General features: G+C 44.8%; 1 long non-coding RNA gene across 1 annotated transcript; it reads right to left on the reverse strand.

Moving 5' to 3' along the window:
• Positions 1 to 75662: 75662 nt before the first annotated feature.
• On the reverse strand, positions 75663 to 236021 carry LOC144819498 (uncharacterized). The gene is made up of 3 exons (XR_013607410.1): positions 235947 to 236021; positions 139235 to 139320; positions 75663 to 75757 (listed from the first exon to the last, which is right to left on the reverse strand). It is a non-coding gene; the product is annotated as an uncharacterized LOC144819498 (long non-coding RNA).
• Between the last annotated feature and the right edge of the window lie 52337 nt (positions 236022 to 288358).

Here is a 288358-nt window from a genome sequence, read left to right on the forward strand (position 1 = left end):
AATACGTGAAACAAACAAGGAGTGAAGAATTATTTTGACAAAGAAGGCTGGATTTTTCAGCAACTATCTTGTGCCCCGGGTGACAGTCGTATATACCATAGTACTGCAACCTACCAATAACATTGAATACACTCCTGGCGGGGAGTGATACCCAGGAGCACGGAAAACACAGAGACTCACAGAAGAAAGAGGCTGTGCACGACCTAAAACATTAGCTAGTCCCCAGAATTTGCTCAGAGATCTTCATTTATAATTTTATATGGACTTGTAGTTGTTGTAACTGTAACTAAGTGTAACAATGTTTATTGTTTTAATGTTATGCATTTTCCTGTTGGTGCTGCATTATAGAACAACGTACAGAGCTTTTCAATTGAAAATAAAACTTTTGAACTTACTTAGACTCGGTGGTATTTGGTGTGGACTTACACGAGTGAGCGAGCAAAAGGAAGGGATGTGCATGTGCATTGCTTCCACGACTGAGAGGTCGGGTGTTTTATGTTTGGGTTGTCTACTTGTTGGGTATCTTGGGGGAAGGGTTCAGAGAGCTAATAGTTATGACAAGACACTACTATAACTAGACGGACAAGGGATTGTGGTGGGTCTGAACTTCTGATTGAGGTGTGAGTAAGGTCCAATCTCCCATCAGCAATATCCTATTTTCTTGTGCAACGTTCTGTATGTGCAAAATCCCTACAACAGTAGAAGTATGTCCTATCCTATCAAAATAGTAAAATCTGGTTGGGCATTTGTTGGTGGGAATTGTCGAAAAGCCTCAAGATTAACAAAAACTCAAGATCAATTAGACTAGAAGTAGTACAAGAGGACAACCCAAAGGACTGGACTCAATGGCTAGAGCTACTGGTGAATCTGAGTTTTATTTAAAACCTTTTAAATAAAGAGTGGCCAACTGGGCAAGCTTAGCTACAGACAGACTAATAGTAGTAGTACACAGAGTCATCATAGCAGAGGCAGTTAGAGGCAGGGATAACAAGAATTTAGAAACCGATAGTCCAGATGGAAGGATAATGTTGGGAAAAAATAGCATTAGGAAACTGAAACAATAGTTCGGAAAAAATATGGTGCAGAAAAAATTAAGGATTAAGAATTATTAATATTGAAAACAAGAAGACTTACTAGGGCCAGCAGAAGAGCCCTTGCCGTGGTCCTCCTGTCCCTGGTGTTGTTCTTGTGCTCCCACCGACTCAGACCCTGTCTTCTTGCCCCTGGGTGCTGATCGTGAAAGATATAAGAAAGAGACAAACATTGATGACTGGTGTGAAACAAATAAAATATTTTTAATGGACGGTCACATTTTTTTTATATAGACAACAATTGCAATAAAATTGACCTATCTCATTTGGTCAACAAGTAGAATCGGGGGATTCACGGATTGACTACTTATTATTTATCAACACTGATCCAGTCTTCCATTCGGATTCCAGAATACTAAGTAAACCTAAGCAGTACGTACCACCTGACCTAGCCCACCTATTCCAGGCGTGCCAATTGTGCATTAAGTATGCATTTCCACTTCTTTTAGTCCTCAAAAATGCATAAATGGACGACACATGACTACATTTTTGCATACACCAAATTGTTCGTTGATTGATTGATGGTGATGTTCTGCTAGTGCTAAGCCTATTACCACTCATTGAACAAACTACAAAAGGTTCTACTAAGGACTGGGGTAAGCACTAGCAGCACGTGACGTAACAGAGGGGGCATCACGCAGACCACTAAAAAATTACAAACTCATACAAATAAGTAACTAAACCTAAGTATCAATCCACCCCTATCTCTTAGTGACAGGACGAAGGAAGGACTAGAGTCACTCTAGCATTACCTAACTTAAGTTCTCTAAAATAAACTCTTACATAAGCACGGTAAGCGAGCGCAAACGCAAAGTTGCAAACAAGTAAGATTAGTGGCGCTGAGCACCTGTGTCATAACACTCACTGAAGACTTTTAAACGTAATTTACCTTTAATGTAAGCAGCAGCATTCTAGCTGGTCGGGAAAAAGATGTTATGTTATGTTATGTTTCTTTTGTATAGCGCGCGGCGACTCAAAAAGAGTATCCCGGCGCTTTCACAGCGAGACCTACTGGAGAGTAACACAACACAACGATATATACACAACGATATACAGTATACTGTACACCCTTGCAGTGAGTGTAATGTCAATAAGTAAGGATTTAGGGCCATATGTATCAACATTCCGTTTTGCGATTCCTAAATAGCGATTTTTAAGGAATCGCTATTTAGAAATTGCAAAATGGTATGTATGTAGAAGTCAGCTTCTTTTTAGCGATTTCTTAAAATTCCTTAATTGCGATTAGCAAATTGCTAATCGCAATTAAGGAATAATTTCCTATTCATTTCTATGGGCCAATCGCAATTTGCTAATCGCAAATTGTGAATATTTTCAAGGGTGCAGGGGTGTCCAAAGGACACCCAGTTGCACCCCTGAAATCGGCATGGGTGCACATGTGGCGCACATACATGCCCTATGGGCATGTATGTGCGTCACATGGCACTTAGAAAATTGTAAAAATATGCATTTTGAAAGGAATTCGCAACTTACCATTCCTTAAGGCCAATTTGCTAATTTTTTTGGCTTCTTACATTGCATTTAAGGAATCGCAAAATTTGCGATTCCTTAAATGCAATCGCAAGATAAGGAATCGCTATTTTGTGATTCCTTATTTTTCAAGCAGATTTGCTTGATCATACCATTAGTCCAATTTGCATTCGCAAACGCCGAAATTCTGCGTATTTCGGCGTTTGTGAATTCAATTTGGCTTGATACATATGGCCCGTGGAATCTAACTTACCACCGCCCGCCACTGGTGCTGGCTCACCCCCTGCAGCTCCATCTGCAACTGCTACATCCTCTCCAGCCGCATCGCCTTCGCCGCTGGCCCCAGCACTAGTGGTTGGTAGTGCACCTAGAAAAAACATTACACATTTTTTAGGTGTCATATACACCTCCCCCTATTTTTCAGTTGCAAGATTGAAAAATGAGTTAATAGTAATACATACATATACAACATACATCACTAGTACAGATCAGGTAGTAGTAGAGTAGACACTAGTAGTTATATATGGTCCCTAGGGTCACTCTAGTCTTTGCTTAGTTAGCCCGAGCCATGCAACCATTTTACCTTTGCGTCTTTTATTGTTGCACACGTGACGTTACCTCGCAGCTTGTTGTATAAGACACCTTTGAGCCCACATGACCTCATACTACTACTGTCTAAGCGCTGCATACAAGGTCAACCAAAACATTAACAAGCCACCTTTTTATGGAGTTCTGGTGTTAGTCCATATTGCTTATCCATAAAAATGCTACACTTTTTGGCACGGCTGAGAAATGCTTGCAATATTCTAATGCGCACCATTTTTCTCATTACAGATGGAAGATTCCCTATTACGAACCAGAGCTTTGCAGAGCTTATGATGTAACAACTACCTGTACTAGGTTCTTCTAAGGTGAGGGGTTCCCAGAATTTGGTAGGTTGCAGTCCTATGGTATATACGACTGTCACCCGGGGCACAAGATAGTTGCTGAAAAATCCAGCCTTCTTTGTCAAAATAATTCTTCACTCCTTGTTTGTTTCACGTATTGCATTTTATTTCATTTGGCTTGAATTTCGTGTTGAATTCACACGGTATTTCATTATTATTGCAAGTGTATACTTTATCCAATGCATTTCGGTGGTTTAACCGCCTTCGTCAGGGAAACCATCTGTAAATATCAAACAATAACATCTCTAAGTATACAATATTATTCACAAACATCCTTTTTATACCTCTAATAGAATTTATTGCCAAACCACTAAGAGTGGGTCCCCAATTTCTACACTGCCATTCTGATATCGAGTGTTAAAAATGTGCTATCCTAGAAAATCTCAATTTATTGGCCATATGTTCCTCTTTATTCTGTAATCATGATTAAATGAATAAAATCTGCACAGTCTGCTGTGGGTCTTTATCTTACTAGTAAGAGCTGCTCTCACTCAATTAGAAGTTCGTACAGACTGTTGTTTAGCGAGCAGTTGATACATGTAAACTCTTTCCCCTCTTTACTTGATGGCTCACTGACTTCAGTATACTAAAATATACTCGCCCCTGTAGTCATAAGGACCTTAATCTAGCGTGATTTGCCCACTATCACTGCTCGCTAGCGATCTCACCTCCATGCTGTATTTCGCGGCTTCTCTGTTCTGTGATGTTTAGCGTGTTACGCACGTTGCGTATTTACGTGCGCATGCGTGTAAATCACTGCAGTGAGTGTTAGTTTTTTATATGTGGGCTCTAGGCTAACTTTATTGGTTATCTAAAATGAAACTGTGTTGATCAATCTAAGTGGTTTGACTTCACCCGGTTACACCCCGTTACCAAGGTCAAAATTGCGATATTTTCACTCGCTCCATTTAGGTTCCAGTTAAAAAAATATGCTGATATATATTCGATTCACAGTTGACAGATCATGTACAACTTAATCATAAATAACAAGTAAATTCAGTCCTGTCATTTAACCCATGAGGTTTCAAACTGTTCAAATGAAAAATCCAATAATTTTCTCGTTTCAACAAGTTTTTCTTATTTATGGGTCCTTCTTTCCTGTCGACCTCTTCCAATACACATGCCCTTAATTGACTTATATGGTGTTTCTTCGCCAAAAAATGTGCCGCCACTGATGATTTCAATGAATTCGTACGGATGTTGCTTTTGTGTTCAGTCAGTCTGGTCTTGAGTTTTCTTTCTGTGTGACCTACATACACAGAACCACATGGGCATTTCAACATATATATAATGTTGGTGGTATCACAAGTTGCGTTAACTTTAATGTGAATTTTATTTCCTTTCATCGGATGGGTGATGAAATTTCCCTTCATTTTGTTGTGGCAATTGCTACAATTTAAACAAGGTGTGGTACCCCGAAAGATAATTTTCTGATGTGGTTCTTTGGGTGTTTTCAAAAAGTCTGACAGGTTCTTAGCTCTGGTATAGGCAAACAGTGGCTCACTGGTGAATATTCCGTTGAAGTCCAATACTAATGTCAATATTGACCAGTGTCTTTTGATTATGGCCTTAAATTGGTGGCTTACGTTGGAATACTTGCTGACACATGTAAGGCGATTTTCACTTTGTCGAGTTCTGGAATGGGTCCGTTGAAGCGCTGGTTGTATGATCTGTTCCGGGTATCCTCTGTCTTGGAACCTTTTAATCATGATGGACAGTTGTTGCTCGAATTGGTTTTCTTCCGAGACTACTCTCTTAACCTTGAGAAATTGGGAGTAAGGTAAATGTCTCTTAAGTGCTGGAGGATGATGGCTATCATATTTAAGGAGATTGTTTCTGTCCGTCTCCTTTCGATAAAGGTTTGTTGTGAAATTACCATCCACTTTAGTTATTTCAACGTCCAGATATTGAATACGGGTTTCACTGATTTGCCACATAAATTTTATTCTCTCATCCTTAGTATCCAAAATTTCTATTTGTTCCTGAAGGCTTTGGTTGCTGCCCTTCCAAATCACAAATATTTCGTCTATGAAACAAACATACATGTTGATATGCTCCTTCCATGTACGATTGTCGTAAATATGTTCGTCTTCAAATTATGCCATATTGAGGTTGGCATAAGCTGGGGCGGCACAATTTCCCATTGAGGTACCGCTTCTCTGAATAAACCATCTGTTCTCATACACAAGGTAACTATGCATTAGTGTGAACTCCATAAGTTCCATTAAAAACACCTGTAATTCATGTGTGTAATCACTTCGTAACAAGGCTTTTTCTACGGCCTCTAGGCCTTGTTGATGCGGTATGGAAGTATATAAGGCTTTTACGTCGATGGTAGCCATTGTGAGATGTTCTTCACTCTTCATTGCCTTCAATTTCACCAGAAAGTCTGTGGTGTCCCTTATGTAAGACTTGGTTTTCAATACTAGTTGTTGAAGGTGTTTGTCTAGAAATTTCCCTATAGGTTCGTGCAAGTTTCTCTTAGTGGACACAATAGGACGACATGGTGGTCTTGTTAGGTTCTTGTGTACCTTTGGTACCATATACAGAACTGGACTGTTAGGATTGTCTTGTGTTAAGTATTTCTTGGTTCGTTCATTTATCACTCCTCTCTCACAAGCTTTTTGAAGTATGGTTTGAAGTGTTTTCCTTATCTCTTCCGTGGGGTTAAAGTCTATCTCCATATAAATATGTTCCTCATCCAGATGTTCAGTGACAGCTTCTTGATAATACGTTTTGTTGAGAATTACCAATGCTCCCCCTTTATCCGCCTTCTGGCAGATAATGTCCTTGTTGTTTGCTAAGGATTTTAATGTCCCAAGTTATTTCTTAGTCATGTTCATCCTCTTGCTTTTCTTTTTTGTAATCAATTGACTGATATCCTTTTTACACAGTTGCTCGAAAAGATCAATCGTCTTATGGCTAATAGGTGCGATATATGTACTGTGGGTTTTCAAACCTCTCAGTTCATCCGGTTCTTGGGTTCTGGTGTCCGTGATGACATTATCCCAAAAAAAAAATCTCGTAGTCTCATCTTCCTTGTTAGCTTAAACAAGCTGACTTCTAGTTCTAGTAAGTTGGTATGTGCCGTGGGTACATACGACATTTCCTTTTGAAGTGTGTTTATTTGTGCTGGATTTAATCTGCAATCAGTAATATTTAATACAAGGTTTCTCTCCTCCCTTAGGTTTTCTTCGTCTTGTCCTTCTTCGCCGTGACATTCCTGGTTTGGGGTTGCCCTTTTTCCTTTTCTTTTGCCGTGTCCCCTCCGGGGTCTCCGTTGTCTCCGGTACCTCTCTCTAAAAAAGGTACCTCTGTTGATGTACCTGCTGTATCTAGTAAGATAAAGACCCATAGAAGACTGTGCGGATTTTATTCATTAAATCATGATTACAGAATAAAGAGGAACTTTTGGCCATTAATTTAGATTTTCTAGGATAGCACATTTTTAACACTCGATATCAGAATGGCAGTTTAGAAAGTGGGGCCCCGCTCTTAGTGGTTTGGCAATAAATTCTATTAGAGGTTTAAAAAGGATGTTTGTGAATAATATTGTATACTTAGAGATATTATTGTTTGATATTTACGGATAGTTTCCCTGACGAAGGCGGTTTAACCGCCGAAATGCATTGGATAAAGTATACACTTTGAATAATAATGAAATACTGTGTGAATTCAACCCGAAATTCAAGCCAAATGAAATAAAATGCAATACGTGAAACAAACAAGGAGTGAAGAATTATTTTGACAAAGAAGGCTGGATTTTTCAGCAACTATCTTGTGCCCCGGGTGACAGTCGTATATACCATAGTACTGCAACCTACCAATAACATTGAATACACTCCTGGCGGGGAGTGATACCCAGGAGCACGGAAAACACAGAGACTCACAGAAGAAAGAGGCTGTGCACGACCTAAAACATTAGCTAGTCCCCAGAATTTGCTCAGAGATCTTCATTTATAATTTTATATGGACTTGTAGTTGTTGTAACTGTAACTAAGTGTAACAATGTTTATTGTTTTAATGTTATGCATTTTCCTGTTGGTGCTGCATTATAGAACAACGTACAGAGCTTTTCAATTGAAAATAAAACTTTTGAACTTACTTAGACTCGGTGGTATTTGGTGTGGACTTACACGAGTGAGCGAGCAAAAGGAAGGGATGTGCATGTGCATTGCTTCCACGACTGAGAGGTCGGGTGTTTTATGTTTGGGTTGTCTACTTGTTGGGTATCTTGGGGGAAGGGTTCAGAGAGCTAATAGTTATGACAAGACACTACTATAACTAGACGGACAAGGGATTGTGGTGGGTCTGAACTTCTGATTGAGGTGTGAGTAAGGTCCAATCTCCCATCAGCAATATCCTATTTTCTTGTGCAACGTTCTGTATGTGCAAAATCCCTACAACAGTAGAAGTATGTCCTATCCTATCAAAATAGTAAAATCTGGTTGGGCATTTGTTGGTGGGAATTGTCGAAAAGCCTCAAGATTAACAAAAACTCAAGATCAATTAGACTAGAAGTAGTACAAGAGGACAACCCAAAGGACTGGACTCAATGGCTAGAGCTACTGGTGAATCTGAGTTTTATTTAAAACCTTTTAAATAAAGAGTGGCCAACTGGGCAAGCTTAGCTACAGACAGACTAATAGTAGTAGTACACAGAGTCATCATAGCAGAGGCAGTTAGAGGCAGGGATAACAAGAATTTAGAAACCGATAGTCCAGATGGAAGGATAATGTTGGGAAAAAATAGCATTAGGAAACTGAAACAATAGTTCGGAAAAAATATGGTGCAGAAAAAATTAAGGATTAAGAATTATTAATATTGAAAACAAGAAGACTTACTAGGGCCAGCAGAAGAGCCCTTGCCGTGGTCCTCCTGTCCCTGGTGTTGTTCTTGTGCTCCCACCGACTCAGACCCTGTCTTCTTGCCCCTGGGTGCTGATCGTGAAAGATATAAGAAAGAGACAAACATTGATGACTGGTGTGAAACAAATAAAATATTTTTAATGGACGGTCACATTTTTTTTATATAGACAACAATTGCAATAAAATTGACCTATCTCATTTGGTCAACAAGTAGAATCGGGGGATTCACGGATTGACTACTTATTATTTATCAACACTGATCCAGTCTTCCATTCGGATTCCAGAATACTAAGTAAACCTAAGCAGTACGTACCACCTGACCTAGCCCACCTATTCCAGGCGTGCCAATTGTGCATTAAGTATGCATTTCCACTTCTTTTAGTCCTCAAAAATGCATAAATGGACGACACATGACTACATTTTTGCATACACCAAATTGTTCGTTGATTGATTGATGGTGATGTTCTGCTAGTGCTAAGCCTATTACCACTCATTGAACAAACTACAAAAGGTTCTACTAAGGACTGGGGTAAGCACTAGCAGCACGTGACGTAACAGAGGGGGCATCACGCAGACCACTAAAAAATTACAAACTCATACAAATAAGTAACTAAACCTAAGTATCAATCCACCCCTATCTCTTAGTGACAGGACGAAGGAAGGACTAGAGTCACTCTAGCATTACCTAACTTAAGTTCTCTAAAATAAACTCTTACATAAGCACGGTAAGCGAGCGCAAACGCAAAGTTGCAAACAAGTAAGATTAGTGGCGCTGAGCACCTGTGTCATAACACTCACTGAAGACTTTTAAACGTAATTTACCTTTAATGTAAGCAGCAGCATTCTAGCTGGTCGGGAAAAATATGTTATGTTATGTTTCTTTTGTATAGTGCGCGGCGACTTAAAAAGAGTATCCCGGCGCTTTCACAGCGAGACCTACTGGAGAGTAACACAACACAACGATAAAAACAGAGAGGAGATAAAATAAAAGGAGAAAAGAAAGGCCCATAAAGTAAACAACCAAGTCTTAAGACCTTTTCTAAAAGCCAACAGGCTCGAAGCGCCCCGAAGTGTCAGCGGCAAGGCGTTCCACAGCTGGGGGGCACGCAACCCAAAGGAGCGACCCCCGATGCGGGCTCTTTGGACGCGCGGCACCACAGCCAAAAACTGTGACTCCGATCTGAGCGACCGGGCCGGCTGGTAAAAGGACAGTCTCCTTTGGAGGTACTTTGCGCCTCCAGAGTGCAGGGCCTTATAGGCCAAAGTCAAGGTCTTAAAAATAATACGCTTGCGGATAGGCAGCCAGTGTAGGGCCTTCAAGAGGCCCGCCACCCTTGCTCGCCTATTTAAGCCATAAATGGCTCTTGCCGCAGCGTTCTGCGTCACCTGGAGATGCTGTAGCAGATACTCCGGCAGGCCCAGGTAGAGGACGTTGGCGTAGTCCAACCTGGACCCGATCAGAGCCTGCACAGTCAGTTTCCGGTGTTCTTCCGACAACAGGGGTAGGAACTTTCTTAGTACCTTCAGGAGACCGAAACAGGTGCCCGTCACTCCCAGAATCTGGGCTCTCATCGACAAGCCCTTGTCCATCTTCACCCCCAGATTCGTAGCAACTAGGGATGAGGAGGAAGGTGGAAACATGTCGGTCGGCCACCAGTCGTACCAGTCAGGATCCGACGCACACCCAAAGAAGAGCACCTCGGACTTCTCGGGATTGCACTTGAGGCCACTCAAATGAAACCATCTGAAGACAGCCCCAAGGCAATCCCGGATGCTCTCCCCATTAAAATCCCCTCCCCTCTCACAGGAGAAGAGGAGCTGAGTGTCGTCTGCATAGGACACGATCCGGGCTCCGAAAGACTCCGCCAGTGCCGCCAAAGGGGTCATGAAGATGTTAAAGAGGGTCGGGCTCAAAATAGAGCCCTGAGGGACCCCAACACCCAGTGGCGGCATCACAGCAGAGTCCGGCGGGGTCCAGACCGTTTGTCGGCGGTCGGCTAGAAATGATGAGAACCAGCTGAGCACCGTCCCCCTGAGACCTATCTCGGAGAGTCTCGAGAGAAGGCCATTATGGGGGACGGTGTCAAACGCCGCCGACAGGTCCAACATGACCAGCATGACCCTGCCTCCGGAGTCCAGAACTCCTTTGATGTCTTCCGACACTTCCAGGAGTGCTGTCTCAGTACTGAGATTGGGGCGAAAGCCTGATTGGGAGGCATGCAAAAGCTCATGCACTTCCAAAAAATTGGAGAGCACCATTTGGATGTGCAAAGGAAGGGATGTGCATGTGCATTGCTTCCACGACTGAGAGGTCGGGTGTTTTATGTTTGGGTTGTCTACTTGTTGGGTATCTTGGGGGAAGGGTTCAGAGAGCTAATAGTTATGACAAGACACTACTATAACTAGACGGACAAGGGATTGTGGTGGGTCTGAACTTCTGATTGAGGTGTGAGTAAGGTCCAATCTCCCATCAGCAATATCCTATTTTCTTGTGCAACGTTCTGTATGTGCAAAATCCCTACAACAGTAGAAGTATGTCCTATCCTATCAAAATAGTAAAATCTGGTTGGGCATTTGTTGGTGGGAATTGTCGAAAAGCCTCAAGATTAACAAAAACTCAAGATCAATTAGACTAGAAGTAGTACAAGAGGACAACCCAAAGGACTGGACTCAATGGCTAGAGCTACTGGTGAATCTGAGTTTTATTTAAAACCTTTTAAATAAAGAGTGGCCAACTGGGCAAGCTTAGCTACAGACAGACTAATAGTAGTAGTACACAGAGTCATCATAGCAGAGGCAGTTAGAGGCAGGGATAACAAGAATTTAGAAACCGATAGTCCAGATGGAAGGATAATGTTGGGAAAAAATAGCATTAGGAAACTGAAACAATAGTTCGGAAAAAATATGGTGCAGAAAAAATTAAGGATTAAGAATTATTAATATTGAAAACAAGAAGACTTACTAGGGCCAGCAGAAGAGCCCTTGCCGTGGTCCTCCTGTCCCTGGTGTTGTTCTTGTGCTCCCACCGACTCAGACCCTGTCTTCTTGCCCCTGGGTGCTGATCGTGAAAGATATAAGAAAGAGACAAACATTGATGACTGGTGTGAAACAAATAAAATATTTTTAATGGACGGTCACATTTTTTTTATATAGACAACAATTGCAATAAAATTGACCTATCTCATTTGGTCAACAAGTAGAATCGGGGGATTCACGGATTGACTACTTATTATTTATCAACACTGATCCAGTCTTCCATTCGGATTCCAGAATACTAAGTAAACCTAAGCAGTACGTACCACCTGACCTAGCCCACCTATTCCAGGCGTGCCAATTGTGCATTAAGTATGCATTTCCACTTCTTTTAGTCCTCAAAAATGCATAAATGGACGACACATGACTACATTTTTGCATACACCAAATTGTTCGTTGATTGATTGATGGTGATGTTCTGCTAGTGCTAAGCCTATTACCACTCATTGAACAAACTACAAAAGGTTCTACTAAGGACTGGGGTAAGCACTAGCAGCACGTGACGTAACAGAGGGGGCATCACGCAGACCACTAAAAAATTACAAACTCATACAAATAAGTAACTAAACCTAAGTATCAATCCACCCCTATCTCTTAGTGACAGGACGAAGGAAGGACTAGAGTCACTCTAGCATTACCTAACTTAAGTTCTCTAAAATAAACTCTTACATAAGCACGGTAAGCGAGCGCAAACGCAAAGTTGCAAACAAGTAAGATTAGTGGCGCTGAGCACCTGTGTCATAACACTCACTGAAGACTTTTAAACGTAATTTACCTTTAATGTAAGCAGCAGCATTCTAGCTGGTCGGGAAAAATATGTTATGTTATGTTTCTTTTGTATAGTGCGCGGCGACTTAAAAAGAGTATCCCGGCGCTTTCACAGCGAGACCTACTGGAGAGTAACACAACACAACGATAAAAACAGAGAGGAGATAAAATAAAAGGAGAAAAGAAAGGCCCATAAAGTAAACAACCAAGTCTTAAGACCTTTTCTAAAAGCCAACAGGCTCGAAGCGCCCCGAAGTGTCAGCGGCAAGGCGTTCCACAGCTGGGGGGCACGCAACCCAAAGGAGCGACCCCCGATGCGGGCTCTTTGGACGCGCGGCACCACAGCCAAAAACTGTGACTCCGATCTGAGCGACCGGGCCGGCTGGTAAAAGGACAGTCTCCTTTGGAGGTACTTTGCGCCTCCAGAGTGCAGGGCCTTATAGGCCAAAGTCAAGGTCTTAAAAATAATACGCTTGCGGATAGGCAGCCAGTGTAGGGCCTTCAAGAGGCCCGCCACCCTTGCTCGCCTATTTAAGCCATAAATGGCTCTTGCCGCAGCGTTCTGCGTCACCTGGAGATGCTGTAGCAGATACTCCGGCAGGCCCAGGTAGAGGACGTTGGCGTAGTCCAACCTGGACCCGATCAGAGCCTGCACAGTCAGTTTCCGGTGTTCTTCCGACAACAGGGGTAGGAACTTTCTTAGTACCTTCAGGAGACCGAAACAGGTGCCCGTCACTCCCAGAATCTGGGCTCTCATCGACAAGCCCTTGTCCATCTTCACCCCCAGATTCGTAGCAACTAGGGATGAGGAGGAAGGTGGAAACATGTCGGTCGGCCACCAGTCGTACCAGTCAGGATCCGACGCACACCCAAAGAAGAGCACCTCGGACTTCTCGGGATTGCACTTGAGGCCACTCAAATGAAACCATCTGAAGACAGCCCCAAGGCAATCCCGGATGCTCTCCCCATTAAAATCCCCTCCCCTCTCACAGGAGAAGAGGAGCTGAGTGTCGTCTGCATAGGACACGATCCGGGCTCCGAAAGACTCCGCCAGTGCCGCCAAAGGGGTCATGAAGATGTTAAAGAGGGTCGGGCTCAAAATAGAGCCCTGAGGGACCCCAACACCCAGTGGCGGCATCACAGCAGAGTCCGGCGGGGTCCAGACCGTTTGTCGGCGGTCGGCTAGAAATGATGAGAACCAGCTGAGCACCGTCCCCCTGAGACCTATCTCGGAGAGTCTCGAGAGAAGGCCATTATGGGGGACGGTGTCAAACGCCGCCGACAGGTCCAACATGACCAGCATGACCCTGCCTCCGGAGTCCAGAACTCCTTTGATGTCTTCCGACACTTCCAGGAGTGCTGTCTCAGTACTGAGATTGGGGCGAAAGCCTGATTGGGAGGCATGCAAAAGCTCATGCACTTCCAAAAAATTGGAGAGCACCATTTGGATGTGCAAAGGAAGGGATGTGCATGTGCATTGCTTCCACGACTGAGAGGTCGGGTGTTTTATGTTTGGGTTGTCTACTTGTTGGGTATCTTGGGGGAAGGGTTCAGAGAGCTAATAGTTATGACAAGACACTACTATAACTAGACGGACAAGGGATTGTGGTGGGTCTGAACTTCTGATTGAGGTGTGAGTAAGGTCCAATCTCCCATCAGCAATATCCTATTTTCTTGTGCAACGTTCTGTATGTGCAAAATCCCTACAACAGTAGAAGTATGTCCTATCCTATCAAAATAGTAAAATCTGGTTGGGCATTTGTTGGTGGGAATTGTCGAAAAGCCTCAAGATTAACAAAAACTCAAGATCAATTAGACTAGAAGTAGTACAAGAGGACAACCCAAAGGACTGGACTCAATGGCTAGAGCTACTGGTGAATCTGAGTTTTATTTAAAACCTTTTAAATAAAGAGTGGCCAACTGGGCAAGCTTAGCTACAGACAGACTAATAGTAGTAGTACACAGAGTCATCATAGCAGAGGCAGTTAGAGGCAGGGATAACAAGAATTTAGAAACCGATAGTCCAGATGGAAGGATAATGTTGGGAAAAAATAGCATTAGGAAACTGAAACAATAGTTCGGAAAAAATATGGTGCAGAAAAAATTAAGGATTAAGAATTATTAATATTGAAAACAAGAAGACTTACTAGGGCCAGCAGAAGAGCCCTTGCCGTGGTCCTCCTGTCCCTGGTGTTGTTCTTGTGCTCCCACCGACTCAGACCCTGTCTTCTTGCCCCTGGGTGCTGATCGTGAAAGATATAAGAAAGAGACAAACATTGATGACTGGTGTGAAACAAATAAAATATTTTTAATGGACGGTCACATTTTTTTTATATAGACAACAATTGCAATAAAATTGACCTATCTCATTTGGTCAACAAGTAGAATCGGGGGATTCACGGATTGACTACTTATTATTTATCAACACTGATCCAGTCTTCCATTCGGATTCCAGAATACTAAGTAAACCTAAGCAGTACGTACCACCTGACCTAGCCCACCTATTCCAGGCGTGCCAATTGTGCATTAAGTATGCATTTCCACTTCTTTTAGTCCTCAAAAATGCATAAATGGACGACACATGACTACATTTTTGCATACACCAAATTGTTCGTTGATTGATTGATGGTGATGTTCTGCTAGTGCTAAGCCTATTACCACTCATTGAACAAACTACAAAAGGTTCTACTAAGGACTGGGGTAAGCACTAGCAGCACGTGACGTAACAGAGGGGGCATCACGCAGACCACTAAAAAATTACAAACTCATACAAATAAGTAACTAAACCTAAGTATCAATCCACCCCTATCTCTTAGTGACAGGACGAAGGAAGGACTAGAGTCACTCTAGCATTACCTAACTTAAGTTCTCTAAAATAAACTCTTACATAAGCACGGTAAGCGAGCGCAAACGCAAAGTTGCAAACAAGTAAGATTAGTGGCGCTGAGCACCTGTGTCATAACACTCACTGAAGACTTTTAAACGTAATTTACCTTTAATGTAAGCAGCAGCATTCTAGCTGGTCGGGAAAAATATGTTATGTTATGTTATGTTTCTTTTGTATAGTGCGCGGCGACTTAAAAAGAGTATCCCGGCGCTTTCACAGCGAGACCTACTGGAGAGTAACACAACACAACGATAAAAACAGAGAGGAGATAAAATAAAAGGAGAAAAGAAAGGCCCATAAAGTAAACAACCAAGTCTTAAGACCTTTTCTAAAAGCCAACAGGCTCGAAGCGCCCCGAAGTGTCAGCGGCAAGGCGTTCCACAGCTGGGGGGCACGCAACCCAAAGGAGCGACCCCCGATGCGGGCTCTTTGGACGCGCGGCACCACAGCCAAAAACTGTGACTCCTATCTGAGCGACCGGGCCGGCTGGTAAAAGGACAGTCTCCTTTGGAGGTACTTTGCGCCTCCAGAGTGCAGGGCCTTATAGGCCAAAGTCAAGGTCTTAAAAATAATACGCTTGCTGATAGGCAGCCAGTGTAGGGCCTTCAAGAGGCCCGCCACCCTTGCTCGCCTATTTAAGCCATAAATGGCTCTTGCCGCAGCGTTCTGCGTCACCTGGAGACGCTGTAGCAGATACTCCGGCAGGCCCAGGTAGAGGACGTTGGCGTAGTCCAACCTGGACCCGATCAGAGCCTGCACAGTCAGTTTCCGGTGTTCTTCCGACAACAGGGGTAGGAACTTTCTTAGTACCTTCAGGAGACCGAAACAGGTGCCCGTCACTCCCAGAATCTGGGCTCTCATCGACAAGCCCTTGTCCATCTTCACCCCCAGATTCGTAGCAACTAGGGATGAGGAGGAAGGTGGAAACATGTCGGTCGGCCACCAGTCGTACCAGTCAGGATCCGACGCACACCCAAAGAAGAGCACCTCGGACTTCTCGGGATTGCACTTGAGGCCACTCAAATGAAACCATCTGAAGACAGCCCCAAGGCAATCCCGGATGCTCTCCCCATTAAAATCCCCTCCCCTCTCACAGGAGAAGAGGAGCTGAGTGTCGTCTGCATAGGACACGATCCGGGCTCCGAAAGACTCCGCCAGTGCCGCCAAAGGGGTCATGAAGATGTTAAAGAGGGTCGGGCTCAAAATAGAGCCCTGAGGGACCCCAACACCCAGTGGCGGCATCACAGCAGAGTCCGGCGGGGTCCAGACCGTTTGTCGGCGGTCGGCTAGAAATGATGAGAACCAGCTGAGCACCGTCCCCCTGAGACCTATCTCGGAGAGTCTCGAGAGAAGGCCATTATGGGGGACAGTGTCAAACGCCGCCGACAGGTCCAACATGACCAGCATGACCCTGCCTCCGGAGTCCAGAACTCCTTTGATGTCTTCCGACACTTCCAGGAGTGCTGTCTCAGTACTGAGATTGGGGCGAAAGCCTGATTGGGAGGCATGCAAAAGCTCATGCACTTCCAAAAAATTGGAGAGCACCATTTGGATGTGCTTCTCCAAAATTTTTATCAGGGCAGGCAGAAGAGAGATTGGTCTATAGTTGACCAATGCCTCCGAATCGAGACCGGGCTTTTTCAACAGGGGGATCACCATAGCCTGTTTCCAGGCTAATGGGACCAAGCCCTGACTCAGTGATAAATTAAGAAGGGGATTGACCAGGGGATTTAAAACTTCCGCCATCTTAGACAGAAACTTTGCCGGACAGGGGTCCATAGGCGAACCGGACTTGAGCGCGCCCATAAGTCCTAACGACTCAGCGGCTGAAAGAGGAGGGAAGACTGCCAATGACGGGCCAGATGTAGCAGCCAGGTGGAGGTCCTCCCTTATACAAGTTACACCCGCAGGCACCACCAAATGGAAAGAATCCTGGATGAGCTTTATCTTGTCAGTAAAAAACTTGGCAAGGTCCGCGGCCCAGGATTTTAAAGGCATATCGTGAGCGACATTCGAGCGGGGAGCTGTAAATTTCTTCACAATGGAAAAGATTTCCTTGCAGGAGTTAGAGGCAGCCTCTATTCTCCCAGCAAGGTAAACCCTTTTCCCAAGACGAATGTCCCGTTGATAAGCCTTAACCGCAGACTTATAAAGCAGTTTTGCCTCAGGATCATATTGGGCACGCCAAGCTCTTTCCGCCGCCCTGCAAGATAGATATTCGCAATATATAACACAGAGCAGAAGAACAGACACAAAGTAGTAACAATTAAATAGTTACTCACTGTTGGACCTAGTGTTACCAAGTCACATAGGGTAGCCTGGCCTAGGGTAAGACAGTCAGTCCCTAGAAGCACAAGTGTAAAGTTTGCGCTCCACCCAGCAGTAACTCAATGCACTTCCACACAAAAACAACACTACACCAAATTTGTGGAAACATATGGACTGGTTTATAAAATATTTTGATTCACTTTATCCTTTTCACACCATTATTTCTCCTTATACTCCTTTCTACTTTTAGAATTTGATAACACATTACAAAGGTATATTTTACTTCCTTCGACAACTTACATATGAATTCAGCACTACTTTACCCACCAGTATAATAACAGTACTACACAGTAAATATTGAGTGGGCTGTGGATTGAAGAAATCAGCCTATGCCGTTCCCTCAGTAAACATAGGCATTCTAAACAGGCAGATTTACAGTGATAACAGAAGTTTCCTCAGCTGATCCCTTTCTTCTAGACACCCAGGTTATTCACCTTAAGCAGATCACAGTTTCTCAAACCTTTAAGCTAGTACAGCGATTCAATTGGAAGCTTTAGACTTTTCAGGTACTGTATCAGGGCAGAGCATCACTTTACTTTGACCAAGGTACTACCTTCTCCATCTGACAGTTGGTGAATTACTACTATCAATAGCTAGAATGCAAGATCTGCCTCATGGACAGTGCCAGTAACCTTTACCCTCTGTTTTCAGTTATAAAGCAGCACATACAGCATTGCAGTCAGCGTTAGTATAAGGGGTTCAGGTCTCTTTCAACCCAACTAAGGCTTGTCTTGTTCCAGTCAGGAGACAGGAGGTCTAGTAAACCCTTAGTTGCCCAATTCGAGCTTCGGTGACTCTGCTTCACTTCTACTCAAAGACCCTGTCGATGTGTAGGAAATCAAATCTGTCCAGCTCTGGTTGCTCTACCAAAGCTAGACGCTCACTCATTCAGTAATCAGACCTCTCTGTACACCCACCGGGACTTCGGCGCTCCTCCTCCTTTGCCCCTCACCCGGCCTGCTCGGCCGACGACCCACTCGGCTCCGCTCTTCACCCAAGCCGAGAGTTCCTTCAGCCCTCCTCTGCCTCCTCTGGGCCTGCGCAGCGCACAGGACACTTCCGCACCTCAGGATCCGCCCAAGCCTGTACCAAGCATGCGCAGCCTTGGGACAGCGCTCCTCCTTAATGGCACCGCCCCGCTCCACACTTGGCCTACGCAGCGCTCGAGACCCTACTTTCGGCAGGGAAATGCGGCGCCTCACCAGAAGGTGATTCAGCCCAGGAGGTAAATAAACTCTTGGTATTTCCTCACCCGAAGTGCCGGATTTAGACGGGTCACTTCCGGAAAAGCCACGAGTTCAGTTCAACCGGACATCGGTGATTAGCGAGAGTAGGGATTCTTCTTCCTTCCCCACCACTCAGGCCATGCCCTAGTTTAAGAGGCAACCTCGATCGCCCTCACCTGGCGGTATCTCACTGTCCTCGCCTCAGGAACTCCACATAGGATTCCCACCGGTTTCCTCTGCGGCAGGGATTTTTCGGGTCCACGCTTTGACAGGGTCAGATCGGTAGATGAGGGATAGTCTCACAACAACAGGGACTGTGACCCAGCAGGTCTGTCAATCCCCACAGTGCACCAGTCTCCTCACTCGACCGTCTATACTCCTGTCCTTCAACTCTCCTCTTCACATCACACCACTTCCCAAAATGGCCGCCCTGGTTCTGGCCTTATATAGGCTGACCCTAGGAGGTCCAGAAGGGACCAGAAGGTTCTAGAGGGCTCCTATTCTTCCCTATGGGTCAAGTCTCAGGAGTGGCAGTTATGGCAGTTGTTGTCCACCATTTTGTAGGTCTGGATGAATTTTAGTCAGGAAAGGCACCTGGGCCTTAGGTAAAACACTATGAGGGCAAAAGAGCATCTATCCCCCAGGTCAACACCACAAAAATATCCAGTGGACATAAAAATTAAGGGATATGAGGGGCAGAAAGGGGACAAAAAATAAATAATTAGGAGGGACTACCCAAAGGGCAGACAGGTCTAACACGCGTCCCCCCCAGCTGAAAGTGGGGAGAGCTACCCAACCCCTTGGGAGTCCTCATCACTAAGGCGGAAATACCTAGAGAGACCGTCTGCATTGGCGTGATCCACTCCAGGCCGATGTTCCACCCGGAAGTCCATTCCCTGTAGGGAGATAGACCATCTCAACAACTTGGGATTTTCCCCCTTCATTTGCATTAGCCAACGAAGAGGTCGGTGGTCAGTCTGAACCAGGAAGTGCGAGCCAAACAAGTATGGCCGCAACTTCTTCAGAGCCCACACCACCGCAAAAGCTTCCCGCTCAATTGCACTCCACTTCTGTTCCCGGGGAAGTAGTCTCCGGGATAGGAAGACTACAGGCTGATCCAGACCCTCTTCATTGAGTTGCGATAACACTGCCCCAATGCCATGTTCTGATGCGTCTGTCTGGACAATGAACTCCTTGGAGAAGTCTGGGGCCCTCAGGACCGGTGCTGCACACATTGCCTGCTTCAATTTCTCAAAGGCTTGCTGACAAGCCTCTGTCCAGACTACCCGTCGAGGTTGTTTCTTGGATGTGAGCTATGTGAGGGGCGCTACAATAGTGCCATACCCCTTCACAAAGCGACGGTAATAACCTGTGAGGCCCAGGAAAGCTCGGACCTCAGTCTGGGTCTTGGGGGTTCCCAGGCCATGATTGCCTCAATCTTTGCCTGGAGGGGCTGCACTGTTCCCCTACCCACCAAGTGACCTAGGTACACAACTGATCCCTGCCCAATCTGACATTTGCTGGCCTTGATTGTCAAGCCAGCTTGTTTCAGGGCCTGGAGAACTGCTTGCAAGTGATGCAAATGGTCCTCCCAACTGCTGCTGAAGACAGCAATGTCATCCAGGTAAGCAGCGGAGAAACCCTCCATTCCGGAGAGGACCTGGTTCACCAGCCGCTGAAAAGTGGCAGGGGCGTTCTTGAGCCCAAAGGGCATCACACAGAACTGGAAGTGTCCCTCAGGCGTGGAGAAAGCTGACCTTTCCTTTGCTCCATCTGTAAGGGAGATCTGCCAGTACCCTGAAGTGAGGTCAAAGGTACTCAAGTATTGGGCAGCTCCCAGCCGGTCAATCAATTCATCCCCCCTAGGGATCGGATGAGCATCAGTTTTGGTAACTGAGTTCAGTCCCCGGTAATCCACACAGAACCTCAGTTCTGGAGTGGTGCCTGGTGGAGCTGCTTTTGGCACTAGAACCACCGGACTGGACCAGGGGCTACCGGAAGGTTCAATAACTCCTAGCTCCAGCATCTTGGTAACCTCACCATGGATGCTGGCCTTCACCTTGTCTGACAGCCGGTAGGTCTTTGACTTCACTGGTGGGCTGTCTCCTGTGTCCACATCATGGGTACACAGGTGGGTCCTTCCCGGGACAAGGGAGAACAACGTAGAGTACTGCTCCAGTATCTGGCGGCAGTCCTCCCGCTGATCAGGAGTTAGGGATGGGGAGAGAATCACTCCCTCCACCGACCCATCCTTTTCCTGAGACGAAAACAAGTCTGGGAGAGGTTCGCTTTCCGCTTCCTCTCCTCCATCAGTCACCATCATTAAGATGACTTTGGGCCTTTCATGGTGGAGTTTGAGGCGATTAGCATGTAGCACCCGTAGGGGCTGTTGAGGGGTCTTAAGGTCCACCAGGTATGTGGCCTTACCCTTCTTCTCTAACACCTCAAAGGGGCCTGTCCAGCGATCCTGGAGGGCACTTAGCTCTCCAGGCTCCATCACCCACACTTTCTGGCCAGGCTCCAACTCCACCGGGTGAGCGTTGTGGTCATACCACTCCTTCATTACAGCTTGACTGGCCTCCAAGTTGTCAGAAGCTTGCTTCCACAACTTCGCCATTTGGCTCCTGAAGGCCAGCATGTAGCTCACCACATCCTGGGGAGGCTTCCTGACCGTCCTGTCCTGCACAGAAGCGGTCGCTCCCCGCATTTCCTCCTGGTATCGTAGCGCTTCTTGTTCCACGCTGCCTGGGCTTTGCTTGCAATCATTTGGTGTCGCTTTCCATCTCGCCACATTTCATAGCGCCGCATTGTGCCTCGTGTTTAGACGCTACCTGTGCTTTGTAACTTAATTTGATTTGCCACATTTTTAGAGCCGCATTGTGCCTGTGACTAGACGCTACTTGTACTGTTACCGCATTTCATTTGCCACATCCCATAGCGCTGCACTCTGCTTTAACGCGCTGTAACCATAACGCTACTGTGTATTTTATTTTTGTGCTCACTGCTCGCCCCAACCTCTCCCTGATCACCGTTGTTTACTGCTGCTGCCATTTTGTTGTTTGTGCAGTCCCAGCCCCGTCCCTCCAATCACGCTCCCGCCTCCCTGCTGACCCTCCCTCGCCCCTCCCCCCCGCCAACCATTTATGACAGATGCTTTTGCGCGCAGCGTTTACGCGCAGCGGTCGCGCCCCATGCGCGCCGAAGGTGCGCCAAAGGTAAGCCCGTCTACGCCCGTCCGCGCCTGGACCGCGCCCAGCACCAGACCCCCTGTTCCCCGCCGCACCCAACCCACTAGAGTCACATATGATGCCGCAACTCTCCTCGCCCTCAACCCCGGACGCACACCACAATGCTGCTTAGCCACCCCAGGACGTACCCATGGTCCATTCACCTGCCTCTCCTGCAAGTTCAATTGCTCCAGGACCCTCACCAAACCCTCCTCCGCCACACGCCGCCCCGACGCTAACCACCTGAAGTGCATCCTGATCAACACCCGCTCGGTCCACAGACACGCTACGGAACTCTGGGACCTACTCGACACTGCTTCACCTGACATCGCCTTCCTTACAGAAACATGGATGAACACATCATCAGCACCCGACATCGCCATAGCCATACCGGACGGCTACAAGATTACCCGTAAAGACCGCACCAACCAAACAGGAGGAGGCATCGCCATCGTCCATAAGAACACCATCAAAGTCACGAACAGCACCGATGATAATCTTACATCCACAGAACATCTCCACTTTCAAATCCACACAGACCCCAGGACCACACTTAGAGGCACCCTCATCTACAGGCCCCCAGGCACCCGCACTCAATTCAGCGATGACATCACGGACTTCGTCAGCCAACATGCCCTCGCCTCCGATAACTACATTCTTTTAGGCGACTTCAACTACCACCTTGAAAACAAACACGACTGCAGCACCACCTCCCTTCTGGACAACTTGGCCAATCTCGGACTCAAACAACTCGTTGACGCCCCCACCCACGCAGCCGGACACACGCTCGACCCTATCTTCACCTCCAGCAAGCACATCTCCTTCAATCACACCACAGCCCTCCACTGGACGGACCACAGCTGTGTTAACTTCAGCTACAAAACCACCCTAAACCACAACCGCCCACAACCCATTCCTCGGAGAAACTGGAATAAAATCACCTCCGACCAACTCCTCACATCACTCAATCAAAACCCTCCCACCCTCTCATTGGACCCAAACCAAGCAGCCACCAATCTCAAGCAATGGATCACCCATAGCGCTGACGAATTAGCACCCCTGAAAAAACACCAGATCAAATCAACCAACAAAAAGGCTCCCTGGTTCAACGATGACCTTAAAAAATCCAAGAAGCTATGCCGCACCCTGGAGAAAACATGGAGAAAAAACCCGACCACAGACAAAATGGCCACCCTTAAGGCAGCCACCCGAGTACACCACCAACTGATCCGATCCGCCAAGAAATCAGCATTCAAGGATCGTCTCGACAACAACTCTCACAACAGCAAGGAACTCTTCAACATCGTTAAAGAATTCACCAACCCCACCGCAGCATCCAACGACATTACTCCTTCCCAAGACCTCTGCAACGCGTTATCTTCCTTCTTCTACAACAAAATTGCCGACATCCACAACAGCTTCGAGAATACTCCCAGCGTTCATCCCTCCCCATCCCCCTCAGATCCTACCCCGCCAACTAACATCCTTAGCGCCTGGAACACAATCACCACTGAAGAAACCATCCGCCTAATGAACTCAATCCACTCTGGCTCGCCAACTGACCCCTGCCCCCACCACATCTTCAACAAAGCAGACTCCATCATCGCACCCCATCTCCGTGATGTCATCAACTGCTCATTCAACTCTGCCACCTTTCCGGAAAGCTGGAAACACGCCGAGCTCAGCGCCCTCCTGAAGAAACCCACAGCAGACCCCTCTGAACTTAAAAACTACCGGCCCATCTACCTCCTCCCATTCCCGGCCAAAGTCATCGAGAAAGCCGTCAACAGCCAGCTCGCCGCCTTCCTTGAATACAACAACTCCCTAGACCCATCCCAATCCGGATTTCGAGCCAAACACAGCACCGAAACTGCCCTAATTGCAGCTACTGACGACATCCGAACTCTACTGGACAACGGTGAAACAGTGGCCCTCGTTCTACTCGACCTCTCCCCCGCTTTCGACACAGTCCGCCACAGTACCCTTATACAACGCCTCAGCAACATTGGAATACAAGGAAAAGCCTTGAACTGGATCACCTCATTCCTCGCTGGGAGAACCCAAAGAGTCCGATTTCCCCCTTTCAACTCTGAAGCCACCGAAGTCATCTGTGGCGTACCACAAGGATCTTCACTCAGTCCCACCCTCTTCAACGTTTACATGAGTCCACTCGCTTCCATCGCGCGTCAACACAACCTCAACATCATCTCTTACGCCGACGACACCCAGCTTATCCTTTCCCTCACCAAAGACCCCAACACCGCCAAAACCAATCTTCACGAAGGCATGAAAGATGTAGCCGAATGGATGAATCATAGCCGCCTAAAGCTCAACTCAGACAAAACGGAGGTGCTCATCCTAGGATCTTCCCCCACTGCATGGGACGACTCTTGGTGGCCTTCCGCTCTGGGCACAGCACCCACACCCACAGACCACGCACGTAACCTTGGCTTCATCCTAGACTCCTCTCTCTCGATGTCCAGACAAGTCAACGCAGTCTCATCCTCTTGCTTCAACATACTTCACCCTCTCAAAAAGATCTTCCGCTGGATCCCCCTGGATACAAGAAAGACTGTCACCCACGCACTTGTCACAAGTCGACTGGATTACGGCAACACACTTTACGCCGGAATCACAGCAAAATTACAGAAAAAACTCCAACGCATCCAAAACGCATCAGCGAGACTCATATTGGACATCCCTCGCCAAGATCACATCACCGAACACTTAAAAGACCTCCACTGGCTTCCCGTCAACAAAAGAATTACATTCCGCCTTCTCACCCACGCACACAAGGCCCTCTACAATCTAGGTCCCGAATGCCTCAACACTCGCCTGTCCTTCTACAAGCCCACCCGCCAACTAAGATCGTCCAATCAAGCCCTTGCCGTAGTCCCACGCATCCGAAAATCCACCATGGGTGGCAGATCCTTCTCCTTCCTTGCCGCCAAGACCTGGAACTCACTCCCCACTCACCTCCGCCTTACTCAAAATCACATCGCCTTCAGGAAAGATCTTAAAACTTGGATATTCGACAAATAATGATCCCCTTCCCCAAGCGCCTTGAGACCCTCTGGGTGAGCAGTGCGCTATACAAATCCCTGAACTTGAACTTGAACTTGGGAGACTTTTCTCATCCATCCTTCACCAGGCTGAGAGGTCCGCGTACAGGGTGCCCATACAGAAGCTCAAAGGGGCTGAAGCCCACTCCCTTCTGTGGCACTTCCCTGTAGGAAAATAGCAAACAGGGTAGGAGGACGTCCCATTTCCTCCGCAGGCTTTCAGGCAGACTTCTGATCATGCCCTTCAAGGTTTTGTTAAACCTTTCTACCAGTCCATTTGACTGGGGGTTATAGGGTGTGGTGAACCGATAGGTCACTCCACACTCCTTCCACATTGCCCGCATATATGCTGACATGAAGTTGGTCCCCCTGTCAGACACAACTTCCTTGGGGAAACCCACTCGGGTGAAGATCCCCATCAGGGCCCTAGCCACTACAGGTGCAGTGACAGTCCTCAGAGGAATTACCTCTGGGTACCGCATGGCGTGGTCCACCAGAACCAGGATAAACCTGTGACCAGCTGTAGTGGGTGGATCCAATGGCCCCACAATGTCGATGCCCACCCTTTCAAAGGGGGTGCTAACGACAGGTAGTGGTTCCAGGGGAGCTTTCAGCTTCACCCCTGTTTTCCCACTGGCTTGACAGGATACACATGTCCGACAGTAGGTGTCAGACGCCACTTTCATCTGAGGCCTGTAAAAGTGGGGGACAAGCCGAGCAAAGGTCTTGTCCTGACCTAAGTGTCCTGCCAAGGGTATTTCATGAGCCAATTCTAACAGAAAGGCTCGGTAATGTTGCGGAACTACCAAGGCCCGGGATGAACCAGGCAAGGGTTCCTTAGGTTCACTGTAGAGGAGTCCGTCCTCCCAGTAAAGGTGGTAGTGCCCTGCAACGTTCCCTGCTGCCTGGGCTTCGGCCTGTCGCCTCAGTCCCTCAAGGGTAGGGCACTCCTTCTGGCCCTTACAGAACTCCTCCCTGGTAGGCCCTCCCTCCACATGCCACTCAGCAGGGATGGGTAGGTCCGCCAGGGAGACTACTTCCCCCTCCACGGACTCCTGGCTCACCACCACAGGTGGCCGATCTGACACATGGGGCGTGGAAGCCGAAGCAGGTTTCTCCTGTCTTCGGGTCTGTCCCTTTTTGGCAGCGGGCTGGGCCATTGTTCCAGGCTCCAACCCAGGCAAACTCCCTCTCTGGGCAGTCGCAGACCTTGTGCTTACACAGGCCCAGTCAGGTGTACCCAGCATCTCCGAATGAGTCCGGTATTCCACCTCTCTCCAAGCATTGTGCTCCATGTCATTCCCCAGCAGACAATCGACTGGCACGGCAGGGCTTACGGCAACTCGAAGTGAACCTGCAACCCCTTCGCACTCAAAGGGAACCTCGACCACAGGGTAGTGGCCCATTCTGCCGTCAGCCATCGCTGCAGGGTGGAGTACATTGGGAATCACCTGCTCTGGAGACACCAGTTGACTCCTCACCATAGTCATACTGGCTCCTGTATCTCTCAGAGCCTCCCCTCTCAGGCCATTGATGGTGATCCATTGCCCATACTTGGTAGTATTTGGGGGCACCTGGATCTTAGGAACCATCTCCCGATCTCCCAGGGACACTAAGGTGACACCCGCCCACTCACCCCCCTTATCTAAGGGCAACTCCTCCCCGAGCGCTACACTAGCTACTCCCGGGGCTTTTCCTCCGTTGGGAGGGGGTGGTCTCTTTGGGCATTTAGCATCTCCCTTATAATGTCCAACACCACCACACTCGAAGCAGTGGACAACCCTTGGCTGCTGGCTCCGGCCAGGATGAGGGTTTCTGGGCGGGTTAGCCTTAGGGGTGGAACCTGTTCCCTTTCCCTGGAAACTGTTTTGGGGACCTTTAGAGAACTCCTGCTTTTTATCTCCCCCCTCCTTCTTCTGAGGGGTGCCCTGTCCGGCCCTTTGGGAATCCCCTCCAGTCCCCTTTGAGGACACCCGGGTACTTTCCCAGATGTCCGCTTCCTCTGCAAGCTTCCGGGGGTTGGTCAGCTTGCTGACCACCAGGTGTTGGCGCAGCTCGGGAAAACATTTCTCGAGTAGATGCTCTTTAAGAAAAAGGTCATATAACCCCTCATAGTCCTTCACCTCGCTGCCCTGTACCCAGCCCTCCAATGCCTTCCTCACATAGTCCAGGAAATCCACCCAGTTTTGAGTGCTTAATTTGTGGCTCCCCCTGAACTTTTGGCGATACTTCTCCGGGGTTAGCCCAAACTTTATGATTAACGCTACCTTCATGGTGGGGTAGTGGGTCTGCTCCTCCTTTTCCAGGGCTAACAAGGTGTCCCGACCATAAGGAGGCATGTACTTGTATAATCCACCCCCCCAGTGTTTCTCCTGGATCCCATGGACTCTTAATGAGACCTCATAGGCAGCCAGCCACTTGGCAATGTCATCCCCTTGGCTATAGCTGGCAACTATGTCTTTAGGTAGGTAGGGTCTGGATTCCCTGGTTGGTTCTCTGGTTTTGCTGCCACCATTTGGAGAGTTGGAGGGTCCTAACTGTAGGGCCTTGAGTTCTAGCTCTCTTAGTTTAAGCTCATGAGCCATCCTCTTTTCCTCCCTCTCCTGTTCTAACCTGGCTAACTCCCACTTCAGCTTCCTTTTTTCCCTCCTGTCTGTTAGCTCAGCTTCAGTCAAGCTTCCTCCGGAGACACTACTGCCCCTCCTTGAGTAGGCCATTGGTCCTGGAAGTAGATTTCCCATCTCAGGATGGAACAATCCCTCTACCCCTATGACTGTGTCCCTGTCCGTCCCCTCTTCCTCCTCCTTCCCTTCTCCATGTGCTGCCACCCAACCCCTCAAACTGGTCTGGAGTTCCCCCTTCTTGGCACCACGCTTAAAGAACACTCCCATCTTTTGACAAAAGTCCCTAAGCTGGGCTGCAGAATAAGTTTCCAGTTCTTCCAGAGCAAATTCCATTTTGCTGAAGAGCAATGTAGGGACAAGCACACAAAAAGAACAGATTCACTAGGGGCAATTTGAAGCTACCTCCACCCACCACCAGGAAAGAATTTAGAAAAAGCAAAAGTAGTAATTGGGAAGTCCGCCAGGAGAAAACTCCTGGTGTAGGTCAGTGGAATACACTCAGTTACTGCAGAGTAGTCACAACCACAGTTCTCATCCCACCGCTAGACACCAAACATGTTGGACCTAGTGTTACCAAGTCACATAGGGGAGCCTGGCCTAGGGTAAGACAGTCAGTCCCTAGAAGCACAAGTGTAAAGTTTGCGCTCCACCCAGCAGTAACTCAATGCACTTCCACACAAAAACAACACTACACCAAATTTGTGGAAAAATATGGACTGGTTTATAAAAATATTTTGATTCACTTTATCCTTTTCACACCATTATTTCTCCTTATACTACTTTCTACTTTTAGAATTTGATAACACATTACAAAGTTATATTTTACTTCCTTCGACAATTTACATATGAATTCAGCACTACTTTACCCACCAGTATAATAACAGTACTACACAGTAAATATTGAGTGAGCTGTGGATTGAGGAAATCAGCCTATGCCGTTCCCTCAGTAAACATAGGCATTCTAAACAGGCAGATTTACAGTGATAACAGAAGTTTCCTCAGCTGATCCCTTTCTTCTAGACACCCAGGTTATTCACCTTAAGCAGATCACAGTTTCTCAAACCTTTAAGCTAGTACAGCAATTTAATTGGAAGCTTTAGACTTTTCAGGTACTGTATCAGGCCAGAGCATCACTTTACTTTGACCAAGGTACTTCCTTCTCCATCTGACAGTTGGTGAATTACTACTATCAATAGCTAGAATGCAAGATCTGCCTCATGGACAGTGCCAGTAACCCTTCCCCTCTGTTTTCTGTTATAAAGCAGCACATACAGCATTGCAGTCAGCGTTAGTATAAGGGGTTCAGGTCTCTTTCAACCCAACTAAGGCTTGTCTTGTTCCAGTCAGGAGACAGGAGGTCTAGTAAACCCTTAGTTGCCCAATTCGAGCTTCGGTGACTCTGCTTCACTTCTACTCAAAGACCCTGTCGATGTGTAGGAAATCAAATCTGTCCAGCTCTGGTTGCTCTACCAAAGCTAGACGCTCACTCATTCAGTAATCAGACCTCTCTGTACACCCACCGGGACTTCGGCGCTCCTCCTCCTTTGCCCCTCACCCGGCCTGCTCGGCCGACGACCCACTCGGCTCCGCTCTTCACCCAAGCCGAGAGTTCCTTCAGCCCTCCTCTGGGCCTGCGCGGCGCACAGGACACTATCGCACCTCAGGATCCGCCCAAGCCTGTACCAAGCATGCGCAGCCTCTGGACAGCGCTCCTCCTTAATGGCACCGCCCCGCTCCACACTTGGCCTACGCAGCGCTCGAGACGCTACTCTCGGCAGGGAAATGCGGCGCCTCACCAGAAGGTGATTCAGCCCAGGAGGTAAATAAACTCTTGGTATTTCCTCACCCGAAGTGTCGGATTTAGACGGGTCACTTCCGGAAAAGCCACGAGTTCAGTTCAACCGGACATCGGTGATTAGCAAGAGTAGGGATTCTTCTTCCTTCCCCACCACTCAGGCCATGCCCTAGTTTAAGAGGCAACCTCGATCGCCCTCACCTGGCTGTATCTCACAGTCCTCGCCTCAGGAACTCCACATAGGATTCCCACCGGTTTCCTCTGCGGCAGGGATTTTTTTGGTCCACGCTTTGACAGGGTCAGATCGGTAGATGAGGGATAGTCTCACAACAACAGGGACCGTGACCCAACAGGTCTGTCAATCCCCACAGTGCACCAGTCTCCTCACTCGACCGTCTATACTCCTGTCCTTCAACTCTCCTCTTCACATCACACCACTTCCCAAAATGGCCGCCCTGGTTCTGGCCTTATATAGGCTGACCCTAAGAGGTCCAGAAGGGACCAGAAGGTTCTAGAGGGCTCCTATTCTTCCCTATGGGTCAAGTCTCAGGAGTGGCAGTTATGGCAGTTGTTGTCCACCATTTTGTAGGTCTGGATGAATTTTAGTCAGGAAAGGCACCTGGGCCTTAGGTAAAAAACGATGAGGGCAAAAGAGCATCTATCCCCCAGGTCAACACCACAAAAATATCCAGTGGACATAAAAATTAAGGGATATGAGGGGCAGAAAGTGGACAAAAAAATAAATAATTAGGAGGGACTACCCAAAGGACAGACAGGTCTAACACTCACCAAGACCTTGGACCTCCACTCCTAGCACGTCCAGCAGATCCTGCTCCCGGTCCAGGATATCGGACCACGGGTGCATCGACTGGTTCTGTGTGCACCGGACACCAGAGCAGCAAAACACTGCCCGGCGCACCTTTCCCCAATGCTGCTGATGCTCCCACAGCCCGTACCCGGACCCAGGCCTGCTGCCTGCTGCCAGGGTTAAGGAGAAGTGGCGTTGCACAAAGAAAACCAGTGCGGCCAACTCCACCTCCCCAAATAAGGCCCGTGACTGCACCCCTCGTGCGCGCCGCCTTCCGCAAGGAAGGCGGTCGCGACTCTGACTACGACGAGCCCTTCGGCCCTCTGCCATGGTTCTGGGGTAGGTGGGGGCGGGAAAGAAAAGAAAAGTAAGTAAAAGAAATTAATAAAGCAGATAATAGAATGAAATGTAAAAGTGGTAAAAACACACAAAAAGTAGACAAAAACAAAAAATATAGAATCAGGAAAATAGTCTGAGAGATAATAAATAAAAAAGATCCAAAAAAAGTTTCCAGAAACAAAGGATTGCAAAGATAGAGGGAGGATTTAAAAGCAGGTCCCAGAACCATGGAAATAGAGTGAAAAACAATATGGCCACGCCCATTGCGACCGTGTGGGCAAGTTTGCGCGATATTTCCCCCCAAGAACTTAAAAAGTGTTGCGAACATGCAATAGCATTCCCGAACTGGAAATACGTATCGCGAACGGGTGCGAGCATGCATTGCGCGACCCGCAACAGGAAATAAGCATCGAGAGCGGGCGGGACAAGTGAAAACAAGATGGCAGTGCCCCTAAGCAACTGCATGGGCAAGTTGGCGAGACATTTCCAACGTGACCACGCAGAAAATATCGCGAACAGGCGGGAAAAACAGTTCCGCATCTTTGCGATATTTCTGCTTGTTTGCGGAGATTTTTGACATTTTCGCAAAGAGTTGCGTAACACGATTACGCAATTTCCGCCTACCCCTACTAATTATGTATGAATGCTATTCAGGGTCTGTATGATCTAATGTTTTTATCTCATGAGTAATCAGGAAATATTAAAGTGAAATCGAGCTGTGATATGAATGAGTCAGATATTGTCCGAGAACTAGATTTGAATACCTCAGAAAAGTGAAAATGCATATTTTCGTCCTTCAGTCAAATTCTTACCACAGATGCTGTAGGATTATATTGATACTTTTAACAACTTGATAAGATCTGATTTGCAAAAATTACATCTCAATGTGGAAAGAAATTAAAAGAAAGAAAATAAGATACAAAATGATAACTACCTCTCTGTTACTAAATCATTGGTGGTGGGTAAATCAGTTCTCATAGAATGATACTTGCAGCAATGCTGTTTTGTGGCCCCAAGAATTGTACCTGGAAGAGGCAATGCAACATCTTACAGACATATAATGTTATGCCATAATACCAAAAAGATATTACATTGAGCTTAAACACAAAAATCCATGTTAAACTGTATCGTTGGTGGGACTGATTTTCCCAGAGTACCCACATTCTACCTCCTACTAAAAGGGCACAAATAAATGATCAGAATCCCCCAAGAAGAATAGTAACTTTTGCTACTGGAAGCCTGCTTGAGAATACGTCTTGTTACAATGTCTATTTTCATACCCATATGTGGAGATATCGCTCTGGTGTATCAAAGATTCTATAGATGTTTTATGCAGAATCTTTCATATAAAATGGGAGTATAATTTCATCATAATGGTAACAATGGAAGTCATGTCACTGTATGCTAGTATTAAACATGAGGATGGCCTTATTTCCTGCCAATATTTCTTAAGATCTAGACCTTCTTTGATGTCATTGAAATGATATATTGGTGTCTAGAAAAGAACATTTTCCTCTTTAATGATGTACTTACAAACAACTAAGAGGAACTGCTAAGAGTACCTGCTTCACGCCAGCTATGTAAATTGCATGTGGGCTGGTGTAGAGAGGAAGGTATTCGATGGGGCTGATCTGGAAAATGTATATGGAAAAAATGTAATCTGGGTGAAATACATTGAGAATGCCTACCTTTGTAAATGAAGTTATACATACTGAGGGCCTCGTTTACAACAATGTGATGTAGCACAGCGCTGCATGTTACTTTGCTGCACTGCCCTGTGTCAAAAGAAAAGGGTAGGAATGCATTTGAATCCATGAGATAAAGCGCATTCCTGTCCTCTTACACTGCACTGGCACACAAATGGCTGCCTAGTGCCAACTCAGGCACTCATGCACAATGGCACAAGGGTGCCTGCATTGAAATCAGGTTGTTTTTGTGCAGAGGCTCGCACTGCAAAACAGAGAGAGTGGCCAGGGCGTCTCCTTCTGAGCTCGCGCCCCGCCCCAGGAGGGGGCGCAAACCCACTCTCCTCTCATCGGTCAGCGACTTGGGCCTCCAATGCAATCTCAGACTTTCCGGGTAATGGAAATATCCCAGGCTGCACGGTACACCTGCACTCAGAGTCACAAAGACTCCCTGAAACTCCGGGTGCACGTTAACCAGACAACTCCTCAGCAGAGTCACAGCCTATGCACAATAGACACACGCAGCGTCGCTGAGACACACTTGATCTTATTCTGCCAACGATCACAAGGTACAACTTGCACAGGTCTGAGGTAGAAAAAAACACACGCACTCCGTGTCGCTGAGACACACTTTATCCTCCGGTGCACCCGATTAATAGGGCAAAAGTTGCACAGGTCTCAGGCAGTAGAAGGTACACGCACACAGCATCGCTTGAGACACACTTTATCTCCCGGTGCCCCCAATCACAGGGCACCTCCAGCGAGGGTCTCAGGCTGTGAACAGCACATGCACACAGTGTCGCTGAGGCACACTCACTCTTCTGGTGTGCACAATCACATGCCAATCCACACGAAAGTCTCAGGCTGGCCCCAAGCACAGGCACACAGCGTCGCTGGGACTTACTTGGCTCCTCAGCACACATGTTCACAGGACGATCCTCTCCAAGGACTCAGGCTAGACAGAGCACAAGCACACCGCATCTCAGAGTCTCGTTTGGAAGTCCCAGTGCCCAAGATCACAGGGCATAACTTGCGAAGGTCTCAGGCTAGAAAGAACACACGCACCCACGACGTATCTGAGTTACTTTAGGACACAGCACACAGCAAAGTCCTTCAAGCAGAGCGACACATCACACAGCAAGGTCCCTACAGCCTTTCCTTGGTTAAAACAGCAAACTGCAGGCCAGCCCCAGATCACACAGCAGGAGCAGTCCTATCCAGCAGTCTATTCAGTTGTTTCTTGTTAGGAAAAGGTTCCTCTTGATCCATGAAGTAGCTCCAGTCTTGTTCACACTTGATCAAGCCATTCTCCAAAGTTCAGGGGCTTCAGCTCGCATAGTTATACCCCTCAATGGTTTTGAAGTCTTTGTGCTACAGGGGTCACTGACCTCAGCTCAAACCAATTATGGGTGCCTCCCTACCAGTGACACCGTCTCCCTTTGATTAGTGGGGGTCTGGATTCTAAATCACTCAACAGGAGATGGGACAATTCTTTTATGTCACCAGCCCAGTCCTCTTCACCTCTAAGCCTACTCCTCCTCCTACACACCAGATGCAGGTCAGCTTGTGCTGTCTCACCTCCTCCCCTGGGTCAAGACATTCCCCAGATCCTATCGCTTTCAAATCCAGCCAGTTAATCCACAACCAGGCAGAGACACACAGAAATGTTTAAAGCACAAACACCCAGCCACTTCTAAAAGATTTGCTTACAGACATATAATGCAAAAACCATCTTCATAAAAAGATGTGTTGTTGCAGGGTGAGTTCCGGCATACTAAACTTCACCTTTCCATCTTAAGCCCTTGGGGAGATAGGCTGGTAAAACATATTACACAGCCTCCCCATTCTATTTTAATGGGCAAGATGGCCTTTCAGCAGTGAAAATGAAATGGAGATTATTTCACTGCCAGGACATGGCACACACCTTGGTACATGTCCGAACTTTCACATGCACTGCACCGTGTCAAGGGGATACCCTAGACCAGAGGTCTTCAAACTGGGGGTCGGGCCCCCCTAGGGGGGCCTCGAGTGATCTCAGGGGGGGGCGCCAGGCTCTGGCCAAAAGAAACATTATGCTTTGTTTTCAGCCAAAAAAAATGAACTGCAGTAAGCACGTCTGTAATGGGCCATCATTCACATCCTTTGTCATTTAAATCCTGGCTGGGAGAAGGTGTCAAAAGGGAAGGGACTTCAAATTTTCTCCAAGACCCACACTGCCATTTTGAATAACCACACTGGATCCTTTGCACATTAGTAAGGCCTGCCTCACCGGAATAGTATGTTTGGAAATCATGTATTTGTTTGCATTTCTAAAACAGTGACAGAACTTAGCTGCAATGTTTAAATAAGTCTAGACATATTTAAACATTGCCAGTTAAATTAAATAATTGTGAAATATTTTGAGGGGGGGGCCCGGTGAATTGTTTTTCTACACTGGGGGGGGGGGGCACGGAATAAAAAAGTTTGAAGACCACTGCCCTAGACCTACAATAGGGGTGCCTGATGTGTATGGAAAGGGAAACATGGCAGCGTAGGAAACTGAGCGCAGGCTCTGCAATGGCAGGCCTGAGTTCCCTTTCCAATGCTACTTGTGTGAGTGGCACAATAGGTGCTGCAGGCTCACTTTGCCACTGGATTCAAGCTAGCGTGACTGATGAAGTGTGCTACCCAGAAACGTGGTCCCAGGATGCTTGTTTCTGGTTCAGGGAAGACCTGGCTTGGCAGTTCGGGCTGGACTGTTCCCACGAGGCACAGGGTCAAGACTGATTTGCATATAGTTGGTTCTGAACTGAGGTGGCAAAGTGAGCTATAGAATGATAATGCATTCAACCCAGATTTGGGACTGGGGTGAGTGTCTGAAAAGTTTAAACCCTCCTACCATCATCTCTTTGTATTTGCTTTGCAGGCCTACCAGTAGTATTTGCATTACTAGCCCTGGCACACATAGTGCACTTCACTAGGGACTTTACTAGTAAGCAAACATACCAATAATGGACAAACAATCACCATTACACTTTACACAGGGAACACTTGCACTTTGACACTGTTTAGCAGTGGCAAAGTGTCCAGAGCATCTAACTTGGCAACAAATGTCAGAAAAAAGGTCTAGGGGAAAAGCAAAAAGTTTAGGGAACTTCAGCCAAAAAGGGCGGAACCACTGACTACATGTCGGTCAGTTTCCAACACCCTGAACTGGTGGTCGCACACTCATCTGACCACCTTCGTAATTAGGCCCAAAGTTTTGGTAGTTTATATCCAAACTATGTAAAATTGATATTTTTGTAGAAAATATTTTTTAGGTCATAATCTCTTTTCATGATATTGTTGTTCCTGATATTCTGTCATACAAGCATATGAAAGAGTGAAGAGGAAGGGTTGGTGGTTGTATATCTACATTTAACCATGTGGGAGGCAGATACCTGGGAGGGCTCGGTTGATGTTATCAAAAGGTCAGCACCTGTAATGATGAAGGGAAAAGGCTTAAGAGTGCTATGAGATTAAACAACGGAATGAGTGGCAAACTACCAACAATCCTAAAGGAGCAATCTGCATGATAACAACTTTATATTGGTCTGTATCTACTACTGAGGAGTGGGCCAAGGCCAAAGCATCCTCTTTTCCAAGTGTGCATCGCAGTCAGGACAAGGTGGTGAACAGGCCAAATTCAGTTCCTTTGTTAAGGATGTGACACAAGCGTCTTTGGGGTCAGAAAAGTTAGTGTGCTTTAGGTGGGTGGTAAACCAGTCCTAATCTACTTTATCCTTGATCTTTCCTAGGGCTAGATGAATGGAAGGGACTGATAGCTGAGAGGATTGAAGGATATAATAGGAGATTTTTTTTAGCCGGTGTCTATTTTTGGCTTTTTCACTCCCACTGGAACAAATCCTGCTTTAAAGATGCACTGCAGATATGAATCATCAGAGGTCTCAGTCAAAGGATAAAAGATCCTTTATTACAGACACAGGGAATAGTCATAAATAGAAAAAAAGGTGACAATATCACTAGCAAAGGTGATGCAGTAACTGAGCTCTTGTGAAGTGTTTCAGAGAATAAAAAGAGCTGTTGGTTTCAAGGAATTGTTAGTTATCTCGAAATGTTCTCACACCGTTGGCTGCCTCCTCAATCTATGCATATAAGGTGGTGGATTTGGCTGATCAAACCTACATATAGGTGTAATTGAGGTTTTTAGGTAGAAGTAGAGAGACTTTTGTTTTACCATTCTAGAATATTGTTTTTATTTTCCCAAATTTTGATATTTTTCAGTGAACTTCTGAGGTTGTTTGATCGTAAATTAAGATCTAATTAACATACCTAACTATAACGTTCTCCAGCCTGAATATAATTTATGGCGCTTCATTGAAAACACTTATACAAGGTCACAAATACAAACACAATAAAATGGTTAACATTTCTCCCCTGCTCCCCAAGTGCTTTGACATTTGACCTAACTGTATACACGGTGGCCTTGATTTCACATGGTTATTTGTTGCCCTATTCATTAGGATAATTCGGCTAATATTCCATACATCTACTCAATATTCTGGCTCAGTCAGATCACCACCGTATCCAATAGATTTTTATTTCTTTATTCATTTTTTAAAGATGTCCCCATACCACAATTGTTCTGGTGAGACCCTTGTAACTTACCAGGAAAGGAGCCATTATCAATTGAGCTGGTTGAAACTGTAGGTGGTCGTTGCATAACGTCTTTTATCCCCCGAATACACATTGGGGCTGATATACCTGTAAGTACAATTGTTGAATAGTAAATGTATCATACCTAAGTTCTCATCAGTTTAAGAGTTGCTCTTGTAGCCTTAGAAATAGCGCTAGGGGATGGCATATTTATTTATTTGAGAGTTTTTTATGCTCTGTTGTAGTCGCAGGCCTCTATGCGTGAGAGCCGGCTCCTCTTTCACTTATAATTGATGGAAACAACTCCCCTTCATCTCAGTAATCAGACCTCTCAGTGGGTCCATGCCACATTCTCAGAGCCACAATGTTCCCATGCTGGCCTACACTTGCAGCAAGCCACTGTAATATTGAGTAATTGCTTTCCTACAGCTTTGGACATTGACGTGCTATTTCTGCTCAATGTCTCAGCCTGACTTGTTTCACAAAACAATAACCGAGGGCCTGGATCACTTCTGAAGCAGTATTGCACGCTTACATCAAACTACATGAACGCCATGGACAGAGTATAGATGTGCTGGCAGGGTATTTTAAGGATGTTTTCACTTCTTGCGCAGAATTAGCCGAGATACATACGGCAAGATATGTTTAAAATGTAAAGGTGTTTGTAAAATGTTTATTTCAATAAAATGTTGAGGTATTCTTAATGATCAAATATTATTGAAATAAAACCCATAATTCACAAAGACCTGTAAAATATGTACAATATTTCACAGTCGTGAAAGGTAAAAGCAGCGTTAACATTATAATTTCAATCAGTGTCTTAACTGCACCATTCAGGGAATATATTCGACATTTTCTTCCTTCTAATAACAACATTTGTTTTTTTGGAGCAAAAGTTGTTTTTCAAAAATGATACATTCTTAACTACATATATTTAAGAGACTGTATGGGGCTGCAATCAGTAGTGGCTACTACCGGACGGGGGTAGTGGGGTGGCAGTGGTGGGACGGAAGGCGAGTATAAAAAAAAAAGAAAAACTTACCACCGCTCCTCCGTCTCCGTCCTCGTCCTGTTTTTATCTCCAGTCCCAGCTGGCAGCAGGAAGCACCCAGGCACACATGCTCACCTGAGGCAATCACAACGCTGCAATGTAGAGTTGTGATTGGTCTGAGTGCCATGGTTCGGTGGTCAACGGGAACAGGGAACCTATCCATGTTCCTCCCCAGGCTGTGTAATGCAGCCTGGTGAAGAACATGCAAAGTGTGCATGACTGTTTGGCCGGCCCAAGAGGGCCAGCCAAACAGTCATAAGTATTTAGGGAGTGCAAACCACTCCCCACACTGCTCTGGCCAGCCCTACCCCACCACTAACTGCAATAGGAAAAATACATTGAAAATAACGTTAGTTATTATCATTCATAAAAATGTTCCTTTTGAGCAGTGGGGCGATGCTCCTCCCCCTTAGTGGAGGAGCCGCCACTAGCTGCAATGACTGCCACGGCAGGCTCACATCCTATTTAATGCCTATAGAGGAGTAAAAACAAACACATTGCCTCACAACGCAGAGAAACTAGCCATCTGAGGAGTTCAAGGCAATGCACAGTACCATGAAATTGCTAGAATTGCAAAGGCAAAGATCAGTAGGAAAACTTAATCAAACTGTGCACTTTGGAGATGAAACAGTATTCATCACAGATCAGGGGCCAAATTACAAAAAGTGCCCCGAGGGTGCAATAGGTATATGTGCCCCCTGGGCACTTTGGTATTACATTATGGGCTTCAGGCACTTGTGCGGCCCTTTTTGTAATACAGGGAGGGCTAGCTCACATATAAGGCCAGTACTACCACGAGAGAGTGTTCCCTCATTTGCATGAGGCATCACACCATGCAAATCAGTGAATCACTTTGGCACTGCGCCATGCAGTATTATAGACATGGGTGCAGATGCAAAGAAGCTGTCAGCATGTTCCCTGATGGCAACACTCTGGAGGGGGAAAAGGGGGTGCTATGGACCCCCAGACTTCCCCCTGTATGCAAGGAAATCTCTCTCCCCTCGTAAAAGTTCAGGTGGGTTGCCGCCTGCACAGTGAATCACGGAGCGGCTGCTTCAAAGCTCCTCCATTTTTCACTTGAATGTGCTGCCCCCAGGGCAGCGCGACTCTGTGTCTGCCCTGGAACCAGCACATTCAATGTAATAGGACGCACTTTCCCTGCCTGGAGGGAGAGATGTGGCGCAGCGGCCAGAGCTGCTGGATCTGCAGTGCGGGGCTCATGGTTTAGTTCCCGGCGCCGGCGACAACTCAGCACAGCAACCATGTGACTCTGGCCAGTAGCTCACTCAATCTCCCTGATGGCCCCAGCGCCTTATGTTCGCGCTATACAAATATGGATCTTTATTACAAATTTGGATTATTAATATTTCACCTGGCGCATCTGTATTAAGGTGCGCAATGGCGCAAAGAGGGAAAGTGTGCCCTATGTGTAACAGGGCACAAGGTGTGCTCTTTTATTCCTCTACTTCAGAAACAAGATAAATACCCATCTTGTAAGACCAGCTCATCTGCACTTATGGGATTGGAGATGCGTTTAAGGTGGGGATGCCGAGTGATATCTTCAGTCTGGCCAATGGTGTTCAGTCCGGAAAACACTTGGTCTACTGGGAGAACGATCTCCTGTATTCAGAGCCTAAGGCTGCTAAACCTGGGTCAGCCCGTGCGCTGGTGGTACCCCAGAAGTCCAGAGCCTTCCTACTGGGTTTGGCTCACGATGTGCCTTTAGCATTACATTTGGGGATGGACAAGACCTATGACAGGCTTGTCACCCACTTTTATTGGCCCCAAATGCACAGGAGCTCAGACGCTCACTGTAGGACCTGCCAAACTTGCCAGGCACGTGGTAAGTGCGGAGGGAAGAACAAGGCTCCCCTCCAACCATTCCCCGTTGTTGGTACCCCATTCCAGCTAGTGGGAATTGACATTGTGGGGCCTCTGGACCCCAAGACAGCCATGGGCAACAGGCTCATCCTGGTCTTGGTGGACCATGCCACCCGGTACCCTGAAGCCATCCCTCTGAGGACAGTGACGGCCTCCGTGGTGGGACGAGCACTGATGGGAATTTTCTCACGAGTGGGATTCCCTCTAGAGGTGGTGTCTGACAGGGACACCAATTTCATATCGAAATATATGGAATCCCTTTGGCAAGAGTGTGGTGTAACGTACAAGTTCACCACCCCTTACCACCCCCAAGGAAACGGGTTGGTTGAAAGGTTCAACCGAACCTTGAAAGGCATGATCATGGGCCTAGAAGGACCGATGAGGCGTAAGTGGGACATCCTCTTGCCATGCCTACTGTTTGCGTACCGAGAGGTGCCGCAGAAGTCGCTCGGGTTCAGTCCCTTCGAGCTTCTGTACAGTCACCCAGTCTGAGGACCTCCAAGTGTGGTTAGGGAAGCCTGGGAGCAATCTCCCAGGAAACCTCCCCAGAATGTATACAGTTACATGCTGGCCTTCCGAAACCAGACCAGGCGATTCAGGCAACTTGCTGAGGCAAACCTGGAAGCAAGCCAGGAAGAGATGAAGCGGTGGTACGACCAGAATGCCACTCTGGTGGAGCTTCAACCAGGACAAAAGGTGTGGGTCTTGGCCCCAGTGGAGCCCTGTGCACTTCAGGACAAGTGGACGGGTCCATTTGAGGTTGTGGAGCGCAAGAGTCCAGTCACCTACCTGGTGAACTTGCAAACTCCCAGGAACCCTTTGAGGGGCCTACATGTTAACCGCCTTAAGCCCCACTTGGAGAGGTCCGAAGTGTGCATGCTGTTGGCAACTGATGATGGAATGGAGGAGGAGACCGAGCCTCTTCCGGACCTCTTGGTGGCCTCCGAGCGAGACGGGTCAGTGGATGGAGTTAACCTCTCACCCTCCCTGACCCCTGAGCAGCAGAGTGATTGCCGCCAGCTGCTGGGGCAATTCTCTGACTTGTTCTCCCTGGTTCCGGGTGTCACAGATTGGTGCGTCCATGATGTGGACACGGGAGACAGTTTACCGGTAAAGCACAAGGCTTACCGCATGACTGACGGGGTGCGAGACTGCATCAAGGAGGAAGTCTCGAAGATGTTTGCTCCTGGGGTGATTGAGTCCTCCAGCAGTCCTTGGGCCAGCCCAGTGGTCTTGGTCCCGAAGGCTGCGACGCCGGGAGCCACATCCGAACTCCGGTTCTGTGTGGACTATCGAGGTCTCAATTCGGTCACGAAGACTGACGCGCACCCCATCCCCAGAGCTGATGAGCTCATCGATCGGTTGGGGGCTGCCCGGTACCTCAGTACGTTTGACTTAACGTCTGGGTACTGGCAAATCGCCTTAACTGATAGGGCCAAAGAGAGGTCAGCGTTTTCAACCCCAGATGGGCTCTACCAATTCCGGGTCATGCCTTTCGGGATAAAAAACGCCCCTGTCACCTTCCAGAGGTTGGTCAACCAGGTGTTGGTTGGGCTGGACCCGTTCATTGCCGCCTACCTGGACGACATCGCAGTGTTCAGCGGTACGTGGGAAGAACACTTGCGACACCTGTGGGAAGTGTTGGCGGCGCTGCGCAAGGCAGGTCTCACGATCAAGGCAAGCAAGTGCCAGATCGGGCAGGGTTCGGTGGTGTATTTGGGACACCAAGTTGGGAGCGGCCAGGTGGCGCCCCTTCAACCCAAAATTCAGACCATCCTGGCTTGGGAAGCCCCCAAGACCCAAACGGAGGTGAGGGCCTTCCTCGGACTCACCGGGTATTACAGGAGGTTTGTCAAGGGATACGGCACCATCGTTGCCCCCTTGACAGAGCTGACTTCGAAGAAGCAGCCCCGGAAAATGATCTGGACTGACGCCTGTCAGGTAGCATTCAACACCCTGAAGACGGCCATGTGCACGGTGCCTGTGCTCCTGGCGCCTGATTTCTCCAAAGAGTTCTTAGTACAGACAGATGCTTCAGAGCATGGGATAGGGGCTGTCCTTTCACATACGACTGAGGAGGGCTGGGATCAACCTGTGGCCTTCATCAGTCGGAGGTTACTTCCACGGGAACAGAAGTGGAGTGCGAACGAGAGAGAATATTTTGTTGTGGTCTGGGCCCTGAAGAAGCTAAGACCCTACTTGTTTGGGTCTCACTTCCGAGTTCAGACAGACCACAGGCCCCTCAGATGGTTGATGCAAATGAGGGGTGAGAACCCGAAACTGTTGAGGTGGTCCATTTCTCTACAGAGTATGGACTTCACGGTGGAACACCGCCCTGGCATAGACCACGCCAATGCTGACGGTCTGTCAAGGTTTTTCCGCCTTAGTGATGAGGAACTCCCTGGGAAAGGGTAGTTCTCCTCACGTTTCAGCTGGAGGGGACACGTGTTAGACCTGGCACCATGGCGTGAGTCTCCCTTCCACTTTTTGCTGATGTGCCTCAGATGTTTTGCTGGTATTCGATGCTCAGGGCACTGCGCCACGGCCAATGCGGGCCACAGTGCAAGTGCTCCCAATGTAAAGTGTATATGTAATTGATTTCCACGATTGGCTTATTTGGTTTACTGTCAGTCCCCAGTACAGTGCACGAGGAGTGCCGGATCTTGTAGATACAACTGCTGTTAGTGGGCCTGCAGCGCTGGTTGCGCCACCCACCGAAGCAGCCTCGTAAGATGTGTCTCGGGTCCGCCATTGCAGACCCCGCGTACAGTGTCGTACTGTCACGCTGACTGTGCAAGTGCCCACACTCGCCAGTCCCTGAACCTTCCCTAACCTTCATATCAGTCACCCTTATGGTGGGCCTACGGGCAGGGTGCATTGTAAGCGTAAGGTAGGACAAGCCTAGAGTGTGGCATGTCCTAGTAGTGAACTACCGCCCTTTTCGTTCTTCACTATTGAAGGGCTACCTGTTCTCTTAGGCCCAGATGAGCTGCCGGAATGATTACACGCTATAGTCCCGGCAGGCTCAGGGAACACGGTAGCACGTCGAGTTTAGTATGCCTGAACTCAGAATAATAAAATACTTCCTTTAGTAAGGTTTATTTTAATATCCTGTGTTTGCAAATGCTACTTTTAGAAAGTTAGCCTTTGCTGGCCTAACTGTTCAGCCCACCTCTGCCATGATGTGTATCAGCTGTCTGGGTTTGTGTGAGTGACAGGGCTGGGAGATTGCCGGGGACAGTCTGGGGCTCTAGGTGGTGAATAGGGTGCTTACTCCAGGATGGGTGGGCGGAGTAGTCCTTGACTCTGAATAGGGTTGTGCTCCACCACCACAATGCTGGCTCCACCTCCTGCGGAGCGTCTGATGTCTCTGCCCTGCGCCCTGAAAGAAGAAGGCAGCGTCCTGTCAACAGAGTAATCCAAAACCGGGTTGAACTAGGCTCAGGCCCCCTGGCCTGCAAAGACAAAAGAAACGCAGTATAAAGATATGAGCTCCGCTCCTTACAAATCAGATCCAGTTTTGACCACGACGAACCTCTGCCTGACAAGAAGGACCAAGAGAAGCTGAAGGACGGAAACCAGTCTGTATCCTGTAAGACTGGCCTGCAGTGGTGCCTTGCTGAGAACGGAGAGGAAAGGACCAGAGAGGACTTCGTAGACTTGTGCCTGAAACGATCTCCAAGGGCTTGATCGAGAGCTTGCTCCCTGAACAGAACCCCAGGACCAATGGCTTCTATTCTGCTTGTGCCCATCTGCTGTTGGGCCTTAGTTCTTATTCCCCCGCCAGAGTTGTGACTCGGGTGCCTTCGCCCCCTCCCAGGTCGTGACAGCTCGGAGCCTGGTCGCCCCGCCACAGAGAGCCCCGCTCATCCCTGAGTCGCTCTCTGCTTCAGTGCCGGGCCGCCTGCTCTCCTGTCACCTCGCCGCTAACGGAGCGCGTTGTGCGCCTCTCATCTTCTCTAGCCGGAATCTGCACGGAGCGCAGTCCATAGCCTCGGACGATCCGTACGTCATAACGTACCCGACTGTCTCGCTTTGCCTCCTGCATACCTAGGCTCGTGCCGCACCTCAAGAAAGGTCTGCCTGCCCAGTGGTACCGGAAGCCTGATGCTGCACCCGTCTGCCCGAGAACGCGATGCCCCTCACAGATCCACGAGTACGACCCGGCGTGCTAAGAAGTAGTACGTCCCGCAGGCCTGAACGGCGCCTCGCCCCGTGAGCTGCATCGACCCAGGATCGCCGCAACCCTCCACAGTCCTGCTCCTCACCTCGCTCCTCAAGGGGGATCGAGCCGGAGAGATCCTCTGGAGAACCGTCGGCCCCGTCCCGGGACCGCCCTCACCAGTAGCAGCGCCTGAAAAGACTAATTGCCTATTGTAATCTGGTGGCCTCAAATCGCTGAACGTTATATGGTCTTGTGATAATCCTGCTTGAATCTATCTTTTATATAAAGTATACGTATTTTTGATACAACCATACGACTGGTGTCCATTTGTGGTGGGTCAGTGGGTTTACTGTGTGTGATCATAAATGCTTAACTTATTATCGCCCTGAGGATTAGCCTTGTCTGCTCGTGCCACACTACCTAGAGGGTGAGCAGGGGTTATTCGAAGGAGTAGTTCCCTTGCCCTGACTGGAAGTGAGGGTCCCTGCTTGTCACAAGTGCATACCTGTGCCAAGCAGAGACCTCCGGTTCCAACAGTCAGAAGGATAGAAGCTGCAGCAAGCTGCGCAAAATGTAAAAGCAGACTTTCTTATACCCTTTTCTCTGGCTCACTACACTCAAACTTGCAATCTTTTGTTATTGTTATTTTATACTTGTAGAGCGCCAATCACCATAGGTCTCTAGGCACTAGTAGCATGGACCCAGGTCCATTGGTCCCAGGAGTAGTCAGTGCACTGTGTGGATTTAGCCTAAAGCCTCAGTAAACAAGATGGTTTTGAGTTTTTTCCTAAATGGCAGTAACATAGTTTCCATTTGTATATTAACCGGGAGTTTATTCCAGGCCTGGGTGATTACGACAGAAAAGGCCCGTCCTCCCATGGTGGTTCTATTGAAGCGCGGGCAGGCCAGCAAGCTGGCCTCCAATGATCGAAGGTGCCTACTAGGAACATAGGGCTTCAGGAGCTCTGTGAAATATTTCAGTGCCATTCCATATTTGGCTTTGTGCGCAATGCACAGACCCTTAAACCTGATCCCCTGCTTAATAGGGAGCCAGTGCAACTGTTTCAGCAGGGGGGTGGCATGTGTTCTTATTGGAGATTTAAAGATCAGCCTTGCTGTATCATTTAAGACTACCTGAAGTTTCCCCAGAAGTTTTTCAGGGAGCCCTGTGTATATTGCATTACCATAGTCCAAGCGTGACAGTAGTAGGGCTGTCACAATGGTACACATGGAAGAAAATCGAAATTGTCGCAGCAGATTTGTACATCTCCTCACCACTGCTGACACCTGATTGTTGAGGGTAAGTTTGGCATCTAATTTGATGTCGAGACTCTTTACAATAGGTACTGGTGTTGGCGTGGAACTGAGCTCTAGGGGCCAGAAAAGGTTTAACCAGGGTGAGGCCTCTGTAGTTAGGGACAGCACCTCTCGCTTATCAGGATTCATTTTTAGCGAGTTCAAGGTCATCCAGTTCATGGTGAACCGTAGTATATTCTGGATATTGAGCTGAGCTTGGGGACAATTATTGATTCAGACTATTAGCTGGGTGTCGTGAGCATAGTTGAACACCTGGCAATCAAGTTTTGCCAGTGATTCGACCAGAGGTTGAAGATAGATGTCAGATAGCGCTGAGCCTTGTGTGACCCCTCAGGGTAGGACACCCTACCTAGACCTGCAGTCCCCAAGTTGGGTTCTTTGAGATAGATTTTCCAAAAAGGTAGTAATCCATTGAAGTATCCTCCCACCTACTACCAGTCTCCGGACACGGGCTAGCAGCTGTGCATAGTCCACCGTGTCAAACACGGCTGAGAGGTCTAGTAGGATCAGTGCCGAGGGGATCCTCTTGTCAGCTGCTAGCCTCAATTCATCCAGCACTGAGAGAATCACCAGCTCAGTGCTGTTGTGTGTTCTGAAACCTTCTTATCGTGTATGCAGCAGCTGGTGTTCTTACAGGAAGGTCGAAAGGGTTTTGAGTACATGTTGCTCCAGGACCATTGTCAGGAAAGGCAGCTGGGAGATTGGTCGGAGGTTTTTCAGGTTGCTCAGGGCCGCCCCATTTTTTTTTGGCAGTGGGATCACTATAGCTTCTTTAAATTTTGAGATACCTTCCCTGTAGTTAGAGAGAGATTTAGTAGGGATAGTACTTCTGGCCCTACTGCAGAGATGAACTTTTTAAACACCGAGGGAGGGCAGGGATCTTCGGGAGACCTAGACTTTACTTTGTCCATAAATTGGGTTAGGCCCTTAGACAGAAATCATGCTAATTGGTCCATTGGAGGGGTGGTGATAGTCACTTCATTGCCCTCCTTGTTTGAACCGGTTTGCAGACAAAAACGCATACATTAGTTTTCATGATCCACAATGTCCAAATGGAATTCAACTTGTTTATGTATTTTGTAACAAACTCTGATGGTCACACATTAGTTCATCCTTTGTAGCTTGATTCTCCCATCCGTTCCCATGCATACATTCTGAACTCTTGGCATGACTCTTGCTGCAGGTCAGGCTGGCCTTGACATCTCTCACTCCGGGCACAGGCTGCATACACGTGACAGAAGCATTCACTCTGCTCCTGCGTGGGGGCCATTTTGTTCAGCGCACGCAATCTTATCCATTTCCGATGGCCATTTTCGAAGCACGGCCTAGCAGGCCTGAATGAAACGAATATAAGAACAAACACAACAAAAATAGAAATAGAAAATAAGCCTTTCTGTTTACCACCCACAATTCTAAAGACCAGTATTAGGTATTACCTAGCAGAAGCGACCTTTAAAGCCATTTTACTTACCATCTGCATTATTTGCCACAGTACAATTTTTTACGCAACACAAATCATGCAATTTACTCTATTTATTATGCAAAGCACATCTCTAATGTTTGGAAATGAATTAGAATTTGAAATTCTAGCAAGTTGCTCATGTGTACTTCATTTAGTGTGGTAATAAAAGAATTATAACCTTAAAACACGTGGACCCCCCCTTTTTTTATAACACTATCGGGCAAACTGCACAATAGTATTTCTTCTACCTTTATGTTTTTGAAGTACAAATTAACATCTCTGAGCCCGCAAAAACATCCTTAAAACTCGTAAGTCGACCGACTTTATGTAAGGAAATCAATAAGCGCGAAAAACACCTTTTCCAATTATTGCTGTGCAAATCTGCGCTATAGTATTTCATTCATGACCATGGGTCCGGAGTACAAATCAACCCGGAAATGACCGTTCTCTGATTTCCGGGTGATGGAAGGCAAAGTCAGCACATGCTGCCGGGACGGAGTAGAAGGAACCCAGGTATCCGAGGAGACCGCGTCTTCTTTACACAACGGAACCGCAAGTAACAAACCCTTTTCTCTAAACCCTTTCCTTTTATAATTCCAACAGTGAGGCCTCTCTCGTCCTGCCTTATCCCCCGATGAAGCAATACCTCAATATAACAAAGGTACGCTAGAATACCACAGAGTCTGACATTCCAAAAAGCGTACTCATTACGAGTACATCGAGAATGAAGTCATGTGTCTTATTTTTGAAAACCTAACCAAATATAGACCCCGCATAGTAATACCACAGATTAGAATAATATCCAAGAATAGAAATGGTATTTATAGAAAAATGCCAATGTATAATAAGGAGCACAATTGTATAATGAAAACCGTTATAACAACACGCACGAACAGTGAATTAACACCTGAGCACTGGATGTATGCAGCGTTATAAACGCAATTCACGAGGCATTTTACCGAATACCTCCACGTTATCTCACCCTAGACCACGCATCAAATTAAGTAAGTCACAGCGAATTTTAGAACTATGGACACATCACTACAGTATAGCTTGAATCACCTCCCCCCGCCGAAGCATGACAATGGGAGAGTTGAGGCCAGAAATGAGTGTGGTTCACTGAAAAGCATTGCCATTTTCTAGTTCCTTTTCTAAATCATCTGATTTCGTAAGAGTACTTTTGTACATAACTATATGTTTTCCATACCCCATCTCCCTGTATGTTGTGTGTATGTCTGTTTATCTTTATTCTACAGGTACAATGATGCCTCTACCTCCTGAAGAATCAGGTTAAAACTCACTTATTCTTCACAATTTCCTTAATTTTTTCACGTTTTCACCCCTAATGGTCCTGACGAAAGCCTATTGACCTTCTGGCAACGTAAGGCTGAAACATGTTGACCTTTTTTAATTCACAAAAGAAGTGCGCTCGAATTCCTAACTCATTCTAAAGCTGCACGCAAATTTTAACTATTGTCCGAATCCAGAATTATTAAAATTTCCTCTCTGGCTGTCCGGACTTTTTTTAGAATCACCACCCATCTCACTACTGTTCTATGATCACTACTGCCTTAAACCGAAGGTAAAACCTCCTGGTGGAGGGTGCACACACAAGAAACGACCCAATGATTACGCACGCACGTGTAAATTAAAGCGGGGACACATTATATACCGCTATGAGATACTTCCAACATACACGTGTATGAGGGTCATTTTTTTGGAAGATACCGACTACCGACCTGCAAAACCTTGGTCTAAGCGGGACTAGTGATCCTTTCCCCTTCTTGATTATGAGAGAGCTGTTTAATAAGGGTTCATTTGTTGATTATTACATGCGTTCAAACAGTTAGTCTCTTTAAGGTTATTGGGTCATTAACTTCCAAGGGGTACAACAAATATTTTGATTTCCCTGCTCCATCAATTCCCCCCTTTGGTGATTTTTAACATCACCACTAAAACCTATCTCTACAAGTTTTATCCAAAAATGTTTCTTGTTCATTTGCGTTTGTTATTTCAGACAATTGTGTTCTTTTCATGTTGTCTTTTAGACCTGTTGCACATGTTCTCTTTAAATTCTTCTAATTCAATCTCTCCCATCTCCCATTCTCGTTTCATTTTCTTTATTTTTCTTATTTTCACTTTTTGCTTTATTTTGTCTTTTTCTCTTTTTAATACACACATATGCTAATCTCAACATTAATGTTATTAATGTTACTAATGTCACTGGATTTAGTATTTTCCTAATTAGAGAACTACCTATTTCAGTGAACCATTTCTTTATTGAGGACATTTTTTACCAACCTTCTCCCAAGCACCTTCAACCTCCAGTGGGGTAATTTCTTTCTGCAACTCAGTAATGTTCTTTATATACTTTTGTATATTTTGACTTTTGTCTGGAATGAAAGTGCAACAATGTTGTACCTTCAGTATTTCACAGACTCCACCCTCTTTTGCCAAAATAATATCAAGGACAAAGTCGATTTTGCATCACCATAGCTCTCATGGCAACCATCTCGGTATTTACCATCAAGAATCCACCAGCAGTATTCATTGACACACAATCTACTACTGCAGACAATTTTCGAATTCTGTATGGATTCAAAGATACACCCACTACTGGTATCAATGCTCCAAAAATTTCACCTATTATCTCTGAGAAGCTTTCCCTTCTTTTTCGTGTTAATAGATTACCTATCTCGTGAATTCCCTTTGTTCCTCTTTCCACATTAAATTTCTTTGGAAAGACCAGGCCTAGATAGCTTGTTCCATACCAATGGTCCAGCAACCTATAATAAGCTTGGTTCCTGTAAATATATTAGATTCTTGGAATACTGGATCATTTCCTTCTTTGACTCCCCATTCTCCTATAATTTTGTGTGTATCTCGGCACTCACTAGAACCCACGAAATAGTTGTCATACATAGTGTTATCTCTACGAATACACAATTTTCCTTGTTGTTGTCAATCTAAACTCATGGCTGCATTTGTTTTACCGTTGTCATAACTTCCTTCCTCAAATGCTCAAGGTGGGGGTTTTATCTTTTCTCCTGTTTCTTTTCTTTGGAACTTAACCCTTCTGTCTTCTACCATGTCTAAAAAGACCTTTTCTCCCTTCCTTAATCTACAAGTAAGATTGTGTTTACATGCATAATCTAATGTTAATTCTTTCGTTTCCAAGAAACATTCTCTAAAAATCTTAGCAAGTTTCACCTTATTTAGCTCGGGGACTACGGCAACTTTATCAATAACAGCATCTATGTCAGTGTAATAATATTCTAATTTACCTGTCTTATAAAGCAAGCTTGCTAAAACACTATAAGTTATTCCATACGTCAAAGGAAAGTGATGATACGTTACACCTTCTGTCATAGACGCAGGTAACTGCATACATACATAACAATATCTAACATCTATTGTCTCTACATATTCATATAAAAGTTTTGTTAAAACATTCTTTGAAAAATCAGTTATAGACTTGTCTTTTTGGAGTATCTATCAGTGTTGCAGTGTTCTTTATGTTAGATTTCTTGTCACTATTCGTGTCATTGGTGATTTCAGATGTATTGTCTCCTACTAATCTAAGTGGAATGATTATTGCTAAAATGAACTAAATAAGCATCAGTCAACCTGTACAATAGAAACGCATGATACACCATATTCGTAATAACTCACATCTAGGTTTTCTATTCTCAGTGTCTACCATGGTGAACTATAATCTGAAATATGTACAGGGAAAATGTATATCTCCACACCTCAAAATGACTTTTGCCGTTTTACCCTCTCTCCTATTGTTGACTGGAGCCAAATGCTTTTGATGAAGCAAGATTTCGCACATTACGCGACTTGCTGAAATCAAGAACCTCGAATCACATTATAATCCTATAATTCAATTTGTATGTTTTACTAATTTCCTTTATTTTTGATATACATGTATCTTAGTGATGCTTGCCTATGTGTTTTACTAATACGAATAATCCTTGTCTTAATATGGCCGCCGCTTGAGAATTCTCTACTGCGCATGCGTTAGTCACACTCACGTGACGTGACGTAGTTGCAGTTCTGGTGGGAAAATGTGCGCATGCGTATTCGCCTCTAATATGGCTGTCTGAATACTCACATGGTGAAGCTTGCGCAGATGCTCTCGTGTTATTGTCTGTTGCACTAATTCGTAATCGCATAGTATATTTTTATAGTAAGAAGTATAAAGTAACTACTCATGGTATATTGTGAAATCATTTATTTCTATGTTTTAATTTGTTTTCGCTTACTTTTCATGTACCGCGGTATTGAGGGTCTGATGCAGTGCTTAAAGACTCCATATTGATGGGAGGTTCTGCGCATGTCCGTATTCCTCCGGTGGCATTGACCAAGAGCCAACTGAAGGTATCTGCCAAGAAGCACCTGGGAAGATGCACTTTCACCCAGCCGGAGAAGCTGACTTGCGCTGCATTAGCAACAAATGTTGTTTTTCCTATTGTATCAAAATCACTAGGCGGTCCCAGAAAATGGTAATTTAGGCTTGTAGAAGTTTGTTCTGATTGGTGTGTTGACCTTTCCTACTTGGGGACCAATCAAAATTGGGAATTCTGACACTTTGCAACATTGGGGGGTGGTACACTGACCCGAAAACAGTATATCTAGCCTAGGTTCAGCTAGAGAAATTGTCCGACTTGTCTGAATAGCTGACCTGTCACTGACCCAACGCACTCAACAGGTGACTGAATACAGAGCGCTGCGGAGCACTCTGTCCGAATTTGATCATAGACTCTAAGGTTTTACTAAACCTTAAGTGCTGGTGGAGCACTTTGCTGGGGAGTTCGCTAACCCAATCGGGGTTCTGACTGATAGCTGCAGAGAGGGTGGAGCGCAGGCGTTGCTTCCAAACTGCGGGTGCTGGTCGTGCCTTGGTGGTCCTGTCTTGATCCTAATCTGGTTTTCCTGTCCTGTCCTGGGGTGTCCAATCTGCACCTGCTGTCCCATAGATGACTGTCCTTCCTTGGGGTATTTACTGTCCTTGACTGGTCCGTGGCCAGGGTTGGTCTGCACACCTTTCTAGGTAAATATAGTGCGAAAACTCTTCACTGCACCTTCTATTTTCCTGTCTTTGCTTTAATAAAGACATTTCTTGGCATATGTTAATTTTCCATGCTTTCCGCAACCTATTATAAAGTCATACAGTATATTTTCCTTAGCATGTTCCTATGTTTTCCTACCTTTTAGAACACATTCTCTCCATACTGTTTATGAAACATAACTGTGGTATATAAATTTCTCCTGAAATCTGATTTTACGTAAAGATGCTAGAACTATAGCGTGTTCCAATTTTTCCCCCCTATAGATGTATAGGATTTCCAATTCATACCCTGCAGTATTTTTCAAACAGTAAAGTCTAGTTCGTGATCCAAGTTTCTAAAATCCATTTAGTAGATCGCATTGTTTTAACTTTCTTATAGACTCATAAATGGTTGCCCTGACACTGTTCCTCTATGGTTATGTTCTTTTCGTTATCTTGATTATTGACTGCCTTTTAATTGTAAATTTGATGATTTCCGAATCTCATTTCTAGATAAACTTTTAAAACTTCCAGTCTGTGATCATTTAATGCGGAATAGAAATAAGTTGGGTTTTGTATTTTGCCTGCCTTTCTTTTACAGCTAGCTCCCTGATCCATTGTGAATCTTAGGTACCCGTAACGGTGGATTGGTAAGTCGGGTACAATAGAAATAAATAGGAAGGAACCAGGGTTGCTGGTAGACGAATTGTTAGGTCACCCGATTAATGTATATGATAAATTGGAAGAATATGGGCCTGGTACGTGTATGGTGAAAATTATTGGCCGGGTGACCTGCGATCTCTATCAGTAATTTTCTGGTAGCAGAGGTATGGTTAGGGACTAGTTAAAGTTACGTAGGACTATTTAAGCTAGATGAGTTGGATGCTGTTAGAAGTTATTGCTGCTAGTCGAGAAAATTATTGCTGCTAGTCGAGAAAATTATTGCTGCTAAAAAGGTAGACTTTTTCGTGAACTGATCACTCACGTGAAATGTTTTGCTTTGAAAAATTATGAAATGTTTTAAATTGTTTTTCCTATTATTATACTGATATATGTATTAACCCACTCGTTAGTAAAGTGTTTATATGTTTGTTGGGAATCCCCGGGGAATTGAATCGCGAGTGATGAAGAGAATCCACTTCGCGTTGAGGTCACTGGCCTAAGGAAGGTTAGTGCAGGTTAGGCAGAACTGGAAGCACTAACTAGGGTTTTCTGAATGTATGATTGAATAAATGATAGCGACGAGATCACTGGCAAAACTTCTATTGTGAGAAAAACCTAGTGAGGATCTCACCGGAAGGAGTAGCAGGTTCATCGGAGCTTGGGTGATAGCAAAGGGGTTCGCTGGTGAAACTTTAGACTTAGTATATATCCCGGAAAGAAGTGGATAAGTCAAAAGAAGTAGCAGGTTCCCTAATGCTTGCGTGAAGGGTAGGCGGAAGAGATCTATCCGTAGTGAGTGAAAAGTAAATGGAAGTAGTTTACTTGCAGTGAAACAAATCTTTGCTGTCTAGACACTTGGGTACAGTGGCGAATGTGTATTCGTTTGTAAAATAACAAAGCACTTGCACTTTTAGAGAGAAATTAAGTTTCCGTTACCTTGTGAGGGAGGGAGTCAGTTGCGGAGTTGCTCTGACGTCACTCTGTGCCGCGCTGGGATTGGTAGACGCAGCGGGTGTGTAGCGGAGCTGGAATTGTAAAGGAGGGGTGAGTGCCGAAGCGTGAGAACCTGTCTCGCGAAAGGCCGCGCACCCATTGGTCGAGATTATTTGAACCCGTGCACTTTATTGGTTGCACGAAAATAAGAGACGCACTTGGATTGGGAGTGATTTGTAAACAAAGTCGCTCGCAGAAATCGTATGTGGCATTCGTATAGACCGCACACTATACCTGATCCACGATATTTAGGTTTTGAGAACGATCAGTGGAAAGGGCAAAAACCAACATTATGTACGGAAATATGAGAAAAATATCCCTTGTAAATAAGGTAAAGAATTATTTCAAAAAGGACAAGCCGATTAAAACCAGAGAAGGTGTTGTCATTCCGCCACCTAATACTCCCGCATCTGTCATGATGTTTGATAAAGGGTACCACTCGTGTGTATGGTTAGAAAACTGGACGGAATACACCAAGGATGACGGAATTTTGGCTTTTCCGTTAGAGGGTACATTCAATGGCAGAATTCTATTTAATTTGAGAACCCGAATGAATGACTTACATCCCAGACCTAGATTAACGCAGTACGAAGCTTTAGAGGAATGGGAGATCGAAGCTTTTGAGAGAGACAAGCCCCGAATGGATAAAGGGTTGACAAAATTTTATCCAAAGTGGAAACAAGAGACCCGTGATAAAAAAATGAAACAGTGGAGACAGAATATGATCGTAGAAGGGTTGTTTCCAATGATGCCAATGGGTGGTCCTCCTGCAGGAGAGAAGAGAACAGAAAAATGTAAACATTGGGTGCCCATGGGGGAGTCGGATGATGAATTATTAGATGACATGTTTATGAGAAGTCCGCCTCCTTATAATGAAGGACACCGACCCTCTAGTGAAGGGGACAATTCACGGAGACCTCCTCCTCAGGAAGAGGCCAGATCAGTAAGTGTAGGAGAGAGTCGTCAAATACCTCCGTATAATTAGGGTTTGGGACCTCTAGGTGCTAGAGATAGCTGTCAAAGAGCACCATTTTGTGGGGAGTCAAGATATTCGAGAGAAAGAGACTTCTGCTCTAGACCTCCCTACGAGGGTGAGGCAAGGCCTTCCACGTCAGGAATTCCGTTCTCAAGACCCCCGTCTGAGGAAGAACCAAGATCCCTAGGTACAGGAAGTCTGTTCCCAAAACCTAATTACGGTGAAGGACCAAGTGAGACACATCCCACTGCCCCGAGTTATGCCCCAACTTTGACCCCGCAGGTATTACATGACAATTCTTTATACAGGATACTGGAGGACAGGGAACGAGAGGCTTTAGCTAAGCAGAGAGCCGAGATAATTCAGAAGATTTCCCAGTTAAACACAAGTCCTGAAGCCTTGACAATCCCGGTAACTATTGGACCAGTGGTTCCGCTGTATGGGGATAGACAGGGAAGTCCGAAGACTCCAGTTATTACTCCAGTTGTAGCTCAGCCAAGACCGGAGCCCTTAATTGTGGATGACCAGACCAGTGAATGTGAGTCCAAGGTCTCACTAATGGACCTGCCCATTACGGGTGCAGGGAAAAGATTACAGAAAAGACACAATCCTTTTAACACGAGGGAGATTCAAATGGAATCGACTTCGGGTACCAAGAGTGTCACATTGGTGACTCCTGAAGAAATTGAAAGGTGGAGTCGAGAGTTAGAGAAACAAACTCCTCAGTCGAAACCTTTAGATATTTTCAAACTCAGAATAGAAATGGAAGAGCTAATGGCGGGAAATGTAGGGTTAGACAGATTAAATACCTATTCTGAAGAAGAGTTGCTGTTTATTGGCAAAAGTTTTACCCGAAACACCAGAGTGCTCCATGAAAAATTAACAGACACTGCAGCTAGTATGGGAATCGATATTTCAAAATCAAAGCCACTGCAGAAACCCTATAGAGCTGATTTTTCAGACAAAGATCTGGAAAATATGAATGTGTCAGGGAAAAAGGCGCAGGTTAAAGAATTATTGACAGTGTTGCAAAAATGGAGAGACGTAGAAAAGTGGAAAGCCAGGTGGGCATAGAAGAAAGATGAGGCCAGATCTAAACAGACGACTTCCGAGTTCGTTCTAAAGGAAGCTGACAAACCTGAGCAGTTATACCCTATGCGTGAAGTGCCAGGTGGAAAATAAGTGCACGTTCCATGGTCCAGACAGGATATTGTGTCCTTTACCAATGACTTTCCAAAATTACGAGAAAAGCCTGTGGACTGGTACAGGCAGGTGGAAAGGTTTGTAAAGGTGCAAAAGTGCTTGTGGAAAGACCTGGATGGGTTTTTCGACATTGTGGTTCCTGTGGATTTATGGACCGAATGCAAGGTTGCCATTGATTGGCCCAACAAGGAGTATGATAGGGACCCTGTAACCGGTGCTCCCTCTGATGAGGTAATGAGAAAGTATGACCAGGTCATGTTACATCTGAAAATGAAGGTGCCTGCAAAGGAAACTGATTGGACTAAGATAGATAGAACTACGCAGGAAAGGGATGAGTCTGTGTACTCCTTTTATGAAAGACTGTTACAGGTGTTCAAAACTTACAGTGGAATAGATAACATCGAGATGAAGGACATGACCCACTTCATTTACAGGTTTGTAAACGGTTTAAGACCCGAAATTTGCCAGTGGATCAAAGACAATAAGATTTGTTGGCAGTCTAAGAAAATGGATGAGGTCCTACGGTATGCAAAGTACTGTGAGGACGAGATGGCAGATAAGAAAAAGGCACTCAAGGAGAAGGTCATGTGGGCACAAGTGAAGCTAGCAGAACAACAGGAAAAGCAGTTGAATAAGATGAATAAGAATACCCAAAATCAAGGCTCTGGGGGTGGAGGGAAGCCCAAGGTAAAAATGAGCAGAGAAGAAGCTAAAAAGAAATTTCCCTGCCACCAGTGCGGAGAAATCAGGCACTGGAGAGACGAGTGTCCATATTTACAGCATGATAATACCCAAACCCCTGATTTAACTCCACAGATGCAGAATGAAAAACCAAGAAAGACTCAGCATCAGGTAAAGGCAAGTCAATTGTCCCGAGCGCCAAAACCAAATTATAAGGGAAAGTCACCACAGGGTGATGACATAGAGATCTGGGGAGGCGATGAGAATAGAAATGCAGCAACTTCGCAGTTTTTGTTGAATGATACCTTTTTCTGTGACGACCAATACTGACGAGGCCTGAGAGGGGAGGACAAGGAGTGTGTTCTTGGCGCCTCCTTGCCGGTAGACCAGTCAGGGCCATACATTGAAGGAAAGGTTGATGGAAATGATGTCACCTTTCTATTGGACACTGGTGCTACCCGTTCTACTGTGAGAACAGCGGACGTTCCAAACCTACCCCTCTCGGGAGAAGCAATCCAAGTAGTGGGTGTATCTAATCAATTGATTAGTACCCCAGTTACAGAGCCCATGTAGATCACAATAGGGAACTTCAAAGAAATGCACAGGTTTGTCGTTTGTGATACCAGTCCAGTAAATTTATTGGGACGTGATTTGTTGTGAAAAATGAACTGCACCATCTTTTGCACACCAAAAGGCGTCGAAATTCAAACCCCAGACGAGGATGGCATATACAAATTAATGTTAATCAGACCTGACTCAGAAATTAAACGAATGACTATACAAGACTTAGCCGAAGACCTCCAAAAGACAGTAAAACCAGAAGTATGGGACTTTACTGGAAAGGATGTAGGATTAATGGCCAATGTAGACCCAATACAAATAGCCATGAAAGAAAATGCAGTTTACCCCAATACCAAGCCATACAAAATGAGTGCTGAAGTGAGAGCAGGAGTTGCAATTGAAATACAAAAATTGCTAGAAGCAAACATCATACAAGAAGTGATGAGTAGTCCGTGTAACTCACCCATAATTGGAATCAAGAAACCTAGTGGCAAGTACAGAGTAGTGCAGGACCTGAGAAAGGTAAACAAAATTGTGGTTCCTTGCTGTCCTATTGTCCCAAACCCAGCAGTGATCCTGTATCAGATTCCCTGGGATGCTGAGTGGTTCACTGTGATAGACCTATGTCACGCATTCTTTTCGATCCCATTGCATCCAGACAGCAAATTTCTTTTCTCATTTGCTTTCGACAGTCACGTGTATGTTTGGAATCGTGTCCCCCAGGGGTACACAAAAAGCCCCTCTATCTTTAATCAGATCCTGAAAAAATGCCTTGAATCTTTAGTCTTACCTGGACAATCTGTTTTGGTGCAATATATTGACGACCTCTTGGTGGCGTCTAAAAGTCATAGGGATTGTGGGCCCGATGTAGGTAAAACGCATTTACCGATTTTAAAATACCGATTCGTACCGAATCGGTATTTCAAAATCGGAAAATGATATGTAGATAAAAAAATTCGGAAAATTACCGAATCGGTAGCAATCGGTATCGTGAGTCGATACGTACCGATTCGGCAAGTACCGATTCGGTATAGACCGATTCGGCCACTACCGAATCGGTAAATACCGAATCGGTAATAGCAATACACCCCATGGGCCAAAAGCCCAATAGGAACGCATTATAAATACGGAATCGGTATTTACCGATTCGGTAGTAGCCGATTCGGTATAATCCGAATCGGTATTTACCGATTCGGTAAATGCCGATTCATCGAGCAAGGAAACTGAAACTAAAGACATCAGCCAATGAGGTGGAAGCACCCTCCCCCACCCTAGCAGGGTGTGGCAACCCAGGCAGGTGCAACTCATCAGAACTTTCTGGAGAGGCAGCCTTAGCTGAGCATCCACAGTGAGCAGCAGTGGTAGCAGTATCCAGATCCCTGTGAAACATGGCAAGCAGCTCTGAGAGGCAGAAGGCAGAGCGCAAGCGGAAGACCAAATTCAGCACCATGGAGCTGCAAGTGTTGGTGGAGGAGGTGGTGAGGGTACACAGGCAGCTGTATGGAAGGCTGTCCCTCACTGTTCCAGAGAGCACTAAGAGGAAGCTGTGGATTGAAATTGGGGAAAGAGTAAACGCTGTTGGTGTCACCCACAGGAGCCAGGACGACCTCAAAAAGAGGTTCTACGACATCCGCAGCCTCACAAAGAGGAAACTGGCCGAGCTACACAAGCAGGCTGGACTAACTGGTGGAGGCAAGAACCAGGCGCCACCCCTCACTGACCTGGAGGAACTTGTGGCGACTACCATTGAGAGCGAGAGTGTTGTGGGAATTGGGGACCTGGATAGCTCATCCAGAGCTACAGCTACAGGTAAGAAGCATGCGCAACTTGACACACCCTACCAGACACCTCCCCTTTAGACCCAATGCACAGCCAAACCCCAGCCCAGTACTGCTAGCAACAGACATGAGCAATGCATCATGCTAAATGTAGTCAGCAAAAGTACCCAAAAATGCCACTGCAGAAGCATAATAAAAAGAACTGTAATACTGCATCAAAGTATTTGTAATGAAATGTGCAATGCTTTAATAGTAGTGACTGTAATACATTAGCACTCAGTTGACAAATGCTTCTTCATACCTAGGGGCACCATCAGGCGGGGGAGCAGCAGCTACTCAAGCACCAGCTCCAGCACCATCAGCCAGTGCGGTGGCAGTGCCAAGCACCAGTGTACATACACAGGAGGAGGACAACAGCAGTGCCCTGGGCAATGAGGAAGACACTGGACATTCCCTCACATTTCCACACTCCCCCCGACTGTCTCTGTCTCAGACGCCCCCATTGCAGTTCTCCCCGGAGCACTCACCACCACAGAGCCACCCTGCACCTGCCACATCTCCTGCCAGGAGGATAATTGTTGCTCCATTAAACCTCATGGAGGGAGCAGCGGGTCAGGCTCCAGCACAAACCCCTGTAACACCTGTGGCACCCCAGCAGACACAGCAGGGCAGCAGCAATCCCCAGAGGCCACGTGCATCCAGCAGTGCACTTCCAGCACAGGAGGGCAGTGTGTTCCTAGGGCTGGAGGGCAGTATGGTCAGTATCCAGAGGATGCAGGCAAAATCAATCTTGGCCTGCCATCGCCAGTTGCGGCTGCACAACCTGCAGATGGGGGAGATGGCACAGGGATTCAAAACATTTGTTGATAGCAACAAGGACATTGCAACAGGTCTTGGGCGAATGACCACTGCCATCACCCAGCTCTGCAATAAAATGGATGAACACGAGCACTGTCGCCGCAGGGATGCCCGCGTGCAGAATAGGTCTATCAACCGCCTTGCTGCTGCAACCGCCCAGCTATGCCAACGTGGGGCAAACATGGAGGCCAGCCTCACCCAGAACATGGCAGAGGTGACTAGGGGCATGGCCCGCATTACCACCGCCATGGAGACACTACTCATATCGAACACAGTTGTTAATCCCGCCCTGGGCCTGGGCGAGGCTGGGGACAGCAGCAGCCGCAGCAGCCCGGCCAGCGCAGTGTCTGAGCCGCGCCAGAGCAGCAGGCGCTCAGCTGAGGCTGCTGGTCATACAGAAGGGGGTGAGCCACATCCTAGTGGGGCTGCTAAGCGCAGCAAGAAATAAGACTGCCAGGGCGGGTGAGGCAACCCGGACAATTGACATTTAACCACATCTTGTTTACCTTTTCTTTTGTTGCACATCAGTGCAGTAACGTTGTTGCAACATTATTAAATTTCCTTTTTGAAAACAAACATTGACCTGTCTGTGCATCTGTACTCACTCAGAAATAGTTGTCTGTTATCTCCTCACGCCTGTATCTGCCGTCACTTGGTGCAGACACTCCAGCAGGTTGTGGTAGTGGCACAGCATTGTCATCGTCAGGGTCCTCGTAGTCGGACAACTCAACCTCAGTGCCTTTCCTGACTGCAAGGTTGTGCAACATTGCACAGACAGCAATTATCTTGCAGCAGGTGATGGGGGTATATTGCCTTGCACCTCCGCTCTTGTGCAGGCATCTGAACCTGCTCTTCCAGATGCCAAAGGTCCTTTCCACTACATTCCTCGTGCTTTTGTGGGCACGGTTATACCTCCTTTGGCTGGGTGTTGAGGGGTTCAGGTAGGGGGTGAGAATGAACGAGCGGAGGGCATATGCACTGTCGCCTAGAAGGAAAAGGGGTAACATTACTCACATGCATACATGTACTTCACACTGCTATTTAGGTTATGGGGGTCTGACACTGTGTCTTACCTAGGAGGTATCCTTCACCGAATTCCCCTGCCATCAGCCGTGCATAAATTCCGCTACTCTGGAAGATATAGGAGTCGTGGGTACTCCCCGGAAACTTCGCAACCAGGTCAGTGATGACACACTTGGCATTGCAAATCACCTGCACATTTATGGTGTGCCGTGACTTCCGATTGCGGTATACGTATTCCGTGTCAGCAGGGGGGCAAATCGGAATGTGTGTGCCGTCTATGCAGCCAATGATGTGGGGGAATCTTGCCATCTGGTAGAAGTCTGCTTTAGTCTGTACCAGTTCTGCATGGGTTGCAGGGAAGGAAATGTACTGGTCCATCCTCTGGATCATGGCGTCAAGGAACTTGTGGAAGAACCTTGACAGGCTGCTCTGGGTCACCCCTCCTGCCACAGCAACTACACTTTGATAGCTGCCAGACGCCAGCAGGTGTAGGCAGCATAGCACCTGCACATGCACAGGGATTGCGTGTGCCCTTGGGGTGGGGTGCTGCAACAGGGGTTGGAGGTCCCTAATGAGGTCTAAGATGGTCTCAGAGTCCAGCCTGTACCTCTGTAGGATCTCTGCATCTGTGAGCATGATCAAGGTGATCCTCTGTCTGTACACCTGCTCCTGTCTCTGCCATTCCCTCTCTCCTTCCTGCTGTAGCCGTAGCCGTCTTGCTATGACATAGAAAGCTGCCATGTTGCAAGAAGAACTGCATTTTGGGTCCATTTTTATAGGTTGCACCTGGTTACCACCTGATTCCAATCCATGGTAATTACCGAATCTGAAATACCGAATTTGAAGCAAATTCGGTATTTCAGTGCTTACCTACATCTCAATCTTCAGTTTTCCACAACGATTCGGATTATCACCGAATCGGTAATTATACCGAATCGCTGCCTTTACGGAATCGGTATTTTTACCGATTCGGTACGTTAACGAATCTGTAAAATCACCGATTCTGTATTTTTACCGATTCGGTATTCTACCGATTCGGAGAATTTTCAGATTCCTTATTTTTTCCGATTCGGAATTCTACCGAATCGGTAACTTTACCGATTCGGTAATATCACCGATTTTGTCGGATTTCGGGCTCCTAAATCCCGATGGCTCAATTCCGATCGGTAACGGCCAAAAATACCGATTTTCGACCGTTACCGACCGACCTACATCGGCCCTGTGTGATTGACACTATTGCTTTACTGAATCACCTAGGTGAAAAGGGACATAAAGTGGCCCCTGAAAAATTACAGTTCTGTTCAAAATCAGTGAAACATCTGGGGCACCAGATAGAAAAAGGCATCAGAAAAGTAAATTCAGAGAGAGTCAGGATAATTCAAAAGATGCAGTTACCCCGTACTCAGAAAGAAGTCAGAATGTTTCTTGGAGTGGTAGGTTACTGCAGGGAATGGATTGTGGGATTCGCAGTCCTGGCAAAGCCTTTGATAAAAATGACAAAGAAAGGAGCAAAGGACGCAGTGGAATGGGATGATGAAAGCTTAACAGCATTCACTAAATTACGAGATTGCCTGTGTACAGCCCCTGCTTTAGGGATGCCTGACTATTCTAAGGAGTTTGCTCTGTTCTGTGACACACGTGACAATTGTGCATTGTCAGTTTTAACTCAGGAGCATGGGTTGACTAGACGCCCGGTGGCATATTTTTCTGCCACTTTGGATCCAGTGGCTGCTGGATTACCTGGATGTCTGAAAGCAGTAGCTGCAACTTGCACAAGTTTAGAGCAGAGTGAATCCATTGTAATGGGACATCCTGTCACTGTGTATGTTCCTCATGCAGTTGTGATTTTATTAACCCGAACTAAAACACAGTATCTCACCCCTAGTCGGCTGATTAATACGAGAGGATTCTCGTGGGTGCTGCAAATGTAGTCATTACTTGGTGTAATATCCTGAATCCAGCCACCCTACTCCCTGACTCAATGGTTGTAGAAGACGAGGGAGAGAACGAGCATGATTGCATTGACCTGACAGAATTCAGTACTAAACCCCGCCCAGACATTAAAGAAATGCCTTTGCCTGTTGAAGATGAAGAGCTGTTTGTGGATGGCTCATGTATGAGACACGAACTAGTGGGCCTAAGTGCTGCTTATGCTGTAGTCACTATAGACACCTTTAAAGAAGCATCCTGTTTATATGGAGTGAAGTCTGCACAAGTAGCCGAATTGATTGCATTGATAAGAGCCTGTAAAATTGGGAAAAACAAAAGAATAACAGTATATACTGACAGTCAGTACTGTTATGGGGTTGTGCATGACTTCGGCCAATTGTGGCTACAGAGGGAGTTTCTGACTTCTTCAGGTACTCCCATCAGAAATGGAAAAGTTGTACAAGATTTACTGGAGGCAATCCAATTACCAAAAGAATTGGCAGTGGTCAAATGTGCTGCTCATAAATCGGGCCTTGACCATGTATCTTTGGGAAATAATTTTGCTGATGAAGTGGCCAAACATTGTGCCAGAAATCGCATGTCTGTAAATGTTAAACTGGGGGGACTTGGAAACAGCTGCCAACTTATGGTGTTTGAGGAGGTGCCTACCTGGGAAGAGGTGAGAGATTGGCAGCATGCGGTGCCATCGAAAGAAAAAGAAAAGTGGAGGAAACTTGGTTGTCGACCGAGAAGTGAGGATGGTGTCATTGTGGGCCCAAATGGTATGCCTGTGTTGCCTAGACATCTGCTTGCTTCTATGGCCAGACTGATACATGGAAATTCACACACTGGTAGGGATGCCATGGTTCTAGTTTTCCAACAAACATGGTACAATCCGAAGTTCAGGAAGGTAGCAGAGTCACTCTGCCAGAGGTGCTTGACATGTCAGCAGTTCAATGCTGGCAAAAGAACAGTAGTTGAATTAGGGAAGATTGGGAAATCAGGGGGTCCCTTTGTGAGAGTACAGATTGACTTCATCACCATGCCTCGTTGTGAGGGAAAAAGATATGTCCTAGTCATCGTCTGCCTGTTTTCAAAATGGGTGGAAGCCTACCCTACCAAACAGAGTGACGCCATAACAGTAGCCAAATTGTTACTACGAGAATTGATACCTAGGTTCGGGGTTCCAGTCACTATTGAATCAGATAGAGGCAAACATTTTCAGAATGGGGTAATCGATCAGCTCTGTAAAGCATTCAAAATCACACAAAAGCTGCACTGTGCATATCGTCCAGAGGCTTCTGGAGTGGTAGAGCAAATAAATGGCACTATAAAATCGAGATTAGCAAAAATGTGTGATTCTACTGGCATGAACTGGATAAATGCCTTGCCTCTTGTTCTGATGGGACTCAGAAGTATTCCAGACCGAAAAACAGGCCTGAGCCCTCATGAAATCCTGATGGGAAGAGTGATGAGACAAGCATGGGTACCAGGATACAAATTGTTAAACATTTCTGATGATTTGGTACTTGAGTACTGCAAGCAACTGGGTGACCAAGTGCGTTCTATCTCTCGCCAGATTGGGGAAGACGCCGTCGCCAATCCAACCACCCCAGTCCACAAATTGGTTCCTGGCGACTGGGTTAGAATCAAGAAACATACTCGTTCGAGTTGCCTTGCACCGAGGTGGGGAGAAAAACGCCAAATAATACTGGTGACCACGACAGCGGTGAAGTGTGCCGGCGTTCCAAAGTGGATCCATGCCAGCCATACACAAAAGGTGATTCCAGACGGGAAGACTGACGCTGAAGGTTGTCCAGCTGAGGGGTCTGCAAAAGTTGGTCCTGAAGTAGCTGATGACGAACAACCGAGCACCAGTCAAGAGGATTGGATACCCATAATCGACCTGACTGATGACCCAATCAGAACAAGAAGTCAAATATATGAAGATAGAGAGTGGAATAGAGAGGAAGAGATAGGCACAGGCGAAGACCCTCAGATTATTGAGATTCACGTCAAATCTGAGGAAGAAGAGGAAGGTCAGACAGGGACAGAACAAGTGATCGGCACACCTCCACAAACTCCTGAAGTCGAAAAGGGACAGACAAGAAATAGTGAAAAGGTTCAAGGAGAAGAAAATCAAGGGATCGAAGTGCTTGAACAGGATCAGATAGAAATAGAAGAACGTGTTCAGGACACAGAAACAGAGAAGCTCAAAAGTCAAAATAAGAATACACCTGAACCAGGCCAGCTTAGTACCCAGGCAGAAGAAATAGAGACAAGACCTGGAACTAGTCAGACAGGCAGGGAAGAATCAGAAGTGCCACAAACAAATGAAAATAAAAGAGCATTAGAAGAAAGCCAAATCACAGTGCCAACTAAAAGACTAAAGAAAAAGAAACATATTGAACCAAGGTATATTAAGAGACTGAGACTGAGGATAAAAACAGTAGAGGAAAAACTTGCAGAAAGAAGGAAAAGTCCTCGTATTGCAGAGCAAGTTGGAGAAAGTTCACAAAGAAGGAGTGATCGAATAAAAAGACTGAACGAAAAATACCAAGATCCTGAATGGACATATTTAGTGTTGGAAGAATTTGAAGATCTTGATATTACTGACGAAAGTGACGAAGAACAGACAGCTGACTATTCTGCCGAGGAAGACGAACTAACCTGAAGTTGTGCAGGGTAAGCTACCTGTGCAAAGTTACAAAGAGGGGTTGAGAAATCTTCTTCTGAACGAAAATGTCTGATTCAAATGTGAATGGAAGGCCTAGGCGCAGTTGTTGTAAAACATGCTGCAGAGTATGTATATGTAGCATAGCTATAGTATTGATAATTTGGATAGGACTAACAGTTTTCATTCCTTATATGGTGAGCAAAAATACTAAAATTGACCCTACTCGGACTGTGACCACTGACACTGAAGAACTGACAACACGAAGTGTAGAAAGACGTGAAAAAGCACTCAGACAAACAAAACGAGACTTAGAAGCATCAGATGAGGAAGGACTACATTATCATGGAGTTAAAAACCAGACACAGTTAAATGTTTTCGCTAATCTTTTAGTGCACTATGTAGAAACTATGGAAATAGAAGACTGCTATGTCTGCATGAATCTACCTACTTCTGTAGCTGAAGGCGTGACTTATCATCACCTACCTTTGACCTATGGAATTTCCTGTAGCATTTTAGCTAGTTTATTTTACAAAAGAGGACCGTTACAGTACTACTATTCTAACTCAGACTTGATATTTTCTGAACTTCCCATACGTGGAAATCTGAATCCTGTACATACTAAAAGTGACGTTACACGTTATATGGGAGAATACTTTCTGACTATAGGTACCATAGACTTAAATGAAGCATACAGAGATAACTTGACCTGTTCATTACATGAACAAGAGAAAATGTTTTTAAACATGGCAGAGAAAAGAAGAGAGAGTTTCCAAAGAAAGGCAAATGATAAAAGACAGAAAACTCCTAAATGGGCTGAAAACATGGAAAGCACGTCAAATGGTGGGAGTGGTCCTGCTTTGTTGCTGGATTTCGAAAGGAAAGGGAAACTCTGTCTTCACCGTGAGAAGACTAGTTATTATAATAACATTTTCATTGGTTCCAGTCAATGTGAGCACAATTACAAGGTAATTGGAGGTTGGGGTTTCAAAAATGGGTCAGAACCTGTGTTTCCCGGAATTTATTATATATGTGGAAACAAGGCTTATTTCAAATTGCCGGATCACTGGTATGGAAGTTGCTACTTTGGCATTGTCTTCCCGAAAATATACCATGTGAAGGAAATTGCTGGAAGCAATGAAAACACTAATGGCTTAGTGCGTAGTAAAAGAGAAAGCGTAGGTGAAATAATGGGTAGTATTTTTAGTGCACTGATACCTGGAGTGGGAGTGGTTCTGAATACACACAGAATTTGCAAATTATCCACAATAGTGGATGTGCTGTCTACTGACACAGCTCATGGATTTCTATTGGTCAATACCGAAATGGTTGCGATCAGATCAATGGTTTTGCAGAACAGACTTGCGCTTGATACCTTATTAGCAAAAGAGGGCGGAGTCTGCCGGATGCTGAAGGCGCAACATTGTTGCACTTACATACCGGATAAAAGTGTACAGATCAAAAGATATGTGAAAAACATTACTAATTTGGAAAAGGAACTCAAACCACTGGAGGTTGACAGTGCCTGGAAGAGACTTGTCGATGGTCTCTCCAATGTAGGACATTGGTTTGCTAATTTAGGTAAAAGTTTATTGTTTAAGGTACTGATGCCAATTGGAATGATAGGTTTCATCATTTTCCTCATATTTGTCTGCTGCAAATGTCGCAAACACACAAAGAAATACGCTGTGAATAAGAGGGGTGTGAAACGGAGTGTGGATGAACTTGAATTGGAAGACTTGAATAATCAAATTTACAAAAGGGTGAAAAATTCTCACCCTAACAAAGATGTGAAAGAGAAATTGAATAGGATGTTGGAAGAAATCGAAATGCACAAAGTGTGAGAAAAGTTGACATCTGGTTCCATTAGTTTGTGATGATAGTAAATATCATCAAAGAGGGGATTGATGAAGCAAGATTTCGCACATTACGCGACTTGCTGAAATCTAGAACCTCGAATCACATTATAATCCTATAATTCAATTTGTATGTCTTACTAATTTCCTTTATTTTTGATATACATGTATCTAAGTGATGCTTGCCTATGTGTTTTACTAATACGAATAATCCTTGTCTTAATATGGCCGCCGCTTGAGAATTCTCTACTGCGCATGCGTTAGTCACACTCACGTGACGTGACGTAGTTGCAGTTCTGGTGGGAAAATGTGCGCATGCGTATTCGCCTCTAATATGGCTGTCTGAATACTCACATGGTGAAGCTTGCGCAGATGCTCTCGTGTTATTGTCTGTTGCACTAATTCGTAATCGCATAGTATATTTTTATAGTAAGAAGTATAAAGTAACTACTCATGGTATATTGTGAAATCATTTATTTCTATGTTTTAATTTGTTTTCGCTTACTTTTCATGTACCGCGGTATTGAGGGTCTGATGCAGTGCTTAAAGACTCCATATTGATGGGAGGTTCTGCGCATGTCCGTATTCTTCCGGTGGCATTGACCAAGAGCCAACTGAAGGTCTCTGCCAAGAAGCGTCTGGGAAGATGCACCTTCACCCAGCCGGAGAAGCTGACTTGCGCTGCATTAGCAACAAATGTTATTTTTCCTATTGTATTCTGTCATATCTACCGTGAGAACCCCAAAATCACTAGGCGGTCCCAGAAAATGGTAATTTAGGCTTGTAGAAGTTTGTTCTGATTGGTGTGTTGACCTTTCCTACTTGGGGACCAATCAAAATTGGGAATTCTGACACTTTGCAACATTGGGGGGTGGTACACTGACCCGAAAGCAGTATATCTAGCCTAGGTTCAGCTAGAGAAATTGTCCGACTTGTCTGAATAGCTGACTTGTCACTGACCCAACGCACTGAATAGGTGACTGAATACAGAGCGCTGCGGAGCACTCTGTCCGAATTTGACCATAGACTCTAAGGTTTTACTAAACCTTAAGTGCTGGCGGAGCACTTTGCTGGGGAGTTCGCTAACCCAATCGGGGTTCTGACTGATAGCTGCAGAGAGGGTGGAGCGCAGGCGTTGCTTCCAAACTGCGGGTGCTGGTCGTGCCTTGGTGGTCCTGTCTTGATCCTAATCTGGTTTTCCTGTCCTGTCCTGGGGTGTCCAATCTGCACCTGCTGTCCCATAGATGACTGTCCTTCCTTGGGGTATTTCCTGTCCTTGACTGGTCCGTGGCCAGGGTTGGTGTGCACACCTTTCTAGGTAAATATAGTGCAAAAACTCTTCACTGGACCTTCTATTTTCCTGTCTTTGCTTTAATAAAGACATTTCTTGGCATATGTTAATTTTCCATGCTTTCCGCAACCTATCATAAAGTCATACAGTATATTTTCCTTAGTATGTTCCTATGTTTTCCTACCTTTTAGAACACATTCTCTCCATACTGTTTATGAAACATAACTGTGGTATTTAAATTTCTCCTGAAATCTGATTTTACGTAAAGATGCTAGAACTATAGCGTGTTCCAATTTTTCCCCCCTATAGATGTATAGGATTTCCAATTCATACCCTGCAGTATTTTTCAAACAGTAAAGTCTAGTTTGTGATCCAAGTTTCAAAAATCCATTTAGTAGATCGCATTGTTTTAACTTTCTTATAGACTCATAAATGGTTGCCCTGACACTGTTCCTCTATGGTTATGTTCTTTTCGTTATCTTGATTATTGACTGCCTTTTAACTGTAAATTTGATGATTTCCGAATCTGATTTCTAGATAAACTTTTAAAACTTCCCAGTTGTCTGTGATCATTTAATGCGGAATAGAAATAAGTTGGGTTTTGTATTTTGCCTGCCTTTCTTTTACAGCTAGCTCCCTGATCCATTGTGGATCTTAGGTACCCGTAACGGTGGATTGGTAAGTCGGGTACAATAGAAATAAATAGGAAGGAACCAGGGTTGCTGGTAGACGAATTGTTAGGTCACCCGATTAATGTATATGATAAATTGGAAGAATATGGGCCTGGTACGTGTATGGTGAAAATTATTGGCTGGGTGACCTGCGATCTCTATCACTTTTGGCATACTTTTTGATCTTTCAGAACATTTTTCTTTGACTTTATCGGTTTGTGTGTCTAGTCCAATTTTCGTTTCCCCTCCTCAGGATGGGTGCAGTTCACTCTTACCCATTTGTTCACAGTCCTTCTCTGGGTTTTCGTGACTGCTATCCACTTCTTTAATGTCAGGGAATGCCATATATACCCATTCAGGTGACTTGTATTTCAGGATAGGTCTTTTCACTCTTTTGGCTCTCTGTAATTGTCCTTTATTCGATTTTCTCTGTTTTCTTTGACTTGTTATTTCATTCACTTGTTCGGCTTTGTCTTTGTTCAAATTTACTATTTTATATCTCAGTCTTTTATTTTAGTTGGGCCAATTGACTCCTTTTCTTGGCCTTTTCAGTTCATTTTCCTTTTCTCCTCGTTCCACTCTCCAAGTTCTCTTTCTTGGTCCTATTCTTTGCCTTATTTCTTCTTTACTTTCTTCAGATTCTGTTTCAGATCTCATTTCACTTTCTTTAACTATGAACTTTATAATCTCTGTCTCTTTGTCTGAATTCGAATCTCCTTGGGTTTCTTCTGCTTGTAATTCTGAGTCAAATTCTCCTAGTGTTTCTTCCACATTTTCCTCAACCTCTCTGTCTGAATCTGAATTTTCTTGAGTTATTTCTATAATTTCTGGAGGAACCTCCCCAAAGCTTGGACTTGGCTGTTCACCATCACTGTCTATTGGTTCAATTTCTCCTCTTTCAATATCATTCTTTGTTTTTCGAAATCTTCTGTTTGTCTTTCACTGGATTCAGGTTGGTCTGCTTCAGATGCTGAACTGGTATCTGATATTTGCAGATGTCAACTTACAGGTCGATCTTCAGTGAAGAAAGTGAAGAAAAAATAAGGCTAATATACTGGACCATCACAGATTTTTCAGGCATTTTCAAGCTTTCTAAGGATTTCTTCAGAATTTGGTTACAAATAGATGGACTTTATCGACACCATGCCAAGATACGTTCTCCAAACCGAAATGCAAATAATGGCTGGCTGTCAGGGTGTAATGGAATAGAAACGAATGCATGGCACAAATCAATAACTGTACCATTCTGCATCATGATGTATTTGATACAGTATTACAGCAGGGTTTGGCACAATTGGGCAGCAAGGAATAACAATTTTATTCACTTTTCTCGAAACCTGTACTTTCCTATATGTTCCGTTAGGCTTTTTCAATCCCATGATAGGCGAATCACATGGACTGCTAATTATTTCTCTCAAAATTCCTTGTTCAATCATCTTATTAATTACTGGTGTTATTCCTTCAATAATTTCTGGTGTCAGTTTATACTGCGGGGTGTTTGGGTAATTCTTTCCTTCTTTTACAGAAATTTTCATAGGATCAACTTCTCTTATTAGTCTAATATCTTCACCTGTGAAATCCCATACATCGGACCTGACTGTTCCTTTCAAATCAGTAGGGATTTTCTCTGCATCGAACACAGGAAACATATCATACATTCCTGGTTCTAGTTCTGCCACTGTCATTTTATACAGAACATCCTCATCTGGTGTCTGGAAATGGCAATACCATCTGGAGTACAGTAGATGGTACAATTCATTTTGCAAAGCAGATTGTGTCCTAATAATTATACAGGACTACAATCACACAACACAAAGTGGTGCATATCTTTAAATTGACCAATTTCCACCTCTACTGGTTTGGTAAGAGGAGTTTTAATTTGCCTGTTTGAAACACTTACGACTTGGATGTATTCTCCTGAGAGTGGAAGATTTGGGATTTCCACTGATCTAACAGTAGAACGGGTAGCACCAGTGTCCACAAGGAAAGTAACATTTACACCATTCACTTTTCCATCCACAAACGGACCTGTCTGATCTACCTCTGGAGTTGTGCCAAGCACGCACTTCTCTTCCTCTCCTAGGCACAGTTATAAGCTTTCATCCGATTCATCTCCATCTTGCCGTAACCAATATTGTGAAACAGCAGCTGCGCATGACAATTTTGTTACATGCTCTCCTCTGTAGAATCCTGGCTCTGTACTGTATCTTTGAGGATTTACACTCTTTGGGAGATGTGGTTTCGGCACCTGACACTGTTGAGTAACTACCTGCTGCTGTTGCGGCTCTTGGTAACTCACCTTATTCTGCACCTGTGGATTCAATGGTTGATTCTCTGTGTTAACTCTCGGAGATAATCTACACTCATTCCTCCAGTGCCCTAACTTTCCGCAATTATGACATGGCCATTTCTTTTTGGCTTCTTCCATACTCATCTGACCTTTTCCCTTACCAATATTAGGTCTGAACTTGGTCTGTCCTGCACCACTAGACTTATTATTCATCTGTGCTTCTTGTTGTTCTGCAACCTTTACTTGTGCCCACATTGCCTTTTCCTTGAGTTTACGCTGTCTGGCCTCCATATCATCACTGCAGTATTTTGCATACCGTAGTACCTCATCTACTGTGCTAGTATGCCAACATAACATATGCTGTTTAATCATTTCACTTATCTCAGGTTTTAAACCAGACAAAAATCGATACACAAAATGGCTCATATCTTTTTCACTCAAATTCTTGTATCTACTATACTGTTTAAAAACCAAAATCAACTTTCAAAATAAGCATTCACAGACTCCCTATTTTCCTGAGTTGTTCCATTAATTTTTACCCAATCTGTTTCTTTTGGTAGAATCTTATTTTTCAGGAAGGTTATTACCTGCTCATACTTTTTCATTACTTCTGAAATTGGGGCTCCTGATTTGGCATCTCTAGGATATTCTTCCTTCGGTCAGTCTATTGTAATTTTACATTCTGTCCACAAGTCAGCAGGAAAAACAATCTCAAACAATCCATCCAGATTTTTCCCACAACACTTTTATAACCTTTACAAAACTTTCTAACTGTCCATACCATTCTACAGGCTTTTCTCTCAATCGTGGAAAATCATTTGTAAATTACAATATATCTTGTCTGGACCATGGGACGTGTACATGATCTCCTCCTGGGATTTCTCTCATTGGAAATTCTACTACTGTTGATTCTTATTCTCGTACTGGAAAAGCCAATGATGCTTTATCAGTCGTTCCTTCTTTTCTCCTTATCCGCCTACTTCTCCACTTGTCTACCTCTCCCCATTTTCTCAGTAACACAATTAGTTCTTTTATCTGTGTTAACCGTCCTGAAGTGTTTAGATGTTCGATATCTTTCTCAGTAAAATCTACCCTGTACGGCTTCTGCAATCCCTAATTATCACAAAATCTACTCCCAGTTCGTTCACTGTTTCTTCCAATTTTTCATGCAAGCTCTGAGCTCTCCAAGTAATGCTTTTACACATAAACATTAATTTATCATCCTGATAGGACATCATTCGATCTGTACCAATAGTCTCTAGGATCAATTCTTCCATATCTATCTTTAATCTAACCTCATCCAAGGGTTATGGTTCTGTGTCTTTCTTCTGCAAACGTCTTACCCAAACATTTAATTCTTCTGCAGTTGGACCCACAGGAGACGTATTTAATTCTACCCTATTTACACTTCTCTCTGGGGTTTCAGTTGCTGACTTTGCTCCTATTGGAATCTGATTTATCGGACTCTGGTTTATTGTCAAATTCCTAGGTGCAGTTGATCTAACAGAATCGTTTGTCTTCTTATTATCTGTAATTATCCCTTCTCTTACTTTTTGCATGCTAAAATGTAATAGAATGGTTAAGGAATGTCTTCTATCTTTTGACTTTCAAATACTGGGATTACTGGACCTATAGTTACTGGCACAGTTACAGCTTCCATATTCTTTGTCAGTTCTCTTATCTTTTCAGTCAATTCTCTTGTGGTTTTGGCTAGTTCGCCGCATTATCATTATCAGGTTTCACAGTCTGTTATGTTTCTTGTCTATTAAATGGACTACTTATTTCAGAAAATTGTTCAGGGCTTTAACTTATCACAGTTTCCATTGGTGGTGCATTTGGTGTCACTACCGCAGAATCCTGTTGATATGAAGGGGAACTGTATTTAAAATGTCTTCCAGCAGTTCATCATCTGTGTCACTAACTCCATACCCATACTTCTCTGGTACTGCATCTTTCTTTTTCTCTGTACACTTTTTTCTCGTTAATTCCTCAACTGTTCTGGTAGGAAACATACCGTCCGTCATGTTATCACCCCCCACCGTCTCATCATGTCTTTATGACTCAAACCCCATACTCTTCTATGAATAAAAAGGATAATTCTTTGCACCTTTGTGTCTCTTTCATATATCTCATCTTCCCATTCACCTAAGGCTTCAAACTGAGTCGGTCTAGGTCTCGGTCTCGGTTCTAGTCTCAATATTCTTTCTCTCAAATTTTGAAGTACAGCTGTGCAAAATTAACCGATTTCTGGAAATGCCAATACTCCATCACTTTTAGTATACTTCGCTCAATTTTCCAACCAAATACAGGTATGATAGCCATATTTCACCATCATATAAGATGCTGGTGTTTTCAGTGGTGTAAGTACCTCTCCTTCCCTAGTCACAACCTTTTTGTCTTTCTTGAAAAGATATTTGAACTATGCAAACCATGGCGGTTTCTCTCTATCTCGCTTATTGTATTAAGCCATATTTTACTGTTTTTTTGCCGAAGCAAATTCACACAATTTTCCTCCAATCTGTTCTTTCTACTGTTCGACCATTCTAACCCATCCCCGCACATCTCTCCCCAACTCACCAATCCGAAAACTCTACGTCACTCTCACACTGACCTATTCCAGCACGTCTCACACCAATGCACCAATCAGAAAGCTCTTCATTCTTTTACAACTGGCCAATACCAGAGCAGTCCTTGTTGATGTCAGCTCTACTCCTGCTTCTGCTGACCCCTCCTTTACAAAAATGATCAGCATTGTTTCTTAACTGGTCTGTTCTGACTAAATCGATTAGTTACAACGTAAAACACATTACCATTGTCTGTTTCTCTAAACAAAAGTGATAGTTTATTCGAACTTACAAGAATACTGTTTCATTCTATAGGTGTAGCTCACCTCTCTACCTTACCCTTCTCTCAAGCAAGAGGTAAACCCGTTTCTCTGGGGATAAAACACATATGGAGACTATACTGCTCCTGAGAATTAAGGCCAAAGTTTCACAAGAAAACCTGTTGCTATTTCACTCAATGCAAATCATACATGAGTTTCCCTAACATAACACTATCTTGTGTTATCACCAACTTGAAATCAGACAATGTACAATTCCATGTGACTTCTCTTGCCACACGTGTCCACTTCCTACTTCCCGGAAGCTTCAAAATTCTGACTACATATAATGTAATACAAACTCAACATAGAGTGTTAGACATGAAAAATCAATAATCAATAATCACCAAACTAATCTATAGAAACCATAACTCTGCTACCAAGACATCTGATCCAGCACCGACTAATATAAATCTTTCCTTAATGACACTTAACCCAGAAAACATCTACACAAACTTTATCATATTAAACTCTATGTCGGTGGGGCCCATAACACCGCATACATACATTCCCTCAAATTTCTGGATCAAACGCTAAGAAAAATGAGCTGCTGGACTAACAGAGTACCTTGTTAAAATGACAGAATTATTACTTACACATTATATGCATTAATTTAAGATCCTGTTGGTTCTAAACATCAAAGTACTCCTCAATTTGGTCGATGGACCAACCAGTAGAATCGGTTGATGCGATTAAGTTCAGCTCAATCACAATTAAAACCTTTAACATTTATTAATCACAATTCTATTTTTAAAGAACCACAGACTCATTTAGAGTTAGCATATGATTTTATCTAAATTCTTTGAGCAAATAAGTAAAGTTCTTTATTAGACAAAATACATTTAAAATATCGATCAGCATTTAGGTAAAATTTAAAATAGAAACGGAAAATATTCATTACCCTTGGCCATAGGGCGATGACAAGAATGAATCACCAGGAAAGAAATATGAACCACAGGTCATAGGATAGGACTCCCAAAACTGATTGACTGTCCTAATCAATCAATCAATCAATCAATCAATACACTTATAAAGCGCACTACATACCTGTGAGGGTCTCAAGGCGCTTAGGGGGTAGGGAGTGCTGCTACAGATCGAGCTGCCTCTAACCTCCTTGGACGCAATCTCCTCCCAGGGACAACTCCCGCAACTATCTCGTTCCTTACGCAGTCAATAGTTCAATAAGTCCAGAATGACAGAATAGAAGAAGCAGCAAGCTGCGCACAACGTAAGAGCAGACTTTCTTATACCCTTTTCTCTGGCTCACTACACTTAAAGTTGCAATCATGCTAATTGGTCCATTGCAGGGATGGTGATGGTCACCTCATCGCCCTCCTTGTTCAAACCGGTTTTAAGACAATAATGCATACAGTAGTTATCATGATCCACAATGTCCAAGTGTAATTCCTTGTGTTAAGGTATATTGTAACAAACTCTGATGGTCACTCATTAGTCCATCCTTTGTAGCTCGAATCTCCCATCCGTTCCCATGCATACATTCTGAACTCTTGGCACAACTCTTGCTGCAGGTCAGGCTGGCCTTGACATCTCTCGCTCCGGGCACAGGCTGCATACACGTGACTGAAGCATTCACTCTGCTCTTGCGCGGGGCCATTTTGTTCAGCGCATGCAACCTTATCCATTTCTGACGGCCATTTTTGAAGCACAGCCTAGCAGGCCGGAATGAAACTAATATAAGAACAAACACAACAAAAATTTGAAATAGAAAATAAGCCTTTCTGTTTAACAAAGACCATTCTAAAGACCTGTGTTAGGTATTACCTAGCAGAAGCGACCTTTAAAGCCATTTTACTTACCATCTGCATTCTTTGCCACAGTACAATTCTCTACGCAACACAAATCATGCAATTTACTCTATTTACAATGCAAAACACATCTCTAATGTTATTTTGCTTTACATTTGTAAATAAATTAGAATTTGAAATTCCAGCAAGTTGCCCACGTGTACTGTTTAATAAGGGTGCATTTCTTGATTAATACATGCGTTCAAACAGTTAGTATCATTAAGGGTATGAGGTTATTAACTTCCAAGGGGTACAAAAAATACTTTGTTTCTCCTGCTTCATCACAGGGCAAAGGAGGGCAAGTACACAGTCTTTCCTAAATGAACCATTAATTCCACGTACAAGCCTTACATGCATTACAAGCCCTTAAGTTCACTTTTGTTCACTGTCCATCTTTCTGTGGTGTCACTGTGTACTTGTATAACCCTAAGACATATTTTCTCCCTTTTTATAATGCTGGGCCTTTCACAGCGAACCTTCTCCAATGTATGGTCACTTCTAAGGATTTTCAAATGTTTCTCTAAAATGTCCTTGCTCTTCCTGGAACTACTGCTATGATAAGCAGTCTAGTCTCTCCCCTTTCTTTGGCCTTAGCCATCCACTGGAGTGAAAGAGATTCTCATCTCTCCCCTTAAGAGCCCACTGGGTGTTTCCTCGCTTTCTAAATCTCTCTATTGTGAGTTTTTGTTTCTTCTGAAATTATGTCTTTATTTTACAGTACTGCTTCACTCTCAACAGCTTCCCGCTAGGGATACTCAACCTTCGACTGACTGCTGAAAGCATGTAGGTGGCTGTTACCAGCCAATGGTTTTCTATATAGGCTGGTTTTCAGTCTGTTATCGTTAACCTCAATTAGTCTATCTAGAAATTCAATTTCATCCTCGCTGATTGAGTTTCTGTACTAACCCCAATGCTGATTCTTCCCACCCCCTCAAATGATCAATAAATCAGCTATGAACCTGAACCAGATAATAATGTAGTCTGCCTCATCTATGGTTTCTGGTGCTCCGGACACCTGCTCCACCAACCACCCAAGGAATAGGTTTACAAACTGAGGTCAAAGCACAAGCCCATCACAGTGCCTTTAAGTTGTGTACATATGACCCCATTGAAAACAAAGATAGCATTCTTGAGGCAATGATTAAGATCTCCATAATCATGCCTGTATGTGTGATAATGCTTAGGTCTAGCCCTTAGCAATTGTTGGCATGCTTTGATGCCATCTTCATGCCCGATGTTTATATACAAGGAACACACATCTAAGGTCATATGTAGAAAATCATCTTCTCATACTATTCCTTTAATCTTAGGAAGTCTTTAGTCTCGTTAATATAGGAAGGCAATGTCATTACAAACATTTAAAAAAACAAAACATATTTTGATGTATTCTCCAAGGCACTCCCTCTGGATGAATCAGTAGGGCTTCGTGGGGATTGATACTGTTCTTTTACACTTGGGTAAAAGATATATCACAGGCATGCATGGATAATCATTCTTGGGGTAGTCAATATTCCTCTTGTTCAAGTAACCCTTTATTTTTCCATCTGTCTAGTTTCTCCCAATAATCCGCAATGGTTTTATTGTACTTTTCTCTGTTAAAGAGCATATTACAGTGACTGTCAGACAACTGCCTAAGAATTTCCAAAATGTGCATGTTTCTAGGTAATACCACTATATTACCACCCTTATCAGCAGGGCGGATAGCATCATTAGTATCCTGGGAGATGGCTTCTAACACCACCTTCTGGTTCCATGACAAGTTCCAAGTTCTACTCTGGCATCGTGCCTCAATTTCTTTTTTTGTTTCCTTAGTACTGCTGCCCATATGGGGAATAAAAGTTGAGTTTGGTTTAAAATTACTTGGAAATGATCTGTCATACGTAATCCTCAAATTGTCCAAAAAATCCTCAATGTCGACAACCCCCTTCCAATGTATCATCTACTCTTTGAGTAGCCATGCGCTAATTACAATGATAAAGCTGTTTGGTGTGGGGGTGTTTTTCAAAGTTGCTGCCTATAAAATGCCTTTCATGTCTGTATGTGAAGAAGGCTTGCAATACATTTGTCAATTTTGTGTGTGGATTAACAATACGTTTGCACAGTTTCTCTTTCTGCTGTACCTCTACTGTTTTGTGTGAAGAAACAGAATCACAGCATCATAAGTAATCTGGATGAGAAATTGACCTGACAGGCCTGGGCGAAGGTAGCTGAAGGGGAGAAGAGAACAGTTTGAGAGAGAAGGGCCAATAGTGAAAATGAGAGAGAGAAATAGTGATGGTAAATGAAGAGGGGGCACACTAAAAACAAGAACAGAGGAGAGAGAAAGAATTAAAGTTAGATGAAAAGAAAGGAAAAAGTAAAGCAGAAGTTTGTGCCACAGACCATTTTTATTACTGCCTTACTTCTCTCCTTCCCCATCCAGCATATACTTTGAAATATAAACTTGGTTTCAAATCAAGATCAAGTAGGACATCATGACCTCCTTCATCATGTACAGGCAGACATTCATCCAGGCATTAGCATGGGGTTGCTTGTGCTGTAGACTATTGTTAACCAGAGATGATAGTAGTATGCTGACGGTGTTGAGGCCCAAATTATTTTAGATCTAGCCGCAACATTCAACATAGTCAACCATCTCACTCTAAAGAATTTTGCAGAAGTGGGTATCCAAGGCACTGTTTGTACCTGGATAGCTGACACAGCACCTTGGATATTGACCCATACTTGAACTTAGCAAAAGTAATTTAGATGAGACAATTGCACCAAGCATTGGAGGGTAGAGTTGAGGATTTGGGCTTCAGGTTGCTCCTGGAAATGTTGAGCGAGGGATTAAATGCTGGAGCTCAACCAGGGGAGGTTGCACCAAGCCTTGGAGACTGGTGGCCTCATTTATGAGACCCTGTGGGTACTATTGCGGCACAGGGACATCACTTTTTTGACATTCGGGTGGCACAATGTTCCACTGGAATATTTATAAGGCTACGTAAAGCCACGTTACATGGCTTTTCATGACCTTAGAAATATGTGCCCCTTTCACACAGAAAACTGCATGAAAGGGACCTTCCATGGGTGTTGCTGAGGGTGTTTCCAGCAACACCCATGACTTTTTGACACTGCCCAGATTTACGAGAAATAAGAAGTCTGAGGCAGTGCCAAAAACTTACGCATTCTCAGGGAAGGCGTAAGGGAGGCACAGTGAGAAGAAATATCTTTATTTCTCCTCGTTGTTCCTCTTTCAATGTGTGCTGCATTCTGCAGCACACACAGAAAGAGGAAAATATCTCTTGTGAGTATTTTTGTGCAGGAAGGTTTACCTTCCCTTCTAGTCTCATTGCACCTGGTAAAGAGATTAGTGTATAAAGAACATTGCTCAAATCCATAGGGATGCATTACATTTGCCATAGGTAAATTATGACCAAAAAAATTACAACATGGCAGTTCACTACACTTTTGTATTTACATTCCATTAACATTGATGTTTCCCTTTTCTATTGAAGAGTGTTTTGGTGAGGTTACTACAAAATGTTATATTTTGTTTGCTGTTGCGAGGGTCTGATTTAGTTACCAAGGGGGTAAATCAGTATTCAGAGAATACACAGTTCTGATAAGGTTCTTCTGACCTCTTGAAATTTGCAAGGAACAATCTTTGGGAGTTTTCTCCTCCATTTGTCACATTGTTGAAACAGGAAGTACATATTGATGGGAAATTTGAAGTGGTGAAACTTTAAGGAAAGTAGGGAATATATTAGTGGTATTTACCAATCAATTAGTAGCTTTGCTCTTTAAGAACCCATGCACAGCCAACTGGACTCACGGATAGAGCATGAAATGTAAGGCATTTCCTCTACTTTGTCCTCTGTGGAATCCCTAGGATAGTTGACCTGTCTATTCATCTAAAATCCTTTGCCTCCTCAGACTTGTTCTACGGTTTTGGAAGACATCCTCATGAATAGACCCTTATGAATATCTAGAACTGTTCTTGACAGAGTTTAATGCAATGGGAAACTACTGAGGCCTGAAGGACTTTAGTCTTGGGAATATTATGTAACCAAAAAGAACCTGCTGACCAGTTGGGTATGCACACTTACAGTGTGGAAGCACTGAGAAGACGTTTTAACCTGTACCAGTTGCACAGTATTCATACTTTTTTTTGTCAAAGTAGAATGTGGTGACTGCAATGTCTAGAATTAAGTACAAGAAGGAAGATTGGTAGAACTGCATTTATCTTCTTTTCTACCTATTCCCTTGTATCTGCTGCAGTTCTGGGGAAACGTTATGGGGGCAGTGGATGAAGTACACCTCTACACCTATTCTGATGTGTATTTGGTTCGTTTACCAGTTCTGAACAGTTCCAGGGTGGAATAGGAATGACAAATGTTTGTGAATGCCCACAAAACAGACATTTTTGTGGTCATTCACAAAATTCTACGCTCACCTATACACCATGGAGTTCCTAGTTTATCCACTGCTTGAGTTGGAATTACTGGTGTGGAGACCTCCACACTCATAGGGGATCTCTACACAGGTAATTGGATTTACACCAACCAAAAATCCCTGAGTAAGTTTCTACCAGGCATAAAACAAAGACATGTGGTTGTAAACTTACATTTAAGTCCAAATTCTCCTTTGTGAATGGTGCTCTATGAATAATATCACGTATTTATTTGCCATGGAACGTGTCAGCACTTCACAGCAGTGATCCCTTACTAGCAATGGGAGAGTCCCAGGATTTCTCAGAAAGAAGTACTGCCTATTAGTACTTGAATAGCGGGTATTGCTTGTATAATAAAGGGACAGTGGGAATAAAGTCATCAGTAGCCTGGTAGAATCGCAGTATTAACCCTTTATTTAAAATATGAAGTAAACAGATAGAAGATAAATCTGTTTCTGTAGCAAACCCTAATTGCAACATATTGAAAGAGCATTTATTGTGAGTAGTACCTAAAGATTTTGTCAATTTATAATTCATGTTCAGTAGACAATGGAAATGAACAGAGCCTCAACTCTTAGAAGTATCTCACAAATTTTTAAAGTATGATAAATAAACTGTTCTGTAGTTAGCCTACGATATAATATAGCCTTATAGCTTGCCGGATCAGGCTACACCGTCTATTAAAGGCCCGCTCTAGCGTTAAACATGGGAGCGGGACTTTAATAGCCGGTATAGCCCAGCTATGAAGGGCTATAAGGCTATTAGAAAATTCTGCCACTAGAGGGCCCAATGTTCTAACAAATTAAACAAAGGCCTCTCGAGCCCAAGGGGATTGAAATACCCTCGAGCACCGAGAGGACTTTGTTTAAACATTGGAATGTTGCTCTGCGGGCCTTTACCGGCCCGTAGAATCACACAGCACTCCATTGTCTGCAATGGAGTGCTCCACATTCCAATGTTCTAATTAAAGTTATAATTTGTTCTTTCATGGCCCAGAAAGTTTACGGACAGAAAATTCACACACCTCTACAGTTTATCCAAAAAGCAAATGTCCAAAATATACCTTCTCCTTTATTACTCTTCTATTTCCCTGTGTTTGAACTTGCTTTTTTATCGTTGTATACAACCCACACATCAGATTTCTTCTAGTTTCACGTATTCATGTTTAATCCCACATTTACCTGTGCTCTCCTTTTCTCCTCAAGAACCTGATACACATGTGCATTTCTACAGTTCTACTGGTCGCATTCAGTGCACTTTCCTCTCCCTTATGCCCCCCCATGCTCCTGTTCTACAGATGCATCTATCTCCGCCAGAGTTGATCCCTCTTATGCAGGAGCCAGGTCCACAGGTGTCACACTCCTACTTTGCCTCCTCTTCCTAAGATAACTGTCTCAACCTGATTACATTTATTTTACTGATGCTGACCTGGGTGACTGTTGTTTCCCGCCTTTCTCCGTCTGGACCTGCGCCATAATCAGTTTTCTTCCATTCAAATAAATCAGCTGATTATCAACAGCAATTCCCAAATTTATAAGTAAACTAGTTGCCCGTCCCGACGTTGTCCGGGTATGAATTGCTGCCGGCCAGTAGTATATTGTTTTGTAGGATTTCGTTTTGATAGCATTTCTTATCTATGACAAGCCTGTGAAACGCTCCGAATCACAGTGCACTGCTGATGCACTTAAGAGTGCGCCTTCAGTAGTGTGTGAACTCGAGTTTCCCTACTTTATTTTTCCTTGCAATATTATATAGGGCGAAGTCGACAACATGGCATGAGCACAATTTACATTACAGAAGAACACATTCATTTGTGGTAGGCACGGGGAGACAAATCGATTTGCCTGGAATCACAGGATGTTGAGCTGATGCCGAGATTCGAATGTAGTTTCCCAGCTCTAACGTTCGCAATTCTAGAACTTGTGGCGGGAGGTGTGTCTAAAAGTGTATGTCGGTGCTGGCCATCAATGAGAGAGACCTGTGCATTTTTCAAATCGGTGGTGAAAAAACTATGAGTATGTTGCTGGAGATGTGGGCCGCCGTGCAACCAATGTACTTACCGGGGGAGGGTAAACACCCATTATTCCGCAACTTTCTTTCCGCATACCATCACTCCGCATACTTTCATTACAAAAGTACCATGACTCCGCAATGCCATTATAACGCATGGCATTACATTTTATATGCTTTTACCACGCATACATTTACAACGAAATTCGTTGTAAATGCATGAATGGTAAAAGCATGTTTTTTTAATGTCTGGATAAGGTAAGTATGGGTATAGGGGTATATGTTTTGGGGTACTGAGGTATATGTTTTGGGGTGTTTGGGTATTTTAAGGGTTCAGATATAGTTTTGGGTTATGGGGTACAGGGGTAGTTTTAGGGTTTAGTTATAGGTATGGGTTTTGGGGTACAGGGGTATTTTTAGGGTTCAGGGCTAGGTTTGGGTTTTGGGGTATAGGGGTATTTTTAGCGTTCAGGGGTAGGTTTGGGTTTTGGGGTACAGGGGTATTTTAAGGGTTCAGGGCTAGGTTTAGGTTTTGGGGTACAGGGGTAATTTTAGGGTTCAGGGCTAGGTTTAGGTTTTGGGGTACAGGGATATTTTACGGTTCAGGGGTAGGTATGGGTTTTGGGGTACAGGGGTATTTTTAGGGCTCAGGGGTAGGTTTGGGTTTTGGGGTAGAGGGGTATTTTAAGGGTTCAGGGCTAGGTTTGGGTTTTGGGGTAGAGGGGTATTTTAGGGTTCAGGGGTAGGTTTGGGTTTTGGGGTACAGGGGTATTTTTAGGGTTCAAGGCTAGGTTTGGGTTTTGGGGTACAGGGGTATTTTTAGGGTTCAGGGGTAGGTTTGGGTTTTGAGGTACAGGGGTATTTATAGGGTTCAGGGCTAGGTTTGGGTTTTGGGGTACAGGGGTATTTTTAGGGTTTAGGGATAGGTTTGGGTTTTGGGTACAGGGTATATTTATAGGGTTAAGATGGGTTAGTGTTTAAGGGTGTTGGGGTATTTTAAGGAGTAAGGGTGGGTTATGATTATGGGGTGCAGGGGTATTTAAATGGAGCAGGTTGGACACCCGGAGCTGGAATGTACAGAACCTGGGAAGAAAAAACAATGAAATATTGGGCACAACGTATGCTTTTTTTTCCCGTAATCCCGCTTCCCCGCACACGCCCACGCCCCCAGCACACGCCCACTGCACACGATATGAGACATGGCATGAAGGGCGGAACGTACCACACGCCCCCAGCGATTGTCACGCCCCCAGCACACTCCCACAGCACAACATAGACACGCCCACAAGGGACTACTTTGCGGGCACGGTTCTTTTACCTTTTAAATGTATATGGTGGGCGTCTGCATAGCCTATGTCCTTCTGCTGCAACTGCCCTTTCCAACGCTGTATTGGGTGTTGTGATTGGTGCTGTGGTTCCTGAGATTACCCGCCTCAAATGTTTGGGCTCTCTCTTTATTATATTAGTATAGATACTCCTTGGATAACTGTCATATAGAAAACCGCTGCTGTCCTATGCAGCAGATATGCAGCAGGAACACTAGATTTCAACCAAAACTGACACGCAGACAGAAATCGGGATATCTCATCAACTTTGAACCTTAAATACAATTCTTAAACAGATTTAACACACCTTAAAAATACATTAAAATTGGGAAGAGGCAGTTGCTGATACAGAGTGTGAAGCAAATCAGGCTTCACATTAGCATTATATGATTTGACAAAATATTAACTAACACGACTGATAAAGTAGAAAAAAAGTCAGAAAAAGAGTTGGGTCCATTTGCCTTAACACATTAAAAAAGCCACTGTGATGCCTCGAAAGGATTGAAATATTGCGTCATTAGTAGAGTACTGTGAACACTAGGGGCAGATTTATGTTAACTGGCGCATCCCCAGGGATGCGCCAGTTAACATGCGCCACAGTGCGCCACTGCTCCGCCACACATGGTGCGCCGCATTTATGATGCGGCGCACCATGGTGCAAGACAGTGAGGATGCGTGACGCATCTCTCGGCGCACGGGCGGCGCATTGCAGGAGTCATGTCGCAAGTGCGACATGACTCCTGCAATGCACAGGAGCCTCCCATTCAATGCATGTTGCGTCACCCTTACGCCTGCTTCAAGCAGGCGTAAGGAATTGACGTAGAAAGTGACTGAGTGAAATCTCATAGATTTCACTCAGCCACTTTTAGGAGGCGTTCCTGCGCAGGAACGCCCCCCCCTGCGCAGGAACGCCTCCTCATGGCGCAGGGCTTTCCAACGTGACGCATCTCTTAGATGCGTCACGTTGGAAAGGCTACAAACCTAGGCCTTCATAAATCTGGCCTTCATAAATCTGCCCCTAATTGCCTTTGAAAAGGCTTAAGTGTGTAAATTGAAATGAGCTAAGATTATCCAAGGATAAGAAATTGAATCCCGAGGGTCCTCTAAAAATATATGTCATAAAGATGTATAATGAATGATAGCTACTGTTCAGCCCTTCCACAACAAAAAGGGAACAAGGAAAGGGTATTGCAAACATAATGAAACAGCTAATTTTGTTTTCAATAAGTAATTACAATTGATATGAAGATAATATATGTTATTTAGAGGAGACACCCTAAAATAGTGTAAATGGTATTTCCTTTTCATAAGACAAGGAGAGTGGCCATATTCCAAGATATCAGACTGTCAGATACCTTTGTGATTCAGCTGAAAGGGACCATCCTCTGGGGGATAATGATTGTGCGCCCTTGCATTCTCTAGCGCTTGAGTATCCAAAAGCAACTAAAGCTGTGGAAGTGTTTATACATGAAAGAGTTACTAATTAGGACCTAATTAACACTTCAAACGCACAGGCTTTTCTGAGTGATCCGGGAACATTTATCCTACAAGTCTCCTTCTATTTGCGAGAACTATCAGCTTATAGAATAGTTTTCCTCTGAATATTGTAGTTATGCGCTGTGTTATTTGTTACTAACTGTTCAAAGATCAGCAGTCCTTCCTGGTGCCTTATAAGTGTACTTTCTAACTTCAGCTAAACCGGTTTGTAGCCTTTGTTTCCACATTTGTGCCGCAACAACACTAATTGGGCAGCACATTTATGTGTGTGGATTGTTATGTTCTCAGCTGTATCGAAATGGGCTCATCTTCTGCCCACGTGTACACACTTCCATTTAGATATATAAAGCCGTGTGTAAGCATTATTGTAAAACAGGCAACTGTACACTACCAAAAATGCTGCATTGTAATTGGCTCCTATCTGATTTGATATCTACCTGCAATATCCATGCCAGTACCTGAAACAAGACTCACTGCTGTATCAAACCACATATCAGTTTGCCTTCCTGCCATAAGAGACACCTGTAAAGATCACAGAGTTTTGATATAGAAGTAGAATGCTCACAATGCTCACAGTATGTGCCAGCACTGTGAAATATTTTGGAGAAGACAGCTTTAGAATAGTTCATATCCCTGTAAAGATGACTGAAAATATACGTGAACATGTTTTTTACCTCTGCTGCTATAAATCCCAAAACAAACCAACTCCAATAACATTCCTTTTCATTTGTTTGTATTAGATATTTAAATTGTTCCACTGCAGAATTTGTGTAGGTCATGAGAATATTAACTTTTTTTTTAAAACTCTCATTGTTCTGGTACTTACGTTAAAACATGCTTTAATTATTTATATCTAAAAGCAATCTTTTAGAAGTTATTAGAGCAATATTTTTATAGAAAAAATATGTATTTTCAAATGTTGTTATCATGTCCTTATATTTAAGGAAAATACATGGCAATTCTGCTTGGTTCCTCTAAATGTGAGCATTTAGGCAAATAGTTTCATACTCATAAATCTGCACATCACTAAGACTCATTGCATCGAAACCTGAAGAGCAAAGGATTCACCCAATAAAAAAACTCGTAGGTGTTTTGAATATTTAATGCCACTTGACACAATTAAAGCAGTTGGGGGTGCCAGGTCTTGCCTCAACATATGATACTAGGCACACACTAAAATATGCAAGTAATGTCTAAGAGTAAAATTTACTAAGGTTTGCCAACAGCGCTACCAAGATAAAGCTGTGCAAAAAGGTGCATGCTAATTACTAAAACAGAACAAAAGGTGTTTTGCATTGGAAAGGCAAACTGTTCACAACACAAAAACTGCTTTGCAGCACTGTGAGTCATCAAGGAAGCAATACTAAGCTTGATCAACAAAAACCTATAGGATTTGATGCAAACCTAATCCACTTAAGTAGTAGATATTAGTTTTTGGGCTTCGCGTCAAACACTAACAGCTACCTGAAGCAGGTGCAAGCAAGGGAAAATGTGATCTTTCAACGAAATAGACAACATATTGCTTGTTTGCTGTAGTGCACATCACAGATTCAATGCATGGAACCTTCTGAGTTTATCTATGCATAGGAATCTCTACTTCTAGGAATTGGTTCTGGAGGGGTAGGCCTCCAGTACAAATCGTATGCTGGACAGTACACACTAACCTTGCACATGGTGCACAAATATTCTCCGTGTAAGGCAGCCTGTTTGTGCACCAGTGCGTGGGATGAGACATGCATCATGGCAAGTCTTTGTAGATATGAACCTGCGCTGCATTCTCTCCCTTGTGCAACACAGGGTAGCAAATGTGAATGCTGTGCTGCATTGGGCGAAACATTTATAAATAAGGGCCCAGTTATGTAATACTACGGTACTGGTCCTCAGCATCCACAATGGACAATATGACACACGGTTTACCATTTTCTTATCATTGTTAGATATTAGGGCATCATGGAGTTGTGAAATACACCAACTTCACAAATTGCTGACAATGTAGGTGTTAGCAAATCAATACAGGCAGCCCAAAAATCAACAGGCAGGCTGTCACCTTATTGAATTTTACCCCTGCTCACTTATCCCAACAAATTTCCCTGTAGAATGTATGTACCACTACGTCTGACACAAAGATGATGGATGGTATGCACTACCTCTGACAGCCTGATGTCTCTTCTGGCTTCTTCCTGAACTCTGAAGTATATATACATCTATGAAGACTTTGAAACACAAGGTGCAAAGATGCTTGCTTGACAACCTGTTGTTAAGATCCTTTTACTATTAGGATTAGACATTATCTGCATATTGCCTTGTTTACTTTATTCGGATTTCAGCCTTATACTAAATACCTGATAATGGCCATATTGAAGAAGCACAGTTAATGCCTGTTTGACCCTGAACAATCATTCACCTGTTGTTCTCCTCAGATGTGATTGTTGTACCCCCTTCTTGCAGCCACCGGTGGTATTCTGAGGATGGGGGCCAGGACTTCAAGCCTCAGCAACACCGCGGAGGTCCTTTGCTGCCAACGTCACACCGACAGCAGTGCGAGCACCAGGAGGCGCATTTAATAACTCTTCAGGGCTCCCGCAGTGCAAGACTCCCTTCTTGCAGCCACAGGGGGTACTCTGAGGACAGGGGACAGGTCTAAAATCCCCAGCAGCACCGTGACTGTCGTTTGCAGCCAATGTCACCCCAACAGCAGTGCGAGCACTGGGAGGCCAATTTAAAAACTCTTCAGGGCTCCCACAGCGCGGTACGCCCTTCTTGCAGCCACCAGGGGTACTCCGAGGATGGGGTGCAGGACTACGAGCCCCAGCAGTACCGCGGCCATCCTTTGCCACCAACGTCACACCGACAGCAGCGCGAGCACCAGGAGGTGCATTTAAAAACTCTTCAGGGCTCCCGCAGCGCGAGACGCCCTTCTTGCAGCCACCGGGGTTAGTCTGAGGACGGTTGCCAGGACTACACGCCCCAGCAGCACCTTGGCTGTCCTTTGACTCCAACGTCACACCAACAGCAGTGTGAGTGCCAGGAGGTGCATTTAAAAACTATTCAGGGCTCCCGCAGCGCGAGAGGCCCTTCTTGCAGCCACCGGGGATATTATGAGGATGGGGGCCAGGACTACAAGCCCCAGCAGCACTGCGGCAGTCCTTTGCCTCCAATGTCACGCCGACACCAGTGCAAGCACCGTGAGGCGCATTTAAAAACTCTTCAGGGCTCCCGCAGCACGGGACACCCTTCTTGCAGCCATCAGGGGTACTTGGAGGACGGGGTGCAGGACTACAAGCCCCAGCAGCACCGCAGCCTTCCTTTGCCGCCAACGTCACACCAACAGCGGTGCGAGCACCAGGAGGTGCATTTAATAACTCTTCAGGGCTCCCGCAGTGCGAGACTCCCTTCTTGCAGCCACAGGGGGTACTCTGAGGACAGGGGACAGGTCTACAAGCCCCAGCAGCACCGTGACTGTCGTTTGCCGCCAATGTCACCCCAACAGCAGTGCGAGCACTGGGAGGCCAATTTAAAAACTCTTCAGGGCTCCCACAGCGCGGGACGCCCTTCTTGGAGCCACCAGGGGTACTCTGAGGACGGGGTGCAGGACTACGAGCCCCAGCAGCACCGCGGCCATTCTTTGCCACCAACGTCACACCGACAGCAGCGCGAGCACAAGGAGGTGCATTTAAAAACTCTTCAGGGCTCCCGCAGCGCGAGACGCCCTTCTTGCAGCCACCGGGGTTAGTCTGAGGACGGTTGCCAGGACTACACGCCCCAGCAGCACCGTGGCTGTCCTTTGCCTCCAACGTCACACCGACAGCAGTGCGAGCGCCAGGAGGTGCATTTAATAACTCTTCAGGGCTCCCGCAGAGCGAGACGCCCTTCTTGCAGCCACCGGGGTTAGTCTGAGGACGGTTGCCAGGACTACACGCCCCAGCAGCACCGTGGCTGTCCTTTGCCTCCAACGTCACACCGACAGCAGTGCGAGCGCCAGGAGGTGCATTTAATAACTCTTCAGGGCTCCCGCAGAGCGAGACGCTCTACTTGCAGCCACCGGGGATATCATGAGGATGGGGGCCAGGACTACAAGCCCCAGCAGCACTGCGGCAGTCCTTTGCCTCCAATGTCACGGCGACAGCAGTGCAAGCACCGTGAGGCACATTTAAAAACTCTTCAGGGCTCCCGCAGCACGGGACACCCGTCTTGCAGCCATCGGGGGTACTCGGAGGACGGGGTGCAGGACTACAAGCCCCAGAAGCACCGCAGCCTTCCTTTGCCGCCAACGTCACACCGACAGCAGTGCGAGCACCAAGAGGCACATTTAAAAACTCTTCAGGGCTTCCGCAGTGCGGGACTCCCTTCTTGCAGCCACCGGGGTACTCTCAGGACGGGGGGCCAGGACTACAAGCCCCAGCAGCACCGCAGCCGTCGTTTGCCGCCAACATCACGCCAACAGCAGTGCGAGCACCGGGAGGTGCATTTAAAAGCTCTTCAGGGCTCCCACAGCGTGGGACGCCCTTCTTGCAGGCACTGGGGGTACTCTGAGGACAGGGGCCAGGACTACAAGCCCCAGCAGCACCACGGCCGTCCTTTGCCTCCAACGTCACGCCGACAGCAGCGGGAGCGTCAGGAGGTGCATTTAAAAACTCTTCAGGGCTCCCGCATCTCGAGATGCAGGTTATACTTAGAGGCTGGAAAATGTCTTCAAACCCACATTATCAGGGAGGAGGGAGAAAAAGGGAATTCTTTGGCTAGTATGGACCCTCCAGAAAGGCCAGCAGTTTCCATAATCTTCGCACCTCTAAGTCAAATACTTATTTCTGGCGAACCCAACATGTCTTCTAATATTTTAGCCGACAAAACACCAGAGGGAATTGAAGCGGCCCCGGTTACAAATGAGGAAACAGCCATCTTCACAACCTGATTTGAACCAAGGGCAGTAACTGGACTCTTTACTTACAAAGTTTGAATCAATGATAAAGATCCTCTCAGTGCCAATAACACAAAAATAGAAAAAGTAGAAGAATTAGTCCACAACTTAGGTGCCGATTATGATTGCGGTTTTTCCGCATCCTCCGCCGGCCCGGAGGATGCGGAAAAAACGCTGCGGAGCCTCCAAAGACCCACTGCCATATTAGGATGGCTGGTGGGTCTGGAATTCCGTCCGCTGCTTTTCCGCCGCGGTCGCATTACAACCGCGGCGGAATAGCCCTAATATGGTGGCGGTGTCTAACAGACACCGCCAGCCATATTAGGATGGTGGGAAAGACATGCTTTTCCGCGGCGGCTTTTCCGCCGTGGGAAAGCATACGGACTTTCACTTCGGGGGCCCGTTGCGGGCCCCCTGGGTAGGTACCCCCCTGCATTTGCATGCACAAAGCAGCAGGCACTGCGCGGTGCCTGCCGCTTTGTGCATGCAAATGCGATCATGCATTTTTAACCTTGCGGCGGGTGCAGCTTGAAGCTGCACCCGCCGCAATGTTAAAGATAGAGGATGTGACCGCCACCCTGGCGGTCACATCCTAATCTGCTCGGAGGGAACGCCGCAGCCCCTGCGGACGTTCCCTCCTCCTCAGGGGTCGCGGACAGACTCAAGTCCGTCCGCGATCCTAATCGGGCCCTTAATCGCCAATTGTAATAAATGTGCTACGACTGCCGTGTCAAAACTAACAGGGTCAGAAGTTCCACTGCAAAATAAGATTCAAACTCAACCTGACCCACCTGGCTGACGTTTAAATGTTTTTAATGTTTTAAGAACTAATGGTATACTTAGTGGATCAAGTCAGTCAAATACATCCGAGGTGACAGGACCTGCAGCCCAGGGTCCTGAGGTAGCCCAGGTCAGAAAACTCCTGGATGCTGAGAGGACATTTTTATCCACACGCAATCAGCCTAATCATGGCATACCCAAAGTTGCGAATCAAAGTACCCTTGATTTGCCCGCGGCATCCGCCCGTTAGTAAAGTTTTACTAGAGGTCCCTTCTCTCTCCCAAGAAACTAGGGAAACCACCCAGGTTCTAATACATGAAGTGACCCATTGGTGTACTAAAAATGTAATAAATGGCCAGTACATATCATCTGACATTATTAACGACTGATTAGAGCCAGAAGATAAAACTGATCAGGGCATTCCCTCAATTAGCATGACCTAAACCCACACATCCCAGCGGCTCAGGATCATGTTGAAATAATCACTACAATCCCAGAATCTCTCCCGATCCCAAATCCCACTGTGGTCAAGTATGATAAGGTCCTCTCATGGAACATAGTGGGAATAAGAGCCAAAAGAGGGAATTCATGCTGGGAAAACTTTCTTTCAATGCATCATATTATCGCCCTTCAGGAAACTTGGGAAGTAAACGATTGTTTTATCTAGACAGTTTCATTTTATTTCATAAATGGGCTATTCCGTCGAACATGGGTAGAGCGAGAGGGGGTTTACTGCTAATGTTCTCACTAAAACTCTCTTGCAAGACAGGCTTGATTGATTGTAAATATCAGAATGTTTTGGTTGTAGAACTGTCTTTTAAGAATTGCGCCACCGTGTTAGTGATACATTTTTATAATTCTTTTACTAGAGGGCATGAGCTGGAACACCTACAAGATTTAAAGGACTTCTTGGAATGTTATGAGGAGGTTAAACCAGTGTATTATGAAATATTAATTCTAGGGGGTTTTAACATCCATTAATGTCACTTAAATTGTCTCATAAACAAGGACCAGGGGAAATTGGTATTTTCATCAAATTATTTTGAGCACACACTATCAGGTATTTTGCTCTAAGGCATTGTATCAAATCAAAGACTATGCTGTCTCCAACAGTTGGACAATATGGTGCCAGTATCCACTTATGTAGGAAATGGAAGATCTAGCACTATTGAATATATCCTATTGTCTGCTTCACTAGTTTTATTTATTGAGGATTTATTGGTTACTTGGTCAGGCTTTAGCGACCATAATCCACTTACTGTTGCTATACTATTTTCTGCTACCGAAGCTGAAGAATCTGCTACTTGTTTTGACAAATACAAATATTAGCACTAAAGATCAGGCCCGCAGGCCAAAGTGGGAAATGAAACCCCCAGATATCTTTTTTACCAATTTGTACACCGTTTGCGCTCCCGAAATTGAGTCCTGTTTAGACCCCGATATACAGGACAGCTCTATCTTAAAAGCCTTTGGGAAATTAACAAAACAAATTCAAACTGACCTCACAATTAATGGTGGGACTAGACGCCCGAAAGCTGTAAGATGGTTTAATGGAGCATGTTCAGCAACTCATACGGAGCTTATACAGGTCCTTAAAAATACCCCTAGAGACAAAACAGAAATTAGGGACAAAAGAAAGGCTTATAAGATAGACACAACAGGAAGAAGGAGTTAAAAGAGCAAGCCTGGGATGCCCTACAACAGGCTAGCATACAGAAAGATAGCTCGAACTTCTGGTTGGTAGTTAACAGCCTCTTTCTCTCCAAAATTCCTAACTCTAACACTGACAGTTTTATCACAGCAGACAAATGGTTATCGCATTTTAGAAATATTTTTAGTGATGTAAACCTGGGCAAAACAGAGGACTGTAGGGAAGGTGGACAAACTAGCACAAAACTCCTCTTTAGTGTAGAGGAGGTTTATAAAGCAATTGCAACTACAGCTGACGGAACGGCCCCAGGCCCGATGGGTCACCGGCCGATCTATACAAAGCAGATCCAAATGTATGGACTAGCATTTTAACAAATATTTTTAATGCTGAGTGTTCACATGGATGCCAAATATCCTGGGGGAAAACAGTCATCGTTCCCATTTTTATAAAGGGTGCAAGGGATGAGCCTACATGTTACAGGCCAATCTCACTTTTAGATTCAGCAGTCAACATTTTGGGAAAAGTCGTACTAAATCGCTTAACGACATTGCTGGATAACTGAAATGTTATTTCCAATCTGCGATATGGCTTTAGCCCTGGCAAAAGGGACCTTGGACCAATGCTTAAATGTACACTTAGTGGTAGGGAAGTACACCATCGCCAAAAAGGGAACGAAACATTTGGCTTTCATGGACTTGACGCAAGCCTTTGATTGTGTTAACAGATCAAAGTTGTGGTCTATCCTAAGTGATATGGGTCCCGAACCAGAGCTCGTGGACTTCCTGCACGCTATCCATAAGAATACTACAGCGGCTGTCAGATATAACAGTAATGGGGATTTGACAACCACCTGGGATGTGAAAAGAGGGGTATGCCAAGGTTGTATCCTGGCCCCTCTCTTATTCACACTATACATACATAATTTGGGAGATTCTTTAATAGCCAGTTGCACAGATATTCCTAGATTTGGAGACAAGATGATCCCCAGACTTAACAATGGTTACAACTTTCCCTTACTTGGGGGTAATTTTTGACGAACGTGCGTCATGGTACCCACAAATTACGCAAAAAAAGAATGCCCTTTCAAGGGCTACAGGGGCCACATTAAATTTCGCTACAAAACTAGGGACTAAACCCATTGCGGCCCTGGCGAAGATATATATGGAAAAATGTATCCCCATGGCAACCTATGGCAGTGACATCTAGGGGTATAAAGAAGGAAAGGAAATTCAGCAGGAGGAAGACAAGTTCTTATGTAAGGTCTTGGCAGATCCGCATTCCACCGCTGCATATATAATACACGAAGAACTAGGGGTGGGTTATATATCAGACCAGATTGCAGTGGCCCCATTAATGCGCTGGCTGACAGTATGGGCAAGTCCCATTACAAATGTAAACCAAATAATAATTACTGATTGTCTAGCACTAGATACAGCCAAACATATGCCCTGGTTAAGGTATTTAAAGGAATGACAAAATGGCAAGGTTGCCCTGATTTATTCCTAAGTCCCAAACCCATGGTCAAACTCACGATAAAAAATTTCAAACTCCAGTTTTTGTCCAAGCGCCAGGGACTAAGGGAAGAAAAGTAGTTGTTAAAGCCATCGGTAAGACGCTATGTTACATTATCCACGAATAACCAAGCCCAACCTCATTTATTAATTGTTAGTAAACCTTTCCATTGTTTTGTTTTAACAAGACTTCATCTGCAAATGGCTCATTGGCTTTTGTAAGTTCCTCACGGCTTTTCTAAGCCTGGCACCCTAGAACCCTGTCCTTGTGACAATTTCTCTGAACAGGATTTTCTCCATTTTCTTTTTTTTATCATTACTTATAGATTGTCACTTTGTGCAAGTTAGGCCAGCCCTACTGTACCTTCAAATGTCATCTTCCTCCATTGTCTGTTTTGGGTTTGCAAGTTTTCTAACAGGAGCCATTAGCCATTAGGTGCAGGAAAAAACTGTTGTTTTAACTGTTATTCTGTTTTTGAAGGTTTTTACTCTGAGGCCCAATATGTGTCATAAACGGGAATTATCCTCTTTGATTGAGTTTGCCCTATTGCACGTTGCACTTTATACATTGCTTTTTGTACTGAATGTACAGCAGGGCTTGGTATTTTGATTGATACCAGGAATGTTATAAATGTGGCCTAATTTACCTTGAGTATGCTTTTTCAGCACCCTGCACTTTATAAAATGTCCCTGCACTATATGAATCCCAGGGCTCGACTTTCTGGTGGATTACAGGAACAACATAAGCAGAGTCCTTTTGTATTTGATGGTGTTTGCCCATTTGCACTTTGTGTTTTATATATAATGCTTTGTTTTGTACGTATTTTAAGCCCTAGTTACTTGGCTGACATTAGGAATGCTTTTTTTAGAAAATGTTTGAACTTTTAAAAAGAATGTGTTAATGAAATGCCTTGTTGTAGTTATGTTTACTTTTATGACATTAAGTTGTCGAATAAAGCATTCTTGACTGACTGATTGTTGGTATCTCGATTCATCTACAAACCAAGAAAAGGTGTGCATGACCTGATTGTGCTGTGCTCATCATGCTTGTTGCTGATATAAGTACTATGATCACCTTTCCTAAAACTTCAAAAGCCTCTAACAAATCGGTTTATCACCTATCGCCTTCAAAGAATTTGATACATCACCAATCCTTTTGCCTAGGTTTCCAACAAATTCATGTGTTCCGCTATTGAGCAGTCAAAACACTTCTCTTTAACAAGCAATGCACGTTCACTCTTATCTGTCAAGTTACAACATAGGAGTCATCCTTTCTGCTTATTCAGAGGATCTGAGGAAGAGGTGACTGCTTCCATGAGTCTGTCTGGACACTCCTTCATTTGAGCAGAACATCAGCTACAAGGACTGGAGATGTAGGGCCAAGTTAGTACCTAAGCCCATGTGAAGAAAGTGCAATTAAGAGGAGCTGTGGCACATTGCTAGGCTGATTAGAAACCTTTTATATACTGGTCGAACAGGGACCAGCTGATAGGAAAGAGCTGTCTGATAGCAGAAACAGGTAATGGCATGGGGTTTTGTGGTCATATGGAAAGTTTTTTTTTAAATATTTCCTAATTTTTTTTTATTGAGTTTCCAGCCATACAGTATCTCAATACAGCAGTGGCAGCAGTTACATATCGCATATGTTTGTTGGTTCCTAATAGACAGACTTAAACAACATTACAATTCCATCTGTTAAGGACCTGATTACAACTGATATTTGGTGCTACCCACTCCATACTGTGTTCGGATATAGAAATACAGCTTCTAAAAACAACTATAAACAATTCACCTATAAACATCCTCTCCCCGGGTCACATTGGGAAACACCTCCCAATACCTTGTGCCACGGAATAGTAAGTACCACCCTCCCGGGCTTTCTAGTAGGGTCACAGACCGGGATTATTCTCTGGCCTCAATCCCTCCTCCGACCTATCTCTAGCCACCTGCATTCCCTCAGTAGCGTGTGAAAGGGGGCTCTCTCCAATGGGGATTTCTGAGATCATAACCTGCCATGCCCTCGTGTCTTCCTCTAATTTGTCATCCCTATGAACTCGCCTCACGCAGATTATTTCCGCTGTGGCCCATTCCTCTAAGTCTTTAGCCCAGTTTTTATATTGTGGGGGGCACAGAGACCATCCAGTTGATTGCAATCCTCTTTTTTGCCAACACCAGTCCCAGCTGTAGGAATCTTCGTGTAAGCTTCTTTCCTTTGGGCCTTGGAATAAGTCCCAAAATCACATGCTTAATGGAATTTGGCATTGACCACCCCGTCACCTGCTTTAACTGTTCTAAGATCGATTCCCAGAATAATTTCAGTTTCGGGCAGTCCCAGGACATATGTAAGAACTGGGTGTCGTTATAACCACACTTGGGGCAGTGAGCGGAGCGATCCGAGTAGATTCTGTGTAGTGTATGTGGAGTCAAGCAAGTTTGATGAACGATATTGAATTGAGTAAGCTTAAATCTCACATTAAAACTAATTTGTTTGACCCCTTCCTGTATCTTTCCCCACTCTGAATCTGTCAAGGGCTCTTCTAATATTCCATCCCATCTAGCCAGCACTGGGAGCGGATCTACAGCTGTGTCCTCTCTTAACACCTATATATATGGGATACCAGTCTGCGGCCCCCAGCCACCGAAGTGAGTGCCTAGAGTGTGGCAGTTATGGGGGGGTCCCTCTGGAAATGTTGGCCAGATCTCCAGTGCGACCACCGAGATCTTCGCATACTGGAGATATTGTCCACGACCCAAATCAAACATCAAATCAGCTTCCTCCCTTGTGAGGAACCGTTGCCCCAGGTATAGATCCCCCATTGTGTTGCAACCTGTTGCTGTCCATCTAGTGGTGGCCATATTTTGACTTATTCTTTTGAACTGTATCACTGCCCACAGCGGGGCCTCTGGGGCATACGGCACTCGTTTCACCACAGTTTTAATTGCGGTTTCCCATGTTGCAGTAACATGCCTAAATATATAAGGAAATTGTATGGGCACCCTCAATCCCATCATGAGGAGATCAGAAAGGGGAGTCCCTCTATGAGTGCCTTCCAACAGCAGTTTCTCCCAATTGTCGTTCTCATCCAGCCACTGTACTGCATGCTGAAGTTGTGTCGCTATATAGTAATGGGTGAACCTGGGTACCTCCAACCCCCCTTGTTCCCACGTCCTCTTTAGGGTATCCAGCTTCACTCTCTTCTGTTTGGATCCTCACAAAAGGTCTACCAACAGTCGATCCAGCCTGTGAAAATACACCCATGGGATACGATAGAGAGTTTTGCAGAACGTATAAGCAGCGTGTAAGGACCACCATTTTAATTAGGGCAATCCACCCCATCAGGGATAAGGGAAGGTTTTGCCAGAACTCAATTGATTTTTGAACACCCTCCATACATCTCCCCACATCATGTTCTAAGTAGGCTTCCTTCATGTGTGTTAGCCCCACCCCCAGGTAGCGGACCGTGTCAGGGACGCAGCTCATCCCCACTATAGGCAGGGCTTCTATCCACATGTCCCACAGACTTCCAATGGGGAAAGTTTAGATTTTCCCGGATTAAGGCAAAGTCCCAAAAATTCACCAAAACTAGTCAGCTCCTGGAGGAGATCTGGGACTGCCATCTCGGGGTGGTGGAGGTATACCATGGTATCTTCGGCGTACATGGACACAACATGAACCGTAGTCCCCAGCTTAACCCCCCAGCATTCCATCCGTCATCTGAGGGCAATCACCAGAGGCTCCATCGCAAGGATGAACAGGAGTGGTGACAGGGGGCAGCCCCATTGGAGTTCCAGACTACCCAATACCTGGTTTCAGAGAAGAATCCGAGCCGTGGATTTACAATAAAGCAATTTCAGCCATCTTAAGTAGTTGTCCCCAATCCCATCTGGGTAAGGATCAGCCACAATAATCCCACTCAACAGTGTCAAAGGCCTAACGACTATTTAAAAGACACAACGCCCGCTGAGACTCCCGGAGATCTGCACAAATTATGTGTGGCATTCCAACCCGGGATGAACCCGGATTGGTCCGGGTGGACCAATTGAGTCATATACGGCAAGACTCGTGACACTAAGACACCACTCAGTTTTTTCTCATCAATATTTAAAAGGGATATAGGCCTGTAAGAGCTCGGGGAGTGGGGATCCCTATCCGGCTTAAGGATCATGGAAACCAGTGCTTCCATCATGGTGTTGGATTGTGCCCCCTTGTCTAGGGCTTCTATGTATACCTCAAGGAGGTGATCCACCAACTCTGGGGAAAAAGTCTTATAAAACTAAATAAAACTTGCCTGGGAAACCATCACTCCCGGGGCATTTTTCATTCTTCAGCTGTTTAATAAATGTCAGTATTTCTTCCCTAGTAAGATACACCCCAAGGGCCTCAGCCTCATGGTCGCTAAGTATAGGAAACACTATATTATTAAAAAAGTCTTGAAATGCAAGAGATCTGGCCCGGGCTACAGTCAAACAGGTCTGTCGTAAGTGTGACACAAATTCACGTACAATTGCATCCTGTGTGTATACGATGTTCCCCATGGTATCAGGGAGCTGTAATACCAGAGTGTGTTCCATCTCCGTCCTAATCAGCCGAGGTAGCAGCGCTCCCCATCTGTCGCCCTCCATATGAAGCCTCTGTCTATAGGTGGTGTATTTGTGTTTCTCTAGTCGCGACCAAGCTTCAAGTAACTCCCCCTTAACTTGCACCCACACTGTTTTATCAGTAGGGGCCCGATACAGTGTAGTCTCTAGGGTTTTCAAGGGTTTTTCTAGGGAATCGATATCTGCATTGAGCTGGAAGTAGACCCCAAATGTGGTCTTCATACAGACCCCCTGATAACAACCTTCATGGCCCCCCACTCCGTGGATCTTATGGCAGTGGACCCCCAATTCTCCTCAAAGTAATGCCGGAGAGCCTCCTTGACAGTCTGTACATATTAGGGATTTGTAAGGGCCTCAGCTCGAAGTCACCATATATGGTTTGGTATTGTCTCTGGGGGGCTCCCTATCTAATGTCCCATCAAGTATACAATTATAGTCACCAAAGAGAAGAATTTCCGCTCCCATGTACGGTTTCGCTGCCTTTAGCACTGTCTGGTAAAAATCAGGAAGTCCAGGTTGTGCGCTTACACATTAATAAATCATAATTCTTTTCCTTCACACCTCTCGAACAGAATAACATACTGCCCTTCAGAGACCAGGACGTTGTGGAGGTGCTGGAACAGAACCCCCGGTGCCACCCACACCAATGCCCCCGTGCAAAATCAGAAAAGGACGTGGCATATATTTGCCCATCCACATGTGTCTCCTTTAGACCCGCAATCGCTATTCCGTACCTATTCAGGAAAGCATGTTTTCTACAGCATTTAACTAAGCCTGCCATCCCTCGAGCAATCCAATTAAGGAACTTTAGTAATTGTACTGTCATAGCAAGGAGGAAGTATTTTCAAGGCGTGTAGCTCTCCCCGCCCTGGATGTCCCCCCCATCTGAACCAGAACTCGTGCATCATGGTGTAATTCTGTGTGACCTCATAGATTTCCAAACAAACAAACAAACTTCTAGGAACTTAAACCTTCGTAACCCCTTCCCCCTCCCTTGGGCAGCAGAGTAAATGTGAATATACAGTTCCATGTAAGCCATCATACATACCGCCCCATACCTCCTCGCCCTCCCTACCCATAACAAGTAAAGCTGTGCAAGAGAGTTGGTCACACAGGGGCGCAAGATTACTCTCAAGATTCCCCAGCAGACCTAGTCTCTGATGCCCGCGCTCTCGATGTTTCCAACAATTAACTAGACCTTCGACCTATACTATAGTCTAATGAAAGAAAGAAGGAAAATCTCAATACCACATCAATCGAGAGGCCACTTCCCCATACTCAAAAAGCCTAATTCCCTGGCATCCCTCCATAGGTAAACAGGCCTGGCTCCCAGGTCTCAGCACAGTTCAGACACTCGCAGACTTATCTGTACAGTTCAGCAGTTGATACACAGCTCTCTGAGCTCAGTCCTGCTCACTGCCTGGCCCCCCTGTGCTGGGTTCAAGTTCTGGTGCTGCTTCCACCAAATCCGGGACAACCTCGGGGTCTGAGGCCTGAAGGTTGCCATTTCGTAGGACTGTGATTCGGCTCAAGCTCTTTTGGGCGTTTGTCTCTGAAGCTGTGCACGACTCCTCACAGGAGACTGTGAGGGGTGTGATCCTGTGGAACTCGTAGAAGTGACCAGGCATCTCCCCTCCGGAGCCCTGGTGTCCAACCAGTCTCTCTCCTCCTTCGCCGAGAAAAAGAATAAGACCCGGCCTTCACACTCCACACATAGCTTTGCCGGGAACACATGTCTGTATTTCAAGCTCAGGTCTCTGAGCCGTCGTTTAATTGCAATGAAAGTCTTCCTCTGTTCTTGGACTCTTTGGGTATAATCAGAGTATATTGCTATGGAGTGACCCTCAAAAAAGAGTTGTCGTCTGCTGCGAGATAGCTGGAGCAGCAGGTCCCTGTCCCTGAAATAGAACAACTTAGCGATAATGGCTCGAGGAAGAACTCCGGGTCTAGGGGGCCACCAGCGACCTGTGCGCCCGTTCCACACAGAAGAATTTTGACAGCTGTTTGGGTGCCATTTCTCGAGTGATCCAATTCTCCAGGAAGAGGTCCATGGCAGAGCCCTCCGCCCTCTCAGGGAACCCCACAAATCTCACGTTACCCCTTCTTGACTGGCCTTCTGAGGCTTCGGCCCGGTCATCGAGCTTCATCACCTGTTGTTTCAACTCCACCACCTAGCACTAAGATGTTTAACCTCTTTCTTCAGGGCCTCTGTGTCCTTCTCTGTGACCACCACCCTCTTCGAGACCTTTCTGAGGTCACACCTCAGCAGATTGACGTCAATAGCCATGGCGTCAATCTTTTGGATCATGTCGTCTCTGGTCGACTGAACAGAGCGGATAACGTCTATTAGGGTCAGTGAATCGTCACCAGCCCCCTCCAGTGCTCCTTTTTCCAGTGCTCAGTCATCGATTCTATCCTCCGGGCTGTGCGATATGGGCTGGGCATAGTTCAGTATTTTATGCAATTGTGATTTTGTTGTTTTATATTTACCCATATTGGCCCGTTTGTTGTGCAGATTGGGTCTTAATCAGCCCTCCCGGTGTGGGGGGCCGGATATGTCTTATCTGATTGGGTTCAACCCCGGCCGGGGTCTGAGTCTTATGCGCACTGAACGATACTGTTCCAGACCCCAGGATATGCAGGGATATTGAATATGACCTCTGGACACTACACAGCTATACAACTCCATTCCCTAGGGTGACGGATCTTCTTGCCAAAGGGCGTCTATCGACCCCCCCCATCTAGTCCGTCCAGCTCACCCCCGGCTGATCCGCAAGTTTTGTCGGCAGAGATCTCCTTCGATCCCGGTCTCTCACAGCCAGTCAGCCCCAGGTTCTCAGTACTTTGAATCGCTTCCCTGGCCCATGTCCAGCAGATCGGGTCCTGGTGAGTGCGTCTTTGTCGTGGCGCGTTGTCCACGTCCCAACGGCCCGTCCGTATCTATTAATGACAGTCCAATCTCCAACAATCGGGGTCCCCACTCGGAGATACTGATCCGTGCAGGGTTGTGAGGACAGCAGTCTGTTCACAGACCTCACCATTTGCTTCCACCCACCTCAGGAGTGCCATGGGGCAATCTACTCACTTACTCTCCCGAGGCGTCCAGTCTCCACTCGGAGGGCTTCCGCCTCTGCTAAGGGCACCGACTGCCGGTGCAATAGAGAGCCCGGATCTGGCCCCTCCAACACTGTGGCCCCACAGCGACTAGCCGGGGTCATCCTCCAAGCCGCCCTACCCGCCGGAGGCTCCTTACTTGAATCGGAGCTGTAGGTGTAATTTTCCCTGTCCACAGGGGTCCAAGGAACATGCAGCGCCGATGCACCGGCCCCACCGAAGCTGCCTCAAAATGGAGGCCGCTGCTCTGCCCGATCAGGGCTCTGGGTTGAAAGATACGATCCCGGCTGCTCAATCCTCCTCCAGGCCGTGAGCAAAGGTCTCCCACTAAGTTAGAAGCTTGTTTTTCAGCCCACACGAGCCAGGATTCCACAGGATATTATATCCAACATGGGCTGGCGCTCAGAGCTCTTTCGGAGCACGTCTATGCAGCCATGTTGGCAAGCCACACTGGTCGTCTTGGAAGGTTGTACTATTAAAGTGAAACTGCTCTGCTGTTTTGCATGTGAAATGAGGTATACTACCAGCCTGCAGTTGTACCTGACATTGGTACAGCACTGTCACAGTAATAATTCCAAAATCTACATAAGATTAAACAATCAGCAGACGTGTGAAAAAATACCGATCTATCAGCCAGATTCATCAAGCTTAAATCCGCTCGCAAAGGGCCAGATTCTGAGAATCTGGCCCTTTGCGAGCGGTATTTTTGCATTTGGGATGCAAATTTGCGATTCATTGCATTTAAGGAATCTCAAATTGAGATTCCTTAAATGCAATGCATGAAAGTGAAAAAAATAGCGAATTCGCTATTAGGGCACGCAAATTACCATGAAGTACATCTTCGTGGTGATTTGCAAAAACTTTGAAAAATGCACTAAAGTGCATTTTTAAAGTTTCATGTTGCGCACACACATGCCCTAAGGGCATGTGTGTGCGCAACATATGTGCACACATCAATTTCAGGGGTGCAACAGGGTGTCCTTTGGACACCCCTGAACCCTTGAAATCGCAATCTCAATTTGCGATTCGCTAATTTCGATTAGCAAATCGAGATTGTCTCCCCATTCATTCCTATGGGCCTCTAGGCCCGTAGGAATGAATGGGGAGATATTCCTTAATTGCGACTCGCACTTTGCGAGTCGCAATTAAGGAATTATTATAAATCGCTAGTTTTGTAGTGATTTCTTGATGCATAGCATTTTGCTATTCCTTAATAGCACATCGGTATTTTTCGCTATTAAGGAATAGCAAAATGTGTTCTTGATGAATCTGGGGGTAAGCATGATAATAGCGAATACCAATGCTGGCCACCGCCAGTGGTTTGAGTTTTTCATGTTTCTCTGCTATCAAATGAATAATTTAACATACCTCAGACATGTCCCTTCTTTATTATAGGATCATTATTGGTTCTCTTTTCCGTGATGTATGTTTCCTCAACACTCCTTTAAATAATCTTGCACTGAGTCATATCTTAATATTGCACCGAATGCCACTATTGTGATTTTATCTCCACTGAAAATAAACCCAGTTTAGCAGTCTCAATTTAAAAAAACTCCATTTCAAAAATGGACGGAACAAATTTCTTACAGTGAGCCGTCCTTGAAAATTGGGTGCATCAGTGGAGAGCAGTGGAGAGAATCCAGCATATGTGTTTGCTTACAATGATCCAATATGGCCCATCAGGGTGTCCCGAATGAATTGTATTTCTCATTTGGCTCTTCTCCTGCTAAACAAAATACGTTTTGGCAGAGCCAATAGGAACCACTTGCATTTTGATCCCCCTACTGAAACATGAAATAAAAATCTTCTAAAATGAAAAAAATGAAAAACAATTACTTTCTCCATACCATGTGTCTATGATATAAAGAATGCAATCTATGTACTTCTCAGACATAAAATTATCCCTTATGAAAAACTGAAAACTTGGTTGTTTACCATTGCATTTTGAAATTCTTGTCTCCTTCCTTCTTTGGTTGTCTGCACCAGGACGCCCTGGTCGGGTAGTAGGGCACTTTATGAACTAATATCCTCCAAGGTAACTTTGCCACCTTTTACAGCTAATTTTAACATTTGCTTGCCTGAGTAAGAGCGCGCTGCGCGGTAGCGCATTTGATCCTCTGTGCAGTTTTTAACATTTTATTTGCGCCGTAGTTTTGGGGTTTGTTTTAGTGAGACCACTCACCTGCATTATAAATAGTAATTTCACCGCTGTTTGGCGGATCCCGGGTCCTGGGAGACGATTTTGGGTGGGTGACATCTTGGGGGAGGAAGGGTCGTGTTTGGCCGCCATCTTGGTCGGCACTCTAGCTCTAGCGGGTCTCGCCTGACGCTTCACCGCTATATAAGATGGATTAGAAGAGGGCTCTTCCCTCCAAGGTAACTTTGCCACCTTTTACAGCTAATTTTAACATTTGCTTGCCTGAGTAAGAGCGCGCTGCGCGGTAGCGCATTTGATCCTCTGTGCAGTTTTTAACATTTTATTTGCGCCGTAGTTTTGGAGTTTGTTTTAGTGAGACCACTCACCTGCATTATAAATAGTAATTTCACCGCTGTTTGGCGGGTCCTGGGAGACGATTTTGGGTGGGTGACATCTTGGGGGAGGAAGGGTCGTGTTTGGCCGCCATCTTGGTCGGCACTCTAGCTCTAGCGGGTCTCGCCTGACGCTTCGCCGCTATATAAGATGGAATAGAAGAGGGCTCTTCCCTCCAAGGTAACTTTGCCACCTTTTACAGCTAATTTTAACATTTGCTTGCCTGAGTAAGAGCGCGCTGCGCGGTAGCGCATTTGATCCTCTGTGCAGTTTTTAACATTTTATTTGCGCCGTAGTTTTGGGGTTTGTTTTAGTGAGACCACTCACCTGCATTATAAATAGTAATTTCACCGCTGTTTGGCGGGTCCCGGGTCCTGGGAGACGATTTTGGGTGGGTGACATCTTGGGGGAGGAAGGGTCGTGTTTGGCCGCCATCTTGGTCGGCACACTAGCTCTAGCGGGTCTCGCCTGATGCTTCGCCGCTATATAAGATGGAATAGAAGAGGGCTCTTCCCTCCAAGGTAACTTTGCCACCTTTTACAGCTAATTTTAACATTTGCTTGCCTGAGTAAGAGCGCGCTGCGCGGTAGCGCATTTGATCCTCTGTGCAGTTTTTAACATTTTATTTGCGCCGTAGTTTTGGGGTTTGTTTTAGTGAGACCACTCACCTGCATTATAAATAGTAATTTCACCGCTGTTTGGCGGGTCCCGGGTCCTGGGAGACGATTTTGGGTGGGTGACATCTTGGGGGAGGAAGGGTCGTGTTTGGCCGCCATCTTGGTCGGCACTCTAGCTCTAGCGGGTCTCGCCTGACGCTTCGCCGCTATATAAGATGGAATAGAAGAGGGCTCTTCCCTCCAAGGTAACTTTGCCACCTTTTACAGCTAATTTTAACATTTGCTTGCCTGAGTAAGAGCGCGCTGCGCGGTAGCGCATTTGATCCTCTGTGCAGTTTTTAACATTTTATTTGCGCCGTAGTTTTGGGGTTTGTTTTAGTGAGACCACTCACCTGCATTATAAATAGTAATTTCACCGCTGTTTGGCGGGTCCCGGGTCCTGGGAGACGATTTTGGGTGGGTGACATCTTGGGGGAGGAAGGGTCGTGTTTGGCCGCCATCTTGGTCGGCACACTAGCTCTAGCGGGTCTCGCCTGATGCTTCACCGCTATATAAGATGGAATAGAAGAGGGCTCTTCCCTCCAAGGTAACTTTGCCACCTTTTACAGCTAATTTTAACATTTGCTTGCCTGAGTAAGAGCGCGCTGCGCGGTAGCGCATTTGATCCTCTGTGCAGTTTTTAACATTTTATTTGCGCCGTAGTTTTGGGGTTTGTTTTAGTGAGACCACTCACCTGCATTATAAATAGTAATTTCACCGCTGTTTGGCGGGTCCCGGGTCCTGGGAGACGATTTTGGGTGGGTGACATCTTGGGGGAGGAAGGGTCGTGTTTGGCCGCCATCTTGGTCGGCACACTAGCTCTAGCGGGTCTCGCCTGATGCTTCGCCGCTATATAAGATGGAATAGAAGAGGGCTCTTCCCTCCAAGGTAACTTTGCCACCTTTTACAGCTAATTTTAACATTTGCTTGCCTGAGTAAGAGCGCGCTGCGCGGTAGCGCATTTGATCCTCTGTGCAGTTTTTAACATTTTATTTGCGCCGTAGTTTTGGGGTTTGTTTTAGTGAGACCACTCACCTGCATTATAAATAGTAATTTCACCGCTGTTTGGCGGGTCCCGGGTCCTGGGAGACGATTTTGGGTGGGTGACATCTTGGGGGAGGAAGGGTCGTGTTTGGCCGCCATCTTGGTCGGCACTCTAGCTCTAGCGGGTCTCGCCTGACGCTTCGCCGCTATATAAGATGGAATAGAAGAGGGCTCTTCCCTCCAAGGTAACTTTGCCACCTTTTACAGCTAATTTTAACATTTGCTTGCCTGAGTAAGAGCGCGCTGCGCGGTAGCGCATTTGATCCTCTGTGCAGTTTTTAACATTTTATTTGCGCCGTAGTTTTGGAGTTTGTTTTAGTGAGACCACTCACCTGCATTATAAATAGTAATTTCACCGCTGTTTGGCGGGTCCTGGGAGACGATTTTGGGTGGGTGACATCTTGGGGGAGGAAGGGTCGTGTTTGGCCGCCATCTTAGTCGGCACTTTAGCTCTAGCGGGTCTCGCCTGACGCTTCGCCGCTATATAAGATGGAATAGAAGAGGGCTCTTCCCTCCAAGGTAACTTTGCCACCTTTTACAGCTAATTTTAACATTTGCTTGCCTGAGTAAGAGCGCGCTGCGCGGTAGCGCATTTGATCCTCTGTGCAGTTTTTAACATTTTATTTGCGCCGTAGTTTTGGGGTTTGTTTTAGTGAGACCACTCACCTGCATTATAAATAGTAATTTCACCGCTGTTTGGCGGATCCCGGGTCCTGGGAGACGATTTTGGGTGGGTGACATCTTGGGGGAGGAAGGGTCGTGTTTGGCCGCCATCTTGGTCGGCACTCTAGCTCTAGCGGGTCTCGCCTGACGCTTCACCGCTATATAAGATGGATTAGAAGAGGGCTCTTCCCTCCAAGGTAACTTTGCCACCTTTTACAGCTAATTTTAACATTTGCTTGCCTGAGTAAGAGCGCGCTGCGCGGTAGCGCATTTGATCCTCTGTGCAGTTTTTAACATTTTATTTGCGCCGTAGTTTTGGAGTTTGTTTTAGTGAGACCACTCACCTGCATTATAAATAGTAATTTCACCGCTGTTTGGCGGGTCCTGGGAGACGATTTTGGGTGGGTGACATCTTGGGGGAGGAAGGGTCGTGTTTGGCCGCCATCTTGGTCGGCACTCTAGCTCTAGCGGGTCTCGCCTGACGCTTCGCCGCTATATAAGATGGAATAGAAGAGGGCTCTTCCCTCCAAGGTAACTTTGCCACCTTTTACAGCTAATTTTAACATTTGCTTGCCTGAGTAAGAGCGCGCTGCGCGGTAGCGCATTTGATCCTCTGTGCAGTTTTTAACATTTTATTTGCGCCGTAGTTTTGGGGTTTGTTTTAGTGAGACCACTCACCTGCATTATAAATAGTAATTTCACCGCTGTTTGGCGGGTCCCGGGTCCTGGGAGACGATTTTGGGTGGGTGACATCTTGGGGGAGGAAGGGTCGTGTTTGGCCGCCATCTTGGTCGGCACACTAGCTCTAGCGGGTCTCGCCTGATGCTTCGCCGCTATATAAGATGGAATAGAAGAGGGCTCTTCCCTCCAAGGTAACTTTGCCACCTTTTACAGCTAATTTTAACATTTGCTTGCCTGAGTAAGAGCGCGCTGCGCGGTAGCGCATTTGATCCTCTGTGCAGTTTTTAACATTTTATTTGCGCCGTAGTTTTGGGGTTTGTTTTAGTGAGACCACTCACCTGCATTATAAATAGTAATTTCACCGCTGTTTGGCGGGTCCCGGGTCCTGGGAGACGATTTTGGGTGGGTGACATCTTGGGGGAGGAAGGGTCGTGTTTGGCCGCCATCTTGGTCGGCACTCTAGCTCTAGCGGGTCTCGCCTGACGCTTTGCCGCTATATAAGATGGAATAGAAGAGGGCTCTTCCCTCCAAGGTAACTTTGCCACCTTTTACAGCTAATTTTAACATTTGCTTGCCTGAGTAAGAGCGCGCTGCGCGGTAGCGCATTTGATCCTCTGTGCAGTTTTTAACATTTTATTTGCGCCGTAGTTTTGGGGTTTGTTTTAGTGAGACCACTCACCTGCATTATAAATAGTAATTTCACCGCTGTTTGGCGGGTCCCGGGTCCTGGGAGACGATTTTGGGTGGGTGACATCTTGGGGGAGGAAGGGTCGGGTTTGGCCGCCATCTTGGTCGGCACACTAGCTCTAGCGGGTCTCGCCTGATGCTTCACCGCTATATAAGATGGAATAGAAGAGGGCTCTTCCCTCCAAGGTAACTTTGCCACCTTTTACAGCTAATTTTAACATTTGCTTGCCTGAGTAAGAGCGCGCTGCGCGGTAGCGCATTTGATCCTCTGTGCAGTTTTTAACATTTTATTTGCGCCGTAGTTTTGGGGTTTGTTTTAGTGAGACCACTCACCTGCATTATAAATAGTAATTTCACCGCTGTTTGGCGGGTCCCGGGTCCTGGGAGACGATTTTGGGTGGGTGACATCTTGGGGGAGGAAGGGTCGTGTTTGGCCGCCATCTTGGTCGGCACACTAGCTCTAGCGGGTCTCGCCTGATGCTTCGCCGCTATATAAGATGGAATAGAAGAGGGCTCTTCCCTCCAAGGTAACTTTGCCACCTTTTACAGCTAATTTTAACATTTGCTTGCCTGAGTAAGAGCGCGCTGCGCGGTAGCGCATTTGATCCTCTGTGCAGTTTTTAACATTTTATTTGCGCCGTAGTTTTGGGGTTTGTTTTAGTGAGACCACTCACCTGCATTATAAATAGTAATTTCACCGCTGTTTGGCGGGTCCCGGGTCCTGGGAGACGATTTTGGGTGGGTGACATCTTGGGGGAGGAAGGGTCGTGTTTGGCCGCCATCTTGGTCGGCACTCTAGCTCTAGCGGGTCTCGCCTGACGCTTCGCCGCTATATAAGATGGAATAGAAGAGGGCTCTTCCCTCCAAGGTAACTTTGCCACCTTTTACAGCTAATTTTAACATTTGCTTGCCTGAGTAAGAGCGCGCTGCGCGGTAGCGCATTTGATCCTCTGTGCAGTTTTTAACATTTTATTTGCGCCGTAGTTTTGGAGTTTGTTTTAGTGAGACCACTCACCTGCATTATAAATAGTAATTTCACCGCTGTTTGGCGGGTCCTGGGAGACGATTTTGGGTGGGTGACATCTTGGGGGAGGAAGGGTCGTGTTTGGCCGCCATCTTAGTCGGCACTTTAGCTCTAGCGGGTCTCGCCTGACGCTTCGCCGCTATATAAGATGGAATAGAAGAGGGCTCTTCCCTCCAAGGTAACTTTGCCACCTTTTACAGCTAATTTTAACATTTGCTTGCCTGAGTAAGAGCGCGCTGCGCGGTAGCGCATTTGATCCTCTGTGCAGTTTTTAACATTTTATTTGCGCCGTAGTTTTGGGGTTTGTTTTAGTGAGACCACTCACCTGCATTATAAATAGTAATTTCACCGCTGTTTGGCGGGTCCCGGGTCCTGGGAGACGATTTTGGGTGGGTGACATCTTGGGGGAGGAAGGGTCGTGTTTGGCCGCCATCTTGGTCGGCACACTAGCTCTAGCGGGTCTCGCCTGATGCTTCACCGCTATATAAGATGGAATAGAAGAGGGCTCTTCCCTCCAAGGTAACTTTGCCACCTTTTACAGCTAATTTTAACATTTGCTTGCCTGAGTAAGAGCGCGCTGCGCGGTAGCGCATTTGATCCTCTGTGCAGTTTTTAACATTTTATTTGCGCCGTAGTTTTGGGGTTTGTTTTAGTGAGACCACTCACCTGCATTATAAATAGTAATTTCACCGCTGTTTGGCGGGTCCCGGGTCCTGGGAGACAATTTTGGGTGGGTGACATCTTGGGGGAGGAAGGGTCGTGTTTGGCCGCCATCTTGGTCGGCACTCTAGCTCTAGCGGGTCTCGCCTGACGCTTCGCCGCTATATAAGATGGAATAGAAGAGGGCTCTTCCCTCCAAGGTAACTTTGCCACCTTTTACAGCTAATTTTAACATTTGCTTGCCTGAGTAAGAGCGCGCTGCGCGGTAGCGCATTTGATCCTCTGTGCAGTTTTTAACATTTTATTTGCGCCGTAGTTTTGGGGTTTGTTTTAGTGAGACCACTCACCTGCATTATAAATAGTAATTTCACCGCTGTTTGGCGGGTCCCGGGTCCTGGGAGACGATTTTGGGTGGGTGACATCTTGGGGGAGGAAGGGTCGTGTTTGGCCGCCATCTTGGTCGGCACACTAGCTCTAGCGGGTCTCGCCTGATGCTTCGCCGCTATATAAGATGGAATAGAAGAGGGCTCTTCCCTCCAAGGTAACTTTGCCACCTTTTACAGCTAATTTTAACATTTGCTTGCCTGAGTAAGAGCGCGCTGCGCGGTAGCGCATTTGATCCTCTGTGCAGTTTTTAACATTTTATTTGCGCCGTAGTTTTGGGGTTTGTTTTAGTGAGACCACTCACCTGCATTATAAATAGTAATTTCACCGCTGTTTGGCGGGTCCCGGGTCCTGGGAGACGATTTTGGGTGGGTGACATCTTGGGGGAGGAAGGGTCGTGTTTGGGCGCCATCTTGGTCGGCACTCTAGCTCTAGCGGGTCTCGCCTGACGCTTCGCCACTATATAAAGCTGCCAATGCTTACGCGCAGCGTTTGCGCGCAGCGTGTGCGCCATAGGCTCGCCAGAGGCGAGCCCATCTGCGCCCATCCGCGACCAGCAGGGGCCTGGGGCCAGGACCCCTGGCTCTCGTAGGCTGTACACTAGAGGTGAGCTGTTGGACAGAAATCAGGGGTGTCTATATCCTAGCCAGATATGTAAAGACGTACTCAGCCAGGAAGGTCTGCTGAAACGGCAAGGGGTTAACATAGGTCCTAATACAGACTGCCTGGCACAAGATTTATGCTATGGGCTCCTAAATACGCGTTCTCTACAGAAGCACAATCTGGAAGTGTTCTCCCTATTACAGGAGGGAGAGCTAGACTTCCTGGGCATCACGGAAACGTGGCTAGAGGACTCGTCAGGGCCAGATTTGGTAGCCTCCATGCCGTCTAATTTCGCATCATTCTGCCTTAACCGAGCAGACACTAAGAGAGGGGGGGAGTAGCCCTTCTCTACAGTACACGCCTGAGGGGCGAAAGACTTTTTGCTGAGAACTTGGGAGGGGCAGAGGTTCTGGGCGTCAAGCTCAGGCTAGGGATGGTCTGCTGGATAGTTATACTAGTTTACCGACCCCCCTCGGCGTTGCCGGTTTTTCCAGATCTTTTCCTGGAACTGGCCCAGGATGTTCGATCCCGATATAACAACATAATCATAATGGGCGATCTAAATTTTCATTGGGATAAGTCCCCAAGGGAAGGACAAGCGAACCAGATAGATGTAGCGCTCAGGTCCTTTGGACTGGCCCAGAAGGTAATGGGCCCTACGCATGAGAAGGGCCACACCTTGGATCTTGTCTGGATTACAATCCCAGAACATGGCCGGGATCACGGACTAGCGGAGGCACAGCCTTGTGCCTGGTCAGACCATTATTTGGTGAAAGGCAGGATATCGGCTGTTGAACAGAAGGGGAAGCCCGGAGTAGGATGGAAGGTCGTGAGGAAATGGAAGCATATAGATGGGGATGATATGGTAGCTCATCTCCTTGCTCGTCCTCTGATTAATAAGACGGATCAGAATAAAGATATTATCTATAAAGATCTAACAGATAAACTAAACAGGGTCGTGGACCTTGTGGCACCGGCTCGACGAATGAAGCTGGTAGATAGAGGAGCAGGGGCCCCGTGGTACACTGAATCCCTTAGGGGGAAAAAGAGGGCACTACGGAAAGCAGAGAGAGCATGGCGGAAGGGCTACAGCCTCAACGCACGGAGTGTGTACGTGCAGGAGCTCGCCTCTTACAAGCAGGCGATCTTGATAAGGAAAGCTGAGTTTTACGAGGACAGGATCTCTAGAGCCTCAGACCCACAGAGAGAAATTTTTAAGGTCCTTAACGAACTCAGGAAAAACAAGGAGCAGAGTCCGGAGTTTAAGCAAGAAGACTGACAAACATTTCAGGACTATTTCTCCAAAAAGATTGAAGATCTCCTATCGGAAATTGCCACCACTCCGATTCTAGACTGCCCTTTGCAGACAGTCCCAGTCATCCATTCGGTTGATGACCCTTTGGCTATCCTGCCCTTGATCACAAAGGACAGATTGACTAATCTGGTGGGGCGGGTTAAATCTGGCTCCCGGGCCCCCGGAGGTCTTCAAATTAGCCATGCCAGGCATTGAGGAAGACGTCTTAACTCTCCTTAATAGTTCCCTGCAATTAGGTCAGGTCCCCCCTCCTTTAAGGAGGCCCGGTTGATCCCCCTGCTGAAGAAGCCAGGGGCAGACGCAAAGAACCTAAAGAACTTTAGGCCGATTTCTCAGCTTCCATTCTTGGCCAAGGTCTTGGAGCAGCACGTCCTTACGTCTCTTACTGACCATATGGAGAAAAACTGCCTACTTGAGCAAAATCAGGCTGGGTTCCGTGCACATCACAGCACAGAGTTAGTGATGTTATCCATCTTAGATGAGCTACGGAACAGAGCTGACAAGAAACTTCCTGGGGCCCTGGTGCTATTGGACCTCTCCGCGGCATTTGACACCGTGTGCCATAGCCAATTGCTGTTGCGGCTGAGGGACTCTGGTATCCAGGGCACAGTACTTGTCTGGCTATTTTCTTTTCTCCAGGGGAGAACTCAGAGAGTTCAATTGGCAGACTTGTCTTCTACCACATTGCCAATTACCTGTGGTGTCCCACAGGGCTCTGCCCTTTCCCCCCTTTTATTTAATGTTTATTTGCAACCTCTGATATCGGCCCTCAACCAGATGGACTGTCAAGTCTATAACTATGCCGACGATACCCAGATCGTTATACAAATGGAGGACCGTCCGGACGCACATGAAAGAATGCAGAACATCCTAAGATACACTACTAATTGGATGTCTCTGAACTCTTTGAAAATCAATCCGGACAAGACAGAGGTGTTGCCAATTACAACTGCAGGCAACCCATGGAGCGATCGGTTCTGGCCAGAAGATCTTGGTACACCTCCAGAACCCGCAGTAGTCATAAAAAGTCTGGGTATCTCCCTTGACGGTAGCTTGTCGTTGCAAAGACAAGTCTCTGGGGTGGTGGGAACTTGTGTAGGCTTGCTTCGACAACTTAGGAAAATCTCCTCACTCTTGTCCTTTACCACCCTAAGACGTGCCGTCTCTGCTATGATCCTAGGGAGGATGGACTATGGAAATTCATTGTATGCAGGGCTCCCTCAAAAACAGCTGAGCCGTCTTCAGTTCGTTATGAACGATGCGGCTAGGCTGATTTTTAGGAAACCTCGGAGATGGCATGCCTCCCCGCTATTGCGTGAACTCCATTGGCTTCCGATCAAACAGAGGGTTCTGTTTAAAGGGCTTTGTATTACGCATAAAGCCCTGTACGGGAAAGCGCCAGGTTACATCAAAGCTCGTCTGGCCTTATACAAACCCGGCAGACAGCTGCGCTCTACAGATGCCTCTCTGTTAGTTCAACCGCGCTACAAACTATCTACCCTTGGGGGTCGCGCCTTCTCTAACATCTTCCCAGCTGTTTGGAACAACTTACCCACTGAATTGCGCAAAGAATCCAACTTGTTGCCGTTTCGAAAGAAATTAAAAACAGTGCTTTTTCAGCAAGCATGGGGTGTGCTGTAAATCTTGACTATTGGCTGTGGAATTTGGGTGGCATTATGTACCTGGAAAGCGCTTAGAGACCCCGGGGTGATTATGCGCTATATAAATTAAATAAATAAATAAATAAATATGACATAACATAATATTTGTGTTTTGCCCAGAATAGAAAAAAAGGGTGCAATACACAATCCTGTTACTAGCGGCAATGTTTCTTCAAAACAAATAAGCAACACACATTTTCAAGTGCATGCTTGGCAACGCAAGCACTGCATAGGAGGCGGAATGATAACACCAAACAACGGTCAGTGGTCTGAGGTCAGAGAGAAATACTCCTCTGGGTGAAGCCACAGCCCACTCTCTCTATATTTTGAAAAACCGGTGACAACAGATCTTGCAGTTAACTGCTCTGTCAAACCAGATGTAAAAATGGGTACCAATTAACCTGTTAATGTCACCCCCTCGCTAACGGATCCAGCTTCTGGCCACTTGTGGCTGCCATCTGAGAGGTGACCATTGTTACTGCTGATAAAAAGGCACTCATTTGGTGCCTTACCGGGTTTGGACAGAGGAAACCTGCCTGACCTTCCAAGGCAAGTGTACCCTGGCAATACATCTCATGCTGGTGTGTGTTGCTAATCCAAGCCCAGCATGCCTAAAGGATTCCTTCTTTAGACCGCACAGCTTACACACTGTGAACAAAGTCACATCGGGCAGCAGGACAGAAGTGGAGAAGAGCACCAATGCAGTCAGGCATTGTAGTGATTTAAGTACCTATGGCATAGCATCAAGGAGATTTCTGTTGCCAGATGGCCCTCTTGGGAACTCCACCAAGAGCTGGGTCAGAGCTAGCATCAGTGTATTTGTTCTCCAAAGATGTCATTTGGTAACTGTAAAATCTCATGAAAACTTGAGTGACCAGTACATAATAAATTCACTTTTTTATACTGCAAAACATAATACTGTCGGGATTTTGAAATGTAAAGACCCGTTTTGCAGTGGAATAAGAGGAAGTTGATTCTTTTTATGAATTAAGTAATTATAATAATAGTTTTTCAATATATCACTCCACACATCATTGTCGAGGCCCTAATTACAACTGGTCTCTTAATTTCTATGATGCCAGTAACAGAAGTTAGTCGGATCCAGAATCAGCAATTCCTCTTAGTAGAACCTCAGATTTCAACTCTTAACTTCATACCTGGTGAAATTTCCCGTACTCTTGGAGTAACCAGTATCCCTGTCTTGATAACTCTGTGTATAGAAATAACAACCCATTTCCAGGCCACTCATAATGAGAAGCCCATAGGAGTAATTTAGAGATGACCGATTTATAGTGCTCTGGTCACCTACTGTGGAGGATTGAAGCCAGCATTTGGCCTCATGATCTCCAAAAGACATTGTCAGAGGGAACATTCAGCTCAATAAGCCAGCCTTCCACCTTTCAACATTTGAATGTAATAAGCCATAGCAACCTGAACAATTTTCAGAACTGAAGCAGGTTCATTTTGCGTTGCAGTACAGGGAAAGCGTACCAATGTGACATAGATAAATTGTGTATTTCTAAGCAGTTTACAAAAGTCTATTATATGAGAATATTTTGTTTCCATTTATTGTATAAAAGTAAATATTTTGTGGGTAAGCATCATTGTATAAAGTCGTTTTCATGTGTCGCATTTTTTGCGATGATTTATTCTAAATAGATTGCCTTTTGCAGGAGCCAAAATGTTATGTCAGCTATTAAAATTCCACTTGAATTGTATCCTGAAATTTCACTGCATCCTTTGTACAGTATGTGACTATCGGAAATAGCTGATGAATGAAGTTCACCTCGTTCATTCCAGTTTACTACAGACAAACAGTAGCAAGGCATTTACGTTGCATTTTAATTCTAACTCTGTTGCTGTTCCCGAAATAAATTGGGCTGGATATATGTATCCTGCTGACTTGATATGGCAGACTATATTTGTCAGCAGAATAATTTTTATTTGATACTTAACCCAGGAAGTAATGGCGAAGCTTTTTCTTCCTGTATAGGATCAGACACAGCTTTAACCAGGTTTTTCAATCATGAAACTTAGTGCTTGGTACCTATTGGCAAGTTTCTTCAACCATCAATTATTATGCTGCCTCTGCAATTATATCATGAATTATATTGCTGTTCCGCAGATATTAGTTCGACACTATATGTTTATAACACCAGCCACTACAAAAATTAACGTAGAAAATGAGTTATTTATCCTTAGAAGACAACAATCAAAGCATAAGCCTTTAAATACATAAAAGCATGTACATGTAAGTTGCCATTTTGACATGTATTGGTTTGATGTGCATAGTCTGCTATGCTTTCTTTTCGCACAACACTAGGATACTGCACCCTTCGCATGACACTTTGAGGTTACACTACCAAACAACAGAATCCACCCTGTTACTTTTTTAGGTGGAGTTCACTAGAGAACCCATGCTCTCTCTGTCTGTTGTGAGGCATATTGTGGCTCACCAACAACATAGAGGCACCCAAAGCCGGCCAATTGCTTACCATTAGTTGCCTTTTCTTGTCACTCACATTTTCATGCTTCTTGTCAATCTTATGGTGTCCCTCCCATGGAGGATCTCTTTGAATGGCTGGCAACTCTGCTTTTCTAGGGCTTGTTTTTCAAGACGACCTTTTTCTTTAGGGTTAAGCACTCCATCTAAGTGCATGTGTTTTCAAGCTGTAATTTTGCAGGAAAAACTCTGGGGCACACGGACGTCAATTCAACAACACTGCCCCAAGAGTGCTCCTTTTGTAATCGTTTCCTTTTCCTTCCTTCCCTTGAAGGCAGGAGGTGTCTAATTTCTCAACTGTCAGCTGGTGTGTTCAGGGGCATGCTGCCCACTCTGTAGTGTGCTGCTTATGGTGGACATGACACAGTCAAGCATGTAGCAAGCAACATGATAAAAAGTAAAATGAGGTCATGCAAGCCAAAAAAATATACAACTTCATTCCACTATTTTTCCCTAACAACAAAAGATAAACATAATTAAATAAACCAAAATTGTCATGTTTAATCTTCCTTCTTTGCCCAATAACAATTGTAATTTTGCTGGAGAGGAGCCGGGTGCCCACAAACAGCGATTCACCAACATGCCTGAAGTAGCTGAAGGGACATAATGTACCCATTGACACAAAATACATCACAGGCTTGACTGTGTATCCCACCACAAGCTCCTTAACTTCCTGCTGAGAAGTAAGGAAAGGATACATGTGGAATCTCCAGATTGTAAAAAAGACTCTTACACCTTAAGGTGGGCAAACATTTAATTGAACTCACATAGTTTGGTAAATTGGGAGAATTTTGTAATTTACAAAGATGTGTGATGGGAGGTGTAGTCATAGGCAGTTGGGTCAAACCTAGAAGGGGCATCAGGTTGCATGGATTTATGTTTCCATGTCAGCAGCATAGAAACACATTGGTGGCTGCTCGGCAGTGTTATTTCTTTACTCTGCTCTCAGAAACTTAAGCCTGGGACTTCCCGAAAGGGAGGAAAGGATTGGAGAAGGGCATCAACAAGAGGAAAGGCAGGTGGCTGATGTCCCCTGTCCTTATTTACCCTGCAAAGTCCCCCTGGTGGTCGAGCCAGTTCATTCTGTTAAAAAAAAAAATCATTTGTGCAGCACAGCACTTAGCGAAGCTGGAAAACATTTTACGAAATTGTACAGCTCATTTCATAGTCATGTTTCCTTTCTGTTCTTGTAACTACATTCATGACCCCTATAAACCTGGGTAACAAGGGCCTTTCAAGATGCTCCAAATGGTAAACTAAGGACACCAAGAGCTACTTCTGGCTACCATTAATGACACCCTTTCCTGGATCTGGTGATTCTACAATTTAGTAAACCCCAAAAATGCAGTTTGAAAGTATCAGGGTAAAAAGCTGAATATTGAGGACCTCTGATCATACTGCATGTCACTACGCTTTGGTAAAGCACGGTCCTTATTGTGTTCCCATATCCTGTGAAACACCTTATTAACCATGTACTGACTCCTGTAAGCACCTACGCTCAACACGGCACCACCAGCAGATATGAAATATTCACAACAGCCTAATAAAACAAAAGTGCAATATACATTTAGTTAAAACCTTATAGGTAGGGGGACGTGCGATCGGCACCTTTCAAGATGGCCGCCTGAGCGCGGAGCTCCACCCTGCGTCAGGAGAGGCAGTTCAATTGTGACGGGTTCAGAGCCGGTCTACTTCTTCGATGGGGAGTCTTTTGCAGCTGAACTCTCCCTGAACAAGAGGCTGTCTACCAATTTTTCCTTCCTGCTTCTGTCTGCATAAAACATCGAGGGACATAGATTGCTACCTTCTGGACGCCATTATGTTTTTCACCCTGACTGGAGGATTTCCTTTCAGCTATGGATTGTTATTAAGGTACTGCTTTTTCCCTTTTTCTCCTAATGGCTTTAGGTATTTTTCCTCAATACAGTTTGGATTCCTCTAGCTGTACTTAAAGACCCACACCACTGGACTTTTTATTTCTATTTTTATTCAAAGGATATTTTATTGAAATTCTACGCTATGCTAATGCTGGGCCAAACGTTTTTTCTTTATTAATGGGCAGAACTAAACATCTATTACATTAAAATAAAAGGCCTACTGCTGGTTTGACTGCGCTGAGCCCTCCTTCCTTAACGCCCCCTATAGATGTTCAAAATTCTGCCAATATGGCTCAATCTAACTCTTCCAGGACAGCGTCTGTGTCCATTGCACCATCAAAAGTGCATTCACCCTCCTCTGCTAAAAAAGGCTTAAACAAGACCTTCCTTCTCCGCCGAAGTCTGCTTCACCTGTATCTTTGGACACTGTCTTATTGGAAATACGTGCTTTGAGACCAGTTATTGAGGAAACAAATATGCGCCTACAGGTTCTGGATACTAAGGGGTCCATTACGATGTCGGGCGGATTGCCTCCGCCAGGCTGGCGGTAGCCACCGCCGGCCTGGCGGAGGCAATCCGCCCAACATCGTGTCCAGAATTCCCCCCGCCATATTAGTATGGCGGGGGCACCACGGCGGACGGAAAGACCATCCGCGGCTTTTCCGCCCCGGTCCACTTGCGGCCGCGGCGGTAAAGGAATAATATGGTGGCGGTGTCTGCCGCATTGTGTATGCAAATGCGTGCATGCATTCATGGCATTGTGGCGGGCGGTGCAGGTTGCCACAATGTTATGAATGCAGGATGCGGCCGCCACTGTGGCGGCCGCATCCTAATGCCACACACGGGACCCCCGCCTTTATGGCCGGCGGTCCCTGGTCCCGATAGGATGGCGGGCGGACTAAGTCCGCCCGTCATCCTAATGGACCCCTAAGTTATCTTCACTCGATTTCAGGCTGTTTGTCATTGAACAGCATGTCAAGACGTCTCCACAAGAGTTTTTTCTCAGGAGAAGGATGTTATACCCTGAAATAAGTCTGCTGAGGATCTTGAAAAGAGAAATAGGTGCAACAACCTTCACTTGTATTGCCTTCCAGAGGGTGTTGAGGGAGATGACGCTGTGACCTTCTTCGCCTCTTTTCTTCCTAAACCTCCGGATGTCCTTGCGTCAGTGTCTTTGAATAACCAGTGTGCCCACAGGCTGGGTCCTCGACTCTCGTCTTCATCCGCTCCTGCAAAGCCAAGTGGTGTAATCCTCCTATTTTTGAAATTTACTGACCTTTTACATGTTTTAAATGTGGCCAAACTTAAAAAACAATTAATTTGGTCTGGTGCCAAAATGTTCTCATCCCAGGAAGTTTTCACAGTAACATCTAAACAGCAGAAGGAATTCCTCGATCTCAGACCAGCTCTTTGTACCTTGGGTAGCACTATGGTTTATTTCATCCATGCCTGTTTGGAGTGACTCTTCAGAACCACACATCTACTTTTGAAGACCCTGCAGATCTTCAATAATTTCTTCATTCACACTCTACGGCCTCCATGGATACAGCTGGTCCCTCTTCTATAACTTGACTCTTATATGACAGTGTCTGAGGATTTGAGAGTAATATGATAATTTTACACTGATCTTCATTTTTTTCTTTCTATATTGGTTATTTTGATGTATTTGTATTAAGTCATCTCCATTTGTCTTCTCTTTGTTCTTAACATCATTGCAGATCATCCGGAATCCTTACATAGCTGTCCCCTATTCTTTTCTGATCTCCCGATGTGGTGTGTCTCCCTCTGTTGGATGTGCTGTCTTTACTGTCTGTCGCTGGTCTTTGTTGTTTGCTTGTTTTTCCTTTGAAGATACGCATTATAGTTGTCATTATATGTGTGACATGTACTGTCTTCTCTTATATCCTTACTCATTCCCTTTCCTTCTTTCCTATTCTCCTTCGCTAATTCTTCTCTTACTGATCTTACTGTATTTTTCATCCTTACTACTTATTTTTTCACTATTTTATTCATCCTTTCTCATTGCTGATGATCATGTTATTCTATACCTACTTCATTCCTTCTACATTCAGAGTTATATCTTGGAATGTGAAAGGTTTTATTAAACCTCTAAAGAGACAGAGAATATTATCCCATTTAGCCTCATACATTCCTGACTTAGTTCTGTTACAAGAAACCCATTTGATGGAGACAGAGGTTTTGAAAGTCAAACGGAATTGGGTTGGTGGAGTCTCAGTGTCTCCTATGACCATTAAGAAAAATAGGGTCATTATTTTATGTCATAAAAAATTGAAATGTTCTGTTGTTTCTCAAGAAACTTATTCAGAGGGCAGATGGTTATTAGTTAAATTGCTCATTATTAATATATCCTTAACAGTATTTAATCTTTATGGTCCAACTAAACTGGATTATTCTTTCTCGGCTAACTATATAAAAAAGTGTATTCAATACATTGATGAATTGTTTTATCCTAGAAGGTGATTATAACCAGGTTATCAACCCTTTTATTGACCACCAATCCCAAGTTTGTTTTCTCCCTCACAAGACCCATAAATAATTCTAAAGTACAATCTCTCAGACACATCTTGTAGACGCCTGGGGACTCTGTAATTCAGATGCAACCAAATTTTCTTTTTTCTCTATTCCACATGGCTCCCTGGCCTGATTAGTTTACATTTCCCTTTCTAAATCCTTGACTCAGAACCTTATTTTTTCTTCAATTGAACCGATTGTCATCCCTGATCATGCCCCGGTTGTTGCTGATTTCGATTTGCTCCATTCACATCCCAGGTCCTCTAGATGGAAGTTTAACAATTCTCTTCTGTAGAATCAATTTTTTTCTTCCTGTTTTATTTCCTTTGCTGAGAACTTTTTCTCCATAAATGCAGATCCAGATGCTTCCCCTTCACTGTTATGGGATGCATTTAAGGCTACTGCCCGTGGTTTCATCATGCACTTTGTTTCCAGAAAAAAGAAACACTCACCTACTCAACATAAAATTCTACTGGCCAATATTAAATGCCTAGAACACCAATTTTACACCTCTTCATCTGATTCTGTCTTACAGGAACTTGTTCAAACAAAGCTTGATTTTAACAAAATAACTACCAATAATGCATCATCTATTCTCCTTCATAGTAGTTCTCGTTATTATGCTGGACGAAATAAAGTTAGCAAACTTTGGGCTAATTACCTCATATCTCGGAAGGAGCGTGTGTGGCTAGATTCCCTTCTTTCCTAGTATGAAAAGCATCTTTTTAAAGACCAGGACATTGTAGATGAATTATTGAACTTTTATAGGACTCTATATACTCCGGAGTCCTCTATGTCTATTGACACCCATCTCAGATGCCTTCCACTCCCTTCTCATGTAGATATTGACTTTGTATCTCTAGAATCTGATACTTTGACCCTGGAATTATCTCAATCTTTAAGTATCCTTAAAAAAAGATCAAACTACGGGCCCATTTGGAATTACGGTAGAATTTTACTAGCATTTCTCAAATTTACTTCGTCCAAAAAAATTGCAGCTCTTTCAATACTTTTATACTACTGGTAAGGTGGATGGCACTTTGTTAGAAGCCATATTATGTCGAATTCATGAAGATGGTTGTGATCCCAAACACTATATAAATTATCACCCTATTTCCTTGGTAAATGTTGATTAGAAAATGTTTGCCAAATTGCTTACTTTACGTCTTGAACCTCTTTTACCAAATCTAATTGGTCTACATCAGTGTGGTTTTGTTAAAGGTAGACTAACTTCCAAAAATTCACAGTTATTCTTTAATGTTTTGAACAAGGCTCCAACTCTTCTCTACTCATTAGCTGCAGTTTCTATTGACATATAGAAGGCTTTCGATAGGGTAGATTGGTCCTTTTTATTTAAAGGTCTTTATTGGCAATGTTTTGGTCCTAAATTTATTTTTCTTTTCTCTCTGCTGTATTCGGTTCCTAGAGCTTCTGTCGTAATTAATCGTCTTGTGTTTCAATTCTTTCCTCTGCAACGTAGTGTACGTCAAGGTTGCCCCCTATATCTTCTTCTATTTATTTTATTACTTTAACCCTTTTTATCCCATATCCACCCGAATACCTCTATTTCTGTATTAATCTAGGGAGATCAACATTTGAAGTTATCCGCCTAGGTGGACGATATTTTACTTTTTATATCTTATCCTGAAACCTCTTTTCCTCCTCTTTTGTAAGAAATCTCAGATATTTCCCTACTTTCAGGCTATGAGATCAAATCATATAAGACAGAAATTCTACACAACATGAATTTTGACTCGTGCAAAATTTCGACTCTACTGAGTTCTGATGAAATAGTTATAGAATCAAGTACCTAGGTGTCTGGTTTACTAATTCCATATTGGATGCAGTTAAAATCAATCTCAGGGAAGGGCTGCAACGTATCTCTAAACTCCTCTCTTCCTGAAATCTTCTTTTTCTCTCTTGGTGGGGGCATCTCGATTCTCTTAAAATTATGATTATTCCCATTTTATTGTATATTTTCTCTATGATTCCCACTTATATTCCGTCTATTTATTTGAAAGAAATCGAGTACCTACTCTGTAAATTTTTATGGAATAAAAAGAAATCCAGAATTTCCCTGTCACATCTTTGGAAACTTAAATCCAATAGAGGAGTGAATTTTCCCAACTCTCGGCTCTATCATTCCCAACTTTCGGCTCTATCATACGGCCTACTGTCTTAAACTAGCTTCTAAATGGCTTCTTTCTGACTCCTCCCTGTTTACACCTCTTTGGGTTAATGTTGAACAGGCCTTACTTGCACCTTTTTCTGTTAAGGTAGCTCTTGCCTTTACTACATAAGTTAATGTTACTTCTCTTCAACTGTTCAAACACACATACTCATTATTAAGACCTAATTTCCAGTTAAAAACTCATCTCTAGGGATTCCTTTCTACAATCTCCTATTTGGCACAATTGTCTCATTAGCATCAATAATAGACCTCTTTATTGAAAATCCTGGAGACTTAGGGAAATTGTTTGGGTTCAGGACATGTTTGATGGTATGCCCTCTTGTTCTTTACCTCAGTTTCAGGATACTTTTAAATGTCTTTGTTTGTTTTGGCATAAATTCTCAACCCTTATGGGAATAATTGTAGATGTTTTTTATTCTCTTCCTTCAAATGAATTTGCACCCACGGAAGATCCACTTCTCAGTATATTGGCAGTATTTCCCAAAGCATTTCTGATCTTTGAACACCTTCCTACCCCATATTCTGACCGTCCTAAATATAAATTGGAAATTACCTGGGAGATCGATGTGGGTTGTATTTGGAGCATTGATTTCTGGGACAGGATCTGGGTCAGATCTTTGAAGATCTATAGATCTGCCTCCTCCACTCAATCCATGTTCTTTCTATACCATAGATTATGTTTTACTCCCCTGTCCATTTCTAACTTCACACACACTGATAACAAGGCTTGTTCGTCTTACGATTTTCCCTTGGCAGATTTGATGCACCTCTTGCTCTCCTGCCCTGCTGTTTCCTCCTTTTGGAGGAATATTTAGTCTTGTATCTAAATTATTTTTAATTGACATACTCCCTTATCGAATATTATTCTTTTTACAGGAGTCATCAGGATTACTTTCACATGAAAAGGGTCTGTTTGACTTGATGTTGGCTTTAGGCTTTCAGCAAATTTCACTAAATTGGAAATGTTCAACTAAACTTTCAGTCAAGTCCTGGTGGAACAATGTTTGTCATTATCAAAGGCTGGATATTGTTTTTGACTCCTTTTGTAAACCATTTGTACATAGGGATTTATTTTGGTCTCTATTGACTAATTATTTGAATAAGGTTGCTACAATTTGTGTATTACACAATTGTTCTGAACATTTTCAACCTCCATAAACTGCTATTGTCTCTGCTTTTTCCTCTGTATTATTTTTCATTATTGAATTGTTTTTTAGATAGTCTAATTATTTCTGTAAGCTTTAAGAAGTTTTATATTGTCGCCCGATCTTCAGTTCTATGAATGTTGAGGTCTACACATCTGACAACAATGTGCACTAGTCTTTGGGCCCCAGAGTACAACATGGTGTTTGGCATTGGCTATATGCCATTGTGAACTGTCATGTCGTAATTGGTGTCTGTGTTGTCCCCTCCTGTTCCATCCTGAACTTACAGGAGACACTGAATCTGATTCCCGCTTGTTTCATTCCTGGATAACTAAGACTTATAATGAACTTGCCCGTTCAGAGAAACAAAGCAAGCAATTAAAACCAAATCAAATCAAATCAAAAACTCAGAAGGCGCCCTGGTATACACCGCTGTTGGCACAAGCACATCTACTATGTAAGCAACAAGAAAGGCAATAGAGGAAAATGTACAATCCCGAACACAAAATAGGATTCAGAAAGAGCAGAAAGTTCTACCATCAGCAGATCAAGTTGGCGAAAAAAGAATATTTCACTTAAAAAATACAAGAATCCAATAATGATCAGAAAATTATTTTTTCAGCAGTGAAGTCTTTCACAAACCATTAAGGCCAACTTAAAGAACTTCCTGCTTTTTGAGGAAAAAATTCAAGGAGAATTTTTAGCTACTTATGTCATTGACCAGGACTCTATCCATGACCAAGTTGCAGGGGATACGGTCGGCTCGCATCAGACTTTTGCACCTATTTCGTTGGAGCAGAAACGGGAGGTTATCAGAAGATGTAAATCTGGTTCACCATGGGATGCGTGTCCCCCGATGGTGCTCCAGAAATTTATAGACACGGTCAATCCTAATGTAAATCTCATTGTCAACTTGTCTCTAAAAACCGGAGTGGTGCCTGATGAGTGGAAGCTTGCACTGGTTAAACCGTTAAAAAAGAAACCAAGTATTGACCACTCGGTGCTGTCAAATCTCCAGCCTATTTCTCTGCAACCCTTTTAAGGTAAAATAACAGAGACATTTGTTCAGAAGGAACTGACAAATTTTACCGAAGGCCATAACATTCTGCACCCGCAACAGTCGGGATTCCTTCCTAAGCATTCTACAGAATCGGCCCTCTTACAGGTAACCGCACTCTAAAAATTATTGCCGATAAAGGGAAGAAAGCGGTTTAGATCCTTCTAGAACTGTCGGCGGTGTTCGATACGATTTCACCTAACATTCTACTGAATCGTCTCGAGCGCTGCGGCATCTCAGGCAAGGTACTGGAATGGATTAAATTTGGCTTGGGAGTCACATTTTAGGAGGCTGTACTCCATCCCGAGCAATGATGAACCTGAGATTCCTCTCCCAGGCCCCCCTCCATGAGCATCGACTGGAGGGGGCCTGGGAGATCACACCTGCGGAGGTTGAGTCTGCTATTCTGAACCTGTCACCGAACAAAGCCCCCGGCTTGGACAAGCTACCGTGTGACCTGTATATGGGTCCCCTATCTTGGTGTTTTATTTAATGGCATTCTAAAAGGCATGGATCCGCTGGATTCATGGTGGGGTGCCGAAATTGTCCCCATCTACAAAAAAGGTTGCCCCCTGAAACCGTCCAACTATAGCCAATTAGCCTCATAGACCTCACCCAAAAACTGATGGGACGCATTATCCTGGGCAGGTTACAGTCTTGGATGGAGGAATACGAGGTTCTGTCTACCTTCCAGGCTGGCTTCAGGCAGGGAACATCAACTGTGGACCAGCTATTTAGACTCCAGGTCCTATTCTGGAAAACAGTGACTGTAGAGGGTGGCAGCCTCTACATGATCTTTGTAGACTTGAGGTAAGCGTTCGACCTAGTGCCCAGAGGTAAACCCTGGAAGGTTTTACATGAGTTGGGCCTACCAGGTTACCTCCTTAATGTTCTAGTTAGGCTCCACACCAATAATTGCGCTCAGGTGAGGTGTGGAAGGCACGGTGAACTGTTGCCTTGTTTCCCGGTCAGGCAGGGGGTCCGCGAGGGTTGTGTACTGGGGTCCACTCTTTTTTCCCCTATACATTAATGGCCTGGTGAATCAACTGCTTGGGATCGGAAATATAGATGCACCGAGGCTAGCTACGGGGCGGGTGCCCGCTTTGATGTTCGCGGACGGCACTTTGTTGTTGTCCAAGACATCCACGGGCATCTAGCTTACCCTGGATGGATTCGCGGCCTTCTGTGTCTCACGGGGTTTGGAGATAAACTTGGACAAAACCAAGTTCATGATCTTCAATCCCCTGAGGCAGACACACCCGAACCCGTTGTTGGGAGGAACTCCCCTATAGAGAGTCGAAACCTTTGAATATTTGGGCATTACCCTTGGTGAACACTTTCAATGGGACCCGCAGTTGGCTAAAGCTACGCTTAAATTAACAAGAGTGGTAGGAGGGATGCAGAAGTTCCATTGAGAGCCCGAGTTCAAACCGGCGGCCCCAGTCATAGAAATTTACAGTGTACAGGCTAGGGCAGCTGTCCTCTATGGGGCCGAACTCTGGGGTCACCAAAATTCCCCCAGTTTGGCAAAGGTTGAACATACCTTTGTAAGGAACATAATGGGACTCCCTGTGAGTACCCCACTCGTCCCACTGCGTTTGGACCTAGGGCTGCTTCCCATTGAAGAGGTTATGTCATCACGCCCTTTAATATTCTGGAAAAGATTATGGTCCGTCCCGGAACTTGTGTCCTACAGAAATGAATTTAAGGATATATGGGATGCCTTGAGAGGCAAGAACATTAGGTGACTGTCCCATATAAAGCTCATTAGTAGTAGGACAGGCTTACCCGAGCTTTGGGTGATCCCGGACGTTGCCTGTCTGGAGATCACCAAGGCTAAGGTGATTCGCCATTATAAGAACTATAATCTAGCCACCCTTCAGGCGAGCTCTGGGGTGGGAAGATTGACAACGGAGTTCTTTGAGGTCAAGGCAGAATATAGACGGGAAGAATTTTTGGACGTGGTATTTCCTGCATCAGCAAGAAAACTCTAAATGCAATTCAGATTGGGCACTTTGCCTTTTAGAGTTTTCTCTAGTAAATGGGACAAAAGCAATCAGAAAGAATGCCCAGCTTGTCGACATCCCTTCGAAAATGACATACATGTCTTTTTCTTTTGCCCAGGGTATCAGGGCCCACGTAAGTACTGGCTAATCCCTATCTGTCGTAATCTGGGATTTCGCCAGTGCTCACGCGCAATGAGAGTCTTAAAATATGACACCCACCCCCCTATTGTTTTTGCTGTGTCGCGTTTCCTGAATGCAATGTGGCATCGGTGTAGGAAATTGATTAGCGCCTAGTATGCATTCCTGCCGCAATTAAATGGTAGTTTGATAATGGAACATAGTTTAATTCTATTTTAGTATGTATCTGATCTTACTGTAAATCAAATGTTTTTTAAAAGCAAGTTATATTTATTGTCTTAATATTTGTATTGTATACATTTTTATGTGCTATTATGGTCCTTTGAGGCCGAAATAAAGTTATCGAACGAACAAACGGATTAAATTGTTTCTAACTAACCGCAGACAAGCGGTTACATTGGGGACGTTCCTTTCAGCGGAGCGACTATCTCAATAGGGAGTCCCTCAGGGTTCCTCTTTGAGCCTATTGTTCTTTAATATTTATATGACCCCTCTTATCTCTTTGATTGGATCATTTGGGATAGAAGTCACATCATACGCTGATGATACCCAAATGATCCTTTCCCTAGATAACACCACTTCAGAGGTAGAAACTAACTTTAAAAGCTGTTTAGCGGTGGTCTTTCAATGGATGAGGAACAACCACCTTAAATGCAATTCAGACAAAACAGAAATCCTCCCGGTGGGGAAGGATGTTCTATTCCATCCTGAGAAATGGTGGCTGGAGGGGATCATCCCGCCACCAGATGTGGTCAAGGTGGCAAAGAATTTGGGAGTACAATTTGATGCAGGAATCTCCTTTATACCCCATGTTACAGCAGTAGCCAGGACATGCTTTAGGATCATCAAATCACCAAAAAAATTCTTTCATTTTCTTCCACTGGCAGCAAGGAAATCAGTGGTAGTGGCCCTGATTCTCTTGCGCTTAGATTCTTGCAACAGTCAGCTCGCGGGAGTGAATAAAGCGATCTTCAAGAAACTGCAGGTGGTACAACATGCAGCAGCACGAGTGGTGCTTAAACTTCCACAAAGATCGTCAGCATCTGCAGCATTGAAAAGCCTGCACTGGCTTCCGGTGCACAAGAGTGTTCTCTTTAAGATACTCTTGATTACCTTCAGAGCCAGGCTTAGTATAGGACCCAAGTATCTGGTAGGACTTTTTACTCCTTACAATACAGCTAGGTCCCTCAGATCATCCTCTGCCAACTTGCTTAAACCCCCCACTTTCAGATTGAAACGAAAAGGAGGAAAAACTGTGGCAGTTCTTGGGACCAAAGCCTGGACCTCACTTCCATCACAGTTAAGGCTACTCAACAAAGAATCCCAATTCTGGAAGGCCCTGAAGACGTGGGTCTTTACTGCCCCAGATGAATTATGCCTTTCACTTATTTAGCATTCTGTTGGTTATTCTCACTCCCCTGAAGGATAGCACCAGGATACTCCTAGCGGAGTGACAGTTGTCAATTTAGTCCTCTTGTATGCTGCATTGACTGCATAGCTTTCTACTCTTGCTGCCACTAACCTGACCCTGCATCTCTCTCTCATGCAGATTCACCAGTGATCACGGAGGGACAGGAGCCGGACACCTGTGGGGGTGAGACTAGCACAACAGCACAGGAGCCCACTGACACAGATGTCACCAGTGCCTCAGAGGGGGACGGAGTCTTCACAAGGAATGCCTGCCTGAGACACGAAGTACCACATCATCTGATGCCAGCAGGGATGCATCCATGTTGGCGGGCACAGGGAATGGAGACTCTGCCTCATCTGCAACCACACAGCTGCCAGTGCCCACCCTCCCATCCACTTCCTCTGGTGCTGCCCGTGTCCGTGTCAGTAAGAGGGGATGAGTTTCATTCACACCTTGCACTGCTTCCCCTGCACCTGTCCCCCCGGCTGCTCTCAGTGCTGAGACTGTTGAGCTCTTGCGCCACCTTTGTATGGTCCAGACAGCTCTACTTAATGCCTTCAGTGACCATACCAAAAATTAGGCCAGGTGGTTGCTTACAACAGGTACATACTCCCATTCCTGCTCCAGGGCCTTTGTCCACCCCCCAGGTAGTGGCCACGTCTGATAATAGTGACCTCGGTTCACATGCGTCACAGTCACGATACAGCACACGAAGCAGCCAGCAGAAACAACTTAAGCGGGCCCGCTCGCAAACACCATCCCCACAGAAGAGCAAAGCCAGCCCAGAATGCAAAGACAAAAGCCTGCCAGGGAAAAGCAAGGCCCAAAAACCAGAGAAGCAGACCTCAGGCTCACATGCCTCACAGGCATCCCCAGCTAAGGACTCTCCGGTCCCTAAAGCTTAGCTCAAAGCAAGGCATGCAGTTCCTGTGCCCACTGAGGTGGTGGTGCATGTCATGGGTACACCTAGGAAGGGCTCAGAGGCACATTCCCCCACAATCTCTACTCCCATTCCATGCCCAGGGAAGCAGGGGAAGGAGGGCACTGTAGGAGGTACACCTGGCAAACAGGGGAAGGAGGGCACTGTAGGGGTACACCTGGCAAACAGGGGAAGGAGGGCACTGTAGGGGGTACACCTGGCAAACATCGGAAGGAGGGCACTGTTAGGGGTACACCTGGCAAACAGGGGAAGGAGGGCCAGAGGCGTAGCCAGACGAAGCGTTCCCCAGGATCCAGCACGTCACCAGAGGGAGTGCCAGTGTCTGCACCTGAGGCATCTCTGTTGGTGTGTGTGCCTGTTGTGTCCACACCAGTTCCCATTAACCCCAGTACAGGGAAGGCATTTCAAATCCCCAAGAAGTGGAAGGGCACCCCTCAGGCATCTCCCACCCACACTGTGTCACAGGTCTGCATGATCCCACCTCCACCTGCCACTTCACCACCTGGTCCAAGCAGCCCTCCGGTTTGCCAAGCCACTGATAGCTCTACCTCACCTGGCCCACTCTCTCCCCAGTCAGGTGCTCCTGCTGCCCCCGACACACAGCCAGCTCACAGTCCGCCTGACAGCCAAGTGTGAGTGCTAGTCCCCCTCACACACCTGTCTCTCTCACAGGTGAGCCTGTTCTGTCCATTGTTACCCCCCTGACTGTGTTGCTGCCCATGGAAGGGTACAGTCACACATACTCCCTGTGCAGATTCTCATGTACTCCCTCTGCACTTTGTCCTGCCCACTGGGTTTGTCATTCACTGTGTGCCCCTTGCCTGTGCAGATTCTCATGTACTCGCTATGCACTTTGCCATACCCACTGGCCTTCCTGTTCTGCCCTTGCCTGTGCAGATTCTCATGTACTCGCTGTGCACTTTGCCCTGGACACTGGCCCTGTTGCTCTGCTGTGTTGGACTCTTCCCTGTGCAGCCTCTCATGTCCTGGCTGTGCACTTTGCCCTGGACCCTGGCCCTGTTGCTCTGCTGTGTTGGACTCTTCCCTGTGCAGCCTCTCATGTACTCGCCCTGCCCACTGGCCTTATCATTCACTGCTGTTCTGGCCTGACCTGTGCAGATTCTCATGGATATGCTGTGCTCCCTGGACTGGCCACTGGTCTTGCTGTTTTGCCCTTGCCTGTGCTGATTCTCATGTACTCGCTCTGCACCCTGGTCTGGCCACTAGCCTTGCTGTTTTGCCTTGCCTGTGCAGATTGTCATGTTCTCACTCTGCACCCTAGACTGGCCATTGGCCTAGCAGCTTTGATCTTGCCTGTGCAGCTTCTCATGTACTCACTCTGCACCCTGGACTGGCCACTGGTCTTGCTGTTTTGCCCTTGCCTGTGCAGATTCTCATGGATATGCTGTGCATTTTGTGCTTTGCTCTTCTCTACTGTTGGTGCCTATCTATGCAACATGTGAATAAAGACAATTACTCCTGTTGTCTGTTTTGTCAGTGTCCATACTGAATAAAGTTATTTTTGTGTGTGCATATGTTTGGCTGTGCCCCATGCTCTATGTGGCACTTCAACATTGCCAAGGTCTTTGCTCGCCTACTCTTTTTTTCACAGGGGTGACAGGGACTTAAGTACTTTCTGACACATATACTTGTGGCTTCTGTGGTGTCAATTTAACCAGTGATGTAGGTATTATCTTCAAGGTTTACAATTGTTGGCTACATTGTTCACATGTCAGTTTGGGGGACACTGCCAGCACAGAGTGTGACTCTGTGCACAGGTTTGCATGCAGGGTGGGCAATGTCATCATGTATGTGTGTTATTCCATTATGTGTGCCAAGCTGTGTACGCATATAGTCATCTTGTAATGGCCCGTCATCCTGGTCCCATGGCCTACATCAGATGTGTGCTCTTGGGTTGTCAAGAGGTGTGCATTGTGTTGCTATGTCCATGCTGTTCTGTCTGACTCCTACTTGTTGTTTTAGTCACCTGTGAGTGTGCAGAGTGTGTGACTGGCTCATCAGTGTTGTGTTTGTTTGATAATCCATGTGTCTTGTTTCTGTTTGTGTAGACTGTGTAAACCTGCTGCTTCACACTGCCATTGTGGTAGTGTTTCTCATGCATTGCAGGCCCATGGTGCTTTTGTATCCTCCTGTATGGCATGGTGTGTGTGGTGTAATGCCATTCCCTATGTGTGCTTCTTGTGACTCCTCTTTGTGGGCCTGGACTCCCTCTGATTGTGTTTTGTGCATTCCTGCCATGTCCACTAATGACGTGCAGTACACTTCACTTGGATGTGGGCGGTCCCCTTGGTTTGTGTGTGTGTGCCTCCTCATCACTTCATTTGTGACATTGTGCTATGTGATGCATTTCTTTGGGGTAGGGCTATGTACCACTCAGATTCTTTCCCCAATTGTTTCTTTGTGGTGTTCTTGCGCTGTTTGGCAGTCATGGTTGCTCATCTGCAGTTCAGCTGCGTGTGCTGGCCAGTGCTTTGTTCAAGTTGATTTCACCATTGTGTCCCAGATCTGTGCATCTGTTGTGGTTGTGTTGGATGTATGTGTGTTGGCTGTGTTGTTGCTTCACTTCCTGGGTATGCTGTTGTGTTTGTACTGTGTTGATTTGTGTTGTATGGGTTGGTGTTGTGTCACTCATGTCTGTGTGTGACTGGTATGCTTGGTGTGCACACACTGCTTGTTGTGCATACTGTGCTGTGTATATGTGGCCTTGACATTGCCTGATGTGCATCCCCTGATGTCCTGTTGGGGGGGGGGGTAAGTGTGTACATTCCTCCTGGTGTTTGTCACTGATGGAGTAAGTATATGGGCCCTGCGTGTTGTGCTGGTGGTGTACTCCTGTGAGGTGGTTGTATACACGTGTGGCTGTTCCCAGCTTGACTTCCGGGCCTTCCTTTCTTCCTTGTGCCTTTACCTGTGGATTGACTTCACTGACTGTACCAGCCATGTGTGGTTTTATGGTCTGAGGGGGGTGTTCTGTGTTCCTTGTCTTGCATGTGATGTGCACATGCTTGTTGTGTGTCTCCATGGCCTTCCATTTGTGTACATCCCACTTTGGCTTGCTGAGTTGTTGTGCTCCATTGCTGTTTTGTGTGTGAGTGTGTCAGTGTGTGGTATGTATGTGTGACTATGCTGGCTGTATGTCCATTTGTATGTTTGTTCCTTTTATGTGTTCATTTGGTGCTTGTACTCATGTTTGTTTCCACGTGTGTGGTGGTGTTGTGGTGTGTGTGTTTCCCCTGGCACCGTGCTGTGTGTTGTGTTTTCCTGTGCAGCCACTCCTGCAGTGGCGGTCTCCCTGGTTGTTTGTTGTGACTGAGGTACAGGGTGTGGATTCACCTGTCTTGTTGTTGTGCATGGGAGTGCACAGAATGCCCACATGGCCTGTGCCTTCATGGGGTGTGCTGGGAGGAGGTGTGTCCCTGTGGTGTTTGTGCCATGCCCATGCCTAATGGGTTGATTTATGCTATATTCTGCCCATGTGGGATGATGTACATAGGCCAAACAAAGCAGAAGATCAAAAACAGAATACTTCAGCATTGCAGCAGAATTAGATGCCAAACCGTGGGGGCACCCTTAGTTGACCATTTTCGGACAAATGCCCACACACCTGAATCACTCAAATGGGTGGTCATTGAGAAGGTCACACTAGGACCGAGGGGTGGGGATCTAGACTCCATCTTGAACATAAGAGAATGCAAATGGATGCAGCGATTTGATTCTGTGCAAAATGGGTTGAATGAAATGGATTCAACGTTCTCTCAAATGGCTTTGATTAATCGTGACTGAGCATGGGGGATGTACCTATGCGTCCTACCAAAGCTATATGTCGGATGGATCCTATCTATCCATATGCTGCCATGTTAAGCTATGAACTACAATCTCCTACACATGACTGTTCAAGATCTTTATTGCATATCATTTCTTTAATCGTACAATGTATAAAATCATGTATCCTCACGATTACATGTATTGTGACACTCTTGTGGTCCTTCACAAGCGCATCTATTTTGGAGTACCGCACTCAATCAGTCTGCCCGTTCACATTATGCCCGTATTCATATGTATTCATTTTCCATTGAATGGTAAAACGCTAGTGTGTGCCAATTTGTAACCAACGTGTGTTTTGCAATTCTGTTAAGACGCTTAATATGTTTAAAATCCAGCAGATTACTATTAGGATATGTATTTTGACAAAACCAAGCAGACTGTTATTAGGATGTGTATTTTGAGACATTACGGCCAACGCTGGTACACACAGAAAGCTAGGGACCTTGCTTGCACTGGTCAGGTCTCACTTAGACACTCCTATTAGCTCGTTACAGCTCCTGTCCTTTTTAATACACTCCCTTCAACCATGTTGGAGCGGGCCACTCCCCATTGGCTTATTGAGACGAGCCCCCGGCAGAATGTCTAAACTTAGCAAACTTTTACCAAACGGCTTCCAGATATACCGAGTTTACATGGTTTCAACAGTGAGCGGGCTTTAATATTCCCGTCCTGAATCCTTTGAATCGTGCAGAATAAGACCCGTCACAGTGAGACGCTCCTGTTCACATTTCTCAGCTTGTTTTACACACTCCCTAAAACGTGTCGGAGCTGGCCTCTCCTGATTGGCCACCCGAGACGAGCCCCCAGCAGGTATTCAGCGCCTGCACCTCGCGCTCCCTTCACTCGCGGTCAGGCTGTGTTGCTGTTAACACCCGCGCAGATGCTGAATTGAGGGTAAGCTACTGCAATACCCACCCACACGGAGGGTTTTCTGAGACTAAATTAACTCCCTGTCATGTACGCTCGGAAGAACTCTCGAGCAGTGCATGCTGTGCACATGGCAATTTTGATCGACTTTAAGACAATGTTTTCCCCTTCCCATTACTTTACCTAGACAACGCCCACAGACCATGTTCTTTTCGTAAAAATAAAATCTCCCACATCGGATACGTTTCATTTTCCTTTTGGTTTTCTTGAACCCTCAGATACCTTTCATCTGGAGGAGCGGAAACCAAGCCATAACGTTGTGACAGATTGGAAAGCCCCGGATGCCCTAGTAAGTCCCCTGTGTTATCGCACTTTACATACAAGTGACAGGGTTAATTTTTAACCCGTTTCCTAAACCAAAATCCTCCATTTTCGAATTACTTTCAGATTAATGGCTACTACTGAGGAACCGATTTAGGTCCACCCGTAAGAGGCCACTGGACGGCCCGTTTTTAAGTAAGAAATCTTTTCCTTTCCATTGAAATAGTTGTAGTACAACAATGCGTAAAATTCAATTCCTGATACATCCCTGTCTTTTAAATTGTATTACCTGTAGGCGCTCCTGTACTCACGTCCTGAAGAAGACCCCAGCATGAGGCTTCAATCAACCCTTAATCCATAGGGGTCGAAACGTAGACCGGATTGTTTTTACTTTCTTAACATAGGAAGTAACCCGTTGATACATACAAACCCTATGTTAAAGCTTTTCTTGGAACTAATGAACAAAATTAGTCTGTAAAGGTTGCATTCATCACTGTGATTGTAATATGGTCACAACATCCTTTACCTAGTCCCCACCACCACCCAATCACACCCATCCCTCTCAAACTGTCTCCTTTCTCCTTCACTTTGAGCGCATTTCTTATTGTATTATTACGTGTGAATTTCTAATACTGGCGAATGAACCCACAAGGATGGTTTTGAAGCAACTGTGTTGAGACTTTTGTCCGGTTGACTCTGCTTGATTCAATGAAGAAATTGTTTACTTGCATGAGGCATAACTTGTGGCATTCTTTTGAATATATCATCATGTATATTACCTTTTGAAAATGTTGGAATAAATTCCTTGTACTACACGAAAGTAATTTCTAAATAAGTTTTTTATGTAAAGGCTTTCTATGATGAATTCTTGATCTTAACTAAATAGACACTGACCAACATATACATACCTATGCCCATGCCTTGGACTGGCCCTGCCTTCTGCATTGTGTGCATGTTTTCCCTTGTATGCACAGCTGCGGTGACGTGACCGGGACATTGCTGCAAGTTCGCGGTAGATGTGTGTCCAGGATGCAGAGGGGTGACTTGGTGGCAGGTGGGTCATGTGTGGGTGCCCTTGTGGATGTTTTACTTCCCCCAGCAGGGTGTCTGTTGTGTATATGGACCCTTTGTCGGCCCGTATGTTGTGTGTTGTATTTGTGTAGTTGCGTACCTGCGGCAGCGTCCGCGGCGGTCCATGAGTTGATAGTGATGTAGCAGGTACAGCACCGGGAACACGTGTATAGCGGGGTCCATGGCGGTCGTGACCGGGTGGAGGGGACCAGGACTCTGGTTTCGCGCTCCGTTGTTGAGCTTCCTCCGTCTCTGATTGTGCGGTGTCTCCGCTGTGGTGCGTCTGCTTGTTTGGGGCATTCTAATTTGTGGAGCGGGCGGACCTCCTTCCGCACAGTGATGAGTCTCCATTGGCTCACACCGCCGCGGTGGACGGGAATTGACCTATCTTTGGCAATGTTAATATGGTGGACGTGTTTTCCGCTGCTCACGGGTGGAAAAATGCATTTTTCCGCACCGCCAACACCCCGGTTGTGCACCGCCCGACATCCTAATGGACCCCAAGGTATTTATAAAAATACGTATTTATTATATAATATCTCTAACACAAAGAGATATCTCCTACCCGTAGATATGCACAATGTACACAATACTTTGCAAAGAAATCAAGTAAATAGCATGAAATACACAGTGGACCCCAGTGGGGGGACCAAACCATGTGCTAAGAAAGTGGTATAAGAAGCACGACTCGGGTCAAGACAATGTCAAGAAGACTTAGAAGTGCTGGGGACCCAAGGCACCACCCAAGGCGAGTGACTAGGAACCCCATGGAGAGCATGTGCAGCGTGGGAACACGACCATATGCTCCATACAAATCAACGTATACGTCGCAGTTGGATTTTCAAAGGTTAAGGACCCTTCCCAGTGGACCCTGAAGAAACCCATTGGAAGACAAAAGGTTGGAGAGCCACCCCATCCGTGGATACCCTAGTACCCACGTTACCTACACCAGGGAAGACGGGTACATAGGTGTGAGGTGGTGTCAGAAAGTGCTGTCGAACCCAATGGAGGACTTCAGGAAAGTGCCCCTGCTGAAGGAGCAGAAAGTGGCTGGTGGAATCTGAAGGTGGATTCTAGTTGAGAGGTACCTGCCATCACAGGGGACTCAGGAGTGACCAGGAGATCTGGAAGACGAATGCCCACCAATGTTGGGAGTTGCAGGATAGCTGACGATGACCTTGACTCTGCAGCTGTGAGGACCAGCTGACCAGCTGACACCGAGGAAGATCAGGAGCCTTGAATGAGCTGTCCCACATCGATGTCAAGTGCTGAGATGTCGGTGTCCGGCGGGAGCACCAAAAAGCCTTGGCAACGGGCAATCCACTCAGAACTCGAAGAAGGTGCAATGTAGGGACCAGCAAGGTCCAGGGGACTCACCAAAAAAAGGGGGATCAGAACAGGACGTGAGCAATCAGGGGTGCTGATAGGAAGCAAAGATGACCCTCAACAGGATCCAGAGGTACTGGAGTTGCAAGAGGACCTCGAGCAACTCACCAAAAAGATGCAGACCATGGTTCAAACGATGTGATGTGGACGAAGACTTTGGTAACTGGGGATGCCTGAGGTTGTGGCTACTTGGAGCCCGAAGATCTTGGTGGAAGGAAGCCAACAAGCCTTTGCAACTGCAAGTTGAAGCGGTGCACAAAGCTTTGGTTATCGCAGCCCCCACGAGGGATACTCGCCTCAAACACTGTGAGAGGGCAGGGCAGGCCTCGGGGGCTGTGGAGAACCACCACCTGTGCTGTAGAACGTTTCATAGTCCGGAGGAGCTTAGGATCAGCAGACCAGTCGACTTAGTTGCGGTGCCTGCAAATGAATGGAAGTGACTCCTTCACTTCAAGGGAGATTCTTTCAGGTGTCTTTGATACCCACAGGCCTTGGAATGTACCTGTATGGTGCACAGGCACAGACGATGCTGACTGGAAGGGAGAGGAAGTCGAGCCCAAACGAAGTCCAGGGTGCCCAGACGGTAGAATAAGAAGCGGTGTCTGATCTGAATCTTGTCCCATGACGAATCTAGGCACCTACCCTCAGATAAGCCCCTAAGGAAAGGGTTGGAATGTTTCAGGGGACCCTCCCAGGGGAGGGTCTGGACAGGGGGGAGGTTACTCCCATGTCCTTTGTCCAGTTTCCCACCAGAGCAGGAGCCAACGGCTCCCAGAGCTAGTTTGAACTGGGCCATGCACTGGACACCAAATGTGACCCTTGTGTGCGTTCCCCTGCTGGAGCTTGGCTCAGCAGCAGTAGGGCAGAATTGTGTCTCTGGTTGGCATAGACAAACATATACACATACAAACAGATGTAGACATAAACACTGAGGTACACACACACTCAAACAACACCTGCTCTCAAACAAATAGAACCATGTAAACATGCATATATATTTAACACCCACACACTCACATAAACACACAACCAGAGTCACACATGCACACACATACACATATGCACATAAACATACACAAAAAGTACACATACTTAGACACCCGCAATGGCAATTAAGAATTAGGATGCCACTGCGGTGGCGGTGGCATCCAGCATATATTGCATTGCGGCGGGCGGTGCTGTAAGCAGCACCCACCACAATGCAATATATGCATGTTGTGCATTGGCATGTACAATGTGGCAGGCACCACGTGGTGTCTGCCACCTTGTCCATCCCAATGTTGGGGGTACCATAGGTACCCCCCAAGTGCAGCCAGCCACCCCCCACACCCCTGCGTGCCCGGACAGGGCCCCAAAGTGAAAACCGCATGCCTTTCCATGGCGGAGTCTCGGCCATGGAAAGGCATTGCAAATGCCACATGCTAATATGGATGGTGGAGCCTGCAAGGCACCGCACCATATTATGGGCCTTTTTCAGCCGGATAATTGCCTACTGGCGGAAAAACGGTGGACGGTCTTTCCATCCGCCGTGGTATGCCCCGCATGCTAATGTGGCGGGGGTAAAAGGCCGTCTGGTGGGGTGTGTTGGCGGGCGGATCGCCACCGCCGGTCGGGCAGTATCGATCTGCCCGCCATGCTAATGGGCCCCTTTGTGTGGGATCATGTCACTGTTGTCACTGATGTAGCACAGGTGATGAAACATTGTCTTCAGCTTACACAGGTGGTGTTGTGACTGATGTTATGGCCTTTCCTTTGTCTAGCTGAGCTTGATGTCAGCACACTCCTTGAGCAAAGAGTCTGGAATGCATGTTTTCTCATCCCAGTTGTATCTAGGTAGTAGTTTTTGCCAATGTTTGTCAAAAGGCCAACCAATTCCACAGGAGTCGACGATGGTCCCAAAGTCCCACCACTAGTACACCCACCAGAAAGACTTCTTTTGGTGAGGGCAACAGCAGGGGGGAAAGGGGAAGTGGATAAAGAGAGACTGCCTTGGAATGTTTCTTCACTGGAACCTTCTACGTCTCAGCTACTGGGTACGCTGCTTCTGCATGGGGAGAAACATAATCATGCAACAAACATTCTACCACATTAACCTTAAAGCATTATCTCTTTTCTTAACACCTTCATACCCCACGGTCCAAGGCCATTGCTTCTCTCTAACTGATGTTAAAATTCCTTCGTATTTGATTGTTCCAGGAATTTTAAGTATTTTGTACAATAACCTAAATTGTCTATTCTCAGACTTGTGTGTCAAAAATGTCTTCTTCTTAAAAAAAAAATGTCACTTCAGCAAAATTCTTAGGCAATATTCAAATGTAACGGTACCTTGTCTTCCTGCTGGTCAATCCACAAGATGAAGGCTTACCAATCAGAGACTTTCTTATAGAATGGAGTCTTTTCTTGCCTAGAACCTTAACACAAGGAAATGAGTTACCCCAAAAGAATTGCCTGAACAGAACTTCAAAGCAAATATAACGTGCTAAAGAAATTAATTCTAAAACTCTTTCCTGTGAGCGTTTTCGCTAAGTTGACCGGAAGCCTCTTTTTGTTTTGTGATAGTCTTTCATTGCACATGCGATAAATTTTGCTGATACTCCAGACTCGTATAACACAGTGGAACACTACTCAGCGTTTTCAGAGTTGAGACGAGACGCCTATTTCCAAAAACGCCTCACGTAATTCTCCTGAGACGACAGACTCAAACATGAGATGCTACACGCCTCGCATCACAGTTGAAGTGCACTGTTCCTTACCGGAGAGAGCGCATTTGTCTGCTGTCTCTCGCGTGCTGGGCAAACACTAGAGCGTTGACCCAGAACTGATTTCTCTGGTCTTTTGGCTCCCTCATTTGCCATTTGTAAGTTTTTTAAGCAGCTGATTACAAATCTTCTAGTAGATGCATGTTGATATTTCCAATGCGGATATTTGGTTGACGCCTGCAAAATGGTTGCTTGCCTTTCTGTTAATTTCAGTCATGCAGACACTCGCCACCATGGTCCTGACAGTGTTCCTGCTAATTTGCCTATAACAGATGTTGCATGCCACAATTTTAGAATTGTAGTTGTATATAACTTTATTCGATATACAATATCATAAAAGTATAAAAGCAATTTAAAACAAGTTAAAAAGAGGATAGAGGAGATAGACAGCCCTTTGTTAATACATTCACACAATATATAAAAATATAAAAAAAAATATATATATATAGCGTAATCAATCCTCAATATTTGATATAAACAATTGATCATAATAAAAAAATACTAGACGTAATTTTAAAAAGTGGTTCATCATAAAAAACAAGGTACAGCCCGATGGAAGGTGAAAATCTACGGATCCACGGCCTGGACCTGGTCGCCCTAGAAAGCTTCGATCTTGTCAGCCAGGCGCAGCCCAGGTACTTAGCTGTCCCACAAATCACACTGGGGATTGAGGTCTCAGATGTTAAGATACGCAGTGCCTCCCTATAGTTTTTGCATCCCAAGTTAGAACAGACGGGCTTCAGCCATTTTCTCCTCGCCTGACCATACACTGGGCAGACGAAGAGAAAATGAGCAACAGATTCCGTAGGGGAGGCACAGCCCGGGCACCCTGTGTCACTCTCCCTTGACCTCCTACAGCCCGCTCTGAAGTCGTTCAGTGGGAGGGTACCGAACCTAAACTTCAGATAGAGTGCCCTATCTTTCGGGGACTCAATAAGATCCAGGAAGGATTCTAGTTAGTTAAGGTACTGGCTTCACATCTAAAAAAAATTCCGGGAGGGTGCCGTGATTCTGATTTCTTGTTGCAGCTACAGAAACCCAGTCCCAATAGGCCTTCTTTACCACCTGTTTAGACGGTGGGTCCTGGCTCACCCAGGCCTCTCCCAATCCAATGTCCCCCACTAGCTGTTTCAGCTTGGATAGCCAAGCTATCTTATGTCCTACATCTAGTTGAATCAGCTCAGTCAGTGCAGAGGCATAGTGACATAGTTTCGGGGTCTTTCTGAGGCGTGTCCAAAACAATAGGGGGCGCAGCCTTGCCACCTCATTTATTGGATATCTCTCGAGATCATATCGGAGCGGGACTAATAAGGTCGATGGAGGGAGCGAGACCAGATCCCTAAAAAACGTGTTCTCTGATTTTATTAAGTCTGTAACATTCTTGAAACCCATCAGTTAGTGATGATGGCAGGGCTTTTCCCTCGTAGACCTTAATGGCAGGAGCCACAGGTCGGCTATGGGAAAGGCGCTGGTGTTTAGCAATGGCCCCCGACACACGTTGTCAGAAGTCGTACCTTTAATTTCCAGATTCCGTGGGGGCAACTGCTAGACTTCGCTGAAGAGATTTTCCCAATTCCCAAACACCCCTAGCCTCGGAGGACTCCAAGCCCAGGAATGAGGGGGAAAGGCGAAGTGGATAACAAACAGAGAGACTGCCACACAGAGGTCTTCTTCTAGTCTTCGTCTTTTTCGATTGAAGAAAACCTAAAACATTAATCACAGGATTAATACATTCTCAGACAACTCTAGCTAAACTTTCAGTACTTTTCCTTGCCCTCTCTTCAATATACCTTAATGTGTGTGGAATATGCCTCTCTCTGATTAAATGACTGCGTACTACGTAGAAGTGAAAAGTCTTTGTGAATAGAAGCTGAAGAACGAAGCCTTCTGGAGAGGATTGAGGAACCGATGAAATGGCGGTAGATAAGAGTATCCTACATATGCATATATAATAATACCCCTATATACTTGAAGGTTGGTAGTTGACTCTACTTCTGATTACGCAGAACAGGTATTTACTCTTGACTAGGACAGTCTTTCACAAGAATAAATCATGCTGGACCAAACTGATATGACTGGACTGCTGTCTTCTCAAATAGTTTGTATATGCACCCTTTTGAAGGTCTAGCGACAGCTTCGTAAAAACAAGGAAGATTGACAGCTTACCCGCGCTCCTGAAGAAGATTCAAAATAGCGGGACACCTACGAGTTCAGCTGCCAACTTGGACCAAGGGAAGATAACAGACCAATGTGCATTCTTCCTCCGCTCCCAATGCACGAGTTCAAATTGGACAGGAACTGCAGAGGGGAATTACGAGGTATTACGAGACTTGCCACACGGGACTCGTAATTCAGAAACAGACTGATAACGGGAGAAACAGAAGGCTCCGAGAACCCCAAACCGGAATTAAAACGAAGGTTTGCGGGAAACTCAGGAGCTCCGGAAAATTATGTCCAACTGCCGAGATTTCACAGTTGAAGTGCGCAGTGAAATGTCCGCGAGCGCACAAAATGGCGGATCAGAAATACACTAGAACGCTGACCGCCTCAAAGATCGGGACCGCCAGTGGATTGAACTGCGATCTCTCTCTGTAACCAGAAATGGGACCATCTCTGCCTCCAACTTCCACGAAAGAATAATCGCTCAGAAACCAGACGGGGCTTGCCCAAAGCGGTTGAAGAGGTGATCGGACCTGAAAATGAAAGGGACCTGACACACATTTATGATTGAGCAGCATTTTTGCCAGATGGGAGGACCACTTCATCCGGTTGATAATCCGCACTCCCAGGTAATCAAAGTCTTCGATAAGTTCCAGAGGGGAATCATTCAGCCTAATTTTGTTTCTAAAGCTTTTCGATGGTGCCAGTGCCAGTAACTTTGTTTTGGATGTATTTATAGTCAGGCCTCTGGCATCACAAAACTGGGTGAAGCGGACGAGTAGTTTTTGTAGCCCCATAGGGCTTTTTGAGATCAAGAGAGTGTCGTCTGTGAAGAGCAAGGTCGGCATTTTTTCCCCCGCCAGGGTTGGGGCATGGGCCGTATCCTCCCTCAAATGGTCCACCACCCCAATAACAAATAGGGAGAACAGGATCGGGCCATAACGCAACCCTGGCGGACCCCCCTCTCAACCGCTATCCTCTCAGTCAATTGGCCCTGGCTACCCCACCTCACTTTGGCATAGTTCCACTCATGGAGACGTTTAATGAGGTCTAAAAGCAGAGGGAACATTACCTGCCATAGCTTGGCATGAGGGACCAGGTCAAAGGCCGTTCTTAAATCTACGAACGCCAAGTAAAGGCTGCCTTTTTCGATAGTAACAGACTTCCAGTATATTGCAAAAAATTGCCCTGTCTGAACCCTGCCTGAAAGTGTGACAAAATTCCATCCTCATCGATCCAAGGCCTCAGTCTCATTAGGAGGACCCTGCCAACCACTTTCTGAGCTACGTCGATCAAACTGATCGGTCTGTAGTTGGCTGGATCCTCCCTATCCCCCTTCTTATAGATGGTCACCACCTCTGCACCCTTCCAGGAGTCTGGCACTGGATGGCCGCTCACAATGAGGTTGAGAATCCGGAGAATAAAATCCGCCCAGATGTTTTTATCATAGAGCATTAGATCACCAGGGAGTCCATCGGGACCGGCGGCCTTACCCGGTGCAATTGTTGCAATTGCCGATGAGACCTCTCTTAGCCCAAACTGTTCCCCCTGCTTATGGGATTCGGGAAAAGCCAGCCCAATCTCTTGCTCTGTTGGCACATTCCCTACCCCACTGGAATACAAGCCATAGAAATGCTCATACCATTGGCGCCCTACTATATGATTTAATACAGGGTCTACTCCTTTCCTTGTGCTAATGCTGATTAACTCCCAGAATCTGGTTGAGTCTTTCAACTGGGCCGCGGATTTTAGTTCTTGCCAATGCGTTTCTTCCCACAGATGCTTGGCTTTGTCAATGGTCCTGTAGTAGGTCTTTCTCGCTACAATTATACTAGGCTGATCTTTTGCTCTTAGGGCCATTGACAGCTCCTGTCTCCTTACCCTGTCGTACGTCTGAGTACCACGGGTTTTCGGCCTTTGGACGGGGGGGCCTTGCGGCCACCTTTTTCTTTAATCAGGAAAAACTCCCCTACCTTCCCCAGAGTCTCCTGGTATACCTCTGTGAGCTTCGAATCCTGTATGGCCACTGAAATGTGACTTGATTTAGCATCGAGCTTTCCGATGCTCTGTTCCATGACCTCCCTGATGGTTACCAGTATTGATTCCTGCTTAGCAACCTTCTGCCATCTCAAGCGGCGACTGCAATTAGAGGGCGTTATCTCCCTTGTCAACAGCCTTGTGGAACTGGCCAGCTCAATAGAGGTAGTGCCCCGTGCTCTCATCAGTTGCATACATAGAGGGTTGTGGTCACTGTCGCACCTGGGAATCACCTCCATATCAATGAGGTCAGCCCACAACCCCACATCAAGTAGAATGTAATCGATGCGCGACGGGGAACTAGATCTATTATAGGTGTATGCTCCCATAGGGTCGGATCGGGTTCTGCCATTTGCTGCTCGTAAATTATGCTTCATCGTCAGAGCGTTGATTTGTACGGCTCTTTGGGACCATCTTTTTATTGGTGCTAAGCTAAGTTGAGGAATAGCCCACTTGGAGTCCTCACCACAGGTGCCCAGGATATCTTCACTGCACAGGGGCTCAAAGGTGCAATTGAAATCGCCAGCAACGATGATCCCTGTATCAGTGATGATGGCCGACAATTCCGTATCGAGAATTGTTAGGGTGGAGATAACTTGGGCTCCAAGTGACCCTCTGGCATAGATGTTAAAAATTTCCAAGTGCGCATAGTTTTCATCCCCTCCAATAGATAGATGGAGGATGTCCTGGGATAAGGTATCATGGTTAGATACTAGCCAGTTCAGCTCGATATTCACCCAGATCATGAGTCCCCCCGATGGGCGTCCCCTACCCGAGGTGGTCGCAGGCATGTGGTATGCGGTAAACCCTGATTTATAAAGAGGAACCAAACTCCATGTCTCCTGGAACAGAATAGTAGTTACCTATAAATTCATTCCATTCTGGATCAGCTAAGTTTTTTTGGAGGCCTGCTATATTCCAGGATATTAACTGGATTACCCCCGGTGTTTTGTTGCTGGGATTGACATCGTATGATAACCCTTTACCCACTGTACCAAGATTGTCAGGCGCGGTCTCCCCGTTGGTCGTAAAGACAACAGCAGCTTGGTCAAAGGGAGCTTGGCTCATTGATTCCCCACCTAGTGGGTATGGATCGAAACACAAGGGAAGAGTAAGTGCACTGTCTAGTCAGTCAATTTGGCTCAACCCGGAATCCTCTGGCACATGGGCCTGCTGCCAGAGAGGGAACCGGCGGATCTGGATGTAGGAGTGTTCAGGAGGAGATGTTCTGAAATCCCAAATTAATACATTCTCTGCTATAATAGGGTCCAGGATATCAGTCTCCACGCAATCGGTCGTGGAGTCATATCTAGTGATCCGTCTCACTCTAGCCATGTCTTCTCTTATAATAGATCTGCACCCCCTTGTGTGCCTCAGCCAGTGGATTGTTTTATTGTGAATCGACTCATTACTTTCGTAGCCCCCTGCCGTAACCAATTTAGGAATGTGAGTCATGTAAACAATAGGCCTAGCAGATAGACGGTGTGGTGGAATGCCTTGTGCGCCCAAATTTAGTGGAAACTTGTTCGGAGCTGGAATAGGGCGAACCACTGGTTGCTTAAGCCTCGTGGGTGGGGCTTGTCCCAGGGGAGGCCCTGTTGGCGTAGTGCGTCTCACAGAGTCAGCATATGAACTAGGGATATGAGGTTGTCTAGTTACCCTCCCACCGCCCTTTAGATCATTAACCATTGAAGAGGGGGCATTTGGAATAACCTCTCTAGATTGAGTTTTGAGTTGCCCCCGTGGGGTAGGTGGAGCAGAGTCTAAACCCCTGACCCCTCTCCCTTGAGCTAGACCCTCACCTTCGCGGTTAAGGATGACACTAAATTTTCCAGGGTCTGTATCCTATCTAGGAGCTCAAACTTAGTGGTCATGCATAGGTTACAGCTAGCATCTCTCCCCTCAGTAGCTCTATCGGGATTACCCCTCGCTGCCGATTCAGAAGTATCTATTATGTCTGCAGGATCTGAATCCAGGGGAGCAAACCTATTTGTACATGGGACCAAAGGCATAACATGGTCCTGATCTGGCCCCTCGCGAGGTTCTGGCTCTGGTGCCATATGCACAATAAGATCTATGTCTGGTCCTGCTTTTTGTGAAGCACTGGGGCTCTGCTTACGGGGGTTCTGTTTATCAAACATGGTAGGAATTAGTTTTCTTTGCAACTTGGGAGAAACCCTAGCAGACTTTTGCACAGGAACATCTAGAACCTCCGTACTGTTTCCAGCTAAAGCCTCTTCGCAATCATTAACAAGGTCTTCAATTCTGGATAACCCACAGTTCATTGCTGCATGGGGTGTTTTTTTTGCCTTTTTCCCCTTTTTACTGGAGGATACACCCCACCCTCCATATCCTTCCGTTTTCCCATACCAGGGAAATAGTGATAAATGGAAACAGGCAAAGATTTTTTGCAGCCGGACAGAGGCAATATCAATGTCAATGAGGTCAGACAATTGGTCCCTTGAAGAGCAACAAGAAGTGTACAGTAGTGACGAACAGGGACTCCAACAACCCCTCTGATGGCAAATTTGAGAGTACAATACCTTTGGGGGTCCACAGCATCGATTGGCAGATGAAATGGGGTAGGCCAAGCCCGGCCTCCTCTTGCCCCGGACAGCCCGCCCTTAGATTGAAGCGTCTCCCGTGGAGCGGGAGGCGCGAAATGCTGATGAAACCCCCGGTGGCTTGGGGGAGGGGCCACTGGTCACGCCGGTAGCCTCTTGGCGTTCTGGGCCGTGTAGTCCCTGGCCCCCGCTGCACTGCCGCCACACTCCTCAGGCCGGTAGATTGAAGCGTCTTCCGCGCTCTGATATCTGTAAGGACCTTGTCCGCGCTATACAAAACTCTCTGTGAGTTATCAGGAAAGATGCAGGGGGCAGACTCAAATCAGCCACACGCGGGAGATCAATGACAAACACTGAAGAATGAACAGAGTTTACAAGCTGGTGACCATTACTTAACGGACCTCTCTTTTCTTCGGTCCATTTGGTATGTCAAAGAATTAACATTCCTGTGACTCCTTTTCAGGCCCAGCAGTCTCCTCTTCTTCCTCCTCCTTCATCTGGGCTGGTCTGTCTTCTCTAGATGCCATACTTCCATTCAATATGCCCTCAAAAAATTAGAAGTATCCAAAAAATGGCAACTAGGTGCATATCATCTATTCCCAGCGAATTGGTTCTCTCAAATTGTATTAAAATGATATGGGGCTGGATGTATGACCATTCCATTTAGTAGGTCGCAAATTGCGATGTTTTGTGACTCGCAATTAGCGACTGGCAAAATAGATTGTACAACAGTGCCTCAGACACTGTTAGCGATTTCTAATGGGATCACTAAAGACTTACCTCATTAATATTAATAAATTTGGTCGCAATTTGCTACCCCTTAGGAATCTCACATATCACAAGATTGGTGGCCTGCTGGATTTTGTATTAGGGAAAGTGCCCCGAGGGTGGAGAGTTAGTTCGGTCTTAGTGAAGGTAGGGTTAGGGTTAGTTGGGTTTAGACTGGGTCCTGTCTAAGGCAGTCCAAAAATGTTTTTTCAAATGCATTCCGTTTACCTCAAAAGAAGACGGGATGCATTTAAATGAAAAAAAAAAGTTTTATTTTTATTTTTTAAGAGTAGGCAGTAGTCCGTGCTACCACTGCCTCCTCTTAAAAATATTTTTGCATACATTCACAGAAGTGAAGGGGCACCATGGGACCCCTTCCCATTTGCGACTGGCTTACCACCTACTTGCAGTAGGTGGTAACTGCGAATGCAGTTGCAAAACAATTTCACATACCACTGCGACTTGCTATTAGGAAGAGACGCACTTGGAACCCCCCTTCCTAATAGCGAGACACAAACCCTATTTTGTGAGTCGGTAATAGGTTACTGACTCACAAAATAGAGTTTGTACATATCACAACCCTTTTTAGCGGTCGCAAATGGGACTACTTCATGTTTGCCACAGCTAAAAAGTGTCGTACATCCGGCCCATGGTCTTTTCATAAATCAAAGGAAGACAGCATTTTCAACCAATCAGAACTTTTGTTTCTGTATGTCATATTGATCTTGTTGTACTCTGTGAGGCAACTTGGGTGCTACTGCAAGACTGTAAAACACAGAAACAAAGGGGGTCATTAGGATCCTTTTGTGGAGCGGGAAGCCTGCCATTGGTGCGGGGGTCCCGTTGGTGACATTAGGATGCGCCCGCCACATTGGCTGGCTCATTCTGCATTCTTGACATTGCGGCGGCCGTGCTCTCGGCACCGCCCGTCACAATGCCAAGAAGGCATGTCGTGCACTTCCATGCACAACGTGGCAGGCACCACGCGGTGCCTGCCATGTTGTGCATGGAACTGCAGGGAGGTACCATAGGTACCCCCATGTGCACCCCCTTCTCCCCAGAATCCCTGGCAGCCCACTACAGGCCCCCAATGGCAAAAAACGCCTGCCTTTCTGAAAGGCTACACCCCGCCGGCATACTAATATGGATGGCGGTGTCTACCAGACACTGCCACCATATAAAATGCTTTTCTGCCCGGTACGCAATTAGGCGGATTGCCTACCGGCGGAAAACCGGCAGAGGGTCTTCCCGTCTGCCGGGTCCCCACCCGCCATGGTAATGTGGCGGGGGGAATTCTTATGCGGGTGGTGGTTTTTTGCAGGCGGATCGCCACCGCCATACGGGTGGTGGCGATCCGCCCAATATCTTAATGAGCCCCATGAGCCCCTTAATGAGCCCCATATTGCGCATGATGTAAAGAGACAGAAAGGATACTCATAATATTACCTATTGAAGAAAGTGCTGCCCTCAAACTTCCACAATAAATAGTGTTTTATAACTTTTAAGATTTTATGATGGTTTTATGGTATCATTTTCCAAGACCATGAACACCAAGTTCCAATCCTTGCCATTGGATGCAGTGGTTTTCCTATATATTACAGCAACACCTCGAAACCATAAGAAAATATGTTTATAAAAAAAACACATAGGGAATCTACTACAAGAAACACAGGTAGAAGGCCTCTGCTTGTAAACTAATTTAAAAATAAATATTTTATTGAGGAAACATTGTACTACTGTGTATAAAATATGGCGGTATCATGGTAGTTCAAGAAACCCAGAACAGGAGGTAGACTGTACGTCAGAGTTCATTCAGGATCTTGCATTTGGATTCCTAAGTACCACAATGGTACTGCAATGCTATATAAAGAGAAAAAATATACAACACTTGTCTCATATTTTATACTATTTTATATATATTTAAAGTGATTTTGTTTTAATTACCATTAAAGTTTACTATGAAAAGAAAAAACACACAATCAACATTTAAAAAAAAAAACTTTGAAATTCACTAGAGAAACCTGAAGGTTATAGTTAGGTAAAAAATGTAGAAAATAATTCACAAATTAAAAAACAAAACCTTAGAAGTGTATTGAAAACACCTTAAGGTTAAAGGGACATTATAGTTAGAAGAACATGTCAGTTAAAACACACAATTTGTATCTTAAAAAAAGTACTGAAATTCCCCTGTTAAAGGTAGGTGAACTAACCCTAACTTGTGCCCCCGCCATGCACAGCTTATGACTTCACATATTACATCACCCACCACCACCACCCCCTTTTGTACCGCTTCACATATTACATCAGTCATGACCTTTTCAATAACATCATTAATGACACAATTGAAGACATCTCAAATGACATCATTGTGGACGTCGCTGATGACATCACCCAAAGTAATTTTTCATTTTTATATACTCTTATAAGTATTAAGTAAGCTATTCCTATTATTGGTAAGGAGTGTAAGTTTTCATAATATGCCTGCCTCATAAAGAGCTTTCAGTGTCTGTAGTGAGTGTGCTCTCCATGAACAGTTGTGTACACGACAAAAGGTATGGAGAGTGCTCATCCACTTCATCAAATAAAGCCCTGGACACCACTTTAGTTTATTTATCCTCACTTGCTCTCTGTGAATTTGTAAACCAGATATTTAACGAATGTCAATGTTTCATCCTCTTTAAGACCACTCGGAAACCTGTCTACGGTTTGCTAGAATGGTATTATTGTCAACCAACGTCTCCAAATAGTTTCTGTCAAGAAACAAAATTATCTAGTCTAATTTAAAGTCCATCATCTCTCCTAGTTTTCACATAGATTTAATTAGTGAATTGCGGCAAGAACCTTGCCCGCCAACTTGGGACTTTTTATTGCTCATGTTAAAGATTCCTTCAAGAGGCCATTCCCTGTTTCAGAGCAGTAATACTGTTTTCAATGATGCCTATTGGGATAGACTGCCACACTTCCCTTGATAGTGCAGATGCTCAAAATTGCACTCGCTACCTACTACCTGTTTCACTTTGTAGTTCTCCAAGAGCTTTGTCCATATCATCTGTTGGTTGTCATTTCTCCCAGCATTTGTCTAAACTGATGTTGATGACCAGTTACCCTGCTCAATGAGCCTATCCAACTCTTCCCAGCATTTACAAACAACAACTTCTGTTTTAAAAAAATGGATCTTTTTAAAGCCTTGTAAAAAAGCCCAATATGTGCTGGGGAGAAATAGATAAGTGGGAAGTAAGTGGACTGTAGTTATTTGCTACTACTGGGCATTGGCAAAAACTATGTAAAAAAGCACAATAAAATGGGATGGGATGGTGAGGGTGGTAGAGAACAAATGAGTAAAGAGGTGAAGCGAGTAACAAAAAGACAGCAGACAGGGGAGAGAGTTGAGAAAGTCATGTATTCAAATGGAGCTCTAAAATGTTGATTGCATTCCCTGATGTCAGCATTGGAAGGATGCAAGTTAATCAGTGAAAACAAGGGTACACAAGTTATGACCAGGGGTAGGACACAACAAGAATAAAGGAAAACCATTGAATTAAGAGCATGAAACTGAGGTAGACAAGAAACCCATCCAATCAGTAAGCAGAGGCTGACCCAAAGCCCCTGGTACGTATTGTACAGTAAGCTATAGGTCTTCAACAACAGACAGTGAAAGCTGTACGTAGGGGAGACCTCATACAGGCTAATATATCGCTTGGCTCCTAAATTATCTATGAAAGGAAATTAAAAGGACATATTTCTCTATGCAGTTCTAAGAATTTAATTAAACACTAGGCATATATTGTATTATCTGTTTCCTCCACTTTATCATCCGCATTTTCATTGCCATGATATTTCAAGATTCTTACCTCCTTTGAGATTCCAGCTAAGGTTTGAAAGATCTCTAAAAGGTAACGCCCATACTGTTTGTCTACATATAAATACAGCCCTTGAAGATCACTTGCTCCTCCAGTATGGATTCCAGCTTTTCCAGCTCCACTCCACGTTTAATGCCCGTGGAATAGTATTTGCTTTTTGTCTTTTGAACTGTTCCTTAGGCACTTGAATCCAATATTAACCCATTATACTAAATATCTCAAGATGTAAATCCACTAAATCAATTTTGAATGCTGAGACTAAATCCACCTGTCCATTTCACATTAGTTCAACTGGCATTTTCATTAAAAGAGACACATTTTAAATCTCTTGAACTGACAATCATTAACAGATGGAAACGATCTGTCATACTAATATTTCTAGATATATTTGACGAGCCTCTTTTTGTTGTAAGAACAGTGGGGAATAAAAGGATTGATAGAGCGCCATATTGTTTGAAAAATTGTAGGGGTGCATCATAACCGCCCGTAGTCAGCACCCGCATATTTAGAGGACCCTACTAATGTTTGGTTTTAGAATTTTAGGACTAATCGAGAGTGTTGCAGTATAAAGAATCATGCCCATGTCATTTATTGATTAATATAGTGCTTAGCCGAGAGAATAATGTTTTAAGTAACTTTGGATTAATTGCTCCGTGTATGTAATGTGCCTCGAGATTAAACGTGCCATATTAAAGTTGCACGCATAGGCTGCTTAATGAGATTTGTAATGCTTTAACCTGAGAATAATGTTCGTTAACATTGAGAGTAATGTTAGGATTTATTAATGAAATGCTTATGATGTTGTACTAGAAATGCATTTAAAAGAGTAAAGACCTGAGAGAAGAAACGTTAGCAGAGGCCTAATTGTGGATTTCTCAGCATGACTAGAGATGTCGGGCTGGGAAATGTACCTTGAGAAAAGCTTATGTTTGCAGTTGAATTTCGAATTGTAACTTTGAGCGTGCAGAGGGCTTGTTCTCATGCATTTCTTTTGCAGGTGCAAGGCCATGTAGCTCGTTAGGTAGAATGAGCCATTGTTTAGAAGTTAGATTGGTAGGAGTGAAGACGAAGGGAATGTGCTGGCAGGTGCATTTACAACATTTGGCGGAGAAGGTGCCTGGGATCCAAGGACACAGCAATGGTTTTTGGAAGAAGAAGGTTCGATACCGTAAAAGTACGAGAGGCTGTACCTGCTGAAGGAGGAGTGTCATGGGCCTACCCATTGTTTTTGGGATTTTGTATTAGGGAAAGTGCCCCGAGGGTGGAGCGTTAGTTCGGTCTTAGTGAAGGTAGGGTTAGGGTCAGTTGGGTTTAGACTGGGTCCTGTCTAAGGCAGTCCAATTGGTTGTGCAGTTAGGCATGGGTCATAGTTTGGACTAGGCAGGAGAAATTAAGGAGCATCTTAGAATGATGGTCGGTAGTTTAGGCTAGTTACTTGAAAAAAGGGAATGTGCTTCTTAGGGAGCCTTCACAGCTGACACCTTTTTCTCTTGCCTGGGAGGTATGTAAAGTAGGGATGTCACTTTAGAATTAGTGTAAGGACAGACTAATATTTTCTTTCCATTGGAACAGATGCAGTCGAGAGTTCCAGTGGGCACAGTGATTGCATGCCTGATGCTTCTAGAATTGACTTTCTTTTTATTTTGAGTCCTCTGAGACTCTTGCGTAGGATTATGTTTGTATTAGTGCCAGTCTATTTCTGGAACCTCTTGCTGAGGTGCTTGTATGTTCAGTTATTTTTGGCTTTGTAATAAATTCATAAACTTTCCTTTGGAGTCAGTTGTCCTTCAGATTAAAATATATTGATTTTGATAATCTGTCAAATGAGTATTGAATTTAAGACCTTCCTTCACACTTCAATGCAGACTAAAGAGATCTGTCAACCTCGGTGGGAATCCCAGTGTCACCAGGATAATGCTGCCTTAATTTCAACCTTTTTTCCACCTGAGGAATTCAAAGAGAAAAGGGTGAGACATTCTATACCTGTTTATGACTGATGAAGGAATACAGAATCAGCATCCTCGGACACAGAAGTACCAATATCTTAGGTGTCTGTTCTTACACATTGCTGTGACATCAGCCTGTTACAAGATTTCCCTTGAAAAATGGGGAATAACTTGTGGAAATTCGTTCTGGTTTTTAAGATTTTGGCTGATTTCTGACCCTCACATTTAAAGTGTGTGTAGGAGGTGAACTGTCTGGGGGTGAAAATATCACTCATGCGGTGATACTGCATTACTCAAAATCCAAATTAGGCGAGTAACTCCAATTACTGGTCGAAGCATATTGAAGTGGGACCTTTTAATGGAGCCATTTGATTTAAGCAAATAAAGAAGATGCATCATCATTTTCCCTTCCCTCATCTCGGCTATTCTTCTGTGCCTTGTTAACTTCAGTAGATTTTGAATGTTACTCTACGTAGCAGTTTATTTGTTCTCATTTCTTTTCTTTATTTCGGACATGTCAGTTTTCCATAATCAACACTTTCAATGACAATTCTTGGTATAAGTACGATCTCTATCCCATTTAAATGAACCCATATATTTAAGATCACCATTGCAATTGGGTCTGCCACCACCTTTGTGTCTTCATATTACTGAGTTTCTTTTATATAAACACATACTGTAATGAGCAAAGGCAACCATAACTTATTTTTTTAAAAGGGTATAATTTCAACCATCTCTCATTTAGTTAGCTTTCTTACTTCTGCACTCATACATATATGACTGTTGAGAATGGTGATCTGCGTTGATTCGATCCATTCACCCTAGGGATGGGCCACATCCACCATCCCTAATGATCTAAACAATGTGTGCTTACCTGCTCCAGTGTTCAATTCAGTACATGAGTTATTCTGGAAAGAATTTGTGAGCCTGTGTGAGTAAGAGTTCCTTTGGAACACTCTTGGTAAACCAACTCTCCCTGTGAAAAGATAAAGAAGAGATCCTGCTTGTGTGATGGCTCATCCGCTGTAAAAACAGTGCAGTTCCATCTAATCTATCCTCACCCTCTCTGACTGGTAGGTCTAACTGTGGTGACCCATTATATGCCGCCTATTTACTTTACAGGTAGGTGTCAAACGCTTTTATATTTCCACCTCTCTTCTCTGCCTTCTTGCAGAAAAGGAGATTTTTATTTGTGATGAACAAGTGTCCACTTCAAAGGATAAGGTCAGCAACTGCTAGATGTCACACCAATTAAAATAAATAAACCTGTGCTCAGTCCCTGCTAACGTCGCATAAAGAAGTGAGGCTTAAGTATTTAGGCACTGCATTAACATGAGAAAAAGTGACACAAAACACAATAAAACTCCAAAACAGTTTTAAAATGGAAATAAAATCCAATAACGCACCCCAGAGGTATGATTTTTTTGAAGTATTAATGTGAAAAAGAATCAAGAAAAATGAACCTCCCAATTTAAGTCAATAGATGCAGTAGAACAGAACCAAGGTGCAATTTCAGGCCAACTACAATGGAGAGCAGAATGGGGCTTGGTATTTTTTCGGAAGGTTCACTGTCACAACATCAATGTAAAAAATATTGATGCTAAAAATATCGAGAGAAAGATATCGACAACAAAAATATTGACTCCCATACTCAAACAGATAAGGACAAAAATATTGACTAAAAATATCGATGTAAAAAATATACATGTATAAAATATTGACTTTTATATAAATATAAATGAAAATAATATATATGAAATACTAAATATAATATTAACAAAATAAAATAAATGTAATATACATTTTAATAAAATATAACAGATACACTTAATTAAAAAAACACACAAGTATAATAATGTATACATATATAATTACATTAAAACAATTAATAAACTATTATTTTTTTGTTAAAAGTTTGGAATAATATTCACAATAAAAATATACATTAATGATTTAAAATATTTAAAAAACAAAAATGTGGGGCGTGGCCGGTAACGATGGCCGAGCGGACGTAGACCGTCTCGGTTCCCGGTGCACGCGCTTTTCGGTGGGCGATCTGCAGCTGTCCTAGATGGCAGAATCGGCAGTCAGTGGCATCCCCGGGCTGCGGAAGAGGAGAGGCATGTCCTGAGCCCCACTTGCTATCCCAAGACCCTCTGGGAATGGAGCTTTCTTTCGAGGTCGCTCCGGCGCAATTCAAAATGGCGGCTGACACTCCCGACCCTCGGGAAGGATCTGAAGGCTAATGTGGTGTGGACTCGGGAGTGGCCTGGTAGTGAAGCGGCGACGTGGCTGGCTGCGGGGTTGAGTCTGGTGTTCTGCTCTGGGGGCCCCCTGCAGCGCTGGGCATCGTCAATATCCCCGGTGTTCCTGCCTGACCTTAAGATGACGGCCACGCTTCTGAGAGTGAAGCAACAGCCTTCTCCGAACGCTCCTTTCAGAACCCTGGCTGAACGAGGGGAGAGCGAGCAAAAATAGAGCAGCATTCAAGCCATTCCCGCGCGCGCCTGATCTCCTGTGTGCTGATTTAGCCTACACCGCCTCGGAGTTGGGGACTACATAAGACTGATCTGCACCCCAGGGACCTACAACAGGCTTCCCTATTGAAGGTTTGGTACGCCGGCTGGCGGATCCTACAGAGCATGATGGGCGGACGTCTGGCTGTCCGGCTGACTTCAGTACCCTAGGGTATTTCTCCACTACCGCCCCAACTTGTACTGCCGAGCTGGAGGGGGCCTGATCCAGACCACAGCAGCCAGCAGCACGCCCCGAAAGATCCTCGCTATCGTCTCCACGACAGGCCCTGAGAAGGGGCGGTTAGCCCCCATGCCTCGCGCTTAACTGCAGCTGGACGATCTAAGGTGCAGGAGCGCTGGGGCCACCGGAACAGCGGGGTGCATGAGGCTGCATCCATATGCCGCCAAAAAAAGCGACGACCAAGGCGACCAGCAAGGTTTCTGACTTTTTTGCGTCTCTCGATAAATGTCCGACTCTGCGAGAAGACACAGGAGGGGTAGCCATGGCACTCACGAAAACGGATTTGATGGCCATGCTTAAAGACTTTAAAATGGAGCTGCGCACGGAGTTGGGTCAGGACATAAACGCCTCCATTGACCAATTGAGATCTGATTTGACGAGTCGCTTAACTTCACTCCAGCAAGATGTTGACTTGGTGGGCACTAGAGTACTAGACTTGGAGTCGCAAACCCAGGAATTAAGCCAGCACTCCGCTGAACTACGGGAGGACGTCCGGGTGCTAAAGGAGCAACTGCAACAGACCCAGCTTAAAACAGAGGACCTGGAGAACCGAGCGAGGCGGGAGAACATTAGGGTCCGAGACCTGGAAGAGGGTGTGGAGGGGTCATACCTTGAGGCCTTTATGGAAGGTCTTTTTGTGGAAATTCTGAGCCCATAGGTCCTCAAGATAAAGCTGGACAGAGTTCATAGGGTGGGCCCCTCAGTGTCTGGCAACCAGAAACGACCCCGGGACGTATTGGCGAAATTTCACTCCTATAAAATAAAGGAGGCAGTCCTGCAAGCGGCGCGCTCGAAAGACATCATCTCCTTTCAAGGTCATTCCTGCACTATCTACCAGGACGTCGCCCCGGCGACATTGGCGCGAAGTCAGACGCTCTGGCCAGTCACCACCAAATTGCAGGCTCATGGCATCAGGTATCGATGGACTTATCCATTCGGGCTCAGTTTTGAATTCCAGAACAAGCGGCGCCACATTGTCGATCTTAAGGAGGGGCTGGAACTCCTGGGGCTTCCCCTCGAAGGGGAGGGTACTCGTTCAGGCACATCTGGCGGCCCATCGCAAGGCAAGAGGCCCACTTCTACTTGGTTGACGAATGCGCGCAGAGGGCGCAGTTGATGGATGACGAGGGGAGACGTGATGGACTCTGGACGTCTTCACCTTCCTGCACATGGTTTTCTTGAGCCCGTGATCACCCTCAGGACGTAATGAGATATGGGGAGTTCCGCTGGACTCAGTCTCCCTTCTGCTGTTTCTGCATGCCCTCGAACTTCATATGGGTCACGTAATCGAGACGTTTGATCCTGATGCTAGCCGGGAAGTCAGGTCAAGACTGACGGAGGTGTTTCTACGAAGACTATCTTATATCCTTTTGGTCGTGACTTTCAGTGGGCGAGGCCTTCTACCCATCAACAGTCTGCTGCAGGTGTTATAATGGGTGGCTGACTTAACATACTGGTTTCTGGATGGGTGGTGTTGTGTGGGTCCACTGATGCTGGGGCATGGGCGCTGCCCGGACTATTGGGACTAGCTGTTGTTGCATCTTTATGCACCCTGCCGGAGGGGGCGTGAACCTGGCCCTTGGCCTGGGTGTCCCTCTTGGTCCATGTGGAGGCTTTTTTGCCCCACTGGGCGACCTAACAAGGATGATTGCTTAGTTGTTTTTTTCATGTTGTTTGTTCTCCTTTTGTGGGTATTGGGGGGGTAGGGAGGGAGGTGGTGGCGGATTTTTACTTGTTCTGGGCGGGGAGACCTCCGTGCTGGCTCATGGTACCGCTGGAAAGCTCAGGCGGGGTGTTTTTTTCTTGGGAGGCCCAATGCCATTCATCGGGATGTGGGTGGGGCAGGGCTGTTCGCGGTGCAGCGATTTTGTCTTCTACTATGATGCCGATTACCATCGGAACATGGAACATTAAAGGGCTTCATTCCCCCCAGAAACGTCAAAAGCTATGGAAATATGTCATTGACCATCATTTGGACATAGTGGCCCTCCAAGAGACCCACTTAGTCAGAGCTCAGGACACGCGTCTTAAACACAAACAATTCCCACTTATTTACCTTCTTCAGCCTCTACAAAACAAAGGGGGGTGGCCTTCATGTTCCATTCTGCCATACAATTCGTACCCTTGGGAGTCCAGAGTGACAAAACAGCTGCTGGGTCATGGTTAAGGGCAGTTTACGGGGGGAAATTTGTACTTTCATAGCGGTATATGCACCTAATTCGGGTCAAACTGGGTTCCTCCATGCTCTTCTGGGGAAAATCACAGACTTTGCTGAGGGGCCGTTGTTCCTAATGGGGGATTTTAATCTAGTGTGGCAGAAGGATCTCAACAGCACTCATCCACAACGTTCTGACATGGGCTCATTTTTCTCGGACACACAACAGCGGATTCTGGACCTCGGTCTTTTAGACGCCTGGTGGACTTTGTACCCCCAGTCCAGGGACTACACATTTTTTCCCACGTTCCTCGCTCCTACTCCCGTTAGATTATATCTTTGTTAGCCAGTCACTACAGGGTAACCATCAGAAGGCCAAGATTTTTCCGCTGTCAGTCTCTGATCTTACAGCCAGAATCATGAAGCCAAAATCGGCTCGCAAAGGGCCAGATTCTGAGAAGTCTAACTACGTGTTAAATACCAAAAACTTAGAAAAATGCACTTCAGTGCATTTTTCTAAGTTATATGTTACACACACACATGTCCTTTGGACATGTGTGTGCGCAACACCAGTGTAAATTACCATTTCAGGGGTGCTACAAGGACACCCTGGCACCCTTGAAATCGCTTCCTTATTTGCGATTCGCTAATTGCTAATCGCAAATAAGGAATGACTCCCCATTCATTCCTATGGGCCTTTAGGCCCATAGGAATGAATGTGGAGACATTCTTTATTTGCGATTAGCAATTAGCGAATCGTAAATAAGGAAGCAGTAGAAATTGCAAAAAATATTGCGATTTCTACATGCATCCCGTTTTGCGAGTCTTTAATAGCGATTCCTTAAAAATCGCTATTAAGGACTCGCAAAACAGGACTTTGATGAATCTGGGGGATAGTCTAATCTCGATCTGTCTTGACTGGGGGGTGGGTGGCCAGTCCTCCCCCAGATGGTATTTCCCAGCGTCATTGGCTCGTGACAAAAATTCCTGTAATAAACTAAGGATAGCCATCGCTGACTTTTTTACCCTTAACAACCCAGAGGACACATCAGTGTACAACACATGGGACGCCTTTAAGCAGTTTTTTAGAGGGCAGTGTGTAGCCCTTAATGCTGCTCTCAATAAACAATGCGCTCAGGAGAGGGAGCAGCTGGAGGGGGAACTGTCCACTCTTGAAAAAGCCCATAAAGCAAATCCCACTAGACAGACACAAAGTAATCTGACAGAGGTCAGGGGCAAACTTCGGGCGCTCTACAATAATAGGGCGGAATACACCCTACTAAAATTAAGGCACCAGTCCTATTCACAGGGCAATAAGGTTGGTAAACACCTTGCAAGGCAGCTGAGAGATAAGAGAGAGCGGGAATATATTGGGGGTATTCAGGGTCCTTCTGTGGATATCACTCATAAAGATGAAGACAAGTCTGAACTCTTCGGTGCATTTTACAAAAATCTGTACTCTGGGGATACTTTGGATCCGGCTAAACAACGCGAGTACATGCGGGTATTGCCTCTGCCCCAGGTTTCTGCGGAGTGGAATGAGGAACTCTCAGCCCCTATCACTAGAGAGGAGGTTGTCTCTGCTATTTAAGCTTTAAAACCCCATAAAGCCCCTGGTACAGATGGCTATACAGCTATATTCTACAAGACACTCTCCTCCGGCATCAGCCCGCACTTAGTACGACTTTTTAATCGAATGGCCGAAGAAGGCGAGACTTCCGGTACTATGGCAGAGGCCATGATTTCAGTCATACCCAAACCTGGGAAAGACCCTAGCCACTATGCCTCTTACAGGCCCATTGCCCTACTTAATCTTGATGCGAAGTTATACTCCTCAATAATCGCGAAACGGCTTAACGATCTGATGCTGGCCCTCATCCACCCCGACCAGTCCGGATTAATTATGGGACACATGACAACACTCGGCGTATCGTACACCTGATAGAGAAGGCCAATACGTTTAAGAGCCCGGCGGTGCTAGTGGGACTTGATGGCGAAAAGTCATTTGATAGGGTGGACTAGGTCTTTCTCTTCGAAACGTTGACAGCATTCGGCTTTTCATCCACATTTTTAACCATGATTCGTGCTAATTATTTATCTCCCCGGTCCAGAGTTGTGGTGAATGGGTGCCAATCCTTTTTTAATCATTCTAGGAGCACTAGGCAGGGTTGCCCCCTATTGCCCCTGCTTTTTGCCCTGAGCATCGAACCTCTGGCAAAGGCGATTAGAGCCCACCCTGATATACGTGGTCTGCCATTCACGGGAGAATCATACAAAATTACTTTATCTGCAGACGATGTCCATTTATCCCTCTCTGATCCGGCCCTTTCCCTTCCGCACGTGCAGTCAGAGCTGGAAAAATTTGAGGCGGTAGCAGGTTTTAAAATCAACTTAGACAAGTCGTACATACTTAACCTTACTCTCCCTCAATCGGAAGTTAGTAAACTTCAGTCACTCACACCTCCTCCATTCAATACTTGGGGATACATCTGACTCCAACAGTGGGAAAATTATATTTAGCCAACTTCCCCCCCATCCTGGCCTGGATTCAGACTGACCTCGTGCGATGGAAACCTCTGTTTCTATCTTGGATGGGTCGGATCCATGCTGTGAAGATGTCCCTTCTCCCTAAGCTACTGTATCTGTTCCAGGCTCTTCCCATTGAACTCGACGGGGACTTCTTTAAGTGAGTGAAGACAATGATTCTTCGCTTTATCTGGCAAGGGGGGTGGGCGCGTTTTTCCTTTTCCATTCTTCGCAGACCTCGCAGGGAGGGGGGGATGGGTCTCCCGGACATTCATCTATATTATAAAGCAGAGCAACTGCGGTGTTGGTAGAGTGGACACAGCTAGAATCGGAAAAACATTGGCTACATAAGGATCGTAGTGTGGCAGGGAGGACCATCTGGGATTTAGTCTGGAGACCTAAATGTGACAGACCTAGGAATGCGCATATCAGTACCCCCACTCGCACCACTCTAAGAGTCTGGGACTCAGTGTCAAGGGATGATAGATGGACGACTTTTCCCTCCCCATTTACACCACTTCACTTTAATCCCGCTTTTCCTCCAGCGATACAGGAGGGCTCATTTGCAGCGTGGAGAGAAGGAGGCTGCCTTGCCTTAACACATCTTTTCCATAATTTCGATCCACTCTCTTTCGATAACTGTAAGCGAGACTATGGGGTAGGGACACAGAGAGATATCACCACGCACAATTGCTCCATTGGGCGCTCAATCCTCAGGTAAGGGAGGCGGCTACACGCCCCCTCACGAAATTTGAGGCTTTCTCACTAGGATCTCTTCGATGAAGGAAGTAATCTAATTTATATACGATTTCCTTCTATCCACGGCACACACACACTTGCCAAGGTATATGTCCATGTGGGTGGGGATTCTTCAGCGAGATATCACTGATGAAGATTTAACCACTCCTTGGAACTTAGGGAGGCCCACATAAAGACTATGATGGACTGGTACCTACACCCGTCCAAGCTTCGACAGATTTTTCCGGATGCTTTCGATAGGTGTTGGAGGGGTTGTGGGTTTTAAGGGGACGTTCAGCATATTTGGTGGGACTGCCCTATTATTCGCCCCTTCTGGGAAGAGATTCTGGCTCACATTAAGGAGATGCTGGGTTATGTATGTATGTATGTATGTATAACCCACTTATAAAGCGCTACTGTCACCCGACGGGCATCCTGGCGCTGTGATCAAGCAGATCCCCAAACACAGTCAAAGCCGTATCAGCAAAAGGAGAATCTATACTAACCTAGGGAACAGGTGTGTTTTTAATTCTTTTTTAAAAGACAGAACGTTTTCTGAACCCCTGAGCGACAGTGGCAAGTCATTCCACAGCTTAGATGCCGTGAAGCCAAAGGAGCGGCCACCCATTCGCTTTCTCCGAACTTTGGGAACAACAGCCAAATAAGCAGAGGCCGATCGGAGGGCTCTGGTGGGGGTATACCAGGAGAACAATTCCTGTAGAGGTAGAGGTCCCAATCCATGCAAAGCCCGGAAGACCAGGCATAAAGCTTTGAACTCAATCCGCTTAGGGATGGGAAGCCAGTGCAAGTCTCTGAGTGCCATGGAGGATGAGTCAGAACGTCGACGGGAAAGTGCTAACTTGGCCGCGAAGTTCTGCACTCGTTGTAGCTTGCCTATTGCTGTAGAAGGTGCCCCCAGAAGCAGTGCGTTGCAGTAATCAAGTCTGCTCAAGATGACACTGCGCACTACTTCTGGTCTCGCATGGGCAGGGAGCAGAGGGAGGATCTTCCACAAGGAACGCAGCAAACCCATACAGGTGGATACCGTTTTATCAATGAAACCATCTAGTTGAAGATTCGGTTCCATTGTTACGCCCAAGTTCCGAACTGATGTGGCTGCCGCTGGCATGCCGTGAAAGGAGGGGGGCCAAAAGTCCTGAGGTAAAGGTCGAGGGGCCCGGTCCACTGAGCAGTGCAGCACCTCCGTCTTGGAGCTGTTAAATTGCAGCGAGTTGTTGCTCAGCCAAGTAGCCGTGGTGACCATGCAATGGTGAAAGGTCTCCCGAGACACCGCATTCTCCCCCTCAAAGGAGAAGATGAGATTTAATTAGCTTGACCAGGGGGTGGAGGTAAAGATTGAAAAGAATGGGGCTGATGGCCGAACCCTGGGGAACTCCCTGCCCAACCCTTTTGATGGCGGATTTAAAGGGGGGCAAGGCAACCACCTGATGTCTGTTGATCAAGTATGATACCAGCCAGTCCCGAGCCAGGCCCGACACACCAGCCTCCTCCAGCCTCCTGGTCAAGATGGCATGGCTGACCGTATCGAACGCTGCTGACATGTCGAGCAGCACTAAGAAGGCTGCTCGTCCATAGTCTGCACGCGAACGAAGGTCACTCAAGACAGTCACCAAGGCTGTTTCAGTCCCATGTGCTGGTCTGAAACCAAACTGCGCCGCATCCAGACAGCCATTAGCTTCCAAAAAACTGGACAGATGTTTCGTGACCAGTTTTTCCAGGATCTTAATTGGAAAGGGAAGTAATGAAATGGGTATGTAGTTAGCGGGGCAAGAGGGGTCCAGTGATTCTTTTTTCAGCAATGTGGAAACGACCGCTAGCTTCCAGCTGTCTGGGACCTGAGCGGAGTCAAGAGATTGGCAGCAAACTGCATGGAGAGGAGGGAACAACTCTTCCCTGAAAACCTTCCAAAGTTTGTGCGGGAGTACATCGAGTGGAAACCCGATGAGAAACTATCCGCTGTGGGGTTATCCCATCCCCACATCTATGGCTAACATCCTTTTGGTCCTACGAGGTTCATCCCTGGAACATCAGACTAAAACAGATAAAAAGATCATGTGGCTCAGTGTTGGGGCAGCCAAGATTACCCTACCGGCTGCGTGGAGGAGAAGGCAGGCACCGGCCATCTCTATTTGGCAGTCCCGTTTATGGAAACTGCTGAGTTTTGAGCGCATGTCTGACATCTTTCAGGATGATTTTAAGAACTTTGAGTTTCAGTGGGGACCCCTGGTCTCCTTCCTCTCACGGGGCTTCCCGTCAGCTGTTTGCCCTTCCAGCGTTAGGGTCCTTCATCTTTTTCAGCTCTGAGACCATAGGGTTGTAAGAGGTTGTTCTTAATGCCGGCCCAGTGCCGCCACAGGGGGGTTCTTTTTCTTTTTTGACAATTCCCGCGGGTTGCACTCAATAGGGGAGCTTCTTGATTTGCACCTCAGATTGCGGCGGAGGTGCCTTCTGACCGGGAGGCGCAGAAGATTACATCGGATGACAAGAGACTGGCGGACATTCAGTACTATTGCTTGCCAACCTTATGGGAAGGACTGTATTGCAAGCCCCGTTAATATTAGAAGCTGTAACCTTTTAGTAAGCCGCTCTGAATGCTGGGGGTCATTATTCAGCTTGGTCTCTACATGTGTCACGGTCCGGGTGGCTGTTGGTCTGCCATGAAATGCTCTCCCCTGTGTGGGAAGATGTGCGGGATCGACGCATTTCACTTGTTAAAATTAATGAACATATCTTTGAAAAAAAAATGTATAATAAATTAAAACATTAAACTATTAGAATAATATGTAAACTTACATTTCACAATACAATCAGTGCAACAGTAGGGAAAGTGTTGGATAGCAAAGTGGTCAAAATAACTATTCCCACTCCAGTGAGTGCAAAAGTAGGGTAAGTGTTGGATAGCGGAGGAATTACATTTATTATTTCAACTCCAGTCAGTGCAACAGTAGGGAAAGTATTGGATAGCGGAGGGTTAACAATTACTATTCCCACTCCACTGAGTGCAACAAAAGGATAAGTGTTGGAAGCAGAGAGGTAAAAATTACTATTCCCACTCCAGTGAGTGCAACAGTAGGGGAAGCGTTGGAGAGCAGAGTGGTAAAATGTATTATTCCAACTCCAGTGAGAGCAACAGTAGGGAAAGTATTGGATATCGGAGGGGTAAAATTACTATTCCCACTCCATTGAATGCAACAGTGGGAATACTGTTGGTTAGCAGAGGGGTAAAACATTTTATTTCCACTCCAGTCAGTGCAACAGTAGGGAAAGTGTTGGATAGCAGTGAGGTAAAAATTACTATTCGCACTCCAGAGAGTGCAACAGTAGGGAAAGTGTTGGATAGTGGAGAGGTAAAAATTACTATTCCAACTCCAGTAAGTGCAACAGTAGGAAAAGTGCTGGATAGCGAAGGGGTAAAAATTACTATTCCCACGCCAGTGAGTGCAACTGTAGGGGAAGCGTCGGATAGCAGAGTGGTAAAATGTATTATTCCAACTCCAGTGAGAGCAACAGTAGGGAAAGTATTGGATATCGGAGGGGTAAAATTACTATTCCCAGTCCACTGAATGCAACAGTGGGATAAGTGTTGGATAGCGGAGGGGTAAAACATTTTATTTCCACTCCGGTCAGTGCAACAGTAGGGAAAGTGTTGGATAGCAGTGAGGTAAAAACTTACTATTCCCACTCCAGAGAGTGCAACTGTAGGGAAAGTGTTGGATAGCGGAGAGGTAAAAATTACTATTCCAACTCCAGTAAGTGCAACAGTAGGAAAAGTGCTGGATAGCTGAGGGGTAAACATTACTATTCCCACGCCAGTGAGTGCAACAGTAGAGAAAGTGCTGGATAGCGGAGGGGTGAAAATTACTATTCCCACTCCAGTGAGTGCAACAGTAGGGAAAGTGCTGAAGAGCAGAAAGGTAAAAATTACTATTCCCACTCCAGTGAGTGCAACATTTGGTAAAGGGTTGGATAGCGAAGAAACAAAAATTGCTATTCACACTCAATAAAAAAAAATTATATATATATATATTTCAACCAAGAGTTGCCTGTTGAGAAAGGGCCAGCACAGGTAGGTAACTTCAGCCAATCTTTATTTGAAGTAGCAGCAAAAACCAATACAGCACGAGGATTTCAACAGAGTCCAGCTCCAGCCCGACGCGTTTCGTGCAAACAGCACTTCCTCATGGGCTCAGGGCGATGAGAGGTTTGCATCATGGCAGTTCTTTGAAGCACATATATTCAGTAGTAAGTCCCGCCTCAATAGGCGTGGCCACCCAAGTGGCTTTCTGGGACATGTAGTGTTTCAAATATTTTACCTCCAGTGAGTTGCCATCTTGCCGACCTTAATAATCAAATTACATAGTCCCAAGTGGGTGGTGAACCCTAGATGCAGCTTGGTTCCGCTTGTGTTGCTAATCCAACGGCACCACCTGTCCCGAGTGCCGCAGCGTCGTGTGGCGCCGCAGCGGGACTGCACAGCAGCGAGGCTCCTTTCGCGGCTTAGGCGGGGCCGCCAAACATTTCAACCAAGAGTTGCCTGTTGAGAAAGGGCCAGCACAGGTAGGTAACTTCAGCCAATCTTTATTTGAAGTAGCAGCAAAAACCAATACAGCACGAGGATTTCAACAGAGTCCAGCTCCAGCCCGACGCGTTTCGTGCAAACAGCACTTCCTCATGGGCTCAGGGCGATGAGAGGTTTGCATCATGGCAGTTCTTTGAAGCACATATATTCAGTAGTAAGTCCCGCCTCAATAGGCGTGGCCACCCAAGTGGCTTTCTGGGACATGTAGTGTTTCAAATATTTTACCTCCAGTGAGTTGCCATCTTGCATATTTATATATATATATATATATAAAAAGAAAAATCATAAAAATGAATACATAATATTTAAAAAATCTAATATATTATTCATATGAAAAGAACACATATTATAATATTAATTACATGTAACAAAAACCTACAAATATTATATAAAATAAATAATTATTTTACACATATTTACAAACAAAACAATTAATACATAAATGTATTTATTTTATTTCCTACCCTATAACACCACACCAATAAACATTAATTATATTTATTCCATAATTAACATAATTAATAATCAATTAAACAATATTAATAATACAAAACTAATAATCATTAATTGACTGCACACACTTTAACACTATAGTAGCCACAACACACACCTAAATTAAACTATAAAATAATTAAAAAAACAATTAAAACTTATTATTAAATTAAAAACTATTACTATTAACATCTAATAATTAAATATTTAAAATGTATTTAATACCCACCCTTTAGACCTTTAAAAGTAAAAACAACACACAAAACAATAAACAATTATCTAAAGTAATTATCAAATAATTAACATTAATTAACAACTATATATCAATTAATTAAACACAAATTAATTCCAACGCTTTACTCCTATAAACACCACAACACACACCTGAAATTAATTACGCAATTACCATAATGAATTACAAATTAATTAATTAGAATTAACAACCAATGTATTAATTTATCAATTAAAATAAATTACTTTCCACCCTTTACACCTATAAACACCACAACACACACCTACAATTAATTACACAATTACCATAATGAATTAACAATTAATTAATAATTCATAAATAAAAAAATCACTTCCCACCCTTTACACTTATAAACACAACACAAACCTAAAATTAATTACACAATTACCATGATTACTAATTAATTAATTAAAATGAATGAATAACTAATTATTAATTAATACATTACTTTACACATTTAACACTATAATAACTCGATTAAACAAATATTAATAAATAACAAAAAATCAATAAATGTAATATATTTAAATTACTTCCCACCCTGTTCCCCTATAAACCGAAAACCTGCTGAGGAATTAAAAAAGTAAAATAAAAAATAAAAAAAGTGAATAACTACAAAAAATGTAAACACATATATTAAAAATACAAACAATTCTTATACAAAAAAATACATCACATACATATAAAATATATACTAAAATACATAACATTATTAAAAAAAGTATATATTTATCAACTATATTTTTGCAAACGATTTTTTTTTCTGAAAATATTTTTAGTGTCATATCAAGGGCACACTTATGCATATATACATGTCCTCTCCAGTTGGTTACATAATATCTTATGGAGCCATTACAGTCTGAACCACAACATTACCATTTTCCATTTTCATCGTTAGTGTTGCTCCTCTCCATGCCTCAAAATTACTATTGATGTACTTCTGTCTCTATCTTGCGATAACTAAACTCCCCTCCCCCTCCCCCTCCGGCACTTCCATGTGGTATAGGGCGTTTTACTTGCGAGCAATGTCCATTCTTTAATGTTCCGTGATATAATGTCCACTCAACTTGTCACTTCCTCTTCACAATGGTACTGCAAGATACTATATGTTCTGAGCCTGCAACCTGCACTACATGTATGTGATCTCCTGCGTCGTTTGATGGACCCTCCACGTATGGATCCCCTCACGTACCCTCCACCCTCCAGCACGTCCACCATCAACACAGGCATTCACTGGATGTGCGTCTCCGCACTCCTTTCACACTCCAACATCATCGAATTCCAGTCTAAGGAAATCTGTAGTTTGCGTAGTCCTCTTCGCTCCTCCCTTTGTAGCTCCTGGTCCTCTGCCCTTCCCCATCTCGCCACCTCACTACTCCAAGACTCCACACTCGGCGGTTTCACCGACTTCCATTTCATTGCTATCATCCTCTTTGCTAGTAACAGTGCTAGATCTACAAATCTAGTGGCCACACTCCTCTTCTTCTCTTTGTGTCCCAGTCCCAGAATGATGTATAGTCCCGACTCATAGGGTCTTCCTGGGGCAACCTCCGCTAGGATGTGGTGGATTGTGACCCAGTAATATCCCAACTTGGGGCAGTCGCAGAACATGTGTAACATACCCGCGTCATCACGGTGACATCTGGGGCATTGATTGGACGCCTCGGGGAACATCGCGTGTATTCTGTGTGGCGTTAACTACACTCTATGTACGATCATGAGTTGAATGAATTTGAATTTAGGGTTTCGTGACACTTTCTTGGGGAGCTGTAGTATCCTTGTCCAGTCCTTATCACTAATGTCTCCGCCTGTATCTTCCTCCCAACATGTACGAAGTGAGTGCAGCGGAATATTTTTGCTTGTTCTAATACCCTTAGCGATCCACTTTGTTAAGTGGCTGCCTGATCCCATGAGATATTGCATAGTGAGCAGGGCCGTCGCTTCCGGTTCCATGCCTCCTCTCGCCCAGTGTGTGGAAATGTAGTGCGCAACTTGTGCATGTAATAGAAACATCGACCGCGGTGCCTGGTGTATTTGCATAAAGTCCGCATGTGTGAGAAGTCTACCCTCCGAGAAGAAGTCCCCCACTTGTGTCACCCCAGCTTCGTGCCATGAACTCAACTTACGTTCTGTGAGTGTTCCGGTTCCTAAGGGGATGCCCAGAAGAGGTATCGTGGGTGCATAGGCCTGACGATTGCCAGTGTACCTTAGTGCTGCCCTCCACTGCTGTATTGCAAGCTTAAGCAGGGGGGGGCCGATGGTGGTATTTTCGCCGTGGGGAGCAACAATCGGTGTATGTGACCCCTGCTCCTATCTGCCTCTGACATGTTCAATTCGTGTAGGTTACGACCTGCCAGCCAGTAAGCCAGCCACTGGAGTTGGCAAGCGTATCCATATGCTATCATATCAGGCACTCCCAGCCCTCCACCGTCCGTTGGCAGTTGCAGTTTAGCTAAACTTATATGTCTCCTGCCCGTACCCCAGACCAATTCCGTCACCAGCGTATTCAGATGCTTAAAGAAGGCCCTGGGCACTAGCACAGGCACATTCGTGAAGTAGTATATCAGTCTGGGCAGGACCCCCATTTTCGAGATCGCCACTCTGCCTGCGACCGACAATGGTAAAGTGTTCCAAAAACGTATTTGTGGTTTTAGCGCATTAAGGGCTCTACCCAGGTTGCCTTCGAATAGATCTTGGGCATCTCTGTAAATTTGTATACCTAAGAATTTGAATGTTACTGGCGCTATTTGGAATTGGCAGGGTGCGAATTGTATATGCGTAGCTATCATTGGCCTGTGAAAACTATACCCGTAGGACTTTGACGCGTTAATCGTAAGGCCCGATATCTCTCTGAACACCTCAAACACCTCCGATATCGGCTCCAGTGGGCCTGTCATGTTACGCAGGAATAACAAGATGTCGTCTGCATATGCAGAAATAATATGGTGGGTATTAAGTCGGACTATCCCCATGGTATCCGCCATGGTGCGGACTTTTATCATCAGGGGTTCCAGGGCTATTATAAATAATAAGGGTGATAACGGACATCATAGTCGCGTTCCCTTTTTAATGGCAAGTTGGGCAGAGATGCATCTATTAGTCCTAACGCGTGCTGTGGGTTTGTGGTATAGTAAAGCGATCCATTTTGTGTATGCCTGCGGAACGCCGAATTTGCCCAATACAGTCAGCATATAATCCCATCTCAGGAAATCGAAGGCCTGCTTAAGGTCTAGTGATATACATCCTTCATTATTCTCCCCTTCCTCCCCTCTGGCCATTAGTTGGCTCAGTCTCCTCAGGTTCAACGCAGTGCTCCTGCCTGGTACAAATCCGCACTGGTCTGGGTGTATTAGGTCAGGGATATATTGTGACAGTCGAGTTGCCAAGATTTTGCTTAGTATTTTATAATCCGTGTTTAGGAGCGATAGGGGTCTGTAATTCTCTATTGCAAACGATCTTAAACACCTCCATATTTTTAAAATCGAGATTTCTTACCTTAAGTCGATATTCTTGACCACGATATTCTTGCTGTCGATATTTGTGCAAATCAATAGTTTTTCCTCGATATTCTGTCTCTGCACCTTTGTGGAAGTGCTGAGATCTCCATGCAAGACAAAGCTGAAATCCAATATGTTACTGTGAAACCGCTAGTCGGATTCTTTCTTCTGGTGCCCAAACAACCACAGAAGTACACTTCTAAGTCCCCCAGGGCCCAAGAAGAATGCACTCAGAGACTCTCAGGGTGTCAGGCCTAGGCCAACAGCAAAGTCCAATCCCAGGCATGTTTCCAATTGTTCACTGGGATTCTTCAGAGGCATGTCCTCTTTAGCTTGATTATTTATGTGATGCCCCCCAGGAAATCAGCCTTATGATCCTTTAAACTCCTAGTCTATGGATTCCAAGTGGAAGGTAGTCCAACCTCCTCTGGTCCTTCTCACTGGTCAGAAATGCCATGATTCAGTCTACTTGGTATCCTTTCCCAAGTCTTGAGGCATTCTGAAGAACATTGGGTTAGGGTCCAACTTTGGAGTACTCACAAACCTGTGGGTGGGGGACATCCCAAGATTCTAGCAATCCCTCTCTGGCCAATGGAGTAAATATCCCGGGGCCCATGTACTTTTTTAGGAGTTGCTGTTTGTCTTACTGCAAACATGTCAAAAATGCATTGTGTCAGGACAAATCCAAGATGGCAAAATCTTCAGCCATGCTAAACATGGGCTCTGAGAACTGCGGGTGTATAGAGGAGTATACTATTGAAATTACTAGCGTCCTCCCACCTCTAACTGTAGCATCCAGTTTGAAACAGTCCCTGGACCCACAACATAAATCAAGACAGACGTCCAGTGAGACAAAGCAGGGTCCTTCAGCAACCAAAGAGAAGATACACAACAATTGCGATCTCGGTCATTTTGATACCTTTCGGGGGCTCAAAAGTGTTACATGCGCCTCAGACAAGCCTGTCAGCCCCAACCCTGAATATTCTGCTGAGCTCAGATTGGTCATCCCTGTCCATTCTGCTCAACCTATCAATCAAACTGGTCTACTGTAGAGCTCCTGGAAAGAATTTCACACCTCCTTAAAGATTGGACAGGGCTGGCTAGCAGCTGTAGACTAAAGCTAGTTAGACAATAGTAATTCAGGCAAATAAATATATTTTTTCTGCAAGTTATATATCCTAACGAGTTAGAAAAATCTAACTTCACAAATAAACTGGATTATTCAAAACAGGAAAATGCAGAAATTGTGATTTAGTCAGTTTTTCAAGTGATTCCTATGGGAGCCGCTTTAAAGCCAAAACAGTGAAAATAGATGTTGATAGTTTACTCGCTACAGCTATATGCTAACATTAATTTTGGCATGTACCACTTCTATGCACGATGCATTCTACCTCATGAGCAATGGGATAATTTTAGAAGTGACTTATTTAGCGGGTTTAAAGAGGCTTATTTTAAAGGTCTGCCTGCTAACATGAAAGATTACAGGAGACCAGGCCTAAGTGGAGGTATATGTCATGTTTCCAAGGTCAATGGCACAATATAGTGCTTCAATCCACATGTGGCGTTTAATTTTACATGCCATATGTGTATTTTTCACAGCATATACAAATGGCCGTTTAGTAAAAGTTTTTCCCCGTGAGGCTGTAAGGGTCAGTTTTTCAGCGGTGGGGGCTGGTTTTGTCACTGGGGCCCCGTTTGCAGCAGTGCTGCAATATCTGCCCCCAGTAACAAAAGCAGCAATGCACATTTGCGCCCCCACTCCCCCAGGCGGGTAATGGTCTGACAAAATTGCCAAGGCTGCTTTGGGTTCTCAGACCAGCCCTAATGTTTATTATAGGGCTAAATTGCAACCCTCATTATTATAAAAGGACAGAGGCTCAGCTGAGAAATTGAGACCATATTAAGGAGCTGATGTGGTGGTTATAACTTTAATTCTAGGCTGATACAAAGTACACACACAACCTGCAATGCCGTTTGTGAGAGCAGCATTTGGGTTGCACAATCCACTGCTGAATACTCCCACTATTATCATGTTCCTATCAGAGTATTGTATGGCATACTACTGTAGGCTCACCATGATTTCTCCTCACTAGCATTAGTGTCTTTGGTATACCATATATTTCTCTCATAGAAAGAATTATGTTGAATGTCTGGGTGCTAATTAGCGTGCGTTCTGGAAATTCAGGGCCTTGTTTATGAAGGCCTTGCACCACCGGTGCGTCACTTTTAAAATGGGGAGAAGTGACGCACCGGTAGCGCAATGCCTTCATAAATAAGGCCCTCAGGCTCGTCCACATTCACTGAAAACCTGCCAATCCACGTTGAAAATCAACTTCCTGAAAGGTGCCGGAAACCTTACCCCAGGCCACCGCCAGGGCCGGGCTGCAATAGAAAAATAGGATCATGCACCAAATATAACATTGTGGGAAAATATTCATCCCATGGCGCTCGCACACATACAAAATGTCACAGATTGCAAGCGCATTTCAGAAAAGATGGCCTCAGTCATTGCAACAATAGTCCGAGGCAGCAGCAATACCTCATTATGACGCCAACTACTTTGTGCCGTGTATGCAAATGCTTTTGCCCCCGCCGTGCCCCCATTGCAATTCCTCTTCAACTGCAGCATCCGACTCCAACCTTTCAGAAAGCAGTTACAGAAGGTACGGCGCCTCCATATTTCAAGCTCACGCACTGCGCTGTATCGAAGTTGCATCTCAAGTTCAATTGTCTCGGATCCTGGAAGTGCTCTTGCTGGAAATTTCATTTTCTTTCATTACCTTTCTCCAGCAGTAGCAGTCAGGAGCGCAGACCAGGCATGAATTTTAAAGAGGAAGGGATCAGGCCATAGGCCGTCTATTTTAAAGGCTCGGTAAAAAATTGAAATAAACCATTATATTTTTGAGCAATGCATATAAAATACAGGCGGTCTTATTATATACAGGCAGGCGGAGATCCAATTTCATGCAGAAACCATAATAAATGTGAGAACCGTTTTGCTGTGAAAGCAAATCCAGTAGGTATAAAATAGACTACTTTCCACTTTGAAAGTCAACTTAAAATGTAAAGTACGAATGGTGCGGATAAAAGTATTTCAGAATATTTCAACACACTTTGCGTTGTATAACATACATTAACGTGTGACTGTTTGTAACAAAAATTCATGACTGTACTTAAAAAGAAAAGATACTTGCTCCACATTGCTAAGCAGGATGTAGGAATACTTTCTCCAAGATAGAAATAAATGTGCAGTGGAGGATTTTAAATGTTATGGCTGTTGCTAAAAACAGCCTGCAGCAAGATTGCAGATCAGTGCAGAGTCCTGGTTTGCACTCTATGATCCCTTAGAGATTGACCAGGCATAGCGAGTCTGCACTCTCCTGCTTCTGTTCAGAAGTTAAGATGAAATAACTTTCTAATTGAACCTCTCACTGCAGGTAGCCACTCCATGCCTCACGTAGTGGGTGTGAAACATCACCCATGCTAGGGGCTAGTCTTGGTGTGTTGGGGTGCTGGCAGGGGCCTTCTTGAAGAAATTCTCTTGTGGGGGCGTTTAACTAATGTCCAGAGAGCTTCTATTCAAACACTGCACACAGTCCAAACCAAACCACACATTACACCCCTTACAAAAGCACACAAGTAGGCTCTCCTTATGCTGTAAAGGGTGAAATCCATCAGATTGCTACCTGGCGCTCGCTTCACCCTCCATTTCGCCCCGCATGACTAGATAATCGCGCGGGCACTTTGAGCTTTTTGGTGCTATTTTCACCTAAAACTTAAAACATGTATACCTCCCGTTCTACTGATTGGATTTTTGTTGTTTTGGTGTCATTTCATTTGTTTAAAATTAGCTTTATTTTTCTATAAATTGGTTTGAAATGGCCTCTTGTGTTGTGTTTTCACTTTATTACTGTTTCAGTGCTGCATACTTTAAACATTGATGCTGTTAAACCTGACTAAAAATGTCACTACTTGAGCTTTGAACAACTTACATATTTCAAATGGAGGACCATCACAAACTTTGGCACTGGAAGATGACTTTATTGCATCTTTTACCTCGGCCAATGAGCTGTGGCGGGGACTTGAAGATCACTAGTTAGAACATATAGCTTAAATAAATGCAAGAATTCTTCAATATGCGCAGGTGTAGAGCTATTGCTTAGAGCACTTAGCCCTGTATAATGGTCAATGAATACTTTTCCAATTAGATCGGGTTGAGTGACCATTTGGCTCTTCGCCTTGATGTAGCGCAAACTGCAATTTATTCGTAGTGGTGGATAATAATCACACGTGTAGAGAGCACCGGTATATAATCATGTGTCTTATTAACGTGAAGTGATAGAATTCCGAAATGTATCACCTGAAACGTGATGTGTTTAGGCAATTTAAAAGTAACATGGAGAATTAATGTAGAAAGTAAATGTAACTAGCAGGAAATACTAACTTGAAGAGCTTGTGTTGTGGTATTGACATCGAATCATGTACTAATATCGTTATTAATAATGTCATTTTACATGTAGGTAAATGTAATAATTGAATGTGCCTCATTTCCTTTTTTTTATAATATTTTTATTTATTTTATGTCAGCAGATAGTTATACAAAAAGTAAATCATCATACATAGAAACATGAGCAATCAATAATCAGGAAAATAGCCAAAAAACGTGAGTATACCAAACAAAGAAGAAATCAGATCCACTTTGAGATGGGAGCCTAAAGATTTCGATCAAATGTCTTTTTACCCAGACCCTTCAGTTTATAAACTGCATTCTCAAGTTGATATATAGATAATAATCTTGAATGCCAGTGATGAAAAACTGGAGGATCAGGGTCTAGCCATCGGGAGGTAATACACGATCGATATACAGACATACAAATAAATAAAAACCCTTCTTTTGCCCTTGATCTTATTTCAATTTGATCTGACTGAATTCCACAGATTACTAATTCAGCGGACAGTTCAGCTTGTACCCCCAAACTGTTATTCAGAAAAAATTGCACATCCATAATAAATTGAAGTAATTTGGGACAAGTAAAAAACATATAAATAGAATCTGCAGCAATATGGCTACATCGATTACACCTATCACCACTTTTTGATTTCCATTTAGCTAATTTAGCGGGCGTATAATATAGATCAAAAATGGACATAAAATGTTGGCTTTTAAACGACCCATTAAATAAAGTACTAATTGAAAATTCAATTGCTCTAGACAGATCTATTTTCTCCTTTTCTAATTTTCTTTGCCATTTGTCTTCACATACACATACATCATCTTGAAGTCTATTTACCATCATCTGATATATTAAACCAATTCTGCTTCCACTTCTACTAATTTCAAGTATATCAATTTTGTTAATCAAAGATTGACTTAAAAAGACGCTTAGACTCCAAAAAGCTTCGAATTTGAAGATACTTATAGAAATCCAAAAATTCTCCTAAGGCTTTTTGTCAGTTTTGCATTGGGTGCACTGCCTGTTTATGCGCACAAAATTAAGGGTACAATGTTTCACAGGTGCAAATCGGCGAGTGGAAAGTCCTTCAAACCACTCAGAATGGATAGTTAAACTACCAATTAACTGACAAACCGGGTTGCCGATGCACTCAAATAATAGTATACAGATTGTTATGTAACAATACAACACATAGTATAAACCATAGCGTGACAGAAGGTTAATTAGGATAGAAACTCCAGTAGAAAGGTAAATCGTGGAGTCCTTTAATGAAGTATACAGCCAGCCGACACGTGTTTCATCGCGCTTGCGATTCCTCAGGGCTGAAATAGACAGATAAGTAACAATAGAGCATATATCATTTCTGAATATAGTTACAACAAGACCTTGTAATATGGTCTGGACATGTTTCTTCATGCTTCCACTGTAGTGAGTATATAACAGCTCACTTGTTTGTATTTAAGTGCCATCCCAACACAATCATGTTGAAGGTATTTTGTGCCATTAATATTACTGATGTGCTGGTGACCAGTGGGTTTATCATGACACCTAAGGAGACCTAGACGTCACTAAACCAAAGGACGATACGTACATTACAGGTATAATGTTGCGGACAAAAAGGTGTTCTAATTGTGCACGACTCTTACATACCGCATGCCGTGTGAGGTGAGTAAAGTGGCTCCGTGCACATTTCGACACCTACCTAGATGGCTGTTTCAAAGTCAGAAGGTCTGTGTATTTCAAAAATTAAATCAAGAACAGAAGGGAAAATCTCATCACTATTGTATTTTAGTCACAATATCTGAGCAAGAAATAAATAACCGTAGTGAGGCTGTAATATTAGAGAGAAAAGAGAGGCTCACCGCGTAGCTGGTGATAATTCCGACCCAGCCGGGCCTTTGATCATTGGTGAGTATTCGAGCTTGAGATGACAGTGTGGAATTCTCAGTTCTGAAATCGAACCAAGAGAATATTTGTACCACCAACTACACTTAGTGGGACGTTTATCAAAGAAAATCTATATATTTAAGTAAAGCAATATGGCTAACACTGCTCAGTTGGGACCTATCTTTGGGTACCAAAGAGGGTTGAGTCAGAGGAACAAAGTGCTAGAGTTATCCCAAGTTAGATAAAAGACTGCAAACCAATCGATGGCAGTCTCTGACTCTGACATGGAGTGGCCGATCGAAGAAAAACCTCAGTATTAATGAGGCTCTAAATGTCATTGATTGCTGCATTTATTAGACAACGACTTCCCATGAGTGGTATGCATAAGATGCAACACACAGTTTGATACCTAACATTATGACCATATTACCAGTCCCTAATGGCTTACCAATATTCCGAAATCTTGGTTCAGTGGTGCCCGGAGATCAAAGCAGTCTCTTTTCAGGTGGTTGAAAATGGTAGTCAAAGTATTAGTTCTGTAATAAACAAATGCCCGTTCAGAGATGATCCATACCAAAGTGAATGTGCCAAATTGTTATTAACAGACAAGTACCTCTGAGGGCTTACCTTCTAAGATACCTCTATATGTTGTGTCGGGTACGACTTGAACAAGTAGCGGGAAACTCCAGGCTGAAATGAATTAAGAATTACGGTCAAGTTCTAATCTAAACTTAAAGTTAACAATTCCAGTTGTGGAAGTGTTACAGGTTGTTTGTGCGGCATCAATATTCTTACCGTGTTAACGCGGGAGTGGCGTGTAGCGCGTCCTCTCTCCGGGCTGTGTTCCTGTATGGACACGTGACCTGGGTGCACGTACGCTCTATATACGTAAACGTGCAGCGTACTCTGCGAATGGAGCCGTCCCAATGAGTTAGCTCCCTGGGTCCTAGGTCGCACTTGGTGTTTGCATGTATCAGACACGCGAATTAATCGTGTGTAAACTTATTCAGCTCACTCTGAATTCTTGTTTCTATGTCAGGTATAAAGTTGCAAATTCAATGCGCAAGACGCAATCAGTGAAAATTCCACGCGAAGGAAAATAAAATATTCGGCGAACCTCAATAGTGACTGTGCTGTGAGCACCGTGACTAAGCATGACAGGTCTCCTAGTGCAGATCCCATTCATACGTGACATGAAGTGCAGATTACAAGTAAATATGTTTCTGCTTGCCGTAGTCACAATTGACTATAACAGTATTGTACTTAAGTATATATATCCAACAAATATACAAATATCCTTCTAATCAATTACGAAATGCTCATGTTCTTGGTTCAGGAGAGTTATCAAAACGTAAATGATACACCATATATCTCATCACATTTAACATTTTGTTGTGTTCCATGTTCTACTTGTGGATCCATGCATTATTTCGACATAGTGGATTTATGCATTTTTTGGCATATATGTGTACTCAATCTCCCAGAAAATATTGCATCTCCTGGTCATAATTGAGTCCCCGTTCCACCGACCTCAGACGCATGATCCAAGTTGCTTCCGTGCGTCTCAATTTCAGTTCGCGATTGCCCCCTCTGACCCCCAGAGGGACTGTATCAATGCCAAAAAATCTTACTACTTTACTTGATCTATCCTTTTGGCAGGATGCTACATGTAGGGCCACAGGATACTTGGGGTCACCATTGAGTATTGCCCTTATGTGTTCCATAATTCTGTCCTTAAGTTGTCTGATGGTGCTTCCGACATAGAACTTGCCACACTCACATTCTATAATGTATATCACAAATTTGGTTGTGCAATTTATATTACCTTTGATAATGAATGAAACACCATCAGGACCAGTAAATTGAGTAGTACCATGTTTAGCCCATTTACACATGCTACAGAAGCCGCATTTGTAAAAGCCCTGGCTATGTTGTGTTATCCATGTCGTCTCTGTAGTGTCACGAGGTACAGTGGGACTTAATTTGGTCCTAAGAGTATTGCCTCTTCTGAAAGAGCTCACTTGTTTGTATTTAAGTGCCATCCCAACACAATCATGTCGAAGGTATTTTGTGCCATTAATATTACCGATGTGCTGGTGACCAGTGGGTTTATCATGACACCTAAGGAGACCTAGACGTCACTAAACCAAAGGACGATACGTACATTACAGGTATAATGTTGCGGACAAAAAGGTGTTCTAATTGTGCACGACTCTTACATACCGCATGCCGTGTGAGGTGAGTAAAGTGGCTCCGTGCACATTTCGACACCGCTATACCTTATGGCGAATTCCTTAGAGCGAGAAGGAATTGTAGTGAGGACCTAGAGTTCGGGAGATGTTTGAATAGCATGAAAGATAGATTTCATACTCGAGGCTACTCTACCGAGATAATACGAAAAGCAGAGAGAAGGGTTAGAAAAATCAAAAGATCGAACACTCTAACCACTGCATGTAAAACCACCATCGCAGAGAAGGAACCAATCAGAATGGTTACTGATTTCAATTCCCTACATGATGTATTACGAAAGAGCCTTACCAAACATTGGGGTCTATTGAAATCAGAGAAGGCTTTGACACACTATATTTCAGAAAGACCACAAATTTCTTTCAGAAGAGGCAATACTCTTAGGACCAAATTAAGTCCCACTGTACCTCGTGACACTACACAGACGACATGGATAACACAACATAGCCAGGGCTTTTACAAATGCGGCTTCTGTAGCATGTGTAAATGGGCTAAACATGGTACCACTCAATTTACTGGTCCTGATGGTGTTTCATTCATTATCAAAGGCAATATAAATTGCACAACCAAATTTGTGATATACATTATAGAATGTGAGTGTGGCAAGTTCTATGTCGGAAGCACCATCAGACAACTTAAGGACAGAATTATGGAACACATAGGGGCAATACTCAATGGTGACCCCAAGTATCCTGTGGCCCTACATGTAGCATCCTGCCAAAAGGATAGATCAAGTAAAGTAGTAAGATTTTTTGGCATTGATACAGTCCCTCTGGGGGTCAGAGGGGGCAATCGCGAACTGAAATTGAGATGCACGGAAGCAACTTGGATCATGCGTCTGAGGTCGGTGGAACGGGGACTCAATTATGACCAGGAGATGCAATATTTTCTGGGAGATTGAGTACACATATATGCCAAAAAATGCATAAATCCACTATGTCGAAATAATGCATGGATCCACAAGTAGAACATGGAACACAACAAAATGTTAAATGTGATGAGATATATGGTGTATCATTTACGTTTTGATAACTCTCCTGAACCAAGAACATGAGCATTTCGTAATTGATTAGAAGGATATTTGTATATTTGTTGGATATATATACTTAATTACAATACTGTTATAGTCAATTGTGACTACGGCAAGTAGAAACATATTTACTTGTAATCTGCACTTCATGTCACGTATGAATGGGATCTGCACTAGGAGACCTGTCATGCTTAGTCACGGTGCTCACAGCACAGTCACTATTGAGGTTCGCCGAATATTTTATTTTCCTTCGCGTGGAATTTTCACTGATTGCGTCTTGCGCATTGAATTTGCAACTTTATACCTGACATAGAAACAAGAATTCAGAGTGAGCCGAATAAGTTTACACACGATTAATTCGCGTGTCTGATACATGCAAACACCAAGTGCGACCTAGGACCCAGGGAGCTAACTCATTGGGACGGGTCCATTCGCAGAGTGCGCTGCACGTTTACGTATATAGAGCGTACGTGCACCCAGGTCACGTGTCCATACAGGAACACAGCCCGGAGAGAGGACGCGCTACACGCCACTCCCGCGTTAACACGGTAAGAATATTGATGCCGCACAAACAACCCGTAACACTTCCACAACTGGAATTGTTAACTTTAAGTTTAGATTAGAACTTGACCGTAATTCTTAATTCATTTCAACCTGGAGTTTCCCGCTACTTGTTCAAGTCGTACCCGACACAACATATAGCGGTATCTTAGAAGGTAAGCCCTCAGAGGTACTTGTCTGTTAATAACAATTTGGCACATTCACTTTGGTATGGGTCATCTCTGAACGGGCATTTGTTTATTACAGAACTAATACTTTGACTACCATTTTCAACCACCTGAAAAGAGACCGCTTTGATCTCCGGGCACCACTGAACCAAGATTTCGGAATATTGGTAAGCCATTAGGGACTGGTAATATGGTCATAATGTTAGGTATCAAACTGTGTGTTGCATCTTATGCATACCACTCATGGGAAGTCGTTGTCTAATAAATGCGGCAATCAATGAAATTTAGAGCCTCATTAATACTGAGGTTTTTCTTCGATCGGCCACTCCATGTCAGAGTCAGAGACTGCCATTGATTGGTTTGCAGTCTTTTATCTAACTTGGGATAACTCTACCACTTTGTTCCTCTGACTCAACCTTCTTTGGTACCCAAAGATAGGTCCCAACTGAGCAGTGTTAGCCATATTGCTTTACTTAAATATATAGATTTTCTTTGATAAACGTCCCACTAAGTGTAGTTGGTGGTACAAATATTCTCTTGGTTCGATTTCAGAACTGAGAATTCCACACTGTCATCTCAAGCTCGAATACTCACCAATGATCAAAGACCCGGCTGGGTCGGAATTATCACCAGCTACGCGGTGAGCCTCTCTTTTCTCTCTAATATTACAGCCTCACTACGGTTATTTATTTCTTGCTCAGATATTGTGACTAAAATACAATAGTGATGAGATTTTCCCTTCTGTTCTTGATTTAATTTTTGAAATACACAGACCTTCTGACTTTGAAACAGCCATCTAGGTAGGTGTCGAAATGTGCACGGAGCCACTTTACTCACCTCACACGGCATGCGGTATGTAAGAGTCGTGCACAATTAGAACACCTTTTTGTCCGCAACATTATACCTGTAATGTACGTACCGTCCTTTGGTTTAGTGACGTCTAGGTCTCCTTAGGTGTCATGATAAACTCACTGGTCACCAGCACATCGTTAATATTAATGGCACAAAATACCTTCGACATGATTGTGTTGGGATGGCACTTAAATACAAACAAGTGAGCTGTTATATACTCACTACAGTGGAAGCATGAAGAAACATGTACAGACCATATTACAAGGTCTTGTTGTAACTATATTCAGAAATGATATATGCTCTATTGTTACTTATCTGTCTATTTCAGCCCTGAGGAATCGCAAGCGCGATGAAACACGTGTCGGCTGGCTGTATACTTCATTAAAGGACTCCACGATTTACCTTTCTACTGGAGTTTCTATCCTAATTACACTTCTGTCACGCTATGGTTTATACTATGTGTTGTATTGTTACATAACAATCTGTATACTATTATTTGAGTGCATCGGCAACCCGGTTTGTTACTTATAGAAATCCGTTCTAGAGAAATTATGTTTTTGCTGTAAATAAGAATAAGAAACAACTTGATCATCCTGATATAGATCTCCTAGTATACACACTCCTGCAGCATGCCATCTTGTCATTACTGGGTCTCTGAAGATCTCAGGTAGGATCTGGCTATTCAATAAGGGTGTGTAATAATTCAAGTCTAAGCAAAAATTTAATCTTTTTCTAAGCTGCCTCAATATTTGAAAGGCAGTTAAAATAATTTTAAATTTGTTTTTTTATAATAGCTGGGCTCGATTATTCTCACCAAGCATTGTCTCGCTTCCTTCCCCAAGACCATTTCATAAATTGAAGGCCGGATTGATTCATCCAAAGTGACATATTGAAAAATTAAAATACCCATATATCCTAATAGAACCGCCCAATAATACAGCCGAAAATTCAGTATCCCCCAGCCTCCTCTGGTTCTAGGAAGAGTACACCATTTCAGAGCTCTTCTAGATCTCCAGTAGCCCCAGAGGAACCTGGAGGTCATTCTGTCTATTTTGCCCAAAAAATCAGATGAAAACAACAAAGGTATCATACGAAACAAATACAAAAATTTCGGGAATATTAACATTTTTAAAACGTTAGTGCGACCATATAGAGAAAGATGTAGGTTGTTTAATCTCTCCACGGTTCTATTAGCTGAATCTAATATAGGGTCTGCATTAAGCAGTAAAATATCATTTATTTTGGCAGATATTATTATACCAAGATAAGAAGCTTCGGCGGAGAACACCAAATCACCCGGTCGGCCCTCTGCCGAATGAATCAGCTGAGTTTTTGAGATGTTCAATTTATATCCCGAGAACTCCCCGAATTCCTGAGCCCGTTCTATTATCTTAGGTAACGCAAGTTTAATATCTGAGGTGACGATAGCGACGTCGTCGGCATACGCAAAAACTTTATATTCAACTTGGTGTATTTTCACGGGAGCAATGCCAATTTCTTTTCCTAGTCTGTTCAAATAGGGCTCAATACATCAGGCGAACAGCAAGGGGGAACAAGGACAACCTTGCCTCGTCCCCCTTGTTATCAGCAAGGGATCAGAGACCTCGCCAGCAATTCTAATTACAGATTTGGGATGGTTGTATAATGCCAATATTGCATTTAAATATTCTGTAGGAAAGGCCTTCCATATCAGCACAGACCACAGGAACCCCCAGTCGACCCTGTTGAATGCTTTTTCCGCATCCAGCAGGGCGACCCCGACCGGGGATCCCGTGGCCTGCGCCCAATCTAATAGAGCAATAATCCTTTTCACGTGGTCAGTTGTGTCCCTTTTCTTAATAAACCCGTGTTGTATTTTGGAGACCAGGGTTGGCATAAAATCATTTAGTCTGTTAGCCAAGATCTTGGAGAAGATCTTACTATCTGAAGTAATGAGAGAGATTGGTCTATATGACCCTAGCTCAGTGCCCACCTTCCCCTTTTTAAAAAAAATTACTATAGTGGCCAGGGACCATGAATCAGGAGGACAGCCCGAAAAAGCCTGAAGGAATACTTTAAGTAGCTCCGGTTTTAGCAGACTACGAAAGGTGCAATAAAATTAGAGCGGTATATTGTCTGGTCCCATTGCCTTCCCAGAAGCTAGACCTAAGATAGATATTTCGATCTCTTCCCATGAAATAGGGGCAGCTAGTAGGGTTTTTTGTACTTCGAAAAGTTCTATATTATCTAAATTTTCCAGATATTCGAAACCTTTTTTTGCTACACCACTGCCATCATTCGGCTCATTATATAATGACTGATAAAAATCCTGAAACGCTTTTATAACCCCTGCTTTAGATTCCTGAATTTCACCGTTCAGATCAAAAGTTTTTATAATGTCATTAGAAGCTGCCTTCTGTCTTAGCCTTTGGGCTAATACTCAGCCCGTTTGCTCATTTAGTTCATAACATTCTGTCTTAAATTGCCTATACTTAGATGCTATCTGGTCAGCTATTTGGGAGTAAGCTACAGCACGTTTGATAGTTAGATCACATTGAGCATCTTCAATATCGATATCTTAAAAGCATTACATAGACATTAAAACAGTTAAAAAAGTAAACAGTACAAAATACATAGCTCTATGGAACACTAGGCATTTGACTCAATAAAACAGTACAGCAATATAGGGTGGGCTCAGACAAGATAAGAAAGTCTGTTAAGTCTAACGCGCCATGCCCACCCTAAACATTTAGCCATTGCAATAGCGAACAGGGGACGAGGGTCCATTTTAAGAATTCCTAAGGCCTCCCGATGTGACCTAGTCCCAAGTGCTCTACAGAGTGGCTTCAGCCATCTGCTACGGGGTGCTGCATAGGCCACACATTCAAACAGCAGATGGAGAACAGTCTCTAATCTGTGTGAACAGCAAGGGCAATAGGGCGAAGTCTGGGCCGGAACCTTCCAGTTAGAAGTCACAGTTCCCACTGGAAGCACACCTACCCTGAATTTGAAATAGAGGGCCCTATCCCAAGAAACTGTGATGGAGTCCAAATATAGATCTCGTAAGGGCACAGCTTTTACCAAGAGAAATTCAGTCGATGACCTACACAGGTTAGCATCCATATTTTTACCCTCAGACACCCAAGACCAGAATAACTTTTTTAGTGTTATCTTTGGCGGAGCAGATCTGTTGTCCCAGTCATCCTCAAGACCCAAATTAATTAAAAGATGTTTGACTTCCCTTAGCCACTGAATCTTCGCCCAGCCAGGCGATGCAAGTATCTCTTTTAAGCCATCTGCATAGCTGGACAATTCAGGGACTCTCCAGATACGGGCCCATAGGAGGAGCGGACGCAACCTCGCTTGATCACTAATAGAACAAATGCCCATATCTAGTAAGAGGGGGATAGTTGGAGTATTATAAGGAAGGGCCATTAAATCATTAAGGAATTTGTTTTCGGAGCGGGCCAGGTGGTCCACATTCTGCACACCCCATAATTCTGCACCATAGAGAGCTGCACTAACACCCCGAGCCCTGTAAATATCCAGTGCCGGTGCGATTGATTTCTGAGAGGAGCCACGGTGTTTCTTGAGAAGGGCACCTGTCACTCTCTTATGGGACAGCAAAATCTTTTGGAGATGGGATTTCCAACTCATGGAGTCGCAGATGCGGATGCCGAGATAGTCAAACTCCCTAACCCTCTCCAGTGGGACTAGATCAAGTGTAGGTGGTTTGACTAATTTCCTTGGGGGATTTAAAACCAGAAACTTCGTCTTCCCCGTGTTTATGACCAGACCTCTTGAGTCACAGAAGGTTTTAAAGCTGTTTAATAGACTCTGTAGGCCCACTGGTGTCTTAGAGATCAGGAGAGTGTCATCTGCAAATAAGAGGGTAGGTGTTTTCTTTCCTGCCAGGGAGGGGGCATCCGCTGGATTTTGTAGCAGATGCTCCACCACTCCGTTGATATATAACGAGAACAGTGTGGGGGCCAACACACAACCCTGGCGGACACCTCTATTTACAGGGATACGTGATGTCTTTTGTCCGTGGACCCCACCTGATCTGGGCAAAGTTGTCTGCGTGGAATTTTATCAGCATGTCTAGCAGGTAAGGGGGGATGCCCAATGTATTGAGAACACTCCAAAGCTGCTCTCGTGGGACCAGGTCAAAGGCAGTCCTGAGATCTATAAATGCCAAGTATAGGCTGCCTTTGCCCAGTACAACCACTTTCCAGTAGAGCATCAGCAAGCGGAGTGCTTGCTCGATTGTCCCCGTACCAGTTCTAAAACCTGCTTGGAAGTCTGACAAAATATTGTTCTCTTCAATCCACTGCGTGACTCTTCCTAGGACAACCTTGCCTGCCACCTTCTGGGAACTATCGAGGAGTCTTATGGGGTGATAATTAGCAGGGTCATCCCTGTCTCCTTTCTTAAAGACAGGGATGACCTCAGCTCCCCTCCAAGAATCCGGTAAGGCCGTACCAACCAAACCAGCATTCATAACGGAAGCAATAAGTCTCCCCCACTCGGCCAGGTTAACACGGAGTAAATCCCCTGGAAGGTCATCCGGGCCCGCTGCTTTATTTGTGACCTGGCGCTTAATCGCCCATTCTACTTCTTTACATGTGAATTGGGAATCCTCATTGGGCTCCGAATTACCCGGGGCGTACTGACCCACCTCATTCGGGACATAGGGCTCGCTCACTGCATAAAGCTTAGAAAAGTGATAGAGACAGGCTCCCTCAGTTATATTACACGTTATGAGCGCGTCCGTAGGTTTGTCCTTTTTTCTTATTACGTCCCAAAAGCATTTAGAATCTTTCCTAAGGCTGGCTGCCAGTAGATCCTGTCACAACTGGTTCTCGTGTTCAACCTTAGCCTTTGCCAAGGTCTTTCTATAGTGGCGCCTAGCACAACTAATCTGAGCCCCGTCCTTCGTTTTTACCGCCCTGATCAATTCTTTTTTGGCGACACTACAGTCGTGCGAATACCAACCCGTGTTACACGTTGGTCTACCATTCGTGCTGCGCCTTGAGCCTGAGGGGTGAGCCACAAAAAGTTCTCCCAGCACGGTAGTCGCTTCAAAAAATAAATTAGGAACCTCAAGGTCACAATCAATGGGTCCTAGTGAGTCTAACCGCGTTGCGATGTTGGTCATTATAGATTTGGCCTCCCAGATCTTGGCATCATTTGCCACAAAGGTGTTCCATTTTAACCGTCTGGCACAGTTAGAGGGGATTACTTCGTTAGTTGTTTTCCAGACGTGAGAAGTTAGGGCAGATGGAGCACCCTCCATGAGGGAAGACAGGGACAAGAGTAGAGGATTATGGTCACTGACGGGGGACTGCATAACTTCCATATCGGTTAGGTGTGCCCAGAGTCTATAGTTCAACAGTATGAAGTCAATTCGCGATGAATGACCCACTCTATTGTACGTATGAGCTCCTAGCTGGTCTGACTTAGTTCTACCATTGGTGGCCCTAAGGCCATGTTCCAGGCAGAGTACATTGAGGTCAATAGCATTTTGGGACCAGCTTCTGATAGGGGCCAGTGAGAGGGATGGAATACCTCTTCTGGCATCATCCTCCCAAGTGCCCAATATATCTTCGGTAGCCAGAGGTTCAAATGTGCAGTTAAAATCCCCTGCAAGTATCACTAAGGCATCGGGCGCACAGGAACTAAGGCCCTCCTCAATACCCGTAGTGGACAGTGTTGATTTTCCACCCTTTGCCCCCCTAACATAGATGTTAAAAACTTCGAGGCTACTCCCACCCTGTGGCATTCTAACAGAAATTCTCTGTAGATCCGGTGACTCCTTAACCATGTGTCTGAAAGTGAGGCCTAGCGAGATATTTGCCCAAATGAGAAGACCGCCAGAAGGACGGCCTTTCCCTGCTTGCGATTGTGTTGCAGAAACAAAATAAGTGGTAAACCCCACCTTATAACATGGTTCCAGACACAGGGTTTCCTGGAATAGGCACAACCCGAATTGTTCAATAAAAAGATTCCAATCGGGTATGTCTATATTCGGGGCAAGGCCTGCTATATTCCAGCTGAGTACCTTGAAACCCTCCCTTGGAACCCTATTTAGGCCATACACCTGGTCATTTACGGGGTTGACCAAAACAATGCTAGGAGTAGTGATAGGAACAGCAGTGGAGGAATCAGCCGTAGTTGTTACAACAGTCTCCGTTACCGGCTCTGCTGCCGAGGAACAGAATGGCTCTCCCCCCTCGGTCAACAGCGGTGATGGAATACAACTGTTGGCCAGTTCGGGTGGAGAAGGTTCTAGGGGAAGGGATCCCTTTAACTGTGGGCAGCCTGTTGCAGGCAACTCCCCGGGAAGGGGATTACACTTGACGTTGTCGTAAGAAAGGACTACCTGACTTGATTTGTTGCTGGTAAGGCGCTCAAGGATTGTGTCCGCTGATCGGAATTCGGGTGGTCTATCCTCTGTGGATAAAACCCTATTTTCCGGTGCATTGTGGTTGTGGTGAATACATCGAAAATGCGCAGCAGTAAGATACTGGAGAGGTAGGGACAGGTCCTCATGAAAAACTGTGCAAGGCGCATTATTAATGAGTCACTCGATATCTTCAAGGCAACCGAATCTATTGTAGGTAGGTGCCCCATCCCACCTCCCTTGTGTACCCTGCCAACAGTCTACTGCATCATCCCATGCATGTCTTCTAGACAATGGCCAATTCCCCCCATTTTCGGGGCGTAAAGGCGGGGGGTAGAAATACGTTAAGGATCTTGCTACTATGGTCGAATTCCCCCCATGATCATTCCATGTGCATATGTGGTATGCTGTATAAGGGTCGTCAAAGGAAACAATTATACAGTCACCTGGAATTGATTTGAAAGAGGTGCCTACCCATGGTACCCTCCGTACCATGAGAATTTTACTTCTCAGGTGAGCGGGTAACGGCCTATTTTCATTAAGCCAGTGTGTTACCTTATTTCTTAGTGGCCCATAGTCTTCCTGCTGATGGTATGCAATTTCTGGGACGCCTGTCAGCACCAACACATAAGGTCTAACATCTGGGGGGAGCTCGACATAACCCCCACGATGCTTTTCCTTATGGTTTGCCCCCTGTATCTTTGGGTAGTAGGACTTTTGTTGTTTTGCCCTTGTAGGTGGTATGGCCTTTGTGGCTGGAACAGGTTGGGCAGGTGGTTGCTTGGGTGACTGCTTTATGCCATTAGTATTATTACTTATGGTTGCCTTAGAGCGGGGTTTAGGGATGGGTTTGGTTACAGGGACCACGGGTATATGGACTGTGGATGGTAATATGGGGTGGACTGGGTCAGGTATACTGCTCGATTTGTGATCAGTTATAGTAAGAGTAGCTAAATTTAAAATGCTTTTTTCTGTCTCAAGCAGTTGGTTTTCTATACACGTAAGCCTGACTTCCAGAGGTGCTAGAAGTTTCTTTAGCGTTTCCCAGACAATCGTTAAGAATTCCACATCTCTCCCCCCTATCACACACACAGGGACCCCTTCATTCTCACCGTCAATTACTAGATCCTGCACCCCCTCTGAACCCATCCGACTAGTTTCTACATTGGTTGTACTGTTGGGGGCCACAGGTGGTAGGGATTGGGGAGGAAAGTGGGAGAATATAGTGGGCACCCCTCCAAAAATAGGGTTAACACTTGTGAAAATCTGGGCCTTTGCAACTTTCGCCTTCTTCCTAGAAAAGGCAGATGTAGTTTGGCGTTTACGTTACGTTATGTCAATAAAGGATCCCTTTACCGGCTCCAACACTCCCAAGGTGGGCGAGCATTTGAGGGACGGAGAAAGTGGTGGCCCCCCCATCTGAGCAGGGGGTGGAGAAACCGGGATCTGATGGACAACTGCCTGCGTCAGGGCAGGAGCAATACCTGTCCCACGATCAGGAGTTTTAGCTAATGCAAGGTGGCCTAGGGATGACTTCCTCACTATGGACAATTCCAGCGATATTCTTCTGGCTGCATCAAGGTCCATAGAGACTCTTCGCTGCATTTTATTGATTTCTACATCAATGGCAGTGTTAGTTCTAGTGATGAAATCATCAAGAGTCCCGTTCATCTTCCTCCCTTTGGCTGCCCTGTTTCTAACCTCACGCACAGACATTATGTCTATACATAAAAATCAACAGGAATTAGTAGGAAACAAAAGGCAAAAGTTTAAGGGGCAAAAAAAAAGAAAAATAGAGCCAAGGGGAGAGGCCCGGTCCGGTCTCTTCCGTTCTCTAACGGCCTCAAACGGCCCGCCCTTTGCCCGGGCTTAGCCCCGGGCTTACGTCCCGCGCACGTCCCGCGCAGCGGAGATGACGTGCGCTGTTTATAGGGGAAGTGATAAAGGTGGGCGTGTCCGAGCAGGGAGAGCTGCCCAGGTGACTCGGGCGGGACAACAACAGCAGGGACTCCTGGGAAACTGAGTCCAGTTGTCTACACGCTCGCAGCCCTGCTCACACTTGCGCCCAGTGTGGTAAATAAATAATTAAATACCGGATCTATTTTTCAGGATATACAATAACAGATAGCTCAATAAATAAGAGTCAAGATTCGAGGTATCTTGAGTTTGCAGGTTTTAATACAGCATAAAGGACAGCAACAGGACAACCTGCACGGGAATAGGATGGCAGCTGCCGGGGGGGCAGGATCGGGACAACATCTAACTTTTAATAACAGTGCATAACATATATATACTAAAACAATTGCATTACAGTTAATACAGTAGGCGTAGCAGTGGGCGGAGTTCATAGCAGTCGCGAAAGATAAGGCTGAAGTGGGTGTAACAAGAGGCGTGTACATAGACATGTGATGTAAACGTAACAGAATATGTCATAAATGGGGCGGAAACATGGAGGGGGCTACCTAAGGAGCCGGGACCTCTGACCTAGTGGTGCGCGCAAGCTGGCAATGACGTGTTACCAGGAGGAGCTGGGGGCTATGACTTCTGCACTAGAAGAGGAGACGAAAGTCTGGAGAGTCAGAGCGACATGTACCTAAACACTATCTAGTATTTGATGTTTAGAGAACATGTTGATAGAATCCAAAAGTTATCAGGGCAAAGGCTAACAGACTCTAAGACTGGTGCATACATTATTCTACATGTAGTGCGTGTTGAAGAATATTAAATGAACATTAATACAGTATTTCTCTTACATGGAGACATAAAGGCTAGACCATGACGGAACTATTGATGCGATTCAGTAGCTTAGGAATGCAGAGAAGGAGGGCTGGACTGATAACTAGAAGCATAACATACTCTTGGCAGACTGGGAGGCAGAGCCAGGCCGAGCCGGGCACTGTGAGGCAGGAAGTAAGTGAAGGGTCAGGGATGCAGGTGGGGGCTGTATCGCTCCTCAGCGAGGGTTCAGGAGACAGGAGCTGAATCTGGTGTCCGGGCCCTTTTGAGGCCTAGAAACGGGGACTTTTACTGAATTTAACGTGCACACTGTAAAACGTGGCAACATAGCTTTACATAGGCCTAATACTCGTAGCTTTCACGAGAACTGGAAATTGGCATACTAGAGTTGGACACAACTGTAATTGCGTCTTTAATCAATCATAAGGGAAAACATATGCGTATTTAATCATGCACATATAACATAGGATGGGGAACACGTAGGGACACAGAACATGGCAAAATTTACTTTTCCACATTCCCTCCTTGTCACTACGTTTCCATCAGGAAACATCAATATTCATGATACCATCTATCATTTCATATAGCATCATTTGTTCGTCTCGAATTGTCTTGGAACGGGACTTAGGACTAGGACTTGGAATACAGGATGTAGCACAAATGCCGCAAATCGCAGGGCCACATTGTATACAGAGGCAGCAACTGAAAATGATCATTACTGCTATACCTAGGAATGACAATACTTTCCATCCCCAGGCAGAAATAATACTCCAGAGCCAACCGGACCATGTCCAGGTGCCTGGATTCTGGTGTAACTGATGGGCAATTTTATGAAGTCTGGTTATAGCTGAATAAACAGACGGCGCGTTATTAGGAATGAAAATGCAGCAACTAGATCCGATGACTCTACATGCTCCACCTCTATCGGCCAGTATGACGTCAAGAACGAGACGATTTTGGAGCACAACAAATCTCATAGCAGATTGCTCTTCGGTCAAGTTACCTAGAGCAGAAGTAGTCTCATTCACTACTGCTTCAAGGGTTCTGGTTAACCTACGGATTAACTTACTATTCTGGATAGGTCCTATAAAGAAGAAGAAACCTCTATTAAAGTCTGTATACTGTTCTAGAGCAGTTTCAGTTTGATCGACAATCGGGGACTCGATCTCTCTTTTATGTCTAATGTGTACTAGATGTGTGTTTCTATGGTAATCGGATGGGGCTAGGAAAACTGGTGGCAGTAGGAAGGCAATGTAACATGTTCCATCCCAATCGAGGGGCAGACGAACATATGCGGTCTGACCACAAACAAAATAAGAATGACGTGAGGCTTTGAAAATAGATTTCCCACTGTCACTATACTTGACAATAGTAGTACAATCACTATGTCCTACATGTGCGGAACCATTTTTTCGGACACATAATTCGCCTTTGACTGGTAGTACTGAAATAGCAGGTAAATCTGGAGTAGTATCAGACTGAACATTCAGGACCATAAAATTCGAAGAATAGTTACCTAAATCATAAACTTCATTTTCTAGATCTAACCCGGTTCTATGGGTGAGACCTTGCTTGTCTGGAAAACATGTACTATTCAGAAGGGACATATCAGTTGAGGATGACGTTAACGTGGACCACGCTCCACACGAACCATTATGTGAAAACGGATAAGGAAAGAGTGGCAGAACTCCCTTCGGTGTCTGGAAAGGGGGGAGTCGACCACACACCCAACAATTAGTGGCATTGCTGGTCTGGTGTGAATAGTGCAACATTCTAATGAATGTATTATTTCTCATAGCAAGACGATAGGATAGCTCGTGAGGAGGCAGATCACTGAATGTGTGCTCTACTGTAGCATTAAAAGACTTATTTACATGAGAAATTGGAAAACATAAATGCAATGCATAACTTGTGCAGGTAACCATCAAACTCAAAAACAGAAGAAAACATAGCATAATGATACATCTGATAGAGTTTTGACTAGCTCTCTCACTATGGGGGTCTATCTCATACATGTCAGAAACCTGTCTAACCGCTTCACCCGAGGGGGACTTAGACAATTAAACTGGCTGACTTATTTTACTAGACCGGAGCTTACTTTTATACTCCTGCTGCGGAGTTTCCTCTAACAGGGGAGGTTTGGAATCAAAGTTTGTAGCGGGACAGTCCTTAGAAATAGGGCAGTTTTTAAAGTTCTGGCAGTCCTTAAAAAAGTTCTTGGCAAAAGCCTTTTCTCGGAGTCCATGAAACTTCTTGACGTGAGACAGGTGCACCCACCCCTTGCGGCCTTCCAGCTTCACGGCCGTGCGGGTGGTCAGAAGGACAAGTTGAGGCAGTTTCCAGCGGGGCTCCAGCAGACTTGAACGATCAAAATTCCTCACAAGGACTAGGTCGCCTGAAATGACCTCATGCGGTTTCACCTCGGTATTGTCTGGAAATGCGGCGGCAACCTGTGAACGACAAGAGTGTAGGGCAGACATCAAGGAAGCTAGGTAATCTGTCAGCATATTACTGGAAACATCTGTAATACTTCGGGGTCTAGGTGTACCCCACATGTTCGGGGGGCGGCCGAATACGACCTCGTAAGGGGACAGACCTGATCTGGAATGTGCGACCATGCGCATATAAAACAGAGCGACTGGCAGAGCTACTAGCCAGTCTACACCTTTCTCTTTACAAACTTTAGAAATGCGGATTTTCAGGGTCTGATTATGTCTCTCTACGAGACCTGCTGCTTCAGGATGGCGTACACAATGAAACTTCCACTGGTACCCTAACAGAAGGGACACATGCTTCATTAACTCAGACGAGAATGGCTGGCCGTTATCAGAATACACGACCCTAGGGAGTCCATAACGAGGGAAAAATTCACGAACCAACTGCTTGGCAGTGGTCGCGGCTGTGTAATCTGGGACTGGATATGCCTCTGTCCATCTGGACAAAGCGCATACAACTACAAGGACATACTTGAAACCTCGACATCGCTCCATCTGAATATAATCCATCTGGAGGACCTCAAAAGGGTGGTCAGGGGGGTTGGAATCCACCTTGTTCCACCGGGACACTTTTACCTGGATTGAACTGGCAACATATCATACAGGTACGGACTTTCTGCTTGGCTGCCGCTCGTAAATGCTTGTTGAACCAAATGTTCTGGATACTGTCTAGCATGGCTTTTTCTCCTAAATGTGCAGGACTATGTGCGGTATTAATAATGACTTGAACCATTGAGTCGGGGAGAAACCATGTGGCTTTTCCCTTCGTCAACCATCCCTGATCTGTCTGGACCCCTCCTTGTTCGGACCCTTTCTTGATTTCATCAGGAGTAGCATGTAACTGGATATCTATGACATCTTGAGTGGGGTCTTTAACTGTCATACATGTAGTCGGATCTGGAGTGTATGTCTGTGTCATGTTAACTGGAATGTCTGGAGTCTGAGCTGTGAGCTTGGCTGTTCGATCTGCTAGATCGTTACCTTGGGAAATAATGTCAGTGACTTTCGTATGTGCCTTGCACTTCATGATAGCGATAGCTGTCGGTAAATGTATTGCTTCTAACAGAGCTTGAATGAGGAGACCATGCTGAATCTTGGTTCCATGAGAAGTCATAAAACCTCTTTCTTGCCAGAGCACTCCAAAGTCGTGTACGACTCCGAATGCATAACGTGAATCTGTGTAAATATTAACTTTCAGGTTCTTGGCACGTATGCAGGCTTGGGTCAGAGCGACTAGCTCTGCTGCTTGAGCGGACAGGATGTCAATACGATGTGTCTCTATAACTTCAGTGTCAGTAGTCACTGCATACGCGGCTACTAGTTCTCCTGTACTTGTTCTCATACATGAACCATCCACATAAAGTGTCAGGTCGGGATCAGGTAACGGAATATCTGTCAGGTCTTGTCTTGGCTTAGTCATAGTGTTAACAACTTCCACACAGTCATGTGTGGCAGGATTTGAAGTAACTGACGGTAACAGTGTAGCAGGATTTAAAACGTTGCAGCGTCTGATTTCTATGTGTGGCTGGAACAGTGTCAGTTCATAACCTGTTAAACGTGCAATGGTCAAGTGCTGAGTCTGTGTTCGGTTTAAAAGAACTTCCACAGAGTGTGGAACTTGTACTGTCAGGGAATGTCCTAATACTATGGAATCACTTTGTCTGATTGCTAGAGCTGTGGTTGCAACTGACTTGAGGCACGCAGGCAACGCCTGGGCTACTGGATCTAATGTGCTCGAAAAATAAGCACACGGCTTGTACTGTCCGGCTTGATCTTGTGTGAGAACAGATAATGCAGTACCATCACGTTCTGTGATAAAAAGTGTAAAAGGCTTACTGTAGTTCGGTGTAGCTAGAACAGGAGCTTGGCATAAGGCTTTCTTTAATTCATTAAAAGCAAGTGTGTGTTCAGATGTCCAAGGGAGGACAGTCGATACGGCTGCCTCCTGTGTCGTTAACTGTATCAGTGGCTTGGCTAGAAATGCATACTGAGGAATCCATTGTCTGCAGTAAGAAGTGAGGCCGATAAAAGCTCGTACCTCCTTCTGCGTCTTGGGCTGAGGGAGACTCGCTATTAACTGGATACGGTCAGGTGTCAACTGCCTACCCCTCTTGGACAGTAAGTGGCCTAAGTAGATCACTTGCTGGACACAGAATTGAAGCTTCGAAGGGGACACCTTGTGCCCCATCTCGGCTAGGAAATACAGAACTGTAAGTGACGCACGCTCGCAGTCACGTTCAGAACGGGCTGTGATCAGTAGATCATCGACATACTGGAGCAGGGCAGTGTCAGTTGGCATGTGAATATTGTCTAGTTGTCTCTTAAGTGCTTGACTGTAAATACTAGGACTTTCTGTGAAACCTTGAGGAGCTCGTGTAAATTTATAGCTCCTTCCATTTAAACAGAATCCGAAAAGGAACTGGCTGTCTGGATGAATGGGGACACTGAAAAATGCGTTCTTGAGGTCTATGACTGTGAAAAATGTGGCTTCAGAATCAATGGCTGTCAATAGGGAAGAAATATCTGGAACAACTGGGTACTGGGGAATGATACATTTATTAAGTTCTCGAAGATCAATCACTAATCGATATACTGGAGGTGCGTTTGGATCAGTACGTTTCATGACTGGAATGATAGGAGAATTACATACATTGGAGTCAGTTTCTACAACCACTCCTTGAGCAATGAGCTCGTCAATAATTTTGGATAAGGCTGCTACAGCCTCAGGTGGCAGTCTGTACTGTCTGATTCGTGGTAACACTACACCTGTTTTGAGAGTCACACGATGGGGTGTGATTTGCATAAAACCAACATCAGTTGGACCTTGCGCCCATAAATGCTGCGGAACCTTAGACAATCTTGGATCAAAATCACGTAATACATAGTGACCTTTATAGTCCCTTAAAAACAATCGTATTCCTTCTGGGGAGCAGCAAATAACTGCACCTAATTCTTTTAATGTCTTAATGCCTAACAAATTTTCTGGACATGATTTCGTAAGTAATAAATCAGTAGTTCGAGACAATGGACCAACTTCTAGAGTAACTGGCTTTGATATCTCGTTTACAATAGGCTTTCCTGAAAATCCAAGGGATACATTTTTAGAGCCTGAGAGCGGAGCCCCTGGAACCTCGTCATGACTGATAGTAGTCCTACTTGCCCCTGTATCAATCAGAAACTTTCTGTCTTTCCCTAATACTTGACTGTGAACATAGGGACCCTCTTGATCTACAGGTATCTCGATGAGAGGCAAGCCTACCTCCCTCTCTAGGCTGTTTCATGAATACGACTGGTACTCTGGATACTCGGACTGTGCATACTGGTACATTTGCTGTGTAACATGCTGTGTTGCAGCTATAGGCTGCGGTACTGTAACTGTCTGTGGTGCATTCTGTGGCTGAGAAGTCTGTGAAACTTGCTCTTGTCTAGGCGGACGTGGTCTTTCTTTAGTCTTACCGGTAGCTATGTTGTGTTTCAGAACTGCACACTCGTTTATAAAATGACCTGGCTGTTTACAATAATTGCACGTCCCTTTAACGGGAGCTGCAGGATGGCTGGCTTAATTCGGACCCCTCTTCTGACTATCTTGTGGAACAGATTGTGCAACTAGTACTTTCATTTTCGTGTCTTTCATACGTTTCCTTTCGTGATCTTGCTCTTCTCTGATTCTATTCTGGTGATACTGGAGCATCTGAAGCATTTGGGACGGAGTATTAGCTTGCCAGGTACTTTCGACTTTCAAAACTCGATTTTTAACTTGTGGACTTGAATTCTCGACTAGTTTAGTAACAAAAAGATGAGGGTATGACTCGCTACTTGTCTTCAAACCACTGTTAATACTAAAACATTTCTCGAATCTAGAATAAAAATCACTAGTATCTTCGTCTGGTTTCTGTTTACAGGCTGAGATTGCATCCCAGTCTTCCTTTTTCGTGGCTAGTAATCTTGGCAAAACTTGTATTAACAGTTCGGGTAATTCTTTACATTTATCTCCTAGACCAGTACCTGGTACACGTGTATTTTCTTCAGCTTCTAGAGCTGCCCAATCTATCTTTTTCTCTCCCACCTCCCATTCTTTTTCTTTGAGTTTTTCATATATGCCCGCAGGCAACAGGACCTTTAACATTTTAATTATATCTGGATACGTGTATTCTCCCATACGGAGCATGTCTTTTAATTCACGGTGGAACCCTGCTGGATCTTTGTCGTGACAGGGAATTAACTTTTTCATCTCTAAGAGTTCCATCTTTGTAATCGGGGTGTAAACAAATACTCGTTGCATTTCACCACCCGCTGTCCTAACTGGGTGTACTTCTCGTAACGGATGTTGTCTGTCTATGTAAAATGGTTTACTTTCTGGGCGTGAGACGTGAACAAAATGCGGATTCAGGAACGTTCGGTATTTGTGGCGCTGTTCTAGAATGATACTAATTAAATCGGTACCTAGACCTTTCCATCTATACTGGAGTAACTCGTTCAGAACATCATGTAACGGACCTGGATCGGAATGTTGTCCCTCATACAGTGTGATGAGGTGCTGGATCATATACATACCCACCAGTCGCTGCTCGGCTGGGGGCAGTTTCAGAAACATTTGTGCCACTATTTCGTCTGGAAAAGTGGTAGAATCAGTAGCCCATCGGACTGCTGATCGGGCTAGTTCTTGTTCATGCATAGTACTAAGTTCACTATAACCGATTCGTGATTTCAGAATGTGATCGGTAGCTTGAAATACTTGCTCTAGAGAACCTTGTTCTGGTGCTGGAAGAGGAACAGTTTTCTTGTAATCTAGACGTGAATATCGGTCGGAAAGTCTAGTTTTACCTACATACGCTATTCTGGCGGTATTCTCATCGTCTACCTCTTCAGTAGAAGAGTCGTTTTCTTTCTCGCTTACTTGTGCTGTTTTGCGTTTCTCGTGTAACCTTATTATTTCCTTACGAATTTTCTTATACATACTCTCTATACTGCTGAGTGTCTTGTGTCTTCCCTCGGCTATATGATCACTCCATTTTGTCAGAACTCTCATTTCGGTCGGATCTTTAGTCGGATAATCTTGTTCCCTTATTAAACAATTAATTAGAAACTTTAATAGCATAAGCTGGGTCTCAGCTTTCCTTAGAGAAATGACTTCGCCAATACTTTCTGAATCTGTTCCTGTACGAATGAAACGATATATTCTGTCTAGATCTTCTTTCATATTCGGTAGGGTGTCCAAATACTCGGTCACCCGTCTTACGCGCAATGAATATATAACCATATTATCATCGCCTGGGACTGGATCATAACGGCATTCGGTGAGAGCTCGCCTGATATCTGCAACGGACTGATGTTTGGGCGTACGCTGTAACGCACGTTCATGTAACTCGGCTAATATTACACGTTTCTGTGGCGGCGGGGTACCCGGGGGTCCTCCCCCCGCGGCCCCTAAACTGGAATCGTCGACCGATACTCTTCGTGCCGGCAGAGTGACCGATGTAGCGGGTACTTGTACTGTAGGCTGGACCGGGGGTACCGTAACAGGTGCTGCAACGGGTGCCCCGGTGGCTGGAGGTACAGGAATTACATTATTTACAGGAGCTGGCGGAGCAGGATTTGCATATTCTGGGACTGTGTCGTCCAAATAGGACGAGAGAAAAATATCAGCTGCGGTCGGTTTGTGACGTAGCTTGGTCGGAACTAATGGCGGCGGAAAATTACTGGATGCCTCCGGGGTTGCTTTTGGCAAGCCCTCGGCAAGAAGAGGGTACATACCCTTAATAAGGGCATTCCTCTGTCTGTCTGACTGTTCGGTTTTAACTCGTTCACCTATTTCGATTAATTCCCTTTCTTGGGCTCTTTCTGAGGATTCTCTACTTAATTCTGACTTTCTGATTTCTTTTTCCGTTCTTTTATGAGATTCTTTTCGCCATAACTCGATGGCATCTTTCTGTGACTGTCTGGCTTTCTTTTTCCATAATGCTTCTTCTACTCGCATGATGCACTCGGCATCCCATGTGCCTGATACAGGCCATCTATATTTCTCTTCTAGATCTTTAGTATACTCGACCCATAAGTCTAGATATAATATGGCACTTATGCCATGCTTATGATACATAAAATGACCTGGATTGTCCCTAGGCGGGACAGAAACTGTTTCCTCGAGCAGACCTTTCCTAGTTCTTAACTGACGTAATCTTGAGAACAGAGGCATGACTTTGACTGGAATCTAGACACAATACAATACACGATGAACACAATAATGACTGGGGAAACAACTCATTCATACCACGACATTGAAAACACATTGAAATGACATTTAAAATAACAGTTCGGACAGAAACATTACCTGGAATACTTGAAAACAAAAACACATGAATTTCTCGAGAACAGAACTTACTAGAATTACTAGATGCACTGCTGAAACAGTACGAAACATACCGGTCTCATAAAGAGACACGTCAGGACCCGCATCCACCTAGGTGGACACTTCGTGTTGGATTTGCGTACCCAAACCCACGGACCAGAGACAAATTAATTGACCCTGTCTAGATACTACCCCAGCAACGGTACTCACCGGGCAGCAAGAACGGAAGGCCTCGGACTGGACTGGACTGCTACGACGGCGGACTATGAACTTCGGACTTCAGTTACGGGTGGGCCTCCGGATACCTCGGACCTTGGACTCTCGGCTTGGGCTCTGGTCGGGACTCGCCGCGTTCCTCCACCGCCTCGTCTGGATGCTGGACCGCAACCTCCGTCTCCTCCGTGGGCCTGAGGGATACTTGAAGCAGAAATATCTGCCACTGTGCAGGATGGTTCCGTCACGACTGCAGAGGGTCAGGGGGCTTGCGTGGCTTCGCCGGCGCGTGGGGAAAGGGCAAGTTCCTATTCGGGCGCCATTATGTGGTAAATAAATAATTAAATACCGGATCTATTTTTCAGGATATACAATAACAGATAGCTCAATAAATAAGAGTCAAGATTCAAGGTATCTTGAGTTTGCAGGTTTTAATACAGCATAAAGGACAGCAACAGGACAACCTGCACGGGAATAGGATGGCAGCTGCCGGGGGGGCAGGATCGGGACAACAACTAACTTTTAATAACAGTGCATAACATATATATACTAAAACAATTGCATTACAGTTAATACAGTAGGCGTAGCAGTGGGCGGAGTTCATAGCAGTCGCGAAAGATAAGGCTGAAGTGGGTGTAACAAGAGGCGTGTACATAGACATGTGATGTAAACGTAACAGAATATGTCATAAATGGGGCGGAAACATGGAGGGGGCTACCTAAGGAGCCGGGACCTCTGACCTAGTGGTGCGCGCAAGCTGGCAATGACGTGTTACCAGGAGGAGCTGGGGGCTATGACTTCTGCACTAGAAGAGGAGACGAAAGTCTGGAGAGTCAGAGCGACATGTACCTAAACACTATCTAGTATCTGATGTTTAGAGAACATGTTGATAGAATCCAAAAGTTATCAGGGCAAAGGCTAACAGACTCTAAGACTGGTGCATACATTATTCTACATGTAGTGCGTGTTGAAGAATATTAAATGAACATTAATACAGTATTTCTCTTACATGGAGACATAAAGGCTAGACCATGACGGAACTATTGATGCGATTCAGTAGCTTAGGAATGCAGAGAAGGAGGGCTGGACTGATAACTAGAAGCATAACATACTCTTGGCAGACTGGGAGGCAGAGCCAGGCCGAGCCGGGCACTGTGAGGCAGGAAGTAAGTGAAGGGTCAGGGATGCAGGTGGGGGCTGTATCGCTCCTCAGCGAGGGTTCAGGAGACAGGAGCTGAATCTGGTGTCCGGGCCCTTTTGAGGCCTAGAAACGGGGACTTTTACTGAATTTAACGTGCACACTGTAAAACGTGGCAACATAGCTTTACATAGGCCTAATACTCGTAGCTTTCACGAGAACTGGAAATTGGCATACTAGAGTTGGACACAACTGTAATTGCGTCTTTAATCAATCATAAGGGAAAACATATGCGTATTTAATCATGCACATATAACATAGGATGGGGAACACGTAGGGACACAGAACATGGCAAAATTTACTTTTCCACACCAGAACAAGCTTAAGTAACTCTTCCACCCACTGGAGTCCAGCGCCTCGAAGCGGGACCCGCAAAGCGAGTCCGGCGAGAGGTAGCGCCATCAGGGTGAGAAAAGGGCACTCAGGGTTCCACAGCACCGATGCGCTACAACAGCGTCCAAGGTCCAGCCACAGGAAAAAAGGAAGGACAAATCCCACGATGCAGGCAAGTCCGGTGGTTTTGGCCAAGAGGAGGTGGGCGTGTCCGAGCAGGGAGAGCTGCCCAGGTGACTCGGGCGGGACAACAACAGCAGGGACTCCTGGGAAACTGAGTCCAGTTGTCTACACGCTCGCAGCCCTGCTCACACTTGCGCCCAGAACAAGCTTAAGTAACTCTTCCACCCACTGGAGTCCAGCGCCTCGAAGCGAGACCCGCGAAGCGGGTCCAGCGAGAGGTAGCGCTATCAGGGTGAGAAAAGGGCACTCAGGGTTCCACAGCGCCGATGCGCTACAACAGCGTCCAAGGTCCAGTCACAGAAAAAAAGGAAGGACAAATCGGCCTGATTTATTATTTGCAGCCAGCTTTATCTCTGCCTTCATTACCTTGTCCGATTCTTCCTTAAATTTACTCCGTCTAGTTTTCCATTGGAAATTCGAGTAGCTAAGAGTTTCTCCTCTAATTACTGATTTAAAAGTGTCCCAGACAAATTGGACAGAGGCCGTATCATTGTTGCACAAAAAAACTCATTAATAATTTTAGCCAAATATTGGACATAATCATAATCCAGTAATAAATTCCTTTGAAACGACCACTTAGTTTTGAAGCCTTTTGTTTGGGAGGACAGTTGAATTTCCATTATTAAGGGGTTGTGATCTGATACAAGTTTTGGAAGAATATCAATATTAGGTTTCTCTATAAAATCTTGAGAAATAAAAAAATAATGAAGGCGGACACATTTTTAGTGTGGGGCAGAGAAAAAGGTATATCCAGGTTCACTTGGCCGGAATCTGTTCCAGGCATCAATAAGCCCATTCCCTAAAATCAATTCACGAAGAGCTCTAAAAGTCCGCCTTTTCCTGCCTATGTACTTCCCACTTATCCTAATATTAAATCCGGCATCATTGTGAACATTTAGATCACCACAAAGAATTATTGGTTGACACCACGTGGCCAGCTCTAAATTAATCGTATTCATTACCTCACAATCGTCTAAATTCGGGCCATATAAAGAACAAATGGTGAATCTATTTTCATCAATATTAAGTTCTGCCAATCCTCATCCCCCTCATTTATCTGCTAATGTTTTGACACACTTCCCCAAGCCCCGTTTCATATAAATAGCAACCCCTCTTTTGATCCCCGTCTGTTTTGAGCATATTAATAATTCAAGACCTAAGTTTTTCAGAGAGTTCCTCTTATCCCATGAAACGTGCGTTTCTTGTAAACACAAAATGTCTATTTGTAATAATTGAAATAATTTACATAGAATTCCCTTTTTCTTAAGATCATTAAGGCCGTTGCTATTCAGCGTGCAAATCTTCACTTTTCTATCCATTCTTATAAATCACATAAAAAATAAGCCTTGATTTCCTGTTTTGATTCATACCACAGAAACAATCTGAAAAAATCCATTCTGCTGCCCATTCAATGATAACTACTGCTGACTTACATCCCACCCCCCTCCACCACCACCACCACCCCCACACCATCACCCATCCACCCACCCAACCCACCCATCCCACCTCATGAGGCACAAGGACCATTAGTCCCTGAGAACACAAAGTACCCCCCCACTCCCTTTCTTGGTGGGAAAAAAGAAATATCATTATTTAACATATCTATCTTTAACCAGTTTGGCAATGTTCACACAAAAAACTAGGCTGCAACGTAATCTCGAAGAATAAGCATTCCACACAAAAAATATATGTGATTATCAGCATGAACTCTTCAAAAGACTGAAAGACAGGGCCAAAGGACTCAATAAATTCAAATTCATATTCATATTGTCATCAAATATTCCTTTGCCACTATCTCGGAGAAAAAGAATTTGGTTTGGCCTTTGACGGTACTTTTAACTTCGCTGGATTCTGGAGGTACACAACTGCTCCTTTATCCTGGAATCCTGCAATTAATTGACGTAGGTGCCAGCGCTTGGAGACAGTGGCGGCCAAAAATCTGGCCGAACAAAAAAGCTACAGCCCTTTGCAGTTCTCTGCTTATCTGGTCTAGCAAGGCCAAAAACTGTCTCTCTTGCCAAAAAAATTATTAAATCTAACCAAAATTGCTCTGGGCCATTCCACCTCTGATTGCTTGGCTTTTTTAATTGTAAAAGGAAAGCGATGTGCACGTTCGATTACTATTGGCCAAGCCCAGGAGGTTAACTCTGGAAATGCCTCTTGAAAAGGCTCGCAGATAAAATTACGTACATCGGGGCCCCCCATATCTTCTGGAACCCCCAAAATTCGCAGATTGTTTCTGAGTGACTGATTTTCTAAGTATGTGAGCTTAAAACTTATATCGTCACGTTGAGCTTTTACAGAGCTGAGCTCTGACTTTTGTGCCGCAACCTCGTCCTCTAACGCGGATATTCTAGTCTCTGCTTCAGTGACCCTTGATGAGATATCAGTACAAATCTTGGCAACTCTCCTGGCAGCATTTTGAACCTTTCCACATGTGGTTTGTGCGAGCAATTTCCGTTTTTGATTCAGCTCTATGTGCCAGTATTGTCTGATAAATCATAGCTAAAGTCACCTCTTGATCTACATGAAATTCGTCAGATCGCTCTTCTCCAAGACGGCCAGATTGGGATACAGCTTCGGGGCTGCACCACTAGGGTCAGGTGCTTTATTCCTAGTACCTGTGGACCTTCTGGCTCTATGTTTTTCAACGGTTGTCGCAGATCCAGGGGTAGTCTCACTTATTCTGGAATCATCATCCATACTGCTATCACCTGGATAATCCGCCCAATCCTTATCCATACTCTCATCCGATGAGTGATCTGACATTGAAAAAAATCTGTCAGCAGTCTCATGAAGGGCAATAGAGTTAGGGCACAGAGCCTCCACCACAACGGATAACATTGATTCCTCAGAGGGCACATTCAAAACAGCAGAGCACTCAGTAATTAAGTCAGCGTCTACACAAACTCCATCTCCCATAATGCAGCCAGCCGGGCTTTTTTCAATAATCTTTACAGAATCGGACAAAAGCGTTTCTGCAGCTGAGGTAATTAATGCCTCTGCAAAAAGACCCCCTTCCTGAGTAATCCAATTCGATAAGTCCTCGTTGGTAGCCATCTCAGACGTCACAGCAGCATCAATTGGCGCACTTTCAGAGCACACTAGTAAATTATTTTTCATTAGCTGCTTTTCAAACATCTCAGGCAGTGTTTGTGCTACATGATTCATATTGTGCATTTTCTTTCGCTCCCCTCCATTTTTGCAGCTTATTACAGGCTCTGACTGTGCGGATGACTTATCGGCACCGCCAGAAACCCCCGACTCACCCGCAGCTCCATCCTCATCGTTGCGCGCAGCATCAGGCTGCCCAGAAGTCTTTGATTTAACGCTTCTGGTAACTGGGGGCTTCAAAGGGGGCTTCGGCGGCATCCTCCACTTTGAACCAGCAGCCCCGAACAGGTAGAGTCCCGGAGAAAGGGGAGGGAAGCGCCACGTCGGTACTCAGGAAAAGCAGAGAAACAGTAACAGCGCAACCATAGGCTGTTAGCACGCCACGCGTCACACGCCAAAACTTAGAAACGCTGGAACCGCTGAGATGATACACCAGAGTTCTTTTTTAGCGCAAAGTCTGATTTTCGAGTGCTCTTCATGTACCAAGGTCAGGAAGCAATTAAGTTATAAAGATTGTGGAGCCCGTCTAGGTGAACATCACAGATTGCTCCTTTTTCCGACCAGGAGCAGAGGAGTAGGCACTTCACACAGCCGCTGCAGCAGCCGCCATCTTGCCCCCGAATGTGCCTCATTTCCTATGCAATTTCGTAAAGCTCTCTTGACATTTTCTTATGTTAGCCAAACCTTGTAGGCCTGAAACACATTTTCCCTGGAAGCTCTCGCTTTAGAATTAATAGTTGAATTTCATGTGTTCTCCGGAATTTGTTCTTTCTCACGTTTTGTGTTTCAGGTGAAAGAAGTACTCTTGTTAGCTAGAATAATGTCTTTGTTTCATTAGTCAGGCAAGGAGAGGAAATATTACATCGTACAGTCTGAATCGATAAGGGAATGCTGTTGTCCTTCGCTCAGGAGAAGGATTGGGAACCTAGGACAAACATGGGGAGAAAAAGAACACTATTGACCCATGGAAAACTAACTTTGGGACGGTACCCAAAGCTGATGGCGTGACCTGTAATGGAACTTGGGAAAATTCTCTTTAGGGCTGATTCTGATGCGGGTTGGAAATGATTCCCGACCGAATCGGGTTGGAAATGGTTTCCGACCCACTCGGATCGGGAGAGTCCGACCGACCAAGTACGATGCTTATAGATACGATTTGGTTGAACTCCCATTGACTTCAATGGGAGCACATGTTCCTAACCGCATCATAATTGGGCACTGGGTCGCTACTGATCCTATTTGGAAGGAGCAAATGCCATTAGGAGGCCTTCCTAACCACATCAGAATCAGGCCCTTGGTGGGAATGCTTTCCAACCCGCATCAGAATTGGGCCCTAAATGTTGTGTTGTTGGGAGTAGGGAAAGTGCCCACTTCTCCTACTGCCTTTGGAGAGAGAGCATCTTAGAACAAGCTGCCTCAATAGCTTTATGCTATCTGACCAATTGATGGTGGAGAGGCTTCTTAGGTAGACTTCACATGCTGACACCTTATCTCTCTTGTTCCTGAAGATGCTTAGTAGGGATGTATTTTAGCATTAGTGTAGGGATAAATTAATGCTTTATATCCATCAGCTATCGATGCTGGGAAACTTGGACTCATGCTTTATGAGCCTCTGCATTCCTGCTTCTTGAATTAATTGTTTTGTTTAGTCTGCACCGTTCAAACTGGATGCGCAGATTTGGCTTCATGCTGATTCCGGTGTTTTTCTACAGTTTCATATTTATGTCCAGTTATTGGGGGGGGAGGGGGCACGCACAGCGCCCCAGTGCTCATGACAATCTCAGCTCATCATGAGCCACGGTTCTCGTGTGCTCATGACGAGCTGAGCTCGTCACGACCACGCCCGTTTAATGTAACGCTCAGCACAGCAGGGGAATTAGCCGCGCGTGTGAGCGTTCCAACGGCCAAGACGAGCTCAGCTCGTCATGAGCACACGGGAACCATGGCTCATGACCAGCTGAGCTCGTCATGAGCATGAGAGGGGTTAATAGGGTGTATGTTGTGTGTGAGATTGTGGGAATTAATTGATTGTGTGATGTCTGGCAGATTTGCTGTGAGAGTCAAGCGAATGTGGTTTCAGGCCCGGTGTGGTATAAGGATTGAAATTTTATTTTCAGGTCCCGAATTGGCCTAAGCTCCCGGTGTATATGAAATGGTGCAGAAGACACTGGGATTGATTGTAGTTGTCTGACTGAAGAAATGAGGAGTTGTCGTGAGACATCATCAGCAGTTCCATCTCAGACAGGGAACTTTGTGTGAATGGTTTAGTAAACCTTGTGTAGAGAGGTGAGCTATACTGAAGAGGGTGATCAGCACAAGTTGAGGATCACTGCGTGAATTTTCTTGGATGATTGAATTTTATCAATACTTTTAGATGACAAAATTACAGAGTTTAAGACGATTCTGTGAGTAAATGTATATGAAGAAATTGTGAAGGAGGGTGAGCCGCGGTGAGGAGTGAAGGGGATGTCAGAGTATACCGTGCTGTGATAGGTCGGTTGGTGTAACGCCGCTCTGGGATTGGTTGGTAGTCACCGGGAAGTTGTGGTTGGAAAATATTGCTCCATCGTCAAATTTTGAACAAATTGCAATTGAATCGTGGTTTGTTTTAGGGTGTTGTGGGATCTTTTATGGGGTGACCAAGGGGTTGTTACTCGAGTGGGCGAAGAGACGCCACCCAAGGATACTCCAGCTCATTCGATGGCGATAAAAGTGTGGTTTCACACTATAATTTGACTTCAAAATTGTCATATTATCACTGAAAAAGATGATGAATTGTCATTTTCAGGTTTTGGTTCATTTGGTTCATTTTGGTTGGATGTGTTACGTCAATTGAGAGGAGTAATGTTTATGCTGTGACCTTTGTCTAAACCAACACAGTTTTAGGTGATAGATCCATTGATGCGCGCAGCACATGCTATGAAGAGGGACAATCTCAAGGGAAGATGAGGAAAGCTTTGAGGGTATGTCAGGATGTGCAATGGGATGCAGTGCTTAAGAGATGGAGAGTGGATACTTGAGGTAGAAAGGTAGTACCCAATGCTGGTAGGAGAGAGAGATTCTCAACACAGGAATAGAAGGGTAAATGGAAATTACAGGAGTGATACTGACAGCTTGTTAAATGGGTTGTTAATTGAGCATCCACCACCTTTTAATCCTCAATCAGAGGAGAGGAGATGAGATTTGGCGAATGCAGGGAATATGGAAAGAGTGTCAGCACCTCAAACAGGTCCTAGTACGAGAGTTGTGGGATGGCTATCAGCAGAAGTAGGGGGAACAGGAGTGTCTGCCTTAGGAGGTATGGAACAGAACGGAGTGAATGCTGCTTCACGGTTACCAGAAGTTCTTACAATATTGGTCACTATTGGTCCTGTTGTCCCTGTGTATAACCTGAGGTCAAAGGGAAATCTTAGTCAGCAACAGTCTGTTCAGGTGGAATGAACTGGATTGGGAAAGTCAGGAAACACAAGTGGAAATTGCCGGTCTCTAGAGCCTATGGAATCTAGTACCCCTTTTCTAGCTACTGTCGATCCTTCGGGAGTATGCATTGGTTCCAGTACTATACGGTCTATAGCTATGGCAAGCACTAGTTCAGATCTGAGAATATGGGAAACACCGGTGAGAGGACCAATAGGCTCTGCTTCAGCTCAGCCGTTGGAAATCGACATGTTTTAGATGTTGTAGACTTGGTTGAGAGATCGCAATAACAGCATGGAGGGTCAGACTAGAACATCAATTCAAGGAACCATCAAGGCTGCAGTAAAGGAGTAACTATTGAATGTGGTCAGTTTGAAGGCTGAGGTAGACGAGATCACCAGTTCAAACTTACCTTTGAAAAGATTAGAGACCTATGAGCTGGATGACCTATTGTTTGTATAGAAGGATGTCATACGCAAAGCGAGACGAGTGAGTGAGAAGTTATCAGATCTAGCTCAGAGGTATGAAGTAGACCTGTCTCGAACAAAAATGTTACAGGCAAATAATAGACTTAACTCCAGTGACCCGGAGCTGGATGAAAAGAGATTGATAGGATTAAAAACACATATCCGAGAGTTGTTTATATGAATACTGGCTTGGAGTCTCCTGGATAAGTGGGCGGAAAGGTGGTCTATGAAGAAGAGTACGAGAAGGGTGACAGGAGAAACACCACCTCCAGTAGGGGGAATGTCCGGATTTGAGGAATATCCATTATGCGCAGTGTCTAGGGCAGGGTATGTGCATGCTCCATGGAGTAAAGGGGACTGTGCTGCATTTACAAATAACTTCCCTAGGTTAGAGAGAAACGTGTTGAATGGTACAAACAAGTCAATTGTTTTGTTAAGATCTTGAAGGGCGTTGTGGATTGACTTCAATTCTCCGTTCAAAATTGTTGTTCCTATTGATCTATGGTCTGCATGTAAAATTGTTATTGAATGCCCTGCTGTTGTGCTAGAGAGGGATCCTGTACCTCATGGTCCTTCACCATTGGATATGAAAAAGTACAATCATGTGATCAGAGGGTTGCAGTCCAAAATAGCCCCTCAAGATATTGATTGGGTTAAGATAGATCGAACAACCCAGTAGTCTAAAGAGTCGAGTGCATGCCTGTTACGAAAGACTCTTGCAAGACTTTCGGCAGTACACTAGGTTGGACACAGTCGACCCTAGTGTGTGAGGGGTATTTAAAGAACACTGTGTGCTCCTGGAGTTCTGGACTTTTTCTGGTTCCGTCCAGAGGTGTCAGGGATAACACCCGAAGACCCCGGAGTTCTACCTGCCTCGGTGCACAAACAAACAGAAACACGGGCTTCTCGATGGTGGCGTCAAAGACCAAAGGTTTATTACTGCAGGGACACAGAAGTCACAGAAACTACACATGGGCAGTATCTAGGAGCCTGTTCAATTTGTACAAAGAGGGTTGCTCCTTATATACTGAATATTGGGCTTCAGGCAAATTCTTTACATGTTAGCACATTCAAAAACCTTTGTATCTTAAACAATAAATATTTGGCGTTGCACAGGAATCGTCAACAATATCTGATGTCAAAACATTACGAACGAGGGGTTCCCACTATTCCATCATAATCCCATGTCAATTTCTCATTCAAGACCCGGACCGCCTCATCGTAAATTTCGTTACCTCCCCCTAATAAAGGCCCAGAAGGAAAGGAGCAGAGCCAGGTGCAGAAGATAGAACAGTAGGATAAGAGATGTTTGTGGGTCGTAAATGGGCAAGGCTACCAGCTTCGGCCGACTAATCATGATCAGGCCAACGGACACGAGAACCAGTATAGCAGGACTGGCCTCAGGCTGGGGAGGCAGCTCTTGCTGAGTCATGCTGCCACAGCGTTGCTTGCCTAAGGTGCACGTGTCACTAGCAAGGTGAATTGCCTGCTAAAGCCTACGTGTCCTTAATTGAAAGAGGTTATTGCGTGTTCATTGACTATGTGAGGGCAAAGAATACAAAATGGCTTCCGTGTTCTAAGATGGATGCCATGGGTAGAACAGAAATGTGTTTGTAACAGGAGTGCTCTTGCTCGTAGCATAGCGAAAACACCAGGATATACTAGATGGATCATTTACGGTTCACTGATACCAAAATTATGTATTTGCGACAATGTTAAAAACACGGGTTCAAATCGTCACGGAACCTCAGACCCTCCTTTTGCCCTTACATAGGCAATTACTCAGTCTATGTCAGAATCTAACTCTATGCTCATTTGGTCAGTGACATGTTGTTGCATCATCATCTTGTCTCGTACCTTCTCCCTAAATGTAGGTGGTTTTCTGAAACAGGTTGCAGTACAGAGACTACACAAAGCGGGACCACATTGGATAATAAGGCAGCACGAGAACAGAAATACTAGGATGACACCAATGACCATCAGAACCTTCCATCCCCACGCTGATACCAGAGTCCAAAACCACTCCATGAAGGACCAGTTTCCCTTGTCTACGTGTATAGAGTCGGAAATCTTGTGTAGCTTAGAGATCGCTTCATAGACGGTTGGAGCATTATTGGGAATAAAAACACAGCAGCTCGATTGGATCATTCTGCATACCCCACCTCGATCTGCAAGTATTACGTCTAGAACCATACGGTTCTGCAACGTCATGAGACGATCCGCCTGAAGCTCAGCTGTTAAGTTACTAAGGGCACCAGCAGTTTCTGTAATAGTAGATTCAACTACCCGTGTTAGTTGACGTAGATTTCTACTATTGGCCATAGGCCCCCAAAACGGAAGGAAACCTTTGAAGAAGTCTCCAGCTTCCTGACCAGCGGTATCTTCCTTGCTGAAGACACCTCTTGCTACTCTGGTCTTGTGATAATCTGAAGAAGCAGTGTATGTCGGAGGTAACAATCGAGCAATATAACATGAACCTGAGAAGTCAGCAGGCAGCCATGTATACGCTCTGTCTTGACAGATGAAGTAAGTACCCCTAGCAGTCAGGAAGGCAGGGGAGGAGTTAGACGGAAATACGTAAGTCTCAACGCACTCACTCCTCCCTAGCTGAGCTCTCAGATTTCTCCCATTTCCTTGCACACAGACCTGACCTCGGTGAGGCACGACCCAGACTGAAGTGGAGCTTTTACGCTTGCTCTCTCCCAAACTAAGGCGATACTCTGTAGAGTTCCAACTCAAATACACCCGTAATTCATCTCTAGGGTAAGATGGAGTATTATTGACGTCTTTAATCATGTCAATAATTCCCTGGACTAAAGCTTTGTTGGCTGAGTTGTATTTAGTGGACCGTGGTGGACGCGAAGGATAGGTCTCAAGGGCATAGGAAAAAATGGTCTGAAAGGCCTGAAATGATCCATTATAGCTAAAAGGCAAGACTAGATAGGGAATGCCTTTATCCATAGTGTGAGGTATCAAGCCACACACCCAGCAGTCTGTAGTATTAACTACCAGTTGGTGTTGATGCAAGAGCTGTACAAATGTATTGTTAATAAATTCTGAGCGTCGAGCTTGTTCGTGTTCAGGAAACGAGTGAAAAGAATGCATAGAAGAAACCGTAGAAGTAGTAGGATCAAGGGGAGGTACTGTAGTTACCGGCATAAAAATCAAATGCACACCAAAGATGATTCCACCCACCAACGTTATCAAAACAATTAAAAATGTAACTGCACATTGCATTAGAAAGCATTTGCTGTGAAGTATTCTGTACAGTCTATTTCTGTGAACATAAATTACATTCTTTCGTTGCAGCTCAGGAAGCTCCATCTTCTACAATCCGTTCGTGACCACTGATGATGTGTACGTAGATGAAAATGCCTCTATCAGCCCTGGGAGTTCCCAGAACTAACAGAAAGATCGACCTTGTGTCTGACCCCCGCAGATTCAACTAAGCACACAGCCACGACCCTACGGCTACCCAGACGGCAAGGCAAAATTTAAAACAACAAAATAATAGCAAACTTCCTGGCTGGAGGCAATGTATCAAAAATTCAAATGTGAAAATAGGCAGTTTCCTGCTTTATTTGTCCATATTGCGAGATCGCAAGTTGTATCTCAGTTTTGCAGGAACTGTCTGATCTGGAAACAATGTATTTTCAGCCGACGTTGCAATGTTCACGTTTGCAGATGGCAAATGTTCTTTTGGTGCAGATGGCAAATGTTCAGGGTTCAAAAGAGCAGTTTCAGGAGGAGAGCCAGAGTTTGATGTATCACTGATCAGTTCTGCATCACTGAAAGGGATGAAACTGGGTATTTGTTCTGCTTCAGAGGCACTGATTCCTTTCTTTACCCAGTTGTCGTAAGGAAGTGGCAGAGGCACACGTTTGACGTGTGTCGTGTGGATCCAATTCTTCCGTCCGGCCACACGAATAGCAGTTCTCGTCGCCAATAAGACTTGGAAGGGGCCAACGAATCTGGGCTGAAGATTTTTCGTTCTTGCAAAATTTCTAATGACTACTTGATCCCCAGGTTTCAGCTGATGACCTGGACTCTCCGGTGGCTTTGGCAATGCATCGAAAACCTGTTGGTAAATAAGGCTCAATTTAGCAGTCAAGTCGAAAAGGTAATCAATTAACATTGGGTATTCCAGCTGCTTAAATTCTTTCGGTCTAGGTACCCCCCAAACATTTGCAGGACGACAAAAAATTATTTCATATGGACTAAGCCCTACTCTAGAATGTACAGTTGCTCTTGTTGATAACGAAGCCAAAGGCAGTGCATCTGGCCAGGGCAAACCCGTGGACGCTTGTATCTTAGCAAGTTTCAGTTTAAGGGTGCCATTGTAACCCTCAACTAAACCCGCGGACTGGGGATGATTCGCACTGTGAAACTTTTGTCTAATCCCTAGGCCGGCACACACACTCTGCATAACTTTCCCTACGAACTCACTTCCATTATCTGACCATACAATCCGTGGCATTCCGAATCTGGGGAAGTATTCTTTAAGAAGGATTTTGGCAGTGGACAAAGCAATATTGTCCTTCAGTGGGTATGCTTCGATCCATCTGGAGAACGCGCAAACTACCACTAGGACGTACTTTAGATTGTTGCAACGATCCATATGAATGAAGTCTAACTGAATCACTTCAAAGGGGCAGGAAGGAGGAGCGAAGTGACCTGCAGGTGTGGGGATTCCCTTGCCAGGATTATGCATCAAGCATACCATACAATTTCTCACCACTCTCTCTGCACACTTACTAATCCCATCATTCTTCCAAACTGGAGCCAACATCTTACAAATCCCTTTAGAACTGATGTGCGCTGCTCCATGTGCCATCGTTACTACTGCAAGCACATACGCATCAGGCAACATCCAACGCTGTTGTTCCGACAAGTCAATCCAACACCCACTCGGGTCCAATTTACCCGTGCTCTCTTTCCATGCAAGCTTTTCCTCCTCAGTCGCCTCTTTCTGAATTTCTTTCACGCTTTCCACTGTGTCCTCACACATTCCAGACTCAGAAATCCATCTTGCAGACGTTGCAACATACATTCTACTCATCATATTTCTAGCTGTCTGTTTTGCAGTCTCATCAGCAAAAGCATTCCCACGACCAACATCATCCGTGATTGCTTTATGAGCACTGCATTTCACAATCGCAACTTCAGTCGGCAAGGTTAGAGATTCCAACAAGTCATTAACTAGCTGACCATGTTGAATCTTAGTCCCATGGGACGTAATGAAACCTCTCTCTTTCCACAAACGGCCAAAACTATGGGCTACACCGAACGCGTACTGGCTATCTGTGAACACATTCACTCTCTTTCCCTTAGCTAAAACGCACGCTCTTGTTAGCGCGATCAATTCTGCAGCCTGGGCAGAATTCTGACTCACTCTTGCAGTCTCCACAATCGTACTCAAAGTCGTTACTGCATAGGCAGCAGTCACATCACCATTTTCCAATTTGAAGCAAGACCCATCAACATACAACGTGCCATCTGGATCTGATAACGGAGTGTCTTTTAAATCAATTCGTCCTTTTGTTTCTTCCTCAGTTCTGAAACAACAGTCGTGTGGTTCGGAATCACTCGACTCTTGACTAGTCGGCAACAATGTTGCTGGATTCAATACATTGCATCTTTTGATCTGAATATGACTCGCTAGCAATGTCAGTTCGTAACCTGATAATCTAGCACTGGTAAGGTGCTGCGTCTTGGTTCGGTTCATGAGTGTATCCACCGCATGAGGAACCATAACCACTAGCATGTTGTTCATTACTAAATCAGCAGATTGTCGAATGGAGGCCGCAGCTGCGGCTGTAGCTCTCAAGCAACTAGGCAACGCTCTAGCTACCGGATCTAATGTTGATGAAAAATACGCACAAGGGCGTTGTTTATCACCAAATTTCTGTGTCAAAACACTCAACGCACAACCTTCTCTCTCATGGACATAGAGCGTAAATGGCTTACTGTAATCGGGTGTACCCAATACAGGAGCTGAACACAGTGCATTTCGTAACTCAGAAAAACTCTCCTGACATTCGGCAGACCATGGCACTGGACTCGGAACATTTTTCCCAGTCAAAGCTACCAACGGTTTTGCCAAAAGAGAAAAATTTGGGATCCATTGCCTACAATATGAGGTAATACCTAAAAAGGCACGTACTTCTCTCTGCGTGCTAGGAACATTCATCTGTGTAATTGCTTTTATTCTCTCTGGGGTCAACTTCCTTCCCTCCTTTGACAAGAGATGACCTAGGTAGGTCACTTCTTGGCAACAGTATTGCATTTTTGAAGGTGACACCTTGTGATTCAAATTTGACAAATGATGCAATAAAGAAATTGTAGCTGTTTTGCAAGTTTCCTTGTCATCGGCAGCCACTAGAAGATCATCGACATATTGTACTAAAGCAGAACCAGGAGGAAGTACAAAGGAGTCTAACTGGCTTTTTAATGCTTGACTATAAATGGACGGGCTTTCACAATAACCTTGTGGAGCACGTTTAAACCTGAAGCTTCGTCCTCCTAGAGAGAAACCGAAGATATCTCTGCTTTCCTCGGCTATCGGAATGCTGAAAAAGGCATTTTTCAAGTCGATAACCGAAAACCATGTTGCTGTAGCAGGAATCAACGTTAACAATGCAGTAATGTCTGGAACCACAGGAAACTGTGGAATCACAATTTTATTAACCTCTCTAAGATCAATTACAAACCTATATACTGGAGGTTTTGTTGGGTCAGTTCGTTTCAGAATAGGCAGTACAGGACTATTACAGACATTACCTCTAGTTTCTTCTACAACGTCTTTCTTGATCAGATCTTGCACTATCAGTAGGAGCGCACGCTCACCTTCACTCGAGATCTTGTATTGTGGTATTCGTGGAAGTTTGGCATTTGCTTTCAAAGTTACTACATATGGTGGAATTTGTAAAAGACCTACATCATTAGGACCAGTCGCCCAAAGAGTATTAGGGAGAGAACGCAGCTCTGGTGGGAGCGCATCCATCGACAAGTACATCGGAGAAATTATTCTTTTACCTAACGTAAGCTGTACTCCTGCCGGAGAACAGTACAATGTCGCGTACAGGCGTTTTAACAAGTCTAAACCAAGCAGATTTTCATTACAACCTGTCGTCAAAATCAGGGGTGCTTTCAAGTGGCGGGGTCCAACAGAAATAGACAAAGGACCAGAAACAGGGTTGTGAACAGGGGCGCCTGAAAAACCTACTGAAACGTTTGTTGAGCCAGACAAAGGTGCGCCAGGGAGTTTCGCATGTATGATAGAACTTTTTGCTGCACCAGTATCCAACAGAAACGGTTCGACTATACCTGATGTTGCTACTGCGACATAAGGCCCACTCTGATCTACTGGAACTGATACTACTCCCTCTCTTTGTCCATGGCTGTCCTAGTACTCTCTTGGCTGAACTTCCTCACTAGCTTCATAGTAGTCTTCAACATGATACTGTTGAGACCTATTTTGTTGGGCAGATTGTCCATTTCGCTGATCGAAATGATTAGAAGGGCGATCACTTGTCTGTGGAGGCATAGCACCTCGTCCTCGACCTCTAGAGTTTTGTATAGAACTACCACGACCTCTCTGAGCTGTCGCAGCATTATTTTGCGCTAAGACTGGACACTCAGTCTTATAATGGCCTTCCATTTTGCAATAAGCACACTGATTCCATTGGTACTGTGGCCTCTGAGAATTATACTCCCTCATTTGATATGACCCTTGCTGTGTATGAGAATTATTCATGCGAGGCGGATATGCTTGCTGTAAAAGAACTTTAGTTTTTAAATCTTTCGTCTTTTTATCTGATTTTTCTTTCTCCTCTTTATCCCTATTTTCATAGTACTGGGCAGTCGCAAGTATTTGCGCAGTCGTAGAGACAGCCCACGCACTTTCAGAATTCTTTAATTTACCACTAAGTTCTGGCAACAGATTGTGCACAAATTTATCAACAAATAATCTCTGGCCTCCTTCTGTGCTCATATCCTGACCACTATGATCCACGAAAGTCTCCTCGAATCTTGTGAAAAAGTCGGAGACGCTTTCGTCTTTCTTCTGTTTGCACGCGGACAATTTGTCCCAGTTAACGCGTAATGCAGGCATCAGGGTTTTCATTAAATCGATTATTCTACCAGGCAAATTAGCAATTAAGGGTTCAGGTTTAGAACCACCTATTTGTTGACCATCCGCTGCAATTATAGCTGCCCAATCACCACCTAGGGCAACTGGATGATTCTCTTTACGAATCTTAGCCCAAATTGGTTGCGGTACTACATTACCAAATAGCAGATCTATGTCAGCTAGATTCAATACACAAGCGTCAACTGTCTGAGCCAACTCTTTGTAGTATCCTGCAGGATTTTTACGCGGATCTGGCAAGGCCTGTTTCACTGCTAATACTTCAGCTCGCTTCCATGGAATATGTATCCATACTCTCTGGAATTGGGCTGGAGCGGCTGCAATACCAAGGTTTACATTAGCTTGCACAGCTTCACGCCAAATTGGTGGAACCTCCCTCATTGGGTATTGACGATTTTGTTTCATACTACGTTTCTCTAACTCCCTCGGTGAACGAAGGGATGGGTCATTCCTATAACTTAAAATCAGTTCCATTGCTCCTTTTATATTTTGACCAACTATCATACCTGCAGCAAACTCTTTCTGAACATTAATTAATTCTTCCCTATTTGATTCAGAGTCATCCTCTTCCAATTCCTCACGTAGAAGGAAGCACATTTCATCGAACACATATCGTTGTGTCGGTTCGTTCCATTGCATAAATGTATCTAATACATCTTGTACATTATATCTTCCAACTTTCGAAACCCATCTAAGAGCAGTGGAATCTAATATTCCTCGCTCTTCAGTACTGGGAAGCTGACTACGTCTCTGCACAGAGTCAGAGGTAGGAGTCTTAATCAGAGTTTTATAGAAGGGAGATAGAATATTAGAGACAGAATCAGTGATTCTCCGACGAACAGAAAGCGGAGTCATAATATTAGCAGAAGCAGTAAATAGAGTAGCAGTTGGAACAGATAGAACAGGAACAGTAGGAGTAGCGGGCAAAATAGCCTGTGAACTAGCAGGTGTGAGCGATACAGGTATAGGTAAAGAAGCCGGCAACCCTGGAAGAGGGGGTGTCGAAGGAACATTAATATTGATCACAGGAGGTACAGGAACTTGATTCAGAGGAGCAGGAACACCAGGTTGTCCAGCAACCGGTAATTGAACATTTGGTATAGGTGGAGCCGTAGCACCCTGTGCATACGGTGGGGGTGATCGTAACAAGTAAGACAACAGGGGATCCTTTTCGGGGTCCTCTACTATCTTAGCTGCACTCGATGGCAAAGCAGGATAGCACTTGTCTATCGCTAAATTACGCTCTCTATTGGCCACCTCCATCGCTTTCTCAGACTCGTTGAGTTGCAGCTGCTTAGCAGACTGTTCTAAAGTCAGCTCTTGCTTTTTCTGTTCTTTCTTCAACTTTTTAATTTCTCTCTGTTTAGATTCTTTTCGCCAATAATGGAAAGAATCAAACATTGCCGGCCGGGCTTTCTTCTTGACCAATTTCGTTTCTAAATTATCAAGAACTTGGGGTTCAAAACTACCATGCAGTGGCCAACTAAGGACACCATCTTTCTCTGTATAGTGGATCCATACCTCGTTATAAGAGATAGGGCCCACACCAAATTTGCAATGTAGATCATAAAGGGGAGTTCCAATCGGAGGAACCGAACACGAGTCCTCCAACTGGGAATCACTGTTGCAACTAAAACAAGACAACATACAATTTTTCCGACTTACCATTTTATAATCCGGAACACAGAACAGACAAAACACAAACAAAAGGTGCGCACTCGAACCAAGAACTTAGGCCTACCAAAGCGAACAAATGTATCGATACCCAAACTAAACCAAATGATTATCTTAACCAGAACAACCAGTGATAATCTTACGAAACCAAACCAAACCAAAAACTAAAAGGATTATCCAAACAGGAGCAACCCTTACGAAGTAACCAACTAGCAACCACTTAATACTTAACTGAGGCACTGAAGACGTCACCAAGGAGAAACCCGTCACGTCTCGCCGTACTAAGGACTGCACCTCGGGTCCAAGACAGGGCGACGGTCAAAGCAACGGACCACTGTAGCCATCCGAACGGGAACCCTCGTGGAAGAGAACGTCGGGCCACTTTTGCGATATGCCGGGATCGATGAAGTGGGGCGCCTCCCTCTGGAATCTTCACACGAAGCTTCTCGAATTCTTCAGGCTTTTGGACCGGTACCGAATGACGTCGCCCCACGTTGGGCGCCAACTGGAGTTCTGGACTTTTTCTGGTTCCGTCCAGAGGTGTCAGGGATAACACCCGAAGACCCCGGAGTTCTACCTGCCTCGGTGCACAAACAAACAGAAACACGGGCTTCTCGATGGTGGCGTCAAAGACCAAAGGTTTATTACTGCAGGGACACAGAAGTCACAGAAACTACACATGGGCAGTATCTAGGAGCCTGTTCAATTTGTACAAAGAGGGTTGCTCCTTATATACTGAATATTGGGCTTCAGGCAAATTCTTTACATGTTAGCACATTCAAAAACCTTTGTATCTTAAACAATAAATATTTGGCGTTGCACAGGAATCGTCAACAATATCTGATGTCAAAACATTACGAACGAGGGGTTCCCACTATTCCATCATAATCCCATGTCAATTTCTCATTCAAGACCCGGACCGCCTCATCGTAAATTTCGTTACCTCCCCCTAATAAAGGCCCAGAAGGAAAGGAGCAGAGCCAGGTGCAGAAGATAGAACAGTAGGATAAGAGATGTTTGTGGGTCGTAAATGGGCAAGGCTACCAGCTTCGGCCGACTAATCATGATCAGGCCAACGGACACGAGAACCAGTATAGCAGGACTGGCCTCAGGCTGGGGAGGCAGCTCTTGCTGAGTCATGCTGCCACAGCGTTGCTTGCCTAAGGTGCACGTGTCACTAGCAAGGTGAATTGCCTGCTAAAGCCTACGTGTCCTTAATTGAAAGAGGTTATTGCGTGTTCATTGACTATGTGAGGGCAAAGAATACAAAATGGCTTCCGTGTTCTAAGATGGATGCCATGGGTAGAACAGAAATGTGTTTGTAACAGGAGTGCTCTTGCTCGTAGCATAGCGAAAACACCAGGATATACTAGATGGATCATTTGCGGTTCACTGATACCAAAATTATGTATTTGCGACAATGTTAAAAACACGGGTTCAAATCGTCACGGAACCTCACTCCCCACCATTGTAGGGACCACACTATACCATACTTTTGTGAATTCTTTTTGTTTAATAAATTGTGTCTGGGGAGACCGAATCCACTTCCTCTCTCCACTCCCCTTTTTGTTGTATTTATTAACATGTGAAATGCACAGATGGGAGAGCAGATACAGGCAACTGGAGGAAGAGCAGTTCGCAATCAACTGAATGTCCCAGGAGGTTTCAGGTTACATCAGTTGCAGGTCTGGCTGGACAGGGTAGAGGACAAGGTGTCCCCATAGATCCTAAAATGGGGAAAGATGTTGCTATGCTGAAAAAGACAACTACCTGTCATTTTTGTCACAAGAGTGGGCATTGGAACTGCGAGTGTCACTGGCAAATCAGATGCAGAAGGGAGAACTTGTGCAAGTGACAGATGTGGTAAATCAGTTACCAACAGTGACTAGGCTAAAATACCATAACGTGGGGGGGGGGGAATCTGTTAGTGCAAGTGCGACAACCTCAAAACTTCGCAGGGAAATTGAACGCACCATCAGATGCCCTTAATACAAGTTGTGGATGGATTTGATCAGGACCTGTCCTTATGACAGTGCCTGAGGAGGGAGGAGGACAGTACAGTACAGTTGGCGCAGTCTTAGAGGTAGACCAGACTGGACAATATGTAAAAGCTGACATAGATGGTCATCCCATCACATTCTTGACTGATACTGGTGCTAGATCTGGTGTGTGATCTGCAGTAGTCCCAAACCTACCCCTCTCGGGAAAATCGATCCAAGTTGTAGGAGTCGCTAACAAAAGAATGGCCAGCACTCTGACAGAAGAGTTGCCGGTGAAAATCGGAACGTTTCAGGATCATCACCAGTTTGTAGTATGTGATTTGAGTCCATTCTGTTTGTTAGGGCGTGATCTCTTATGCAAATTGAATTGTACCATCTATTGCACGCCGAAGGGATTGAATTGCAGGCTAATGATGAGGACATTGCTTTCAAATTGGCAATTCAGAATCATTATACAGCTGTTTCCTTTACTGACTGTGGAAGACATGCTGATGGATTTGAGAAACACCATCTCTCCAGTGGTATCGGACTTCACAGGAGAGAAAATTGGACTGATTCGAGGAGTCAAGTCAGTCCGCGTACATATCAAGCCTAATGCAGAATTCCTAAAAAACCCTCAGTACTACCTAGCCCTGGAAATGGTGGCAGGGATTACACCTGTGATTGAGTCCATGATTACGCAGGGTATACTGAAGGAGATCATGGGACGTCCATGCAATTCACCCATCATGGGATTGCAGACACCGAGCGGAAAGTATAGAATAGTACAAGGCCTTAGAAAGGTAAATAACATTGTGATTTCATGTTGTCCTGTGGTACTGAATCCATCTGTGAAGCTGTCTGGTTCACAGTGATTGACCTCTCTCAGGCATTTTTCTCCATTCCATTGCATGAGGAGAGCCAATTTTTTGTTTGCTTTCTGTCTGAAAAATCGTGTCTTAACATGGTGTTGTATCCCTCAAGAGTATACTGAAAGTCCATCCATCTTCAATCAGGTCTTGAAGAAGAACCTTGAGAGCTTGATTTTGCCCCAAAACTCAGTGCTTGTTCAGTACTTTGATGACCTCCTCATAGCATCTGAAACACGGGAGGCTTGTAGTCACAATACTATCGCCGTACCACACTATCTGGCTGACAATGGGCATAAGGTCTCTCAGTACTTGGGTAAATTGAATTGAGAGAGGCAAGAGGAAGGTGTCATCAGAAGGAGTGAAGGGGATCATGAAAATGAATCCTCCTCCAACCTAGAAAAAGGTCAGGATGTTTTGGGGAATAGCAGGCTACTGCTGACAATGGATTCCGAATTTCTCCTTGATGGCAAAACCTTCGCAGATGCTGACCCACAAGGATGTGAGTGATCCGGTATCCTGGGATAATGGCTGCTTGCTTACCTTCTTAGAGCTGAGAGAGTGCCTTTGTCGCGCTCCAGATTTGGGAACACCTGATTACAACAAAGCATTTTTGCTGTTCTGCCACGAAAGGGAGGGTTGTGATCTTTCTGTACTCATCCAGACACATGGAGGTACCCATTGACCAGAGGCCTAATTCTCAGCTACATTAGATCCTGCAGCTTTAGCATTGCCCTGATGTCTCAAGTCTGCACTTAGTTGAACTCCTGATGATGAGAACCAAAACACAGCATTTGACTAATAACAGGCTAACAAGATATGAACAGGTGTTGCTTGCAGCAGAGAATGTCGCTTTGAAGCATTGTTCTGTGTTAACTCCTGCTACCTTGTTACCTGTTCCAAGTGTTGATGGAGAAGATTGTGTAGACCATGACTATCTGGATGTTATTGAGCTTTCCTGCTACCTTGTTACCTGTTCCAAGTGTTGATGGAGAAGATTGTGTAGACCATGACTATCTGGATGTTACTGAGCTTTGCACCAAGCCAAAACATGACATTGTTAATGAATCATTGCCTGATCCGTATGAAGTCCATTTTGTTGATGGTTCATGTCTTAGAGACAATGAAGGTATTCTAAGAGCGGCATTTTCTGTTTATAACATCTCTGGAGTTGTGGAAGCTGCTTATTTACAGTGAGTACACTCTGTGTAAGTAGCCAAAATCATTGCTTTGACCCGTGCATGTCGTGTCTCTGAGCAGATCCGAGTCTCCATCTATACTGATAGCCAGTACAGTTTCAGTGTAGTTCATGACTTTGAGCAGCTATGGTCGCAGGGAGGGTCCCCGATGTCAACGTGCTCTTCCAGTAGGAACGGGGAATATGTGAGACACCTTTTGGAAGCATTGCAGTTACCAAAGGAAATGGCGGTCGTTAAATGTGCTGCCCATGGGAAGGGAGATGACTTTGTCACAACGGGAAACCACTATGACGATGTGGATCAAAGACTGCATTGTAGTTACAGGCCAGAGGCATCAGGCATTGTGAAGCAAATTAATGGGACTTAAAAGACAAGGCTGGCAAAAGTTTGTGCTTCAACATCTTTGAAATGGCCCGATGTGTTGCCCTTGGTTCTAATGCGCTTGTGCGGCATTCCTGACAGGAGAACTGGGTGATCGCTGAATGAAATCTTGATGGGAAGAGTGATACGTTTACCTGCAGTGCCAGTGACTGCTTAGATAAACACCACAGATGACTTGGTCCTTGACTATTGTAAAGGATTGGGTGATGTGATTAGTTCTGTGTCTCATCAGGTTGAAGCAGCAAGTGCACCAACTTCGAAAGACCTCTGCACAATTTATGTCCAGGGGATTGGATGCTCGTCTGAATGCATGTAAGGAAGAATTGTCTTGGGTCTCGGTGGTGTGGACCATATCAGGTGATATTGGTGACAAACACTGCTGTGGAGTGTGGAGGAGTGCTGAACTGGATCTGTGCTTCCCACACCTGAAGAGTCACAGGTCCCTCTAATTAAACAGCTCCTCTCCCAGAAGTAGTCCCAGCTGTGATCGGAAGGTCACAGGTGAGGGCAAGCCAAGCTGTAGAGGTTCCTGACAAGACTGGATACCCACCAGGTCAAGCTGAGGGGGTCACGTTACTCAAGACCCAGGTATAAACTCTGAGAGAGATGGTAACATTGCGAGTGGTGTAGAGTCTGACTCAGCTACACCTGCATGCATTTTCAAAGGGGAATATGTTGGCGAGAGTGCACAGACGACCGAATTCAGCAGAATATATGACGTAATCCCGCATAACATCAGTCCGCATACCATCAGTCCGCAAAAAAAATCCCGCATGTACTATTAGGCCGCAAATTAAAATAACGAAAAGTTTTAGAACGAATATGCCTTTAGCACGCATGCCTTTACAACGTAAATATATATAGAACACAATGTCCCAATAGGTAACAAATTCACAGGCAATTAGATTATGCATGCAAAAAACATTACATATGAAGGAAACAAGGAGGCTCAGTTAGTTAGTACATGGCTTGTAATTCACCAATTTTCAGAGATATTTACACATGGAAATACAGTTGGAAGCAGCACTGTACAAGAAAAAATCATGCAACAACCCAGGAAACACTTGGTGACAAAGTGATGTGTATAAGTGAAAGGTGACGACGCAAGTGAAAGGGATGAACAGTGTGAACGGCGCAAGGTGACAGAATTATATACAGTGATGGCTCAGACGATAAGTAAATTCAAGTTGTTTTAAACACATTAGATCACAGTTATGAGCCAAATGTTATAGTGCGCCAAGCAATTGCGCTGCAATGTCGACGGCGTTTCGATCCACAACGAGTTGGGATCTTCTTCAGGACAGGGTTGAGGAATTGATGTAGTGCTGCCGGGGGACAAAAGGTCAGTGTGAGGACCGAAGCGAGATAAGGGGAAATGACCGCTGCACGCTGGAGTGAGCCGTGTGAAACACTACTAGACCCATGATGAGTGCCAGGATGTAACAATGATTCAGTCAATATGGTCTGGAAAGGAGCCATGAAGGGATCGAGTGATTTGGGTGGTAGGGATCATGCATTGCACAGCGCGTGAGCTAGGGAGGGGGGGAGTGGGGTGGGTTAGAGTGGTCGGTCGCGATGTGGAAGGGGCGAAGGAAACAGCAGGAACGGGGGGTAAGGCATACCTGGGGTTCGGATGGGCGCTGGTTCAAGTTTGTACCAAGTCGTCTGTAGGCGATCAATTCCACGGGTAACTAGTGAGTGAGAGGCAAGATTTAAGATGGAGCTATGATATAGGGGAATAATGGCGAGAGAGAACTAAAAGCACCACTTACAATAGAAGCATCATATGCGAGGCAGATACGGTATTGTGTCTTAATCGGCGTATCTGAAAGGGAAAGGAGAGACCGATTAGCTCCACCTTGAATCGGCACTTAAACAGGCACCTGATCTAGTAGACAACTTTCTGTGCAAGGTATTTACCGAAATACTCTTATCCGGTAGCTACCCAGCTAAATGGAAGGAGGCCATTGTCTCGCCGCTTCTCAAGAATCCCAATGCCGACCCCTCGGAGCTAAAACATTTCAGACCTATTGCCCTTCTCCCCGCCCCTGCTAAAATCTTGGAGAAATTCATCAGTTTCGAACCGATGAAATATGCTGAATCCGAGGAAATCCTAGCTCACACCCAGAATGTGTTCTGCGGCTGTCACAGTACCAAGTCTGCCCTTATCGCGGCAACTGGTTGTATTTGCTTGCAGGTTGATCAGGGTGGTTCGACAGTTTATTATGCCTGACCTGTCTGCAGCATTCGACACCGTCTCCCTGGTTTGCATGGTTCAGCACCTGCAGGAGGTAGGAGTTATTGGAAAGGCCCTGCAGCTTCTCCACTCTTTTATGACAGGTAGAACGTATATTGTTAGCTGCAGAGGCTTCAAAACTAAGGCTTTTGGCCTTCCTTGTCGGGTATCTTATCCTTATCCTCCATATGACCCCTCTGGCCGAGCTGGTGAGATCATTCGGATTCCAGGTGCTCTTATTTGTTCAGTAAATGTCAAGCATTATTTGCTGGATGAAGGGCAATGCAGGCAAGACTGAGGTGCTAGTATTCGGCTCACAAAATTCCATCTGGTCTCATGTCTGGTGGCCTGCAGACGGTAGTCCCCTTCCTGTTCCGGTTAGGGTTTAACCTTTGATGCCAAAGTCAGCCTTACAGTCAGCACCTGTTTCTATATTTTAAGAACTCTTAGAAAGGTGCTGCCGTATAGTCCATCTGAACTGCATTGGTCCACCATCATTGCATTGATCACCTCCTGTCTTGACTACTGCAACACCCTGTACCTTAACATCAATGCGGTATCACTGAATAAGTTCCAGGTAGTACAGAACACAGTGGCAAGACTGATGCTTAAATTACCTAAGTATCAGTTCACCAGGGAGGAGATTTGAACCATCACAAAGCACATTTCCTTCAAGGTCCAGAGCATGGTATGCAAGGCTATGTATAGTAAAGGTTCATCTCATCTAAAAACCATGGGGCAGATTTATGAAGGCCTTGCGCCGCCGGTGCGTCATTTTTAACATGGGAAAAAGTGATGCACCGGCCGCGCAAGGCCTTCATAAATAAGGCCCCATGTTTCAATGGTACACTCCTGTGAGGACATTGAGATCATCCACACAGAAAAAACTGGTCTCTCCCAGATTTTGCAGGTCCAGATAGGGTGGCCGCTCCTTCTCTGTAGACGCCATCAAGCTTTGGAGTTTGATGCCCCCCTTCATTTCCAATGCATGCTCCCTCTCGGTCTTCAGAAAACTTCTGAAAAGTTGGCTATTTTCTTCTTAATCGGCTGATAGCACTTCTCTCTTTGCTTTCGTCCGCTCAGCGCCTTGACATCTTTGTGTATAGTGTCCTTTACAAATACTATCCTATCCTATCCTAATTGGTCGCAGCTGTATAAGCCAATGGCTTTGCCAATGTTTTTTTTCCTCTTTGATAAGCATGGCAAATGCTCACCATTGGTTACTATCTTGGATTGGCATTTCGTAGAATATTACAAAATGGAACAACATTTTTATAAAAGGGTGGTCGGGCGAAGTAAAGGGGATATAGGAGGGAATAGAACGGGAAGGGAAGATAGGCCCTTCCCTGCACTGCAAATCAAGGTCTGATATCAACAGTGGAAGGATACATAATATAAGCAAAACACTGTGATATCAAAATCTCCTGGGTTGGACAAACACAAGCATAGTAAAAAAGCCCTCAAATTAGGAGCAGAGTTTTGGGATAGATAACAAAGCCATCCATTTATGAGCAAGTGGCTGAACTGAAGCCCGCTCTCAGTATATGTAACATCTTATAAACTATAGATCTCGAACGGACAATAAAAGCAGTTTGTGGGAAAGACCTAAAAAGAGATTTTATCATTGTTGATACATAATTTGTTTTCCATAGTTGTTATTTAAAGTTGATATGTTATATTGTCTGCATGCATGACACTTTTGGATAGCACTCAATATATATTTTGCTGGAAGCACATTTACGTTGTGCAGTATCCAACCTCAAATATATCTTTTGGTGAGACCAAAAAAGAACATCTTTCCAATATTTGTTGTGCTTTATAGATGAGTGATTGAGAAGAATGTGTAGCTAAAGAGTGTCAGCATGAGAAGTGACATGCAGTGTGTCCGACATTGTAGATCAAGGAGCACTTCATGGTTCGATAAATTTAACTGTGGAGTTAGTAAATGGAAATTAAATGTGTGGAGTGGTGCTGCCATATTAAAAGATTGAATTCGCCAGAGTTTCTTTGATCCCTATTCATTTACAGGAACCATAGCCCAACAGGAAAGCTTCTTATTTCCTGATACTTTTCTGCACCTGCCCCATTCTTTCACGAACTTACTACAGGCTGGATGAGAGAGACCTTGGCATAACTTCAGATGCAGGGAGGATGACATGGAGGTTCAAAGGGATTTTTTCCATTGCTGTTTTGCATCTTTCAGCGGGTATGTATACCCAGGGAGTGTCCAGGGTGAATGGTATGCCAAGGTGAACAGAAAGCAACTCACAGGCTTTGAGGGTCCAAGCATCATAGAGGTTAGACTATGTATTCTACAACCTTCCATGGCCACACAAATCCTCAGTCTCCTTCCTAGACTACTAAATGAAGGCTGCAGCTTTCTCTGCTTAACACCATACTACTGTCTTTCACAATCTCATCATGTTCCACTTGCCTAAATATTTAGGGGGAGGACCCATGCCGTCTATGGCAGGAAGCATTTTAATACAATGTCAGAGCTATTTCCTCTGCCTAAACAAAAAAAAAGTAGAGCCTCCAGTGTCTTTGTGGAAGTCTTAGCAGAGTGAGTCACTTGTGGGGAGTGGCGTTGGAAAGGAACTTAGCCAATGGAGGGTGAGAGGGTGTTTTCATACAAAGACTTTAATGACCATGAGTTGGTAGCTGATGGTAGGCTCTCTCCCATTAGATTAGCTTGGCATGACACAAAAAACTCCATTACATGATGACACTTCATTTATATAATGAAGGCTTACAACCTCTCAGGTCAGCTTTGCTACTGGCCTGAATTTAATCAGATGTTTCTTCATGAAACTTTACAAAACCTGAATGTCTTAATTGCAATCAAGGTATTTTGTTACTTGAACCTTACAGGCAGAGGCTTCAATAATCTAGCTTCTACAGGTATAGGTTTGATTTACCTTACTTGTGGAGGGGTTAGGCAGGGCCACCATAACGGTATATGTTATTAAACCTGAGTGCCCGCATGCAACTGCCTCTGAGTAGGGTTTACAGGACCAAAACCAGCAACAACATTAAACTGGACAATATTCTGAGATGCGAGGGAGGTGGATAATTTGGTATGAGCCCAATTCTGAAAGTATACATTCAACATGGACTGAACATGTAGCTCAGACCTCAAGATGTAGTGTCTATAGGTGCATGAATATCAGCTGCTTTCTCCCGATTTATGGTTTTAACCTTGCCTTAAACCTTAAACCTTGCCTTAAAGACTTTTTGAAGGATCATGAACTTAAGCAGCACTGTGACCAACAAGACACACACCAAAGGTGAAACCGTAGACCTCATTATCTTAAAAGGTCAGTCCATCACACTTAAATCCATTACCCCTTGCGATTGGTCAGACCACCATTGCATTCTTTTCTTTACCAACATGGAGGTAAAGCTGAGGAAGGCTCATCCAATGAAATGTAAGATCTGGAAAAGAGATTTCAGCTCAATTAACCCAGTTGAATTAGATGACCACTGTAAAACTGCCCTCTCCTCTCAAGCTGACATGAGTGAGGTTCTGTTACGCATTGATGCCTACAACTCGACAATCTCTAACATCCTGGATGATAATGCACCACTTCAACTAAAAAATACCTCAACAAAAAAATGGAAACCATGGTACAACCACAATCTAAACACGGAACAACGCAATCTTAGGGCAGCTGACCGAGCCTGGATGTCCAATCCCTCCCTGGAACACCTAAAATTCTTTGGAGATCTCAGGAGTATTTACAACAAGCAAATCAAGTGCGTTAAGGCAGAGTACTTCAGACAACAACTGGATCAAGCCGCTAATCGCCCAAATAAACTCTTCGAACTGGTCAAACAACAATCAACAGCGGGTACAAATCCCTCTGTCTCTAATGTCAGCCCACCGTCTGGCGATGAATTTTCTGCTTTCTTCATTGAGAAATCACAACTTATCTCCAGTGAACTTGCATACAAGAAGGCTCTAATACCAACTCCTGGGCCCGCAACACCTCTTGTCATAGAAAAGCCCATTCCCACTAGCCTGATCATCAAGAACAAGGCCTCATGGAGCACCTTTACCCCTTTCAGTGAAAAAGACGTCTACAGGATTCTCCAGAACATCAATACATCCAACCACTTCAGTGACCCACTGCCCTCACCATCTTCAAAGAGATCAAGTACGCTCTCATCCCCACATGGACAAGGATAGTAAACGCTTCTCTATCCCAAGGCACGATCCCAAAATGTCAAAAAGCAGTACAGGTATCACCCATTCTAAAAAAAACAACCGCAGAGAAATCTGACATCAATAATTTCCGCCCCATATCTAACGTCCCCACTCTAGCTAAACTTCTCAAAAAACGTGTAGAATCCCAACTTTGTGCTCACATGGAGAATTTCCAACTCCTTAACCAACATAATTCAGGCTTTCGAAGGGTCACAGCACAGAATCGATACTCATGCACGTTATGGATAACATATTAAATATACTCGACCAAAATGACTCCTACCTCCTGATCCTCCTTGATCTTTCCTCCGCATTCGACACCGTTAATCACGACAACCTCCTTTCCACTCTGAAGAACAGGATGGGATTCTCGGGTCTGGTGCTACAATGGTTCTCCTCTTTCCTCCACCAAAGAACACACAGAGTTAAGACAAACTACTCCCTCTCCCAGCCCTCTCCAGTACTCATGGGTATCCCTCAAGGTTCTGCCCTCTCCCCTATCCTTTTCAACCTCTATTTAGAACCTCTTGCTAATTCTCTAAATGACAAGAACATTCCCTTCCTTATCTACGCTGATGACACACAACTTTACTTGAAAATCTCATCCCTGGAGAACCACCTCCTGCTTAACACCTCCAAATCTGAATTCCTTCTCATCTCTACTCTGAACCACCCCTTCAAGCTATACCTTTAGCTGACTCACCTCACTAGTTTCAATTTCACCCCTCTCATCATAGACTCCGCCAAATCCCTCAGAATCACCTTGGACAAGCACCTGAATATGAAATGAAAAATCATATCAGCAATGTATGTAAGGGAGCTAATCACTTGATGAGGACACTTAGAAATATCAAGCCCTTCCTTACACAAAATGACTTCAAACAAACAGTCCAAGCACTGGTCTTGCCAAGGCTAGATTATGGCAGCGCTACACTCTGTGGACTTCCCAAATACACCCTGGCTCCACTAAGGTCAGCACTGAACGGGGGGACGTGGCTTCGCTGTGCAACGAAATGGCCGCACTTTAGCGCGGCTCCGCCGGCCGAGCCAGACAAATCCGGCAAATATCTGTTTAAAACGCGGAATGCCAGGGGCTACTCACTGCGGAGGGAGCGGAGACCGACTTAAGGCTCATCGGGGCAGGTTGGTGGGCTGAATTCCCTCGGTGACCGAAGCACTTGTTGAGGGAGATCTTGGGCTGACGAGGGGCCTACGCAGGTAATGCAGCCTGGGCCTTGCGTGGGAACTAGCCCTGAAGCACGGACAGGCGAGGTCCGGGACCGGAGAGCAACATTGGCGGTATTGGCTGACTGCCCTCCGAGCTGATCGAGGAAGATACGGAGGGAACTGATATGATACAGCACACTGACCGGGATCCATATTAACTGGAAGAAATCAGTGATGCTGCCGCTTATTGATACCACAGCCCTGTTTGATGGGGAGACGAGGTATTTAGGTATTCGAATAAGCAGATCTATGCAGGAAATATGGTTGGCTAACTATGGCAGGGCAAAGGACTGGCTGGAGGGCTAGATACCAAGATGGAAGGGTCTCCCGCTGTCCCTGACAGGGTGTATAGCTATTACAAAAATGGTAATCCTGCCCACATTTTTATATTTATTTGTGAACATTCCAATGCTGTTAAACGTCCACTTTTTTAAACAGCTACGTTCAAACATATTGGAACTGATATGGGCGGGAAAGCAACCTCGCATCTCTTGGAAAATACTGACGCTGTCTTTCATGCAGGGGGGGGTTGGGCGCCCTGGACTTTGAGCTGTATGCATATAGTGGGCTAGCACAATTCCTGCACTTTTGGCACCAGCCTACACCTTTCCAACCGCACGTGGCGATAGAAATAGACAGAATAGCCCCACTCCCGCTTAACACAGCCACATATAAACCATATAAACGTCCACAACAGGAAATAGATACAGTGGAAGCAGTGAGATAGGCGTGGAGGGGCATCGCGAAGAGGCTACGACAAGAGGAGCTTTATGCACCATCTATGCCCATAGGGGATAATCCACTACTGAGCCCCCTGCTAGACAAAGCAATTAAAATGAGGGCAAAAAATCACACAAACTAGAGAAAGGGAGTGACCTATTTCCAGAGGGCGAATTTCTAACACTAGTGCAGATGCACAAACCACAGCCACCCACTGTGTCAGACATGCTCTTATATTACCAGATCAGGGCAGCATGCAGATCCAGGTATAAGGAGTTTCCGGGCGAGCCGCCCACCATGCCTGCGCTGGAGAACGTCTTATCGAATCCCTCACCCCACAAACTCATCACACGCATCTACGGCATCACCCAGGGTGAATCTCCAATTACTTATACTACTTCCAAAGCGGAATGAGAGGGGGACGCTGCGTTAACTATTACTGGCAAACAGTGGCAGTTCTGCTGCTCCCAGCTGGAACGCCTCTCACTGAATTATCAATTGAGGCTTATCCACTTCAACTTTCTGCATAGATTATATCGCACACCGTCACAGCTGCATCGCATGGGCCTTCACCCAGATGCGGGGTGTTGGAGATGCGGCGCCCAGAACGCCACATTTATTCACCTAGCTTGGGACTGCTGACCCATAGCGCAATATTGGACAGATGTCTTTAGGCATATATGGCACATAATAAATACCTCATTACCGACAGGGCAGATGATCTCACTGTTAGGGTACGTGCAGGAAATTCTGACGGAACACTGGAAACTCACGGTCATGATGTTAGCGAAAAGACAGGTGGCCATCCATTGGAAGAAGCAGAATCCTCCTACGATAGCAGACTGTGTTAGGGCTGTCACATATTGCAAGGACCAAGTATCCATCTTCTGGGACCTGATGCCAAGTAGATCTCGGCCATCAGACATATGGGAACCCTTTGCTAACTGGTTGAGATCGGGCGGAGTAGGCCTCGAAAGGGACTAGGATGAGGGTGGCGGCGGGGAAGACCCGTCTGCCCGGACACCAATGATAACATGAGTGGAGTTGGGGCATGGACATGCACCTTGGTACAGACTGAATGGGTGGCAAACAGTTGACTAAACGCAGACTACGGGAGTGTGAGTGACATGGCAGACTGAAAGTCATGTATTTGAAGGGGCTTACCTCTTGAGTTGACAGAATGGCAGTTGGGGGGGGAATAGGGGTTGGTTCTTATGTTTCGATATATTAGTATGTGCTGTATTTGACTTCTTCAGGTTTGATGTATACTGGTCGTAATCTGCTGCCTGTCCTCCGGGATGTTGGCCAAACAAAAGCTATGTACTCTCCTCCGGAATGAAATGCCGCCGGCCTCAGGGTTTTAGGTACATGGCAGTGTAAACTGAGAAGCACACAATAAAGTGTTAAAAAAAAAAAAAAGGTCAGCACTGAACGTTGCGGCCAGACTAATTATTGATACCAATCGAAATGAGCACATTTCACCAGTCCTAAAGTCTTTTAAATGGCTGCCCAATGAAGCTCGAATCCAGTTTAAGATTATTGTTGTAGCGCACAAAGACCTGCACAATAACACCCCCGGGCACCTAACACATAAGCTTGAATTATCATGTGGCGAGAGAGCTTCAAGAAGCGCTAACAACTTCCTTCTGAAACCAGGTATCATGAATAAAAAGAGAACTTGTTGTCGAGCCTTTTCAGGTGCTGCACCGAAGATCTGGAACTCTCTTCCACCGGATTTGCGCAGAATATCATCAATCACTACTTTCAAACTTGAAGCCAAAAGTTTCCTAATGAACACATTTTTACCTTAATTTGGCATTATCACTGACCCTATAACAGGTGTTGAATGACCCTACATCCTTGCTACCATCCTGTGTTTTTTTTTTTCTTCATTTTTTTTCCTCTCTGCTCCTCTCGGACGTAAGGTGTGCCCCCTGTAGCAGCCTGTTATTGACCTGTTAATCACATCACTCGCTGTGTACCATTTGTTTGTGATTATTGTGACTATAACTGTTTGGCATTCTTACTTGATATTGTTATTGGAGTATTACTCTCCCTTTTATTCTTCTGTAAAGCACTCTGATATCCCTCGGGACGGGATCTGGTTTGCGCTATATAAAACTTTATAAAATAAAAAATAAATAAATAAAAAAGCTGAATAGTTCTGTTTATATTGCAAGCAATGACTGGCAGACCTTTGTGCAGTAGACACATTAACACGGTCTGCTGTTCTGCCATTTGCATAGAACACTGTTAAACTCTGCAGAAATGATGGTCTGGAGACCCATTTACTTCAAATGTAGACCTTAAGCACCAGCAAACCCTATTCTGCCAACAAGCTTTCAGTATCAGGGTTGAAAGAGCAAAGCATAGGCACAACACCACTCATCTGGAAATCGAGCCGGGCAAATGAAAAAGAGTTGGACAGTTTTCTGCTATGCTTCAAGCTTTGAAAGGGCTGCACCCTGTAGAGTCACTGTACAGAAGCCACTGCAGTGAAGTGTCCTAGTTGACTCGGCAGTCACTGCATCGAACACCTCAATATCCCTCCTCCTCCAGGTCAAGGAGTTTGTAAAAAACACAGACCTGCTGAAAGATGTACCACTTGTGAAGCACCCCCTTGGTAGAAATCTCCTAGGACCTGAACACTGAACTGTGAACCCTGCAGGGGAGCCCATGTAGCCGTGCACAACTGAACTGCTAAGTTCTAATCATGGGACCAGTGCAAAGCCCTGCAATTCACATGCAATGCTTATATAATGTAGAATGGCCCACTGCAAACCCACTACCATCAGTACTTAATTTGTGTCTGTGGTTGATGGCGTTCTTCACCGGTACTTATTTTGAGGGACCCAGACTCTTCCTTTTGTCCTGTGTGACGTAGTCCTGAAATCCAGAAGCTAAGTTTTGCCTGCCTTGTCTGGCTCTTCCTTAGGTCTAGGCTTATAAGCAGCATTGCCACATCATTGACCTTAGCAGGAAATATATTTTCCTCATTTATCAATTACATGTCAATGGTGTTGCTTCCATTTAAGCTGCCCTGTCTGTCTATGCTTCCTGTAAATGAATACAACATATAGAAATACTGTTGAGTCACGTATGTTTATGCCCAGGTATCTTTTCATGCCTTTCCTAAAATCACATCATGGTGACCACAGAGAGAAGAATAGAAATAGTGTTTCATAATATTGATCTATACCTAGTGGTGTTTCTATGATTCACTTTTATCCAGAAGCAAGTTTATGAAATGTGAATGATTGTACATGGAAATAGCATACTAAACTGTCTGTTAAATAGTGGGGATATCTCGTGCCATTTGCTCATCACCCTTTGCTCACCCGACCCCAGTAAAACACTTACAAGTGACTGTTGTCCACTGCGTAGCTTTTTTGTTATACCAAAACACCATTTCACTTGTGGGTAAAACCTCCCACATTGACCTATTATTAAATTGACCTTTTATTAAATTCACACATAAATGATGCGCTCCATACATATGCGCCACAGGTTAACATGTATTTACAATTCAGCATCTCTAGAGGCGTGTTGTACCAGCAGGACACAACACCACCCCCTTTTACAAGCACCAGCTACTAGGGTAGGGCCAGAGAGTCCAGGACCACCAGCAGGACGGCCCCCTCTCCCGCCAGCCCAGAGCCGCCATAACTGCCTCCCCTGATTCAGGGTCATCTATTTTCCGGCCAAAAAGAGTCCCCCGGCCTTTTCTCTTATCCGGGACCCCGCCACTCACTATTGAACTTAGGGATGGGTGGGTGGGCAACTGTTGCTCCGGCTAGCCTCCCTGTGCTGAAGGCGAGAGACAAAGAGGGCTACTCCCTGGGGCACTGTACATTTATTCCCTTGGGGAGGGGAGGGCTCCCAGACGCCCACCTGGCATCTCACATTACTGTGAGACCCTCCCCATGACAGTCGCCTGTAGAATCGAAACTCTCCGTAGTAGCCCGTAGAATCGAAACTCTCCTGCCAGGCACGGAATCCCACTAAAGGCCCCCCTCCCCTAGCCGCGGGGGTGGCCTGGCAGTCCCTTGTACTGTCCAGAAGCACGTTGGAGGCATAGGCATGTACATGTGTGCTTTCAATATGGAAATAAGTGACATTTACAGTAGGTAAGCAAAACTGATGCAGTAAAATAACACTATTTTAATGTATTATTTTAATTTCTGTGCACGAAGGACGTGCTTTTTCTGTGAATAAATGGTTCGAGAAGCACTATATACAAGTATATAATGACTGAGGCTGCAAAAGCTGCAAATAGGCTTTACATTAAACAACCACATATGGTCCTAATCTGTAGTAAGCATTATTGGCAAATTATATCAGGAACTCTCTTGTCTATCAACCATTTGCCAAATTGAATGGTCCTGTTGATTGTGGCATACTGTTGCAGTCCAACTCTCAATCCTCTAGCAAGACTACTAATGTTACGAGTGACTTTAGAAATAGTTGTCTTTTACACCCAAGCACTGCAGGTTGGCACACATACTTATGGAAACATAAAAGGTTGTGCCAATTTACAACAGTTTACCTCACTGCCTCAACCGCAAAAGTCATCACATATGGGAACATCTGTAAGTCTGCACCCAGGCACCCTTTGGCATGGCCACATGTGGCTGAGAAAGAACATCTCAAGGTTCTATCTACTCAAAGGCACTTCTGCCCCAACTGATGTTGTTGGCACTTGTCACTGTGAGGATGAACTCAGTTTCACCATGCACATTTTCTCTGTCAGCGGTTGGAAACCCCAAAAGTCTCCTGTGTCAACAAGGGATGACAATTACCCAAAATAAAACATTAAAAGGCTAACATCTAACCTGATGACTTTAATAGATCCAGGGTAATCTTGTTTCCATACTTCTCCAGATCTTAAACATTATTTGAAATTCACGTCACAGACTGATTTTTGAGGCAATAGCTCGTCAAACTATGACTACACAATGATCCCTAATCTAAAACTATGGAGAGATTTGAATTGTATCCTTGACTATATGTAATCAAAATGTTCTTAAAACAATGTATATTCAAATATTTTTGCATCCCATAAGAGAGTAAGTCAGCTGTTAAATATCTGCTGCACTATCACTGCCTCAAGTCCAAGGATATTAGACTTTTCTGCCCTGCGGGCAATTACATTTCTAACATGTATGAAAAAACGCTCCCAGGAGAATCTTTTTCACTACTCACAAGTCCGTGCTTTCACCAGGATGCATAGGTGTGCTGTTGAAGCTGTTCAATAGTCTGGCTTTGACTGTGCAGTACATTCCAAGTGTCGGTATATGCTTCAGAGTCCACAAGAAGCTAGAGTAAACATAAATACAAACATAAAATATTAAACAGTTGTCTTTCAAATACGATACAGAGTGTACAGGCTGCTCTGTATTGAGAGTCTTTCCAGATAACAGACCAATAACAGAAAAAAAGAGCTGAAATTAAAAAAGCATTGTTTCCAACGTGCCAGGAACATTTTTTTTTTTTTCCGGCCTGGGACATGAAAAAGGTTGCTGAATTAATTTTAGAGAAACAGTACCTCTTATGTAACTTGAAAGTAGATTAGTTGTAGTGATTTTCCTTCATTGAATCAACGACCAGAATTTTCTTTGTAGCAGGTTTCATGATCTGATTAAAGTGTATTAGACTAGAGAAACAAAACTTGAACTAGACAGACAAATTGTGGTATGAACATAAGTCCTTTGTACATAGTGGAGAAAATATGATAAACATTTGATTTCTTTTTAGCCACTTCGCGGGAGTCGCATCGCCGGCATTGCCACATTTTGCAAAGCGGACTGCTAGTCCCAGTACGCCCTGCTCCTCCACACCTGAGCGCCCTTGGGAGAAGCCCACAAAGCTGCTCGCGGCACCCGCTTTGCGGGAGCCGCATCGCCGGAATTGCCGCATTTTGCAAAGGGGACTGCTAGTCCCAGGACACCCTGCTCTGCCACACCTGAGCGCCCTTGGGAGAAGCCTACAAAGCTGCTCGCAGCACCCACTTTGCGGGAGCTGCATCACTGGAATTGCCGCATTTTGTAAAGGGGACTGCTAGTCCCAGGACACCCAGCTCTGCCACACCTGAGCGCCCTTGGGAGAAGCCTACAAAGCTGCTAGCGGCACCCGCTTTGCGGGACGCGTGAGGGGGCGTGCCGAGCGAAGCCCGGGCCAAGGGAGGGCCCGTTAGGGCCCCCCTCTAAACCCTACAACAACTCAAGGTCAGTCTGCATTAGTCTACTGTTTGTCTCCTTGAGGGCACTTGCATCTCGGTATCTTGTTGCCATTGTACTCTGCCCAGGATGAATACGTGAGAGGGAAGGGGGAGAGGTGCACCATCTGGCAAAAGTTTGGTGGGCACGCTGGACCAATTTATAATCAGAGCTAGCTCGGTCCTCGCCCACGAGATTGCATTAACTGAGCGCCGCCTATCCCTAGATCCTCTCCACTCTAAACGATCATCATTGGGTGGTCTGATGTCTGCTCGCACTCACGAGCGCTGTTTGGTCACAGACACAAACTCTGTGCTGGCAGGAGTTGCTAGACAGTCCCCGAATGTGCTATCGGATACTTCTATTGTATCAGAAGCCCCTATCATCCCTTCCACTGCTGAGGTGGTACAAAAGAGCACAGCAGGTAGTTTACTTCAACGCATTACCACAAGGTCTGTGTCCCTATCAAAAAATCAAACCCTTGATCCAATTCTGGACCCACCTATGAAGAGTAAGAGGGGAGGGGGCCCCCAGAGGCAGAAAAATGCAAAATTTCAAAGGACAAACAAGAATGGAGGAGCAGCATCGTGAATACCACCACCTATATTAGAGCCTCCGTCAGCTACCTCTGATGGACCGAATTTAGATTTAGTAACTGCTCTTTCCCCCGAAGCACATGAGGCTATGTGGAATAAATTGGGGAATTTAATCTTAACATCTCTATCCCTAATTTTGGACAGATTGACATTGATTGAGGAAACAAATTTTAAACTGAATGTTATGTCCAATTACTGTACTATCCAGGGTTCTTTGGCAAAAATGTATCGGTCTCCTGTAATTACAACAACAAACGAGCTGTGCAATCTTGCAATACCTAGCCCATACCCACCAATCCTCCAACAATAAGGCCACCACTCCCATAACTTAGGAGGAATGGAGTGGTAGCTATTGATTCTGATGTCGGTGTTGCGGTATCGGGTGGTACTATGGGCGAAACAGGGAATATTTGCTCAGTTTATCCCCAGTATTCCCCACCACCCTCAACTTAGCAAACCAGGCCAGTTCTGCATCTGGGCTAACTGGACGAGACCCTTCTGCTATGCATGTTAGATTGGCACATAGTTTAGATCTAGAAGGACCACGAGCCCTACACCTTCCACCGGCCACCACCTCCTTGGTGGTAGTCCTGAGGAACGTTCCAGCCCTACAGGCTGGGCAGACTGAATCCACTGACCAGTTAATGGTTAAAACCATGCACTGGCTTACCACACATCTGAAGGAAGTTGGGGTATGGGATTGGGATATTTGTAACCAGATGATAATGGCTAGACGTTCTGCATGGAGAGGTCACTCTCTGGAGCATGGGCAGGTGACTGTGTAGTTGCTAATTTCAACAATAAGCATATTGTTAGATTTCTCCTGGACCATCTAGGTAGTAGAAATAAAGGGCACTATCCTGGGAAAATGTCCCTTCTGCCTTTAGGGTTCTTCTACAGACCCCACTATTCCCCTCCGTCTTGGGGGGGGTGTCCAATGTGCACCACATATATTCACACAAAGACCCTTTGACATAAACTTAGTTAATAGATTGGCCCCCCTGTCGGGCCTAGATGCTTGTGACTGACTACCATCTGTAGCCCTACCTGGGATAGCGAATTCTCTTGCCCAGCCCGCTCTTTGCCCCATGACTGATCCAAGCCCTCAGTTAGCAGCATCTATTCGATCCAAGAACACTGAGAATCTGCTATCGATAGAAGGGGAGGTGGTATAGTTTCTAGCTCAATAAGTATTATATCATGGAATATTGCTATATTGCTGGCCTTCTATCAAAGACCATATATTCTGACTAGAACATTTCCATAGAGAAATATGACATTATCGCCTTTCAGGAGACTTGATCATTTAGCACGATTTTTCACCCAGGCTATTTGGCCTTTGGTAAACCAGTCATCGCAAGATCTAAAGGGAAACCTTCTGGGGGTTTGATTATCTGAGCTAGACAGCTGGCGGGCTACCAGGTAGAAGAGCTAGTGATTGACAAACCAGATATTCTGGCTATTAAAATACATTCTGATTACGAGCCAGTGCTTATATTAGCCAATGACTATGCAAGAGGGATGGTGGGAGGGAAATCCTCTCCAACCATTTCTAGAATGGACTCTTTTATTAAATCTTAAAAAGGCACAAGTCATCAGGTTATTGCTGGTGATTTCAACTGTACATTTGAGCCACTTGGCTTAGAAGATGGAAGTCTTACCAGTGATGAGGATGTAATTTGGGGTATACCATCCTTGACGCTCCCCCCAATAATAAATGGACAGAGGCAGTCCTTCAATTAAAAAGCCTATCCTTGGTGAAGGGCCTTAGGGCTGTTAACGGGAGATCGGAATCTGATAGTGAATGCTCCCATACTTTTAATAATGGGTCAAGAAGTAGTAGGATTTACTACTTTTTTATTAATCTATAATTAAGGACAAGGCTACTGGATATAGAGGTTCTTCAAAGAACAGAGAGCGACCACGATCCTTTGATAATGACACTAGAGGCAAAGGGTCATCCACTGGTGAGGGTAGGAATAGAAATCGCAATGTCAGATGTAATTATGTCTCAAGACTGCCATAGATTACAATGGGCACAGGTCTCAGAAGATGAGGGTCTAAAGTCAACTCTTGAAGACACCCTTTTAGCCCTCTCTCATCTTGAAACTGATAAGGCCTCTCTCCCTGCCCTTACAAAGGTCCATGAGGACCTGTTTGCAAAGTTGAAAGCTTTTTTTACAACAAATAAAAAAGATCTCATAAGCAGCCTATTCAAATATCTGCAAAATGGCATGATGGGGCATGTAGGATAGCTTTTAGGTACCTCTCTCAAGCTAATAGGTTGGGAGTATCCCAAGAGTTTAGGAAAGCTAGGTCTGAATATAAGGAAACCCAACAAAGGGCAAAGGAGACCTGTGATGAAAATAGATAGAAGGATTTGCTACATGCAAGCAATGGGAACAACTGGTGTCGGTTTTGGCAAATAATTAAATGAGGTAGTGGTGACACAGGGCCAGTACCAGTTAACAATGTCCCACCAGAAGCTTGGGTCATGCACTACCAGACTCAGTTTTCATCTTCCACAGATAGTCTAAGACATTACCCTCGAGTAATCTCTGATTCAGTCCTAACCTTTAATCTAGGGGAAATCGAGAGAGATTTGGATGGTGTCGCAGCAGGTAGGGCCCCAGGCCCAGACTGTATTATGGCGGATATATTTAAAGCCGTTAGGCAGAACTGGCTTAAATATATTCTCATTCTAGCCAATGGCTTGTCTAGAGGTGCCCCCATACCAGAATCCTGGCAAGGGGCAGAAATCATCCCCATTTATAAAAAAGGGGACCGTGCCAGCCCAATTAACTATAGGCCTATAAGCCCTATAGACACTTTGCAAAAGATTGTGGCTAGGTTAGTGCTTAGTAGGGTAAATAGGTGGATAGACGATAATTAAGTTTTATCCACCTATCAAGCAGGATTCCATTCCCACCTTAGCACTATCAACCACGTTTTTAGATTCATGATGATAATTTGGAATACAGTAGTTTTAGCAGGGGGACTCTCTATGTAGCATTTATAGACCTTAAATCTGTATTCGACTTAGTGCCCCACTTTAAGTTGTGGGACACACTGAGGGAAGCAAGGGATGCCCCCTGAGATTTTATCATTTATTATTACGCTTCATGAGTCTACTTATGCCCAGGTTCGGTGGAGACAACACGGTGAGATAACTGATTTTTTCCCTGTGAACAAGGGAGTTTGGCAGGGGTGCGTTTTGGCCCCTACCCTTTTCTCATTGTTCATAAATAATGTTATCTCATATTATACCAAATATCCAATGGACGCCCCTACTCTTGCTGAATCGAGGGTTCCGCTTTTAATGTTTGCGGAGGATGCTTTAATTTTGTCCAAAACACAATCTGGTCTGCAATGAGCCCTTGACAGATTCACTTTATTTTGCAACAGCCATGATTTAGTATTCAATGTTGACAAGACTAAGTTCATGGTGTTGCACAAATATAAAATAGTGAAAGCTAGAGTACAAATGAACAATGCGTCCCTGGAGAAAACTGATTCCTTCACGTACCTGGGCGTTACTATGGGTAAAAGGATGAATTGGAAGCCACAGATAGAGTTATTAGTCTTAAGGCACAATCAACTAGCAGGGGCCCTTTTAAAAGACCATCGGCTATCCCATACCAAACCCGTTGGACCAGCACTCACTATTTACCAAGGGAAAGTTAGGGCTTCAATAATTCATGGTGCGGAACTCTGGGATTTCGAAAACTTAGGGCATTTAGTCCTAGCCCAGAACAAGTTCCTGAGAGCATTGACCGGTCTCCCTCAATCGTCCCCTCTTAAACCTTTCCTTTTAGATCTGGGATGTAGTTCTTTTGAGGAGGCTGTGGGTTTTAGACCTCTTGCCTATTGGCGAAGACTATGGACCACCCCGGAGTTAACATCTTATGCTAAAGCAGTCAAGCATATTAGAGAAGCTGAAAAGTCCTCAACAATCACATGGTTACAAAAGATCAAGGGCACACTAATTGATATGGGGCTCTGCCATTTGTGGGAGGACCCAGAAGGGAACCTGTTCCCATCAAAAAAAGATTTAAAAATATTATATAGGGACATGGTTTGTCAGACGTCCCTGTCACTAGTGAATAGTGCCTCCTTAACCAGCCTTTTTTTAGATCAAAAATACGAACACAGGCTGGAGGCCTTTTGGGACATCAACACGAGACCTGGTGACAGGAAGCTTTTCCACCGATATAGAGTGGGTTTCCTCACCTTAAAATCATTCTCGGCAAAATAGGGTGATGATTCAGATTCTAAAAGCCATAGGTGCCCATCCCAGGAAGAGTCCTTAACCCATGTCTTGTTCGTGTGCCCTACATATAAGGGCCCACGTCATAAATGGCTCAAGCCGATCTGTCAAAAAATTGGTACAAGATCATGCCAATCGGCTTTGCGAATTCTAAAGACAGAAACTAGTGAAGTCGTAGTTACAGCTATGGCTAAATTTTTGAGTTGGACTTGGGTCCTTAGAAGGGATAGCTTGTAATCAAATGTAGATTTTGTAATGCATTAAGTAACCTGTTTTATACTATGTGATGTCCCATGCTCGTGGCGATCGTGGGTAAATTGTACAAAAATAGGAAGATATTGACATAACTTTAAAAATTCTCTCTTTTCTCATTATAATCAATGTTATCATAAGTATTGTTATGGTATGGAATCTTAAAGGAAATTTTCTTATTCTAATTTTAATCTTAATGACCTCGCCTTTTATAACATTTTATGTCATTTTATCATTTTGTATGTATTTTATGTGTCTTTCATGATTGAAAAAGATTGAATAAAGACTAAATTGAATTGATTTCTTTTTACCTCAATTGAGCTATTTGGATTTACTTTTACTATCATGTCATGATGAAAAAGACAAAGATTGACAAGAAATATAAATAAATAAAAACCACAGTGAAAGGGAATGGCCAAGGTTCACATTTACTCTGACACTGCTAATATTATCATCGCTGACAGATCTTTCCAGCATTGTCAGCTTTATGGGTAGCCAGGAGTCTTAAACATTGTGGGCTTATTTACAAGGCCCTTGCGCCATTTTTGTGTCATTTTTAACATGAGAATAGTGACGCAAAAGGGGTGCAAGGGGCTTGTAAATCTGCCCCTAAGTTCTTGGTCTCAGGATAGGGGAGCTGGCCTAGCTTACAGTAGAAAGGATGAAGGGGTATAAAAATGACATAATCATCTTGAATATTCTGAGACATTTTGGCCTGGCATAATATTAGCACCCACAGGTTGCAAATGAATCATGTGAAAATATTACTCTGTTGAAAAAAGGTCTGTTTTCTTACTCAAAGAATCCAAAGATTGCTGGTATTGGTAAGGTATAGAACAGTCTCCAAGCTTTCAAATGACACCTGCAGATCAAACAGAATACAGTTATGAATAATCCTTCCTCCCACCTTGACTCCAGAACTAAACAGTAACGGAAGTACCACTGCAAGAATGGCATAAACATAAGAATAAAAATTGTTCGCAGTTTCTTTTTGGAACACAGGCATGCAGGTAACAAAACATGGATCATGGTCTATTGTGATTATTCTTCTGCAATTGTAAGAGATTTTAAAAAGGTGCATTTTATCACTCAACACGTGTGACAGTTATAGAGCTGACGACATAGAACATGACAGTTACAATATGGTAAACATGAATATACCTAAAGGGTTGAGAATCAGACGTAACTCAAGAAAATAGATGTAGACACTGTCGCTGAATTTGCAACACAGTAAGAAAAAGCTTAAGTACTTGAATATGAATATATTTACACACAAATGTTATTTTCAATTGATTAGTTAACATACGTTCATTTTTTAGGCAAATTTTAAGATAAGCATTTATTATCTTGAATAAAAAAAGTGCACATAATTAAACTGTTAGGAGAAATCATATAACTTCCTTCATTCAATGTCAGACAGCATTATCCCTCTGTTGTTAGAAGTTCTATTCTACCAAAGTAAGGCATGAACTTAATAACTTTGGGTCTTCCAAGTGTCGGAAATATCAAGTAATCTATTTAACAATCTAACATATTTGTTCCATCCCATCTCTTTAAAACACATTTACTAGGACTTCATATTGATCAGTGTAAACTGGAAATTAAAGTTGGGACCATTGATGGTGACACCAGGTATTCAGTGATTTAGGTATTATGGCAGTACTTGGGTGCCAAGGCAAATATTGTTTATTTAGACAGTTAGGGTAAAAAGGTCAAAATAGGCACCTGCAATAAATAATGAATGCTTCAATAAACATTTGTTTTGGGAATTTGGAAGATTAAAACATGTGCATGTTAAAAGCTATGTGTACCCTCTAGATTGTGTATGATTGGTTCTGTATGATGCATGTGGATAATATGTGGATTGATAATTACCTAGAGAAAATGTATTAGGTATAAGTCTTGTGTGTTCATTTTGTGTGGCAAAATGACAGTAAATGCACCTCACCAACAATCCTCTGGACAATTTTCATGGAATGGAAGGAAATCTCTTACATTTTATTTTAGAAAAGTTACTTAACAGCAACCAAGAAACGATTTCTGTAATTTAGTGGGAAGATGAATAACCATAAAATTATTAACTTGAAACCGAATATTTGTATTAGTCTTGGGGGAAATTTCAAGTACGCTGGTGCAATTTTTGTAATTTTGAGTACCGAAACTAGGCAACATTTCTGAGATTATTCCATTATACCAAATCATGTCGTTTCAGGGAGAAATTTTAAAGTGAGATGTAACATTTGGGTAATGTTGAACACTAGCAGCGTTTTAGGTAGATTTGTTTTTTACCCAAGTGGACTGTTCTCAGAATTTTTTACTATGAAATTATAAATCCAAATGACAGCACCAGTGTTTTGAATTTGATTGGAGTACCTTTACTATGGAAAGACAACAAACATTAGTCCGTATGGGTCATTTATTTTTAGCAAAAAACAACAAATCTGGAGGAGAACTGCACTGTTTTTAACGTGAGTGTCCAGAAATCAACTCTAATTAAATTTTTGAGTTTAATTTGGTATTTTTTTGTGTGAGATACATTTTGTGTAATTGCACTCAATTTTGTGTTAAGGTAATTTTACATAATTACACAGCAGCAAATTAGACAAGCTTCACAACCCCTCATTTTTATTCATACAAAAGTTATAATCACATAGTAACATATAATTATTTGATATGAGTTCCTTGCATTGGTAGATTGAATTTCTGTTTTATCACATGTGATGCTTCAAATGTTTAAGATGATTTCCGGTCAAAAACCAAAAATGCTCTCCACGATACATTTTCCTTAAAGAGATATCAATACGATCTAAAAAGTACATTCCACGTGTGCTTTGTGGTACATTACACAAACTGCTTCTTCAGAGCATTAAATTAGAGATCGCAATCATATGCAAAGTAACTTCAATTCTGCATTGCTTGAGCAAGACCTGCTATTACTGCCTCCTACTCAACCTCATAGGGAACAAGTCTGTTCAATTATTAATAATCTAAGGGCTACCCAGGAATTTATAGAGGGATTGGTATTCTAAGATAAATTCTACTTTTTAGAGATCATTGCATAACCTAATCTAACCTAACCTAAGCAGCTTAATTTAAACCTAAAAATTAAACATATACAGATAGTTTTACTTCACTCTAGACTACACAACAGTAGGTAAAGTGTTGGAAATCGGAGAGATTACATTTACTATTCTCACTCCAATGTATGCAACAGAAGGGAAAGTGTTGAACTTCATTAGGATTACATATAGCATTTCAACTCATAATAATTATTTCCTAGAAAACATTGAACTACATAACAACATTACATTTTTAAAGATATTTTATTTAAAAGAGGCAGACAATATACACTGTAAAAAGTAATTAAAATATTAATCAATTAATTTCTTCATAATATCAATTCTCACCCTATTTCCTTCAGGCCCAACACCCCACTAAATATAAATTACTTCTATAGATTAGATTAAAAACAATTACCAGTGAAATGTGAAATACTTTATTGTATGATTAATTAAAATCCTTTACAAAATACGGAAGGAATACGAATTAGAAAAAGTTAAAAGTAAGATACATAAAATCTGAATAAAACAACAAGAAGTTAAAAAGCAATGATGCTATAAAGAGACTGTACATAGATGACTTTGTACCAAAAGTGGACCGTTTAGAGACCGCTCATGTAGGGATTTAACATGCAGGGGATGCGCAAGTTACAGAGGGCATACTATTCCTAGTATAAGTTAGTATAGGCGTAGATAATATTAAAAAGTGCTAAGCCAAGTAGTTGCGAGCGCCAGTAGTCCTTTGAGCATGATTTATTCAACTGTCACTTCTCTGGCTGATTGTAAGAACATTCCAGCAGCCACGTAAAAGTTCCCAATTAGTGCCAGCTCCATCGAGACTATGGCGGTGTAAATATGCCTTAAGGCCTCCTTGCATGTACTTACGCCATGTTGTATGAACATAGTTCTTAGATACATGCGCCTTGGGGACAACAAAGCTGGGCAACAGCACATGACATGTTCCGCAGATTCTAAGTAATGTTGGCACAGACAACAGCCGGACCCACTTGACGACCAATTTTTCCAGTGGGCTCTATAGTCTTGTATTGGCAAAGTTAAGAGACTCACCCTCATGACATTTTGTAGGGCTTTCCTTCCAAGACCTGTTTTAAATAGGGCTGGCATGCAGTAGCTTCATGTGACTTGATGAGGCCATCTGCACCCAGGACTGATCTGATCCGTTCAAGATCTTGTTGCCTCGAGATATTCTTGCCACACTTTTTTAACAGGATCTTTAGACTGCACTTAGTTAATGATGTGTCTGTTGAAAATTCAGTTGATAGACCCAGTGTTTTTTTGACCGTCAAGAAATAACTTGCCCAGTGACTATTGTTATCTGTAAAGACCACCCTGAGTGTGCCCGGGCATGAATTGATCACATTGTGTTGGAATTTAACTATGTCTTTTTTGCATTCAATGTCCACAGCTGTGATGTTGGCTCAGTGAATGCCTGGTTGTGTGGGGGAGATTAAAGACTTTTCTATATGCCATTGTGTGTAGGTCAGCAAACCAGGGAAGGCGAGGTGGCCATAACTGAGTGTAGAAATTAACTTGGCTTGCATTACTCGTCGGATCCCCTCCGTTGAGTGATTAACAAGCTTGTGGTGTAATTTACACAAGCCGTATGTTAGTTTAGCTGCTTTTGCCTCTAGTGCTTTAACCTGCAGTGTTACAAACAAAAAGAGAGTAAGGGAGTTCGTTCGCTCAAAAGTGAACTAGAGATTTCTCCTATTCCCCTGGGAGGAGATGTTTCAAAAACAATGAGAGGAGTATCCCCTATGAAGTTGAAGAACAGACGTATCTGGAGGACCGGTTTTTGGCAAGAAGGAGGATATTCGTCCTTTTGTTTAAAACCCCTCACTCACCACCTGGTGGTGACATGCTTCATCATCGGGGTCCACCTTGGCGTCCTAGCGACACCAAGGTGTGCTACGACACCTGAACTACAGTGGAGCGGGTTGTGACTGTGGGTGCAAAAAAATAAATGTTAAAAATTGTCCTGGTTGTACTCAAAAAATGTAGTTTTTATTATAGAGCAACTGAACAATGTTTAAAAATACAAGGGCGAGATCCTGGTAGGGGGGTTACGACCAGAGGATCTCTATATGTGTTGGGTGGTCAACATGTTTCTACCTTAGGGGCTATTGCCCGGTATTCATCAGGACCAGAAAAACAGGTGGACAGGAGGTGTGTGCTCCCTAAAAAGCACACCCGTGCCTTGATCCCCTGTGTGCCTACTGGCAAAATGGCCAGTGGTAAGTGCCGCTCAATAAAAAAGGTGAGCAGACGAATTGGCGAAAAAGAGACCTGTGAGGAGAGAAGAAAGGGTAAAAAACAATCAGGTATTGAGTGATTGACTTACTCTCCTGTAACGTCGTGCAGTTTCTCAGTGAAATGAAAATATAGTGCCAAAAAATGGTGGGTTGATCTCCAAATAAACATTATACCGTGGTGATTGAGTGAAATACTAATCAATATCTATGCCAAAAGTAGGTGCACGCGAGTTGCATGCGGTGTAAAACACGACACTGGTGAATTTATATATTCCATAAATCGAAGTGCCGGTATTGAAGAATGCTAACGGTGGCACTGCATGGATCGTAAATATCACGTGGTGCCTGTGCTATTTGCAGGATAGTAAATAACAGGGCGGATCCTCTGCCATGGTAGGTGAATGAAAGGTGGAGTGATCTTAAGGCATAGCGGTAACTCGATGGTGCTATATACATTTGACAGCATCTGACTCATACGTGTGAGTGAATAACATCTAATTGACATACATGACGAACACACAAGTAACACTGAGGGACAAACTACAGCTCAAATGGCATAAAACTGGGCTTACTCGGATATGAGCTCTCTGCGCTTCAACGGGCAGGGCGTAGGGTCAATGCCTATGGCGTAACATATTCTGTAAAGGTAAAGAGAGCGCCGGCGTCGTAAATCTCTGTGCCTGCTCAATGCGCTCTGTGAATGGTGAACGACGCCCTCGTGGACCCGGTACATGAATGTGTACCCGGGTACTGATATGGAGAATCTACTTACAGTTACTGGCAAGAAAGATCAGGTCCGACCTACTCCTCGCGTCCTCTGCTCGGCTAATGGTTGCGAGGGCAGCTGGACGCGGTAAAGAGGAGTTGGCCGTTTCCGGAATTGGGCGCGGCCTGGGCGGGTATGGGGGCGGGGCTTGCAGTACGCCGTGGCGTGCTGTCGGTAGCTAAGCTACCGTCAGGAAACAGACAGGAGGTTAGGGTGTGACACAACATAGGACAGGTTTGGTAGACTCGCGGAGCTTGAAATGCACCGCAGAGCTGGGATCAAAGTATGTTGTAGCGCGAAGTGCACGCCAAGGAATACAGAATAGCAGTGATTACAAAGGCTGTATTCAAGGGAGGTGGAGAAAGGAATTATTATACTGGCCTAACAATGAGGCAGACACTGGTTTGTGTGATCGGTAGTGGGTCAATTGGGAAACATGACACCACGTAGTATAAAGTGAGCCTACCACAGATGAATTACCAGTATTGGGTCACGTGTGGGCTGGGCATATAAGATAGTTATGGCGCATGTTGCTTATTGGTGGGCGCCTAAGTGGCGCATACGGCCATGGGTAAATCATATTAAGGTCATGAGTAAATCATATTATAGTGTGGGGAACACTAAGATAAATGCCCGGTAGGGCAAAGCGTGGATCTAAGCTGAAAGTATCTTGTTGCATCTGTGCTCTGCTCCTAGTCACTGGTCGGAGCGACCAATGGCAATAGTGTCTCACTTCAGCACAGAGTTCCATGGAATATTATCGTTGAGCCCAATTTTGTGAGAAGAAAGACGATAAATCCATCGCTGCTCTTTTTCAAACAGTCGTGCTTGTGCATTAGGGCCTGGTTGAATTTGCTCAATCACCGTCCATCTCATGTCGTTGGGGGTGTGATGCGCTGTAAGAAAATGATCAGTGAACCTGGTGTTGGTCTTTTTGCATCGGATTGTACTACGATGTTCTGCTATCCGTTGTTTCACTTTTCTTGTCGTCATTCCCACATATGGTTTGTCACAACTGCATCGGATCATATAGATGACAAATGTGCTGTTGCAGTTTGTGTGTGACCTTTGTTGCCAAATTTTGCCTTCTTCAAGGTTCAAAGTTTTTGTGTTGTTGGTGAGGTGGCAAACGCTGCAGTCACCACATCTGGAGTGTCCGATCACTGGGGGTAAACCCCAAGCGTTGGTGATGGTTTGATTGGTTGTTGCCATATTCTGTTTTGGTCTGGTGTTGACCAAAGTGTCTTTTAGGCTTCGTGCCTTTTTGTAAGAAAAAAGTGGCCTGTCCCACTTGTGATTGCCCGTGTGCAGTATTGACCAATGCTTTCTAATACTTTTGCTGACCTGATTGGACACCGCATTATATGTGGTCACGCATGTAAGTGGAATCTCCTCCTCTGGTCTAGGTGTATCCTCTAGCAGGGCTTGTCGCGGTTGATTTCTGGCCCTTTTCTGGCACCTCCTTGTGATCTTTTCGGGGTATCCCCGATTTGTAAGTTTCTTCGTCAGGTCTTCTGGCTTAGGAGAAACTGCAGCGAGCTGAAGGACTACAAAACTCAGGCAGAAGACCTGACGAAGAAACTTACAAATCGGGGATACCCCGAAAAGATCACAAGGAGATGTTTTTTTACCCTTTCTTCTCTCCTCACAGGTCTCTTTTTCGCCAATTCGTCTGCTCACTTATTTTATTGAGCGGCACTTACCACTGGCCATTTTGCCAGTAGGCACACAGGGGATCAAGGCACGGGTGTGCTTTTTAGGGAGCACACACCTCCTGTCCACCTGTTTTTCTGGTCCTGATGAATACCGGGCAATAGCCCCTAAGGTAGAAACATGTTGACCACCCAACACATATAGAGATCCTCTGGTCGTAACCCCCCTACCAGGATCTCGCCCTTGTATTTTTAAACATTGTTCAGTTGCTCTATAATAAAAACTACATTTTTTGAGTACAACCAGGACAATTTTTAACATTTATTTTTTTGCACCCACAGTCACAACCCGCTCCACTGTAGTTCAGGTGTCGTAGCACACCTTGGTGTCGCTAGGACGCCAAGGTGGACCCCGATGATGAAGCATGTCACCACCAGGTGGTGAGTGAGGGGTTTTAAACAAAAGGACGAATATCCTCCTTCTTGCCAAAAACCGGTCCTCCAGATACGTCTGTTCTTCAACTTCATAGGGGATACTCCTCTCATTGTTTTTGAAACTTTAACCTGCAGTACCAGTCTGCAGGTATCTATAAATTGTACACCCAGGTAGGTTTACTTGTTGGTCGTAGTTATCCTAAGAGGACCCAGCTGCCATGCCACTGTTAGTTTTTTTAACTTGTGACCAAAAATCAGCACTTTTGTCTTAGATGCATTAGCTGTGAGCTTGTTTTCCATGTTGTAATTATGTAGCATTTTTATTGCCCTTTTCATGCCAATTCTTGTGTGATCCAACAAGACGAGATCGTCCGCGTACTGCATAATTGGCAGTCTGAGGTGGCCCAATTTTGGAGGAAAGACGTTAGATTTTAACAGTGCTTCTCCCATGTCTGCGGTGTATAAGTTAAACAGGGTGGGGGCGATCACGCAGCCTTGTTTTAGCCCCCTGTTCGTGAAGATCTTGGCAGTAGCACATGTGCTAGTGAGCTTAACTCGCACCCACGTGCCAGTGTAGAGTGATAAGATGGCCGCAAGGAGTTTCCTTGGTACACCCCACTTAGCTAACTTAGCCCACAGAATATTTCAGTCGACCCAATCAAAGGCGGCACTGTAGTCCACGATACATGCATATAGCGGAGGGGAGGTGGCCCCAGTTGCCTTCGTTGCCAGGTATGAAAGTGCGATGGCTTTGTCCATGGTCAACGAGTTCGGCCGAAAGCCAGTCTGGTATTGCGGGATAATATTGTTTTCCGTTATCAATAATTCTAGCTCTTTCAGGACCGTTTTGGCGAATGCCTTGCCTTCCACGTCCAGAAGAGCAATCCGTCTGTAGTTCCCCGGGTCAGAGGTGTCCCCCTTTTTATGAATGGGTTATAGGATGGAGCCTTTTCATTAATCTAGAACTGCAGAGTTGTTGTTGCAATGGTTGAATAAGGCCTGAATGTGGGGTGCCCAGTATTCGCGAACTTCCCTAAAAACGTACCTAGGCAGCCCATTGGGCCCTGGCGCCCCATCCTTCCTAATGCCCTGCAGGATAGTTTTTATTTCCCTTTCTGTTTGGTAAGGCTCCGCCACTTCGCTCTCTTCATATTGGCAGTCTTCTACCCCGACAATGCTTGTCATGGATGTTTTTTGGTCAACATAAAGGCTGGTCGCATGATCTGCCCATTTGTTAGCAGGTACAGCATTCAGGGTATGATGGCCACCGTTTAGACCATTAACATGTCTCCAGAATTCCTTGCTTTTGTTGGGTGCTAGTAATGCATTGATATTTCTCAATTTTTCCTCTATACAAGTTTGTTTGAATTGCCAAGCAATTTTTTTATGCAATGTTCTTGCTGCCTTCAAGAGTCTTTCCGATCGAATGGACTTTTCCCTCCTGTGCTTTGCTTCTGCCAAGCGGCATCCCTTTTTACACTCAATAAACGTTTTGTTGTCAGTGAAGTTAAATTGCCCCGGTGCGGTATATTTAGTAGTAGACCGTTTACCTGAAACCAGGGCATTAGATAATGAAGTCATAATTTTGGCCCAGCTGCTCTGTGGACCAGTTATGCATCTGTTCTGCTTCCATTTTGTGTACTTCGCCCAGCTTATGGGGCCCCATTTAATCCGTTTTATAGAAGCTATTTCATTATGTGGAGTGAGCATGTTGTCTGCAGTTAGATGTTCCTCATGCATCATGCTGCTAGTGTTGACAAGGACAGAGATTGCTTGGTGATCACTTCCAGGAGTGTGCAGTACCTTATACTCTTCACATCTCCTCAACAAATTCTTGTTCAGGAAGATGTAATCAAGTGTGGAGATGTTTTTAAATGTAGGTCGTGGAATCGTTGTCAGCTGTCCTGCGTTATTCGCAGACCCCAGATTAAATTCATTAATACATGCTTCCATTAGATTACGACTGCGATCTTCATGTTTTTGTTCAGGGCCACAGAGGTCTCTTATATTGAAGTCCCCAGTGATGATACATTCGTGTCCTGGGTACTCGTGGAGGTATTTTCTAACAATCCTAGTGATCCTTCTGATGTTTGTATTTTTATCCTTCTTTTTTGGATTGACATAAAGATTAATTACTCAAAGTTTGAACGGAGTGCCCTCTACTCCGAACCCATTTATAGTTCTAATCTGGACATCTGGAGCGTGCGTGGGCCATTTTTCGATTTGTAGTTTAATTTTGCAAATATCGAGACCCTGCCACTTGGTCTTCCGAATATGTTTTTTTTGCTAGCCATTATGTGGAACGCCTGATAGCCTTTGATGTTGCTGGCTGTTTTCAACCAAGTTTCCTGCAAACATATATGCCCACATGCATCAAACTGAATTGCATTCTCAAACGGTGCGAATCGCAAAAATCGTCCGTTTGCGAATGCAATTCATTGTTTTGGGATGCATTAAGCTTTTCTGCTTTTTTCGCAATTTAAGAAATCGCAATTTATTAGCGATTTCTTAAATTGCGATTGCATTTAAGAAATCGCAATTTTGCGATTTCTTAAATGCAATGCATGATTTTTTTTAAATCGCTAAATCGCAATTAGGAAGTGGTAAATTAACATGAAGTTAAACTTCATGGTAATTTGCGAAAACTTTCAAAAATGCACAAAAGTGCATTTTTGAAAGTTTCATTTTACACACACACATGCCCTTGGGGCATGTGTGTGTGTAAAAAGTACTTAAAGGTACATTTCAGGGGTGCAGGGGGGGTCCTTTGGACCTCCCTGCACCCTTGAAATTGCATTCTCATTTTGCGATACCTTATTTGCAAATCGCAAAATTAAAATGCCTTCACATTCATTCCTATGGGCCTCTAGGCCCATAGGAATCAATGAAAAGAGATTCCTTAATTGCGATTCGCAAATTGTGAATCGCAATTAAGGAAAATTAAGAAATCGCAAAAAAAATTGCGATTTCTTAATGCATAGCCGTTTGCGAATTCTCAATTGCGATTCCTTAATTTTCGCAATTAAGAATTCGCAAACGGGAACAGTGATGCATGTGGCTGTTAATGTCTCCTGTCCTTAGTGATTCCATAGATTCTTCATTGGTCAGGATGGACTTAAACCCTGCCACGTTCCAGCTTATTAGCCTGAATTTAGTGTTTATTATCTCCATTTTAGTACCTCTGTGTTTGTTTTATCCCTCCCTAATGGACCACGTTGTTGCAGTCGGTGAGAATTTGGTGTTTTCCTTATACTAGGAATTTCCCCAATCCTTGGAGTGTAATCCAGAAGTGAGCCATGCCCAATCCTCTTGTTTGTCAACCTGAGAAAGGCTCACCTCCTTTCAGAGTCTAATAGTAGTGCCCTTCTGAAGCTCAATTTTAACATCATTATTAAATAATTGGCTTGAGTTTGACTTGGTGCCCCTTAGTGTACTATGCTGTAATGGAAACACCTCTTGGTTTTGTAGCCTCTGAAGCAGCACTTGTGGGTACTTTTCAATTGGACAATAATCAATCCGAATACCCCAATTCTTCAGTGTGTCAATTTCTGCCATAATATTTTGGATGTCTGACTTATTGAGCCACTTTGTTAGGGTCGACAATAATTACCAAATTAAAGTTAAATGCATTAAATAAAAATTAAACAATTTACATAATTAAAAATCAACTAAATACTTAATTATCAATCAAAATAGCTGACATGAAATGTAATATAATTTCATTGAACTCCCACCCCATTCCATTGCAAATCCACCATGCCACTACTATATTGTAAATGACTGCTTAAATAAAAAACGTACATATTTAAAATTACAAGCTGTATTTTAATAAATTAAGAATAAGTTTACAAACAATACCAGCAGTTAAAATGAATATACTAATACAAATGTAAAATGATATTTTTACAACTACATTAAACTAAAAAATATTGAATGCATCAATAGTCCTAAAAACAATATTGCATACAAAAAATACGATATTCATACCATTACGTATTCTGTTCCACAATACTTTGGTAGTCACAATATTTTTGACACAATATTCATGTCACCTTATATCTTTAATCCAATATTTTGGTCATTCATTGACTTGCCACTGTAGGGACATGTTTACAATATTTGTCGACATGTCCCACTTTTAAGTACCATGCATCATTCCTCGCGGGCTATAAGGCTTACATTTGAGTGACTTAATACTCTGTAAAAATGAGTTATTTTCTTGTCAAAGACAGGTATTTTACAGATCTCACTAAAGGTTTTAGTCTGAAACAGTCAGGTGACACAGGATAGCCCTGAAGTAATGTTTGCATTGCCAGCATAGGGCTGCAGTCCAGAATTGTCATTTAACTTCCTGGGCCTTGGGGGGGCATTTCTTCACATCATATACTGTGAAATTACAGAAATTAGAAATAAGCTAATATAACCATGCTTAAAGGATGTACACAGACACTTTACTATTGGTTAGCAGAGGTGACGTGCATAGAGTTTAAAAAAAAAACAGAAAAACAATGTTTAGAAAAAAACACATTTCCTATATTTATCATAAACTTAAAATGCTGACCTAAGAGCAACTGTTTAAATTAATAAATGTTTTGGAAATCACTAGTGACTCCCTGCACCAAGAAGCCCACTACTCATTTAAAGAGTGTGTCTCAATACTTTCAGAAGCTATGTAAATTTTAGGATTCAAGACACATAGGGGAGTATTTGGATGGCAGGCAGACATCGATGCGGAGCTGGGACCATCCTTCATAGGTGCGCCGGTCCCGCCTGCCATATTAGGATGTGCCCACCTCACTGGTGGGCATAGCCTGGTAGTTTAACATTGCCGACGTTGTTGCTGGCTGTAGCACCGTACGCAATGTTAAAACACATGTTTTACATTGCGATGCATAACGTGGCAGGCACCGCATGGTGCCTGCCACCTTGGACATTACAATGTTGGGGGGTACCATAGGTACCCCCCAAGTGCAGTACTCCACCCCCCACCTCCCCCGGGGGTCTGCAACGGGACCCCAAAGTGATTTTCCATATTCCTTTCCATGGCAGAGTCTCCGCCATGGAAAGGCATATCCCCCCCTGCCATTGTTATTTGGATGGGTGTGCCTGCAAGGTACCGCCACCATATTGTTCTCTGTTTCCGCCCTACCAGTGGAAAAGCGGCGGGCGGATTTTCATCCACCACGGTACCCCCCGCCCTAGTAATGTGGTTGTGATGGCGGGCGGTGGCAATCCATCCGCCGTCATAATCACCCCCATAGTATGGCAGGGCAAGGAGAGTACATAAAATATGTACCAATTCATCAAAAACAATGCCCATTGGCAGTTATGTTTTCCTAACAGATTTTCCATAACGTCAAATGAAAATCTTGCTTTCTTGTCATATAGTAGTTGAAACACAGTACCTCTGGTTTTGCTATGGGGCTTGGATCTCAATGAGAACAATAGATGATCCAAAAAGATGTCCCAGTTGGCTTGATGCTTAATTACATACTTGGAAGGGGAATTGTGAGTCATAGACAAGTGATTAACAGGATTTATAATTATTTTGTTTTTCAAAGTCTGAATTATTACATTTGAATACACCATGCAGTGTAATCTCAGACACATATTATAGCCTAACATACAAATTAACAATTGCAAATCAAAAAATACATAACCGAAAGCATAAAAGCAAAACATAAAGTAAGAAAAATTGACAACAAATGTTTTGATGATGTGCTTGTTAAACAATTGTATTTAAAAAAAAAAACTAAAGCCCTTTATATTAGCATTTGTGTGCTAATCCAAATCAATAGTCTGTGAATAATATGCTGCAAGGGCTGACTGATCATATATTTTAATCTCTAAGGTTTGGCTTTACCCTACAAACTGACAATGTTACAACTGTCAACTGTCAACGTATGCATGTTACACTGCAAAATCTGATACATGTGTACACAAAAAGTCTGATATAAAGCAATAGCTGCAATGGCAATCACATACGAATATCCCCTAACATAACATCACATCACATAACATAACATAACATAACATAACATAACATAACATATAGCAATGTGGGTCTCAGGCAATAATAGAGATACACACAACTTAATTTGAAGTACGCCTTAATGTGGGACATGAATGCATCTCTAAACACCCTCAAGATAATCATATGATACCCAACAGAGATAAAATGCTTCAGTCATAAAGTATGATGTTGTTTGTCACAAGTTCACATGGTACTCAAATCCTTAATAAACTGCCATGATGCAAGTACATGGTGGAAGGAAGGCAATCTCTCCTGCACTCTTTGTTTAGAGCGGAAATGCCTCCCCTCACTTTGTGAAATAGTCCATTGCTGTAAGAATATATTTGTTACAGGGGAGGTGAGTAAAGGTCCCATTTTAATCCATTCCAGTGAGTCCTCATACTTACTGAGCCTGTATGTAAACTCATGATAACTATATCTCATCAACAAATGAGTACATTGTGAAAATTGGCCGATTTTGAACTTTTATTCTGTTTTCAGATTTTTATCTTACAATGATACCTACAGTATTGTAAGATCACAACACAAAATGTAACACATACAATAAGTACATCGATTGTTTTTTAATTCCGAAGAAATCTTCCATGTTGGCTGCTCTAATTGGCAACTGTCACTTTACTTCAACTACAAAAATCTAAAACATATTTTAAGTATAGTTCAATTAAGATTTCACACCATCTGTCCCCTTTACATCAACCTATTATGTAAGTAGTATAAATAATCTATGTGTACTTAATGTGACTATTTCACCGCATATCCACTATATTCACTGGAGCCTCGATCACTCCTTTGGGAAGGACTCAAAATATTTCTTGCCCTTATGCCAATTCACAAAATGGTCTTAACAGGTACACCTCAAAATCCATCATGTCGGCCATCCATAAACGGTGATACAAGCTGGACGCCTTTTCCATCAGATCAGCAAACATTCATCCTTGGCATACCTTCTGTATGCATCTACACCCCTACTTAACTTCTAAGTCAAGCATGATGGCGTGAAGGACCCAAGGGAGAGAAGGCATTCCTTTCAAACTTCTTCACAGGTGCAGGGAAAAGCCACATAATTTGACAAAGACGTTTTCAGGAAAAAAAATAAAAGCAAAACCCCATTTCATTAAGAGTAATTTTAGTAGATTTGTGCTATATCTCATGCAATGTCCCCATCGTTCCATGTCCACAGTTATGTTTGGCCAGGAAAAGTGGATGCTTCTTATTTATTCCTTAATGACCACCAATAAGTATTGAATGGAATTCACTGAAATATGTTTAGCCAGTTTTGTTCCAATGATAATTTGTACCCTCTTTCCTATTCCTTTGTAGAACAACTGCTCATCTCGTTTGAGTTCAAAATGTAAATAGATAAAATGAACAGTTAAAGTTGGCCTCCAAGCTAAATTATGTAACACTTTATGTAATATTATGTACACATATGAAAAGAAAATCATTTGGAATGGCAGAAAGCATTACATTAAACGTTTATATATTTTCCTGATTGTTACTACAAAATACGTGTCTTTTTTTAACATGTAGATAATCTAATCTTAATTGAAGGATAAACAAGGCCGGATTTGTCTTTCAGCACATTTTCTAATTTAATTGAAACAAATGCTAAAACAAAGATTCTTTCACAGAGGCAGCTTCTGGTAATTTATGTTCAGTAAATGGTGATTTTTTTTAAATACTCTGTAATTCTTGCATCTTGGTTTTAAGGAAACCATCAGCATACATATCAGTGTGCACATAATTTAGACGTTCATCATACTTGATGACATCCATGATCCTTTAAAATAAAATACAAATTTATATCCTGAAATTAGACACATCATATTTCCATAAATAGCCAACTCGTGTAAGTGCTTTAAAAAGTAATTTAAAGAAACACCTTTTTTTCTGTGGATTTATTCATGGTGATCATAAGACTGACCTCCACTACATTGTATCCACTTCTAACCTACAAATATGCAGAATACAGTTAAATGAGAAGAGAGCTTTTTTGATGGTGACAAACATAATGATAGTCTCTCTTGATCGGTGTGACAGTTAAACAATTGACTCCCTTGGTAAATCTTTTGTTCCATGTTTCTGATCCTGAGTGCAATGAATCATCACTGGATGTCTGTACAGGCACAACTCGAGGCTTCTATTTAGCTTTGAGATTAGATCCTGCACTTGTAGTAGTAGTAGACTTCTTATTCAGATCTTCTCCGGTCTCTGGTAAAATGATTTAATCGCTGGTCACCTCAAGCTAGCTAAATGCTTCCATGCAGGCAAAGCCAGCAGCATCCAGAGGACGGCAGTGTTGAAACATGGGTCTTAAAGTTGATTACATGATGGACGAATGGCATTTAATTGTGCCTCATAGTGATTTGGCATCACGATGACCAACCTCAATGGAGCAGTAATACCACTTCGAACACAGGTCTATCCTGGTAGTGGCATTAAGGGGGCTTTTCAGGGGAGACTGCAATTATTAAGAACATTTAAGAGGCGGTGGGGCCGGATCATTGGTCAAGGCATTATGGCATTTTAAAGATCACCTTCTCAGAGGGATTGGGGGTTATGTTTCCATTACAACCTGGTAGAATTGGCTTACTCTTAATTGGTCAGTCAGTCAGTCAAAAAATAACTTTATTTGGTTTATCAAAACCATTAAGCATATAGTTCACAATTATTTATTATTAAAATTAAAAGCGAAGCGTTTTTCAAGTCAGTTAAGATATTTACCACTTTCGATAAAAAAGGGGTATTTCCTTTTCCTAAGCCTTTAGTCTTTCCCAGCTTTCATGAGCAAATTTTCTACTAGTGTCATGAATTTTACCCCTCGACATGTTAAAATGTTCGATGAAGCGCCCATCCAACTTGTTACCGCATGTCTACAGGTGCGAATGTTTAAGCAAATAAAGACGGATTTCAACAAGGTCCTTCTTTCTGCATTTTCTGATGTACAAACGCACAGTAGGTGGCTTAAGGACTCTGTATGGTACCCGCATAAACGACATGCCTTTGTTTGCTGTTTATTTTTCCAGGAGGGGACCAAGTCCTTCGAGTTATGATCACCAAGTCTGAAAGCCATGAACCTCCTTTTTAGTGACAATCGGAAGTGTGCTATTAGGTAGGGTTGTGGTTTTAGGCTTAAATATGAGTTTATTGTGACCCATGCATGGCGACGTTTGACCAATCTCCTTTTATCTTCCATAAATGATAATACCTTTGCCCTGTTATTACAGACTTTGTTGAAGGAGGATCTTTCCAGCTTGCTGTTCCATGCTTCTTCCAATTCTAGTACCTCCAGGGCGATTCGCAAGTGATCACCCCAGGTATTTGGGTTTCTTTGCTCATATTGTAATTTTATTTCGGTCCAGCATAGGTTATTCAAAGATCCAGTTTCTGCTGCTCTGAGTTTCCAGCATAATTTTACCAAGATTGCTTTCCTTTGGAATTCTTGGTTCTGGAGCCCAAATTCCAACCGTATCTGTGTAGGCGAGGATTCTTTAAAGAGATTGAATACTGATTTGTAGTTTGTTTAGAATCTAAATTTCTTGGCCATGCCATGTTTCCAGTCCGTACGATAAGGTCGGGAGCAATTGTGCTGCCATTATTTTTAAGAGATGACCATAAGAAGGGCATTCCAATTTCTTGTACAGTTGTTTGTAGGCAAAGGTTAATGATTGGGCTTTCGCTTTTGTGGTCTACCCGGGACAGATTTTTTGCCAATTTGATGCCCAAATATTTATAAGCGCTTGTTTCCTCTATTTGTGATGTCTTTGCATACCATTTTTTTTTTCTTGGCGTCGGGCCCACCAGTCTTACCACCTTGGTTTTTGATTTATTTAGTTCCAGGCCTTGTTCATCCAGGTAGTCTATTAGTTTATTTATGGTCCTTTACAGCCCTATCGCGGTTTGGCTAACCACCACGATGTCATCTGCATATTGCAGAAATTGGATTGGCTCATTCGCCAATTTTGGCGGGTGTCCGTTTACTTTTTGCAGATAGTTATTTAAATCTGCCAAGTATAGGTTAAATAAACAGGGTGAGAGTACGCAGCCTTGCTTTAATCCGTTTGTTATATTTATTTTTGACGATACTCTTCTTCCGTCTCCTAACTTTACGGTAGCCCATGTTTCTCTGTATAATGACGTTATAGCATCAATCAGTGGTTGTGGAAGTCGCCAGGCTTTCAGTTTCTTCCACAGGCGATCTTGTGGCACTCTATCGAAAGCAGATTTTAGATCGATATAACAGGCCATTAGTACTCCCTTTTTCCTTTCTGCTTTTTCCATCAAGATCGTTAATGCTGATAAATTTGAGATGGTGCCCATGCCTTGTCTAAAGCCCGTTTGGAATTTTGGGATGATGGTATTATCCTCTGTCCATTCTTGCAGGTGTCGTAAAATACACGATGCAATAAGTTTGGCCTCTACATCGATAAGGGCAATTAGCCTGTAGTTGCCCGGTTCCGTTCTGCTACCGTTCTTATAGATTAGATGGATGAGATTGACGCTCCAAGACCGTGGCATCTTGTTGTCACAAAATAATTGATTGAAGAGGGGTGTAAGGTATTTGGCCCAGACTTCCGGATCACGTTTAAACAGGACATTTGGCAATCCATTTTGTCCTGCGCCGCATTCGGCTTTTAGTTTTTTTATCAGGAATTTTGTGTACTTCACTGTTGTCAATGATGTCTGTTTGTTTGCTTCCCAGCTAGTTTGGACTTTCACTCCATCCGTTTTTTATGTCCGGTTGATTCTAGGTCTAGTACCAATCCTATTACTTCATCTATACTTTCTTCTTCATACAATTGTGGTCCTGTTTTGGGGTTGTACAATTTATCTATATAATCTAGCCACGTTTTTTCACTTATTCCTACATTTTGTACAATTCCATTTCCCTTCATCAGCTTGTTGATTAGGCCCCAAAATTCTCTGCTGTTATGTAGTTTACTTGCCCACAGCAGGTCTTCCCATGTCTTTTCTGTGTGTTTCCTTTTTTCCACTCTGCACTCTTCCTTGTATTCTTTCCTCAATTTTTGGATCTTGCTATTGTCACTGACTCTACCTTTTCTAAATGCTCCAGCTTGTTTTCTTATCTCCTTGGCGATGTTTCTTTTATTGTTTCGCAACTGAATTGTATACCACTGCTCTTTATTTGCCTCATACATGCCATTTCTTCCTGGTCTACATGGAAATTTGCCAAGTAGTAACTTGTTTAACTTTTCCCAATCTTTTATTGATGCGTACGCTTCTGGCTCCTTGACATTATCTATGTGTTTTTTCACCGTGTCCATTATTTCATCAATTATTGTTCCTCTCCATTTAAGTTTCTTTAAATTATAGATTTCGGGTAATATAGCTAGTGATGCTACCCCCTCTCTTTGTAGAATGTTTTGGCATAGGACTGTTTCTTGAGGGAAAAGGTCACTCTCCAATCTTGTTATAATACGAAAATGGTCGACCAGGGATGCCAGATCTTTACTGATTACTGTGTAATCTATTATTGAATGTTTATTTCCGCATGAAAAGGTGATACCTGCTGGTTGGTCTCCCTTGGTGTTTCCATTTAGTATGACGAGGCCTAAAACTTTCAGCTCATTCCACACTCTTTGAGTTTTATTCTTGTTGTCTTTGTCCCCCGTTAGGTTGCAGTTGAAATCGCCTGAGATTATCATCTCATGATTTTGGTGTGTGACTTGTAACGTTTTTATTATATTTGTCAGATTTGACAATTTTTCCATTTTCTTATTCTTTTCAGGATGGATGTATATGTTTAGAACAATTAGCTTCCTCCCCACTCCGTTTATGGGGAAGTTCCATTCCAGTTTTAATATTTGGATCCCGTTTTTTCCGGAATCCATTTCTTCTATTTTCCAGACGTACTCTGCTGTTGTATATATGGATAGACCCCCTCTTGGGTGACCGTACTTTGCAATTTTTTCTGCCATTATGTGAAATTCTTCATATCCTGCTATGTGCTTTGGTGTTACATTCTATGTTTCTTGTAGCAGGATGATGTTATATTTACTCAAAAAGGAGATGGTCTATTGGTCTTGTTCCATTTCTTTAAATCCATGGACATTCCAGGAACAGATGGTTATTTTCCCGTCAAATTGTTTAGTGACCTTCTTATTTTGCTCCCCACTAGTTATGTTGTTTTCATCAGGATTGGTGTAGATTCAGCGTGTGGGGTATCCAGGACCAATCTTGATTTCCTACTGACTGGGTGGTTGGTTGTCTAAGAGTTATGTTTGTTGGGCGGGTATCCCTGGGTGTTTGTTGGGTTATGGACTTACTTCTTGCTGCTTTTAGTACGGAGGTCGTCTTTCCGTTTGTGTTTTTCAGCCAGGGCGCCTCGTTGTTTAGTAACGGGTATGGGTATTTTATTTGTGGTGGGTAAGATAGTGTTATACCCCCAGCTGCAAAGACCGCCCTTGTAGAGAAGATCTGTTTCGTTGTCTCTTCTGATGCCTATGTTGTTCTACTTACTTCCAAGTCTGTTGCCTTGTTTATTTGAACAAATTCTACCACCAAAAGTTCTGATGATGGAATTTCCCTTAATTTGTGAATTTCCCTGAACAGTCGCATTATGTTAAGCCTATTTAGTGTATCCCTTTTTCCTTTTGTTTGATATTCAGGCCTGAAGATTAGTTTACAGCCTATCTCTTCCGAGTCCGCTAGAGGTTCCTGGGTTTGTTTTTGTTCGCGTTTTTCCCTTGTCGAGTTCCCGGCCTTGGTTTTATTCTGGGGCTCTATAAGTGGCCTATTTTCTAAAGTTGGATTTGCCATTGAATTCATCGCATCCATTTGATCTCTTTTGGCCTCCGTTGTTCTAGCTGTCCCGGCGTTTTCCTCGGGGATCTTCCCTGATTGTATATTGCAGGTCCTACCTTTCTTATCCAGGGTAATTTGTAGTCCAGGACTCTTTCCCCATTTGGGCCAGTTAGGTTTCTCTTCGTCAATTTTCCTTGTGGTTGTTTTTAACTGGTTCCAATTTTTTGGGCAATCATTAGTTTTTTCTCCGGGGATGTATTCCAACAATCTTTTTTCGCTTTACTGTGTTACCGTAGCTGGTTTGTTTCTCCCCTTTTTTTGCCTATTTTCTATTTCATCCTCTAGGTTGATTATATTATTTATTACCTTTTCTTCTACCGTCTGTCCTCCTTTTGTTTTAGGTTGGGCGTTTTCTGGAAATCACTGTTTGCTTTGCCTGGAGTTGTCAAAAGGCCCTAGATTGTCTGCTATACTATTTTCTTGGGTGTTTACTTCTGCATTTGGAAAGTCATCTGCCCGTTGTAACAAGCTTTTATTGCCTTTTTGTGTGAATATGGCAGAATTTTGCCTTTTTTCCTGATTGGTTTTTAAGATAGCCTTGTTACTTGCTTTCCTTGCTCGTTTGCGTTGTCTTTTGGTTTGGTTCTCTGATACGCTTGGTGATACGCGGTCGTTGTTTTCAATAGGCCTGTTTCCCTTATCATTTGTTATTTATTTATTTATTTATTTTATTTGGCACATTTGTAGAGCGCTCTGTTACCCGGAGGTGTCCTGGCGCTGGTATGAAAGAGCTAGCGTGAGTGAGCAGGCTTACTGAGTGAAGAGCCAAGTCTTGAGTCCTCTTCTAAAGGCCATCAGATCCTGAGATTGTCGAAGCACGAGTGGGAGTTTGTTCCAGGCCTCTGCCGCCCTAAGGGAGAAGCTCCTACCTCCCCAGCGAGCTCTTTTGATTCTGGGGACCGTGACCAGAGCCAGTTCTCCTGACCTCAGGGTTCGTGCTGGTTTATGCCAGCGAAAAAGCAGTTTCATGTGTCTAGGGCCCATATCATGAAGGGCTTTGAAGACCATGCATAGTGCCTTGAATGCAATTCTCTTACGAATTGGCAGCCAGTGAAGTGCCACCAGGTCCTGAGTTACCGAAGCAAATTTGGGAGTATCGGTGATCAGGCGGGCGGCTGCATTTTGCAATAGTTGGAGTTTATTGAGTACACTCTGCTGGGCGTTTAACATCAGGCTGTTACAGTAGTCCAGGCGTGAGAGCACTAGCCCTGTAATAATCGTTTTCCTGTGTTTCTTCTCCAGATACGGGAGAATTTTTCTGATGGTTTTGAGGGTGTAATGGAGAGAGGAAGAGAGGGCATTAATCTGGGGTTTAAAGGACAGGGAGCTGTCCACCAATATGCCCAGGTTTTTTACTTTGTCAACCGGCATGGGAAGTGGTTCCATGTCGTCTGGCCACCACCTCGGGGACCAGAAGTTCTCCCTAGCTCCAAAGAGAAGGACCTCTGTCTTCGAGGAGTTCAGTTTAAGGCAGCTTTGTGCCATCCAGCACCCCACTTCGTGCATACAGTTTTTGAATCTGTCTGCTGTATTATCAGTGTTGCCGGGTAGGAGGGACACCACAATCTGTGTGTCGTCGGCATAAGCCGTGAGATGAAAACCGAACGATCGAATCACCGGGGCGAGGGTCGACACATAAACATTAAAAAGGGTGGGGCTAAGCGAAGATCCCTGGGGGACTCCGCAGGGTAGTACAAATGACTGCGATTCATGGCCTCCTAGTGCCACTGTCTGGGTTCTATCGGACAGGAAAGCCTGTAGGATTTTTAGTGCTTTTCCCTGGATTCCACAGGCCCTCAACCGGTCCACCAGCAAATTGTGGTGGACCGTGTCGAAGGCCGCGGAAAGATCCAACAGAATCAGGGCCGCTCTGCCTCCTGCATCCATCACCTGCCTAATGTCTTCCATTGATTTGATCAGGGCGGATTCCGTGCTGTGTTCCGCACGAAAACCGTGTTGGGAAGAATCAAGATGATCCCCTGTTTTTAGAAAGGCGCTTAGTTGTGTGTTCAGGCAACCTTCTATTATTTTGGCAGGAAGGGGGAGTCGGGCGATCGGGCGATAGTTGTTCATCTCAGTGATGTCTGAGTTAAGTTTTTTTAGCAGGGGTAGGATGGAGGCTCGCTTCCATCTATAGGGATATTCCCCTTTCTCCAGCATCTGATTAAAAAGGGGGGTGAGTCACCTGGCAATGGCCTCTGGTGCTAGTTTGGCTACTGCAGTGGGACAGGGATCGTGAGGGGAGCCTGATTTAATTTTTAATATACGTCTCATAACTTCCTTTTCCGTGATGGGCTGGAAGTGTTGGAGTGTTACCACAGGTCTGAGGGAATCCAGGTCCTCGCACGAGGAGGAAGTCTTCACCTGATTGTCTAGGGAGAAAAAGATGTTCTCAACCTTTTCACAAAAAAAGTGGCCAAACTTTCACAGAGTGAGAGGCTAGGGGGAATTTCTGTGGTTTTTGGGTTTGCTAGGGAGGAGACCGTTTGGAATAGTTCTTTGGGGGTATTGCTGGCATCTTCTGTCTGTTTAGTGAGAAAGGCCTTTTTTGCTTGTAGGATTCTTTCTTTATAACGTCTTTGCTCAAAGTTGAGAGTTTGTTTATCAGATTCGCTATAATTCATTCGCCAGATCTTTTCGAGCTTTTTACATCGTATTTTGTGTTCCCTGATTTGTTCTGTAAACCACGGAGCCGCGGGATTGGCCCGGGTGGAGTGGGTGGTTTTGGGGGGAGCCAAGAGTAAGCAAGCCTGGTCCAACCAGGCCGTATAGGTCCTGGCTGCTTCCTCCACGTTGTTAGGAAGAGGGATCAGGGAGTTTTTTAATATGTCATCCAGATTGTCCCCTTTAATGTTCTTCCATTTTCTAACTTGTCTCGGGACGTTTCTAGTGCTAGGTGGTTTTTCAGGAGTGGTGAGGGGAATGGCAAAGTGAATTGCTGAGTGATCTGACCAGGAGACTGGTAAAACCGCAGTAACTTTTAGACTGGGGAGATTTGAGAAAATCCCGTCTAGGGTGTGTCCTGCTCTGTGTGTGGGGTCAGATACCCGTTGTTATGTTTACTTCCGTTGTATTTGTAGTATCTGCGGATTCAATACTTCGCCTCATATTCCTTAGTTTTTCTGAACCTATGATTTTGCCCTTATTTTCTTGGAATAGTATCTCTTCTGTTGATTTTGTTATCTGCGCCACACGTAGAATTTCGGTCAATATTTCTGGTAGGGATGTCAGTTTATCTATTATTTTACTGCAGCCACAACTTTGGTTTAATGATTTGTTTTTAATTTGGTTGTCTTTATTTATTCCTTTGGTTAATTGTTCTGTGATTTTATCCAGCTTGGTGTTGATTCCTGCTACATGTGATGCTATCAGGTTCATTAAGTCTACCTGGACGTCTAATTTATCTGATTGGAAATTTAAGATGGCGATTGCTTGCTGTAGGCTTCCAGGTTACCGACTCCATGTTGTTTGGTTGTATTAAAATCCCTGATATGGAATCTAGTCCCCTTACTGATGAAATGGTGATTGGCGACTGTGTTTTTATGTTTCCTTCTGTTAAACCCCTTTGCACGTTATTTATTTCTTTCCAGTGATTGGGCTGGGAGTGCGCGTGATGGGGGTTGAGAGGGCTCCACTTTCTACTCCCTTTTCCCTCTTTTCCGGCGCGACCGTTTCTTTATGTTTCCCTTGTCTGTTTGCCCCTGGTTCCTCCTCCCTGAGCGTGTTGAATTCTAGCACCTTGATGAGATCGTCCTCCTCCGTAATTGAGAAGGATCTTGACCAGTCTATTTTTTGGATGTTTCCTTGTGGGTTTGCTTGTCCTCCAGGTTCACTTTGATCTTTTGTTGGTATATGACTTTGTCCTGTTGTTTCTTCCTTTCTTTTGTCCAACATGTTCGTGGGTTGGGATATAGGTACATGTGTCTGTGCTGTTGTTTTTAATAGCCATTTTTTTATTGCTAGTTTCTCTTGAACCAGTGTTCCTTTGTTTCCTTCTGTTCCATTTCCTCCTTTTTGTGGCAACTGTTGTAGATGTCTTGAATCTATTTCCCGTTGTACCTGGCTATTTTCTTCCAATTTTTTTGATATAGTTGCATATGTTGGTTTTATTGGGCTTTGTAGGCTTTGTGCCTCTTCTGTTGGTGCATAGATTGCCACAATCGGGTCCTTTAAAAATTTAAATTTGCGCTTCGTATGGGTTTCCCCAAACTTAAATAGTTCTGGTGTTGTGATTGGAATCAAGTTCTTTTTTTGCAAATTGGGGTCCTCTTTTGTTTTGCTTTTGCTAGCGGATTTGTGTGCAGATTTGATTTGATCTTTTGTAGCCGCTCTTTTTCTGTTTTTATGAATGGGGGCCTGGCGACCTTTTCCTGACCGCATGTCCCCAGATTCTCTACTCCATTCTCTGCTGGCGCCGCTGCCTCCGTCACTGCCGTGTGTTTGCGGCCCCTCCTATCCTGTGCCTCCTGGGCCTCCTGCGCTGTGGGGGACTGTGTGGCACTCTTGTCACTCTCCGTCTCTCCTCCGTGAATCGGCTCTGTGGACGCTGTGTACGGCGGGGGCCCCTCTTTAGGCGGCAAGTGGCTGTAGGGGGCCACAGGGGATGCTCTAGGGGGGTCAACGTGGTTCTCTGGAATGCTGCTAAGCCACCGTGCCTCCACAAACAGACCACTTCAAATACCATCTGCCCTGTGTGGCCCGTGCAGGTTTCAGGCTCTCAATTTGCCCCGTGAGGCGTTGTGGGCTCTGTGGGGCGCTCACGGTGGGGCAGTTCCCGTGTTGCAGCCGGTCTGTGTAGCCTGTCTGGGGGCGGCTCGATACTCCTGGCCAGATGCCACCCTGCTTTCCGGCTCCAAACCACCCTCACTGCCAGGTATGCCAGATGAAGCCCGTCTGGATTGGTGCTCCTTCGCGGGCGGATCGAGTATCCCGCTGTATCCCGGCTCCAAAACGCCTTCGCCGCTCCTGGTTATTGCCGGGCAGCTGGGGGGCAGCCAAGTAGCCCGGGATGGCCTTCTGTGAGGCGGGTCAGTGCTCCTTGCGGGCGGGCAGACTGATGTCACGATGTGTCCCGAGTCCCGGATCCCGGGTCCCGTGGCCGGCTCTGTGCTCTGTACTCTGATTCTGGCCTCCTGCCCCCCCGGCTCATGGTCTCACCGAGCTCTCGGGGGGGGGTCAGCGGCGATAGCAGCAGCAGTGGCCAATCGAGCTCCAGGCTCAGAGCTCCGAGTTTCCGAGTTTCTGGCGTCTGTCGGCGTTTCTCTGAAGTCGCGATACTCTTAATTGGGATATTTAATTTACTTGAAGACTCTAAAGTGGCACTACCTGTGCTCTGAACCTGTATTTTAAATGCTACTAGTGAGCCTGCAGCACTGATTGTGCTACCCACTTAAGTGGCCATTAAACATGTCTCAGTCCTGTGGGTGCATTTTAAACCTGCTAAAATAATTGTTTTGCCAGCCTAAACATTTCTTTTTAATGCATATAAGTCACCCATTGGTTAGGCCCTGGACAGCCGAGAGACCAGGTGCAGTGTATTTAAAAAGGAGGGCATGTACTTTTAAGTTTTACATGTACTGGCAGTGAAAAACTCTGAAATGTGTTTTTGTTTTTCACTACTGCAGGACCTACCTCTCCAACAGGATAACATTAGGGTTGCCTTTTTTCATTTATGAAGCTCCAACTTTCATATTGGAACAGGTAACCACTTAATGTTTGATGGCTTTGGAATTGTAATGAAAAATCCTCTCTTGTGGTGAATTCAGATTTTAAATTACAATTTTGAAAATGCCACTTTTAGAAAGTTACTAATAACGGGGTTGGGCCCTTTTAAGAAAGCTGGGTTGGGCCTCCTTTATGTATGTATACCTCGTCGCCCTAGCTGAAATTTTTGATCATCAACACTTTAGATTGTGGGTCAAGTAAATTGTCTTGACCTGGGTAATTATTGACATCTACTTCATAATCATTCAAACAATTGAAATATACACTTGTGCTTGGTCCACAAAGTTTTTTGTGGTTACAGACCTCTGCATTACGTTGAATAATAGACTGGTCACAAGAGCACTTTTGAGTTATTTATGTTATCTGCCGTAAAGTGTTATCAAGTTTTGTATTTTTTTGATGTCTAACAGTACATTTTAATGTGTTTGACAATTGTTTGAAGGTGGTCCTCAGGACAAGCACAAGTGTATATTGCAACTGTTTTAATGATTAGGTATAAATACACAGTACAAGACAATTCATTTACATCACCCACAATCTAAAGTGCCGTTGATTAAAAGATTTCAGCTAGGTGATCAGGCATACGTACATTTAGAAAGGCATTTTTTTGCCTTTGCCATTCAGTGCTTGTAGCATATATCTGGGTCATATTACTGGGTGTATTTGACAGCTGGACTTTGTATTCATCCTAGACAGCCACACAATAGAGGGCTTAGGTGTGTCAGGATGAGCCATCACTGGCAGGATGGGAGGGCGGAGCTGGCCATAGCCCTAAATACACTTGAATAAGAGGTGTCCTGCCTCTACACAAAGGGTTACATACCCCTGTACTTAGCCTGAAGCCAGGGCAGGGCAGGCAGGAAACATGTGTACTTCAAATGGAAACACGTAGGAGCTTTTCCCACTTCAAAGGAGGCACTCGGTATACATATTGGCCATCAGACACCAACTCATCAGTATACATCTGGACCAGTGGAGCCATTATGTTTCCCAACTCCATACTAATACTCTTGTATCATTTTTACCTAGCCAAGCTATTAGTTTAAAGCAGCTTTTATTGTTGGTTATGTACAACATGCAAATAATGTGCAAATGTACAACATAGAATTATTATGCATTAGTATAAATTATAAAAGCGCACACAGTTAATACACACATGCTTTAATGTTTTAGATAGCTTTTCATGCAAAAAGCATTTAGCCCCATGTGTAGTGTTTGGTGCATTGTTAATTCACACACATAAATTAAGTGTTATAAACTTAAATATTTTTTTTCTTCTAAATATGCAACAAGACAAAGTCCTTTAAGATAGGGACAGGGGTGTACATATTAAGGGAAAAGGCGGGGAAAAGAGAACACATTGTATGGTTATTCTTCACAACTAAAAAGGCAATTTTTCTCTACACTGCAAAAACACATGTTGATTCAGCACAGGCATTTCAGACTGACTAGGCCTCACTTTCATATTTTTCATGTGCCATGTTTTTAACTCGCACCAAAATGTGCATGTCAATTTAAATGCAACCTGTCTGAAGCACAAAAATAAACAATGCCTGACTCCAGATGGAATCTGCTCCATCACTCCCCCTAGTGAAATGGCTTGTAATAAGATTTTTTACATGGTCATATGCAAATCAGCCTTGACCCTGTGCCTCATGGGAACAGTCCAGCCCGAACTGCCAAACCATGTCTTTCCTGGACCGGAATCAAGCATCCTAGGACCGGTTTCTGGCTATCAACCGTCTTCAGCCAGGATAGCTTGACTCCAGTGGTGTGGAGAGCATGAGACTCACGTCTGAGCATACCCATCCCACTCGGAGTGACTGATGGACAGAATGCAGAACATTGTCATACATTCACCCCAGTACATAGATCTGGGCCTAAATCCATTGTTTTTTGCACTCCACACCACCCCAGTTCAGACATGGTCATATGCAAATCAGCCTTTACCCTATGCCTCATGGGAACAGTCCAGCCCGAACATACCCAGTCCCATGCTCTCCACACCACCGGAGTCAAGCTATCCTGGCTGAAGACGGCTGATAGCCAGAAACCGGTCTTAGGATGCTTGATTACAGTCAGGGAAAGACATGGTTGGCAGTTCGGGCTGGACTGTTCCCATGAGGCACAGGGTCAAGGCTGATTTGCATATGGCCATGTCTGAACTGGGGTGGTGTGGAGTGCAAAAATACGATGGATTTAGGCCCAGATCTCTGTAGTGGGGTGAATGTATGACATCGTTCTGCATTTTGTCCATCAACTGTTGTTTTGCATTTGTCACCCCGAGTGGAATGGGTATGCTCAGACGTGAGTCCCATGCTCTCCACACCACTGGAGTCAAGCTATCCTGGCTGAAGACGGCTGATAGCCAGAAACTGGTCCTAGGATGCTTGATTCCAGTCCAGGAAAGACATGGCTTGGCAGTTCGGGCTGACTGTACCCATGACGCAGAGGGTCAAGGCTGATTGGATATGGCCATGTCTGAACTGGGGTGGTGTGGAGTGCAAAAAACCGATGGATTTAGGCCCAGATCTCTGTACTGGGGTGAATGTATGACATTGTTCTGCATTCTGTCCATCAACTGTTGTTATGCATTTGTCACCCCGAGTGGGATGGGTATGCTATGACGTGAGTCCCATGCTCTCCACACCACTGGAGTCAAGCTATCCTGGCTGAAGACGGCTGATAGCCAGAAACCGGTCCTAAGATGCTTGATTCCGGTCCAGGAAAGACATGGCTTGGCAGTTCGGGCTGGACTGTTCCCATGAGGCACAGGGTCAAAGCTGATTTGCAAATGGCCACGTCTGAACTGGGGTGGTGTGGAGTGCAAAAAAATGATGGATTTAGGCCCAGATCTCTGTACTGGGTTGAATGTATGACATTGTTCTGCATTCTGTCCATCAACTGATATTTTGCATTTGTCACCCCGAGTGGGATGGGTATGCTCAGACGTGAGTCCCATGCTCTCCACACCACTGGAGTCAAGCTATCCTGGCTGAAGACGGCTGATAGCCAGAAACTGGTCCTAGGATGCTTGATTCCGGTCCAGGAAAGACATGGCTTGGCAGTTCGGGCTGGACTGTTCTCATGAGGAACAGGGTCAAGGCTGATTTGCATATGGCCATGTCTGAACTGGGGTGGTGTGGAGTGCAAAAAAACGATGGATTTAGGCCCAGATCTCTGTACTGGGGTGAATGTATGACATTGTTCTGCATTCTGTCCATCAACTGTTGTTTTGCATTTGTCACCCCGAGTGGGATGGGTATGCTCAGACTTGAGTCCCATGTTCTCCACACCACTGGAGTCAAGCTATCCTGGCTGAAGACGGCTGATAGCCGGAAATCGGTCCTAGGATGCTTGATTCCGGTCCAGGAAAGACATGGCTTGGCAGTTCGGGCTAGACTGTTCCCATGAGGCACAGGGTCAAGGCTGATTTGCATATGGCCATGTCTGAACTGGGGTTGTGTGGAGTGCAACAAAAACGATGGTTTAGGCCCAGATCTCTGTACTGGGGTGAATGTATGACAATGTTCTGCATTCTGTCCATCAACTGTTGTTTTGCATTTGTCACCCCGAGTGGGATGGGTATGCTCAGACGTGAGTCCCATGCTCTCCACACCACTGGAGTCAAGCTATCCTGGCTGAAGACGGCTGATAGCCAGAAACCGGTCCTAGGATGCTTGATTCCGGTCCAGGAAAGACATGGCTTGGCAGTTCGGGCTGGACTGTTCCAATGAGGCACAGGGTCAAGGCTGATTTGCATATGGCCATGTCTGAACTGGGGTGGTGTGGAGTGCAAAAAAACGATGGATTTAGGCCCAGATCTCTGTACTGGGGTGAATGTATGACATTGTTCTGCATTCTGTCCATCAACTGTTGTTTTGCATTTGTCACCCCGAGTGGGATGGGTATGCTCAGACGTGAGTCCCATGCTCTCCACACCACTGGAGTCAAGCTATCCTGGCTGAAGACGGCTGATAGCCAGACACCGGTCCTAGGATGCTTGATTCCGGTCCAGGAAAGGCATGGCTTGGCAGTTCAGGCTGGACTGTTCCCATGAGGCACAGGGTCAAGGCTGATTTGCATATGGCCATGTCTGAACTGGGGTGGTGTGGAGTGCAAAAAAGCGATGGATTTAGGCCCAGATCTCTGTACTGGGGTGAATGTATGGCATTGTTCTGCATTCTGTCCATCAACTGTTGTTTTGCATTTGTCACCCCGAGTGGGAAAGGTATGCTCAGACGTGAGTCCCATGCTCTCCACACCACTGGAGTCAAGCTATCCTGGCTGAAGACGGCTGATAGCCAGAAACCGGTCCTAGGATGCTTCTTTCAGGTCCAGGAAAGACATGGCTTGGCAGTTCGGGCTGGACTGCTCCCATGAGGCACAGGGTCAAGGCTGATTTGCATATGGCCATATCTGAACTGGGGTGGTGTGGAGTGCAACAAAAACGATGGATTTAGGCCCAGATCTCTGTACTGGGGTGAATGTATGACATTGTTCTGCATTCTGTCCATCAACTGTTGTTTTGCATTTGTCACCCCGAGTGGGATGGGTATGCTCAGAAGTGAGTTCCATGCTCTCCACACCACTGGAGTCAAGCTATCCTGGCTGAAGACGGCTGATAGCCAGAAACCGGTCCTAGGATGCTTGATTCCGGTCCAGGAAAGACATGGCTTGGCAGTTCGGGCTGGACTGTTCCCATGAGGCACAGGGTCAAGGCTGATTTGCATATGGCCATGGTTGAACTGGGTTGGTGTGGAGTGCAAAAAAACGATGGATTTAGGCCCAGATCTCTGTACTGGAGTGAATGTATGACATTGTTCTGCATTCTGTCCATCAACTGTTGTTTTGCATTTGTCACCCCGAGTGGGATGGGTATGCTCAGACGTGAGTCCCATGCTCTCCACACCACTGGAGTCAAGCTATCCTGGCTGAAGACGACTGATAGCCAGAAACCGGTACTAGGATGCTTGATTCCGGTCCAGGAAAGACATGGCTTGGCAGTTCGGGCTGGACTGTTCCCATGAGGCACAGGGTCAAGGCTGATTTGCATATGGCCATGTCTGAACTGGGGTGGTGTGGAGTGCAAAAAAACGATAGATTTAGTCCCAGATCTCTGTACTGGGGTGAATGTATGACATTGTTCTGCATTCTGTCCATCAACTGTTGTTTTGTAAAACACTTTTTAAACATTTATTAATGTATTTGTATTTATTATCAATATGGTTTGTAATGCATAATGTACATTCTGTTCTTTTTACAGTTAGTGATTAGTTCTGCATGCAATGTAAACTTTTAAGCATGTCCTTTGTGAATAGTATTTGCTGTTTAATGCACGATATCCATTTCCAAGGCTGTTGTTTATTTTTAATCACAACTTTTAACCTCTTAAAATTTTTCTTTTGTTGTGTCTTAAAATTTGTTTTTCCATTGTTGTTTATTTGGGCCTCCGTTGGAGTTCCACATCAAATTAATAAATAAATTGACACATTGAATAAGGGTCTGTGTCTTTGAAGTTTGAGATGGGGGTCTGCTTCCTTTTGAAGTACCCTCTCCACTGCCATTCCTACAGCAAATAGACTGTCACAGCAGGAATAATTCCAAACATGATAGTCCCTCAATACAGGCCATGGGAGTGACTAGAGGTTCACACCTGGATGTCAGCCACAGTGGTATATGTACGAAAAGCTTACCCCAAGGTCCCAGTGCATTGCGGGGGTGCAAGTGATAGTTAGATCAGGTAACTATAACGGCCGAATTTCTCTGATTTTGCACAGTAAAATGTTAGCCTAACTATAATGTCCCTGAAACCTGTGGCTTTTTCAGTGAATTTCTAAAGGTTTTTTAAATGCTAATTCCTAACTATAACGTACCTGAAACCTCTTTTTTTCAGTACATTTTCATTGTTTTTAAATGCTAATACTAACTATACCGTCCCAGAAACCTCTGTTTTTTTCAGTCAATTTGTAAGGTTTTTTATATGCTAATTTCTAACTATGCCTACATAGGTAGGACATGTGCAGAAAGAGGAAGCAAGGCGCAGAAAGAGGCAGGAGAAGTGCAGAAAGAAGCAAGAGAGGTGCAGGAAGAAGAAGAAAGGTACAGAAAGAAGTGAGAAAAATGAAGAAAGAGGCAAGATAAGTCCAGAAAGGTGCAGAAAGAAGCAAGAGATGTACAGAAAGAACCAACAGAGATGCAGAAAGAGGCCTACTTCAACTATACCTTACAACAGACTCATACAAAGTAGCCTAATCACTAATCCTTCTCCCAAGATGTCTTAACCCTCATTTTCCATTGAAGGTTCACTATTAATCGACTGCTCAAAATGTTAGGCCTACCAAATATAAAACAGCAATCCTAAGCATATGACTGATGTAAGTCTGACCAAGTTTGTGAAGGTACGCATGCATGTCTTTGCTTTTACCTAGTGGCATGTTACATAAAGATAAACATACAAATACTTAAATACCTGTATTTCAAGCAGCATACTATGTAAATATGTGTACAAAAAGGTGTATGCATTTCTTTCGGCTCATAACACAGGGCAAATGAGTATTCAATAGTATATTTGAGGGGCTCTATAACACCTATATACATAAAACATGTCTACCTGTGCAGCCGAATGACAGAGCAGAACTAAGAAGATTTGACCACCTATAGGAGAAGCTAGCAACTTTTTAAGCTACCATCTTCAGATGCATAACACATGTGAGAATACATGTACAAGTAGACATATTCCTCAGTCACAAGAGTTTGCAGACCTTTAAACGTGACAGCTTGCACTTTCCATTTGAATACAGAGACGAGCAAAGTACAGAACGAAGCAAGAGAATTACAGAAAAAACAAGAGAGGTGCAGAAAGAGGCAAGAGAGGTGCAGAAAGAGGGAAGATGGTACAGAAAGAGGCAGGAGGGCTACAGAGAGTAGCAAGAGAAGTGCAGAAAGAAACAAGAGAAGTGCAGAAAGAAGCGAGAGAAGTGCCGAAAGAAGCAACAGAGTTGCAGAAGGATGCACGAGAACTACAGAAAGAGGCTCAAGAGTAGCAGAAACAGGCAGGAAAGGTGCAGAAAAAGGTACAAAGTGCAGAAATAGGCAAGAGAGGTGCAGAAAGAGGTAAGAATGGTGCAAAAAGAGGCAAGAGGGGTACAGAAAGAAGCAACAGAGGTACAGAAGGAGGGAAGAGAGGTGCAGAAAGAGTAAGAAATGTACAGAAAGAGGAAATAGAATTGCTGGAAGAGGCAAGAGAACTACAGAAAGAGGCAAGAGAGAAGCAGAAAGAGGCAACTGAGGTGCAGAAATAAGAAAGAGGCATACAGAAAGAGGTAAGAGAAGTGTAGCAAGGGGCAAGAGAACTGCAGAAAGAGGTAACAGAGCAGCAGAAAGAGGCAACAGAGGTGCAGAAAGAGGAAAGAGGGATGCAGAAAGAGGCAAGATAGTTACAGAAAAAGGCAACAGAGGTGCAGAAAGAAGCAAGAACAGTGCAGAAGGAACCAAGAGAGGTGCATAAGGAGGAAAGAGGGGGACAGAAAGAGACAAGAGGGGTGCAGAAATGTGGAAGAGAGGAGCAGAAAGAAGCTAGAGCAGTGCAGAAAGAACCAACAGTGGTGCAGTAAAAGACAGGAAGGGAGCAGAAAGAGGCATGAGAAGTGCAGAAAGAAGCAACAGGGATACAGAAGGAGGCAAAACAATTGCAGAATGAGGCAAGAGTGTAGCACAAACAGGCAAGAGAGGTATAGAAAAGGGGAACAGGAGTGCAGAAAGAGGCAAGAGAGGTGCAGAAAAGAGGAAAGAAGGGTGCAGAAAGAGGAAAGAGGGGTACAGAAAGAAGCAAGAGAGGTGCAGAAAAAGCAACTGAGTTGCAGAAAGAACCAACAGAGGTGCAAAAAGAGGCAAGAGGGGTGCAGAAAAAGACAACAGAAGTGCAGAAAGAAGCAACATAGGTGCGAAAGGAGGCAAGAGAAGTACAGAAAGAGGCAAGAGAGTTGCAGAAACAGACAAAAGAGGTGCAGAAAGAAGCAAGAGCAGTGCAGAAAAAACCTACAGAGGGGTAGAAGGAGGAAAGAGAAGTGCACAAAGAAGCAAGAGGGGTGCAGAAAGAAGCAAGAGAAGTGCAGACAGATGCAGGAAAAGGGCAGAAAGACCCAACAGAGGTGCAGGAGGCAAGAGGAGTGCAGAAAGAGACAAGAAGGGTGTAGAAATTTGGAAGAGAGATACAGAAAGAAGCAACAGAGGTGCAGAAACAGACAAGAGGGGTGCAGAAAGCGGTCAGAGAAGTACAAAAAGAAGCAACAGCGGTGCAGAAGGAGGCAAGAGAACTGCCGAAAGAGGCAAGAGAGTAGCAGAAACAGTCAAGAGAGGTGCAGAAAATGGAAACAGGGGTGAAGAAAGAGGCAAGAGAGGTGCAGAAAGAGGGAAGACAGGTACAGAAAGAGGCAAGAGGGGTACAGAAAGAAGCAAGAGAGGTGCAGAAAGAAGCAACAGATGTGCAGAAAGAAGTAATAAAGGTGCAGAAAGAGGAAACAGGGGTGCAAAAAAAGGCAGGAGAAGCGCAGAAAGAAGCAACAGAGGTGCAGAAACAGACAAGAGGGGTACAGAAAGATGCAGGAGAAGTGCAGAAAGATGCCACAGAGGGCAGAAGGAGGCAAGAGAACTATAGAAAAAGGCAAGAGAGTAGCAGAAACAGGTAAGGGAAGTGCATAAAAAGGGAACAGGGGTACAGAAATAGGCACGTGAGATGCAAAAAAGAGGGAAGGTGCAGAGAGAAGCAAGAGCAGTGCAGAAAGAACCAACAGTGGTGCAAAAACAGACAAGAGGGGTGCAGAAAAAGGCAGGAGAAGTGCAGAAAGAAGCAACACAGGTGCAGAAGAGGCAAGAGAACTTTAGAAAGAGGGAAGAGAGTAGCAGAAACAGGCAAGAGGTGCACAAAAAGGGAACAGTGGTACAGAAAGAAACAAGAGAGGTGCAAAAAGAAGTAAGAGAGCTGTAGAAAGCAGCAACAGATGCGCAGAATGAGGCAAGAGGGTGTAGAAAAGGCAAGGGAAGTGCAAAAAGAGGCAAGGGAGTTCCAGAAACAGACAAAAAAGATGCAGAAAGAGGCAAGAGGGGTGCAGAAAGAGGCAAACAATGTATAGAAAGAGGCAAGAGTTGTAGGAACAGGCAAAAGAAGTGCAGAAAGAGGGAACAGGGGTACAGATAGAGGCAAGAGAAGTACATAAAGAGGGAAGGAGAGTACAGAAAGAGGCAGGAGAGGTGCAGACATTTGCAAGAGAGGTGCAGAAAGAAGCAAGAGCAGTGCAGACCGAACCAACAGAGGTGCAAAAAGAGGCAAGTGAAGTACAGAAAGAGGCAGGAGAGTGGCAAGAGATGTCAAGAAGAACGCAAGAGAAATACAGAGAGAGGCAACAGAGGTGCAGAAACAGGCAACAGAGGTGCAGAAAGAGGGAAAAGGGGTGCAGAAAGAAGCAAGAGTGGTGCACAAAGAAGCAAGTAAAGTGCAGAAAGAAGCAAGCAAGGTGCAGAAAGAGGCAAATGAAGTGCAAAAAGAGGCAAGTGAGGTGCAGAAAGAGGGAATGGGGTGCAGAAAGAGACAAGAAAAGTACAGAAAGAAGCAACAAAGGTGCAAAACGTGGCAAGAGAGGCGCAGAAAGAAGGGAGGTGGAGAAAGCAGAACAGATGTGCAGACAGAGGCAAGAGAAGTGCAGAAAAAGAAGAAATGTGTAGAAAGAAGCAAGTGAAATGCAGAAAGAGGCAAGAGAGGTGCAGAAACAACCAAGTGTGGTTTGCACACCATTAGTACTAATTTAACACCCACATTTAGCATAAGTAAGAGGTGTCCATTCTAGGTTTGCAAAGGGCCTACCACCACTACCACCACGCTATAACGCTTGTTGCTGCATTTTGTTAATGTCTGAGCAGTTTGAGCTAGAAAACAAGTTTTTTTTGTTCAAATCTGCAGATTATGCAGAAGATGATCGATTATGTGGCAAATACACAAAATGTATAATTGAGCGAAAGTCCGTGCAGCCAAACAGTCACATAATTCCAGTGGCCCTGCTCATAACTCTGACTAGGTCCAGAAGTGCTATTCAGTGGTTCGGTTCCCTCTTTTTTTTGTCTCATTCAGTTTATAGTTTGGCTTCTATGGAAATGAGGAAGACTAAACCTGAGGTTACCACTCTACAACAGAGACTACCATACCACATAATTACTCTCCATAACACATAATCCCACTCTACATAATTCCTATACACAAAATACCACATACTTTATATCCACATGATTTCACTGCACAACATACCACATAATTTAACTACACCCAACATACATCCACTCCAAAAAACATTAGTAAAAAACTTTTACATTTACAACTCCAATAGCTCTAACTCTCGAGACCTATTATATTGCAAAAGCTTCTTTAACTAGTAGTCACATTTTCAGAGTGGTGGAGAAAGGGGGCTGGGCCTCAAATCAGTGCTCAAGAATTCCGCTGCGTAGGACTTATAGGAGGTACCAGGAGGGCTTCTTGGCCCCCAAAGTCCCTCAGGAGTAAAGTGGACTTCATCCCCTAACCAGTAATGTGCCGGGATGCATGTTTGCAGAGTTGTGGAGAAAGGGGTGTGTGGCCTCTGAAGACCTCTTTGCAATCCCACCTTTTGGGATTTACTGGAAGTAACAGGAGGGGTAGTTGGTCCTTGGGGACCCCTCCTATTACCTGCAGTAAGTCCCATACAGCAGGATTGCTTATTTCTCATAGCAGGCCATGCCCCCTTTCCCCACCACTCTGCAAACGTGCTCCATGGCGCGCTCTTGGATGGGGATTGAAGTCCCCTTTGCTGCTGGGGGTCCTTAGGGGCCAATTAATCCAATCAATCAATCCAACACAGTAGGATTGCTGAGAGGTGGACACAGGCCACGCCCCCTTCATCCAGCACTCTGAAAACACTCCTCCTGCTGCACTCTTGGTTGGGGGATGAAGTCCCCTTGCCTCCTGAGGGTTCTTGGGGGCCACCTAGCCCTCCTGTTACCTCTAGTAAGCCCTACACAGCTGGATTGCTGAGAGTGGTCAGAGGCAATGCCCCCTTTTTACATCACTCTGCAAACACACCTCCTGGTGCACCGCTGCTTGGGGGATGAAGTCCACTTTAGTCCTGAGGTCCTCAGGCCAGAAGAGGACCTCATCGCCCCACCAGGAGTGCACCAAGAGGCGTGTTTGCAGAGTGGTGTAAAAAGGGGCATGGCCTCCGACCAACTCTCGACAATCCCATGGTGTGGGGTTACTGGAGGAATAAGGTGGCCTAGTTGGCCCCTAAGGACCCTTAGGATTCAAGGGGACTTAATCCCCCAACCCAAAATGTGCCAGGAGGTGCGTTTGCATACTGGTGAAGGGAGGGGGCCAGCAAGATGTTGGCTTCTCTTTTCTGTCTTGCTTTTGGAAGAGGGGTTGTATGGCACCTCTTCCCTTAATACTTATTGGGCCCTGGGGACCCCATACCCCAGGGCCTGAGCCATTCAAAAAAACAAAAACAGGAAGGGGGCCACACTCCTGAGGCTAATTTCCGCCCTGGGGACCCCTTCCCCCGGGGCTTTGCCTCTTTTTTAATTTTTTACATTTTATGAGAGGGGGTCATCATGGCCCCCTTCCCTGGGCAACTTTTTGCCGCAGGGACCCACCCCCTTGGGCCTGGTCTGCCTTTTTTCATTAAAACATTTTGGTCGGGGGCCGCGACGTCCCCCTCCTGAGGCCATTTCGGCCTTGGGGAAAAAATCCCCCAGGGCTCTATTTTTTTTCTTTTTTCTTTAAATTAATTTTATTTTGAGGAATAGGGACTGTGTGGCCTCCCTCCCAAGCCACTTTTAACCCCATGGACCCCATCCCCCGGGTCTGGCCTCACATTGGGGACCACGGGGGAAGCTCCAATACCCCCACAGTCACAACCGGCTCCCCGCGAGATCCGGCATTGCTTTTGGACAAAGAGAGCTGCAAACATGCAGCTCCCTTTGCCTAAAAGCAATTCTGCTTTGCTTCATGGAAGCAAAGCAGTGTTTGCTATCACAGGGCTGGAGCAGTGCTCCCATCCTGCCATAGCAAACTACAATGTCTCGGGGGTGTGCACTCCAAGACATTGCTGAAGCCCTCCCATCATGATTAAAGCCCCGGGGAGTTGGTGGGTTAGAAATGGGGATTTTTGGTTGGCTAAGGCTTGCGCCAAAACCAGGCAGAAACCACTACTCTAGTCAGGGCAAGGAAGTCACCCGCCAAGATAACCCCTGCTCACCCCCTTGGTAGCTTGGCACGAGCAGTCAGGCTTATCCCGGAGGCGATGTGTAAAGCGTTTGGGCGCGCACCCAGCAACAACACCCAAGGCCCACCACAAAAGAAACTCCACACAAGGTTATATATAAAAATAGCCTTTGTATCATATCCAACACATTAGATAATAAACACACACTTTACAATGAGCCACAGGCACGCCAGAATTTACAGGGGATTATATACACGGGACAGGGCCACGTGGGCCACTGTGAGGAATAAGCACTTTTAGAACTAGCACTTGGTAGAAATAGCACTTAGAAAATAGAATAATCGTAGCATCAAATAGCAAATGTAGCACACAACCAGTAACCGCTGGTAAAAGGTTAGTACACCCTACGCAATCCTAACCACCTTAGGCATATATCACGCAGAGAACCATGAACGCACTAGCATAACTATACTAGGTAAAACAACCTCCTAGGCATAAAAATACATTTAGAGGTATAGGCAACAAGCATCGCATAAATCACATTAGGCAAGTATCACATTTGCACCAAAAAGTACACAGAACTGACCCCAGGCCAACCTGGCCTCTCAGGGGCTTACAGGCCCAATGTCCAGAATGTCTGGGCTGGCTGTACAGGCAGCCAAAGAGGATTTGCAAGGTCCTAAAAAAAGCAGCTGCCCACTAAGTGCTGGGCAGCTGGGGATAGGAATGCGGCCTGGGCTCTCAGTAGCCCTGGGAATAAATTGCACCACGTTGGAGCCCTCTGGCTCTGGATGCCCCCAAATGCCCCCAAATCATGTTGGAGCCACGGGGCTCAGGATGGCCCAGAAAATGCTGCCAAAACACTGGGGTGCGACCCGCTGCCAACTGGGGCTGCTCTATACCAATAGAAAACTGCCCCCGTACTCGTTGGAGCCTCATGGGCTTTAAATAACAATGCCCCCAGGAGCCTCGTGGGCTTGAAATAACAATGCCCCAAGGAGCCTTGTGGGCTCAAAATGAAATCAGGCTGCCAACTGGGGGAGTGGCCTGCTGTCATTCGGGATCACTCTACTGCAAAAGAAATGCCCCAGACGTTGGAGCCTTGTGGGCTCGCAGCAACAATGCCCCCAGGCACCCCTCGTGGGCCCTGAAACAGAGGAAATGCTGCACATAGCCGAGGAGCGACCCACGGGGACGCCCGTACTCACCGGCTGCTTGGGAGGCGGCGTCTCCTCTCTGCGGCGGTAGGGGAAGCTCTCTCCCCCTCGGCTTCCTCCCGGCTCCTCACAGTAGCGGGCGGGACTCTGCCACAGGCAGGGCTCTCCGCTAGCATGGGAGTCCCGCGGCCTCACATGCTGCTTCCGGCCTCACGTCTCGGGACAGGAGCGTGGGATGGGCTCCCGTCCGCTTCCTGTCTCCGCGGAGGCACTTCTGGGTCGCCGCAGGCTGAGCGGCAGCCCTTCGTAGTCCAATTTGCGGCAGTTGCGGCTGACATACGGGGTAGGCTGCTGAGTTAAGAGCACAGTCCCTGGCGGGGTGGGCACCCGCTAGGGATCTCCAAGGGCCAGATATGCGAGGTAGGCACCCACAAAATAAATAATAAAACGGGGTGTGCTCCCGTGAATGTAAGCAAACGCAGGGTGGGTACCTGCCGAAAATCAGCAAAGGGGGGATCCCCACGCCAGGGAATCCCTCAAGATAGAGATCGCAGCACCAGCGGTGCAACGCGCTATTTTTGGAGGGGGAGGCCAGCACTCCCCAGGGGCTGGTGGACCACAGAAGTCCTAAAAGTCCAGGGACAAAGTCTAAACAGGAATGAAGGAAGGGGGGCCAAAGGCAGGGCCCAAGTGCCAGCTCACAGGGCCCTCCAAGCAGAGAGGCAGTCCCCAGTGGCGGTCCCTCCTGGTGCCCAGCAGCAGCAGGCCCCCCTCAAGATAGGATCCAGGTAAAGAACATTTTACATGGGGTTACAGCCCCTTTTTATACACATAACTCCTTTGTCTCAGGCTGCGGGGTTAAGGAAAAACCAGATGCAGCTGGTTTTGGAGCACTGTGTTGTGCTCAGCCCCTCTCCCAATTCACTGGACAGGCTAGGGACATTAGACACACCACGGGGGCAGAGCCAGCATTGTGTGGGGCAGGCCCAGCCCTATTCAGGTCCCAGGTGCAGTCCTCCCACCCATCTGGATGTAAATCTCCCTAGTCACCACCGGGGCAGACCCATCCTGACTCCTGGAGCCAGGCTCACCAGCCAGCTTCAGCCAATCACAAGCCAGACATTCACTTCACCTTTATTACACAGACATGCCAACTTCTAGAAGTGGCACTTCCACAGTAGACACATTAACGCAGCACACATCATTGCGCAGCATTCCATCTCACGAGTCCGCACATACCAAACTCGACCCTGCACTCCCCACACATCAGGAACTACCAGGGACACATACATTCCCCATGCATTCCAATGGGAGGGCAGGCAAACCTCACCACACGCACTCACTTTACACTGGGACACAGTGGTAAAGTGCGCAGAAGCCAAAATTCACTAACACCAGGTCACAATTAAAAGCAAAACGTTTAGGGGTAAACCTGCCAGAAGGGCCAAGTCCAACACCCCGGGGGTCCGCAACGGACCCCACCCTTAATTTCAGTTTGCCATGGGGAGGTGGTAGTACCTGGGGCAGTGTGGGGAGGAGCAGGAGCCCCACACACTTCTTTATTCCAATTGAAGCCCAGGGGAGGTGGCAGTCCCCGGGGCTTGGGGGGGCCCATGAGGCCCCCTGCCCATAATAAAAGTGATGCCCCGGGGAGGTGGCAGACCCCGGGGCAGCATCGAGGGGAAGGAGCCCCCCACGCATTTTTAAATTAAAGCCCCTGGGGCTGCAGGTGGCCAAATGCCCCCGCATATTATTATCAAAGCCCTGGAAAGAGGCGGTCCCCAGAGCATTTTCAGTGGATACGCGAATCATGCCGAAATTTAAAGAACAGAAAATGCTTTATTTGGCGCTGGGGGTCCCTGAGGGACTCCCTGCGCAGGCCTGGGGGATCAGGGGGTTTTGGAACCCCCCTTTTTTCTCTGCCCCCGCTTGACAAATCACTCCGAAACTTTCAAGTCAGGGGCTGACCTGAGCAGGGCATTAGATTTTAAAAAATTTCGAGGATTCGTCAAACGGTACCAAAGATATTGGCAGATCAAAACACGCTTTTCCAAAGGAAACTAGGTCCTAACTAGAGCATGGTGGATCTCTGACAGCTCTCTGATAACTAATTCTCAGGTTACAGGACTGGTGCAAATTGGTGCAAATTGTGATTTTTTTATCTTTTGAGCAAATGTAATTCAAAAATTCTAATGAATTACTTTGAGGGTGTGAAATTAGCATAGAGTATCTAAAACTTCTTCATGGAGTATACTGATGCTGTGAGTAATGGGTGATTGGTGTGAAACTTCTTATAATATATTATGAGGTTTTAAGCTTACTGTAGCACTTCTAATGCGATTTTCATGACTTAGTGTTGGTGATTCCAACATCTAATAACTCACTCTTTGAAATGCAATATCAGTTTTAAGAACTTTTGTTCACTTTTTCTCAGAGATGATGCAAATATTCTGATACCTAATAACTGATATATTGATGATGCCATTTATCAGACACGCAGCTATCACTAAAGATTTCCAGAAGCTTGGTCCCCCTGCCCTGATTACTTGAGATAACTTATTTTCTCAAACTGGACCATGCAAGTCCTTTCAGAGTCTACATTTTTAAATAAATTAAAGTGAAAAGTGTGCAGTAAAATGTATTACTGCAACCAATTTTTTCACATTTTCCACTGGGGGAAATCCATCAAATCCCTCTTCAAGAAGGTAGACTGCCTTGATCTCTGCCAATAAGGCTGTGGGAGGTGTTATTGGTGTAAGGGGCTGCTATCTTGTGTGGATCTTTGCCATTCCAAAGTGGAAGTGGGCGGGACCCTACTAAGGAACATTTGGTTACCTGCACTTATTTATATTTGACTAATTAAGCATTGTCTCCTACACCAGGCTTGGGTCGCAGGCTCACTGTGCCACTGGATTCAAGCAAGCCTGGCTGATGAGGGGTGATACTCCGAAACCAGTCCCAGGATGCTTGTTTCTGGTCCAGGGAAGACCTGGCTTGGCAGTTTGGGCTGGACTAATCCCATGAGGAGCAGGGTCAAGACAGATTTGTATATGCCTGGATCTAAACTGAGCTGGCATGGTAAGTAAAATAATGATGGATTAAACCAGATCTCTTGACTGGGAGTGACTGTTTGATTTGTTCTGCATTTTGTCCATCATTTGTGTTTCTTAAGATAGGGAAACACAAGCACCACAATCAATCAATCAATCATATGTAGAGCGCGCTACTCACCCGATAGGGTCGCAAGGCGCTGGGGGCGGGAGGCTGCTATTGCTCGAAGTGCCAGGTCTTGAGGTGCTTCCTGAAGCAGAGATGGTCCTGGGTCAGTTGTAGGTGGGTGGGAAGGGAGTTCCAGGTCTTTGCTGCCAGGTAGGAGAATAATCGTCCTCCGGCGCTGGTTCTGCGGATTCGTGGGACGATGGCGAGGGTGAGGTTGGTGGATCGGAGCTGGCGGGTGGGGGTTTAGAACACGAGTCGGCTGTTGAGGCATTCTGGGACCAATCAATCAATCAATCAATCAATCAATCATGTTGTGGAGTGCTTTGTGTGTGTGGGTGAGGAGTCTGAACGTGATTCTTTTGCTGACGGGGAGCCAGTGGAGGTTTCTCAGGTGGGTTGAGATGTGGCAGCAGCGGGGGATGTTGAGGATGAGTCGTGCGAAGGCGTTTTGTATGCGTTGGAGACGGTTCTGAAGTTTGGCGGTGGTTCCAGCGTAGAGGGCGTTCCCGTAGTCCAGTCGGCTGGTGACGAGGGCCTGGGTGACTGTTCTTCTGGTTTCGGTGGGGATCCATTGGAAGATCTTTCGGAGCATGCGTAGGGTGTTGAAGCATGAGGATGAGACGGCGTTGACTTGTTTGGTCTTTGTGAGCGAGGAGTCTAGGATGAAGCCCAGGTTGCATGCGTGGTCCGTGGGTGTCGGTGCGGTGCCCAGCACCGAGGGCCTCCAGGAGTTGTCCCACGCAGAGGGGGATTGTCCGAGGATGAGGACCTCCGTCTTGTCCGAGTTGAGCTTGAGACGGCTGTGCTTCATCCAGTTCGCTACCTCTTTCATTCCCCCCTGGAGGTTTGTTTTGGCGGTGGCTGGGACCTTGGTGAGGGAGAGTATCAGCTGGGTGTCGTCGGCGTAGGAGATGATGTTGATGTTGTGTTTTCGTGCGATGGCGGCGAGGGGACTCATGTAGATATTGAAGAGTGTTGGGCTGAGTGATGATCCTTGAGGTACACCGCAGATGGTTTCGGTGGCTGAAGAGCGGAAGGGGGGAGGCGGACTCTCTGGGTTCTGCCGGTGAGGAATGGGGTGACCCATTCCAGGGCCTTCCCCTGGATTCCTGTGTTGTTGAGGCGGTGTACTAGGGTGCAATGGCATACGGTGTCAAAGGCAGCTGAGAGGTCTAGGAGGATGAGGGCGGCTGTTTCTCCGTTGTCCATTAGGGTTCTGATGGCGTCTGTGGCTGCGATGAGGGCGGTCTCGGTGTTGTGATTTGCTCGAAATCTATTAGCAGCTTCCTACCTTACTGGTTTTATTTATTTTGGGACATGTTAGTGTGTCCACATCAAATGTACGCGCTTCCCCTGAAAGCTCAGGAAACAGTTTCGACTCTGGAGTAAGGGTTCAGGGATTTAGTTGTCATATTTATTTACAAGCCCCTCTGCCGCTAGGAAAGAAAACACCAGCACCACAATCCATCAGTGGGTTTCAAAGTAGCTGTTTTTTTTTCTTTTCAAAGATGCCAGGATGTCTACCTCAAACTCAAATACTTCTCCTGAACTGTTAGTAAACGCTGTGGGCTCTGGAGTAAGGGGTCCAGGGATTTTGTTTTGTTCTTTTTGTCAATCAGTGGTTCACATGTGCCTTACAGCTTGTTGTGGTTGGAGGATAGTCAGATCAGGTAGGTGGACTTTTTTCAATGTTCTGCCTGCAGTGGATCTTCCCCTGATTTATCCAGAGAGAGGAGACAGGGATCTAATAGGCGTCCAGGTTGCATTCCTGCCTACCCCAGTGTGGTTTTGGTGTTGAGTTTCCGTTGCTTTGGGAGTTTCTCATTTCTTGGCACACATTACATATTGGGGGCTGTCTTTCTGCTACAAGTAGTCTCAGCATGTCTTTGTCCCAAGTTGTGCTACTGAGTGAGCTAGTTTCTTGAGAGGGGTATCCTTCTGTTTTCTTACTTGGCCACAAGGCTTGTGAAATCATCATGCTGGTTATGATCTTTATCCAGTCAAGACTTTCAAGTGTTGACCATGCCATTGAGGTTCCTTGTCGACAAGGATTATCCCAGGTTTGCTTCTCCAGCATAAGCTATGGCCTACAATGGTGAGGAGTTTTTCACATACATGTGTTTATCTTCTGAAACAGCAGAGTGAAATGATCCTGGTCCACGTTTCAGCACTGTTAGATAATTCCAAGTGGTTCACATTAGGTCTTCTTCTCTTTGTTCAGTGTGTGAGGTCTGGAGTGGTTTTTCCGTTTTCTCACTTCTTCATCTGGTTAACAAGGTTGTCTCCAGTATCCAAATGCTCCCTCCAGTTTCAGTTTGAAGGTTGTTGAGGCTGGGAGGCGACAGTTAATTTTCCCAGGCTCAAGGGTATAACACAGGCCCTTGCAGCCACTGCAGGGCAGAGGGCCCCAACCTTTCAGGGGGGCCCATTCCGCCTAAGGCCAATGAGTATCTTTGAAATACGGGGAACTAAGGCTCCCTTCTTCACATTCTGCAGGGGCTGCAAGACTTTGAGTTAGGCCACTCCTAGGCTATGGGGTTTGTAGTTTGTGCTGCCCGACCCTCCTGCTTCTCCAACTGTCTTTTTCACACTTTGCTCAGCTGGGTTGAGAGATTTGTGTTGGGACTCTTAGTAAGAGTTTGGGTTTTTGTTTTCTGCTTCCGTTGGATGTCTCTTATGATTTCATGTGTACAAGTAGGTCGGCAGCTCTGATGGTCTGACATTTACTATTTGTAGAGTACCTGGGATCTCATGCCTGTCTTCAATGTACCATATGTTTGTTGACCCATCCGCATCTTCTGATGCTTATTCCTGTTCTCCCTCCTGGTCTGTTGTTTTGGCCAGTATAGGAATGGCACTGGTTGGGGGTCTGCTGGTGCAGTTGCATTGCAGGTT

This window comes from Lissotriton helveticus, chromosome 2_1 (genome assembly GCF_964261635.1).
Source record: "Lissotriton helveticus chromosome 2_1, aLisHel1.1, whole genome shotgun sequence".
In the NCBI taxonomy this organism is placed as follows: Eukaryota; Metazoa; Chordata; class Amphibia; order Caudata; family Salamandridae; genus Lissotriton; species Lissotriton helveticus.